This window comes from Muscardinus avellanarius, assembly GCF_963383645.1.
Source record: "Muscardinus avellanarius genome assembly, chromosome: 15".
Classification (NCBI taxonomy): Eukaryota; Metazoa; Chordata; class Mammalia; order Rodentia; family Gliridae; genus Muscardinus; species Muscardinus avellanarius.
In genome coordinates this window covers 18,505,438-18,763,165 of record NC_137801.1, presented here as the reverse complement: position 1 = coordinate 18,763,165, position 257,728 = coordinate 18,505,438, and the positions used below count along the sequence as shown (strand labels likewise).

Below are 257,728 nucleotides of genomic sequence, written 5' to 3'. Positions count from 1 at the left end.
GAAATTCCCCTTGGGCTGCTCCGTGGTGTGGCCCAGAATCTACCCAGACTAAAGAACCCTAGAGATGGAGGGGCTACGGATATGGCCGTGGGCAGGTATGTTTGGAGTAGGTGTAGAATAGCGACTTGTAACGTGCACGGGCCTGTGACACAGTTTCAGCTTAATATATAGTATTTTGTGTATGGATAAGAACATTTTTCTGGGGAGATTTTATCAGAAGTTAAAGGGAATCCCTCCCCTCCCCCCCCCCAAAAAAAAAAGTAGATTAAGAGACTAGGTTGATCTAGTGTTCCTTCTCTTTCTTTTATTCCTACTTGTACTGGGGATTGAATCCAGGGCCATTCTACCTCTGAGCTGCACCCCCAGCCCTTTATATTTTTAGCTCAAAGAGTCTCACTAGGTTGCTGAGGACCTCAATAAGGAGCTGAGGCTGGTTTCAAACCTAAATATTCTCCTGTCTCAGCCTTCCAAGTACTGGGATTACAGGCGTGTGCCATCACAACCGGCTCCTATTCTTTCTTAAACTAAGAGAACCGATGAGAAGTGGAGGAAGGAGCTTTAGCGTTTCAGAGAGGGAGAAACTGGCAGGTTTATGGTAGGTGTTTTCGCGAGAACTACAACTCCCAGAGACTTGTGCGGCAAAACACGATCTTATTGGTCAATAGGAAGGACCTCTCCGAAGGTGACACATTCATCAGCCAATAGTCACAGGGATCGCGGTGCAGGCCCTCTCTCCACTCGCCAATCAGAGCTGACGCTTCCGTTAGCTGTCCAGGAAGTCTGAGGCTGCCCCGGGGAGATTGATTTTTTGTGGGGCTGCGAGACCAAAGGTATCGGCTCCTCTGCAGCCCCGATTAAAGGGCGTGGGGGAGGCTGGGGTGGGCAGTGAGGGAGGTGGGCCGTCACTTGGGGGATAGGGTCCGGGGCGGAGATCCGGGCACCGAGAGAGGTTGCGGAAAATGGGGCGCGCCCGCGTGCTAGGGGCTGGGGAGTGGGGACCTAGCCAGGGGGAGGTAAACCAGTGAATGTATTTATTGTGGTTCACGGATGATCCTAATGGGACCATATCCTAAGGAAGCCATCTAAAAAACAAGACTCCTTAATTAAAGACTTACTGCAGCCTTATTTAAGGTAGGATAAAGTTGACTGTAAGCCTGTGTCTCTAGAGTGCATTCAGGCCCGGTAGGGTGGAGCACACCTGTAATCGCAGCCATTCTGGAGGCCGAGGCAGGAGGCACCCACGTCCCAAGCCAGCCTGGGCAACGTGATGAGGCTCTGTCTCAAAAGCACAAACCGCCTGTAATACCAATATTTGGGAGGCTGAGACAAGAGGATTGCAGGTTCGCGGCCAGTCTCAGCAACTTAGCAAGGCTGTCTGCAATTTAGTAAGACCTTGTTTCAAAATAAAAAATAAGAGATCATAATTAAAGTTCTGATAGATTGTTTCACTTAAATAAAATAGGGATAAGGGTGTAGCTCAGGTTGAATGCTCCTGGGTTCATTTCCCAGTATCCCCTACCCCAAAACACACCAATCATACGAATAATATAAAAGCATAAAGGACTGGGGATGTAGCTCAGTTAAAAAAATGGATTCAGTAGATTATACATTATTGCTTATGAAGTAGCTTCTAAAATAATTTGTAAAAATTTGAAATACAAGTCAGGCGTGGCGGCACACATTTGTAATCCCAGTACGTGGGAGGCTGAGACAGGAGGATCTTGCAGGTTCAAAGCCAGCCTCAGCTATTTAGTGAGACTCTCAGCAATCTAGTGAGACCCTGTTTCCAAATAAAATATAAAATAGTCTGGGAGTATAGCCCAGAGGTAGAAAGCCCCTGGGTTCCATCCCAGTACCACAAAAAAAAAAAAAAAAATTTAACTTAGGAAAATACTAATTTTTTTTTTTTTTTTTTTTTTTTTTGCGGGTCTGAGGGTGGAACCCAAGGGGATTCGACCTCCAAGCTACACCTCCTGCCCTATTTTTTATTCTTTATTTTGAAACCGGGTCTCACTGAGTTGCAGAGGGCCTCACTGAGTAGCTGAGACTGTCCGCGAACCGCGATCCTCCGGTCTCAGCCTCCCAAATGCTGGGATTACAAGCGTGCGCCACCACGCCCAGCTCAATTTGTAGTTTAGATTGAGAAAATGTGATACAGAATCATACATTGTCAGCTGGGCGTGGTGGCGCACACTTGTAATCCCAACATTTGGGAGGTTGAGACAGGAGGATCGTGGTTCGCGGCCAGCCTCAGCTACTTAGGTCCTTTGGGATAACAAGCGTGGGCCACCACACCTGGCTTAAAGGTACTTGCTTTTAGAAAGTTTACAGTCTGGGGATTAAGTGATAACAAGTATACAGTTGATTGTAGGCAAAATATAATTTTTTTGTTTTGTTTTTGTGTGTGTATGAAACTCAAGATTGAACCTGGGGACATTCTTCTTCTGAGCTACATCTTTAGCCCTTTTTATTTTTTTGTTTTGAAACAGGGTCTTGCTAAGTTGCTGAGGCTGTCCTCGAACCTGTGATCCTCTTGTCAGCCTTCCAGGTACTAGGATTACAGACATGCGCCACCCTGTCCTGAGACTCTCTGATGTTTTTTGTTTTTCTTTTTAAGCAGGAAGGATCTTGCTAACCTACCTGCAGACCTCCTGTCTCAGCCTCCCACCTGCTGCGATTATGGGTGTGCATGACCACTCCCAGCTGACTCTGGTTTTTTTTTTTTTTGGTGGTACTGGGGATGGAACTCAGGGGCCCTCTACCTTTGGGCTACACTCCCAGACTTATTTTATATTTTATTTGGAGACAGGGTCTCTTAAGCCAGCTGAGGCTGGCTTTGAACCTGTGCGATCCTCCTGTCTCAGCCTCCCAAATATGGGGATTACAAGTGTACGCCACCATGCCCGGCTGACTCTGGTTTTTTACAGTTAGATTTTCTACTGCTTTGGTTTATTAACCCTGGATCAGTGACTCCCAGATATTTATCCCTGACTATCAAAAGTACTTTGATGCCCTATAGACTTTGTGTGTATGGTACTGGTGATTGAACCCAGGCCTTGCGCACGCCAGGCAAGCTCTCTACCACTGAGCTGCAGCCTCAGCCCTTTTTATTTTAGCTTAGTTTGCAATAGAGTCTCACCAAATTGCTCAGGCTGACCTCAAACTTGCTATCATCCTGCCTCAGTATCCAAAGCGGCTGGGATTCTAGGTGTATATCACTGTGCCCGGCCTCTTACGTAAAGCGTATTTTAATAATAAATTTGTCACATGCTACACACCCTCTTATTTTTGAAGCATGGTCTGCCTTTTTTGTTCAGCAGTTTCCTAAGCTAAAAATCTGGGTATCATCCTAAGTCATTTCTCCCTCGCCTCTCACATCCTAGGTGATAATCACCTATATCCTCTGCCTTAGAGCAGCCCCTGAATCTGGCGCTCTTTCTCTATTGAAATAACTACAGCGGGGTGTGGTGCTGGGGAGGCTGAGACAGGAGGATCGGAGGATCGTAGCCAGCCTCAGCTATACCTAGTGAGGCTTTCAGTAACTTAGACCCTGTTTTGAAATAAAAAATAGGGCTGGGAGTATAGCTCAGAGATAGAATGCCCCTGGGTCCATCCCCAGTTACACACACACACGAACACACCCAACAAACAAAAAAAACTACACCCTTGGCTCCCTTTCTCATGTGGCATTGAGACAGCTTTCTGCCCTCTTATCAGCCTCCCCACTTCCTTCCCAGGCCCGTCCTGCCCATGGTCACGTGAGTGTGTGCCGCTTTCTTCAGATTTCTCAGCACATCACATCCACATCAGATGCCAGAGGCCTTTTGAATGAATTTACTTAGTAAATTCACTGGTACTCTGGAATGAGCCCAGGGGCATTGTACCTCCAAGCTACACCCCTACCCCCCCCTTTTTTTTGCAGTACTGGGGATGGTACCTGGGGGTATTCTACCTCCAAGCTACACCCCCAGTCCTATTTTTTATCCTTATTTTTACAGGGTCTCACTGAGTTGCAAAGGGCCTTGCTAAGTAGCTGAGGCTGTTCTTGAACGGCAGTCCTTCTGTCTCAGCCTCCCAAATGCTGAGATTACAAGCATGCACCACCATGCCCAGCTACTTTTTCCTTTGAAGTGGTCTTGCTAAATTGCTGGGGCTGACCTTGAACTTGCAAGTTTCCCTGTCTCAGCCTCCCAAGTACTGGGTTTACAGACATGAGCCACTGCATCTGGCATTTATTTATTTACTTATTTTCTGAAGGTGTTGGGGATTGAACCAGGACCTAAAGCAGAGTAGACCAGTGTTATATCACTGAGATACAATCCAGCCCCTAACAACTGTGTGTGTGTGTGTGTGTGTGTGTGTGTGCGCATGCACGTGCCGTCCTGGGGATGGAACCCAGGAACATTTTGTCTCCAAGCTTCACCCCCAGCCAGACCTATTTCAAAAAGTTTTTATTTTAAAACATACTCTCACTGGTTTCCTGCCTACAGTCCTCTCATCTCAGCCTTCCAGGTACTGGGATTACAGTTGTGTGATGCCATGCTGGGAAAGAACTCTTTTATAAATATTGAAGATTGTGGTGACTCACCAAAGGTTTCTAAGCAGAAGAGCAAACTTGTATACACCTGTTTTCTCCGTTTCTCATACTACCACTGCCATGTGGTTCCACTGAGTCCCCACCATGTCCCCACTTGTGGATAGGAACAACGTAACTGTTCTCTATTCTTGGTGGTTTGGGGGAAGTGTGTGTGTGTGTGTGTGTGTGTGTGTGTGTGTGTGTGTGTGTGTGTGTGTGTGTGTGTTGTACTGGGGACTGAACCCAAGGACACCCCCAGATGCATTTTATTTTTTATTTTGAAACAAGGTCTCACTAAGTTGTCAATGCCTTGAACCCATGATCCTCCTGTCTCAGTCTCCCAAGTACTAGGATTACAGGCATGCACCACCAGCCTGGTTAAAGGTAACTGCCTAACAATACATAACACCCAGGCCCTGTTGGAAAGAGACTAGAATCAACGGGACTTGAGGTATTCTACCTCCAAGCTACACCCCCAGTCCTATTTTTTATCCTTATTTTTACAGGGTCTCACTGAGTTGCAAAGGGCCTTGCTAAGTAGCTGAGGCTGTTCTTGAACGGCAGTCCTTCTGTCTCAGCCTCCCAAATGCTGAGATTACAAGCATGCACCACCATGCCCAGCTACTTTTTCCTTTGAAGTGGTCTTGCTAAATTGCTGGGGCTGACCTTGAACTTGCAAGTTTCCCTGTCTCAGCCTCCCAAGTACTGGGTTTACAGACATGAGCCACTGCATCTGGCATTTATTTATTTACTTATTTTCTGAAGGTGTTGGGGATTGAACCAGGACCTAAAGCAGAGTAGACCAGTGTTATATCACTGAGATACAATCCAGCCCCTAACAACTGTGTGTGTGTGTGTGTGTGTGTGTGTGTGCGCATGCACGTGCCGTCCTGGGGATGGAACCCAGGAACATTTTGTCTCCAAGCTTCACCCCCAGCCAGACCTATTTCAAAAAGTTTTTATTTTAAAACATACTCTCACTGGTTTCCTGCCTACAGTCCTCTCATCTCAGCCTTCCAGGTACTGGGATTACAGTTGTGTGATGCCATGCTGGGAAAGAACTCTTTTATAAATATTGAAGATTGTGGTGACTCACCAAAGGTTTCTAAGCAGAAGAGCAAACTTGTATACACCTGTTTTCTCCGTTTCTCATACTACCACTGCCATGTGGTTCCACTGAGTCCCCACCATGTCCCCACTTGTGGATAGGAACAACGTAACTGTTCTCTATTCTTGGTGGTTTGGGGGAAGTGTGTGTGTGTGTGTGTGTGTGTGTGTGTGTGTGTGTGTGTGTGTGTGTGTGTTGTACTGGGGACTGAACCCAAGGACACCCCCAGATGCATTTTATTTTTTATTTTGAAACAAGGTCTCACTAAGTTGTCAATGCCTTGAACCCATGATCCTCCTGTCTCAGTCTCCCAAGTACTAGGATTACAGGCATGCACCACCAGCCTGGTTAAAGGTAACTGCCTAACAATACATAACACCCAGGCCCTGTTGGAAAGAGACTAGAATCAACGGGACTTTTTGTTCTGTCATAATCAAGGGGGGGGGGGTGAAATCCTGGTCTGGCATGTGTGTAGAAAGAATCGGAGCAGATTTTTAGTTAGATTTTTGAGGGGAAAAAAAAACAATATTCTTATTACTAAAGACAAAAACACTAAACGTTATTCTTCTAAAAACTTTACTTTCTCTCCTGGAGCGTCGCTGTGAGTGTAGGTGCGCAGTGGTCGGGATACAGGCGGGCCACAGGCAGCACCCCAGGAGGCTGCCACCAGACCCGGGGTGGCCTCAGGCCCGGGAAGCACGCCCCACTCCGCGTCCTGCAGCCGGCCCAGTGTAGTGCCTGGTGCCCTGCATGCCGAGGCCGCTGCGATTTGATCCAGATGGAGGCTGAACTCACTGCTGATGGGTGTTGGAAATCACAAGATATCCAGAAACCCAAAGTGATAACGGGGGAGTCTTAACGCAGCATCTTGCCATGAATCACCAAGCTTTTAAACCTTTGCTAGGGAGTGGGTGTTTTGGATAATGTTCTGAAAACTGTAGGCACTATTTTCAGTAGAGACCTGAGTTATTGATTTAAATTAGTATTTAAAGCCAGGCATGGTAGACCATGCCTGTAATCCTGCTACTTGGGAAGCTGAGACGAGAATCTCAAGTTAGAGGCCAGCCTCAGCAAATTAGGGAGACCCTGTTTCAAAATAACAAGGGCTGGAGGGTGTAGCTTGGAGGTAGAATGCTCTTGAGATCAATCCCCAGTACTAAAATATAGTGTTTACTGTTGGGGGGGGGGGAAAGCCACTAAAATTATCTTGGTTTTTTTTTCTCTCCTTATTCATAAATCCTTTCCTTAGGCCACCCTGTCCTAGACTGAGTTGGGTAGCCCAAGAAATAGCATATAAAGTGCCTTTGATCCTGTTGGCCCATTAGGAATGTTTCTGCCCAGGAAAATGTGTCATACATTATTTATCAAGAAAAGTCTTTTGAAAGTACCTAAGTAGATTATTAGAGAAAAGCCACGTATTATAGAAGACCAGTGGGATATAGATAGCAGTGTTCATCATTAGTAATGACAGGGGACTTAGGTCTCCATTTAGCAAGCTACTGCAGAACCACTTAATCTGACGTCATGTATAAAAGCATAATAGACCTTTCCTTCTTGGTACAAGGTCCCAAGAGCAAGCATGAAGCTACTAGCAGGGAAATGGGAGAAATAACGTAGAGTTAACTTAAACTCAGATTACATGGGTGTTTGGCCGAGAAATCATTTCTTTGATTTTTTTTTTTTTTTTTTTTTTTTTTTTTTTTGCGGGTCTGGAGATGGAACCCAGGGGCGTTCGACCTCCGAGCTACACCCCTTGCCCTATTTTTTATTCTTTTTAATTTGAAACAGGGCCTCACTAAGTTGCGGAGAGCCTCACTAAGTAGCTGAGGCTGTCCGTGAACCCCAATCCTCAGGTCTCAGCCTCCCGAATGCTGGGATTACAAGAGTGCGCCACATCGTCTGGCTCATTTCTTTACGTTTAAAGACAGCTTCTTTGTCCTTGACACTTGCTACTCAGTAAAACAGGGCTAAAAAATGTCCATTGGAAGCTGGGTGTGGGGACTCATGCCTCTAATCCCACTACTTGGGAGGCTGAGACAGGGAATCACAGGTTCAAATCCAGTTTCATCAACCTAGACCTTCAGCAATTTGGCAAGACCCTGTTTCCAAATGAAAAATAAAATAGGGCTGGGGGTATAGCTCAGAGGTAGAATGCCCCTGTGTTCAATCCCCAGCACCAAAATAAAAGAGAAAAAAAAACATGTCCATTGGAAGCTGGACCAGGTGGCATATACCTGTAACTCCAGTACTTGGGAGGCTGAGACAGTAGGATCCCAGGTTCAAAGCCAGCCTTGACATCTTAGTGAGGCCCTCTGCAACTTAGTGAGACCCTGTTTCCAAATGAAAAATAAAATGGGCTGGGTTTTAGCTCAGAGATAGAATGCCTCTGGGTTCAATCCCCAGATTGAATGTTACGTAAGTAAGTAAGTAAGTAAGTAAGTAAGTTATTCCCAGTACTGGAAAAAAGAAAGAAAGAAAAAGAAGAAAACAGGGTCTAAGTTGCTGCGGCTGGCTGGTAGCCTATGATGTGCTTGGTTTGATGTGTCCTTTAGTAGTAAGAGAACCCACTTGGTTCCTGCTTGTTTTCAGAACTTGCTTGTTTTTATTTTTATTTACAGGCTTAAGCAAATTTTATTATTACAAAGGTAGAAAATAAGGGACAGAATAATAAAGCACTGTGTCAGAGGGACACAGTGGAGTGCCTTGAAAATAAGACACTCTTGTTTGTTTTTATTGATTGATTGATTGATTGTGGTACTGAGGCTTGAATCCAGGGGCATTCTACCTCTGAGCTACACCGCCAGCCCTGTTTTATTTTTATTTTGAAATAGGGTCTTTCAAGGTTGATGAGTCTCACTACTTCTGAGGCTGCCCTCGAACCTGCCATCTTCCTGTCTTAGCTTCCTAAGTGCTGGGATGACAGGTGTGCATCACCAGGCCCGGCTCAAAAACCACTTTTTAAAATTATGGCAAAATACACAGATCATGTGCCAGGCATGGGGGTGCATGCCTGTTACCCCAACCACTGGGAATGCTGAGGCAGGAAGGTTACAAGTTCAAAGCCAGCCTGAGGAATTTAGCAAGATCCTATCTTAAAAATAAGAAGGGTCAGGGATGTAGTTCAATGTCACAAGGCTTGCCTGGCGTGTTCAAAGCCTGGGCTCAACTGACCTCAGCCCTTTTAAAAAATTTTTATTTTGAAGCAGAGTCTCACTAAGCTGAGACTGGCCTCCAACTTATCATCTCCTGTCTTAGCCTCCCAAGTGCTAGGATTATAGGCATGGGCCACTGTACCCAGCTCACATTTCTTTCCTTCTTTCTTTCCTTCTTTCTTTCTTCCTCCCTCTTTTTTTCTCCCTCTTTTTTTCTTTCTTCCTCCCTCCCTCTTTCTTCTCTTTCTTTCTTTCTTCCTTCCTTCCTTTCTTTCTTTCTTATTGGTATTAGGAATTGAACCCAGAAGCATTCTCCCTTGGAGCTACCCCCAGCCCTTATTGCTTTTTATCTTGATACTGGATCTCACTAAGTTGCTGGGAGTCTCTACACTGCTGAGGCTGGAGGCAAACCTGCAGTCCTGTCTGCCTCCCAAGTACTGGGATCCTCGGCATGTGCCACCACACCCGCCTTTCACATATCTTCTTATATCCATATCTTTTTATATCCATTCCATATTGCAATTTCTTCAGTTCTAAAAAAAAAATCCCTTTTGGCAGAAAATTTTATTTCTTCAATTCAAAATCCAGAGTTTAGATGTTTTATTTTCTTACTGTGGCTCTGTCAATTGTCTCTCTCCTTTTTTCTTTTTCTTTTTCTTTCTTTCTTTTTTTTTTTTTTTTTTCAGTACTGGGGCTTGAACCCAGGGCCTTATTCATGCTAGGCACTCTGCCCCTGAGCTACATCTTCGAGAATCAAGTCTCTTAATTTACAACATTCCCCTAGATTTTTATCCTCCTCCCTCAGGGCAGGATTGACCTGTGAAGAAACCACGTCAGTTATTTTTCTTTCTGTTTTTCTACCAGACTGGGGATGGAACCCAGGGGCATTCTACCTCCAAGCGACACCCCAGTCCTATTTTTTATTATTTATTTATTTTTGCGGGTCTGGGGGATGGAACTCAGAGGCATTTGACCTCCGAGCTACACCCCCTGCCCAATTTTTTATTCTTTATTTTGAAACGGGGTCTCACTGAGTTGCAGAGGGCCTCACTAAGTAGCTGAGGCTGCCCGCAAACCACGATGCTCTTGTCTCAGCTTCCCCAATGCTGGGATTACGAGCATGCGCCACCACGCCCGGCTTTTTATACTTTATTTTGAAACAGGGTTTCACTGAGTTGCAAAGGGGCTCCCTAAGTAGTTGAGGCTGACCTTGAACCTGGGTCCTCCTGGTTCAAATGCCCGCTGTGGATAAGCCTCCCAAATGCTGGGATGACAAGTGTGCGCCACCACGCCTGGCTAGTCAGTTACCTTATAACCTGCCCTGGGTTTGTCTGATTTTTACTTTCATGGTGTGGCTTCCCTTCTTAATCATTATTTCAGATCATTGTTAGCAGAAAGCATGGAGCTGGGAGAAGGGATACTGCTCAGGACTGGACTGAACGCATTGTCCCAAGCTGTACACCCCAGTTGTGGCCTGGCCTGGACTGATGGGACGCGCGTCTTCCTGACCGCTCTACAGCTTCACAGCGGAGAGGCCACGTTTGGGGACTCCAGAGCCATCGGAGAATCTGGACGCATCTGTGGGCTCTCCTGGGCCCCGCCCGCCGCGGCTGGCGGGCCGGCTCTGCTTGCTGTCCAGCACAAGACGCGTGTCGCTGTGTGGCGGCTGTGTCCCGGCACTGCGGGGTCAAGCGATTGGCTGGTGTCTCTGGTCTCTGAGATTACAGAGTCGCTCCCTCTCCTTCCCCAGGGCAGTGTGTGGCACCCAAGGGACGCTGTCCTGACTGTGCTGACGGCCCAGGCCGTCTCAGTTGTCCCTGATACTCAGCGTCACGGTTGCCGGGTGAAAGTGGACATCAGCACTCAGGGCCGCCGCGTCCGCTGCGCGTGTTGGACCCAGGATGGCCAGAGGCTGGTGGTGGCAGTGGGCAGCAGCCTTCACTCTTATATCTGGGACAGTGCCCAGAAGACTCTGCGCAGGTGCCCCTTCTGCCCGGTGTTGGACGTGGACAGCGCCGTGTGCTCCATCAGAGCCACCGTGGGCTCACAGGTTGCTGTGGCCACTGAGCTTCCGCTAGACAAGATCTGCAGCTTGAACACATCTGAGACCCCTGACGTGCCCCCTGACTGTGCAGACACCTGCCTGCCCGCTTTCCCAGTTACTGGTGAAACGCCCGCTGCGGATAAGGGCGCACTTGATTCCGAGGTATCAGTTCCTCCTTCCTCTTCAGACCCGCTGGATCTAACTCATATACGTATCAGCCCATCCAGGCCTGAGGGGAGCCCTCTCATTTGCCTAAGGAAAAAGGACTACTTGACAGGAACCGGCCAGGATTCTTCACACTTGGTCCTCGTGACCTTTAAGGAAGCACTGACGTTGACCAGAAAAGCCCCCGTTCCAGGCGTCCTGGTTCCCGATCTGGTAGCGTTCCATCTTAAAGCGCAGATGGTGGCCGTGGCTTCCAACACGTGTAATACAATTTTGATCTATTCTGTCCTGCCATCTTCTATGCCAAACACCCAGCAGATTCATCTAGGGAGTAATGAAAGGCCAAAGGGCATCTGTTTCTTGGCAGACAGATTGTTAATTTTGGTAGGAAAACAAAAGCCCGCTGACACGGCATTCCTTCCGTCTTCAGAGTCTGATCGGTACCGCATGTGCTTTATTTTTAAAGAAGTGGTGTTGCAAGAAGACTGCTCAGCGACAGATGATGCAAGCCAGAGTGCCTCCTCTACTCGCGGCTCTCTGTTAAGCAGCACAAGTCGAAACAAGTTCATTGAAAGCCTTTCCTCAGACTTCTGCCTCCAAAACAGAGACTTGCTGCTAAGCGCTAACACCAGTAGGCGGAGTAGAAGGCCTGGAAGAACCCTTATTGAAGAAATCCCAGGTCCCCCGCCCAGTATCTCTCATGGGCCCACTGCCCTGGAAAGGCGTGGCAGGCCCAGCGGCCTGCCAGACCACGCCAGCACGCCAGAGCCTTCCAACTCGCCTCAGGAGGAAAAGGAAACCTACCAGCTGTCTAAGGAGCTGGGGATTTTATCTAGGAACCTGACTGAACTGCAACAGTGTCTTCCGGAACTCATGGATTTTCTGCATAATGGGAAGAGATCCTCTCCAGCATATCCGCGCTCGAAGGACCTCCCTTATGTTCACGTTATTTGCCAGGTAACTTCTCCTATGAGGAGCTGCCAGTTTATGTAAAGCACCCAGGGGCTGCGCTCAAGATTAGTGAGGAAGAGGTGCTCCCGGTGACCTTCACTGCCCGGGCAGCTTATGTCAGGCAGATTGGTAAGCCTGTGCAGGAGCTTGGATGCTAGCCTACCTACCAGAGAGGCACACAGACCACTGTGTGCTAGGGTTTTATCACGTGCAGAACTTCACTCTGGCTTTTTTTTTTTTCTTTTTTTTCTTTTTTTTTTTTCTTTTGGCAGTACAGAGGATGGAACCCAGGGGCATTCCACCTCCAAGATACACCCCCAGCCCTATTTTTCAATCTTTTTATTTTTTGAAACAGGGCCTCATTGAGTTGTGAAGGGCCTCACCAAGTAGCTGAGGCTGTCCATGAACCTCTGGTCTCAGCCTCCTGAATGCTGGGATTATAAGCGTGCACCACCATGCCCTGTCGCTGTGACAATTTATGAAAAAAAAAATTCTTTTTTGAGGTACTGGGGATGGAACACAGGGGTGCTTTACCACTGAGCTACATCCTCAGCCTCTTTGTGACAGGGTCTCACTAAGTGGCTGAGGCTGACCTCAAACTTGCAATCCTCCTACCTCAGACTCCCAAGTTTACGGGGATTACGGGCATGTGCCACCACACCCTGCGGAAAAAAAATTCTTTTTTAATTGTTATTTTGTTGTGACTTTCCCTTTTTTACATTACAGGTACTCTTCTATAGATATAAAAAAAAAAGTTGTGTTCAGCCAGGTGTGATGGTGGATACTTCCTGTAAGTCCGGTACTTGAGAGTCAGAGACAGGAGGATCACAAACTTGAAGATAGCCCCAGCAACTTAGTGAGACCCTCAGGAACTGTGCGACACCCTGTTACAATTGTTTTTTCCGGTATTGGGGATGGAACCCAGAGGCATTCTACCTCCGAGCTACACCCCCAACCCTATTTTTTATTCTTTATTTTGAAACAGGGTCTTACTGAGTTGCAGAGGGCCTCACTAATCTGTTTCAATTTAAAAAAAAAAAGGGGGGGGGGTCAGAGATAGGATGCCCCTGGGCTCAATCCCCAGTACAAAAAAAAAAGAAAAAGAAAAAGGAAAAAAGTTGCCTTCATTTAAAATGCTTGTTTGAAAGCCGGGTGTGGTGGCGCACGCTTGTACTCCCCGCGCTTGGGAGGCTGAGACAGGAGGATCGCACGGGTTCGAAGTCAGCCTCAGCTACTTAGTGAGGCTCTCGGCAACTTAGTGAGACCCTGTTTCCAAATAAAATATAAAAAAGGTCTGGGAGTATAGCCCGGAGGTAGAAAGCCTCTGTGTTCCACCCCCAGTACCACCAAAATAAATAAATAAATAAAATGCTTGTTTGGTGGTACTGGGGATTAAACACAGGACGCTCTCTCTTTCAGCTACACCCCCATCCCTTTTTTTGGTTTTTATTTTTTGTAGTACTGGGGGTGGAACCCAGAGGCTTTCTACCTCCAGGCAATACTCCCAGACCTATTTTATACATTATTTGGAAGCAGGGTCTCACTAAGTTGCTGAGAGCATCACTCAGTAGCTGAGGCTGGCTTCAAACCTGTGCGATCCTCCTGCCTCAGCCTCCTAAGCACTGGGAATATAAGCGTGTGCCACACCACTACACCTGGCTCTATCTATCTTTTTTTTTTTTTTTTTTTTTTGGTGGTACTGGGGTTCCTGGAAGCCCTTCTACCTTTGGGCTACACTCCCAGACCTATTTTTATATTTTTATTTAGAAACAGGGTCTCCTAAACCAGCGCGCTCCTGGCTTCGAACCTGCGCGATCCTCCTGTCTCCGCCTCCCAAGCGCGGGGATTATAAGCGTGTGCCACCACGCCCGGCTCTATCTATCTTTTTAAACAGAGTCTCACTAAGTTGCAAAGGGCCTCATGAAATTGCTGAGGTTAGCTCTGAACCTGTGATCCTTCCTTTTTTTTTTTTTTTTTGTGGTGCTGGGAATTGAACCCAAGGGCATTCTACCTTCGAGCTACACCCCCAGCCTGAGTTTTTATTCTTTGTTTTGAAACAGGGTCTCACTGAGTTGCAGAGGGCCTAGCTAAGTAGCTGAGGCTGGCCACAAACCTGGATCCTTCTGTTTTATCCTCCCAAGTACTGAGATTACAAGTGTGCCCCACCACGCCTGGCTCCCAGCCCTATTTTTTAATCCTTTATTTTGAAACAGTGTCTCACTGAATTGCAAAGGACCTTGCTAAGTAGCTGAGGCTGGATGTGAACCTGTAATCCTCCTGTCTCAGCCTCCCAAATACTAGGATTATAAGTATGTACCAGCATGTTTTATTTTGAAACATGGTCTTGCTAAATTGCTGAGAGCCTCAGGAAATTGCTGAGGCTGGCCTTGAACCTGCTGTTTTCCTGTCTCAGCCTCCCAAGTATTGGGATTACAGGTATACACTACCATTCCTGGCTCTCTAGTTGTGTGTGTGTGTGTGTGTGTGTATATATATATATTGTGTGTGTGTGTGTGTGGTACTGGAGATGGAACCCAAGGGCCCTCTACCTCCAGGCTACACTCCCAGACCTATTTTATATTTTATTTGGAAACAGGGTCTTTTAAGCCAACTGAGGCTGGTTTCGAACCTGCACGCGATCCTCCTGTCTCAACCTCCCAAGCGCAGGGATTACAAGCGTGCGCCACCACGCCCGGCCTCTAGGTACATTTGAAATCACTTCTAAGTAGGTCTTAATTTTAATGACTTTTTTATTTTTTAAAAAATGTTTATTTTCAAGCTGGGTGTGGTGGTGCATGCTTGTAATTCTAATATTTGGGAGGCTGAGACTGGAGAAACTCAGGTTCAAGGTCAGCCTCCGTAATTTAGTAAGCCTCTCAGCAACCTAGTGAGACCTTGTTTTCTATTTTTTTTTTTTTAAGATTTAAAGAAGTCTATTAAAAAGATAAAAATACAGAAAATAGAAATACAGAAAATAGTTACAGCCCCGTGCCAAAATGGCATGAGGGGGGAGGGTGGCCCTGGGCCCACTCACCACTCCCCCGAGACCTTGTTTTCAAAATAAGAAATAAAATTAGTCTGGAAATGTAGTTCGGAGGTAGAATGCCTCTGGGTTCAATTCCCAATAAAACACACACACACACACACACACACACACACACACACACACTTTATTTTCCTTTATACTTTTTCTAAATCAAGTTAATTTTGTGAAAAATCCTCAGCTACTTTACCACATAGGGCAGTCTTACTTGTATTTTTTCCTATAAAACAAATGTGAACTTTCTTAGCTTCATACTACTACCTACGGGCCAGGAGTTCAGCTCCTAGGTAGAAGAATGCTCCTGGGTTTTTTCCCTAGTACCAAAATAAGTAAGTAGACAGCCATTCTTTACCATCCACTCATGCCTCTCAGGCTGCTCTCCTTTGTCCTCTATAGTGTTACTGGTCATATCCTAGGAAAGCCGATTCCCAATATAAGGCTTAACCCTCAGGAAAGAGTAAAGCAAAAGCTGGGCGTGGTGGTGCACGCTTGTGATCCCAGCATTTGGGAGGCTGAGACAGGAGGATCGCGGTTCACGTCCAGCCTCAGCTATGACTTAGTGAGGTCCTTTGCAACTCACTGAGACCCTGTTTCAAAATAAAGAATAACAGAAATAGCGAGGCATGGTGGCGCACGCTTGTACTCCCCGCGCTTGGGAGGCTGAGACAGGAGGATCGCACGGGTTCGAAGCCAGCCTCAGCTACTGAGTGAGGCTCTCAGCAACTTAGTGAGGCCCTGTTTCCAAATAAAATATAATAAAGGTCTGGGAGTGTAGCCCGGAGGTAGAAAGCCTCTGGCTTCCACCCCCAGTACCACCAAATAATAATAATAATAATGATAATAGGATTGGGGGTGTGGCTCGGAGGTAGAATATGCCCCTGGGTTCCATCTCCAGTACTGCAAAAAAAAAAAAAAGAGTAAAGAGAAAAAGTAAATTAGTGGTTGCGTTTTGTTCTGAACCTTCGGTTGTGTTAAGTGATACTGCAAAGAGCTTCTTCATATTTAAGCTGAATTCTAGTTGATAGTGGTCTGTTCTTAAGTCCATTCTTTTTACAAGCTAGCAATTTTTTCTTCTTTTTTTCCCCTAAGAAACCTTGTGATGTAGGTCCTGCTGAAAAAAGATTGGTGCTTCTCTGCGATGGCAAACTAAGGCTCAGTACAGTTCAGCAGTCGTTTGGGCTCTCCCTCGTCGAGATGCTACACGGTAAGTTAAATTCAGAACGGCCCTCCCTCCACCATCTATTTTACAACTTCCGCTGGTAAATGAAAATGAGATTTGCCAGCCTTCTGGTGATTGGCCGGATAGTTAACGAATATCACTAACTGCCTGCCAAAAGACACGAAAAATACCAGTCCAGTTCTGCTTATAGGGAACTTGGAGCCTAGGTGAATTAAATGTACACATGAAAAGACTAAAAAAGAATTACAAAGCAATGTGGAACAACAGCAAAGAGATCATATAACAGCCCGCCCTATGCTATTGCACTAAAATATAAAAATCATAGCAGCATCGCAGAATGTTTCTTAAAGAGTTGTCGTTCTAAGTGGAGCAGACAGAAATGTGGAGGATACTCTGTTGAAGTTAGCTCTTCCTTCACTGACCAAAATGCCCAACATGAACAGCTTAGAGGAAGAAAGCTTTATTTGGGTTCATGGTTTTAGAGGTTCAGTCCATGGTTGACTGGCTCCAAGGCAGAAACGTGGTGGTGGCAGGGGCGGTGGTGGCGGGGGCGGTGGTGGCAGGGGCGGTGGTGGCGGGGGCGGTGGTGGCGGGGGCGGGTGGCAGTGGCAGGGGGGGGTAGAGGGAAGCTCCCTAGGTCATGGCAAAAAGGAAGCAAGGAGAGACCGGAAGCAGCCAGGGACAGGTGTATTCCTTAGGACCACGTCCCCGGTGACCCACCTCTTCTACCACACCCCACCTGCCTAAAGAAATGCATTCAAATTGTTAATCCATCACTGGGTTAATCCAAGGGTGATATTAGAGCCCTCATTCAATTAGTTCATGTTTAATTATTTATTTATTTATTTATTTATTTATTTATTTTGTGGTACTGGGAATGGAACCTAGGGCATTCTACCTCCAAACTACACCCCTAGCTCTATTTTTTTTTTTTTTTTTAGTACTGGGCATAGAACCCAGGGGCATTGTACCTCTATGCTACATCTTCAGCCCTATTTTTTAGCCCCTTTTTTTTTTTGTGTGTGTGTGTATGGTACTGGGGATGGAACCCAGAGGGGCATTCTACCTCCAGGCTATACTCCCAGACCTATTTTATATTTTATTTAGAAACAGGGTCTCACTAAATTGCTGAGAGCCTCACTAAGTAGCTGGGGCTGGCTTCGAACCTGTGCGATCCTCCTGTCTCAGCCTCCCAGGTACTGGTATTATAAGCAATGCCACCACACCCGGCTCTTTTAGTCTTTTTTTTGTTTGTTTGTTTTTAAACAGGGTTTCACTGAGTTGCGAAGGGCCTCACTAAGTAGCTGAGGCTGTTCGCGAACAGCAATCCTTCAGTCTCAGCCTCTGGATGCTGGGATTACAAGCATGTGCCAACACGCCTGGCTCCCAGCTCTATTTTTTATGTTTTATTTTCGAAACAAGGTCTCACTAAGGTGTAGAGGGCCTCACTTAAGTAGCTGAGGCTTGCTGAGAACCTGCCATCCCGTCTCAGCCTCTAAGTAGTCCACCACACCTGGCTATGTCTGAACTTATTGTACTAGGGATTGAACTCAGGGGCATTCTGCCTCCAAGATAGACCACCCCCCCTCCTGCACTATTTTATTTTTTATTTGGAAACAGGGCCTCGCTGAGTTGCTGAGATTCTCACTAACTTGCTAAGTCTGGCCTCAAACCTGCAATCTTTCTGTCTCAGCCTCCCAAGGACCGTGATTACAGGAGTATGCCACCATACCTGGCTTACTGCTTAACACTTTTGCCTTCCTAATACATGAGTTTTTCCAGGGTGCCACCATACCCACCTATAATTTTATTTATTTATTTATTTATTTATTTATTTATTTATTTTTGTGGTTCTGGGGATGGAACCCAGGGGTGTTAGACCTCCGAGCTACGCCCCCTGCCCTATTTTTTTTTTTTTTTTTAATTTGGAAACAGGGTCTCTTAAGCCAGCATGGCTGGCTTTGAACCTGCACGATCCTCCTGTCTCTGCCTCCCAAGCACGGGGATTACAAGCGTGCGACACCACGCCCGGCTCCCTGCCCTATTTTTTATTCTTTATTTTGAAACAGGACCTCACTAAGTTGCTGAGGCTGTCCACAAACTGAGATCCTCCGGTCTCAGCCTCCCCAATGCTGGGATTACAAGCGTGTGCCACCACGCCCGGCTATAATTGTCATTTTTAATGAATGGGTTAATATTCCATTCTGAGCTGTAAAGCGTCTTTTATTTTGCCATATATTCTTTGACACACTTAGGTGGTTTTCAAATTTTCACCATTATAAATAAGAGTATGAAAAACCTCTCTGCATATTTTATATGTTATTTTGGGGAGTGTAGATTTTCAGAAGTGAAATCACAGGGTCAGAAGGTGATATGCAGCTGGGTATTGTGATGCGCACTTGTCAGCCTAGTACTTGAGAGACTGAGTCAGGAGGACCACAGGTTGAACTCCAGCCTCAGCAACTTAGCGAGATCCTGTTTCAAAACAAAAAGGGCTGGGGGGTGTAGCTCAGAGGTAGAATGTCCCCCAGGTTCAATTCTCAGTAACGTAAAAAGAAAAGAAACCAAAGAAGGTCCAAGCCTGTGTTATCCTAGTGACGCCTCGGTTACCCTTACCTTCAAACGAACCATCACAATAATCCGGGCTACTTCGTTTACCTCTAGTCAGCTCAGCTTCTGTGAATATCTACAGGTTAGTGTGGATCTACAGAATCAAGAATGATAGTGGAGCCGGGCGTGGTGGCGCGCACTTGTAATCCCAGCATTTGAGAGGCTGAGGCAGGAGAATTGTGTAGGTTCGAAGCCAGCCTCAGCTACTTAGTGAGGCCTTTTCCACTTATTGAGACCCTGTTTCAAAATAAAGAATAAAAAATAGGGTTGGGGACGTCGCTCGGAGGTAGAATGCCCCAGGGTTCCATCCCCAGTACCATATAAAAAAAAATAATAGTGGGGGCTGGACATGGTGGTGCACACCTATAATCCTAGAACTTGGGAGGCTGAGGCGGGAGGGTCATGGTTTCAAAGCCAGCCTCAGCAATGTAGTGAGACCTGCAACTAAAAGAAAAATAAAATAGGGCCGGGGGTGTAGCTCAGAGGCAGAATTACCCCTGAGTAGTTCAATCTCCAGTAATCACACACACACACACACACACACACACACACACACACACACACACTCTCTCTCTGTCGCTGTCTCTGTCTCTCTCTCTGTGTCCTAATACCCCTGTGCGTTTATTTTCCTTTGCAGGATCCCAGTGGATCCTTCTCTCTGCCGACCACGAGGGCTTCATCCCTGTAACTTTCACAGCCACTGAGGTCATCACCGTGAGAGACGGCATCAAGTCCGGGTCAGATGTCTTCAGGGACTCTCTTCCTCAAAGTCAGGATCCGCCTCCTTCGCCTGAAGTCCATAGAGACCTTACTGCCCAGAGTTGAGCTCTACCGGCTGTTCTAACCATTTAGACAGCACGGCTTGTTATCTGTGTGCAAAGTATTTGCTGGGTGGCTTTTCAAGTGAGACTGTAACTTGCAAGGTCTGTGTTGTACTGCAGCCTCTCACCGGTGAGGGTGACGCTGTCCCTCGGGTGACTGGTTGCCGGGGCTGGTTTCACAAGCTCCCCCTTTTACCCGCGGCGCGCTGCTCAGAGGTCGAGCTCAGCCTTGGCCGGAGGGCCCAGAAGGTGGCTGTTTGTGTGTTCCTGACTGTGTAGTCTTGTCTAAGGGCTGAATTCCCAAAACAATACAGTGATGCCAGGTGCATTGTGCTTTATACTTTCTCTAAGGCTTTATAACTCTTGCCCAAATCAGTGTTAAGATAGTCTTCAGAGGTTTACAAGATCGCTCAGCGCTGTTACAAGTCTTTTTCTTGGCTTAAAGGGGATTTAAGGAATGCTGCTAGAGAGGGCATGCTCAGGATTTCTTTTTATTTATAATTTTTGTTAATTTGTTTTTGTGGTACTGGGGATTGAACCCAGGGGCATTACCTCTGGGCCATACTCTTGGCCCTTGTTGTTGTTGTTGTTGTTGTTATTATTATTATTATTATTTTTTTTTTTTTTTTTTTGGTGGTGGTACTGGGGATGGAACCCAGGGGCCTTCTACCTCCGGGCTACACTCCCAGACCTATTTTATATTTTATTTGGAAACAGAGTCTCTTAAGCCAGCACAGCTGGCTTCGAACCTGCGCGATCCTCCTGTCTCAGCCTCCCAAGCGCGGGGATTACAAGCGTGCTCTACCATGCCCAGCTTATTCTTTATTTTGAAACCGGGTCTCACTGAGTTGCAAAGGGCCTCACTAAGTAGCTGAGGCTGTCCGCAAACTGCAATCCTCCGGTCTCAGCCTCCCGAATGCTGGGATTATAAGTGTGTACCACCACGCCTGGCTTATTTATTTATTTATTTATCTATTTTTGTGGGTCTGAGGATGGAACCCAGAGGCATTTGACCTCCAAGCTACATCCCCTTCCCTAGTTTTTATTCTTTATTTTGAAACAGGGTCTCACTAAGTTGCAGAGAGCCTCACTAAGTAGTTGAGGCTGTCCGCGAACCATGATCCTCCAGTCTCAGCCTCCCGAATGCTGGGATTACAAGCGTGTGCCACCACGCCTGGCTTTATTTTTTAATTTTTATTTTGAAACTGGATTTCACTAGGTTGACAAGTCTCACTACTTGCTGAGCCTGTCCTCGAACCTACGATCCTCCAGACTGAGCCTGTCTGAGCCTAAGTACTGGGATTACAAGCCTGCAACACATGCCTAGCTGTCAATTTAATTTTGATATTTTTCTTTTCCTTCCTTTCAGGTCTTAGAGATAGTCAGATGTGGTGGCACACACCTGTAATCCCAGTATTTGAGAAGCAGAGACAAGAGGATTGCAGGTTCAAGAACAGCCTTAGCAATTTAGCAAGACTCTTAGCAACCTAGTGAGACCCTGTTTCAAAACAAAATAACAAGGATGGGCGTGGTGGTGCATGCTTGTAATCCCAGTGCTTGGGAGGCTGAGACAAGGGGATCACACAGGTTCAAAGCCAGCCTCGGCTACTTAGGCCTTCACCAACTTAGTGAGACTCTGTTTCCAAATAAAGTATAAAATAGGTTTTGGAGTATAGCCTGGAGGTAGAAAAGCCTCTGGGTTCCATCCCCGGTACCATAAATAAATTAAATAAATAAATAACAAAACAAAATGACAGAAGCTGGACATGGTGGCACATGCCTGTAATCCCAGCCAGTCCTTGGGAGACTGAAATAGGATGATCACAGGTTTGAGGACAGCCTCAGCAAATACTGAAATTGTCATTAACTTAGCAAGACCCTGATTCAGAAAAAAAATAGAGCTGGGAGTACAGTTCAGAGGTAGAATGCCCCTGGGTTCCATCCACAGTAACTAACACACGCATGTGCGCACGCGTGTGCACACACACACACACCACACACACACACACACACACACACACACACACACCGTCTTAGAGATGAGCATAGAATCATAGGAGAGAGAGTAGTTCAGAAAGTTGAAAATTTCACTGAGAATCTGAGGTAATTCTAAAAAGTACGAGTTTATTATATTTAAGGCTAACGTCCCAGCTTAGTACAGTGAAAAGAGCCCTGAATCCCTTCAGATGGACACGCCACTTCTCACCGCCTTTACGCAGAATCACAGGTTCAATCTCTGCAGCACGGCACGTGGACAGAGCCGGCCCATCTGCAGAGAAGCGTGTCCGCCGTGGCAGCTCCATCAGCGCCTGCGCATTTCCCCCCTTTCCTTTAAAATTATCTAGGAAGAAATTATGCTTGCCCTCGGGGACACCCTTCTGCCGGTTTCTGCTTATGAAGACGGAGCCGGGCTGGGAAAGCAGCGAGGGCCCACGTTGTGGTCAGACGCACTAGACGGCTGCAGGGATAATGGAGGGGAGGCCGCTCGTCTGTAATCAGCGGCCTGGGAGTGGTGACAGGGCGCTCTGAGGCCTGGCTCCGTTTCCCAGAAGTGTCTGGGGTGCGATGAAATCACAGCCATTACGAAGCCTGAGGAGGGAGAGCAAGGGAGCCCTGGAGCAGGACCGGTGTGGATGCCCCCAGTGCACGTGATCATCACCGTCTCTCCGGGCAGAATCCTGTGGACGAGACTTCAGCAAAACCACTAATGGTGGACACGGCCATTTTGGATGTCTTGCTGGTGTTTCTTTGTATAATTACAAACTTCTGAGAAATATTCCCGGTTTTACATATGTATAGGTTGTCTTTGTATTTCTTCTGGCAGATGCAGTCTGGAATATAAATTGTTTCTCTTATCTGATTCCATGGCAACTCACACAGAAGATGTCTCCTTGGCCTCTGCTATTATTATAGTTATTGGAGAAACAAAACAATCCAGTATTTGCTGGCATTGGAGAGAGGAAAAGAAGAGCTATATTCTTTACATTGTTTAATGTTACATTGAAAATATTTGTATAAAAAAGATATTTACAAAGTACATTTTGCACCAACATTTTCTCAATTTTGCTTGTGTATTTTGTGATACATGCAGTGCTTATGGAATAGGATAGCTTAATAATAAGAGCTGGGTGTGGTGGTGCATGCCTACAATCCTAGTACCTGGGAGGCTGAGGTAGGAGGATTGCAGGTTTTCGGCCAGCCTCAGCTATTTAGTGAGGCCTCCCTCCAGCAACTAATGAGACCCTGTTTCAAAATAAAGAATGAAAAATAGGGCTGGGGATGTAGTTCAGAGATAGAATGTCCATGGGTTCAATGTCCAGTACCACAGGGAAGAAAAAGAATAAAATACCCCCCCCCAGCTCCTCTGTGTTCATTCTTCCTTCTTAATCCTGTCTCCATTGCACCAGAGGTAACTAATTAACTAATGTCCTTTTTTGCTTTACTGGGGATTTTTTTTCTTTTTTTCTTTTTTCCTTTTTTTTTTTTTTTTTTTTTTTTGGTGTGTGTGTGGGGTGGAACGAGGGGCTCTTCTAACTCTGGGCTATACTCCCAGACCTATTTTATATTTTATTTGGAAACAGGGTCTCACTAAATTGCTGAGGGCCTCACTAAGTAGCTGAGGCTGGCTTCGAACCTGTGCGATCCTCCTGTCTCAGCCTCGTAAGCACTAAGATTACAAGTGTGTGCCACCACGCCCAGCTCTTTACTGGGGATTTAACCCATGATCTTGGATATGCTAGGCAAGCAATCTACCACTGAGCTACACCCAGCCCTTATTAATTTTTTTACAGTACCAGGGATTGAATGCAGGGGCATTCCTCCTCCGAGCTACACCCCCAGCCCTATTTTTTTTAATTCTTTAATTTGAAACAGGGTCTCACTAAGTTACAGAGGACCTCACTAAGTAGCTGAGGTTGGCCATGAACCTGCAATCCTCCTGTCTCAAGTTCTCAAGTACTGACATTACAGCATGCACCATCAAGCCCAGCCCTTTTTTAATTTTTAAAATTTTATTTATGCCGGGCATGGTGGTGCATGCTTGTAATCCCAGCATTTGGGAGGCTGAGACAGGAGGATTAGCTACTTAGGCCTTTTACAACTCAGTAAGACCCTGTTTCCAAATAAAGAATAAAGCCGGGCGTGGTGGCACACGCTTGTAATCCCTGTGCTTGGGAGGCTGAGACAGGAGGATCGCACAGGTTTGAAGCCAGCCTCAACTACTTATTGAGGCTCTCAGGAACTTAGTGAGACCCTGTTTCCAAGTAAAATATAAAATAGGTCTGGGAGTATAGCCCGGAGGTAGAAAGCCTCTGAGTTCTACCCCCATTACCACCAAAAAAACCCCCCAAAAACCCCAAAACACGAAGAATAAAAAAAATAGGTCTGGGGTGTCACTTGGAGGTAGAAGGCCCCTGCATTCCATCCCGGGTACCACAAAAATAAATAAATAAATAAATAAATAAGTAATTTATTGATACTAGGGATTGAACCCAGGGGTATTCTACCTCTTTGTTAAACCCCCAGCCCTATTTTAAATTTTTTAATTTTTTTTAAAATTTTTATTTTTATTTGGTGGTACTGGGGTTCCTGGAAGCCCTTCTCCCTCCAGGCTACACTCCCAGACCTATTTTATACTACTTATTTGGAAACAGGGTCTCTTAAGCCAGCACGACTGGCTTTGAACCTGCGCGATCCTCCTGTCTCCGCCTCCCAAGCGCAGGGATTACAAGCGGGTGCCACCACGCCCGGCCTATTTTTTTTTTTTTTTTTTTTTTGCTTTGAAACAGATTCTAAGTTGCTGATGATCTTGCTAAATTGCTGAGACTGCTTCGAACCTGTGATCCTCCTGTGTCAGCTTCCCAAGTACTGGGATTACAGTCATGCTCCAATGTTCCTGGATATTTTTTATTTTGAGACACAATTTTGCTACATTGCTGAGACTGTCCTTGAATTGCAATTACCCTGCCTCAGTCTTGAGTAGCTGGGATTACAAGCATGTGACACCAAGTTCCACTGCAACTGATATTCTGCTTATTGTAATTATCATTTTATTCCTTTTCTTTATAAAAAAGGAGCTGACCACCACATATACGCATTGACCTAAAAAATATATTTATAGCCAGGCATAGTAGCACGCACCTGTAACCCCAGTACTTGGGAGGCTGAGACAGGAAGATCATAGGTTTAAGGCCAGCCTCAGCAATTTAGCAAGACCCTGTTTCAAAATAAATAAGGACTGGAAGCTGGGCATGGCGCATGCTTATAATCCCAGGAGGGATTATAATGAAATTGTAATTTGGTGGAGACATAGACAGGAGGATCATGGTTTGCGGACAGCGTCAGCTACTTAGGCCCTCTGCAATTCAGTGAGACCTTGTTTCCAAAAAAAAAAAGAAAGAATAAAAAATAGGGCTGGGATGTAGCTCATAGTTCCATCTATAGTACCGCAAAAAAAAAAAAAAAAAAAAAAATGGAGTGTGGCTTAGACCTAAATGTTTTGCTTTTGATACTGGGTCAATCTCCAGTATCAAAAACAAAAAATTTTTAAAAATGTGTGTGTAGCTGGGCGTGGTGGTGCACGCTTGTAATCCCAGCTTTCGGGAGGCTGAGACCTGGAGGATCGCGGTTCGCAGACAGCCTCAGCTACCTAGTGAGGCCTTCTGCAACTCAGTGAGACCCGGTTTCAAAATAAAGAATAAAAAATAGGGCAGGGGGTATAGCTCGGAGGTGGAATGCCCCTGGGTTCCATCCCCAGACCCGCAAAAGTTAAATAAAATAAATAAAAAATGTGTGTGTTATTGGGGATTGAACCCGGGGCATTCTGCCTCTGAGCTCTACCTCCAGCCCTGTTTTGCTTTTTTATTTGGAAGCAGGGTTTCACTAAGTTCCTGAGAACCTCACTGATTTGCTGAGGCTGGCTTTGCACCTGCAAGCCTCCTAGCTCAGCCTCTCAAGTGCTGGAATTACGGGCCTGGCCCTAACTTTTTTTACCCCCATGTATTGGGGCTAACTACTTTCTTATTAATCCTAATGATTTGTCTGCAGATTCTTTTGAGGGTTTTTTCCTTTTTTTTGGGGGGGGGTAGTACTAGGAGGCGCTATGCACACTAGGAAAGTGCTCTACCACAGAGCTACATCCCAACCCTCTTGAGTTGTGTATGTGGGCGGCAATAATTTAAATCTTTTTATTACTATCATTTCCCTAAACTGTCTAGATCCCCTGATAAAGTCCTAAATAGAAATAGTAATAGTGGGCTGGGCGTGGTGGCGCACGCTTGTAATCCCCGCGCTTGGGAGGCTGAGACAGGAGGATCGCACAGGTCGAAGCCAGCCTCAGCTACTTAGTGAGGCTCTCAGCAACTTAGTGAGACCCTGTTTCCAAATAAAATATAAAAAAAGGTCTGAGTATAGCCCGGAGGTAGAAAGCCTCTGGGTTCCACCCCCAGTACCACCAAAAAAAAAAAAAAAAAAAAAGAAATAGTGATAGTGGACATCCTGTCCTTACTCCTGAGTTGATTGCAGCCACGGCTGGGGAGGGGTTAGCGTTCAGAGAAGCACCTGACAAGGTGCGGCGCCACCACAGCCCGAGCTCTCCCAGGGTCACACTCTTGATATGTATTTTGAAGTCTGGTAGCTAAGGTCAGTGAACTCACACATGGAGTATGGTAAAGTTTAATATAATACTCATGAGGGAGGAGTTCACTCCAAGTTTGGGGTCTAATAAGGTCTCAAAAATATCACAGCTGGACGGACATGGTGGTGCACACTTGTAATCCCAGTACTTGGAAGGCTGAGACAGGAGGACGCAGGTTCGCAACTAGCCTCAGCAACTTAGTGAGACCCTGTTTTCAAATAATAAAATAGGACTGGAGTGTAGCTCAGAGGTAAAATGCCTCTGGGTTCAATCACACACACACACACACACACACACACACACACACACACACACACACACACACACGGCCAGCTATTCCGGAGGCTGAGGTAGAAGGCTCACTTGAACCTAGTCTGGAGACAGATTTGGGCAACATAGCAAGATCCCGTCTCAGAAAAGAAGTAGAGGGTCAGATGTATGGCATCTGATCAGTTGTGGTAAAAGACAGAAGCATCATACAGACTCCTGTCGCCCTTCTCTGGTGCTGGAGTCCATCCCCAGGCCGCGCGGCCTCCTCAGTCGTGGCCACAGCTGCGTTTAACGAGCGGAGGAATCGCAGGTGAGGAAGCGGAGACGTGAACGCGGGTGGGGAGACGGGTGAGCAGGTGTTTTGGAGAGGAGAAAGCCAGGACGTGGGTGATTTGAATACATATTCACCAGCAAACATTTACTCATGTTGAATACTCCAGGCTGCGAGGATATAACATTTATTTTTCTCAGAGTTCCACGTGAGATTCCCAGGTCCTCCTCAGGCGCAGCCTACAGAGCCGAGGCCTGTGCTTGGGGCCTCTCTCAGGTTTCAACTTTAGCGCCTCCTCCAAAGGGAAGAAGGAACACAGCTCTCACGTAGCCTAAGGGAGTGCGTAGCAGAGGACCGTGGCTGGGCACCGGGGCCTCTGACCTGGCCCCTTCCTGTCAGGCGGGGACTCCAGCAGTGGGGGGGGGGGGGCGCTTCCGCCGTCATGTTTTACAGACTCTGTGGATGATAAACCCTTTGTTTTTGAAAATATAAACCTTGCTGAATCTTTCTTCCCCCAAGATGTAGACTCTAGGAAACTGTAGTTCCTGTGCTTTTATAACGTAGAGTTTTGGAAAAACATTTCCATGCAAATAACTTCTCTTTGTAAAAATAAAGACCTCTGGAGCCTGGGTGGCAGCCTCTGGCCACTGATGGAGCGCTCGTGAGCGCTGCGCTCAGGCTGGGGGAGGCCCCGAGTGTGGCCCCACAGTCTCCCCCATAGGCTAGTCTCTCTGGATCTGTCCTAACTGGGTGTCTCCAGCCTGACATCTGTCCCCAATCTGTCCACTCATGTAGCACCTCTCAGCCTCTTTGTCTTTAGAATCCGCAGCAAATGCCAGGTCTGTGTTTTTGTTTTCTTTTTTCTTTTTTTGTGGTATGAGGGATGGAACCCAGGGACATTCTACCTCTGAGCTATACCCCCAGCCCTATTTTTTGTTCTTAATTTGGAAACAGGGTCTCACTGAGTTGCAAAGGGCCTCACTAAGTAGCTGAGGCTGTCTGCAAACTGAGATCCTCCTGTCTCAGCCTCCCAAGTGCTGGGATTACAAGCGTGCGCCACCACGCCCGGCTTCTGTGTGTGCCTTCTTTGGGGCGTTCTGCCACCTAAGCAGGTTGCTTGGGCCTGGTGTTCCCATGGGGAGTCTCCAGGCCAGGCTGGTAGGGGCTTCCTTTTCTCAGAAATAATTGCTATTTTTGATCAAAAGTTGATAGGTAGGGGCACAGGCCTTTCCTAGATGGTCTGTGGTCACCAGGCAGGTCCCTTAAGCTCTTGGGGCCTGGGCTGGAGCCTTCAGGAATGTCACCGAAGACTCTACACCCAAGGGAAAATGCTAAACGGCTGGGTAGGTGCTCCAGGGCTGAGGAGGGAGAGAGCCGAGGCTCGGGACACACAGGCTCCTGCGTTGGTGCTCACAGAAGTCCTCTCAAACGTCAAGCCAGGCTGTAGCTGGTCCTCCTGTGGGAAGGAAAAGGAGAAGGAGGGGTGAGGTGGGGCCTCCGCCCTGTTGCAAGGCCCATGTGAGTTTCGGGCGCTGGTCCTTGACTTCCCATCAACTCCCCTGGCCCCTTTGAGGCCGCAACCCTGTCCCTCCACATCCCGCCGCCGGGCAGTTCAGTGCTGCTCTGTGTGGTCTGAGGCCATCAGCACTGAGAGGTCAGGCCACTTCCTGTCACCCCGCGGCCCTGTGCACAGACACATGCTTGTGAACCGTGAGCAGGAGCGGGTGCTGGGCTCTTGGGATAGAAACATGAACAAAACGCAGCCCCAGCCTTCAGGATGGCCGCATTGTCCCAGGAGGGCGGCCAGAGAGCAGGTCCTCCCCATGCAGGGGATCAGTGCTCCAGGAGGGCGAGGCCAAGATGAGAGAGCTGCGCGGCACAGCGCGGCAGGAAAGAGTGGGAGAGTGCCAGGCTTGCACTCCAGCGTGGGCGCTGGTGCGTTCACTGAGATGGGGACAGAGGAGCCAGGGTACGGGGGCAGAGTGAAGTTTAGGCCCGCCGAGTCTGGCTGGCACACTGTGGGAGGGCAGGGACAGATATCTGAGTAAGTGTGATAGGTGTGGATACAGAACTTCACGTCCAGGGTGGAGGCTAGCCTTCGGCCACCAGCTATGCCGCGCTCTAGGTCACACCTCTAGGAAGGATGGGGTGGGGGGTGGAAAGCAAAAGACTAGGGGATTACCAGCACTCGAGAGGCCGAGACAGGAGGATCGCAGGTTCAAAGCCAGCCTCAGCAACTCAGTGAGGCGCTCAGTAACCTAGTGAGACTCTGTTTCCAAATAAGAAATAAAATCGAAGCCGGGCATGGTGGTGCATGCTTGTAATCCCAGTATTCGGGAGGCTGAGATCAGAGGATCAGGGTTCACAGACAGCCTCAGCTACTTAGTGAGGCCCTTCACAACTCAGTGAGACCCGGTTTCAAAATAAAGAATAAAAAATAGGGCAGGAGGTGTAGCTCAAAAGTCAAATGCCCCTGGGTTCTACCCCCAGATCCGCAAAATAAATAAATAAAATAAAATCGGGCTAGAGGTGTATCTTGAAGGTAGAATGCCTGAGTTCAGTCCCCAGTACCAAAAAAAAAAGGGGGGATCAAAGAGTGAGTTGTCACCCCTATCTACCAGGAAGTCCAAGGAAGAAGACTAAAAGAGGGGGGCAGAGAGTAGAAAAACACCAGGAGCACATGGTGTCCGTGGTTTATGGACAGCGCCCCCCAGCGGCAGGGCTGCTCAGCTGCTCCCGTCCTCATTCAGAATCAGTGGCTCTGCGTCTCCCTCAGGGTTAGTAGCCCCACTGCCATGGGCTGCCCACCTCCGGATGCTCATCTGGCTAGAGGTGTCCTGGCGTGGCGCCTTGGGAGCGGGGCCCATCATGAGGATGCACAGGCCCATGATGATCATGCAGGTGGGCACGGCACTGATGAGGACCTTGAGGGTGATCACCACCTCCTCTGGCTGCTTGCAGACCCCGGCCTTATACCCCGAGAACCTGGAGGAACACAGCCGCCGACGGGTCAGGTCCTGCAGAGCCAGGCTCCCTGGTGCTCCACCCCGCTTGAACCTCGACCTCGTTTCCTGGCCAGACCAGCCGAATTGTAGAGGAGGGAATGTTGAGAGGACCTGGGAGTTCAGAGAGAATTGAGAACGCAGGTAGCTGGGATACAGCCCCTGAAAGAGGCCCCTCACTCCTGTGCGCGGGGAGCCTGGGGCGGCGGTTCTTCACGCTCCGCAGAGGGAAGCCTAGGCCTCTAGCGGGGTTGGGACTTGCCCTCCTCTTCCCACCCCACTGGTCTTTTGTGACTCTGGGACTGACTCCAGACTGAGGGTGGAGATGCCCAGGGCGCCTGCGCCTGAAAGCTTGGTGAAGAAGACGTAGGATGAGTAGAAGATAGTCTCCAGGCCTGAGATTTGCTGGTGCTGCAGCTGGAAGTCGTCCACCACATCAGGCAGGATGGACCTGAGGACGGGGCCTGAAGTCAGCCTTCTTTTCCCCCCTTACAGCAGGAGCCTGCGAGCTCTCTGGGGACAGAGACTGATTCGGGGTCCTCTCTGCCCCCAGGCCACAGGGAGCCAGCCGTATGTGAGATCCCATTCCCCACCAAACCCCACCCCCCACTCCTGCTGCTGGAGCCTTAGGAGGGGTCCCGGGTGGCCGACGGCCTAGTAGGCACGCTCTAGGCTCCCACCGCTCCTCCCCCTCGCCCAGCCTACCAGGGTAGCAGCAAGGACACAGAAATGCTCGTGCCGGAGGCAACGGCCACGATGTATGCCACAGGTCCTGTGGGCTCAAAGGCCAGCAAGATTGCAAAAGGCACCATCACCTGGGGAGGCAGACGCAGGAGCTGACCCACCTGCCTGCCCGCTCCCTGGGCTTGCTCTCTCCCTCCTCTGTCCCAGGCCCGGCCCTACAGACGAAGTCCAGACTCAGGCCTAGCCCTGCCAGCTGCCCCCCTGCCTCACTCACAAAGATCCCCAATGCTGGCTTCCTCTTCCCAAATCGCTGGAGAATCCAGTCCCACAAAGGCGTGCTCAGCACAGCTGAGATCTGTGGGCAGACAGCACCATCACCCAGGGACGCCCTGCAGCCACACCCGCCCCGGGGCTCAAAGTGGCTTTTAGGCGCGACACCCAACTGCCCGTCCTCTTACCAGAATTATCAGCACCAGGTTCTGGACGTGGTCCTGCAGCTGGGAGGCGTGTGCACAGAACAGGACCAGGTAGTTCTGCTCTATCTGAGGAAGGGAGGAGGTGGCGGGGGAGGGGGATGGAGGAACTGTCAAGCCTGAGGACAGTCTCACATGTGGCCTCTCCTTTGCGACCTTGACTTGCTGCCATCGTCATGCAGTCACTCCCACAGACACTTACCCCAATACAGATATAAGCACCATTCAACAGGAAACCACCCCAGACATCATCGGTCCCCCAATCTCACGAGCCCACCCAGGTCTCTCCCACCACCAGCCTCTCTGGGCCACGAGCCAGCTGCAGGCTGCCCCCATAAAACTTAACTTTCAGCTGGGCGTGGTGGCATACACTTGTAATCCCAGTGCTTGGGAGGCTGAGACTGGAGAATCATAGGTTTGTGGCCAGTCTCAGAAACTCAGTGACGCCCTCTGCAACTTAGTGAGACCCTGCTTCAAAATAAAAAATACATAGAGCTGGAGGTTATAGCTCAGAAGTAGCATGCCACTGGGTTCATTCCTCAGTACTGCAAAATAAATATTAAAAAATAAAACTCATGTTGGGCACATGCTTGTAATCCCAGCATCTGGGAGGCGGAGACAGGAGGATTGCGGTTCGCGGACAGCCTCAGCTACTTAGTGAGGCCCTTTGCAACACAGTGAGACCCTGTTTCAAAATAAAGAATAAAATATAGAGCCAGGCGTGGTGGCGCATGCTTGTAATCCCAGTGCTTGGGAGGCGGAAACAGGAGGATCGCGCAAGTTCGAAGCCTGCCGCACTGGCTTAAGAGACCCTGTTTCCAAAAAAAAAAAAGTACAAAAAATAGGTCTGGGAGTGTAACCCGGAGGTAGAAGGATTTCCAGGAATCCCAGTACCACCAAAAAATTAAAAAAAGAATAAAAAATAGGGCTGGGGGTACAGCTTGGAAGTAGAATGCCCCTGGGTTCCATCCCCAGTACCGCAAGAATAAATAAATAAATTAAATAAAATTTAATTAATAAATAAAATTAAATAAATAAATAAATTAATTAAATAAAACTCAAGTCTCACTGTGGTGTGGTGGGCCAAGAAAGTGACCCCTGAACCTGTGCAGGCTCCGCGTGGCTAGAGCTGGCCGAGTGGGATCGGCCGGCCAGAGGTACCTGGATGGCAGCTGAGATGAACAGAAAGGAGACCACCAGTCTGAGGTAGGGCGGGTGCCTGACAGTGAGGCACAGCCCAGCCAGGAAGCTCAGCTCTTCACAGGAGGCTCCGGCAGAGGGATCTGTGACATAAGGTGATGCTTTGGTGTGGCAGGCACCAAAACCCGCTCCCCCGAGGAGCCCCTGCTTCAGCCTCCATCCCCCATGCATGGCACCCCCATACCTGGCTGCTCCTTCACCCCTAGGCAGAGCAGGCCGATGCACAGGGGGTAAGCCACAACCACCACAGCAGCCGCGATGGAGTAGAGCCGACTCTGTGGGACGGGACGGGGCGGAAGTAGACGGGGTGACGGCTCCATCCACGTGGCAGTCAGGGCTGCCCCCAGTGGAGCAGAGGGGCCCTAGGGATGCGGGCCCTTCTCCAGGTCACACACATCATCCCCTGCTGCCCCTGCACCTCCTGCGTGGCAGGGACATCGGCCACCAGGGGCCAGAGCGCTCAGAGTCCCGTTAGTGAGCGTTGCTGCTCACATCTGAGCGTTAGACTCTGAGTAAACGACTCTTGTCCATCCACAATAAGGGGCTCAGAGTTGTGGGGACGGCAGGGGAGACAGATCTACGGACAGGTAGGTACAGCATGGGACGTACGCCAAGATGAATACAAAAAACAGAACACTGTTACCTGAAGCTCACCAGAGATACATAGATAATAAAAATGAACATAAAAGCCAGGCGTGGTGGTGAATGTCTGCAATCCCAGAACTTGGGAGGCTGAGACAGGATGGCAGGTTGGAAGCCAGCCTCAGCCGTTTCATAAGGCTGTCAGCAACACAGTGAGACCCTGTTCCAAATAAAAAATAAGATAAGGCTGGGGGTATAGCTGAGATGGAATGCCATGGGCTCAATCCTCAATACTACCAAAAAAAAAAAAAAAAAAAAAAGCATATCATGACACACTAAGACAGGAGGATCACAGTTCATGGACAGCCTCAGCTACTTAGTGAGTCCCTGTGCAACTCAGTGAGACCCTGTTTCAAAAATAAAGAATAAAGCCCGGCATGGAAGCACATATTTGTAATCCCAGCATTCGGGAGGCTGAGACAGGAGGATCACAGTTTGCAGCCAGCGTCAGTTACTTAGTGAGACCCTTTGCAACTCAGTGAGACCCTGTTTCAAAAATAAAGAATAAGCCAGGCGTGGTGGCGCACACTTGTAATCCCTGCGCTTGGGAGGCGGAGACAGGAGGATCGCACTGGTTCGGAGCCAGCCTTGCTGGCTTAAGAGACCCTGTTTCCAAATAAAAATATAAAAATATGTCTGGGAGTGTAGCCCGGACATAGAAGGGCTTCCAGGAACCCCAGTACCACCAAAAAATAAAAAATAAAAAAATAAAGAATAAGCTGGGTGTGGTGGTGCACACTTGTAGTCCCAGTACTTGGGAGGCTGAGACAGGAGGATCGTACAGGTGCGAAGCCAGCCTCAGCTACTTAGTGAGGCTGTCAACAACTTAGTGAGACCTGGTTTCCAAGTAAAATATAAAACAGGTCTGGAAGTGAGTGTAGCCCAGAGGTAGAAAGCCCCCAGGTTGCATCCCCAGCACCACAAGAAAAAAAAAATTAAAGAATAAATCCGGGTGTGGTGGTGCACATTTGTAATCCCAGCATTTGGGAGGTTGAGACCAGAGGATCGTGGTTTGAGGACAGCCTCAGCTACTACTTAGGCCCTTTGCAACTCAGTGAGACTCTGTCTCAAAATAAAGAATAAAAAACAGGGCAGGGAGGTGTAGCTCAGAGGTCAAATGCCCCTGGGTTCCATCCCCAGACCCGCAAAAAAAAAAAAAAAAAAAAAAAAAAAAATATATATATATATATATATGTGTGTGTGTGTGTGTGTGTGTGTGTGTGTGTGTGTGTGTGTGTGTGTGGTTGAGGGTGTAGCTCGGAGGTAGAATGCTCCTAGGTTCCATCCCCAGTACTGCAAAAAAAAAAAAAAAAAGGAAAAAAAAAAGAATTAAAAAAATTGGGCTGGGGGCGTAGCTTAGAGGTAGGATGCTCCTGGGTTCTATCCCCAGTACCACAGAAACAAAACCAAAGAATAAAAAATAGCTCTGAGGTAGGATGGCCCAGGTTCCATCCCCAGCACCACAAAAAAAAAAAAAAAAAAAGAAAAGAAAGAAAGAAAGAAAGAAAGAAAGGAAAAGAAAAGAAAACAGACACACTGAGAGCTGGGTATGGTTGCACATGCCTGTAATCTCAGAACCTGGGAGGCTGAGACAGGAGGACCACAGGTTCAAGGACAGCCTCAGCAGCATAGCAAGATTCTTAGTAACCTAGCAAACCCTGTTTCAAAACAGAAAATAAAAAATAAAAAAGTGTAGTTTGGGGTAGAATGCCCTGAGTTTAATCCCCAGTGACTGACTGTCTCTCTCTCTCTCTCTCTCTCTCTCTCTCTCTCTCTCTCTCTCTCTCTCTCACACACACACACACACACACACACACACACACACACACACACACACGGGAATGACAGCCCATTCAGGAATGGAAAAGACAGCCAGAAACAACTTAGTAAGACTCTTGTTTCCAAATAAAAATCAATAATGGCTGGGGGTGTAGTGTGGAGGTAGAACGGCCCTGTGTTCACTCCCTAGTACTAAAAAGAAAATAAATAAAAAGAGCCAGCTGGGTATGGTGGCACATGCCTGTGACCCCAGTACTCAAAGTGGAGGATCCCAAGTTTGAAGCCAGGCTCAGAGACTAAGTGAGTCTCTGTTTCTAAATAAAAAATAAAATAGAGCCAGGCGTGGTGGCGCACACTTATAATCCCAGTGCTTGGGAGGCTGAGACAGGGGGATCACAGGTTCATGGCCAGCCTCAGCAACTTAGACCCTCCGTAACATAGTGAGACCCTGTTTCAAAAATAAAGAATAAAAAATAGGGCTGGGGGTGTAGCTCAGAGGTAGAATATCCCTGGGTTCAGTCCCCAGTACCACAATAAAAATAAAGTAAAATAGGTCTGGGGGTATAACCCAGAGGTACAAGGCCCCTGGGTTCAATCCCCAGTAACACACTAAACAGACAAACAAACACATACATACATACATACATGTGTAAATGGAAGGCTGGGCAGGCTGGGAGTGTAGCTCAGGGTCAGCTCTGATGGGTAGGAGGGGGCTGCTCCCCTTCCCTCCCCATTTCACCTTTCGCATGGTGGGGCTGCGGTGGGATGGGCCGCAGGAGGGCCCAAGCTTTGCCCCCTCCTCCTGCCCCCCCAGGTAGCCTGCTGACCTGCTGTCTTATGTTGAAAAGGCCCAGGTATGAGGAGGGCGGGGCGGGGCGGAGCAGCCCAGAGGACCATGGGCTTGGACTTGGGGCTCATGCGCTGAGCTAGGGGAGCCGGAAAGGAATGAGGGTGCAACTAGCCCCCCTAAGGACAAGGAAGAGGCAAGGGGTGGGAGAGAGTAGCCGGGGAGGAAGGAGGTGGCCCCTAGAGGGGTCCTGAGCACGCTGGGCACTCACCGCATCCGGGGAGATGGCAACAGGCCCCGAGGTCGCAGGATCCTCACACCGGCGGGACTGGTGGGCGCCAGACACGATGAACCCGTGGACAGTGGCTCCCATTAGCGTCCCCGCCATCTCCATGGTCATCCCTGGGGACAGAGGAGGTGCAAGGCCACCGAGGCAGCTGGAGTCTGGGGCCTCGTCCTCCCGCCCGCTCCCCGGGCTGCACTCACGGTACGCGGTGGCCGAGTCGCGCTCCTTGGGGCTGTGGGTGAGGAGCATAGTGAGGGCCGTGTAGGGCACCTGCAAGAACTGGGGCGCCCGGCCGAGCTTAGGATGGCCCCTCCGCCCGGGCCACCGAGTGCCGTACGGAACCCCCCCCCCCCCGGCCCATCCTGGAACCCAGGGGTCAGTCCAAAACTGACATTGGACCGCCGGTCACCATCTGAAGCTCAGGGCTTAGGATCAGAAGGGGCATGTGGCTCTGAGTCAGGACATAAAGAAGAACCAACGGTAGGTTTCCCAGCACTGGCGGGCGGTGAGGGTCACGGGTTTGTGGCCCCTGCCCCTCAGCCCCCAACAAGTGGCCGAGGTCAGCGATGGGGTTGGAGAGAAGCAGGCCCAGGAAGGGAGGCCGGCCGCTTACCGTGGTCAGGGCCTGGAAGAGGCAGTAGAAGGTGGTGTACCAGAGGCCGCGCAGGCTGGTGAAGGGGGGCAGGAACCACAGGAAGAAGTAGGCCACGGCAATGAATGGCGTGCAGCCCAGCACCCTGTGGGACACAGCGAGGTGGGGCGCCTGCGGAGCCGGGCGAGGGCCACCTCTCCCCTTCTCTACCCCTTGGGAAGCCTGGGAGGGAGCCATGGAGAGAGGAGGGGTAACGAGCAGGGCATTCAAGCAGTGGGGTGCTTGGGTGCTCAGCCATGCCGTTCCTCTCTTCAGGACTCTAAGCACAAGCGAGCTGCTTTTCCTCTGCGAGGCCTTCCGCGGCCGCCAGCCGAGCCTGGCCACACGCAGCCACGGGCCAGCTCGCGAGGGAGACTCCCCAGCATGTCTCAGCGTCTGCGCGCCACACAGTCCCACCCCAGACGTCCCAGGACATTGTCCAGTCTTGTTCTCTAACCATCAACAGGGTGTCCACTAAGAACCAGCTGTGGCCAGAGAGACCTCAGGGTGGGCCAGGTGCTGGAGCCGGAGCCTGAGCACCGAGGGGCTGCTCACCAGGGCATGAGTCGTCCAGACCCCATCCTCCTACTTCTGTTGATGAAGAATCCAGCCACAGGGTCAGCAGCTGCGGCAGACACCTTCCCTCCAAACAGGAGAAACGACACCTGGGCAGGAGAGATCTGAAAGCCCCGGGGGGTGGGGGGATCGCTAGCCAAGGTTGGCGGAGTCAGAGTGTCCCGCTGCCCACCAGCCAGCAGGGGCCTGGGAACCCAGCCCGGAGGGTGCTGTGTCGTGCTGGGGAAGGAGGTGAGCGCCCGGCATGGACGCTGCTATTACTTGTCCAGTCACTTTTAAAGGAAACTCAAGGGACCCTCGCCTGGGCGTTGCTCCAGGCAAGAAGGGCACGCATTTTGTTTCATTATAACAAATGTCGAATTGACTTTTCTGACTACATACATGATAGACACAGTAGAAGAACATCCGAATAGCAAAAAACAAGCAAGTTCATCCGGAATCCCATCTCCAGAAGCACTGGCCAAAAACATTTTTATGACCATCCTTTTATGCATTTGTGAACATTTGAAATTTACACTTTTTTATAATTGGGTCAGATCAGTGTCGTTTTAAAAAATCATGAGTACCTTTTATTTATTTTTGTAGTGCTGGGGATTGAACTTAGGGGTATTCTACCTCTGAGCTACACCCCCAGCCCTACTTTATTCTTTATTTTGAAATGGGGTCTCACAAGTTGCAAAGGGCCTCATTAAGTTGCTGCGGCTGGCCATGAACATGTGATCCTTCTATCTCAGCCTCCCAAGCACTGGGATTATAAGTGAGTGCCACCACACCTGGCTTTTCTATTTTTTTTAACTGAGGTTTAAACCCAGAGGCATTCTACCTCTGAGCTATACCCTCAAGTCCTATTTTATTTATTTATTTATTTATTTATTTATTTATTTATTTTTCGTGGTACTGGGGATGGAACCCAGGGGCATTTTACCTGCAAGCTACACCCCCAGCCCTATTTTTTTCCCAGCCCTATTTTTTATTCTTTATTTTGAAGCAGGAGTTTACTGAGTTGCAAAGGGCCTCATTAAGTAGCTGAGGCTGCCCTTAAACTGCGATCCTCCTGTCTCAGCCTCCCAAATGCTGGGATTGCAGGTGTGTGCCATCACGCCTGGCTTTATTTTTTTTATTTTGAAACAGGGTCTCACTAAGTTCCTGAGGCTGGCATTGAACCTTCAATCTTCCTGTCTCAGCCCCCCAAGCACTGGGATTATAGGTATATACTACTGTGTTCAGCACCCCCAGCCCTATTTTATTTTTTACTTGGAAACAGGGTCTCACTAACTTGCTGAGGGCCTGAGTTGCTGGGTCTGCCTTTGGACCTGAGCTCCTGCGGTCTCAGCCTCCCAAGTACTGGGTTACAGGTGTGCACCACCACGCCTGGCCTGATACAGATCGGTCTTTTGAATGGTTGCGCCATCTCCCGTTTTGTGGACATGGTACCCACTTTTCTGTTTCTCTGTTGTTGGGCAGCCACATTGCTTCTCATTTGCCACAGCAAACAGGCGACAGTGACGACTGAGGGCAGAGGGTCAAAGGGCGGTGGGAGTGGAGGTCCAGGTGGAGTGGGGAGACCAGACACCAGGACCCTGCGAATGGCGGCCCTGGGCTGCCGCTCGCACTTACCTGTGCCACGTCAAGCAGGAACAGCTGCAGGTAGAAGGCTGTGGCGCTGGAGGCCACCTGGTTGGGGACCCCACCGATGCCGTAGCACACCTTGGTACAGAGGGAAAGGCGGCCGGCCCTCCTGTCCTGGAGGAGACACAACTACTGGTCCCGACCCTCACAGACACGAAACACGGCCCCCTTGACTTCCGCAAGCATCCCAAAGCCCCTCTGATGTCTTGAGGGCTTTTCCAGCAACCTTTTAGCCCCATTGTGCCCCCAAATCATCCTAAGGGGAAGTGAGAGAGAATTAAAAAAAAAAAAAAAGCAAATCAGTCCTAAGCCATGACCTCTAAAGCTTCCAGGGAGAAGTTCGTTCTTACATTTCCCCCACGCTTCCTGCATCAGCCTGCTTTAATTTACTGAGTTAGCAATCAGAGGGAACTCCGGGTCAGGAGACCTGGGCTAGAGCCTTTTCCTTGGCACCTATGTCCTGTATAATTTTTTTTTTTTTTTGCGGGTCTGGGGATGGAACCCCGGGGCATTTGACCTCCAAGCTACACCCCCTGCCCTACTTTTTATTCTTTATTTTGAAGCAGGGTCTCACTAGGTTGCAGAGGGCCTCACTAAGCTGAGGCTGTCTGTGAACCGCGATCGTCCGGTCTCAGCCTCTGGAATGCTGGGATTACAAGCGTGCGCCGCCACGCCCGGCTCGGCCTGTGTGAGCTTGACTAAATCGCCTTATCTCTCTTTAAGTCTTGTTTTCCTTGTGTGTCAAATGCAATGTGGTGAGCCTGGTGGTTTCACAAAGTTCTTTGGATGAGTGAACGAGGTGGTGGTTCTCAGAACCAGAACTGGTCATTACATGTGGAGGGCTTTTGCAAGCCAGTTCTTGAACTGCTGGCAGCCTGAAATCAGATGTGGCAAAGAGTAACCACAGGAGTATTTACACCAGGGAACTCAGAAAACATTATGAATCAGAGTTTCTTCCCTTCATCTGCCTGAAGAGATGGTTTAGAGCCTATGTGCGTATCACAAGCCCGAAGCCATTGGGCAGCTGCCTACCCACAGCCCCCTCCTGGGTGCCTGAGAAGCAGCTCAGTCCAAACCCGGCTCCTGATTGCCATCCGCTGTCTACACCAGCTCCTAACCTTGTCGTCCCCACGGTGTTAAGCGGCACCACCCTGTCTGCTCAGTGGCCCAGGCCACAGCCTGGGAGTCGCCCCTGACTCCTGTTCTCCAGCTCTCCTGTGTATCTATCAGCAAGAGCCTCCTGAGTGACTTCAACGTTTCTGCTTTTGTTCCTTACAGCTGGCCCTGCGCACAGTGGTCAGTGTTCTTTTAGTAACATAAATCAGATCGTGCCGTCCGGACGTGGTGGCACACACCTGTGATCCCGGTACTAGGGAGGCTGAGACAGGAGGATCACAGGTTAGAGCCCAGTACACAGTAACTTAGTGAGACTGTTTCATAATTTAAAACAAAGGTGGTGGTGAGAGGCTGGGGGAGCACTGGTGCTTAAAAGCTCCTGGGTTCAATGCCACTACCAAAATAAATAAATAATAGAAAAATAAAATCAGATCATGTTTCCTGTGTGCTTAAAGCCCTCCAAGATGTTGCCAGTACAGTTTGAACAAAGCTCCAAGCCTTCACCATACAGGAGCCCACTCCATCAGGCTCCCTTACTCTCTTCACTTTTATTTTTATTTTTGTGTGTGGCACTGGGGATCGAACCCAGGGGCATTCTACCTCTGAGCTACAACCCGGCCCTATTTAATTTTTATTTTGAAATAGGGTCTCGCAAGCCAGGCATGGTGGCACATGCTTGTAATCCCAGTACTTGGGAGGCTGAGACTGGAGGATCGCAGGTTCGCGGCCAGCCTCGGCTACTTAGTGAGGCCCTGTTTCCAAATAAGGAAGAAAAAAATAGGGCTGGGGGTATAGCTCGGAGGTAGAACGCCCCTGGGTTCCATCCGTAGTAACACACACACACAGAACCACAACAAAAACAGGGTCTAGCTAGGTCGATGAGTCTCACGAGTGTCCGAGGCTGTCCTTGAACCTGCGAGCTTACTGAATCGGGCTCCCAAGTATTGGGATTACAAGTGTGTGCCACCATGCGTGGCTCCCTTTTCACTTTATTTATTTACTCATTCCTTCATTTAGCAGTACTTATAATTGGGCCCAGGGGCATTCTACCTCCGAGCTACACTCCCAGCCCCATTTTTTATTCTTTATTTTGAAACAGGGTCTAAGTGGTGGAGGGCCTCCCTAGGTAGCTGAGGCTGGCTGCAAACCTGCGATCCTCCTGTCTCAGCCTCCCAAACACTGGGATTACAAGCGTGCACCGCCAAGCCCGGCTCCCCTCTTCATTTTAATAGCTTTCTTTCAGCAGAGGCAGGGCTCTGGTCCAGATGACCCAGCCTGATGCTACCGCAGGGTCTTTGCACTCCCCATTTCTTTCCCTGGTAGGCTGTTGCTGTGTCATTGAGATCTGAGTTTAAAAGTCAACCCCTGACAGCCTAAGTCAATCCCTGATCACCCAAGTCTCTCTTTCAGTTGTACTTTACTGCCTGGTTTATTCTTATTTATTCCTGCCTGTTTCTTGCCTTTGCCTACCAGAGCATAAGCTTTCTAAAAGCATAAACTGTAACTTTCACCGTGTTGTCTCTAATACCCAGGATAATGCTTGAACACAGTGGGTGCTCAACATGTAGTCTTACGGTTTTTGTGCTAGGGATTGAACCCAGACGCATCTACCTCTGAACTCCATTTCCAGTTTAAAATTTTTTTTTTTTTTTTTTTTTTTTACCGGGGATTGAACACAGGGACATTCTACCTCCAAGCTACACCCCAGCTCTATTTTATTTTTATTTTGAAACAGGGTCTCACTAGGTTGATAAGAGTCTCATTACTTGCTGTCCTTGAACCTGAGATTCCCCTGTCTCAGCCTCCCGAGTACTGGGGTGACAAGTGCGCGTGACCACGCCCAGCGTATTGTTTTTTAATGTTGAAGCATGGTCATGTTAAGTAGCTGAGGCTGGCCTTGAACCTGCGATCCTCTTGCTTTAGTCTTCCAAGTCCTAGCGTGACAGGTGTGTGTCACTGGCCTGGCTCTCCCTAGAGTCTCTGAAACAATGAAGTGGCCAAGAGGCATTTGAGGAATAGCAGAGGGCTATTTCTTCAGAAGGTGCTGGAATCCTCCCTTCTTTGCTCAGAGACGGAGGGGTGGCACAGCTTTGCCTCCTTTGGTATCTTGGACACCACAAGCAGGCTCTTCTGCAGGGAAGGTCTTCCCAGATAAGGGTTTATCACAGCCTTAGCTCACCCTTCCTACCCACAGGGGAAACCACACTCGGACAGGACAGGATGTGCCCTGACATGGTGTGAACATTATTTGAGTTTGAGAGAACTCAATGTGACACCCTTTCCTCCCCCACATTGGGACTTCTTTTCCCCCTACAGGGGCCAAGCAAGGTTTTAGAACATAGAAGGTCCTCAAAGGAAATCCAGCTGAAATGGGATACTCTGCGGCTGTGGCTTCCGGGGGTGGCAGTTTTACCTAACGTCCTACGCCTGTCAGGGTCTACCGCATAGAAGTTTACAGTCACACAAACTAGCCGTGTGGCCGCGCTGAACGCCTTGCAGCTCGAATCTGCCTCATACACCTGATAGGGGTGCTGACACCTAACTAGCAAAGTTATTCTTCTCTTTTCCATTAATCTCACCCCAAATTTCTAAATTTCACCAGAAAACGAGGTTACCTAAAGGGCCTCTTTAGCTGGGCGTGGTGGTGCACGCTTGTAATCCCAGCTCTTGGGAGGCTGAGACAAGAGGATCACACCGGTTTGAAGCCAGCGTCAGCTACTTAGTGAGTCTCCCTGCAACTTCGTGAGACCCTGTTTCCAAATAAAATATAAAGTAGGTCTGGGAGTATAGCCCGGAGGTAGAAAGCCTCTGTGTTCGATCCCCATTACTGGGAAAAAAAAAAAAAAAAAAGGAAGGGCCTCTATCTCACTTTAAAAAAATTATTTATTTATTTATTAGGGATTAAACCCATAGGCATTCTTCCTCCGAGCTGTATCTCCAGCCCTGTTTTATTTTTATGTTTGAAACAGGGTTTGATGAGAGTCTCACTACTTGCTGAGGCTGTCCTTGAACCCTGGATCCTCCAGTCTCAGCCTCCCAAGTACTGGGATTACAGGTATGAGCCACCACGCCTGGTTTAATTTTTCTTTTAAAGAGATGGGGCCTGCCTGCATTGCCCAGACTGGCCCAGAACCAAGCGATCCTCCTACCTCCCCTTGCCCCGGCCTCCCCACTAGCTGGGACAACCACCTGCCTGGCCCTCTCTTTGTTGGGGGCCACAGTTCTTAGCTCTGAAGTGCCCCATAGTAATAAGTACTGGGTCAAAGTAAGGAGCCCAGGTGGTGTTAACAGAAGCCATACAATACCCTGGCGGGGCTAGGAGGTGTACGCCCACTGCCTGTTCAGAAGCCCAAGTGCCCGGCTCCTCCTCAGGGGAGGCGGAGGGGCTGAGGACACCTCTGGACTCCCACCCAGGGCATACTTGGGGTCAGTCTCCCTAAGGAGGGCCGGAGGCCGGCGGGCTCCAGGGAGGCTAAGCCCACAGTCTGGGGAAGGGAGGCAGCCTCCGCACACACAAGGGAAGCCCTACCTGCGGCAGGGTGGGGTGTGGACGAAAGCCCCGGCCCCGGCATGGGAGGCCCAAGCCTCCCTGCCTGAGTAGTGGACGGAATCCAGCAAGTTACTCCCCTGGGCCAGGGCTCAGTCCCATCCTATTCTGCCTGGGGCCCGGTATGGCAGACCTCGGTATGGCAGACCTCGCCAGCGCGATGCCCTCAAGCTCCCGCGCCGCCTCTGCCTCCCCCGGTGCTCACCGTGGGCGCCTCGGGCTGGGGCGGCTGCGCCTCGGCGGCCCCTGCGGCTGCCTGTGCCTGGAGCGCCGCCATCGCGCAGGAGTCCGCTCGCTCGGCAGTTGCCGGTGTGACCGCGGAGGGGGAGGGAGGGGGAGGGAGGGGCGGCTCCTGGCCGAGTGGGCTTGGCCGGAGAGGGCTGAGCTGCCCCGCGCCCCGGCGCGGCGTAGGCTTCTCTTCTGCAAGCAGAAAGATGCCCAGAGCCGAGTTCGTTTTTTCGGGCAGGCGCAGCTCCATCCCGAAGGAGCAAGCGCGCTGCGGTCCCGGGAGAAAGAAGCGGCGTGGGGTGCAGCGGTGCACGGTAATCCTAGTGCTAGGGAGGCTGAGACGGGAAGACTGCATGTTCGAGGCCAGCCGCAGCAAGGAGTGAAACCCTATTTCAAAATAAAAATAAAAAAGCAGGGCCGGGAGTCTAGTTCGAAAGTTTTAGGGCTCCGGGGAGTTCAGTCCCCAGTACACCACACAGACAAAAAAAAAAAAAAAAAAAAAAAAAAAAAAAACCTACTTGTTTAGATGAAGATTGTATGGCCGATTAGACTTTAACTCGATGGTGGACACCTGCACACACACTTTCCAGCCCCTCACACAGATGAATAGGTATGAAGGCTGAACCAAGTCCCAGCCAGTGGATGAAGCAGTGTGGTTTGTACCGTTTCTGTAAAAGCACTTTAAGGGAAGGGCCACCCGTACACAAAAACTAACGGAATATCAATCAGCCCTCACTGGAAGGCCGCAACTACACAACTCTTTTTTTTTTCTTTTTTAACGTGCAGTACTGGGGATGGAACCTAGGGACATTCTATCTCCAAGCTTTATACAACTCTTAAAAGAAAGTACACACTTGTAATCGCAGTACATGGGAGGCTGAGACAGAAAGAGACCAGCCCAGGCTTAGCTACTTAGTGAGGCTCTGGTTCAAAACTAAAGAATAAAAAATAGGGCTGGGTGTAGCTTGGAGGTAGAATGCCCCTGGGTTCCATCCTCAGTACCACAAAAAAGATGTGGAGAACTGCCCTGCGAACAATTCCAAGTGAAACAGCCCAGAGTGGGAGGAGACGCACCACCTCCTGTGGTGAGCATGCTTGTAGTTCCAGTACTTGGGAGGCTGAGAGGGGAGGATCACGGTTGAGGACAGAGTCTCAGCAAGGAGTAAGACTCATCAGATCCTATTTCTAAAAATAAAAAAACAACAAACAAACAAACAAACAAAAAAAACGGCTGGGGTAGCTAAGAGGAATGCCCCTGGGTTCAATCCTCAGTATCACACACACAAATATAACAGTTTTATTTATTTATTTTTTTTGGTGGTACTGGAGGTGGAACCCAGAGGCTTTTTCTACCTCCGGGCTATACTCCCAGACCTTTTTTATATTTTATTTGGAAACAGGGTCTCATTAAGTTGCTGAGAGCCTCACTAAGTAGCTGAGGCTGGCTTCGAACCTGTGTGATCCTCCTGTCTCAGCCTCCCAAGCGCGGGGATTACAAGCTTGCGCCACCACGCCCAGGAACATAACAGCTTTAAAATTAAAAATTTAAAAAGGGGCCGGTGTAGCTTGGAGGTAGACTGTCTCTGGTTTAACCTCTTGTGCCACACACGTACACAAAAGGACGCTTTAGCTTGTCTGCATTTCCTCATTTTCTATAATGAATATAAATTACACGCTCCCCAAAATACATTTAAAACAAACCACAAAGAGCCAAATATTAATCTGAGTAAACCACTTTTCTGTGTGGATTCAGTGCTCTGAGCCATTTTTTTTTTAAACCTACTTTCTACTTTGGAAGAGAAAGAACAATAAGCCTTCCTCCTACCCTACAACAAGCCTCCAATCTGGTTCAGCTCAGGAAACAAGGAAGGATTAAGAAACACAAACTCAAGTTGGTACTTACTAAAAATACTTTTTACATTTCTGAGCATTAAATAAAAGTAACATTAGCTAAAGAAAAGACACCTAATATTGTTGGTTCTCAGAATGAATGACTTAGCCAAATAAAAATGACAAAGGGATCCACTTGTAACTATTTTATAACAAATGTAAATTATTTCACAGGTCTTTTTTTTAACAAATTGTATTTCATTCTTAAGAATACTTTTAACCATTAGCAAAATATTACATTCAAAATACTTTAAGGCACTGAAATAAATTCATACATACTATATTATCAATACACAGAAACATCACAAAAAGTATACAGAATGAAATATATAAAATTATTTTTTAACTTCAACAATGCATAGTAATTTAACCACAAGAGCAGAATTTATAAAATTAGAAATATACTTTTTTTTTTTTTTTTTTGCGGGTCTGGGGATGGAACCCAGAGGCATTTGACCTCCGAGCTACACCCCCTGCCCAATTTTTTTATTCTTTATTCCCGTGTATGTTTCCCACAGTCAATCTGTACTGAATATTTTACACATTAAATCTTACAACTTATCAACATTCAAGTAAAAAGCTTTATCAGATGATTATCCTTTTGGAAAAACTTTGAGACTACTATTCACATTAATGAAAGTTTTCACAGTATAAAAAATGATGGTTATTGCTGACGACAGGTTTTTCTCTATAGGAGCCTCTTACTGGGGTGTATTCTACAGGTACACACAAGAAACTTCCATTGTATATTCTAGTTAACTATATAAACTGGGAAATTCACAAAGGAGGCCTTTCTGTCGGTACTAAAGAAACACTTGCCTAAGAGAGGCCCCTTCTAAGCCCAGCATGGTGGAGCACGCCTGTAATCTCAGTACTTGGGAGGCTGGGACAGGATGAAAGCCAATCTAAGCAACTTAATGAGACCACTTCAAAATTAATTAAAAAATAGGGCTGGAGGTGTAGCTTGGAGATAGAATGCCCCTGGGTTCAATCCCCAGCAACTATAATAAATGAGAGAGAGAGAGAGAGAGAGAGAGAGAGAGAGAGAGAGAGAGGGAGGGAGGGAGGGAGGGAGGGAGGGAGGGAGGGAGGGGAGGGGAGGGGAGGGGAGGGGAGGGGAGGGGAGGGGAGGGGAGGGGAGGGGAGAGGAGAGGAGAGGAGAGGAGAGGAGAGGAGAGGGAGAGAGAGAGACCGTGCGCACACACAGAGAAGAGAAGAGAGAAGAGAGGAGAAAAGAGAGAGAAGCCAGCATGGTAGCACACGCTTTTAATCCAGTAGTTGGGAGGCTGAGACAGGAGGATCACAGGTTCACAGCCAGCCTCAGCTACTTAGTGAGCCCCTTTGCAACTTAGTGAGACTCTGTTTCAAAATAAAGAATAAAAAAATAGGGAAGAAGGTATAGCTTGGATGTCAAATGCCCCTGGGACCTGCAAAAAAAAAAAAAAAAAAAAAAAAAGAATAAAAACTAGGTCTGGGGGTATAGTTTGGAGGTAGAATGCCCCTGGATTCAATCATCCCCTGTACCACAAAAGAGAGAAAGAGGGGGAAAGAGAGAGGCGGGAGGAGGACACACACAGACAGATCGTCCCTTTTACAAATACACAGAAAATACTTTGAAAATAATTATAGCCGGGCATGGTGGCGCACGCTTGTAATCCCAGCATTTGGGAGGCTGAGACAGGAGGATGGTGGTTCAAGGACAGCCTCAGCTATTTAGTGAGGCTCTTTGCAAGTCAGTGAGACCTTGTTTCAAAAATGAAGAATAAAAAATAGGGCTGGGGGTGTAGCTCGGAGGTAGAATGCCCTTGGGTTCCATCCCCAGTACCGCAAAAAAAAAAAAAAAAAAAAAAAAAAAGCAAATAGCCAAGCTGGGTGTAGTACGCACACTTGTAATCCCAGTACTTGGGAGGCTGAGACAGGAGAATCCCAGGTTCGTGGCCAGCCTCAGCAACCTTGTGAGGCCCTCTGCAACTTAGTGAGACCCTGTTTCAAAATAAGGATTAAAAATAGGGCTGGAGGGATGGTAGGTCAGAGGTAGAATGCTCCTGGTTCCATCCCTAGTACTGAAAACAAAAGAAAAAAAATTATGCAAGTAAAAATGCTGCAGGATAGGCTTATTTGAAACATGTTCTTAAAGGTTCCTGAACACAGACTGGCGTAAGTCATTTTTATAAGTGAAAGATGAGTTCATTGATTTCACCTTCCTCTCATTTCCCTGTAGAGTGCCACTGTCTGTCTCTCGGGGGAGAATCTCACACTGCTGTGCAGCACTGACCAACAGTACGCACTATTATGTACCTTCCCAGCTTTCTAGGATAAGCATCAAAGAAAAGGCTCTCCTTTGTCCTCTTCTCCCAGTAAAAAAAGCCAGCGCCCGCCACATGAAAGGCTGGGCGCCAGGGAAGCACCGTAACACGCACAGCGAGGACCAGCCGGCCACCGAGCTCCGTGTACGCTTGCCTGGTGTTACTCCTGAGTCTAAGAAGAACCACCTGCTCCAGCCTGGTTTCCTCTGTGCTATGGCAGGCAGAGCACAGGTTTATATGTTCTGAGTCCAGGTTAATGAATAAAAAAAAAAATAGGGCAGGGGTGTAGCTCTGAGGTTGAATGCCCCTGGGTTCCATTCCCAGACCTACCAAAAAAAAAAAAAAAAAAAAAAAAAAAAAAAAAAGGCAGGAGGTGTAGCTTGGAAGTAGAATGCCCCTGGGTTCAATCTCCAGCACCACAAAAAATAAAATAAAATAAAATAATTCGGACTGGGAAGCCGGGAGTAGTGGTGCACGCTTGTAATCCCAGCATTTGGGAGGTTGAGACAGGAGGATTGTGGTTCAAGGCCAGCCTCAGCTACTTAGTGAGGCCCTTTGCAACTTAGTGAGAACCTGTGTCAAAATAAAGAATAAAAAATAGGGCTGGGGGTGTGACTTGGAGGTAGAATGCCCCGGGTTCCATCCCCAGGACTGCAAAATCAAATCCGGCTGGAATACAGCTTGGAGTAGAACGTCCCTGGGTTCCATCCCCAGTATGCCCCCAACCCCAATAAAAAAGGCTCTTGCTCTGTTCCTCAGAGGAACCTAAATTCCTGGGAGCAGTGAACCGCCTGCCTCAGCCTCTTGTGTAGCGAGGACTACGGGCATGCACCACTGTGCCCAGCTTGGGAGTTAATCCCAGTTACACAGAAGGCTGGGGTAGGAGGCTCGAGAGCTCTGGACAACGTAGGTACACCCTGTCATAAACACATGAAAAAAAATTATTTTCTTTAGTGTGTGTGTGTTTGTGTATATGTGTGTGTAGAGTACTAGGGATTGAACCCAGGCCCAGTCTCTGTCTCTGAGCTTTATCCTCAGCTCCATTTTAATTTTTTTTGTGTGTGGTACTGGGGGTGGAACCCAGGGCCTTTCCTACCTCCGGGCTATCCTCCCAGACCTATTTTATACTTTATTTGGAAACAGGGTCTCACTACGTTGCTGAGAGCCTCACTAAGTAGCCGAGGCTGGCTTTGAACCTGTGCGATCCTCCTGTCTCAGCCTCCCAAGTGCTGGGATCACAAGTGTACACCAGCATACCAGCTAACTTATTTATTTTCTGAATGTATAGAAATGGACCAGGCAGGTTAGTACTGGCATTATACTAAGCTATAGAATTCTATTCTTAAATAAAAACACATTTTGGATAATATTGTCAAATTACTTTTTGAGTGCATCTTGCTAGCAGAGAGTGAAAGTTGCAAATACTCTGAGGTTTTGACTTAGCTACGGTAAAAACCGGTCTACCCATCCTTCCCTATTGTGACACCGGGCACTGAACCCAACGGCCTTCTACCTTGGGGCTACACTGCCAGCTCTATTTTATTCTTTATTATGAAAAAGGGTCTGTTAAGTTGCAGAGGGCCACTAAGCAGCTGAGGCTGGCCACAAACCTGCGATCTTCCTGTCTCAGCCTCCTAAGCGCCGGGCGGACAGGTGAGCGCCGCCAGGCCTGGATTTTATGTAAGTTTTTCTTTTGAAACAGGGTCTGCTGAGGCCTCGCTAAGTGGCTGAGGCTGTCTCTGGACCTGCGATCCTCCTGTCTCAGCCTCCCAAGTGCTAGGATTACAGTGTGCATCGCTGTGTGGGACTTCTGCCCACTCTATTCATTACATCCAAGTTGTAACACAACTATATTCATACTTCTAACCTGCCATATATCATTTTTAACATATTTTCATTTAAAAACTCTTGAGATAGCTAACATTTAAATAAATACCTGCTACTTAGAAATGACGCTTGAATGATTAATGATATAAATATTTTGCTAATTTATACCATACTAAGATTCTAAATGATAGTTATTTCATATATTGTATGTTGATTAATTGGCATTTGAAAATCAATTTTCATTCTGAGTAGCCTTTTGTGGAAAAGTGCATTAAATATAACTTTCGGTCATATGTTACTCTCCTAACCTGCAATTATGTAAAGACCGTCTAGGAGAGAGCTCATATGCTCCTCCTTCCTCCCACTTCGCACGTGCACTTACAGCCATCATTTCTCTGCAAAGCTTCCACTTCGCCACTCAAGATCAGTACCGTGAATGTTCTCTGAAAGGCTGGGCAGTTGTTTCAAGTCTCTGAATGACTACGGCGTTCTGTAAGTCTGCTTCTTCCACGGTGAGGGTCTCATCTAGCGATCTGACGCAAGGAAGAGCGGTGACGAGGGAAAAGGGAGGGCTTCGCTGAGATCCTTGGTGCCTTTCGATGAAGTCTCTGATGCGGCTTACTCTGAAAGACAGCACGAGCTATTAATACAATTTTAGAAAAACTTGAATTAGTTAATTTAAGGCAGTAACAACTTGGGAAGGTGCGTGGCAATGTAAAACATAATCAAGTTGTCATACAGCTGATCATCTGGGCCTTTTCTCTGCAGTGCTGGGGATGGAACCCAGGGTCTTGCACATGCGAGGCAAGAGATCTAACACTAAGTCGTGGGTTTTATAGGGTCAACTTTTAAGACAGCAAGTGGCATGGTGGCACACTCCTGTGATCTCAGTACTTAGGATGCTGAGACAGGAGGATCACAGGCTTGCAACCAGCCTCAGCAACTTTTTATTTTGCAGGTCTGGGGATGGAACCCAGGGGATTCGACCTCTGAGCTACACCCCCTGCCCTATTTTTTTATTCTTTATCTTGAAACAGGGTCTCACTAAGTAGCTGAGGCTGTCTGTGAACCGCGATCGTTCGTTCTCAGCCTCCCGAATGCTGGGATTACAAGCATGCACCGCCACGCTTGGCCTCAGCAATTCTTTATTTTGTGGTTCTGGGATTGAGCCTAGATGCATTCTGTCCCCAGGTTTTACCCCCAGCCAGATTTTATTTCTTATTTGGAAACAGAGTCTTGCTAAGTTGCTGAGGCTGGCTTTGACCTTGTGATTCTCTTGACTCAGCCTCCTAAATACTGGGATTATAAGCATGTGCCACCACTTTTGGCTCAGCCTCAGCAATTTAGTGAGGCACTCTACAACTTAGTGAAACTCTGTTTCAAAATAAAGAATAAAATAGAACTGAGGGTACAGCTTATAGGTAGAATGCCCCTGTGCTAAATGCCCAGTAAAACACATATGCAGGCACACACACACAAAAAGGGACGGCAAGTGAAGCTAGGCGTGGTGGTGCACACCTGTAATCCTGGTACTTGGGAGGCTGAGACAGGAGGTTCGCAGGTTTGAGGCCATCCTTAGCAACTTAGTGAAGCTCTGTTTCTAAATAAAAAATAAAAATAAAAAGGGCTGGGGTGTAGCTTGGAGAAGAGTGCCCCCAGATCCAATCCTCAGATGCTCCCTCCCAGGAAAAGCTGTGTGTGCTGATGCACTCCCAGAATCCCAGGACTTGGTTGGGGTGCTGAGACAAGAGGATCAGACTGAAGACTGGGAAGGAAGCAGAATACCTCTGGGTTCAACCCTCTAACTACAAACAAAAACAAAAGCAACCGAGCCCTGGGCTCTCTTTTAAAGACTGACCCATGTATCTGATGATAGTGAAGAATTCCTATCATTATCTTAGGAGCGACAAGGGTGTGATGACTACATTAAAAAGAATTCTCATCTTTTAGAGATTCTCAATTATTTACATGTGAAACTCTCTGGAATTTGCAAAAAATGATTCACTGGGAATGGAATAATGGACCATCAATCTCTTCTTTGCTTCTGTATATATCTGACAATTTTTGCAATAGAAAGATTATATACCTAGCACCGAATAGAAATGGTGTAGTCGATGATCGTACACAGACGCAGGTTATCCTCTTAACTACCAGGTCATGCTGTGCTTCAAATCCAATTGGGAAAATTGTGAACTCCAGTGTGAGTGGACCTTCTGTTAGTAAAATGAACAGTGTTCACTGTGATATAACAATGAGATCTTGAGTGTAGTAATACTCACTTGTGTGTGTGCATGTGTGTAAAGAGTGCATATGCAGTTGATCACAATTAAGATGCCACTGATTTTAAGACATATTATTTTATATATTATTTAAAAAGTTTTAGCCGGGTGTGGTGGCGCACGCTTGTAATCCCCGCGCTTGGGAGGCTGAGACAGGAGGATCGCACAGGTTCGAAGCCAGCCTCAGGTACTTAGTGAGGCTCTCGGCAACTTAGTGAGATCCTGTTTCCAAATAAAATATAAAAAAAGTCTGGGAGTATAACCCGGAGGTAGAAAGCCTCTGGGTTCCACCCCCAGTACCACCAATAAATAAATAAATAAATAAATAAATAAATAAATAAATAATAAAGTTTTAAATCTAGACTATGATAAAGTATTTTCTATTAGCTGAAAAGCACTGTTAAATTTAATTTCACAAATACTTATCCAATCACTCCTGTGCTTCCATAAAATGAAAAATCTAAGTCGAATTCTATAAGTTGCCTATTCCTAGCACTTGAACAATATTCAGGATGAGATCTTCTGAATCATTTTTGGTTCAGTCATTGATCTACATGTTTTCCATATCCACCCCTTCATGATATGTACTGGTAATATAACATTTCTTTATCTTTTAGATAAAGCCAGAAATTGAACTCAGGGCCTTGCGCACACTGAGCAAGTACTCTACCATGAGGTGGAACCATAGCCTGACGGGAAATCTCTTTGAAAAGCGCTCCAGTACTGTCTCTGGCATGTCTTTCAACTTGTTCTGCATGCTTCGAGGCAGATGCTAAGGCAAAAGACAGTTATGTCATGACTGCTACCTGACCAACAATGGGTTATAAAAGTAATGAAACCGGACATGGTGGCCATGCTTGTAATCCCAGCATTTGGGAGGCTAAAACAAGAAGATAGCCTCAGCTCTTACTTAGTTGAGGCCTTTTGCAACACAGTGAGACACTGTTTCAAAATAAAAAATAGGGCTGTGGGTGTAGCTCAGAGGTAGAATGCCCCTGGGTTCCATCCCCAGTACTGCAGCAAAAAAAAAAAAAAAAAAAAAAAAAAGTAATGAAATAGCTGGGGAAGTGGGGTGCATGCTTTTAATCCCAGTAAACCGAGAGTGGAGGATTGTAGGTTCAAAGCCAGCCTCAGACACTTAGTGAGGCTCTCAGGAACTTAGTGAGACCATTTCCAAACAGAAAATAAATTAGGTCTGGGATGTAGACTGGAGGTAGAAGGTCCCTGGATTCTATTTCCAGTAAACACACACACACACACACACACACACACACACACACACACACACACACAGTGAAATATGTTGCTTAATACAGCATTTTCCACTCAGTCAATTCACAGTGTCACTCTTAGATCTGTAAGGGTTACAAGAAAAGTATAGGACATGACCCTGTGTGTTTATTTGGGTGCCAAAAACTGGGTAAACTAAAGGTTAAAGCTTATGTCATTAAATATAAATGCAAAAAGCAAGGAAAGAAAGATGAAGGAAACTGGGGGGAAAATCTCTGGAGGCAGAAGGATTTGAGTATGGACTTAAAAGACAAGATTTGGAAAAGTTAGCTAAAGGAAGCTATCATAAGTGAGGGGTGAGTAGCTGGGTGTGGCTGCACAGGCTTGTAATCCCAGTACTTGGGAGGCTGAGACAGAAGGATCACAGGTTCACAGCCAGCCTCAGCTACTTATTTAGTGAGGCCATCTGCAACTTACTTAGTGAGACCCTGTTTCAAAATAAAGAATAAAAACATCAGGCTGGGGGTATGGCTTGGAGGTAGAATGTCCCTGGCTTCAATAGCAGTACAGGGAAAAAAAAGTGAGGGTTGAGAAATGAAGAAATGGACAAAGCATGATCAAAGGTTTGAGGCTAACCTGAGCAACTTAATGAGGCTCTGTTTCAAACTGAAAAATAAAATAGGGGTGTGGCATATCTCAGGGGTAGGATGCTCCTGTGTTCAATCTCTAGTACCACAAAAGAAAGAAGAACACTACCAACAGGTATGGTGGAACACACCTGTAATCTAGTACTTGGAAGGCTGAGACAGGTACAGGTTTGAGGCCAGCCTTGGTAATTTAGCGAGGGCTTCAACAATTTAAGAAATAAAATAAGAAGCCGGGTGTGGTGGCACATGCTTGTAATCCCAGCATTCAGGAGGCTGAGACCAGAGGATCACGGTTCGCGGACAGCCTCGGCTTCTTAGTGAGGCCCTCTGCAACTCAGTGAGACCCTGTTTCAAAATTAATAAAAAACAGGGCAGGGAAGCCGGGCGTGGTGGCGCATGCTTGTAATCCCCGCGCTTGGGAGGCTGAGACAGGAGGATCGCACAGGTTCGAAGCCAGCCTCAGCTACTTAGTGGGGCTTTCAGCAACTTAGTGAGACCCTGTTTCCAAATAAAATATAAAAAAGGTCTGGGAGTATAGCCCAGAGGTAGAAAAAGCCTCTGGGTTCCACCCCCAGTACCACCCGAAAAAAAAAAAAAATAGGGCAGGGATGTAGCTCGGGGGTCAAATGCCCCTGGGTTTCATCCCCAGACCCGCAAAACAAAAACATATATATACATACATACATACATACACACACACACACACACACACACACACACACATATATATATGTATATATATATATATATATGGCTGGCGGTATGGCTCATAGGTAGAATGCCCCTCCAGCCTTATAATTCTCTTTTTTTGAAACAGGGTCTCACTAAGTTGCAGATGGCCTCACTAAATTGCTATTGCTGGCTGTGAAACTGTGATCCTCCTGTCTCAGCCTCACAAGTACTGGGATTAAAAGCGTGTACCACCATGACCAGCTCATCCAAGTTTTTTTAAATGCTTGTCTTTCAGGAGAAAAAAAATTCTAAGTGATTCATTATGACTGAACCATTCTAAAAATTTTTCTGGATAAAGGTGAGGAAAACAATCCTTCCTCTGAAGAGAAGAAAGATGGCTGGACGGCATTAACAGATCCCGCCTTCTATTTCCACACCCTTCATCGCCTCCTTTGATTTGGGTTACAGAGGACATCCTAGGATACAGTTCAGACATGTGCTTCCACTATTATTACGGTAATCAGTTCTGATTTTAGCTCTCTAGAATGATTCTGACATTTAGAAATAATATATGTGAAATGTGTTGAAGAGAGCCAAATACACAGAAAGCTCTCAGCACAGGGAAGCTAAAAGCAAAACAAACATTAGACAGAAAACAATGACTGTCAGTCTAGGTAGAAAAGCAAAGCACAAATAACCGCTTATGCCGGGCGTGGTGGCGCACGCTTGCAAGTAATCCCAGTACTAGGGAGGCTGAGACAAGAGCATCATGGGTTTGCGGCCAGCCTCAGCTACTTAGGCTCTCTGCAACTTAGCGAGACCCTATTAAAAAATAAATAAATAAAAAATAGGGGTGGGGATGTGGCTCAGAGGTAGAATCCCCAGTGGCACCAAAAAAAAAAAAAAAAAAAAAGATTACCAGGGATTAAGAGGGATGTGTCCTGGTGTTAGAGGGGTGATGGGTCAGGACATTTCACCCTACACTATCCCGCCTTGGCAACTGAGGAAAGAGCAAAGGCAGGGACCATTCCCATCCGAGCCTACCCCAAGGGAAGGAACTCCTTAAACCTGGACAAGAGATGTGGAGAGGACGCTGAACCAAGAGGCCTTCCTACGCCCCTACACCTGCTGTTTGTCCCCATTACATCACAGCCCCTCCACCGCTATCCCCTTCTTCATGAAACAGTATAAAATACACAGGCGTCCCTGGTTCTTTGGGTCTATTTGAAGGCAAATGCCACATAAAAACTCTACGTTCGTTGCTTTTCTCGTTAGTCTGTCTTTTCTTAGAGGATCTCAGCCTTGAACCTACTAACGGAGAGGAACGAAATCTTTTCTCCCAGCTAAGTGTGGTAGCACATGCCTGTCCAGTACTTGGAGGCTGAGACAGGAGGATGGCAGGCTGGAGGACAGACTCAGTAAGTAGTGAGACTCTCATCCATCTAGCAAGACTCTGTGTCCAAACAAAATATAAAACAGGGCTGAGATGTAGCCCTGAGGTAGAATGCTTGTGGGTTCCATCCCCAAATGTACACACACACACACACACACACACACACCACAGCAACAATAATTAAGACAAAATGGAGTTGACAAAAGATAGAGACTAGTGAAAAAGAAAATGGAGAATCCTGAACAGATCCTGATGAGCGATTTACAAAAGGGTGCCAACGGGTGGGAAATGGATAATGTGTGTGTGCGCGCGTGTGCGTGTGTGTGTGTGCGTGCGTGTGTGTGTGAGAGATACTGGGAGTGGAACCCAAGGGCTTTTCTCCCTCTGGGCTACATCCCAGACCTATTTTCTATTTTATTTGGAAACAGGGTCTCACTAAGTTGCTGAGAGCCTCACTCAGTAGCTGAGGCTGGCCTCGAACCCGTGCGATCCTCCTGTCTCAGCCTCCCAAGCGCGGGGATCCCAAGCGTGCGCCACCACGCACGGTGAAATGGATAATCTTTAATCAACAGGACAGGGCCAAGTGGTTGCTCTGGCCATGAGGTTCTACAATGCAACAACTGCCTGTTCAGGGGACTTGCCTCTGGTGCCTTCGCCTGTGCTATGGAGAACACAGGGAGGAGATTAATCTACTGAGTAAAGTAGGAAACCATGAGTAGATACAGATAGAAGTCAAAGATATCTTGCAAAGTACATGATAATTACATAATTTAAGAGTTCTTCCCCCAAAATGTGTACTAATTATAAAGAGAAAAAACTTCAGTGCAGAAGCCTGGAATATACTCCACCTAGTCAAGTGATCAAAATGAACCTCATCACGATGGGGTGAATGTAATGATACCATATGTTAGGACGCAACGAGAGGTACGAAGCGTCAGTGCTGTGACATTCCTGCCAGAATTAGGGAGCTAAATTTAACCAGGAGAAAATATCAAATTTAAAAAAATTTCCTTATAATCTTCAAAAATGTCAAGGTTATGAAAATCAAAAAAAGCCTGAGGACTGTCAAACTGAGACATGACGAGTAAACGCAATGTGTGATTCTAAATGGCCTTTGGATATAAAATATTACTAAATGGAGGCCTGGAATAAGGTCTCTGTGTCAGCTGGTTTGCGTCAATGCTGCTTGCTGATTTCTAAGGCCACTGTGTTATGCGGGAGAACGTTCCTCTTTATAGACATTCACTAAGGAAGTATTTCAGCCGATGGGCAGCTGACTCGGCAGCAGAGTGGCAACTTACTCTTAAATGTTAGGAAAAAAGTCCTTTACACTATACTTGAAACTTAACTAGAAGTTTGTGATCATCCTACATTAGATTTTGAAAACGAGGCAAAACAGTTTAGTGGGTTTTTTCTGGTACTGAGGACTGAATCCAGGGTTGCTCTACCACTGCAGTATATGTCCCCAGCCTTTTATTTATTTTTATTTTTTGTGGTATTGGGGGGTGGAACCCAGAGGCTTTTCTACCTCTGGGCTACACCCCAGCCCTATTTTATACTTTATTTAGAAACAGGGTCTCACCAAGTTGCTGAGAGCCTCACTCAGTAGCGGAGGCTGGCTTCAAACTGTGCGATCCTCCTGTCTCAGCCTCCCAAGGGCTGGGATTACAAGCGTGTGCCACCACACCTGGTGCCTTTTTTTTATTTTGAGAAAGGATCTCATTTAGTTGCTCAGGCTTATCTTGACCAGATATCGGCCTCTTAAGTACTAGGATTATGGGTGTGCACCACTGCCCCTGGATACAATTTTGTATTTTTAAGGGGTATGCAAATATTTGGCAAAAGTATGAAGCAAAGCAGAAAATAATTAACATAAACTTAGGACCTTACTTGTCTCTTGCACAGAAGGAAAGAGATATGAGGAAAAGTCCTGTTAGGTATTAATAAGGACCTATGTTTCAGGCTAGGTAGTACATATGTATTTTGTTATTATTATTTTCATTCACACTTTCTTTTCTTTTTTTGTGGTGCTGGAGATCAAACTCAAGGTCTTGCACATGCTAAGGAAGTGCTCCAACACTGAGCTACATCTCTACTCCACTTTTTCTCTTAATATGTTTATTCAAGAGGCAAGAAAATGCAAACATTTACTTATAAATAAATGTAGCATAATTAATCTAGTAAAAAAAATTTCCAACCAGGTGTGGTGGTGCATGCTCGTAATCTCAGTACTTTGGAGGCGGAGATAGGAGAGTTGTGGATTTGCAGACAACTTATTGAGGCCTTCCATAATTTAGTGAGATCGTTTCAAAAATAAAGCAATAAGCTGGGTATGGTGGTGCACACTTGTAACCCAATACTTGGAAGGCTGAGAAGGAGGATCGCAGCCAGTCTCAGAAACCTCATGAGGCCCTTCGCAACTTAATAAGACCCTGGTTCAAAATAAAAAATAAAATAGGACTAGGGGTATCTCAGAGGTAGGAATCCCCTGGGTTCAATCCCTACTACCCAATAAGTACTAAAATCTATGAATAAACTAGATATATTTGAAAAAATTATATATAATATACATCACTGTAATATAACATATGTAACTATATATATAATTTTTTTTGGTAGTACTGGGCCTCTCGAGCACTTAAAAATTAATGTTGAAGTGTGGTGTGGTGGCGCATGCTTATAATTCCAGTACTTGGGAAGCAGAGAGAGGAGGATTGCAGGTTCAAAGACAGCCTCAGCAAACAGTGAGACTATCATTAACCTAGTGAGATCCTGTTTCAAAATAAAACTTAAAAAAATTAGGGCTGGGAGTGCAGCTGTGAGGTAGAATGCCCCTGGGTTCAATCCCCAGTGCCAAAACAACAACAACAACAATACAAAAAAAACTAAAGGTCAGTAAACTTAAAAGAAATGAACCTTAAACTTGGGAAAAAAAACCTACAAGTAGTGTCATGGAAAGCTCACCTGTGAGAGACATTCAATTTCTGGACGATCCTTTCCCCACTGGCCAACCAGATCCGTATACTAGCGACAGGCTCCAGGTTGCTCAGTGAAACAGGAGACAAGTCATTTTTATTTTCAACTTCCACACTCTTTGCTCTAGAGACGATCTTTGGTGTGGCACTAAGAAAGTCCAGACAACAAGTCAGACACAGGCTCTTCCATTTCTATGGAAACCTGACAGTAGGTACAGCTTTTAGGAAGATTTTTGTAGTCACAACTATTTCTTCAATAACATAAAGATATATTATGCCCATAATAAATAATGGCTTTAAGAACCTAATGAAACTATGCATATCTACTTTGTTTATAAGCTAATACATTGCAATGTAAATAAATTAGTACTAGTATTATTTAAGTTGTACTTTATACAACTTTATAGGTTTGATATATCTATAAACTTTAGCTTTACCCAGCATAAATTTCAAAATGAAATGACAAGTTCTCTTTACATATAAATTAGTGTTTGGGTTATAAAGAAAAAGAAGGGAAACAAAGTATTTGAAAGACACATTAAAAAAAAAAAAAAAAAAGGCAAGCCAGGTGAGGCAGCCCACACTTGTAATCCCAGTCCTGGGAGGCTGAGACAGGAGGATTGAGGTTCACGGCCAGCCCCAGCTATTTGGTGAGGTCCTCTGTGACTTAGTGAGACCTTCTTTCAAAATAAAGAAGAAAAAAATTGGGCCGAGAGTGTAGCTTGGAGGTAGAATGTCCCTGGGTTCAAACCCCAGTACCACACACATCTCCAGACCTTTTTTTAACTTTGCGACAGGGGCTCATGATGTTGCTCAGGCTGGCTTTGAACTTGGGATCCTCATGCTTCAGCCTCCTGAGTAGCTGGGGTTAAAGGCATGTGCCACTGTGACCACCTTTATTTTATTTTGTATTGCTGGGGGGAAAATATAACACTATATTTTTTAAAAAATAGCATAGGTACTCTATAGCACTGACAAAGCTTGAGTGGTAGGTAAAAGCAAGAGTAAATGATTCATCTAATTTTGTCCTCCATACGCTAAAGATCCTCTGGATCTGATAAAAGCAGAAAAGGCCTTCACATGTAGTGCCAGTGTATGTTAATATCCACCAAGGTAAAGGTGACGTTGGAATCTTCATAAAAATTTACATTAGAGAATCTCGGTTGGATGTGGTGATACACACCTGTAATCCTAGGAAGCTGTGACAGGATGGAAGGTTCTAGGCCAGCCTCAGCAATTTAGTAAGACTCTCAAAAACTCAGTGAGACTCTGTTTCAAAATAAAAGATAAAACAGAGCTGGAGGTGTAGCTTGAAGGTAGAATGTCCCTGGGCTCTATACCAGTATCATGCACACGCACACACAAAGAAATCATTTCCGCTGAATGTGGGGGTACACATCTGTAATCCCAGTACATGGGAGGCTGAAATAGGAGGATTGCAGGTTTGAGGTCTCCTGCAACTTAATGAGACCCTGTTTCAAAATAAAACATAATGAGCCAGGCATGGTTGTGAACACCTGTACTCTTAGTACTTGGGAGGCTGAGACAGGAGGATTGTAGATTTGCGGCCAGCTTAAGCAATTTAGCAAGGCCCTCTGCAACTTTGTGAGATCCTGCTTCAAAAATAAAAAATAAGCCGGGCATAGTGGCACATGCCTGTAATCCCAGTATTTGGGAGGCTGAGAAGATCACAGGTTCGAAGCCAGCCTCAGCAACTTAAAAGAGACCTGGCCGGGCTTGCTGGTGCACGCGTGTAATCTCAGCATTTGGGAGGCTGAGAAAGGAGGATCAAGGTTTGTGGACAGCCTCAGCTATGGAGTGAGGCCCTCTGCAACTCAGTGAGACCCTGTTTCAAAATACAGAATAAAAGAGCTGGGCATGGTGGTGCACGCTTGTAATCCCAGCATTTGGGAGGCTGAGAAAGGACTGCAGTTCCCTGAGAGCCTCAGCTACTTATTGGGGCACTCTGCAACTCAGTGTGACCCTGTTTCAAAATAAAGAATAAAAAATAGGGCTTGGGGTGTAGCTAGGAGGTAGAATGCCCCTGGGTTCCATCCCCAGTACCAAAAAACCCCAAAAAACAGGATAAAAATAGGGCTTGGGGTGTAGCTCAGAGGTAGGATGCCCCCCTGGGTTCCAAACCCAGTACCGCAAAACAAAACAAAACAAAACAAAACAAAACAAAACAAAAAAAAAAACAGAGAGAGAGAGAGAGAGAGAGAGACAGACAGACAGACAGACAGACAGAGACACAGACCGACCGACCTGCCAGGTGTGGTGGGGGCACATGCCTGTAATCTCAGTACTTGAGAGGCTGAGACAGGAGGATCCATTGGAAGTTCATGGGCAGCTTCAGCTACTTAGTGAGCCCCCTTGCAATTTACTGAGACCTGTTTCAATATAAAGAATGACTGCCTCTGGGTTCCAACCCCAGTACAAAAATAAAATAAAATAAAATAAAATAAAATAAAATAAAATAAAATAAAATAAAATAAAATAGGGCTGGGGGTGTAGCTCAGGGGCAGAATGCCCCAGGTTCAATCTCCAGTACCAAAAATGAAAAATAAAAAATTAAAAATAATAAGGGCTGGAGTGCCCTGGTTTTCATTCAGAACAGCAGCAGAAAATAAATAAATAAATCTCGTTTCTTTTTTTAATATTTATTTAGTGTGGGTCTAGGGATGGAACCCAGGGGTATCTGACCTCCAAGCTACATTCTCTGCCCTATTTTTTTATTCTTTATTTCAAAACAGGGTCTCACTAAGTTGCAGAGGGCCTCGCTAAGTAGCTGAGGCTGTCTGAAAACTGTGATCCTCCGGTCTCAGTCTCCCAAATGCTGGGATTACAAGTGTGTGCCACCATGTCTGGCTAAAATCTCATTTCTAATAGGAGAAAAGATAAAGTCTATACATGTAGTCTAAATGGGTACAATAATAATAGAAAAATACTAGTTAAGCCTCTGCTTACGGTAAAAAGATGATAAACATGCTTACCTTCCCAGCCTGTGACCGTGTCCTGAGAAGGGCTGGAACACAGGCTTTGTAGACATGCACAGTTCATTTTTCTTATCTTCTACTTTAACATCCACCTCTTCTTTATCAAAAATTCCCTGCAATTCTGAAGGTAATTCCCTTGGAAGGCAAAGAAACAAATGATAAAGGTCTCAATGTTTCTCTTTCTCTGAAAAAAACATACTCTATTTAAAAAAAAAAGGATAATATGTAGAAAAATAGTACACACAGAATTATATATATATGTATATCTCCAAGTCCTGAAGCTGGAGCCAGGGCTCAGCCTGGGCTTCCACTGCTGTACCAGGAAGCTCGGTGCACAGAGGACTGACCTGCCTGTGCAGATGTATGCTCCATATCTAGGAACAGTGTCTGGTGCACAGCAGGAAGGAGACAAAGTTTGCTCAACTTTAACAATGTTAGAGAATATATTTAATATATAAGCAATGAACTTTCCTGGAGAAGTTCTAACAAAGAATAAATTTTAAGAAGCTGGATGTGGTGGCCCACTGCAATCCTAGTACTAGGGAGGCTGAGACAGGAGGACTGTAGATTCCTGGCCAGCCCTAGCTATTTAGTCAGGCCCTCTGCAACTTTATTCTGTTTCAAAATAAAGAATAAAAAAATCAGGCTGGGAATGTAGCTCAGAGGTAGAATGCCCCTGGGATCCATCCCCAGTACCCCCCCCAAAACACACATAAAATTAACAAGTTCTTATAATCTATTTTTCCAACGGAAATAATAAAAATTCACTTAATATATGCTTAGGATGTGTATACTTTTCTGTGTATGTCGTTATTTGATAACAAAGTTTAAAAACTTTATTAAATAAAGTAATGGATGCTTTTTTTGTGTGTGTGGTACTGGGGGTGGAACCCAGGGGCTTTTCTACCTCTGGACTACACTCCCAGACCTATTTTATACTTTATTTGGAAACAGGGTCTCACTAAGTTGCTGAGAGCCTCACTAAACAGCTGAGGCTGGCTTTGAACCTGTGCGATCCTCCTGTCTCAGCCTCCCAAGCGAGGGGATTACAAGTGTGCGCCACCACATCAGGCATGGATGCTTTTTTTTTTTAAATATAAGGATTAAGCTGGGCGTGGTGGCGCACGCTTGTAATCCCTGCGCTTGGGAGGCAGAGACAGGAGGATCGTGCAGGTTCGAAGCCAGCCGCGCGCGCTGGCTTAGGAGACCCTGTTTCCAAATAAACATGTAAAAATAGGTCTGGGAGTGTAGCCCGGAGGTAGAAGGGCTTCCAGGAACCCCAGTACCACCAAAAAAAAATAAAATAAAAATAAATAAATAAAAGGATTAAAAATGTAAATAAGCATAAACTCAGAAAGTGAAAGTCCTTGTGACTATAGAACTCTAGTATAGACTCTTCTAGATTTTCTCTATACAAACAACAATTCTTATAATTATATAAAGAGACCTGGGCGTGGTGGTGCATGCTTGTAATCCCAGTATTCGGGAGGCTGAGACCGGAGTGGACAGCCTCAGCTACTTAGTGAGGCCCTCTGCAACTCAGTGAGACCTGGTTTCAAAATAAAGAATAAAAATAGGGCAGGGGGTGTAGCTCGGAGGTCGAATGCCCCTGGGTTCCATCCCCAGACCCGGGGGGGGGGAATATATATAATTCTTATGGGGCTAGAGATGTGGCTCTGAAGATATAGCTCAGTATACTTGCCTAGCATGCATAAGGCTGTGGGTTCCATAAACATACACCCACACACACTTTTTACAACTCATCAAAAAGGCAAATAATTCAGTTTTAAAACAGAGAAAAAAAAAAAAACAGGACAAATAATGTTTTTGTGTGTATGTGTGGCACTCTAGCCCAGACCCCTATTTTATTTCTATTTTGAACAGGGTCTTGCTTGGTTGATAAAAGTCTCATTACTTGCTGAGGCTACCCTCTAACCTGAGATCCTCTTATCTCAGCCTCCCCAGTATTAGGATTGCAAATCTGAGCCACCATGCATGGACCAAGGACAAAGAATTATTATTATTATTTTTGTTATACTGGGGATTGAATCCAGGGGCATTCTACCTCCTTTGAGCTACATCCTCAACCCTATTTATTATTGGAAACAGAGTCTCACTAATTTGTGGAGAGAGAGCTTTGAACCTGGGATCCTCTTGTCTCAGCTTCCCAAGTATTGGGATTACAATTTATTTTTTCTCGGTACTGAGGAATGGAATTCAGGGTCATTCTATCTCTGTGCTATATCCCCAGTCCTATAAGTTCTTCCTTCCTTCCATCTTTCCTTCCTTCCTTTCTTTCTTTTTTTTTTTTTTTTTTTTTTTTTTTTTGTACTGAGGATTGAACCTAAGCTCTGAGCTACACCCCTGGCATTTTTATCTTATTATTTTTTAATTTTTTGTGGCACTGGGGATTAAATCTAGAAGCATTCCACTTCTGAGCTACACTCACAGCTCTAGTTTATTTTAATTTGAAAACAGGGTCTCACTAGGTTGATGAGAGTCTCACTACTTACTGAGACTGTCCTCAAGCCTGCAATCCTCCTGTCTCTGCCTCCCAAGTACTGGGATTACAAGCATGTGCCAGAACACCAGGCTTTTATGCTTTATTTTGAAGCAAGGACTCACTAATCTGCAGAGGGCCTCATTAAGTAGCTGAGGCTGTTCACAAACCTGCGATCCTCCTGTCTCAGCCTCCCAAGTACTGGGATTACAAGCGTGTGCCACCACGCCTGCCGTCTCCTTCTGCTTTACTATACCTTTGGCTTTCTCTGCTTAAGCATGGAAGACCACCATAAAGAGGGAGCTGAAGAAAGTGGCTAGATAACATCTGGCCTTCTAGAACATTCCTAATACGATGCTCTACTCACAACGAATGAGGGTTTAATGACCCAATCTGCACTCTGTATGCATAATAAAAAGAAGAGCTGAGTTTGCACAGGGAGCCTGGCTCTCTTGCCTTTCCTCCCACCTCTTCGACACCTGGAATCAAGTCTCAGGAGCATTTCTTCTTGGAGTCATCCAGCACTGCTACAGAGCCTGGCAGACGCTGACAAGTGTGAGTGAGGATATGGAAAAACTGGGATCCATGTACGCTGCTGGGGACTGTTAAGTGATGCAGCCACTTTGGAACATAGTTTGGCAGTGTTTCATAGTTAAGCACAGAGTTAACATTTCCACTCCTAGATATGTATCGGAGAGAACTGCAGGCATATGTCCGCCTAAAAACTTGTACGGGAATGTTCACAGAGCATTATTCATAACAGCCCCAAATGTGGAACTGATCCAAGTGGCTAACCACTGATAAATGGACAAAGGAAATGTGATAGATCCATAATATGAAATACTATTTGGAAATAAAAAGAAACGAAGGTTTGATACAAACTGCAGTTCAGGGCTGGTGATGCAGCTCAGTGGTGGAGTGCTTGCCTAGCACGCACGGAGCCAGACACAACATGCTGCACAGCATGACTCCATTTATACCCACTATCCAGAATAAGCAAACCCACAGGGAGAAAGCAGACGTTACATGGGGGTGGAGGGCAGGGGAAATGGAGTGTAACTCTTTTTTTGTGGTACGGGGGATGGAACCCAGGGGCATCCTACCTCCGAGTAACACCCCCAGTCCTATTTTTTACTCTTTATTTTGAAACAGGGCCTCACTGAGTTGCAAAGGGCCTCACTAAGTAACTGAGGCTGGCTGCAAACTGAGATCCTCCTGTCTCAGCCTCCCGAATGCTGGGATTACAAGCGTGCGCCACCTACCCGGCTTGGAGTGTAACTTTCAGGATCAAGTTTTTGTGGTGCTGAAGATGTTCTGAAATTAGTGCAAATGGTTGCATAACTCTATATGCTCAAAACATTAAATTATATATATCAAAGGGATAAATTTTATGGCAAATTAATTATAGAACAACAAAACTGTCAAAGACAGTCATATATGCATGTGTATATATACACACATATATAAATATACATACATATATACATATATAAATATATATACACACACATATGTTTCTTTTTTTTGCGTGCGTGCGTGCGTGTGTGTGTGAATGCCCTGGGGATGAAATCCGGGGCATTCTATCTCTGAGCTACACCCTCAGCCCTATTTTTTTTTTTTTTTTTTTGCGGGTCTGGGGATGGAACCCAGGGGCATTTGACCCTCGAACTACATCCCCTGCCCTATTTTTTATTCTTTATTTTGAAACCGGGTCTCACTGAGTTGCAGAAGGCCTCACTAAATAGCTGAGGCTGTCCACGAACTGCAATCCTGCAGGTCTCAGCCTCCCGAAAGCTGGGATTACAAGCATGCACCACCACGCCCTGCCCTATTTTTATTCTTTATTTTGAAACAGGATCTCATTAAGTTACAGAGGGCCTCACAAGTTGCTGAGGCTAGCCATAAACCTGTGATCCTCCTGTCTCAGCTTCCCGAATGCTGGGATTACATGCGTTTGCCACTACACTCAGTTTTTTTTTTTTTTTTTTTGCAGTACTGATGACTGAACCCAGGGGCAATCTATCACTGAGCTGCATTCCAAACTTATTTATTTATTTATTTATTTATTTATTTATTTATTTATTTAATATTTGTGGTATTAGGGATTGAACCAAGGGGCATTCTACCTCCAAGCTATACCCCAAGCCCGCCCGCCCACCCTCCCTCCCTGTCTATCTGTCTACCTACCTACCTATCTATCTTTTTCTTCCTTTTTTTTTTTTTCCATACAGGGGATGAAACCCAGGAGGGACATTCTACTTTCAAGCTCCATCCCCAGCCCTATTTTTTATTCTTTATTTTGAAACAGGGTCTCACCGAGTTGCAAAGGGCCTCACTATGTAGCCAAGGCTGGCTACAAACCACAATCCTCCTGTCTCAGCTTCCCAAATGCTGGGATTACAAGTGTATACTACCACGCCCGGCTTCTTTTTTCCCCTACCTTTCATTACTTCCCTCCCTCCCTCCTTCCCTCCCTCCCTCCCTTTCTTTCACAGTACTGGGGGTGAAACCCAGGGCCATTCTGCCTCCAAGTGACACCCCACCAGCCCTATTTTTTATTCTTTATTTTGAAACAGGGTCTCACTGTGTTGCAAAGGCCTAAGTAGCTGAGGCTGTCCCTGAACCAGGATCCTGCTGTCTCAGCTCCTTTTATCAGCGACATCACTCAGCCTTGTAATGCTGGGATTACAAGTGCACGCCACTATGCCCAGCTTATTTTTTATTTATTTATTTTAGTACTAGGGATTAAATCCAGGGGCATTCTACCTCTGAATGAAGCTACATTCCCCAGCCCCACTTTTAATTCTATTTTTTTATTTTTTGCAGTACTGGAGCTAGAACCCAGGGGCATTCTACCTTTGAGCTACACGCCCACCCCTATTTTTTATTCTTTATTTTGAGACAGGGTTTGAGTTGCAAAGGGTCTCACTAAGTAGCTGAGGCTGTCCTTGAATTGCGATGCTCCTGTCTCAGCCTCCCAAATGCTGGAATCACATTACAAGCATGCACCACCATGCTGTTTCCAATTTTATTTTTTGTTTGAAAATAGGGTCTTACCAGGTTGCTGAGTCTTGTTACTTGCTGAAGCTGTCCTGGAATCTGTGCTCCTCTTGTCTCAGCTTCTCAAGTACTGAGATTGTAGGCATACACCACCATATGTTTTTTATTTTGAGACAGGGTTTCATTAAATTGCTCAGGCTAGCTCTGAACTTGCAATCCTCCCATCTCAGCCTCCTGAGTAGCTGGGATTATATGTATATGTTACTGCACCCAGCTCAAAAACTTTTTAAAAATTTTTTTCTTGGGAAGCTGGGCATGGTGTTACACGCTTGTAATCCCAGTACTTGGGAGGCTGAGACAGGAGGGTCACAGGTTCACGGCTAGCTTCAGCTACTTAGTGAGTCCCTCTGCAATTTAGTGAGATCATGTTTCAAAATAAAAGATAAAAAAATATGGCTGGAGATGTAGCTCAGGAGTGGAGATGTACCTCCACTCCTCAATCCTCAGTACTGGGGAAAAAAAAAAAACAAGAAGAAAAAATAATTTAAGTTCCTAAGTCTGGTGTAGTGGTGCACGCCTGTAATCCCAGTACTTGGAAGAATGAGACAGGAGAATTACATGCTCCAGACCAGCTTAAGCAATTTAGTGAGGCCCTCAACAACTTAGAGAGATCCTATTTAAAGATGAAAAATAAAATAGGGTTGGGGATGTAGCTCAGAGGTAGAATGCCCCTGGGTTCAATCCCTAGTAACAGACACACACTCACGTTCTTAAAGTGTTTAAAATTCCATGTGTAATCCCAGCACTTGGGAGGTTGAGACAGGAGGATCACAGGTTCAAAGCCAGCTTCTGAGCCGGGTGTGGTGGCACATGCTTGTAATCCCCCGCTTGGGAGGCTGAGACAGGAGGATCGCACAGGTTCGAAGCCAGCCTCAGCTACTTAGTGAGGCTCTCATTAACTGAATGAGACCCTGTTTCCAAATAAAAATATATAAAACGGGTCTGGGAGCATAGCCCAGAAGTAGAAAGCCTCTGGATTCCACCCCCAGTACCACCAAAAAAAAAAAAAAAAAAAAAAAAAGCCAGCTTCTGCTACTTAGTGAGGTACTCTGCAATTTAATAAGACACTCTTTGAAATAAAAAAAAAGTTGGGCTGAAGGGCTATAGCTATAGCTCAGAGGTAGAATGCCCCTGGGTTCACTTCCTAGTACTGAAAAAAAAAAAAAAAATGCATGTGTGGCCCTTTTAAGAAAACTCATCCAAGGAAAATATGTATTCATAAAAGAAAAAGTATGCTGGTAAATGAGTAGTGATGTGTGATTAATATTAAGAAAGATTCTTCTCTATAAAACATGCCTAAATTTTCTTTTAGCTATAAAGGCTGCTTACCCCTTTTTGATAGAGTTGAGAAACTGCTGACTTGCACCATCTGAATAACTTCTAAAATCATCGTTTACCGTGAATCCATTTTTCCATAATTTTATACTTACATCCACCTGCAAAGCAGCAAGGTAAAAAATACATTATGTTAAATAGCAGTTTATTATCTTTTTTTTTTTGGTGGTACTAAAGGTGGAACCCAGGGGCTTTCTACCTCCGGGCTACACCTCAGACCTATTTTATATTTTATTTGGAAACAGGGTCTCACTAAGTTGCTGAGACTGGCTTCAAACCTGTGCGATCCTCCTGTCTCAGCCTCCCAAGCACAGGGATACAAGTGTGCGCCACCATGCCCAGCTAAATAGCACTTTAAAAAGTGTTGGCAGAGCCAGGCGTGGTGACGCACACTTGTAATCCCTGTTCTTGGGAAGCTGAGACAGGAGAATCGCACAGATTCGAAGCCAGCCTCAGCTACTTAGTGAGGCTCTCAGCAACTTAGACCGTTTCCAAATAAATTATAAAAGAGGGCTGGGGGTGTAGCCTGGCCTGGAGGTAAAAAGCCCCTGGGTTCCACCCTCCAGTAACGCACGCGCGCGCGCGCGCGCGCGCACACACACACACACACACACACACACACACACAAAGTGTTGGCAGCCAGATGTGGCACGCGCTGTAATCCCAGTACTTGGGAGGCAGAGATTGAAGGATTGGAGGTTTGAGGACAGTCTCATCAATTTAGTGAGATTGTTTCAAAATAAAATAATAAAACAGGATTGGGGGTATAGTTCAGAGGTAGAATGTCCCTAAATTTCATCCCCAGTACCACATACACACAAAAAAAAGTGTTTTAGATATTTCTCCTATCACTATATATTTTATTTTGTTTTGTGGTACTGTGTATTGAACCTGGGGCATTCCACCTCTGAGCTACACTCCCAGTCCTTTTTCTTTGTTTTAAAACAAGGTCTCCTTATGTTGCTGAGGCTATCCTTGAACCTGTTATATCCATCTCAGCCTCCCAAGTACTGGGATTATAGGGGTTTACCACCATGTCTGGCTTCAATGATGTGCTTTAAGAGAAAATATTTGCTGGTCTTGGTGGTTAACACCTGTCATCCCAATACTTGGAATGTTGAGACAGGATCATAATTTTGAGGACAGCCTCAGCAACTTAAAGAGACCTTATTTTAAAACAAAAAAATGAGAATTGACCAAAATAAAAAGGGTGCAGAAGAGAGGCAGAATGCCCTGGGTTCCATCTCCAGTGCCACGTACATGCAAAACAATCCTGCAGTGCATGTGATAGCTTTGCCCTTTTGCTAATGCACAGTTCTATGACATCATAAATACTGGTCATTTGGAAAAACAATGATTCCATCAGGAAACTGTCTAAATTTTGAGAATATGTCCAGTACCTAATAACAATTTCCAAAATTCTTATTTTTACTAAAAATCTGGCTAAATAAAGTTTTATCACTTGCAACAGATGCTTTATATTATATTCCTTGAACTGCCAGGCTTATTTTATTATTATTATTATTATTATTATTATTATTATTATTATTATTATTAATTATTTTGGTAGTACTGAGAATGGAATCCAGGGCATTCTACCTCTGAGCCAGATTTTATTCTAGCAATCCTCACTAAGTTAAGGAGACTCTCACATTGCTGAGGCTGTCCTCTAACCTGTAATCCTCTTCTCTCAGACCTCTAACTACTGAAATTACAAGCGTGCACCACCACGCCTGGCTTATTTCATCTGAGAAAATGTCTGACAAATAGCAAAGTCTGAAAAACTATAGGCTATGTTTAAATTATCCTTTTATGTAAAAGCAGTATACCATGAAAAAGCAAACAGTTCAGTCTGTACCTCAAGCAAATGCACTTCTCCTTGGGACATTTCTGTATATGTGTATTTCACATTTTGTCATGTGGAATATTAATAAGATACATGTCCAGTGTTTGAGATATTTTTTTTTTTTTTTTTGCAGGTCTGGGGATGGAACCCAGAGGCATTTGACCTCCGAGCTACACCCCCTGCCCAATTTTTTATTCTTTATTTTGAAACAGGGTCTCACTGAGTTACAAAGAGACTCACTAAGTAGCTGAGGCTGTCCGCGAACTGCGACCCTCCTCCGGTCTCAGCCTCCCAAATGCTGGGATTACAAGCGTGCGCCACCACACCTGGCTCCAGTGTTTGAGATTTAATAAAATTTTTAATTTTTGCTGAGTGCAGTAGTACAGGCCTGTAATCCCAGCAACTGGGGAGACAGAGGTAAGAGGATCATAAGTCCAAGGCCAGGCTTAGCAACTTAAAGAGAGTTACAAAATGAAATTTAAACAAAAGTACTGGGGAACCCAGGCATGGTGATACATGCCTGTTGTCCCAGTACCTGGGAAGTGGAGAAAGAAGGATCACAGGTTCCAGGCCAGTTTGTGAAAGCTTAGACTCTTTCAAAATTTAAAAATATCAGCAGGCTGTGGTGGCGCACGCTTGTAATCCCAGCATTGGGAGGCTGAGACAGGAGGATCGTGGCTCGCGGCCAGCCTCAGGTATGTAGCGAGGCTCTTTACAACTCAGTGAGACCCTGTTTCAAAATAAAGAATAAAAAATCGGGGCTGGGGTTGTAGCTTGGAAGTAGAATGCCCCTGGGTTCCATCTCCAGTACCCCTCAAAAAACTTAAAAATATCAAAAGGACTAGGGGGTGCAGTTTAGTGGCTGAATGCCCTTGGATTCAATCTCCTGGACCATGAAATAAATAAATAAGGATTGGGGATGTAGCTCTGTGTTTAATGTTTTGTTTATTAACTAGTGTGAGGTCCTGAGTTTAATTCCCAATATTGAAAAGATATTGAAAAAAAATTATCTTTTACCACGTCATCAAGGATAGTCTTTTTTTTTTTTTTTTTTTTTTGGTGGTACTAGAAATTGAATCTAGGGACTTTCTACATCTGAGTTACACCCCCAGTACTATTTTACTTTTTATTGGGAAACAGGGTGTTGCTACGTTGCTGAGGTTAGCTTCAAACCTTCCTTCTTTTTGTTTCAGCTTTCAAGTACAGGGATAATAGGCACAAGCCACCATGCACAGCTTGGATATTAACTGAAACCAGCTTTTGTTTTTCTTACAAGTGCAAACAAAGAGTACAATAATTTCTTTTCTTTTCTTTTTTGCAGGTCTGGGAATGGAACCCAGGGGCATTCGACCTCCGAGCGACATCCCCTGCCCCATTTTTTATTCTTTAATTTTGAAACAGGGTCTAAGTTGCCGAGGGCCTCACTAAGTAGCTGAGACTGTCCGCAAACCGCGATCCTCTGGTCTCAGCCTCCCGAATGCTGAGATTACAAGCGTGTGATTCCATGCCTGGCTTGAATATAACAATTTCTAGTTCAGACTCTTTTCATTGCCATGATTCCTGCTAAGATTTGCTCAGTTTTACCCACCATTACTTCTGCAAGGGGGACACAATAAAAATGATAATGTCCTTTCTATTATGAAAAAGGGTCCCCAAAAATGTCTGTATTTTGAGAAGTATCTGAAGAGAAAGAAGTAATACACATTTACCTCTCTTTTCTGTTCAGTGGAGGACAAGCATCTGGCACCAACCTTCTGAGCATCCTCAAAAAGGCGATCAATAAAATATTCACAATTCGTTTGTTGATTATCACTAAGAGGTTGACTGTTAGCTCCTGTTTCACATGCCCTAAACAAAAAAAGAAAATAAGCACTCTTGACTAGCCACTCTCTAAAAATTTTACGTAAGTTCTTCTAACTAAAGGATGTAGAATTGAGATGCTACGTCTCTTCTAAATTAACATAATAGATAGGCTTATTAATTATGCCTTTTCCAAAGTAATGACATGATACCCCTTAAACAGAAATAGTCACTCAAACCAAGCATGGAGGGGAACACTTCTAATCCCAGTACTTGGGAGGCTGAGATGGGAGAATCACAGGTTAAAGGACAGTCTTAAAGGCAACTTAGCAAGGCCCTCTGTGACTTACTGGGATCTTGTTTCAAAATAAAAAGCAAAAGCCGGGCATGGTGGCGCACGCTTGTAATCCCTGGAGACAGGAGGATCGCGCTGGTTCGGAGCCAGCCTTGCTGGCTTAAGAGACCGTGTTTCCACATAAGAAGGTAAAAAAATAGGTCTGGGAGTGTAGCCCGTGGGAGTGCAGATGGAAGTAGAAGGGCTTCCAGGAACCCCAGTACCGCAAAAAAAATAAAAATAAATAAATAAATAATTAAATAAAAAGCAAAACAGGTCTAGGGGTGAAGCTGGGCATGGTGGCACATGCTTGTAATCCCAGCATTCGGGAGGCTGAGACAGGAGGATCACGGTTCACGGACAGCCTCAGCTACTTAGTGAGGCCCTCTGCAACTCAGTGAGACCCGGTTTCAAAATAAAGAATAAAAAATAGGGCAGGGGGTGTAGCTCAGAGGTCGAATACCCCTGGGTTCCATCCCCAGACCCGCAAAAAAAAAAAAAAAAAAAATATATATATATATATATATATATATATATATATATATATATATCATTACCCATTACTTCATCAGGTTAAGGAAAAACAATTTGATTGCACCAATATATAAAGGAAAAGCATTTGACAAGATTTCACACACACATATACTTGTGATAAAACCTCTACAACCTAGGAATAGAGTACATCTTCCTCCACTTGACAGAATGTCCATAAAGAGCCTATTGTTAACATCATATTTAATGGTGAAAAACTAGGTGCTTTCCTCCTAAAATCAAGAGCAAGACAAGGTTCAGCAAGATTTTTGGCAACCTAGGGAGATTCTATTCCAAAATGAAAAAATAAGAAGGGCTGAGGCTACAGCCTGGAGGTGGAATCCCCTGGGTTCAATCCTAGCACCAAAAAAGGAGGAGGGGGGTTAAAAACAAAGAAATTCAAAGTTTGATTTAACTTACCACTCCTCTTTTATACTTTCAAGATTATCTACTTCTTTCATTCTCTTTGTGTTACTGTAAAAGTAAAAAGAAACAAAAATAAAAACTTTCAATTAGCTTTGTGTGTGTGTGTGGGGGGTACTTGGGGTTAAACCGAGGGGTATTTTACCTCAGAGCTACACTGCCAGGCCTATTTTACTTTTTATTTTGAAACAGGATCTCACTAAATTGCTGAAAGCCTCACTGAGTTGCTGAGGCTGCTTGTGAACCTGTGATGCTCCTGTCTCAGACTCCCAAATACTGGGATTATAGGCTTTGCCCAGCTCCATTAGCAGTTTGGCTGATTAAAGTAATTTTATTGCTCTCTTTGGCAGGAATATACTAAATGTGGAAGGATATATATAGATTAGCATGTCTCTGCACAAGGATGATACCCAAATTTGTGAAGTATTCCATTAAAAAAATTTTAAACTAGAACTAAAATAAAAAATATGTTCAGAAAATCAGAATTTCATTCATTATTGTTTTCTTTCTTTCTTTTTTTTTTTTTTAATTGCGGTACTAGGGATGGAACCCAGGAGCATTCTACCTCTGAGCTACACCCCCAGCCTTGTTTTTTATTCTCTATTTTGAAACAAGGTCTCAATAAATTGTAGAAGGCCTCACTAGCTGAGGCTGTCCACAAACCTGCAATCCTTCAGTCTCAGTGTCCCTCCCAAGGACTGGGATTACAAGCTTCTGCCACCACACCCAGCAAGCATTATGGTTTTCTAAGACTTCTTCCTTCAAACTTTACATCTCCAAAATGATTTAATTGCTCCCATTTAAAAATAACTAAAGCCAGGCTCGCTGGCACAAGCTTGTAATCCCAGCATTTGGGAGGCTGAGACCAGAGGATCAAGGTTTGTGGACAGCCTCAGCTACTTAGTGAGACCCTGCTTCAAAATAAAGAATGAAAAATAGGAAGCCAGGCGTGGTGACGCATGCTTGTAATTCCAGCATTCGGGAGGCTGAGACTGAAGGATCTCAGTTCGCGGACAGCCTCAGCTACTTAGTGAGGCCCTCTGCAACTTAGTGAGACCCTGTTTCAAAATAAAAAAATAGATCAGGGGGTGTAGCTCAGAAGTAGAATGCCCCTGGATTCCATCCCGTGACCCGCAAAAATAAATAAATAAATAATAATCGCCAGTCTATGCAAGGCACTGATTTGGAACTAATGACAGGCATGTCAATATGACACGTCCTGTCAGACATAGTCCTCATTATCAGAAAATTTACAGGCTCACAGGGAAAAAATATGCTGAAAAACATGTTGAACTGCAAACATAGCCCTGAACTGTGAAGTAAAAGTTAAATTCCAACATGGAGACAGTCACCATTATTTTAGGCATTTCCTAACACAAATTAGTAATATGCAAATAAACCATGTAAAATTTATTTATATTAACTAAACGAGCTTCTACAATGCATCACAGTCATACAACATAGGAGAGCCTAAGTCACGTCCTGTGGCAAATAAAAGCCAATCTGACAAACATATAATTTGTTTGCATATGGCTATGCCTCCGAATGGACAGAATTTATCTTCCATCTTACTTTTGTTGTATACCACAGCTTTCGAAACACCTTCTCAAATATTATCCCACTAACTCCCAACAACTTCAGTGATAAAATCAGTCAGAAGATTGAGTAGATAGAATTTTATGGAATATATCCACTAAAAGGAAAATTCAGTCAAAATGGGCTTATAATACTAAGACACAATAAGATTTGAATTTTTTTTTTTCTTGGTGGTACTGAGGATGGAACCCAAGGGGATTCTACCTCCGAGATACACCCCCCAGACCTATTTTATTCTTTTATTTGAAAACAGAGTCACATTAAGTTGCAGATGGCCTCACTAAGTTGCCGAGGCTGGCTCTGAACCTGTGATCCTCTTGTCTTAGCGGCTCCCAAGTACTGGGATTACAGACACAGGCCACCAAGCCTGGCTGAATATTACCAATTTTACTTATTTTTATAAAAATGTACATCAATATGGGCATGGTGGCCTATGCCTGTAATCCCAGGACTTGGCAGGCTAGGACAGAGGATCACAGGTTTGAGGGCAGCCTCAGCAACTTAGTGAGACCCTTTTTCCAAATAAAAAATAAAATAGGGCTGGGTGTAGCTTGGAGGTAGAACAATTCTGGCTTCAGTCCCCCTTGTAAAACACACACACACACACACACACACACACACACACACACACACACACACAACTTGGGGGTTTAACTCAGAGGGTGAATGCCTCTGGGTTCAATCCACAGTACTTCCAGAAAAAAGCCCAAATAAAAAACAAAACAAACAACAACAACAACAAAAAAAAAAACATGTAGTCCAGATCAGTTTTGGTTTTTTTAGTTCATGTGTTTGTATCAAGATATTATATAACTGAAAATGTCATCTATATATAGAAGCTGTAGTGTCTCTAAGTTAAGGGCACTCCTAGTATTAAACAACGAGGGAAAAGAAACCCAGGATCCCATTTCCTTGTAGGGTTCCTTTCACTCAGATCATCTATGCAAAGTGATTATGCATCCATACCTCCAAGAGTAACCTAACAAAGGTGGCTTTAGAAAAAAATCACTTTAAAAGACAATTTAGAGCTGGCCATGGTGGTACATGCCTGTAATCCCAGTACTTGGGAGGCTGAGACAGGAAGATCACAGGTTCAAGGCCAGCCTTGGCAATTTAGCAAGGCTCTCAGAAGCCTAGTGAGACCCTGTTTCTAAATTAAAAAAAAATCAGAGCCAGGCGTGGTGGCACACACTTGTAATCCCAGCATTCAGGAGGTTGAGAAAGGAGGATCGTGATCAGCTACTTAGTCTGTGAGACCCTGTTTCAAAATAAAGAACAAACAATAGGGCTGCACTGGAGTGTATCTTGGAGGTAGCATGCTCCTGGGATCCATTCCCCAGTACTGCCAAAAAGAAAAAGAAAAAAAAAAAGAAAAAGAAACGAAAGAAAGAAAATATGTCTGGGGGGGGGGGGCACACCTTGGAGGATAAATGCCTTGGGTCAATCCCTAGTATCTCTCACCAAAAAAAAAAAAAAAAAAAAAAGACTGTGTGGGCCAGGTGAATACTGGGAGTCTGAGACAAAAGGATCACAGGTTAGCAGGGCATGGTGGCGCACGCTTGTAATCCCCGCCTAGCCTTTGGGAGGCTGAGACAGGAGGATCGCACAGGTTCAAAGCCAGCCTCAGCTACTTAGTGAGGCTTTCAGCAACTTAGTGAGACCCTGTTTCCAAATAAAATATAAAAAAAGGTCTGGGAGTATAGCCCCGGAGCTAGAAAGCCTCTGGGTTCCACCCCTAGTACCACCAAAAAAAAAAAAAAAAGGATCACAGGTTTGCAGCCAGCCTCAGCAACTTAGCAAGGTCCTCTGCAACTTATTGAGATCCTTTTTCAAAATAAAAAATAGCCAGGCATGTTGGCTCAAGCTTAATCTCAGCATTTGGGAGGCTGAGACAAGAGGAAGAGGATCACTGTTCGAGGACAGCCTCAGCTACTTAGTGAGGTCTTTTGCAACTCAGTGAGACCCTGTTTCAAAATAAAAGAATAAAAAATACAGCTGGGGGTATAGGTCGGAGGTAAGAATGCCCTTGGGTTCCATCCCCAGACCCACAAAAATAAATAAAAAATAAAATAAAATAGGTCTGAGGCTATAGCTCAGAGGTAGAATGCCACACATACTTAAAAACCCACTTCATCTGTCTGGCCCTGACCTAGTTTACCACAGTCCTTTTAAGCTTCCCACACTCCAACTGTTGTGACATTTAAGTTCCTGAAATGGCCATCTTCCTAGTCTCTGTTGAGTCTATCTCCTTTGCCTGGACCCTTCCCTCCTTTAAGAATCAGTCATCGAGCCGGGCATGGTGGCGCACGCTTGTAATCCCAGCATTCGGGAGGCTGAGACCTGGAGGATCGCGGTTCGCGGACAGCCTCAGCTACTTAGTGAGGCCCTCTGCAACTCAGTGAGACCCGGTTTCAAAATAAAGAATAAAAAATAGGGCAGGGGGTGTAGCCCGGAGGTCAAATGCCCCTGGGTTCCATCCCCAGACCCGCCAAAAAAAAAAAAAAGAAAAAAAAAAAAGAATCAGTCATCACCTAATTCCTATTTACTCATAAAAATCTCAGCTCAAAGATGACTTTCCTAATTGGGTTCAATGGAGCTACTTATAATCCTAGTACTTGGAAGGCTGAGACAGGAGGTTCACAGGTCTCAGCCTCAGCAATTTAGCAAGACTCTCAGCAAGTTAGTGAGATGCTATTTCAAAATAAAAATATCTGAGCCGGGCGCGATGGCGCATGCTTGTAATCCCCATGCTTGGGAGGCTGACACAGGAGGAACACACAGGTTCAAAGCCAGTCTCAGCTAGTGAGGCTCACAGCAACTTTGTGAGACCTTGTTTCCAAATAAAATATAAAATAGGTCTAGGAGTATAGCCTGGAGGTAGAAAGCCCCTGGGTTCCACCCCCAGTACCACCAAAAAAAAAAAAAAAAAAAAAAAGACTGAACTGGGCATGGTGGTGCACACTTGTAACCCCAGTATTTGTGAGGCCAAGACAGAAGCATAGCAGGTGAGAAACCATTCTCAGTAATTGTTCAAAATGAACAATAAAAAGGGCAGGGATACTGGGCGTGGGGGCTCGTGCTTGTAATCCCAGTACTTGGGAGGCTGAGATAGGATTAGAGATTTGAGGACAGCTTTAACAAGTAGTGAGATTCTTATCAACCTAGCAAGATGCTGTTTCCAAATAAAAAATAAAATTAATAAAATTGGGATGGGGGTGGAGCTCAAAGGTAGAATGCCTCTGGGTTCCATACCCCCAGTACCAAAAAAAAAAACAAAAACAAAAAAAAAGATGGGAGTTGTAGGTTAGTAGAATGCTTCTGGGTTCAATCCCTCATCTCACACACACGAGGTGTGTAGCTTGGTGGTAGAATGCCTCTGGGTTACAATCATCAAGAAGCTGAAGAACAGCCGGGCGTGGTGGCGCACGCTTGATATCTCTGAGTTTGGGAGGCTGAGACAGGAGGATCGCACAGGTTCGAAGCCAGCCTCAGCTACTGAGTGAGGCTCTCAGCAACTTAGTGAGACCCTGTTTCCAAATAAAATATTTAAAATTGTCTGGGAGTAAAGCCTCTGGGTTCCACCCCCAGTACCACCAAAAAAAAAAAAAAAAAAAAAAGAAGCTGAAGAACAAATGTTGGCAAGGATGTGGGTGGGATTGCAAATTAGTTCAGCCGCTATGCAGATCAATGTGGAGATTTCTCAGAAAACTGGGAATAGATCCACCATATGATCCAGCCATACCACTCCTGGTATCTTTCCAAAAGGGGCCCAAATCAGAGAACTACAGTAAAATATGCATACCCATGTTCACAGCAGCACAGTTCACAATAGCCAAATTACAGAACCAACCTAGGTACCATCAACATGAATGGATTACAAAACTATGGTAAACACACACAATGGAATTCTACTGGGCAGTAAGGAAAAAAAAAGATGTCATTTGCAAGAAAATGGAAGGACCTGGAGAACATTATGTTAGGTGAGATTAGCCAGTCACGGAAAGCGAAGGGTCATATAAATAATTTCTAATATGTTCAAGCTAGGGAGTAACTGGGATAGCAGAGGGGCTCCAGACAATGGAGAAAAAACGTCAGTGGAGCCAGGGAGGTGGTCTAAGGGAAGGGGTGGGGGAAAGCTGAGGTTCATTAATGGAATGCCACCAAGGACTAGGCGTACATATGTGAATATACCAATGTCAATCTTGGTACTTTGTACTTTATACTGGGAAGTGGGGAATGGGGAGGCGGAGGCACCAAGTGTGTGTGCATGTATGCCACTGTCAACATTATGATGTGAGACTATACTGCACCAATCAAAGTATATTTTAAAAAAAGAATGCCTTGCCGGGCATGGTAATCCCCACGCTTGGGAGGTGGAGACAAGAGGATTGCGCAGGTTTGCGCTGGTTTAAGAGACCCTGTTTCCAAATAAATGTATAAAATAGGTCTGGGAGTGTAGCCCGGAGGTAGGGTTTCCAGAAACCCCACTACCACCACCAAAAAAGAAAAAAAAGGAAAAAAAATGCCTCTGGGTTTAATCCCCAGGACCTCTTTTGTTACATTCTCTCACAAGCACTTCACATTCATGGGTTTTAGCCTCTTTCTTGGTTTATTGGTATCTATTTGCATGATTGTTTAATATCTGCCTTGCCCAAAGACAAGTCTTTTTAGTCTAAAGACTGAATCTATAATCGTTACCATCATAGCGTTAGCACTCGATGCACAATCCTTAAATTTGAATAGCATATTAAATAATTAAGGTATTAAGTAATTACTATTAAGCATTTTTAAGTAACTAAAGATGCACATAAAGTACTCAGGACAGCTGGGCACACACACCTGTAATCCTAGCCCTTGCAACGTGGCTGCCAGGAGGACCGCAGGTTGGAAGCCAGCCATAGCAACTTCACAAGACCCTCAGTAAATTAATGAGATCCCATTTCAAAATAAAAATAATAGAAAGGGTTGGAGGTATGGCTCGGAGATAGAATTCCACTGGGTTCAACGTTTCCTATCAGAAAAAAAAAAAAAAAATCCAGGACAGTGCCCAGGTATGACTAAGTGCTCAATAAGCAGTAACTGCATATAATACTGTATTCTGCCTCATATCATCCCATCAATGTACTTAACTACGGCCTGCACACAATTCATACTCATTATGGGACTTCACCAGTGTGTAGCACTAATTTCAGTATTATGCAAAAATGCTCAACATTCATTACATTTAATTGCCTTTTAAATAAATACAATTTTTCAGGATATTTAGATGGAAGACCTTAACTATTTTTTTCGGTACTGGGGGACTGAACCCAGCGGCAGTTTACCTGCGAGCTACAGTCTCAGCCTTATTTTAAAATTTTGAAACAGGGTCTCATTGCAAAAACCTCAGTAAGTAGCCGAGGCTGGCTGCGAACCTGCGATCGTCCTGTCTCAGCCTCCCAAATACGTGGTTGCCAAGCGTGTACCACCATGCCCGGCTACCTTAATTTTACGGAGCTTTCCCCACTAAAACCAAATTACAATTAGGTATACTTCACAGTACCACGTTGCTCTTTCCTGCATTAACAGCAACAGTTTCCTCTTGAGCCATCTCAAAGGAATCGACCCTGGACGCCACAAGTAATAAACTCTTATTATCGAGATTGGGGGAAAAGACACGGAGAAAGAAATGAAATGGGGAAACAGCGAACTGCAGCTCTTCAAAATATCAAGTAAAGTGAGTCTGGGGAGACTGGTTAAGAAATCGACTACGAGACGTCCTAAAGCATCTTCTGCGTTTCCAGACGGAGCTGCCGCGGCATCCGCTCTGGCAAGGTCCTGACACCACACGGTAGAAGTTTCTGGGCGCCCTGGGAGAGGAGCCAGGGCGGCGTCCCCCGAGCACTCGGGGCCCGAGGTCGCGGTCCCCGGGGCTGGGCCGGAGCCGCCCGCCCGCAGGGACCCCGGCCCGACTCACCGCGACCCAGGCCGGAGAGGACCACGCCCGTCGGCCCGCACCAGCCCGCCGCGCGGCCGCGGAGACCCGCCTCGGGGCGCGGCCTCGCCGCCTCGTCCCCAGGCCACTCCAGCCGGCGGGCCCCGCGGCCGCCGATCCGACGCAGCGCCTCGGGCCCCGCGCGCCGCCACCCTCGCAGGCTCCGCCGCCGCGCCGCGGGGACCCGGCCCGCCTCCCTCCGTCTCCGGCCGCGCGCAGCCCCGAGGAGCGCGCGGAGGGGGCGTGGCGTGTGTGGCGTCGCGCGGGGGCGCGGAGGGGCGGGGCGTCCTGCGGCGTCGCGGGGAGGGGGCGTGGCGTCGTGGGGCGGGGGCGTGGCGTGTGTGGCGTCGCGCGGCGGGGGCGCGGAGGGGCGGGGCGTCCTGCGGCGTCGCGGGGAGGGGGCGTGGCGTCGTGGGGCGTCGCGCGGCGGGGGCGCGGCGGGGGCGTGGCGTTTCGCGGCGGGAGCGTGGAGGGGCGGGGCCAACCGCAGCGGGCCGCCTGGGGCGTCCCGGGCCAGCGCACTAATGGCGGCCGCATCCGGCCGCTCGCCTCCTTGCTGGGCGTGGACTATGCAGGGAGCTAGGTGTGGGCCCACCTGAGGACTCAGCGTCCACTCACCTGCCTCCGGGCCTCTTCAGCCTCCAGTTGACTCCTTGGAGAGATTTCGCTGCATTGTGCCCATGTTGAACTTGACCCGAGCCCGTCATCTGGAGAGTGACGGTTAAGAAGTCCCCACCCCTCTGTGTTCCTGAGAGGACTTTGAGCCAGGACCACCCTTCCCCGTAGGATTTAGAAACGACTCCTGGATGCCCCCAGTTACCGGGGACAAGGTCTGACACAGCCCTTCCAATCCCCGGTGCCCCCTAAATGAGCGGGACTCCTGGTACTTGCTATCCGGTCAAAATGCCAGCCGCCCCGACTTGACCAACCTTGAGTGAAGCATCTCACCTGCAGACCCCTAAAATTTGACCCACCTGTAGCCTGAGGCAGAAAAAGCGCTTCCCCACCGGTCCACTACTCCGGAAAGTAGGCTGACCTCGGAATTCGGGTCCCGAACTTTGCCTCCTCCAGGCTTTCATTCCACTGCCCACACCCACGTCTGTCTGTCCAGCCTCCTTTACTCCTTCCTCCCTGGAAAGGAAAAGCCTTTTTCTGCTCTATTGATGAGACTGTTGCAGGTCTCTTCGTCAGAGAATTCTCTTTCTTGCGATAGTCTCCCCCTCGCCCCTACTTCCCAAGACTGGAAAAATCTATTGAAATTCACTCCTTACCTAAGTCTAGACTGTTGCTAGGCATCCAACAGAAGGCCTAGCGAATGCCCTACCATTAAGCAACAGACCAACTCCACGCCCCCCCCCCCCTTATTTTGCAGTACTGGGGATGGAACCCAGGGGCATTCTAACTCCGAGCTACATTCCCAGCCCTATTTTTTATTCTTTATTTGAAACAGGATATCTCTGAGTTGCAAAGAGTTTCATTAAGTAACTGAGGCTGTCTGCAAACCGCGATCCTCCTGTCTCAACCTCCCAAATGCTGGGATTACAAATTTGCACCACCATGCCCAGCTGAGTTTCTTTTTCTTTTTTCTTTCTTTCTTTCTTTCTTTCTTTTTTTTTTTCGGTACTGGGTATTTAATTGAAGGGCATTCTGCATCCCTAGAGCTTTTTTGAGCTACATCTGAAGCACAGGACTTTTTTTTTTTTTTTGAGACAGTGTCCCCCTTTTGGTACATGTAATTCTCCTGCCTCAGCCTACAGAGTAACTGAGATTACAGTCACTCACTAAAGCACCCAGTTTAGATTTTTTTTGTGTGTGTGTGTGGTGCTGGAGATGGAACCCAGAAGCATTCTACCTCCGAGCTACACCCCCAGCCCTATTTTTAAGTATTTTGAAACAGGGTCCCACTGAGTTGCAAAGGGCCTTACTAAGTAGTAGCTGAGGCTGTCTGTGAACCCTGATTCTTTTCGGTACTGGGTATTTAATTGAAGGGCATTCTGCATCCCTAGAGCTTTTTTGAGCTACATCTGAAGCACAGGACTTTTTTTTTTTTTTTTGAGACAGTGTCCCCCTTTTGGTACATGTAATTCTCCTGCCTCAGCCTACAGAGTAACTGAGATTACAGTCACTCACTAAAGCACCCAGTTTAGATTTTTTTTTTGTGTGTGTGTGGTGCTGGAGATGGAACCCAGAAGCATTCTACCTCCGAGCTACACCCCCAGCCCTATTTTTAAGTATTTTGAAACAGGGTCCCACTGAGTTGCAAAGGGCCTTACTAAGTAGTAGCTGAGGCTGTCTGTGAACCCTGATTCTACCGTCTCAGCCTCCCAAATGCTGACATTACAAGCCTGTGCCACCACGCCCGGCTTTTAGACTTGTTTTTCATTTGACAGTTGAACATTCTCTCTTATTACTCTAGTCTTCTTTCCTTATTGTAAGATACCTCCCTTGAATTGCAATAATCCTTTCAAATAAAGTCTTTATTTGACCAAGTTGAGATTTGTTTTTTTACTCTACAGTTCTTAGTGCTTGGAGTCAGAGGAAGATTTGGCCCCACCTACAGATCTCTGCGTTCTCACTCAGGTAAAGGCAACTTGTGAGTCTTTGGAAGCATCTGCTGTTCACGGATTTGAGGATTACATGGTGAGTTCAACTCAAAACAGCTGCTGACCTCTTGTCTGTTGAAGCACCATAAGGAGTTACTTTGATTGTTTTTTTTTTTGTTTGTTTGTTTTTTGGCAAAGAAACATTTACGAGGGTCCTTCTGAGGTTTTTTGCTTGTTTGTTTTGGAGGGGGGATTGTTTTGTTTTTGTTCCAACACTATTAGAATGAAGAGAGGATTCTTTCCCTCATCAAAATCAATGGACCAGGATTGAATGTTCCATGACAGCCTCAGCAAATATTGAGATTCTCATCAACCTAGCAAGACCCTGTTTCAAAATAAAAATAAAGCCAGGGGTGGTGGCACACGATTGTAATCCCAGTACTTGAAAAGCTGAGACAGAAAGATCGCAGGTTCAAAGCCAGCCTTGGCAATTTGGTGAGGCTCTCAGCAACCTAATGAGACCTTGTTTCCAAATAAGAAAATTTGGCTAAGTGTGTAGCTTGGAAGTAGAATGCCTTTGGGTTCAGTCCCCAGGACCAAAATAATAAAACAGGGCTAGAGGGTGTATCTTGGAGGCTCAGAGGTAGAATGCCCCTGGGTCCAATCTCCATTACCAAAAAGAAAATAATTAATTGACCATAGATGTATAGGTTTATAAGTTTATTTCAGTACTCTAAATTCTGTTCCATTGATTATGTATCTGGTTTTGTGTGTGTGTGTGTGTGGTACTGGGGGTGGAACCCAGAGGCTTTCTACCTCCGGGCTATACTCCCAGACCTATTTTATTTGGAAACAGGGTCTCACTAAGTTGCTGAGAGCCTCACTAAGTAGCTGAGGCTGGCTTCAAACCTGTGCGATCCTCCTGTCTCAGCCTCCCAAGCAGGGAGGGGGGATTACAAGCGTGCGCCACCAGGCCAGGCTATGTATCTGTTCTTATGCTAGTATCAGACAGTTTGATACTTTTTAATTGTTGTGCCTTTGTAATAGGTTTTTTTTGTGTGTGTGTGGTACTGGGAATGGAACCCAGGGGCCTTCTACCTCCAGGCTACACTCCCAGACCTATTTTATATTTTATTTGGAAACAGGGTCTCACTAAGTTGCTGAGAGCCTCACTAAGTAGCTGAGGCTGGCTTCAAACCTGCGTGATCCTCCTGTCTCAGCCTCCCAAGTGCAGGGATTATAAGCGTGTGCCACCACGCTCGGCTTGTAATAGGTTTTTTTTTTTTTTTTAAGATTTAAAGAAGTTTATTAGAAAGAAATACAGAAAATAGAAATACAGCCCCATGCCAAAATGGCATGAGGGGGTGATTCGAAATGAATACACCAAAGGGATTACACTTGGACCGGACTTTTTATACCCATAACCTCCATCTTGTTTACATAATTCTGATGTAGTGAACGTCCCTGTAAGGTACCTCCCCTTACCCTGTAAGGTACCTCCCCCAATAGGGTGTAGCAAGGTGTCTCCTTCCATGAAGGTTGACCCCTCCTACCATCTTAGCTAGCTTATTCAATCATGTAGATCTGTCTTTAGAGAAAGGCCTAGTTCTCCTCAACTAAGATCTGTCTTTAGATAGAGAAGGGCCTAGTTCTTTCCTATTGACTGGTTAATTGCTTTGAGCTAGGTTAATTTACATTGGAATAGCTGCCTGTTTCAGACAGAAATCAAGTCCTTTCTTTACCCATGTCTGCTGCCATTTTGACACAACTATTTTGAAATATACCAATTATTTTCTTTTGAAATATATTAATAATCAGAGCTTTCCCAAATCTTCCTAGGCCGTTCCCAGTACTGGTACATTCCCCCCTCTGTCTAGTAACTTCCTGACATCTGTCAGGCCAAAGGTAGATACAGAAAATACATTTTGGCATTTACAATTTTACAAACATTTAACATGAGCTCAATTTCCATTCATTTTCCCTCATTTTATCGCATGAATGTACCCCTCAGCAAAGGAATAAGGATGTCGAGTCGGTCATAAACTGCTTCGAGCTGAACAGGGGCGAAGTTGTTGGGCCCCAGCTTTAGGGTAACATTCATGCATGTAGTTGGATGGGGGAATCAGATGGGTCCATGCCGTGTGCGTCTATGATGATCCAAAGGGCCTCGATGTCTGTCAGGTTCTGTCTGTTGCAAAGCTTTAACCCTATGAGATAACACTTACAATACAGGTTACCACGAACACCTTAAAACCTTAATTTTGCAAAAGGAGTAATATTAAAGACAGTGCATATTTTATTTGACCACACACCTTAAAAACTATCATAAATTACCATGGAAATCCATGACATCATAAAAGCATTCCTAATGTCTTAAAATATTGATTTTGTCAAAGAAGAAAATAACTTTATCTAATCACCTCTCACAGAAGTCTAACTGGACAACTTTTCTGAAGTAACCATTTTAGCTAAGACTGATTGAGATTTAAAAAATGTATCTTTGAGCAATAACTTTAGTGCAGCCAGCAAAAGGAAAAAAAAACTTTTGTTAGCAGAGGAGCTGAATTCTCTGGTGTGGCCAAGAATGGTAGAATGGGGAAGGTCATTCTGGACGTCGCAGGCTAAATCTTGAGTAAAGAGATGGCTCAGGGCTGGCCTGTTAAGCCCCCCACCCTGGCTAAGCTTTTGGATCTTGGGCCTGGAAAGGGCAACGCCTTAGAACTTGCCTCTGAGATCTCACTGCGTGATCACCTAAGGCTCTTTTAGTCAACTCAGATGGTGGTAATTTACTGGGAACCTAGGTCTGGGGACCCCAGTTCCCTTCAGAACTGGGGGCGCTCAGCCATTTAATGGTCCCCCTTTGCACTGTGAGCCAGGCCTCAGAGGGCCTTTTTGGCCTCCTGGTTGAGAGCATTACTGCAGAGATGCCCTTGCTTTCCATCCTGAAACAGACTTGAGCCTAGGCTTCTGTGCTCAGCCAGAATTCTTAAATGGCTTTTGCTCGTCTGTCTTTCCAAGTCCCTGTTAAACCAAATTTGCAGCCTGCAGTCTGAGGATGGCCTCCTGCTCTACCGGGTAAAGATTTAAGAATGCCAACACCTATTGTTTTGAGTTGGTGATATTGCTTTAAACTCAGCCTGTAAAAAGAACTGCATATGGACAGATTGAATTTTAAACTCTCCCTCCCCACACTACCTTAGCCAAGGCTGCCACAATTGTCTCAACCCTGCAATCATTAAAGAAATCTGGTGGTCTCTGAAGTTAAAGAACAGCTGAAGATAAGCTACTTTAAACCTCCCTGGCAGGGCCACGTGTTATTGTTCCCCCCCAGCGCATACTGTGGCCATACTTAGGTGCAGAAAAAAACAACACGAGAGCTTTCTTTAGCGTTTGGGATCCAGCTTTTTCCTCCGCTTTGGAGAACACATGCAAGTGGAGATAAGACACTTACTTTGGGTTGCTGGGATCCCCCTTGAGAGAGAGAGGGTGTGGTTTTAGTGGTCTGTCTGGGCAAGGTCGCCCACTCTCCCCAGAGCTTCCCACTCAAAAACCAGTGAATTACCTAGCATTTAGGATATACCCCTAAAGCCAGTGGTCCAGCTGGGGACGTCCACCGTGGACCACATGGAGCAATACTGTGGCTGTACTGTCCACCAGAAAGCTAGTCCAAGCTTGGAGTTGTAGCCACCTCCCTCCTGCCTTGGATCTGTTTTCACTGTGCCTGTCCTGTCTCTCAATGAGGTTTTCTAGCTGAAAAGATTGCCATTTTCCAAAAAAAATGGTCTTATTAATTTGCTTCCTTGTATCTATTTCACTTCTGAGGGGCCTCCAACCTTCCAGCCACCAGCAGCCAGGTGTGGCCTCCTCCTAGAGCTGCTCCTCCCTGAGGGCTTTTGTTATGCAAATGGAGCTGTAACTGCCTGCTGAATGCCTGACAATATCTCTCGGGTGTGGCCATTACCCAGCAGACCTGCCTGGCAAAAACTTTTACCAGGGTTTTTTTCCCTTTTTGAGCTTTTGGAAAAGCTTACCCATTATGGCTTCCACTAGTTGCTGGTGACTACGACCTGCCATACATAGCGACCAACAGGGTGCACGTGGCCTCAGTTGCTAATGGCCATGCTTCCTAGACCCTGCCACTAAAAACAAACTAGCTTATCTCCTTAGAACTTGTATTTAACCACTGAAAAAAACTTACTACCTTTTGCTGGCTTGCGTCTCCTGTTTGGGGAGCTTTCTCTGTTCATTTACCCTCCTTTAGCTTATTTCCTTAGAACCTGTTTCAAATACGGAAAAAAACAACATTTGCTGGCTTGTGTCTCCTGTTTGCGGAGCTTTCTCTAGGTGGGCCATGGGCATTTCTCTTTAGATTTAACCTTGTATAGGGATTTTAACAGTGTCCCATCCGTGATGTGGGCAGAATGGATGGGCACTCATTGGGCCTAACAAGACAATGGCGGTTTACGAGAAGCCTCAGTAAGGACCAAGCACTGGCCCTGCTCCCCTTACGTAGGCATAGGCTGCAAGGATCTTACCCCCGAAGGGTGCGGATCCCAGATTGCGTACTGGCGGCCACTAAGGCTTGTATAGTAAGCCAGGAGGAGGTCCTCAGTCCGCCATTGTCCCCTACACTATTTAAAGGGGCTTCTTCCTGGAGGGGATTCGACTGTGGGCTAATCTTTTGGTCGGGGGTTCCCCACGAAGTCAGGATTGCCTCCCAGACACTGGACGATCACGGTCATTCTGGGGGAACTCCTTCTCACTCCAGGAAGGTACATACCTTTTGGGGTGCAGTGATACTAAGACCACCGACGAGATGCCCTGGAACTCACTTTCAGAGATGTCGTGACACAAAGAGTGCTCTATGGTAGTTTTAGCTCCAGCTCACCAGCTGTTCCCCACTGGCCCACTGGACAAAAAGTCCCGTGAAAAATACAGAGCCACGTGCCCCACGTCGCCTCAAGACGTTGGGCGCCAAATTATGTTATGGATTGGGAAACTGTCCCCAGGGATCTTTGTTAGACCCCTGGGAATAATTTCCCGAAAACTCCCCAAAGAAACAAACAAACAAAAAAAAAAACCCAGAAAAACAGAAAAAGAGGAAAAGATAGAAATACAGAGAATAGGAACAGCTCCATACTAGTCTGGCCTGAAGGGGTGTCTCGAAATGAATACACCCTTGTAATAGGTTTTGAAATCAAGAAGTGTGAGTCCTCAGTCGGGCGTGGTGGCGCACGCTTGTAATCCCCGTGCTTGGGAGGCTGAGACAGGAGGATCGTGCAGGTTCAAAGCCAGCCTCAACTACTTAGGCTTTCAGCAGCTTAGTGAGACCCTGTTTCCAAATATATATATATTAAAAAAAAAGGTCTGGGAGTATAGCCCAGAGGTAGAAAGCCTCTGGGTTCCACCCCCAGTACCACGAAAAAAAAAGAAGCGTGAGCCCTCTAACTTTGCTCTTCTTTTTCAAGATTGTTTTTTCAGGGGCTCTTTCAGTTCTATGAGTTTTAAGATTGAGTTTTCTTTTTTTTGTTGTGTGTGGTACTAGGGGTTTAACCCAGGGGCATTCTACTTTAGAGTAGATGCAAACAGGGTCTTGTTAGATTGATGTCAGTCTCGCCGCTTGCTGAGGCTGTGTCTGAACCTGAAATTCTGCTGTCTTTGCCTCCCAAGTACTGAGATTATAAGCGGGTGCCATCACACCTGGCTATAAGATTGGGGTTCCTATTTTGTAAAGAAAAAAGTGCTGCATGCCTGTAATACCAGCTATTGGGGAGGCTGAGACAGGAGGATCAAAAGTTTAAGAATGTAGGCTCAATGGCCAGTACTACAAAAACAAACAAAAAATGAAAATCATTGGAATTTTGATAGGGGTTGGTTGTATTTTTTTTTTTTTTTGTTTGTTTTTTTGCGGGTCTGGGGATGGAACCCAGGGGCATTTGACCTCCAAGCTACACCCCCTACCCTAGTTTTTATTCTTTATTTTGAAACTGGGTCTCACTGAGTTGCAGAGGGCCTCACTGAGTAGCTGAGGCTGTCCGCGAACCGCGATCCTCCAGGTCTCAGCCTCCCGAATGCTGGGATTACAAGCGTGCGCCACCACGCCCGGCGGTTGTATTGATTTAGTAGATTACTTTGGATATTGACAATCATCAGGACCATAAAAACCAATACAGAGCAAATCACTGGGCTCTTCATAGGAGTTGGTTGCATTGCACTGATGTGTTTCCATTTACTTAGTTTTAATTTTGTGGATTTAAGCGCACAAATTTTATATTGCTGTGGTTAAATTTATTCTGAAAAACATTTTTTTTTTTGTGTGTGTGTGGTACTAGATATTGAATTCAAGGGTATTATATTCTGAGTCCTGCACCCCCAGTCCTATTTTATTTTGAAACAGAGTCTCATGAAGTTGCATTGGGTCTTGTGTTGCTGAGGCTGGCGGGAACCTGCAATCTTCTGTCTCAGCCTCCCAAATACCAGGATTGCAAATGAAGGCCGCCCTGCCTGGCTTGAAGGGCTTTAAAATTTTTTAATTTTGTGGTTTGTGATTGAAACCAGGGACATTCTACCTCTGTTTTGCACCTCCAGCCCTTTTTGAAAAAAAAAATTATATATATATATATATTTTTAAAATTTTTTATTGGTGCACTGTATTCATACATCATAGTGGGATACAAACTTTTGTAGACATACATGCACACTTCGCCCAGTCAGCCCCCACCCGATCCCCACCCCATTCCCTCCCCATCCCTCCTTCCCATGCTTGGCTTAGTGTTTGACATCTAGTATTATAGCAATTTATTCAAAATTAAAAATGATAATCTCACATAACAGTTTCATTTGTCTGATACTAAGCTTTTGATGACTTAAAGATAACATTTCAATTTTTTTTTTTGCTTTCTTTCTTACCAGATAATTTTTTTTCTTTTTTTTAGGTGAAACTATCATATATATTTATAAAAAATTATATATATATTTTTTGAAGCGGGGCTTGCTAAAGTTCTGCATGCTAGCCTTGAACCTGCAAGCCTTATGTCTCAGCCTCCTGAGTTGCTGGGATTAAAAGTATGCACCTGGTCTTACTTCTTCCTCTTTCATGTGGATGCAGTTTATTTCTTTTTCTTGACTAATTCCTCCAGCTAGAATTTCTAGTACAATGTAAAATAGCAAAGGTGAAAGAAGGCTTTCTTGTCTTATTCCCAATCTTAGAGGAAAAGCTGTTTAGTTTTTCACTATTGTGATATTAGAGATGAATTTTTCATAAATGCCCTTTATCATGTTGAGTAAAGTCTCTTCTAATTCCTATTTTTTTTGTGTGTGTGTCTGTGTGGGCATGTGTATGGTACTGGGGATTGAACCCAGGGGCTTTCTACCTCTGAGCTATACCTCTAGCCTTTTTTTTAAAAAAATTTGAAACAGGGTCTCCCTAAATTGCTGAGGCTGGCCTTGAACCTGTGATCCTCTGTCTCAGCCTCCCAAGAACTAGGATTATGGGTGTGTACTACCACACCCAACTTTTTTTTTTTTAATTCATGGGATTAAACCCTGGGCATTCTATTTTATTTTGCAATATTGAGGTTTGAACCCAGGGGAATTCTACCTCTGACCTATACCCCCAGCCTTATTTATTTATTTATTTATTTTTATTTTATTTGCGGTTCTAGGGATGGAACCCAGGGGCATTCTACCTCTGAGCTACACCCTCAGCCGTATTTTTTATTTTGAAACAGGGTCTCAGTTGTAAAGGGCCTCACTAAGTAGCTGAGGCTGTGAACAGTGATCTTCCGATTCTCATGTCTCAGCCTCCCAAATGCTGGGATTTACAAACATGTGCCACCAAGCCCGGCCATTTTTCTTTCTTCTGTTTAACTGAATTTCTCCATTATTTTTGTTTACTATTTTACTGTTTTCTATTCTCATGCATGGTATTTCCTTTCTTTTATTTGTAGTGCAATGCTTTTGGGGTCCATGCAAGTTTTGCTTGTATCAGTAAGCCTTTTTATTGTACTGTACCTTGATTTGGATGTAGTAACAATGGTGTATGTTTTTTGTGTACATAAAGTTTTCATTTCTGTGGAATGTGCAGGATTGCAATATTTTGGTGGTATTGAGTTAGAGGTCTTTGCTTCATATTTTCTTGGGAGAGGGGGGAACAGTGCTGGGTATAGAACCCAGAGCATTTAGCTTGTTAGGCAAGTTCTCTATTTCTGAGATATGTCCCTATCTCCCATTCTTCCTTCCTTCCTTCCTTTCTTCCTTTCTTCTCCTCCTCCTCTTCCTCCTCCTCCTTCTTTTTCTTCTTCTTCTTTTTCTTTTTGTGGTACTGGGGATAGAACCCAGGGGCATTCTACCTCTAAGCTATATGCCCAGACTGATTTTATTATTTTATTTATTTTTTTATTTTTTGCAGTACTTGGATTGGAACTCAAGCTACCTCTGAGCTACATCCCCAGCCCTATTTTTTGTTCTTTATTTTTAAAATTAAAAAAAAATTTTTTTTGCAGGTCTGGGGATAGAACCCAGAGGCATTCGACCTCCAAGCTACACCCCCTGCCCCCCCCCCCTTTTTTTTTTTTTTGGTGGTACTGGGGATGTAACCCAGGGGCCTTCTAGCTTCGGGCTACACTTCCAGACCTATTTTATATTTTTATTTGGAAACAGGGTCTCTTAAGCCAGCTGAGGCTGTTTTGAACCTGCGCAATCCTCCTGTCTCAGCCTCCCACATACGGGGATTTCAAGCGTGTGCCACACCAGGCTCCTATTTTTTTATTCTTTATTTTGAAACAGGGTCTCACTAAATTGTGGAGGGCCTTACTAAGTAGCTGAGGCTGTCCGTAAACCGCTATCCTCTGGTCTCCTCCTCCCGAATGCTGGGATTACAAGTGGGTGCCACCATGCCCGGCTTATTCCTTATTTTGAAACAGGGTCTCACTGAGTTGCAAAGGACCTCACTATGTAGCTGAGGCTGTCTACAAACCATGATCCTCCTGTCTCAGCCTCCTGAATGCTGGGATTAAAAGTGTGCGCCACCAGGCCTGACTTATTCTTTGATTTTGAAACTGGGTCTTGCTAAATTGCAGCGTACTTTACTAAATTGCTGCGGTTGGCCTTGAACCTGCAATCCTCCAGTTTCAAGCCTCCCAAGTACTAGAATTACAAGCCTGTGCCTATGCTGGCTCCTTCCTTCTTATCACATTATTGCAGTTTACTGGTTCCTTGTCTGTTTCCTTTATTCCCTTTTTAACTGTGAGCTCTTTGAGGGAAGTATGTTGTTTCTTAAAATCTTGATTTCTTGTCTGGCAAACCAGCTGGGTTTAGGCTAAGCATGAATTGATAGTGATATAGGTTATAGTAAACAAAAAGCCTGACCTACATGAGTAAGGACAATAACAAAATTAAAACCTAGGAAAGCTCACAAACCTTTTGTTTGCTATTTTCACACCGTAAATCTCCATCGGATACTTCATAAACCATCCTCTTTCTGCAGGAAATGGAACTGTTTACTCAATGATGTCATAGCTACCCGACCCAGGAAAATACCGGCCCATTTCCATTAGGAGTTATCCACATCCATTTGGAGGTCTGCGGTAAATGGAGTGAAGTGGCCAGGGGAGGGTGTGGAATGCAGTGTAAGGACTCAGCTGCTTTTCTGGAACCCATACGGCTTCCCACACACACAAAATTACCTCCATTCCCATTTTTTTTTTTTACGAATAATAACAATAATGATAAAAGATTGGGTGGCTAGAACTGTCTAATTTTGGTGCCACTTGATTTGTAAAGGAATTTCTAGAGTCTTCAGTTTTTCATTGTGTAGTAAGCAGAACTTTTGCCCAATAAACAGTAGGCTCTCTAATGCACTGTATTTGTGAAGTGAACATAATTCTTACGTAACAGCAGGGCTTTTCATATTGACTGTGTAGCTTATTTTTCTTTGTAAGTTTCATTACAAACTTTGATCTTTGGGCTCAGCTTTTTGTCTTAATTCTTCTGCGGGCGGGGATAGGGGGCCGTGATGGACGAGGTTCTTAGAAGACTCCGCCTTAGATCTGGCTAAGGTTATACTAAACGACCCTGCCTTGCTTTGTTTGGAGACGCAGGGTTCCAGCGTTTTGTTTTTCTCTCCTTTTCTGCTTCAGCTTACCGTGTGCCTGATACTGCACAGACTTAATTGATCACAGTTGACATTCTAATTTTTTCAGCCATGAAGAGTGAGGCTCAAGTTCAGGGTCTTGCCTTGGGTAGCTCTGGGATTTCAGCTCAGCGCAGTGCGTCCTCATCAGCGGTCCCCTTCACCCCGGCCTCTGCCAGCGGCGCCTGGCGCCATCCAGGCCACTGGGGTGCCGGGGTGCGGGGTGCTCGGGCCGTGCCAGGCGGCGAGGCTCCGGGACCCAGCTCGGCTTCCCCATCCCCCGCCCAGACACCGGCGAGACGGCCGCCAGCCGCAGCCCAGAGCGTCGCGGCGCGGGGCGGGGCCGGCGGGGCCGGCGGGGCGGGCGGGGCCTGCGGGAGGCGCCCGCGCGCGCAGCGCCCCGCAGTGGCCGCGGCCGGGAGCGCTCTCGGCGGCCCTGCGGCGCTCGAGCCCGACGCACGGAGCCGGCGAGCGAGAGCGAGAGAGAAAGGGGCAGAAATGGCGGCGCCGCTCGGCTCCCGCTGAGGAGGGCGAAGCCGGCGAGGGGCCGTGCAGCCGGCTCGCGGCGTCGCGCCCGCGCCCGCGCCCGCCACCGCCCGCTCGGCCGCCGTCCCTTCCGCGGCGCTGCCGCCGCCGGCCCGGCCTGCCCGCCTGCGGAGAGCCGATCGCGGTGCCCGCCGCCCGCCGCCGCCCGCCCGCCCGCCGGCGGCCTCCCGCGGCTCCCGGGCGCGGCGCGTGCCCGGGCGGACCATGGTGAACACCCGGAAGAGCTCCCTGCGCCTCCTCGGGTCCAAGGCTCCTGGGCCCGGGCCTGGGGCCGGCGCCGAGCCGGGGGCGCCCGCAGGCAGCAGCCATTTCATCTCCTCTCGGACCCGCTCCTCCAAGACCCGCGCTGCCAGCTGCCCGGCCGCCAAGGCCGGGGGGAGCGGAGGCGCCGGCGTCGCCCTGGACGAGGCCCGGGTAAGCGCGGCGGCCCGCGGCCCGACGCTCGCCCGCGCCGGCCCCAGGCCCGGCTTTGTCTGGCCGGGCCGGACCAGGTTCGCGGGAGGCCGGAGACCAGGTCCGCGGGCGCGGCGGAGGGTGGCAGCGGCGGAAGGGCCGCGATGGAGCCCCTGGCAATGCTGGCCCGGTTCTTTTGTGTGGAGACAGCACTGGAGTCCGGGAGAGCGGGCTTTGGGGGTCCTTTGGGGACCGTCGGGATGAGCTGCTCCCGTGTCCTTGCCCTGCTTCACAGGGGAGTTCCACGGGGAAGCGAGAGCGAAGGTCCCGAGTGCCCGGGTGGAGGGTTGGAGAAGTGAAAGTTTCCTGCGGTGTCAAAGCCTTCTTGAAAGTGTGTCGGCTCCTGCTGCTGTCGAGCTCCGCGTACTCTCAGTTTGGGGGTGGTTCAAGTTGGTGAGGAAGTGAACAGAGCTCCAGTTGGCAGCCAAGCAGAGATGCTGAAAAAAGTTTGTAGCTGCTCTGACATCAACTTTAAAAACAAAATTACGCTCCCACCGCTTCTCCGGGCAGGGGAGAGCAAACGTGATACTGTAGCTGGAGAATCCGCCAGCTAGCTAGCCAAGGTTCTAGTAGGGACTAGGCTTTCATGTCACACAATGAGTATGTGGACAGAAACATGTTTAATGGGCACCATCATCCCGAAATTACATGGTTTGTTGGCTGTCTATATTCTTGTTAGGGAGGTAGTTTACAAGAGGAATTAACACTGTCGTCCATACCCTTCCCAAAGGGACATTCGAAGAAGCAGGTAATGATTTAATTCTTAAAAAAAAGATCGAAAGATGTTGAAATTTTGTTACCCATAGTGTAAAACGCTGGGCTACCACATAGATTTATCACCTTAAAGGTATTGACAAGTTTGTGTTATGAAATTTGTTCTGAATTTAGAGAAGATGTTGCTTCTGTCTAGAAAGATGCTAACTTACTAAGTAATTTGGCTGGAAAAGCGTTTCATTTAAAATACTCCTTTAAATTCATGGCAGTTTGTTATTCGGATGGGGAGGGAAAGCACTGTTTAAGGTTCTCCAGGGGTCTGCAGGATTGGAATTTGTGTATGCTTTTTCTCTTTTTGTGTCTCATACTGTTTTGACTCCTAACAAATTGCGTACATAGAAGAATTATTTTACCACACTGCTTTGAAATATATTTATTGTATCTTTGAAAATAGTTTTTGCTTTTATTTGCTCAAAATCTGGAACAGAACTGCTAGTTGATAGACTATTTTAGGAGCTTATAGGTCTGTTTGATTGAACTAAGAAACCTAAATCCAGAAGTTGTGCAACTATTCAGAATAAGTATTCTGGAAACTAGGCTTTCTGTAATACAAGTTTCTTGACCTATAGATGCTATCATATTTTCAAATAATTTTACAAAAATTTGTTGTCTACACTTAAGTGCAAATCAAATACTTATAGAGTGTAAGCAAAGCACATAATTGTATCATGCTATGAATGCCTAGTCTATTAGAGCCATGTCAAACTCATCTGAAACAATTAGCTCGTTTCTCGGAGCAGCCTGTGGTCCCATTTTTGAATTCATGGATATCATGCTGTCCTTATCCCCTGAGGAATAAGGTGAGGTAATCTTGTCAAGCAGCTGTTATGGAGATGTTAAAAGGCAAGGAATCAATAATCTAATGTAGAAATGAACATTTGGTAGCTTTTAAATTGCTAGAAGAATGAAAGATATTAGAGCTCTTTTTAGAAAAAACACTAATGAAATATTTTAAAAACCTTTTAAAAAATTTTAAGAGAACATATATGACAGGTTATTTAAGATTGACTTTGAAATATTTGTTTTTTAGTTTAGAAAATTATGTTATGACTTTAGATGATGAAATGACCTAATTACTTTCTCTGAGATACTTTTTTTTTTTTTTTTTTTGGTAGATAGGGGTGTTATGTTTGCCCAGGTTGGTTTTGAGCTAGTCTTGAACTTGTGAGATCCATTGCTTGCTGTCCTGTGCCACAGTACCCTGCTTTTCTGAAAGATTTTAAGACTGTGTGTGTTGGGGGGGAGTAGGTACTAGCGATGAACCCAGAGGTGTTCTACCTCTGAGCTATACCCCCAGCCTTGTATTTTGTGTTTTGTATTTTTTTTTCCGGCACTGGGGGTGGAACCCAGGGGGGGGTATTTTACCTCTGACGTATACTCCCCGGCCCTATTTTTTATTCTTTAATTTGAAACAGGGTCTCACTATGTTGCCAGTGGCCTGACTGAGTAGCTGAGGCGGGCCTGGAACCTGCGATTTTCTTGTCTCATCTCCTGCCCCCTAAGTATTGGGATTACAAGTATATGCCACCCTGCCCGGCACTGCAGTTGGTTTTATAGTATAGAATTCAGCACTTCTTGTTTACTCTTTGTGGTGTACATAACATTACTCTTTTTGTCTGTGGGATTTGTAATAAACATTTGCTTGTGTCTATAAAAATCTTAGAGAATGGGATTTCCCATGCTGTCTCAGAAGACTTTTTTTTTTTTTTTTTTTGGGTGGTACTAGGGGTGGAACCCGGAGGCTTTCTACCTCCGGGCTATACTCCCAGACCTATCTTTTTTTATATTTTATTTTGGAAACAGGGTCTCACTCAGTAGCCGAGGTTGGCTTCGAACCTGTGCGATCCTCCTGTCTCAGCCTCCCAAGCGTAAGGATTACAAGCGTGTGCCACCACTCCTGGCTGAAGACTCTTCTTTTTGAAGGAAGAAATATTTTTCTCTTTTTAAAATAGTTATTGAGAAATTCTACTTTTTATGCTTTTTACTGTGTTCGCTTACCCCCCCCCCCTTTTTTTTTTTTGCAGTACTGGGGATGGAACCCAGGGGCATTCTACCTCCTAGCTAAACCCCAGCCCTATTTTTTCTTTTCTTTTTTTTTTTTTTTTTTTTTGTTGGTGGTACTGGGGGTGGAACCCAGGGCTTTTTTACCTCCAGGCTATACTCCCAGACCTATTTTATACTTTATTTGGAAACAGGGTCTCACTAAGTGCTGAGAGTCTCACTAAGTAGCTGAGGCTGGCTTCGAACCTCTGCAGTCCTCCTGTCTCAGCCTCCCAAGGGCTGGGATTACAAGTGTACGCCACCACACCCGGTTTATTCTCTATTTTGAAACAGGGTCTTATTGAGTTGCAGAGGGCCTCACTAAGTAGCTGAGGGTGGCCCCGAACCCAGATCCTCTTGTCTCAGCCTCCCAAGTACTGGGATTATAAGCATGTGCCACCATTCCTGGCCTTCACTTAACAACACTTGATGCTGACTTTTTTTCTCCTCCCTTTGACTGTGTTAAAGTTATTTCACTTATTGTGTCTTAAGACTTTCCATTTGCTCTAAAATGCCACATTACCAAGGGCTATTTCTTTTTCTCTTTTCCCCATGTAGTGCATGTGTAGGTTAGGGGAATAAACAGGGTATGTTCTATGACCGGAATGATTTTTTGTGTTCCTGTTTTTTAAGTGTTAGAGCTTTTATTTGTTTTTGCATATATATATATATATATATATATATATATATATATATATATAAAGCCATACTTAATGTATTCAACTGGGTGAGTTTATGTGTGGGTACACACCTGGAAACCACTGCCATGAGGACTACAGACATGCCTGTCACTCCCCACGTTTTCTGCCCTCTAATACTACTATTATTACTGTCACTTTATTGTCGTAAGACACTTAAGATCTACCTTAGGAGGTTTATGTATACAATACAGTATTCTAAGCTGTAGGCACTGTGCTATATATTAGGTCTCTAGAATTATTTGTGAAACTATTGCCTTTTGTCTATCACCTCTTCATTTCATCTCCTTTGTCCCTAGTAGTCACCCTTCTTTCTTTTCTTTTCTTTTTTTTGTGGTACTGGGATTGAACCTAGAGGCATTCTTCCTCCATGCTATACCACCAGGCCAACTTTATTTCTTATTTGGAATCAAGGTTTCCTTAGGTTCCTGACAGCCTTGCTAAATTTTTGAGATTGGCTTTGAACCTGTGGTCCTCTTGTCTCAGACTTCCAAGTACTGGGATTAAAGTGTGTACCTCTGCACTCTTGGCTTGAGTTTGTTTATTTATTTATTTATTATTTTATTTTATTTTGGTACTGGGGATTTAACCCAGTAGCATTCTACCTCCAAGCAACATCCCCAGTCCTATTTTATTTTTATTGGAGACAAGATCTCATTAGGTTGAAGAGAGTCTCACTACTCGCTGAGACTGTCCTGTAATTTGCGATCCTCCTGTTTCAGCCTCTCAAGTACTAGGATTACAAGGATGTGCCACCATGCCAGGCTTGTTTTTTATTTTTTTGTTTTGTGGTTCTGGGGATTGAACTCAAAGGCATTCTACACCCCTAGCCCTGTTTTGAAACAGGGTCTTACTAGGTGGTTGAGAGTCTCACTACTTGTTAAAGCTGTCACAATTCACCAGGATTACTAGTGTGTACCATCACACTCTCTGTGGGTTTGGGTGGGGGCCAGACACACCTTAAACTCATATTTGTCTAATCATTGTATCTGATGCTTATACCACTCTTGCCTCCTATTAGCCCTTTAATGTCTCACCTCCTTTTGTGGCAAATTTGGAATTAAGTGAATAAATAAAAGAAAAGGATATTATTGTGGAGATTTGGTAGAAATTTATGGTTAGAGGAAATTGTTCTTATGTGACAGCCAACTTTTTGCACACTGTATGGTTAGTGACTTCACTGTGATAATGGTTTTGTGGTTAGGATTTAGAGTATTCCTGAGAGAATGACTGGAGTAGTCTAACAGTTTTGAATTTAGATTTTTTTTTTCTTATGGTACTGGGGGATTTAACCAGGGTCATTCTACCTCCAAGCAATATCTCCAGCCCTCTTTTATTTTTATTTGGAAACAGGATGACATTAGGTTGATGAGAGTCTCACTACTTGCCGAGGCTGTCCTTCTGTCTTAGCCTCCCAAGTATTGCACCATCGTGCCAAAATATGTACCATCATCCCCAGCTGAAGTTATTTTAAAAACTTGTTTGTTGGTTATTGTGTATTTTTTGGGGGTAGGAATGTAATTTGAAAGAAATAGAGGAAAATTATGTGTTTTGGATTATTATTTTCATTTACGTTATCTAAGAACCTTGATGTTGCCTGGCATGGTAGTGTATCACAGGCTCAACGCCAGCAATTTAGCAACCTGTTTCAAAATAAAAAATAAAAAGAACTGATAATGGAGGTAGAATGCCCTGATCTTAATCCTCAGTACCAGGAGGGGGGGAAAAAAAGGAAAAGAAAAAAGATAACTGAGTGTATCTTTTTAATCAAGACTTGCTTTCCCAGTTTACAAAAAATAGTGGTTACCTTATGTCCCTGTTAGCCCAGGACAGTTCCTATTTGCCTGGCATAATCACAATTTATACTTGTTGTCCCAAAAGATTCAGTAGTGCTCTCAACAGCATATTTAACATATTTGAATAACAGATAACCTGGCTACTGTATTTGTTCATGTGCATGTATTTAAGTTTTCATAAGTGATATTTAGCTCTAGAGCTTATTTATTTATTTATTTATTTTTTGTGGTACTGGGGATGGAATTCAGGGACACTGTACCTCCAGTGACATCCCCAGCTCTATTTTTTTATTCCTTATTTTGAAACAGGTTCTTACTGTGTTGCAAAGACCCTCTCACTAAGTAGCTGAGGCTGTCCGGAACAGCATCCTCATGTCTCAGCCTGCCAAATGCTGGGGTTACAAGTGTGCACCACCGCGCCTAGCTTTCATTTTATTATTTAAGTTGCTGGCTGTGTGTATGCAGAGTCACTCTGCCTAATTGCTGCCGTGTATGTCATAGGGCACATTCATTGCATATTAACTACATGCACTCTAGTGCAAGTCCCTGATACTGCAAATACTGCTGCAAGCAAAACCCTTATACAATGGCTTAGGGATTTGGTGTGAAATTTTCTTTGATATAGATACTCATGAATGGAATTGAGTATCCATGTACTTAAAATAAGTATTAGCTCCAGTTTGCTGCTTTAGTCTCCATTCCTAGGACTAGTGTGTGAGAGTTTCTGTATCTCCATTTCCTTGCTGATATTTGGCATTATCTTCTTTTTTTGTTTGTTTGTGGTACTAAGGGTCGAAAGGGGCATTCTACCTCTGAGCTACACCCCTAGCCCTATTTTTATTCTTTATTTGGAAACAGGGTCTCACTAAGTTGCCGAGGGCCTCACTAAGTAGTAGCTGGGGCTGTCTGCGAACTGTGATCCTCATGTCTCAGCCTCCCAAAAGCTGAGATTACAGGCATGTACCACCATGCCTAGCTCTAATCATTGTTCTTAAAACAATGTGCGGGTGTGGTGGCACAACCCCTTGCGATCCCTTGTAATTCGGGAGGCTGGACAGGAGGGTCACAGTTCACAGACAGCCTCAGTTACTGTTATTTAGTGAGGCCCTTTGCAACTCCGTGAGACCCTGTTTCAAAAATAATGAAAAAATAGAGCTGGGGTACCACCAAAAAAAAAGTATTAATAGATCAGTAATGTTTTTTTTTTGTGTGTGTGTGTTTGTGATTGGAATGTAGGGGCAGTCTACCTTCAAGCTACACTCCAGCCCTATTTTATCTTTTTTTTTTTTTTTTTTTTTTTGTGGGTCTGGGGATGGAACCCAGGGGCTTTTGACCCCTGAGCTATACCCCCTGCCCTATTTTTTATTCTTTATTTTGAAACCGGGTCTCACTGAGTTGCAGAGGGCCTCACTAAGTAGCTGAGGCTGTCCGCGAACCGCGATCCTCCAGGTCTCAGCCTCCCGAATGCTGGGATTACAAGCGTGCGCCACCACGCCCGGCTTCTATTTTATCTTTAATTTGATACAGGGTGTCACTAAGTTATTGAGGACCTCACTAAGTTGCTGAGAGTGTCCTTGAACCTGTGGTCTTCCTGTCTCAGCCTCCCAAGTCCTGGGATTATAGGTGTGCGCCACTATGCCAGGTTTACATTTTTTATTTTGAACTAAGGTTTTGCTGAGTTGCTGAGGTTGGCCTTGAACCTAAGATCCTCCTCTCTCAGTTTCCCAAGTACTGGAATTACAGGTCTGCATAGGGGTTTAAGACTTTTAACAGTTTTTAGTCCCTTAGTAAGGGATATTGTTTACATTGTGACCCTGTATACCCACATAATTATTTTACCTTTCTGACATAGGTTCTTTTAGATCAGATTTACTGGTCTCAGCACCTGGGCTCAAGTGATCCTCCTTCCTTGGCCTTCTGAATAGCTCATACTGTAGGCTTGCTTCACTATGCCCAACTTAAGTGCTACTTAAAATTTTATCCAGTAAAATGTTTATGTTCAAATTCTCCTAGTGTATATTTCTTTTTTGGGTGGTGCTGGGGATTGAACCCAGAGGCATTATACATTTGAGTTATACCCCCAGCCCAGTTTTATTTCTTATTTGGAAACAGGGTCTTGCTAGGTTGATGTAAGTCTCACTACTTGCTGAGTCCGTCCTTGAACATGGGATCCTCCTGTTTTAGCCTCTCAAGTACTGGAATTACAGGTGTGCCACCCTGTCCCCACCTGCCGCTGGCCTTTTTTTCTTTTCTTTTTTTTTATTTCTTTATTTTTTTATTGGTGCACTGTATTCATACATCATAATGGTATAAAGAAAATACTTTTGTAGACATACATGCACACATCGCCCAGTTAGCCCCTACCCGATCCCCACCCCATTCCCTCCCCATCCCTCCTTCCCATGCTTGGCTTAGTGGTTGACATCTAGTTTTATAGCAATTTATCCAATATTAACGATGATAATCTCACATAACAGTTTCATTTGTCTGATACCAAGCTTTTGATGACTTAAAGATAACATTTCAATATTTCTTTTTGCTTTCTTTCTTACCAGAGAATATTTTTTTCTTTTTTTTTAGGTGAAACTATCATACATTTATTTTTCAGAAAAAATCTATCCTGATATGGCATATGGACTCTAGATACCCAAAACAATCTCGAAGAAGAACAAAGCTAGAAGATGTATATTTTCTGATTTCAAACCATATAAAGCTACAATAATTGAAACAGTGTAGTACTGTTCTAAAGGCAGATATATAAACCATTGGAGTTAAATAAAAGCCTAGAGATAAATTCTTCCCTATATTGTCAAGTTATTTTTGACAAGGCTTCCACGAATATTTGGTGGAGGAAATACTAATCTTTTAACTAAGTATTGTTGAAAAATAATTACATGAAAAAGAATAAAATTGGACCCTTACCTAACATCATATACAAATATTAGCTCAAAATAGATAAAAGACCTAAATATAAATCTTAAGACTATAAACTTTTAGAAGAAAATCTGGGTCATAAAACCTCACAACATTGAAATTGGCAGTGATTTCTTGGATATGATTTCAATGGCACAGGCAACAGAAGGGTAAACAAACTCCCTAAAGAATAAAAAAAATATTGTATATCCAAAGACAATGTAAACAGAGTTAAAAGTTACTGATAGAATGGGATAAAATATTTTCAAATGCTATATCTGAAGCTATATTAATATTCCAACTAGAAATTCTAAAAATTAGCAACAATAAAAGCAAACAATACAATTTAGAGATAGGTAAAAGACTAACATAAATAATGAATCTCCACAGATAACCAATTTTAGTTGTCTGTTGGATGGAAAATCTTGTTTCTCTGGTTTTGGTGTGACCTATTTCTTCTTTGTAGTTAATCTCTTTGAGTATTTTCTCTAGCGCTGGTTTTGAAAACATAAATTCCTTCAGTTTCTGTTTGTCATGGAAGCTTCTTATTTCCCCATCTAATTTGATAGAAAGTTTTGCTGGATAGGAAATTTTTGGCTGGAAGTTGTTTTCTTTCAGAGTTTGGAATATGTTACTCCAAGCCCTTCTGGCTCTCGTGACTTGGTTTGTGAAGTCTGGAGTGATTCTAATTGGTTTGCCTCTGAATGTCACTTGGCCCTTTGTTTTTGTTGCCTTTAAGATTCTCTGCTTGGCTTCCACATTGTTCATTTTGAAAATTATGTGGCGTGGGGATCCTCTTCTCTGATCCTCTCTAAAGGGAGTTCTATAAATTTTCTGGACCTGTGTATCAACCTCTTGCTCTATGTTTGGAAAATTTTCTGCTATTACTTCCTTGAAGAGATTGTTGATCCCTTTGGGTTCACCTTCTTTTCCCTCCTCTATCCCAATTATTCTTAGGTTAGCTCTCTTAAAATGGGCCCATATTTTTGCAATGTCAGATTCCTGCTGTTGGATTTTTTTTTCTAAATTAGAAACTATGTGTTCATTTTTTGAATGATCATCTTCTAAGAGCAAGATCTATTCTCCATGTGGTCTAGTCAGTTGTTTGTACTTTGAATTGAGGCCTTTACTTCATTAATTGCATCCTTTATCTCTTTTTGGCTCTCTCTGAATTCTTTTAGAAAAATCTCTATTATTTCTACAGTTATTTTCCTGATTTGATCTTCTAGAAATCTCTGAATTTCTGTTTTATCAGGTTCTGATGTTGTGGGGTTGTGGGCATTCATTGCTCCATTGTTATTCCTCTTTCCCATGATTTCGGAAGTTTGTGCCTTCTCTGGGTTCTTCCCTTGGGTCACTACGACTTCACTTAAGGTACTCTGGATCTCGAGTCTGTAGTATCTCGGTCCCCACTACTCCTTTACTGGGTTGTATTGCAGAGTCTCAGACCCAGGGAGTCAGTTGAGGCTGCCTTAGACCATGGGGGGTGCCAGGTTGGGCGTTCTCCTATGGTGTGATATCTCTGCCACCGCCACTCCCCCACTGGGTCAAGTCCCTGGGAGTACAGTACTGGGATTTCTTCTCTAGGGGCCACAATTTGACTCACTGTTGTTGAGTGCGCCGATGGAGCTATCGTGGACTCGGTGAATTCGCTGCTGCCGCCGCCGCTAGTGGCAGTATGGCGCTGCTGCCACGCCCTCGGCCGTGAGGCTGGTGTATTTCTTTTCTGTTTTTGAGCTCCGCTCTGAGTCCCTGCAGGGTGTGCTGAGCCCAGCCTCTGGGAGCTTTAGATGCTCCCTGCACCGAGAAATCTGCCGAATTCCTCCTGGCTGATCCACAGCAGCTCACCTCGGCTCTCTGTCCGCCACTCCTCTCTGGAGCCTGGTGGGCTGTTGAGTGAGTTGGTCTGGTGCCGTCCGGTGAGCTCACCGCTGCTGCCGTCAGTAAGGCACTGCTGCCGCGTCCTCGGGCGTGAGGCCGGCTTATCTCCTCTCTGGTTCTGAGCTCCCTTATGAGTTCCCCTCCTCTCTGGAGCCTGGTGCTGCAAGGGAAAATGGCGCCCGCCGCTTCGCTCTGCGGCTCCGGCTGCAGCACTGCGGTCTGGTTTCTTTCTGGTGTCTCGTTTTTCCAGCCCTCTTTTTCTCTGTCCCTTGTAATTACATTTTTTGTTTCTCTGCTGATGGTGTTTTCTGGCTATGAAAGGCGCTGATTTTGTGGTAATAGAGATTGGTTGTTAGCGGGGCTCGTAAGCCCCGCTTTTCTCCGTCGCCATCTTCCCTTTTTTCTTTTCTTATGCAGTACTAGGGATTGAAACTCAGGAGTTTTAGCATGCTAGATAAGTGTTCTGACATTGAACTTCATCCGGAGTTCCTACCTTGAACCCAGGGGCTGCATTCCCAGCTCTTATTTGACCCTGGCTCTCACTCATTTGGTCAGGCTGGCCTCACACTTTGGGAAGGCTCCCTCAGCCTCCCAAGTAGGAAGTTGCTGGCACTCCACGGGTGTGCCACTGCACCTGACACTGTTGTCATCTTGCGCACAGTGTAATGTTGAAGTTATGTTGGCTTTCTTCCTTGTAGGCAATCTAGTGTGTCTTAAAGCATATGTAAATTTTTTTCTTCATTCATAATTTTACTATATTTTTAGGGATGAGTTTTTTTTTTCCTTCACACTCTCTTGGTAATCTTAGATCTTTCCATCTGTGGTTTTCATTTTTTTCTGATTGTGATAAATTTATCTTCATGATTTTTCTCCAAATATTACTTCTCTTTTTCTTTCCTTCTGGAATTTATATTGTTATTAATAATTTTGGTATTGGGATTGGACCCAGGGGCATTCTACCTCCAAATCTACATCTTCCTTCCATCCTTCCTTCCTTTTTTTTTTTTTTTAATGGTACTGGGGGTGGAACCCACGGGCTTTTCTACCTTCAGGCTACACTCCCAGACCTATTTTATCCTTTTTTTTTGAAATAGGGTCTCACTAAGTTGCTGAGAGTCTCACTAAGTAGCTGAGGCTGGCTTTGAACCTGTGAGATCCTCCTCTCTCAGTCTCCCAAGGGAGGGGATTACAAAGGTGCCACCACGCCCAGCTGTTTATTGTTTTTTGAAACAGAGTCTCACTAAATTGCAGAGAACCTCCTCACTAAGTAGCTGAGGCTGGCCACGAACCTTCGAATCTCCTTTCTCAGCCTCCCTGGTACTGGAATTACAAGCGTGCATCACCATGCTTGGCCTTTTTTGTTTGTTTGTTTGTTTTTGTTTTTGAAACAGGGTTTCTTTTTTTTTCTTTTTATATTTTTTTTGTGGTACTGGGGTTCCGGGAAGCCCTTCTGCTTCTGGGCTACACTCCCAGACCTCTTTTATTTTTAGAAACAGGGTCTCTTAAGCCAGCCGCGAACCTGAGCGATCCCCCTGTCTCTACCTCCCAAGCGAGGGGATTACAAGCGTGTGGTGCGCCACCACCACGCCCGGCGAAACAGGGTTTCACTAGGTTGCTGATTTCTCTACATTGCTGAGGCTGGCCTCAAACCTGCAAGCTTCGAATCTCCCTTCTCAGCCTCCCAAGAACTGGGATTACCACACTCCCCTAACCTCTAGGTCTTTTTTTTGAGGGGGGGATTCCAGACTTGGACCACCCATGTCAAGCTGGAATTCATTTTATTCAGATATTGGCACTCAGAAGAAAATTTTTTCCCTAAGCAAATTATTTTAAAACTTTTTTTTTTCTCGAGTTTGGGGATGGAACCCAGGGACATTCGACCTCTAAACTACACCCTCTGTCCTATTTTTTATTCTTTATTTTGAAACAGGGTCTCACTAAGTTGCGGAGGGCCTCACTAAGTAGCTGAGGCTGTCCATGAACTGCGATCTTCTGGTCTCAGCCTCCTGAATGCTGGGGTTACAAGTGTGCGCCACCACGCCCAGCTTATTTTTAAAACTTTTAATGGCCTGCTTAAGAAATTGGCTGACAGGTACTTGCTTAAACAAGATTTAGTGTTTCTTGAGGAAGACTGCACAAACCCTCAAGGTGCTCGTTGTGTTAAGTGACCCACTCGAAGTTGTTGGGTATAAAGTTCATGTCCTGTACAACTTAATAACATACCCCAGTGCTTCCATTTAGGGTGAATGAGTGTCATGGTTTTGTCAGTAACTCTGCAAGCTAAGAGAATTTGCTCCAAAAAAAACCCAAAAAAACAAAAAACAAGACCTCCAAGCCAGTACTATGGTACCTGTCTGTAATGCCAGTACTTGGGAGGCTGAGGCATGAGGATTGCAGGTTTGAGGCCAGCATAGTGTGATTTAACAAGAACCTGTTTCAAAATAAAAGCTTAAAGGCCAGGAGTGGTGGCGCACACTTGTAATCCCAGCATTTTGGAGTTGGAGACTGGAGGATTGCAGTTTGCAGACAGCCTCAGCTACTTAGGCCATTCACAACGCAGTGAGACCCTGTTTCAAAAAAATATAAAGACTAAAAAATAGGACTGGGTGTGTAGCTAGCAGGTAGAATGCCCGTGGTTCCATCCCTGGTACCGAAAATAAATAAATAAATAAAAGGATACAAAGGATTGGGGATATACCTCAGGGTAGAATGCCCTTGGGTTTTATCCGCACTACCCCTGCTCCCACACAGAGTGTGTATGTGTGTGTAAGACCCCAGTGTGGAGCTTGAAAAGAAATTTAAATGTATGCATAAAAACAGTAGGAGAAACTCATTAAAGACATTTGCATAAGCCAGAGAAGAGAAACTGGCAGCTTGAGTTTATGAGCTTGTGGGTTGTTTTCCTGTTAAAAAATTTTAAGTATTTTTTTCATTTGTTTGTTTTGGTACTAGAGATTGAACCCAGAGGCAATTTACCTCCGAGCTATATTCCCAGCCCTTTTATTTGAAACAGGGGGTCACTGAATTGTTGAGGTTGGCCTCGAATTTATGATCCTTTCTCTGCCTCTCAAGTATGGGGATTATAGGCATATGCCATTGTGCCTGTCTTTACTAGTTTCCTTTTTTTTTTTTTTTGTGGTACTGGTGATTGAACTCAGGTGTGTTCTATCATTGAGGTATTAGCCATCCCTTTTTATTTTTATTTTGAAACAGGGTCTTCCTAAATTACTGCATGATGGTCTTGAATCTACGATCTTCCTGTCTCAGACTCTTTACTATGATTACAGGTGTGTACCTCTGTGCCTAGCTTAAAGTAAATTGTGTGTGTGTGTGTGTGTGTGTGTGTGTTGCTCAGCATTGCACCCAAGGGTATTCTACCTCTTGAGCTGCACTCCCAACCCAAGCTGTCCTGAAACTTGCCATTCTCCTGTCTCAGCCTCCACAGTACTAGGATACAGGAATGTACCACCATGACTGGCTAACGTAGAGCATGCAAGACTCCACAGCTTTTTTTTTTTTTTTTTTGAAAAATTGTTGCTTTGAGTCATACATCATTTTTTTTTTTTTTTTTTTGAGGATCTGGGGATTAAACCCAGGGGCATTTGACCTCCGAGCTACACCCCCTGCCCAGTTTTTTATTCTTTATTTTGAAACAGGGTCTCAATGAGTTGCAGAGGACCTCACTAAGTAGCTGAGACTGTCCACGAACCGCGATCCTCCAGTCTCAGCCTCCCGAGTGCTGGGATTACAAGCGTGTGCCACCACGCCCAGCTTTCTGTCATATATCTTAATGAGGTATAATTTCAGCTTCTTGGCAAAATATTTTATTTTATTTATTTATTTTTGTGTGTGTGTTACAGGAGATGGAACTCAGAGGCCTTCTCCCTTCAGGCTACACAACCAGACTTATTTTATTTTTTATTTGGAAACAGTCTCACTAAGTTGCTGAGAGCCTCAATAAATTTCTGAGAGCCTCATTAAGTTGCTGAGGCTGCCTTTGAACCTGTGATCCTCCTGTCTCAGCCTTCCAGGTACTGGGATTAGAGGCGTGTGCCACCATGCCCACACTTTTTTTCATTTAAATATTATGACGTAAACCAGGTGAAGTGTTGTATGCCCATATTCCCAGTGCTTGGGAGGCTGAGATGGGAGGATCACAGGTTTGAGGACAGCATTAGCAACCTAGTGAGATCCTGTTTCAAAACAAAAAATGAAAAAGGGCTGGACATGTAGCTTAGAGGTAAAATACCCCTGGGTTCAATCACTTATCATAGTTTTATTTTTTAATCTTTCTTCAACTTAGCCACTTGCTTCTGTGTTTTTTCGAGTTCTAAATTTTCTGATGATTGTTTAGAAACACTAAACTAGTAAATCTTGCTTTTGGGATATTTGAAGAAAATTCAGGACATTTTGTGTGCCTGCAGTTTCAGGACTTTGTAGACTAGTTGACCTTAAGTAAATAAAGAGCAGTCTGAGTTTTGTTTTCTGCAGTCATGGCAACCCATTACCTTTGTGCATTCTTATAAATGAAAGAAAAAAGGTTTACTGCATTTCTAAGCTTTCTCATGAAAACTGGAGTACTTGTTTAAAAAAAGGAGACAAAAGGACTGTCTTATTAGGGAAATTGGGAAAGATTGATTGCACCCATACACTTTCTGGTTGAACTTGGAAAGTGTTTCTTTCAAGTTCTTTCTCTCATCAGTTACCTTATTCTTTAAAAAAATGATTTTATTCTCTTTTGTGGTTCCTTCTGTTTACAAGAAACCAGATCATCCTATTTTACAAAAGAACAACCTTTTCTGACTTCTACTTTTTAATTCTTTAAGAATTGTTTTCTTTATTTTGAAACTTCTAAGAGTAGGTCTACAGTTCTGATACTTTTCCACTACTCACTCAGCTTTTTACCTAGTGATTTATGCCTAGCTTTTCACAGAAATTACCCGACTTAAAAGGAATAGTGGTCTTCTAAAGACAGACCCACTGGCTGACTGGACTTTCTCCAAGTCTTTTTGGGACAAACTTGAACTCTCCCCTCTTGTAGTGGGACACTATATTTTCTTTCTGGTTTCTATGATAGACCCTTTGCTCATCTCCTTAATGTAGGCATTTTTTAAGGTTTTGCCTTCTGCTTCCGCCTCTTCCTCCTCCTCTTCCTTCTCCTTTTTCTTTTTTTAAAAATACTGAGGATTGAACCCAGGGACATTCTACCTTTGATCCTCACCCCCAGCCTTGTTTTATTTTGAGACAAAGTGCCACTAAATTGCTGAGGGTCTAAGTTGCGGAGGCTGGCCTCCAACCTGTGATCCTCCTTTTTCAGCCTCCCACTATGAGGGATTATAAGCATGGCCCAACTGTGCCTGGTTTGTCCTCTTGTTTCTAAGCTTTGTATATTCTGTGTGATTTAAGGGACTCGAAGTGACTTTCACAAATTAAAAAAACATCTGCCAGGCATGATGGCCCTTGTAATCCTAGTACTTGGGAGGCTGAGGCAGGAGCATTGCAGGTTCTCTGCCAGTTTTTTTGTTTCTTTTTGTGTGGAACTGAGGATTGAACCTAGAGGCATTCTACCGCCAAGCTATACCTCCAGCCCTGTTTTTATTCTTTAATTTGAAACAGGGCCTTACTAAGTTGCTGAGAGCCTTACTAAGTAGTTGAGGCTGGCCTTGAACCTGGGATCCTTCTGCCTCACAAGTACTGGGATTACAAGCATGCATCACCATGCCCGATTTGAGGTTTTTTGTTTTTTAATCATTGCCTTCCATGTCTTATGTACATAGTAGATTCTAACTAGGTGTTTTTTAAAAATGAAACTATTCCATTGGTTTGTACTCATGAATTGTAATCATTCTGACTGCAGATTGCAAAATGGCTGTAGGTAGATTGTGTAATGTCTCTGAAATATCTTTGTCATGAAACCAGTAATGCCATCCTTCAAAGGGTTAGGTTACAATTCGCTAGTAAAATGCTTTGAAGATGAAAAAATTCAGGCTGAGCACTATGATTATCTTATTAAAGGTGAATTGTTATTATCAGATGCAGATAAAAGCTTTCCCAAAGCTTGAAGTTAATTAAATGGTGAAGTAATTATGTTGTACCTATTTACGTGGTTGTTTGCTTTACCTAATTCCCTTTATTTCTTTGAAGAGAAAAACCTTTTTGTAATGCTTTTTATTCTGAAGTTATCCCTGTTAGAGACCCAAGACTAATTTGATACCCTCATGATAAGGAGTACATGTAGCAGTGCCGTGCAGTGGTTAGGGTAATGTGCTTCCTATCCTACTTGAACTATGTTAGTCGCTTGAGGGCTTCAGACTTAGGTGTACTAAGCATCATTTGGAGGCCCTTGTTAAAAATGTTCCACCTCCAGATAGTCTAGTTCAGCAGGTTATGTTTCTGTAATGACTAATACAGGTGATTCCTGTACAGGTAGTATGTAGACAAGTTTCAGAGACACTTTTTTTTTTTTGGTGGTGGTACTGGGGGTGGAACCCAGAGGCTTTCTACCTCTGGGCTATACTCCCAGACCTTTTTTATATTTAATTTGGAAACAGGGTCTCACTAAGTTGCTGGAAGCCTCACTGAGTAGCTGAGGCTGGCTTCGAACCCGTGCGATATTCCTGTCTCAGCCTCCCAAGCGCGGGGGGGGGGGGGGGGGATTACAAGCGTGCGCCACCACGCCTGGCCCGAGACACTTCTTAATGGAACTGAAAAAAGCCAGTAGGATATGTTATTGGCCAATAAATAAGTAAGAAACTCACTTGAATTGATATTCAATTCAAAGAATTATATACTCAGTTTATTTAAAACTTGTTAAATTTAAAATACTTTGCTGCCGGGCTTGGGGGCGCACTCTTGTAATCCCCACGCTTGGGAGGCTGAGACAGGAGGATCACACAGGTTCGAAGCCAGCCTCAGCTACTTAGTGAGGTTTTCAGCAACTTAGTAAGACCCTGTTTCCAAATAAAATATAAAATAGGTCTGGGAGTACAGCCCGGAGGTAGAAAGCCTCTGGGTTCCACCCCCAATACCAAAAATTTTTTTTTGCTATTTTGTGTTCAATTCCATAATAAATATTTCTTGTTTTTAGAGCATGTTTGGGAAATTTTAATATCTGAGGTGCAATATGGAAACAGCTTGCAGGGTATGGTGGCACACACTTGTGATTCGAGTTCTTGGGAGGCTGAGACAGGAGTATTGTAGGTTCGAGGTCAGCCTTAACAATTTAGTGAAACCCTCTGCAATTTAGCAAGACTGTGTTTTAAAATAGAAAATAAGCTGGGGATGGTGGCACACACTTGTACTTTTTTTTTTGGTGGTGGTACTGGGGTTCCTGGAAGCCCTTCTACCTCCGGGCTACACTCCCAGACCTATTTTTACATTTTTATTTGGAGACAGGGTCTCCTAAGCCAGCGCGTGCGGCTGGCTTCAAACCTGCACGATCCTCCTGTCTCTGCCTCCTAAGCCGGGGATTACAAGCATGCGCCACCATGCCCGGCGGCACACACTTGTAATTCCAGCATTTGGGAGGCTGAGACAGGAGGATCTGGGTTCTCCTCCAGCCTCAGCTACTTAGTGAGGCCCTCTGCAACTCAGACCCTGTTTCAAAATAAAGAATTAAAAAATAGGACTGGGGGTATAGCTCGGAGGTAGAATGCCCCTGTATTTCCATTTCCAGTACTGTAAAAAAAAAAAAAGAGAGAGCTTTGAGATAAAATGTACCCTGGTTTCAATTCCAGAGAGAGAGAGAGAGAGAGAGAGAGAGAGAGAGAGAGAGAGAGAGGAGAGAGAGAGCGAAACAGACAGAGAAAGGTGTGTACACACGCTTGATCAGATAAAATTGTGATATAACTGATAGGTAGAAATATTAATTTGGGTTAGATTCTTTAGGATTATTTTGTAAATAAGTAGGTATTGAAGGGTAACTGGATTTCTGTACTTAGCCAAAAAGGTAATAAATTATTTGATTTGATTAGAAGGATTAATGCTAGTTTGGGCTATCTTTACTTATTTCTTGGTATTGAGAATTGAATACAGGGGCATTCTGCCTCCAAGCTGTACCCCAGCCCTTTTAAAATTTTCATTTTGAAATAGGGCCTCACTCAGGTTGCTGAGGCTAGCTGTGAACCCCTGATCCTTCTGTTTCAGCCTCCCAAGTACTGGGATTATAGGCATGCACCACTACTCCTGGGCTGTCTAAACGGGTCAAGTACAGGCTTGGTGTGCAGTTAAATGGTAGAGCACTGACTAGCATACACAGACCCTGGATTCAATCTCTAGCTCCGCAGAAAAAATAAGCAAAAAATACATAAGGTAATTCATAGGTATTAGTTTCTGTATTCACAAGTACATCTATAGTTTAAAACACATAATGTTGCTTTCTTTGGGACTACTTTTGAGTATGTTCTAATGCTTTTTATTTTTTATGGTACTGGGGATGGGACTCAGAGGCATTTTACCTCCAACCCGATTTTATTATTTTGAAATGGGGCCTCACTAAGTAGCTGAGGCTGACTTGGAATTTGTGATCCTCTGTCTCAGCCTCCCAAGTACTGAGATTACAGGTGTGCGCCACCATGACCGGCTTGAGGTTTTTTCTTAATAGGAACAATATTTTTTTAATGTCTTTCAGAAAGCTGAAGTTGATGGTAGTTTAAGCGATAGCCACGTATCTCCTCCAGCGAAACGCACTTTGAAACAACCAGATTCTGTTTGCAAAGACAAATCAAAATCACGGAGTACTAGTCAGAGAGAGGAATGGAACTTACCAGCTGGACAGGCCAGGTGAGAGCGAAGGAGGACTTCGGAATTCTTTGACATGATTCATGGTTGACATTAGTGCTAACTTGTAGACTTTCAAAACAACTAATGTCTTATAAATGCAATAGATGTGCTTCTAAATTGTTTTAAAGTTATTGTATAATTCTGTCTGTAATTTCATTATGTCCAAATATGCTCTAAAATGCATTTGTTTTTAAAAATTGTATAGTACTTAATAAAGACTGTTATTAACAGGTAAGGATTTTGACAGGTACAGAGTATTTATGTATATTTATAGTTCTAAATTTTCTTTGTGTTTTGTTCAGTATGTATCAAAAAAAAACCTTTTTTGCTGGTTGTGGTGGTGCATGCTTGTAATCCTAGAACTTGGGAGTCTGAGACAGGAGGCCTGCAGGTTTGTGGCCAGCCTCAGTAACTTGTGAAGCCCTCCACAATTTAGTGAGACACTGTTTCAAAATAAAGAATAAAATAGGGCTAGGAGTGTAGCCAGGAACTAGAATGCCCCTGGATTCATCCCCAGTACTGCAAAAGAAAAAGAAACTTTGATTTTTTTCCTTCAAAGTCTTTGATGTAGAAGCGCTATTGATTATGTGAACTGTAACCAAAAGGAAGCCCTTTGTTTTCATTCCTTTAAAGATATTTTATTTTGCAGTATTGGAGATGGAGCCCAGGGGCTTTCTACCTCCGAGCTACATCCCAGCCCTATTTTTATTCTTTATTTTTGAAACAGGGTCTCACTGAGTTGCAAAGGGCCTCACTAAGTAGGTGAGGCTATCCGTGAACTGTGATTCTTCTGAATGCTGGGATCACAATTGTGTGCTACCATGCCTGGCTCCTTTAAAAATATTTTAATTTCAATTATGTAAGTAGATTTTGGATATTGTTACTGCTTAAAAAAATTCTTGGGAGCCAGGCATGATGGCACATGCTTGTAATTCCAGTACTTGGGAGGCTGAGATAGGAAGATCTAACAGGTTTGAAACCAGCCTCAGCTGGCTCTCAGCAACTTAGCGAGACCTTTCCAAATAAAATATAAAATAGGTCTGGGAGTGTACCCCAGAGATAGGAGGAGGCCCCTGGGTTCCATCCCCAGTAAAACACACACACACACACACACACACACACACACACACACGCACGCGCGCCTTGGGGTTTTATAGATTTTGACATATATATGTACATATACTAGTCCCTGAGGAGTCATACTTTTTTTCTTTTTTTTAAAATTTTTTTTGCAGTACTGGGTATGGAACCCAGGGACATTCTACACTCCCAGCCCTATTTTTTATTCTTTATTTTGAAACAGGGTCTCACTGAGTTGCAAGGGGCCTCACTAAGTACCCGAGGCTGGCTGGGAAACACCATCCTACTGTCTCAGCTTCCCAAATGCTGGGATTACAAGTGTGTGCCTCTGTGACCAGCTGAGTCATATTTTTTATTTTTTATTTTTCATTTTGTACAAGCTAAGTAGAAAAATGCTATTGATTCCTCTCCCCTTTCTCACACTCATTCATCATCTGTGAGATGAAACAGCTTTAGAACATTATGATGATGTTGCTTAGTATGAGACTACCACATGGGTAGTTCTCATATAGATGCCTATAATCTCAGCTATTTGGGAGGCTGAGACTGAAGTGCCCCCCTAGAGTCCAGAAGTTTAACAAAGGGAGATCCTGTCTAAAGAAGGAAGGAAGCCAGGCGTGGTGGCGCACACTTGTAAACCCCGTGCTTGGGAGGCGGAGACAGGAGGATCTTGCAGGTTGAAAGCCAGCCACCCTGGTTTCAGAGATCCTGTTTCCAAATAAAAATATATAAAATAAGTCTGGGAGTGTAGCCCTAAAGTAGAAGGGCTTCCAGGAATCCCAGAACCACCCCCCCAAAAAAAAATAAAAGGAAAGCAGGTGGGTACTGTCATTAACTTATACTCTTACCCTTGACCTACCTGTTGCTGTATGTTGCATTTATTACATGAATGAGTCAGTTTTCTTTCTTTCTTCTCAGCCCTATTTTATTTTTTATTTTGAAACCAGATTTTACCAAGTTGCAGAGGGCATCACTAAGTTGCTAAGGTTGGCTGCAAACCTGTGGTCCTCCTGAATAAGCTTGTGCCACCACACCCGGCTTTTAGATTTCTTTTGTGGAATGATTTTGGAGTTTGCATTTTATTGTTTTGCATAATTTAAGTGAGGCAAAATTACAACAATTTGCTCTTGCATATGGCTAGAATTCAGACTTCTGAATAAACTGATAATTTGTGATTAAGTTGAGTTAACGTTATGTTGCATCCAAAGCCAAAGTATATTTATGAAGCCATAAAAAATTAGTTTTCTTTGTGCCCCACTCTCAACTAGAGATTAAACCCAGGGGTGTTCTACCTCTGAGCTACACACCTATTCCTATTTTTGACTCTGTTTTCAAATGGTCTCACTGAGTTGTGGAGGGCCTCACTATGTACCTGAGGCTGGTGGCAAACTTGCAATCCTCCTGTCTCCTGTCTCAGCCTTCCAAGTACTGGGATTACAAGCATGTGCCACCATGCCTTGCTTCTATGTGGTTTTTTTTTTCCTTTTTTGGTGGTACTGGGGTTCCTAGAAACCCTTCTACCTCCAGGCTATACTCCCAGACCTATTTTATATATTTTTTGTTTGGAAACAGGGCTTTTTAAGCCAAGGAGACTGGCTTCGAACCAGCGCCATCCTCCTGGCTCCGCCTCCCAAGCGCAGGCTTCTATGTGGTTTTAAATGGATTTTGAGAGTGATTCTAGAGAATTTCCCCAGCTACCAACCTCCCCTTACCCTGTAAGGTACCTCCCCCAGCAAGGTGTGGCAAGGTGTCTCCTTTCATGAAGGTCGACCCCTCCTACCATCTTAGCTTATCTAATCATGTAGATCTGTGTTTAGATAGAGAAAGGCCTAGTTCTCCTCTCCTATTGACTTGTTAATTACTTTTAGCTAGGTTAATTTACATTGGAATAGTTGCCTGCTTTTAGGCAGAAACCAAGTCCTTGCACAGATTTGCCCCTCACCCAATTTTTGAAATAAATTAATAATCATAGCTTTCTCAAATCTTCCTAGGCCCTTCCCAATACTGGTACAAAGGACAGCTCCAGCAAGTAGTGAGACTTGCATCATCCTAGCAAGACCTGTTTCAAAATAGAAATAAAATAGGGCTGGGAGTGTAGCTCTACCTCTGGGAAGTAGGCTACCTCTGGGTTCAAACCCTGGTAAACAGAAAAAAAATGTGTTTTCCAGTGTGGTTGTAGGTTGCATTGATAGCTCATTTATTATTTATTTGTTTACTTATCTATTTATTTATTTATTTTGCAGTGCTGGTGATGGAACCCAGGCATTCTACCACTGAGCTACATCCCCAGCCCTATTTTTTTATTCTTTATTTTTGAAACAAGGTCTCACTGAGTTGCAAAGGGCCTCACTAAGTAGCTGAGTCTGTCCTTGAACCATGATCCTCCTCCCAAATTCTGGGATTACAAGTGTTCATCACCATGCCCAGCTTGATAGCTCTTTTATTATGTAGTAATTGTTATTGTTTACTTATTTTCTGATTACACTAGTAAGTACTGTGACTTTACCTCTAATCTTCGTGTTTTTATGACCTTTTTAATACTTTTCTAACACTTAAATTTCTCTTGTTCCACCTAAATGGGAGAATTATAGAATGACTGTTTTGAAGCTGGTTATGCATGCCTGTAATCCCAATAATTGGAATGCAGAGACCAGAAATTGCAGATTAGAGGTCAGCCTGGGCATTTTAGTGAGACCCTCAGCAACTCAAGTGAGACCTTGTCTCAAAATAAAAAGTAAAATAGGGGTATGCTGTTTTGAGAAGTCATTTGACTTTTCATTTCAGTTTTGTTTATTCGTTTATTTTTTTTTGTGGAACTGGGGATGGAACCCAGTTTTAAATGTGTAAAATAATTATTTAGTTAATTAATTTTTTTGTGGAACTGGGAATGGAACCCAGGAGCCTTCTACCTCTGGGATATACTCTCAGACCTATTTTTTTTCTATTTTATTTGGAAACAGGGTCTCACTAAGTTGCTGAGAGCCTCACTAAGCTGCTGAGGCTGGCTTTGTACCTGTGCGATCCTCCTGTCTCAGCCTTCCAGGTATTGGGATTACAAGCATGTGCCACCACGCCAAGCCTAAAATATTCTGAAGACTGTTACGGGTTGGGAATATTATGGTTTTGGGGAAACTGTTCCCGGGTACTCCTGTTAGGGTCCCAGACACAATTTCCCTCAAACCACAACAAAACCCAAAACGCCCAGAAAAACCGCGGTTCTTGTCCTGAGCTAATGGTAAATACACTTTAGACCGGACTTTTGCTGAAGATTTAAAGAAGTTTATTAAAAAGATACAAATACAGAAGACAGTTAAAGCCCCATGCCATTCAGAAATGGCACAGGGCAGGGGCAATTCAAGCGAATTCACCAAAGGGACCACGCGTGGACCCAGCTTTTTTATACACATGACCTCCATCTTGTTCACGTAATTCTGAAGTAGTTCCCTCATTTCCCTGCAAAGGTGGAGCAGGGAGCCTAGGTCTTTTTTCTTCAAGGTCATGATCAAAGGTCAGGCCAACCCCCCCCCTCCTATCTTAGCTAGATTATCTAATCATGTAGATCTGTCTTTAGACAGAGGAAGTCCTAGTTCTCCCCTCTCTTACCAAGTTTCAATAGCTGTTTGCTTCCTGAAGGAAACCAAGCCTTTCTTTCTCCAGGTCTGCCATTTTGACACAATTATTTCTGAAATATATCTGTTAATAATCAGAGCTTTCTCAAATCTTCCTAAGCCATTTCCAATACTGGTACAAAGACATTATTGAATCATACTGATTTTCAAGTACTTTCTTCTTTTACAACTTATTGTTTGAATAAGTTTGCCATATTTTAAAATTTAATTTGTCAACCCAAACTAATAGTATTGCCAGTTATCACTGATTATTTATATCCTTAGTTGAATTTATTCTGTATGCTAACCTTAATTAAGCCTTTTTTCAGTTAAAATTGGGATTTTAACTTATAGAGTAAATTTAACAGAGTAAGTTCAGTTTACAATGTTATTAAAACTTTTTTTTTTTTTTGCAGGATGTGGTGGTACATGGTTGTAATCGAAATACTTGGGAGGCTGAGATAGGAGGATTACAGGTTTAAAGCCAGCCTCAGCAACTTAGGTCCTTTGCAACTTAGTGAGGCCCCGTTTTCAAACAAAAAATAAAATTGGGCAGGAGTGGGGGGTATATTTTGGAGGTAGAATGCCTCTGGGTTCAATCTCCTGGTACCCCAAACAAAAACTTTTCTTGTTTTATTTCTTTTATGTTTTACTTTTTGGTATTGGGGATTAACCCAAAGGCAGTCTACCTCTGAACTATACCCTCAACCCTTTTAATTTTTTATTTTGAAACAGAGTCTTAGCTGGGTGTGGTGGCGCACGCTTGTAATCCCAGTATTGGGAGGCTGAGACCGGAGGATTGTGGTCGCTGACAGCTTCAGCTACTTAGTGAGGCCCTCTGCAATTTAGTGAGACCCTGTTTCAAAATAAAGAATAAAAAATAGGTCAGGGAGTGTAGCTCGAGGTCAAATGCCTCTGGGTTCAAATGCCCCTGGGTTCCATCCCCAGACCCACAAAAAAATAAAAAATAAAAAGAAACAGGGTCTTGCTATATTGCAGAGGCTGGCCTCAAACCTGGTATTCTAGCTGGGCGTGGTGGCGCAGGCTTGTAATCTCAGCGCTTTTGGGAGGCAGAGACAGGAGGATTGCGCTGGTTCTGAGCCAGCCTCTCTGGCTTAAGAGACCCCCCCCCCCAAAAAAAATATATATATATATATATAATAGGTCTGGGAGTGTAGCCCAGATGGAGAAGGGCTTCCAGGAATCCCAGTACCAACAAAACAAAACAAAAAAAAAACAAAAAAAAAAATACCCAAAACCTGGGATTCTTCCACTTCAAACTCCCAAATACTGGTGATAAAAAGTGCCACCACATCTCGCTAGTAAAGTTTTTCATGAAGGAATAAAATAATTCTTAGATAATTTGTTTTATTAATTGGTAACTTAGCAATGTTAGAATGCAAAAATCTTATCTTGAATAAAAGACTATTTACTAACATTTTAAAAATTAAAATAATTTCAGTATTACTGCATTTATTACTTATCTAAACAAAAGTTGATGTGTTCGCATATTAAATATAATTGTCTTCTAGGTTACCTTCTCAGCCTGGTGCTGCATTACAAAACGGACACAGTAGCTTATGTGAGTATTCTATTACAAAACTGATTAGTATTAAAATTATTATAATGGTATAGGTTAAGCATTAAAATAGATAAAAATAGAGTAATGTGATACTGTGCTCAACATGTAGTTGCAAATGGCTGGATTTAAGTCATAGTAAAAATATTAAATTTTGAGAAACCAATGTAAGTAAAATAATTAAGATATTATGACAAATTATAAGAATTATAGAAAGTTTAGAATATTGAAGTATTTTTAACCTAGTTTTTACTTTAACAAAAATGATCAAAGCAATGACTTGGCAATAAATACAATTATTTTAAAACTTACTTGAAGTTAATGCTGGTAGTTATCAGTTTCTTCTTTAGGTTAGTAGATTTCAAGTGATTTGTATAATAGTCTTAAGCTCACGTACATAGTTAGATAAGATAAAGATAGTATATTCAACTTTTTAGTCTTTAAAAGTGATTTTTAAATGTTTCCTTCTTCATTCCTTTTTGTATTTTGTACATTGAAATGAAAATATCTCTCTTCTTGTAGCCCTTCGAAGCCATCCCCTTCGAGGAGAAAAGAAGGGAGATGGTGACCTTTCTTGTATAAATGATGACATGGAAGTCAGAAAAAGTTGTCGATCCAGGAAAAACAGATTCGAAAGTGTGAACCAGAGTTTGTTATTTGACCAACTAGTAAATAGGTATGAATTTTATGTAGTAACCATTTTCGTTGATTTTGTTTATTTTTGTGGGTCTGGGGATGGAACCCAGAGGCATTTGACCTCTGAACCACAACCCCTGCCCTATTTTTATTCTTTTTTTTTTTTTTTGGTGGTACTGGGGATGGAACCCAGAGGCCTTCTACCTCCAGGCTATACTCCCAGACCTTTTTTATATTTTATTTGGAAACAGGGTCTCACTAAGTTGCTGAAAGCCTCACTAAGTAGCTGAGGCTGGCTTTGAACCTGTGCGATCCTCCTGTCTCAGCCTCCCAAGCTCCTGTCTCAGCCTCCCAAGCGCAGGGATTACAAGCATGCGCCACCACGCCCGGCTATTCTTTTATTTTGAAACAGGGTCTCACTAAATTGCAGAGGGCCTCACTAAGTAGCTGAGGCTGTCTGCGAACCACTATCCTCCAGTTTCAGCCTCCCAATGCTGGGATTACAAGCGTGCACCACCACACCCGGCTTTTTTATTTTATTTTTTAAATTTTTATTATTTTTTTGGTGGTACTGGGGTTCCTGGAAACTGTTCTACCTCCAGGCTACACTCCCAGACCTATTTTATAGTTTTATTTGGAAACACATCTGGCTTCGAACCTGTGCTATCCTCCTGTGTCTGCCTCCCAAGTGCGGGGATTACAAGCATGCGCCACCATGCCTGGCTTTATTTTTAATCTAGTTTATTATTTATTTATTCTTTGGTGGTACTGGGTGTGGAACCCAGAGGCTTTTGACCTCCAGGCTATACTCCCAGACCTATTTATACTTTATTTGGAAACAGGGTCTCACTAAGTTGCTGAGAGCCTCATTAAGTAGCTGAGGCTGGCTTTGAACCTGTGTGGTCCTCCTGTCTCAGCCTCCCAAACGTAGGGATTACAAGCCTGCTCCACCACGCCTGGATTAATCTAGTTTTTGCTTTTACAAAGACGATCAAAGCACTGACTTGGCAATAAATACAATTCTTTTAAGACTTACTTGAAGTTAACAATGGTGGCAGTGATTATAAGTTTCTTCTTTAGGTTAGTAGATTTAAAGTGATTTTTATAATAGTCTTAAGCTCATGTACATAGTTAGATAAGACAAAAAGTAATTTTATTAAAATTTGACTACTGACAGGCGTGGCCTGTAATCCCAGCATTCAGGAGGCTGAGACCGCTTTGCAAACAGCCTCAGCTGCTTAGTGAGGCCCTCTGCAACTCAGTGAGACCTGGTTTCAAAATAAAGAATTTAAAAAAAAAAAAAAATAGGGCAGGGAGGTCAAATGCCCCTGGGTTCCATCTCCAAACCCTCAAAAAAACCCAAAACTTGACTAGTAAGCTGGGCGTGGTGTCTTACCCTTATAATCCCGGCGTTTGAGAGGCTGAGACAGGAGGATCACACAGATTCGAAGCCAGCCTCAGCTACTGAGTGAGGTGCTTAGCAACTTAGTGAGACCCAGTTTCCAAATAAAGTATATAAAGGTCTGGGAGTATAGCCCGGAGGTAGAAAGCCCCTGGGTTCCACCCCCATTACCACCAAAAAAAAAAACCCTCCAAAAACAACAACAAAAAAAACCATGACTACTAGCCAGGTGTGATGGCATACACCTGTACTTGGGAGGCTGAGACAGGAGTAGCACCACACACAAAAAAAATCTTGACTATTATAGTTCTTTGATATTTGCTTGCTTATTAATTAATTTATTTATTTGTGGTACTGGGGATGGTGCCCAGGAGTATTCTATGTCCGAGCTACAACCCCAGCTCTATTTTTTTATTCTTTATTTGGAAACAGGGTTTCACTGAGTTGCTGAGAGCATCAGTAAGTAGCTGAGGCTGGCTTTGAATCTATGCATCTTCCTGTCTCAGTTTCCCAAGTACTGGGATTACAAGCGTGTGCCACCATGCCCAGCTTGATATTTGCTCATTTAATATTTGTGCTTTTCACAGTCTCCAAGCAATACTAAGTTCCATTGTTGATATATAGTGGATAAGAGGGTCTGGGGTTACAGCTCAGTGGTAGAATGCTTGTCTAGTGTATGCAAGGTGCTGGGTTTAGTCTCTAGCACTAAATAAATTGAATGCAATTTTGTTTTATCAAGATGGCTTTTGAGCCTGGGTATATGGTATTGAGCAACACTTAGCATTTGCATCCTTGAAGCTTTATTCTTCTCAGATGATACATTGTTTGAGTCTGTTTTCTGCTATGATAACAAAATATCACAGACTGAATAAATTATAAGGAAAAGAAATTTATTTCTCACAGTTCTAGAGGCTAGGAACTCTTAGGTAGTGGGGCTGAAACTGTGGAGGGCCTTCTTCCTGTGGCATAACTTGGTGAAGGTATCCCATGGCAAGAGCATGCAAGAGGCAGGGAGAGAGAGGGGGAGGAGAAAGGGGGATAAACTCTTCCTTTGACAACTAACATCCGGTGTTAACAACCTTAATCCATTCCTGATTATGGTGCTCCTGTGACCTAATTACCGTTAAAGGTCCTGACTCCTTTTTCTGTTTTTTGGTACTGAGGATTGAATCCAGGGGCATTCTACTTCCAGGCTACATTCCCAGCCCTTTTAAAATGTTCTATTCTGAAAGAGGGTCTTGTTAAATTGCTGAGGGTAGGCCTTGAACCTGTGATCATCCTGTCTCAGTCTCTCAAGTACTGGAATTACAGGCATGCACCACCAGGCCTCAGTAAAGGGTAGTCAGTTATAGTGACATTATGGGTTTGTTTATTTAGAGTCTTAAAAACAAAAGCCTGAATTAATTAATTAACTAATTATTTAATTTGGTGGTACTGGGGTTCCTGGAAGCCCTTCTACCTCTCAGACCTATTTTTATACTTTTCTTAATTTGGAAACCAGGTCTCTTAAGCCAGCGTGGCTGGCTTCGAACCTGCGCAAACCTCCTGTCTCCGCCTCTCAAGTGCGGGGATTACAAGCAAGCGCCACGATGCACGGCCTGAATTTATTTTTTAAAAAGTTTTATTTTGCCAGGCATGGTGGTGCACACTTGTAATCCCCGTGCTTGGGAGGTGGAGACGAGGATCACGCTGGTTCGGAGCCAGCCTCCCTGGCTTAAGAGACCCTGTTTCCAAATAAAAAATATAAAATAGGTCTGGGAGTGAGTGTAGCCTGGAGATAGAAGGGCTTCCAGGAACCCTAGTACCGCAAAAATAAATAAATAAATAAGTAAATAAATAAATGTTTTATTTTAATGCTTATATTAAAGTATAAGATGGTCTGGTTCTATCTTTTTTTTTTTTTTAACGTGCAGTACTGAGGGTTGAACCCAGGGGCATTCTACCTCTGAGAAAATAAAATAGGACTGGGAGTGTAGTTCAGAGGTAGAATGCCACTGGATTCAATCCACAGTGAGAGAGAGAGAGAGAGAGAGAGAGAGAGAGAGAGAGAGAGACAGACAGACAGACAGACAGACACACACACACACACACTATATGATATGAGATATTCCATTGGGATATTATATATGTTACATATTTGAGGTGATTGGATTATGCTTTGATGTGGAACCCTTATACTCATGTGACATAGTGTAAGGTCCCACCCTTGTGTAAACCCTCCTTTTGTTAATGATTTATTTCTAGTACTGCTGAAGCTGTACTCCAAGAAATGGACAACATTAATATCCGACGAAATCGACGATCTGGAGAAGTAGAGCGACTTAGAATGTGGACAGATACAGAATTTGTGAGTATATTAATTGGGCCAGCTTCTGCAAGTATTTTGATTATTTACAAGGAATGAGGAATTCAAAGGGAGCATGAGGAACAGTTGGATTATTTTATTTTATTTATTTATTTTTTGTGGTACTGGGGGTGGAACCCAGAGGCTTTCTACCTCCAGGCTATACTCCCAGACCTATTTTTTTATATTTTACTTGGAAACAGGGTCTCACTAAGTTGCTGAGAGCCTCACTAAATAGCTGAGCCTGGCTTCGAACCTGTGCGATCCTCCTGTCTCAGCCTCCGAAGCGTGGGGATTGCAAGCGTGCGCCACCACACCTGGCTTTTCAGATGGATTATTTTAAATCAATGATCTTTCCTCTTTATTTCCAACTTAGTTTGGGATTTTATTGATCCAGAGAAATTCTACACATTTGCTAGATAAGTCATCTTAAAGTGTAGATCTGATTGTCCCCTCTGATTTGAACCTTTAATTTTATTTATTTATTTATTTATTTATTCGTTTATTTATTTTTATGGTACTGGGGATGGAACCCTTGGGCATTCTACCTTCAAGCTACACCCCCAGCCCTATATTTTATTCTTTATTTTGAAACAGGGTCTCACTGAGTTGCAGAGGGCCTCACTAAGTAGCTGAGGCTGTCTGCGAACTTTGGCTCTCCTGTCTCAGCCTCCCAAGTACGGGAATTACAGGTTTGTGCCACCACGACCGGCTCCCTTTAATTTTTTTTTTTTTTTTTTGGGGGGGGAAGAGGGCACTGGGGATGGAACCCAGAGACATTCGATCTCCAAGCTATACCTCCTGCCCTATTTTTTATTCTTTATTTTGAGACGGGGTCTCACTAAGTTGGGGAGCGTATTACTAAGTAGCTGAGGCTATCCATGAATGGCGATCCTCTGGTCTCAGCCTCCTGAATGCTGGGATTGCAAGTGAGCGCCACCACACCTGGCCCCTTTAATGTTTTTTTTAAATTGTGCAGTGAAGCCAGGCGTGGTGGTGCATGCTTGTAATTCCAGGATTCGGGAGGCTGAGACCTGAGGATCGCTTGTTTGAGGCCAGCCTCAGCTACTTCGTGAGGCCCTCTACAACTCAGTAAAACCCTGTTTCAAAATAAAGAATAGGGCAGGGGGTGAAGCTTGGAGGTCGAATGCCTCTGGGTTCCATCCTTAGACCCGCAAAAAAAAAAAAAAAAGAAAAAAAAAGAAAGAAAAATAAATAAAATAAATTGTGCAGTGAATTAAAAATACCCGGATCCTTATAATCTGACTTCAACTTCATTTTCTCACATGTCATTGCCCAAATATTAATCAATAATTTTGCTCAATACATTTCACTCATATTACTTTTTTTTTTTTGTGATACAGGGGATGGAACCCAGGGGCATTCTACCTCTGAGCTACATCCTCAGCCCTATTTTTATTCTTTACTTTGAAGCAGGGTCTCACTTAGTTGCAAAGGGCCTCACTAAGTAGCTGAGGGTGTCCTCAAACTGCGATCCTCCTGTCTCATCCTCCCGAATGCTGGGATTATAAGCCTCCGCCACCGTACCCCACTCCTATTACTATTTCTGTTTAGTCACAGTCGCAGTCCTACTACTGAGTTAAGTTTCCTTTCAAATTCTGCCTGCCTTTGCTAGTAGAAGAGGAAGGTCCTCTATTTTGAATTTTGGAGTACTTTGTACCTCTCTTTTTAAAATTTTCTTTGGTAGCCAGGTATGGTGGCGCACGCTTGTAATCCCCGCGCTTGGGAGGCTGAGACAGGAGGATCGCAGGTTCGAAGCCAGCCTCAGCTACTGAGTGAGGCTCTCAGCAACTTAGTGAGGCCCTGTTTCTAGTAAAATATATAAAAGGTCTGGGAGTATAGCCCGGAGGTAGAAAGCCTCTGGGTTCCACCCCCAGCACCACCAAAAAAAAAAAAAAAATCTAGTTTGTCTTATTGCCTCATTCAGGTCTATAATTTGCTTCGAGGAGAAAGTGTTGCTAGAATTGTACATTTATTTATTTATTTATTTTTACTGAAGATTTAACTCGGGGGCATTCTGTCTCTTAGCTATTTTATTTTTATTTTGAAAAAAGATCTCACTGGGTTGATGAGTCTCTTTACTTGCTAAGGCTGTCCTCAAACTTGGGATCTTTCTGCCTCAGCCTCCCAAATATTGGGATTATAGGTGTGTGCCACTGTGCCTTACTCAATTTATAATTTTTAAGTTTTTTTTCTTTTTGTCCTTTTCATGTGTTGAAATCAGGAAGCACCATTTTCACAAATCTGTGCCTTGCAATAGGTATTCAAAAAATTTTATTAAACAGGCAAATCCTGTTGGGTTAATATTTCTAGCAGAGAATAAATACTATATTGATATTTGACATATTTCTCGTTTTAAAAGGAAAACATGGATATGTATTCAAGAGTGAAAAGGCGAAGAAAATCATTGAGAAGAAATAGTTACGGTATACAAAATCATCATGAAGTTTCTACTGAGGGTGAAGAAGAAGGTTTGTAAAACGCGTTACGAAGTAAATACAAGGAAGTTCAGGTGCAAGGGAAGAAAATACACGTGTGTCATATGTAAAACACTAGTGGGTTAGGCGATTTTTGGCTTTCGAAGTTTATATCTGAAGTAATTTAAATTCAGTTAGCATTCTGAATTTCATTTTCTCCATTTAGGAAAAATACTTTTACTGTACATTACACGTTGTTATATGATATATTTCATTAGTAGCTCTTGGTCGTTCCAGTGGGTTCTAGTATGTAGTGGTATTTGCCACAGGCCAATTGGCTTGTTAAGTGCGGCCTCTTGTATTTAGGTACCTCCTGATCAGAAGATTATTTTGCTTTCCATGTCCTCTAAACCTTTTATTTGGATTTGAGTTAGTTTTAGACTGAGAAATAAATGGTGAAATGTAGAGAAAATGGCATTGCTGATATTAGTGGAGACATTGCATTGTTCTTTACCTTTTTGGGTTGAAGTACTAGAAATTGAGTTTGTAAGACTGGAACTGGGAACATGAAGAAAGCTCATTGTCTCCGTGGATTATGAATTCCTTACCCATTACATTTTATAGAAATGAATTTCAGGAGATTTGATGCACTATAAATGTAGGTTAGTAGTCTTAGTAGTTTCCAGTATTTGTATAGCTTATATGAAGAAGAATGCATTTATTTTTCAAATTCTATGTGTAAAACATTAGCCAGTTTTGAAGAGCTGGTATTTCTAATGAAAGTTCTTTATTGAGTAAATATTATTATTGTTACAGCTAGAACTTCTTTATTGCTTCCTTTGGGGAAATTCAGTATAGGTGAGACAGATTTATAATGTGATTTCACCTTTTTGTTAACTGAATACTTCTATAGAGTTTCTAAAGTAAATATGCCACGTTGAAATTTTGCCCATAGTAAGTAATGTGTTATTGTACAAACTTTTTTTGTGTGTGTGGATCTGGTGATGGAACCCAGGGGTATTGGACCTCTGAGCTACACCCCTATTTTTTTTCCCTTTTATTTTTTTGAAATAGGGTCTCACTGAGTTGTGAAGGACCTTGCTAAGCTAAGTAGCCGAGTCTGTCCGCAAACCGCCATCCTCTGGGCTCTACCTTCCAAATGCTGGGATTACAAGCTTGTGCCAGCACGCCTGACCACAAACTTTTTTTGAAGGTTTAAAAACCTTAATTGGGCACACTTATTTTATAGTACTCTTTAGAGTAGTTATACTGCATTTGCTGATTTTCTCTATAATTTAAAAATAGAAAATGTTCAGAACTTGAACTTTGAGATGTCGAGTCCTTTGCAGTTTTTTTATTTTACTTCAAATAATTGGCATCTTTAAAATTTTTTCCTATGCTTTGATATTGTTGTATTATGTTGACAATTCTGTGATTAAAAAGTTAATTATTTGGGAATGATTAAAAAGTTAATTACATTTGGGGACCACATTCCTATAAATTTTCTTAAGACTTTTAACTGTAAATGGATGTTATATCATAGCCATATTTTTAAAAAATAAACTTTTAGAATTTCTGTACACTGTAACTTATAAGTACACATCCAGATGAGTAATTATAAAGTGATCACTCATGTCAAGAACTAAACTGTCATCAACATCCCAAAGTCTGTTTCATGTTCCCGTCCAGTTCTTACCTGCAGTTTCTACCAAACTGAATAATCCATGCTTTACCATTGTCAGCGGGCCTGAAAAACTGTTACACTGCCCACAAAAATTGTTGTAGCTGTAAATCAGTAGTTTTTAATTACCAAGCACTTTTTAATTACCAAGAGGTACTCAAGTACTAATCATACTTAATTTTTTAATGTTCATTGATGAGGTTTGTTTTAGTTTGGAAAATTTTGTAGTTTATTCTATCATTGCATAGTGTTTAAAAGTTTCTACATAATCAAGAGATTAAATATGATTTTATTGGTTTATTTTAGCAGAAAACTATATGGAACATTGGAAGGAAAAGCATTTTATTACACATATCTAGATTGACTTTAATTATATTGAATTAAGCTATGTTATAAAATGCTTATACTTTAAATATCACCTGTGCAGAAGAGTAATGGATAATACTGAAGTAGTCATTGCTATAATAGGACTAATTCTTATGGAATACAGTAGTACATTTTTTTCTTCTTTGGGTAAAACTAGAATCTCAAGAAGAGGATGGAGATATAGAAGTTGAAGAGGCAGAAGGGGAAGAAAACGATCGACCGTATAACTTGAGACAGAGAAAAACAGTGGATCGATACCAAGCACCTCCAATAGGTAGCCAGTTCTAACAACTTGTTTTCTTTCCGTATTTCAGTAAGTTATGTTACTCTGTCAACTTTTAAAAAGTTAGTATTTTGCCGGGTGCAGTAGTGTGCTCCTGAAGTAGCAGGTAACTCAAGAGGCTGAGGGAAGAGGATTGCTTTGGTCCAGGATTTCACGACCAGCCTGGGTAACATTACCAAGAATTTGCCTCAGAAAAGAAACACTACGCCGGGCGCGGTGGGCACGCCTGTCATCCCCGCGCTTGGGAGGCGGAGACAGGAGGAGCGCGCTGGTTCGGAGCCAGCCTCGCTGGTTTAAGAGACCCTGTTTCCAAATAGAGAACTATAAAAAAAATAGGTCTGGGAGTATAGCCCGGAGGTACAAGGGCTTCCAGGAACCCCAGTGCCACCCAAAAAAGAAAAAAGAAAAAAAAGAAAAACTAATATTCTTGAACTTAAAAGAATGAAATCAGCCATTCATAGTGGCACACACTTGCAATCCCAATACATGGGAGACCAAGACAGGAGGGTCACAGGTTCAAGACCAGCCTCAATAACTTAGTGAGATTCTCAGCAACCTAGCAAGACTCTTTCTAAGCAAAAAATTAAAAAGTGTTGGGTGTGTTGTGTGTGTAGCTCAGAGGTAGAACTTTCTGGGTTCAATCACCAGTACTCCAAGGGGGGAAAAAAGGTCTCATAGTTTCTATTTCTTCACTATTTACACACACGCAACCAAAGAAAATTTACAGTATATGATAAAAACACTGAATTACAAACAGCAAGTACATTTTATTTATAGAAGGGTACATATAATAATAAATACTACCCATATTTTTGCATTACATTATAGTTTATTAAGCCTCTTTATTTTCTGTAGTTCTTTAGGACAAGAATCTCTATGTTCTAAGAGGTTAATTTACTGTAGGTCACAAACGTGGAACAGCTTGACCAAGGATTTAGGTTTTTTTTTTTTGTGGTACTGGGGGTGGAACCCAGGGGCTTTTCTACCTCCGGGCTATACTTCCAGACCTATTTTATACTTTTTTTTGAAACAAGGCCTCACTAAGTTGCTGGGAGCCTCACTAAGTAGCTAAGGCTGGCTTCGAACCTGTGTGATCCTCCTGTCGCAGTCTCCCAGGCGCTGGGATTACAAGCGTGTGTCACCACGCCCGGCTTGGATTTAGGTTTTCTTTTGGAGAAGAAAAAATTAAAAGTTTATGTGAATGCTGCTAAATTTAATGACAGGAAATCACTTATGCAGGTACTATTTTGTTGCCCTTTTTCCAGTTGTGGGTAAATTTTATCACTATTAATCCTCTCTACTTATTTTTTTATTGTGGTAGTGGGGATATAACCCAGGTGTTTTCTACCTCTGGGCTACACTCCCAGAACTATTTTATATTTTACTTGGAAATAGGGTCTCACTAAGTTCCTGAGAGCCTCACTAAGTAGCTGAGGCTGGTTTCGAACCTGCGATCCACCTGTGTCAGCCTCCCTAGTACTGGGGTAACAAGTTTGCGCCACCACGCCTGGGTCTATTGTTTGTTTTTTTTTGGTACTGGGAATGGAACCCAACACACCTGGCTCTAAACAAACTAACACATGGACTATCAAGAATAAACTACTGATATTCACTTTTGCTACTTCTAGTCAATATAGCACTGGAAATCCCAGCCAGACAATGCAGACAAATTGGAAAGATAAAAGATAAACTGTTGCCAGGGGTGGTGGCGCACGCTTGTAATCCCAGTGCTTGGTTAAGAGACCCAGTTTCTAAAAATAAAAAAGTATAAAGTGGGTCTGGGAGTGTAGCCTGGAGGTAGAAGGGCTTCCAAGAACCCCAGTACCACCAAAAAATAAATAAATAAAAAAAGACAAACTGTCCCTATTATGGATGATATGATCTTATACGTACAAAACTAAAGATTTCACCATAAAAACAGATCTAACAAAATCAGTAAAACTGAAAAATATAAAAATCAGTACATTTCTAACAGCAAACTATCTGAGAAAAGAAATCAAACACACAATGCCATTTATAACAGCTTTGAAAACAAGATACTTATAAATAATAACAAGACAGAAGAAAGATGTCTGCTAAAAACTATAAAACACTGAAGAAAAAAACTGAAGATATAAACAATCTATGCTCATGGAGAGAAAAATTAATATTGAAATACCTGTACTACTCAAAGTAATCAGTACATTCAGGCAACCCCTAATAATGTTGCAGTGATATTTTTTCATAGAAAGAGAAAAAAGATTCCTAAACTTCACAAAGAACCACGAAAACCCCTGAATAAGCCAGGCCTGGTGGTGTATGCCTATAATCTTAGCACTTGGAAGCTGATTTGAAAGCTGAGATAAGAAGATCACAGATTTTAGGCCACCTAAATAATGTGAGTCCCAGTTTTAAAATAAAAAATTAAAATAGAGCTGGGGACCTAGCTTCGAATCTGCACTCCTCCTGTCTTAGCCTCCCAAGTATTGGGATTACAAGTGTGTACCACCGTACCCGGTTAATATTTGGTTTCAGTATCAGAGAAAGCAGTGGGGCATTGCACACACCTGTAACCCCAGTACTTGGGAGACTGAGGCAGTGAGATCACAAATTTTAGAATGGCCTCAACAATTTAGTGAGACTCGGAAGGCTAGTGAGATCTCATTTCAAAACCAAAAATAAGCCGGGCGTGGTGGCACATACTTATAATCCTAGTGTTTGGGAGGCTGAGACAGGAGGATCGCACAGATTCAAAGCCAGCCTCAGCTACTTAGGCTCTCAGCAACTTAGTGAGACCCTGTTTCCAAATAAATTATAAAATAGGTCTGGGAGTATAGCCTGGAGGTAGAAAAGCCCCTGAGTCTCACTCCCAGTCCACAAGAAAAAACAAACAAAAAGAACAAAAATTAAAAAAAAAAAAAAAACGGGTTGGAGGTATAGTTCAGAGTTAGAATGCCTTCGGGTTTAAGTCGCAGTAAGTGCGCACGCGCGCGCGCACACAGAGTTATTATTATTATTTATCTTGTCCTTTGTTTTTCTTTTAGTACCAGCTCATCAAAAAAAGAGGGAAAACACGCTCTTTGATATTCACAGATCTCCAGCAAGAAGAAGCCATATAAGGTATGTTTTTTGCTTGTCTTTATTTTATTTTTTTGGTACTGGAGATTGAACCCAGAGACATCCTACCTCTGAGCTACATCCCTAGCCCTTTTTATTTTTTATTTTGAAACAGAGTCTCACTAAATTTTATAGGGCCTCCCTAAGTTGCTGATGCTAGCCACAACAAACCTATGATCCTCTTGTCTCAGTCTCCTAAATAGTGGGGTTTCAGGTGCGGGCCACCACCCCTGGTTTCTGCTATGATTCTAATGTTGATTATATCAAGGACAGATAATCAACATTTGGATGGAAATTAAATTTGTTGTTTCAATATCTGCCTGAACTTGTCTACGTGAAAAATGGTAGGCTTCTTATTCTCTTCTTTTACTTTTTTTTCTCTGCAGAACTTACTACCTTTATATGTAATCAGATGTAAAGGCAGATATCTTAATAGTTATTTGCTGAGTGAATGAATTTTCTCCTGAACTAATTGTAAATGTGGTACTTAAAAGCTGTTTGTTAGCCAGACCCTGTTTCCAATAAGAAGTAAAATCGGGCTGGAGGTGTAGCTTGGAGGTAATATGCCTCTGGGTTCAATCCATGGTACCAAAAAAAATTCAAAGTTGTTTGTTACTATTTAGGTTTTAAAAAATATTGCTCTCTTTCAATAGGAGGAAGAAACATGCCATTCATAGTAGTGACACAACTTCTTCTGATGAAGAGCGTTTTGAAAGAAGGAAGTCAAAGAGCATGGCAAGAGCAAGAAATAGGTTAGTGCATAGTTTAGTGTTAGTGCCATGATAGACAAAAGGAAAAACACATTCATATTTTTAAGGAAGTTTTATCTATACTAGCATTTTGCTACTCTTGATACTCAACATATTTTGGACTTGAAAAACACTGATTTGGTTTCTACTCTATAATTGATACAACAAAAACTTAACTGTGAGAAATGTCCCCTAAATAACTCCGCAAGTCATAAGATCACAACATGTGGGAGAGGTGAAGGAAGGAGAGCCAAGGAGAAGAGACCATCCTATTGTTAGAAATAAACTTTCATGTTGTCTTAAGGAAAAAACACATGTTCAAATGTGGCTTAGCAAGGTGATTTCACTTTTTGCAAAAAGAGATTCTGCTACCAGTAAAGTCAGGCATGCAGGAACAACATGGTGGAAACTTGCTGGGTCTTTATTTTTATGGTACTGGGGTTTGAACCCAGGCATTCTACCTCTGAGTTACACACCCAGTCCTATTTTTTATTTTGATAAAAGGGTCTTACTACGTTGCAGAGTCTCACTAAGTAGCTGAGGCTGGCTTTGAACCTGTGATTCTCATTTCTCAGCCTCCAAGTACTATGCTTACAAATGTGAGCAACTGCGCTGCTTGCTGGCTCTTTTATTTCCAACCCAGGACTCCTGTGCAGTACTCCTATTGGTGGGAGCCTCAGCTGCACAGTCTTTACATCATTGGCTAAAGAGGATGCTGGAGAAGGGGTTGGCACTTAGAATTTTCAGAAAATGCTATCTTTATGAAAAAAACAAAACAAAACACAATCACATAAATGTTAAAAAAATGTTAGTTTTACAAAGTGGAGCTTATGTTAAACTGTTCCTTTGATGGAAAAGATCTAATGATATTTTCGCACTATGTGGTGCCGTCCATTTTTCCTTCTGTATTCCCTTCTAATCTACATCCATTTAATGGGGCTGGTTTTACGTACATATAATAAGTATAGTGATCAGAGTAAGATAATATTTCTAGTAGAGCTATCCTATCCCAGGAACTTTTAGATTCTCTTGAAAGAGTTTGTTTTGTTTTGTTGTTGTTGTCTCAGGTGATCTTTTCTAATTAAAGTAATTGACTGATTACATGTTTTACTGCAACCTCAAACAATTTTTACCAAGAAAGATTCTGTATTAGTCTAGTAAATAAAGTTTCAAATAATTAATTAATTAATTTATTTATTTTTTTGTGGTACTGGGGGTGGAACCCAGAGGCTTTCTACCTCCAGGCTATACTCCCAGACCTTTTTTGTATTTTATTTGGAAACAGAGTCTCACTAAGTTGCTGAAAGCCTCACTAAGTGGCTGAGGCTGGCTTCGAGCCTGTATGATCCTTCTGTCTCAGCCTCCCAAGCGCAGATTTACAAACATGTGCCACCACGCCCGGCTTTCAAATAATTTATTTTAAAAAATTGAATTAATTTCTGGCTCATCTTCATAATACACACACACACATTATTCATAATACACACACACACACACACACACACACACACACACACACATTATTTTTCACTTTTTTTTGTGGTACTGGGGATGGAACCCAGGGGCTTTCTGCCTTTGAGCTTCATCCCCAGTCCTATATTTTATTCTTTATTTTTTATTTATTTATTTTTTTTTGGTGGTACTGGGGTTCCTGGAAGCCCTTGTACCTCCGGGCTACACTCCCAGACCTATTTTTACATTTTTATTTGGAAACAGGGTCTCCTAAGCCAGCGCGCGGGGCTGGCTTCGAACCTGCGCGATCCTCCTGTTTCTGCCTCCCAAGCGCGGGGATTACAAGCGTGCGCCACCACGCCCGGCTATTCTTTATTTTTGAAACAGGGTCTCACTGAGTTGCAGAGGGCCTCACTATTTAGCTGAGGCTGGCCTTAAAATTTCAATCCTCCTGCCTTAGCCTTCCAATTACTGGGATCACAATCATGGGTTACCATGCCCTGCTACCAAACTATACTCTGTGTGTGTGTGTGTGTGTGTGTGTGTGTGTGTGTGTGTGTGTGTGTGTGTGTTTCACTGGAGATTTAACCCTGGAACATTCTACCTTGAGGTTTACCCTCAGGCCTATTTTATTTTTTATTTTTATTTTTTAGAATATTTTTTGTACTACTAGGAATGGAACCCAGGGGCATTCTACCTCTGAGTGACACACCCAGCCCTATATTTTAGTTCTTTATTTTTTGAAACAAGGTCTCACTGAGTTGCAAAGGGCCTAAGTAGCTGAGGCTGCCCAAGAACTGCAGTGATCCTCTGGTCTCAGCCTCCCAAATGCTGGGACATTAAGCGCGTACCACCACGCCTGGCTTTATTTTTTATTTTGAAACAAGATCTCACGAAGTTGCTGAGGCTGGCTGTGAATCTGCAGTTTCCTGTCTCAGCCTCCCATGTAATGGGATTACTATTAAGTGCCACCATCCCTGGCTCAAACATACGTTTTTAAGTCTTCTTAAGTCATACTTTGGTGTTTACCTGTACTAGTCCATTTTCTGTAACTGTCATGAATACGTGAGGCCTGGTAATTTGTAAAGAGAAGGGATTTAACTCACAGTTTCAGAGACTGGAATTCCATTGCATAAAGCTGGCTCTAGTGATGGCTTCTGTGACTGCATCACATCATAGTAGAAGGCATCTTGGTATGAGCATGTTCAAGAGGCATAGATCATATGTGAGACAGGAAGCCGGAGAACAAGACCCAGTACTGACTGAGATCTTACCTGAATTATGTTAATTTCTTGTGAGGGTCTATCCCTAGTGACCAGAAGACCTCTGGATAAGCCCCACTTCTCAAAGGTCCCATTACCCACATCACACACTGAGCCTCCCTCAATGGACCATTGGAGGATAGACCATATCCAACCTGTAGTGTTACTCAAAGTTAAAGGAAAAAGTAGATTTTGTTTACTTAGGGGATGCTGCAATTAAGATAATGTAGTAACCTAGATATTTTTCATAAGATATTTATCAAAAGATGTTTTGTTTTCAAGATGTGATTTAAAATTGTTTTTTTTTTAACAAAAGTGAAAGGAATTTCTTCAGAAATACAGAGTAGACATATCATCATAAAGTCTAAGGATAAATTTAGATATTAGACAATTAACGTTATTTATTTTTTTAATTTTTAAGCCGGGTGTGGTGGCGCACGCTTGTAATCCCCGCGCTTGGGAGGCTGAGACAGGAGGATTGCACAGGTTCGAAGCCAGCCTCAGCTACTGAGTGAGGCTCTCAGCAACTTAGTGAGACCCTGTTTCTAATAAAATATAAAATAGGTCTGGGAGTAAATCCCGGAGGTAGGAAACCTCTGGGTTTCACCCCCAGTGCTACCAAAAAATTTATATTGGTGCATTATATTCATACATCATATTGGGGTAAAAAACTTTTGTGGACATACATGTACACATCACCCATTTAGCCCCTACCCAATTCCCACCCCATACACTCCCCATCCCTCTTTCCCACGCTTGGCTTAGTGGTTGACTTTGATATGTTTAAGTACATTGTGTGTTTTACAGAATTTCCTTCTTCCCCTTCCCATCCCCTCATTTAGGTTGTCTTGTTTGCTGCTCTATAGGATTTCCTTTTTCATCTAGAGTTCCTCCTATGACCCATTTCTTCTTAGCTTTCACATATTAGGGAAAGCATCTGATTTCTTATTTTTTGTGACTGACTAATATCACTTACCATAATGTCCTCCAGTTCCATCCATTTCTCTGAAAATGATGAAATTGAGTTTTTTTTTTTAATGGCTGAGTAAAATTCCATTGTGTACATATCCCACAGCTTTGTAATCCATTCATCTGTTAATGGACATCTTGGCTGGTTCCATAGTTTGGCTATGGTGAATTGTGCAGCTATGAACATAGATACACATGCATTAGTTTGGTAGTTTGGTTTCCTTTATTTTGGGTAGATACCCAGAAGTGGTATTGCTGGATCAAATGGTAGATTTGTTCCCATTCTTCTGAGGATTCTCCATATTGTTTTCCAAAGTGTTTGCACTAATTTGCAATCACATCAACAATGTATTAGAGTTCCCACTTCTCCACATCCTCCGCCAGCATTATTTGTTGTTTGTGTTTTGAATGATTGACATTCTAGTTGGAGTTAGGTGAAATCTCAGGGTAGTTTTGATTTGCATTTCTCTGATTGCTAATGATGTTGAGCATTTTTTTCATGCATTTATTGGCCATTTGAATTTCTTTTGTGAAGTGTCTATTTAGTTCACTTGCCCATTTTTTATTGGATTATTTGTTTTTTTCATGTTGAATTTCTTGAGTTCTCTGTATATTCTAAGATATTAGATATTAGTTGTTGTGCACACTGATCTGGAGCTGTCACGGGCATGGTGAACACCCTGTTGCTACTGGCAATATGGTGCTGTTGCCATGCCCTCGGCCTTGAGGCTGGCATATTTCTTTCCTAGTTTTGAGCTCCATTCTTAGTCTCTTGAGGGCCTGATGAGCTTGGTCACTGGGAGTTTTAGACGTTCTTTGCATTGAAAGAACTGCTGAAGCCGGGCGTGGTGGCGCACGTAATCCCTGCGCTTGGGAGGCAGAGACAGGAGGATCGCGCAGGTTCGAAGCCAGCCGCGCACACTGGCTTAGGAGATCCTGTTTCCAAATGAAAATGTAAAAATAGGTCTGGGAGTATAGCCCGGAGATAGAAGGGCTTCCAGGAACCCCAGTACCACAAAAAAAAAAAAAAAAAAAGAAAAGAAAGAACTGCTGAATTACACCCTAATGATCCGCAGCTGCTCACTTCAGCTCCTTGTTTACCTTTCCTCTTTGGAGTCTGGTGCTGTGAGGCAAGATGGCGCCAGCACGGTGTCCGCCGCTGCAGTGTAGGCTGGTTTCTTTTCTGGTCTCTTGTTCTTCTAGTCTTCTTTTTCTCTGTCCCTTGTATTTACAGTTTTTATTTCTCTGCTGATAGTGTTTTTCTGGCTATGAAAAGCACTGATTTTGTGGCCATAGAGATCGAGTGTTAGTAGGACTCGTAAACACTGCTTTTCATGGTCGCCATCTTCCCAGAAGTCTGACTTTATTTTTATATTATTTTATAGTTCTATAATATGGGATATCAATTATACTAAGACAGTTTCCTAAGTTAGAATAGTTTGGGCTCTTTGGCCAAAACAATTAATAATATTATTTGCTTTATCTACGAATAACTATTTTAGCTGGGAGTGGTGGCGCATGCTTGTAATCCCAGTACTTGGGGGCTGAGACAGGAGTACTGCAGGTTTGTATTTAGCTTCAGCAATTTAGTGAGACTCTCCACAAAATAGTGAGAACTTGTTTCAAAATAAAAGAATAAAAAAGGGCTTGGGGTTTAGCTCAGAGTTAGAATGTTCCTGGATTCCATCCTGAGTATACCCCTCCCCACCCATATACAAAAAGAATAACTTTATTTTTGGACAGTTGAAAAATAATTTAGTAAAAAAAGTTTAAAGTTTGAAATAATTTAATTTTTAAAAATCTGGGTTATGAGAAAAAAGGAGAAAGATAAAAATGTGTGAATGATTTCAACTTATTTTGACATTAAAAATGTAAAAGTTAGCTGGGCGTGGTGATGCAGGCTTGTAATCCCCGCACTTGGGAGGTGGAGACAGGAGGATCGTGCAGGTCGAAGCCAGTCTCACTGGCTTAAGAGACCCTGTTTCAAAAAAAAAAAAAAAAAAATCTGAAAGTTAAGCTGGGCATGGTGGTACACACTTGTAATCCTAGCATTTGGGAGGCTGAGACAGGAGGATCGAGGTTCTCAGACAGCCTCATCTACTTAGTGAGGCCCTATGGAACTCAGTGAGACCCTGTTTCAAAAATAAAGAACAAAAAAATAGGTCTGGGGATATAGCTCAAAGGTAGAAGGTACCTGGATTTCATCCCCAGTACTGCCAAAAAAAAAAAAAAAGTGAAAATTATGTTATTTCTAGGAAAAATGGATGATACTAGAGAATATTAGGCTAAGTGAGATGAACCAGGCTCAGAATGCTAATGGTAATGTTCTCTCATGTGGAAATTAAGAGAGAAAATAGGAAACACAGGGACTCTAAGTAGTGGAGGGAGACCTGTAGGATATTGGAAGGGGATTGGAAGGAGGGAGTCTGGGATGTATGGAGAGGATTGAGGCAGGAGATAGTTTGGTAATATTGTGGTGCTACATAAGGTGTCGCTATGAGTGTCACTGACATTGAGACAGTGTGTCGTGGAGGGAGATAACCAAGAGTGGAGTTCATATGTGTTTGTATCACTGGACCTCACTGTGATGCACAGTTGCAGTGTACTAGTAAAATCACTTAAAAAGTATAAAGTTTTAATTAACATGGCTTTTTATAATTTTCAGATGTTTGCCCATGAACTTCAGAACAGAAGACTTAGCTAGTGGTATTCTCCGAGAACGAGTGAAAGTGGGTGCCAGCCTGGCTGATGTTGATCCAATGAATATTGACAAATCAGTAAGTTTTATAAGTGTTTTCCTAGAAGTTGCTTTTAAACAAAATGTTTGTGTGTGTGTGTGTGTGTGTGTGTGTGTGTGTGTGTGTGTGTGTGTGTAGCTTGGAGGTAGAATGCCCCTGGGCTCCATCTTCAGTACTGCAATCAGTCAATCAATCAATTAAAAAAGCATGAAAAATAAAGTAACACATGAAAAACTCTTTTTTGTGGTATTGGGGATGGAACCTAGGGGCATTAAATTCCTGAGATACACCCCCAGCCCTATTTTTTAGTCTATTTATTTATTTATTTATTTATTTATTTATTTATTTATTTTTTATTTTTATTTTTTGGTGGTACTGGGGGTGGAACCCAGAGGCTTTCTACTTCCGGGCTATACTCCCAGACCTTTTTTAAAATATTTTATTTGGAAACAGGGTCTCACTAAGTTGCTGAGAGCCTCACTAAGTAGCTGAGGCTGGCTTCGAACCTGTGCGATCCTCCTGTCTCAGCCGCCCAAGCGCGGGGATTACAAGTGTGCCACCACGCCCGGCATTCTTTTTTTTTTTTTTTTTTAATTTTATTTTATTGGTGCACTGTATTCATACATCATAGTGGGATACAAACTTTTGTAGACATACATGCACACATCGCCCAGTCAGCCCCCACCCGATCCCCACCCCATTCTCTCCCCATCCCTCCTTCCCAGGCTTGGCTTAGTGGTTGACATCTAGTATTATAGCAATTTATCCAAAATTAAAAATGATAATCTCACATAACAGTTTCATTTGTCTGATACCAAGCGTTTGATGATTTAAAGATAGCATTTCAATATTTCTTTTTGCTTTCTTTCTTACTAGAGCATATTTTTTTCTGTTTTTTTAGGTGAAACTATCATATATTTATATATTTATTTTTCAGAAAAAAATCTATCCTAATATGAAATATGAATTCTAGATACCCAAAACGATCTTGAAAAAGAACAAAGCTAGCAGATATATATTTTCTGATTTCAAACCATATAAAGCTACAATAATTGAAACAGTGTAGTACTGTTCTAAAGGCAGATATATAGACCATTGGAGTTAAATACAAGCCTAGAGCTAAATTCTTCCCTATATTGTCAAGTTATTTTTGACAAGGCTTCCACGAACATTTGGTGGTGGAAATAATAATCTTTTAACTAAATATTGTTGAAAAATAATAATTACATGGAAAAGAATAAAATTGGACCTTTACCCAATCCCATATACAAGTATTAACTCAAAATAGATAAAAGACCTAAATATAAATCTTAAGACTATAAACTTTTAGGAGAAAATCTGGGTCATAAAACCTCACAACATTGAAATTGGCAGTGATTTCTTGGATATGATTTCAATGGCACAGGCAACAGAAGAATATACAAACTCCCTAAAAAATAAAAGAAAATATTGTATATACAAAGACAATGTAAACAGAGTTAAAAGTTACTAATAGAATTGGATAAAATATTTCCAAATGCTATATCTGAAGGTATATTAATATTCCAACTAGAAATCCTAAAAATTAACAACAATAAAGGCAAACAATACAACTTAGAGATAGGTAAAAGACTAACATAAATAATGAATCTCCACAGATAACCAATCTTAGTTGTCTGTTGGATGGAAACTCTTGTTTCTCTGGTTCTGGTGAGTGTTACCTATTTCTTCTTTGTAGTTAATCTCTTTGAGTATTTTCTCTAGCGCTGGTTTTGAAGACATAAATTCCTTCAGTTTCTGTTTGTCATGGAAGCTTCTTATTTCTCCATCTAATTTGATAGAAAGTTTTGCTGGATAGGAAATTTTTGGCTGGAAGTTGTTTTCTTTCAGAGTTTGGAATATGTTACTCCAAGCCCTTCTGGCTCTCATGACTTGGTTTGGGAAGTCTGGAGTGATTCTAATTGGTTTGCCTCTGAATGTCAGTTGGCCCTTTGTTTTTGTTGCCTTTAAGATTCTCTGCTTGGCTTCCACATTGGTCATTTTGACAATTATATGGCGTGGGGATCCTCTTCTCCGATCCTGTCTAAAGGGAGTTCTATAAGTTTCCTGGATCTGTGTATCAACCTCTTGCTCTAAATTTGGAAAATTTTCTGCTATTACTTCCTTGAAGAGATTGTTGATCCCTTTGGTATCACTTTCTTTTCCCTCCTCTATTCCAATTATTCTTAGGTTAGCTCTCTTAAGATGGGCCCATATTTCTTCAATGTCAGATTCCTGCTGTTGGATATTTTTTTCTAGATTAGAAACTATGCATTCATTTTTGTATTGCTCATCTTCTAAGAGTGAGATTCTGTTCCCCATGTGGTCTAATCGGTTGTTTGTGCTTTGAATTGAGGCCTTTACTTCATTAATTGCATCTTTTATCTCTTTTTGGCTCTCTCTGAGTTCTTTTCGAAGCACCTCTATTATTTCTACAGTTATTTTCCTGATTTGATCTTCTAGAAATCTCTGATTTTCTGTTTTATCAGGTTCTGATGTTGTGGGGTTGTGCACATTCATTACTCCAGTGTTATTCCTCTTTCCCATGATTTCGGAGGTTTGTGCCTTCTCTGGGTTCTTCCCTTGGGTCACTATGGCTTCACTTAAGGTGCCCTGGATCTCGAGTCTGTATTATCTCAGACCCCACTACTCCTTTACTGGGTTGTATCACAGAGTCTCCGACCCAGGGAGTCGATAGAGGTGCTTTAAACTATGGGGGGTGCCAGGTTGCACGTTCTCCTATGGTGTGATATCTCTGCCACCACCACTCCCTCACTGGGTCAAGTCCCAGGAGGCCCAATACTGCGATTTCTCCTCTGTGGCCCGCAATTTGACTCACTGTTCTTGAGTACGCAGATGTAGCTGTACTGGACTCGGTGAATTCACTGCTGCTGCCGCCGCCGGTGGCAATATGGCGCCTCTGCCACGCCCTCGGCCATGAGGCTCCTATTTTTTCTTCTCTGGTTTTGATTTCCACTCTGAATTCCTGCAGCGTGTGCTGAGCTCAGCCACTGGGAGCTTTAAATGCTGTCTGCGCCGAAAGATCCCGCCTGGCTGTTCCACAGCGGCTCACCTGGCTTGCTGTAGCCGTCCGCTGAGTTCGCCGCTGCCGCCGGCAGTATGGTGCTGCTGCCGCGTCCTCGGGCACGTGTGTCTCCTCTGTGGCCCTGAGCTCTGTTCTCAGTCCGCTTTCTCTCTGGAGCCTGGTGGTTTTTTTGTTTTTCTGGTGATGGTGTTTTCTGGCTATGAAAGGCGCTCTTTTTGTGGTAATGGAGATTGGTTGTTAGCGGGACTCTTAAGCCCCGCTTTTCTCGGTCGCCATCTTCCCGGAAGTCTCTTTTTATTTTTAAAACAGGGTCTGAGTTGTGAAGGTCTTCACTAAGTAAGTAGCTGAGGCTGCTGGCAAACTGTGATCCTCAGGTCTTCACCTCCAGAATGTTGAGATTAAAAGCATGTGTCACCACGCCCAGCCTGAACAAAGAAACTTTAGATATGACCAGTATTAATGTTTTTATGTTGTAAAACTTAAGAGCCCTGGTCACTGGTGATGCTTAGGTTTTTTCCATTTCATTGTTATTACAGATAGGAAATGAGGCTGAGGGGCCCATAAATCATGATAAGAATGAGACTATTTATATAGTGATTTTAGGTAGATGACTCTGGCTGAGATATTGTTAATGAGTTTAAGGTAAGCAAGGCTGGCTTTACAGAGAGACTGGTTTGGATATCATTTCCAACCTAGTCATCTGAAGTAATGGTCATGGTTCAATCTCCAGTACCACAAAAGAAAAACAAAAAAACCCCCAGAGATATAGATCATAATATAAATGTTGAAGTCACTATGGGATGTGGGTGATTGGATTTAGGGGAAGTATGCAGCATGAAAAAAGACAAGATCCAAAGAATATGGTGGGCTGTTTCTCACTGTTAGTAATATCTTATTTGGGCGGATATGTTGAAGTAAGAGTACTTTATAGCCAAAACTTACTTGCTCTTTTTTGTGATCCTCTACATGTGTGTATACAACATAATTTAACCGATTCTTATATAAGAGATTTAAAAGAAGTTATTAGAGTTCCATATATATTTAATAATGAGTTCATTAGAGTTCCATATATATACTTAATAACGAGAATTTATCTTCATTCTGAATTCCAAGAGGAAAATGTTTATCAGAGTATTAAAAATGTCTATTCTCTGGAAAGTAGTACATTTTCTCAGAGGACCTTACCTTATGATGTTTGCTTTATCAACACCTTACTATATTTGGTTTATCATTACCTTACTTTCTTGAATTTATTAGCTTTAGATACCTCTGTCAATTAGAGTAATCTATTTCCTTAAAATATGACAGCATATATAGACAATTTAATTTCTCTTAGAATGTTTTTGTTATTTAAGCCCCCCCCCCTTTTAGTTAAGTTTTTTTTTCCTATTTTAATAGTATATTCAGTGTAAAACAATTTCAAGTACGGTGACAGAATAAGGAAGCAGCAAAGGGATCTCCCATAATCCAACAGTCAGAGGCAATCACTTTTAACAGTTTGGAAAAATTTTCTTTAAGCATTTTTTTTTTCTGCTTATTACTTTACCCAGGATGTTAGCTATTTATAATGTTATGGATGAAAGGAACCATCTTTGTTGCTTCTCGTGATATATCAGTGCTTCTCCAACTGTTTGCTCATTGTTGTCCTAGAGGCTGAAATTAAATTTCTTTCTAACTATAGAAATTAAATATTAAAGAATAAGATTTTGTTAGGGTAGACTGAGCTTTTGAGAGACAAAAACCATTATAATAGCTAAGATTTTTCTTGCTTTACCCTTGAACCAGATTTTTCCCCGGGAGGGGGCAATATTGTACCTGCTGAGAATATGTGAGATTTATGATAATTTGATAAACATTTAAACTGTATGAATATAAAAATGACATCTCCTATAGATCCTCATTATTAAAGTTTTAGGTTGGGCATTAATCTTGATTTGAGTTAAAGGATGATAGCTTTATTTGCCTGAACTGAAATGTAAACATGAATTTTATAGTTGTTTTGTTTTTGTACACTTATTTGTATATACTTATGCTCAAAAGGTCCTGCTGAAGGTATGTTTTTTGAATCATAAAACTCTCAAAAATTACAAAAATTCTATAAAACATAAAATTATTTTTATTAAATTTTACTTTTTTCCAAGGTGCGGTTTGATAGCATAGGTGGATTGAGCCATCATATTCATGCACTAAAGGAGATGGTAGTCTTTCCACTTCTATATCCAGAAATCTTTGAAAAATTTAAAATTCAGCCTCCAAGGTATGTAATTTTTTACATTTTTATTACAGTTATTACTGCCAATTTATCAAATTTTAGCTAATTAGCAAATTATTATAAGTATACTTTATATGTATTTATTTGACAGGCTCTAGGAATGAAATTTTATTATTTAGGGCTCAAAGACTGGAAGTGTGTTCTTACAGTTTCTATTTTAGGTTTTAGGAGTGAGGCACACAAGATGAGAATTTTTTTTTTTTTTTTTTTTGTGCTGGAGATTGAACTGGGACCACTGGGATGTTTTATGTCTGAGCTACAACCCCATCCCTATTTTTTTCTTTTTTGCAGTACTGGGGACTGAACTCAGGGGCATTCTACCTCTGAGTTACACCCTCAACCCTATTTTTTTTTTTTCCAGTACCGGAGATGGAACCCAGGGACATTCTACCTCCAAGCTATACACCTAGACCTATTTTTTATTCTTTATTTTGAAACAGGGTTTCACTGAGTTTCAAAGGGTCTCACTAAACAGCTGAGGCTGTCCATGAACCACGATCCTCCTATCTCAGCCGCCCAAATGCCCTATTTTGTTTTTTGAAACAAGGTCTCACTAAGTTGCAGATGGCCTTATTAAGTAGCTGAGGCTGATCTTGAAACTGCAAGCCTCCTTGTCTTAGCCTCCTCTACTAGGATTACAAGTGTATACCACCACACCAGGTTTTTTTTTTTTTAATCTGAAAACGGTCTTGCTAGATCCCTGAGAACCTTGACAAGTTTCTAAGGCTGGCTTTGAGCCTGTGATCCTCCTGTCTCTGCCTCCCAGGTACTGGGATTAGAAGTATGCTCCACTATGCCCACTCAAGATGAGCTTCTTTATTCAGGCCCTGAATATAAAACTATCCTGCCCAAATGGATTCTCCTGACTTTGGCTTCCTAAAAGCATTGAGTTTGCTGCTGTATATCGATCAGTCTTTTTTTTTTTTTTTTTGCTGGTCTGGGGATGGAACCCAGGGTAATTCTACCTCCGAGCTACACCCCCTGCCCTATTTTTTATTCTTTATTTTGAAACCAGGTCTCACTGAGTTGCAGAGGGCCTCACTAAGTAGCTGAGGCTGTCCGTGAACTGTGATCCTCCACGTCTCAGCCTCCCAAATGCTGGGATTACAAGCATGCGCCACCACGCCCGGCTCGATCAGTCTTAGAAGCACAATTCTTTTTTTTTTGGTAGTACTGGGGTTCCTGGAAAACCTTCTACCCTTGGGCTACACACTCAGACACCTATTTTTTATATTTTTATTTGGAAACAGGGTCTCTTAAGCCAGCGAGGCTGGCTTTGAACCTGCGCGATACTACTGTATCCGGCTCCCAAGCGTGGTGATTATAAGCGTGCACCACCATGCCCAGCATAGAAGCACAATTTTTTTTGAAGAGCTTGTTTGACTTAATGGTGGGGTATTTTTGAAATAGGATAAGCTTGATAATTTGTTTTTATGAGAAGATTGTGTTGGATCATTAGGTGGTTAGCTGAACTATTAGAAAAGACTGAGAGTCAGGCATGGCAGTGTACACCTGTAGTACCATGATTTCTGAGGCTGAAACATAAGGAACAGGATTAGCAGCAGGTTTATGATTAGCAGCAGTAACTTAACAGGGCCCTCTCTCTGCATCTTATTGAGACTTTGTTTCAAAATAAAAAAATAAAATAGGGCTGGGTATGTAGCTCAGAGGTAGAATGTCCCTGGGTTAAATTCCCAGTACCCTGCCCCTGCCCGTTCCCCCAACACACACACACACACACACACACACACACACACACACACACACACACACACACACAGAGAGAGAGGGCTGAGACACCATGTTAAAGGATATTGGGCATACCAAAATATTTTAAAGATACATATATAAACTGTTGGATTTAAGTAAATAAGTAGCTGAGGGTGTACTCGAACTGTGATCCTCCTGTCTCAGCCTCCCAAATAATGGGATTACAGGCATGTACCACCATGCCTGGCTAACTGTTGGATTTAAACTGATAAGTATTTTTACTTATTTTCCATGTTGTTAAGTACATGGAAAGTCTTATTAGAGCCATCTTTAGCTGGTCATGGTGTAAGTTTGTAATCCCAGTACTTGGAAGTTAGCCCATGATTACTTAGCAAAAAGGGCTGGAGTTGTAGCTCGGAGGTAGAATGGCCCTGGCTTCAATCCGTAGTCCTCTCCAAAATAAAACAAAAATTAAAAGGACTGGGAGTGTAGTTCAGAGGTTCAATACCCAGTAAAACACACACACACACACACACACTCACTCACTCACTCACTCACTCACTCACTCACTCACTCATGCAAGCAAACATCTTCTATTTGAATGGATTAAAAGTTGGTCTAGCCGGGCGTGGTGGCGCATGCTTGTAATCCCCGCGCTTGGGAGGCGGAGACAGGAGGATCGCGGTGGTTTGAAGTCAGTTGTGCTGGCTTAAGAGACCCTGTTTCCAAATGAAAATATAAAAATAGGTCTGGGAGTGTAGCCCAGAGGTAGAAGGGTTTCCAGGAATCCCAGTACCACCAAAAAAAAAAAAAAAAAAAAAAAAGTTGGTCTATAATTCTAGAGTACCTTTTATTTTTCAATATTTATTTATTTTTGTGTGGCACTGGGGATTGAACCCAGGGGATTTCTACCTCTGAGCTACATTCCCAGCACTATTTTTTATTTTTCTTTCAAAAGAGGGTCTTGCCAGGTGTGGTGGCGCACGCTTGTAATCCCTGCGCTTGGGAGGCGGAGACAGGAGGATCCCTCACGTTTGAAGCCAACCTCGCTGGCCTTAAAAGACCCTGTTTCCAAATAAAAATATAAAATAGATCTGGGAGTATAGCCCAGAGGTAGAAGGGTTTCCAGGAACCCCAGTACCACCACCACAAAAAAAAAAAAAAAAAAAAAAAAGGGTCTCACTAAGTTGCAGAGGGTATCGATAAGTATCTGAGGCTGGCCATGAACCTGTAATAGTCCTGTCTTAGCCTCCCAAATACTGGGATTACAGGTGTGTGTTACCATGCCCAACTTCTATAGTATCTTTTTTTTTTTTTTTTTTTGGTGGTACAGGTGTTCTACCTACGGGCTACAATCCCAGACCTATTTTATACTTTTTTTCTTTGGAAACGGTCTCTTAAGCCAGCGAGGCTGGCTTTGAACCAGCATGATCCTCCTGTTTCCACCTCCCAAGTGTGGGGATTACAAGCGTGTGCCACCATGCCCGGCCTTATAGTATCTTGTTTTTTGGTTGTACTGGGGTTCCTTGAAGCCCTTCTACCTTAGGGCTATACTCCCAGACCTATTTTATATATTTTTTGTTTGGAAACAGGGTCTCTTAAGCCAGCGCGGCTGGCTTCGAACCTGCGCGATCCTCCTGTCTCCGCCGCCCAAGCGGGGATTACAAGCTTGCGCCACCACACCCGGCTAAAGTTTATTTTAATGTGCTACTTGTGAAAGTTTGATCAATGCCTAGTAATTAACATTAATCTAAAATCATTATTAGGCACTAGATATTGATTCCAGGGTGATTCTACTTCTGAGCTATATTTTCAGCCTTTTTTTATTTTTTTACGGTACTGGAGATGGAACCCAGGGCATTCTACCTCCAAGCTACACCTCTAGCCCTATTTTTTATTCTTTATTTTGAAACAGAGTCTCACTAATTTGCAAGGGTAGCTGAAGCTGTCCGCGAACTGTGATCTTCCTGTCTCAGCCTCCCAAATGCTGGGATTACAAGTGTGTAACATCATACTTGTCTACCTCCAACTTTTTAATTTTAATTTTAATTTTTATTTATTTTTTATTTTTTTGGTGGTACTGGGGATGGAACCCAGAGGCCTTCTATCTCCTGGTTACACTCCCAGACCTATTTTATATTTTATTTGGAAACAGGGTCTTGCTAAGTTGCTGAGAGCCTCACTATGTAGCTGAGGCTGGCTTCGAACCTGCGTGATCCTCATGTCACAGCCTCCCAAGCGTGGGGATTACAAGCGTGCGCCACCACGCCCGGCTTAATTTTTATTTTGAAACAAAGCCAGATGAGCTTTTAACCTGTGTTTCACCCTCTCACGTACTGGGGTTACAGGCATTTGCCACTACATGTGGCTAATCAAAATTAAATGGTGGTAGTGGTGGAATGTCCTTTTAAGGTGGTTGTCAGTGATGATAACATTAGTTTTCTTGACTCTTTATTCCTCTAGGGGCTGTTTGTTTTATGGCCCTCCTGGCACAGGTAAAACCTTGGTTGCCAGAGCATTGGCTAATGAATGCAGTCAAGGAGACAAAAAAGTGGCCTTTTTTATGCGAAAAGGAGCAGATTGTTTGAGCAAGTGGGTTGGTGAGTCTGAAAGGCAACTGAGGCTTCTTTTTGATCAGGTAAGAGAAATCAGCTAATGTATGTCATTATCACGATGAACCACATTACGGTGTGAGACTATATGAGCATATCCTTTTTAGACTACTTAATACATTTTACTTGCAATTACAGTGTATGAGCAGGCACATTTTCTAAATACTACATGAAATTTAGGTCCAGTAATATGAAATTGTATTCCTTAGCAGTACATCCATCCCTCATTATCTGTGGAGGATTGGTTCTAGGACCCTTAAGGATAACAAAATGTGCATATGTTCAATTCCATATATAAAGTAATGTTGTATATCAAAGTTAGTCACTAAACCAAGCATGAGAAGGAGGAAGGGGGAAGGGAATAAGGTGGGAAGAGAGAAAGGCTAAATGAGTGATGTGTGCATATATGCCTCTACCATAATGTTGTTGTATTTGCCTATAGCCTATCCACATCCTCCTATATGCTTTAAATATTTGCTAGATTACTGTTAATACCTAATAAAATATGAGTGCTATGTTAATAGTTGTGTTGAAATAATTTAGGGAATAATGACATAAAAATGTATATGTTTAGTACAAATGCAGTTTTTTAAAACATTTTTTATCTGCAAATGGTTAAATCTATTTATTTCAAAACCTATTGATATGGAAGATTGATTGTATTTAATAGCAATTTTACTAGAACTTAAAACGATTCATAAAACATTTATTGAGGTATCTATTAGGCATGTAATAGCATGTTACATTCTTTTGAGAACCCAGGATATAACATACCTCTTAGATTATAACAGTTGAGCAAATAGTACCAGCATGGAAATGTTAGGTATTTGTAAAAAAAAAATCACAAAGCAGTATGCCATTTATTTTCATGAGTTATATGTTCGTTTTTGTTGCTATATAAAACTACATATTCAAGATAATTATAATTATAATAATTATAATAATTATAATTTTGTGTATGTGTGTAATTACTGAGGATTGAACCCAAGGGTATTCTACAACTGAGCTACCTCCCACTCCCGCTCTTTTTATTATTCTACTCTGAAATAAGGTCTACTGAGTTGCTGAGGCCTGCTTGGAATGCTTTGTCTCAACTTCCCCTATACTGGGATTACAGGCACGGCACCACACTTCAGCTGGGTTTATTAGTTTTACAGTTTGGGAGGTTCCAGTCCATGATTAATTGGCCCTTTTGCTTTGGATCTCTGACAAGGCAGAACCTCATGACACCAGTGTGTGGCAGAGCAAAACCACTTACCTTATCAGTCAGGAAGCAAAAAATGAAAGAGGAAGAGGCCAGGGTTTTTTGTTTTTTTTTTTATCTCCTTCAAAGGCATTCACCCAATTGCTGAAGAACTTCCATTAAGCTCACCCAGAAAGGTTTCACCACCTCCTAATTTAAGCACCACCTTGGGGACCAGGTAGTTAAGACATGATCTTGGGGAGATACTTACTGAAACCGTAGGATTGTGTAAATATGTTGCTGGAAGAACTCAGAAGTAAATGAATAGTTTTAAAAGACTGGCCAGGCATGGTGGCGCACGCTTGTAATCCCAGCATTTGGGAGGCTGAGACCTGCAGATCGTGGTTTGTGGACAGCCTCAGCTACTTAGTGAGGCCCTCTGCAACTTAGTGAGACCCTGTTTCAAAATAAATAATAAAAAATAGGGCAGGGGGTGTAGCTCGGAGGTAGAATGCCCCTGGGTTCCATCCCCAGACCCGCAAAAAATAAATAAAAAATAAATAAAAGACTGAATGAAGTGAATGAATATTGTATAGCAAGTTTCTATTATATGTAACAGTAACTTTGAAAATGTCATTTCCTCAGCAGAGCATGGTGGCACATACTTGTAATCCCAGTACTTGGGAGGCTGTTTTAAAAGACTGAATGAAGTGAATGAATATTGTATAGCAAGTCTCTATTATATGTAACAGTAACTTTAAAAATGTCATTTCCTCAGCAGAGCATGGTGGCACATGCTTGTAATCCCAGTACTTGGGAGGCTGAGACAGGAGGATCAGAGGTTCATGGCCAGCCTCAGCTACTTTTGTGAGGCCCTCAAAAATAGGGGTGTAGCTCGGCGGTAGAATGCCCCTGGGTTCCATCCCCAGTACTGCAAAAAAATAAAATAAAATAAAATAAAATAAATAAAAGAAGATACAATAATTAAAAAATAAAAACAAATACAGTATACAATAAACTGTTGTTTTATTTTTCTAGGCATATTTGATGAGACCCTCTATAATATTTTTTGATGAAATAGATGGATTAGCTCCAGTTCGCTCTAGTAGGCAAGATCAGATTCACAGGTAATTTTTCCTAACCTGACTATGTTGACTTCTTTTCATTCATTGATTAGTATTTAGCCTTAGCACTTGTCTAAGTGCTATGAGGGTAAAATAGAATTTTAGAATGCAATCTGTTTCCTTGAAGAACACTTCTTTCATGTAGCATAGGGGTCAATAAACCACTGAACCAAATCCAATCTTCTGCCTGTTTTTGTTGATGAAGTTATTTTGGAACACAGCCGTGTTCATTCCTTAGTACTTGTCTATCGTTGCTTTTGTGCTCTAAGAGCAGAGCTGTCAGTTTTGGTAGAAAGACTATATGGCTTGCAAAACTTGAAATACTTACTCTTTGGCCCTTTAAACATGTACAAAAATCCCATAATTCTGAATTCACATAATATTTTGACATTTATCCACATGTTGCATGCTAATACTTTGTTCCTTTTTATTTCTCAGTAATATTCCTTGGCCTGTATGTATGTTTGTATCTCTAGACTTATCTACCATCTGATGGGGATTTGGTTTTTTATTGTTGGATGTTATGATAACACAACCATGAATATTTATATACATGCTTTTGTGTAAGCACACATTTTTCTTTCTGTTGGGTAAATACCTAAGAGAGGAATGACTGCATCCTACATTAAATCAATGACTGTATCCTATATTATATAAATATATGAGTATATTTATATTATATATTATGTTTTTATATGTATTTCAATATGTATATATATATATATATATATATATATATATATATATATATATATATATATATATAATTGTACTGGGGATTGCATCTGGGGCATTCCACCTCCATGCTACACTCCCAGCCCTTTTTATTTTTTGTTTTTGAAGCAAGGTCTTCTTAGGTTGTTGAGAGTCTTAATTGCTGAGGTTGGTCTCCAATCTGCAATCCTCCTGTTTTAGCCTCCCAAGTACTGGTATTACAGGCATTTGCCACCATGCCCTGCTAAAACTTTGTGAAATATTTTAAAAAGTGCTTGTATAAGCCAGGATTGGTGGAACACACTTAAACTTCCAGTTCTTGGGAGGCTGAGGTAGGAGGATCGCAGGTTTGAGCGCAGCCTTAGTAACCAGTGAAATCCTTTTTCAAACTAAAAAAATTAAACAGGGCTGCAGGTGGAGCTCAGAGATTGAATGTCCTTGGGTTAAATCCCCAGCACCAAAAAAAAAAAAAAAAAAAAAAGACAAGTAATTGTACTATTTTTGTACCTATGATGTATGAGAATTTGAGTTGCTGCCACTTCCTCTATACCCAGACCCACTGATTTTAAGTGAAGAAGCCACAGGTGTGACTACACTGTGGCATTCAACTGGGACCACAGCCAGTGTAGCTTGCTTAACTGACACCTTCACACATATCTTCATGCTAAAGTTGTTTGCTGTGGAAGCCATCTATAGAAGTGGAGACAGCTGATCCAACCAATGTGCAGATAGCAATATTGGGTCACAAGAGATACATAAAAACAAAGTAACATGATATCTTCAAAGGAACAGCAATAACTACTAAGCAACAATCCTCAAACAAAAAGATATTGACAAAATACCTTATGAAGAATTTTGAACAATGAGTACAAGGAAACGGAATGAGATTCAGGAGACTACAGACAGAATTCATGATGGAAACAAGTAGTTCAGCAGTGATCTGGACTGGAAAGAATCAAACAAATCTTGTAAATGAACTCAGTAAGTAAAATAAAAAAATACAGTTTAAAGCTACAACAACCAAACTAAGAAGATTAAGGAATAGCCAAACTTAAAGGTATGTATTTTGAAATAACTTAGATAAAAAAAAAAGAGTAAAAGATTAAAAAATAAAAAAAGTCAGCCACCGAGACTTTTGGATCAACATTAGGTCAACAAATATTTGAATTTTGTGGTTCAGCTGAAGGTTAAAGGGAAAGCTATGGTGAACCTGTCAATGAAGAAGTAGCTGAAAACTTCCCTAATATTGGGAAAGATATGGGCACCCAAATACAGGAGGTCCATAAGACACTAAACATACCCAGAAAATATCTTTACCATGGTATATTATTGTCAAGCTGTCAGAAGGACAAGACAGAGAATTCTAAAAACAAGACAAAAGCTCTGTCACATTTAAGGGGACTCATTAAATCAATAATGGATTTCTCAGCAGACACCTTACAGGCCAGGAGGGAATTTTTTTCTTTCACATCCTGAAAAAAAAAAAAAAAGTGCCATCCAAGAATACTCTATGTAGCAAAGCTAACCATTAGAAATAAAGGAGAAATAAGTCCCTCTAAGACACAGAAAAAGTGAGGAAATCCATCACCATCAGACCAGCCTTCTAAAAGATGCCTAAGGGAATCCAATATCCAGCAGTGAAAGGAAGATGACCATCATCATGAAAACACATGAACAGATAAGTATGAAACCCGCTAGAAGAACAGATATACAAAGGAGAAATAGAGCGGAGTTAAACCTTATCAATACAGTAAAGCACTGAAATACAAAGATGAACAAGAAGAATAGAGAATATTCAATGAAGAAAATTAACAAAATTTACCTATAAATCTACAATGCAAACAGACGAAATCTCCCAATTATTGCAGACTAGATTCCCCAATTATTATAGAATGGCTCAATAGATTGTTTTAAAGACCAAAGATACACTGCCTACAAAAATTGTATCACCGGTAAAGACACACAAACTGAAAATGAAAAGGTTGGAAAAGGTATTAGATCAAAATAGAAGCCAAAGCAAGCAGGAATAATTGTGCTTATATCAGGCAAAAAGTCAAAGAGACAAAGACACTACATAATGATCAAGGGACCAATGTATCAGGGAGATGAAATGATTACAAATGCACATAATATAGGAATTCCTGATTTTATGAATCAAAAAGTATTAAGACTAAAGTCTCCAATACAATAATAGTGGGTACTTTACTCCACTTTCATCAAAGGACAGATCACTTGGACCAAAAAACAACAAACATCAGTGTTAAGTTTTACTATTATCAAATGGACCTAACAGATTTTTCATTCAACAGCTGCAGAATGTACATTTTTCATCAGCATATTGAACATTCTCTGTAATAGACTGTAAATTAGGCCACAGAACAAGTCTCAACCAATTCAAAAAAATTGAAATCATATAATTTTTTTTCTGATCACAATGAAATAAAACTACAAACCAAGGCCGGGCGTGGTGGCGCACGTTTATAATCCCTGTGCTTGGGAGGTGGAGACAGGAGGATCACGCAGGTTCGAAGCCAGCCACGTGCGCTGGTTTAAGAGACCCTGTTCCCAAATAAAAAAGTGTAAAAATAGGTCTGGGAGCTGGGCGTGGTGGTGCACGCTTGTAATCCCCGCGCTTGGGAGGTGGAGACAGGAGGATTGCGCAGGTTCGAAGCCAGCCACGCTGGCTTAGGAGACCCTGTTTCCAAATAAAAATAAAATAGGTCTGGGAGTATAGCCCGGAGATAGACGGGCTTCCAGGAACCCCAGTACCACCAAAAAAAAAAAAAAAAAAAACCCAAGATATATATATATCTGTCTGTCTGTCTGGGAGTGTAGCCTGGAGTGTAGCCAGGAATCCCAGTACCACCAAAAAACAAACAAACAAAAAAACTAAAAAAAGCCCTACAAACCGAGAAAACAATTTTAGAAGTTGCCAGGTATGGTGGTATACACACTTGAAATTCTAGTACTTGGGAGGCTGAGACTAAATGATTGCAAGTTCCAGGTCAGTCTAGACAATTTGGTTAGACACTTTTTAAAAATAAAAAAATAAAAATTAAAAAGTTAAGCGTGGTGACACACATTTGTAGTCCCAGTACTTCAGAGGCTGAGACCAGGAGTACTGCAGGTTCAGGGTCAGCCTTAGTTCCTTAGTGAGGCCTTCCACAACTTAGTGAGACTGTTTCAAAATAAAAATAACATAGGAGCCAGGTGTGGTGGTGCACACTTACAATCTCAGTACTTGAGAGGCTGAGACAGGAGGATCGCAGGTTCATAGCCAGCCTCAGCTACTTAGTGAGGCCTTCCGCAACTTTGTGAGACCCTCCGCAACTTTGTGAGACCATGTTTTCAAACAAAAAAATACAAAATAGGGCTGGGGTTGTAGTTTGGAGGGAGAATGTCTCTGGGTTTGATTCCTAGTACTGAAAAAAAAAAAAAAATCAAAATAGGGCTGTGGATTTAGCTCAGAGGCAGAATGTCCCTGTGTTTAGTCCCCTGCACCATCAACAAACAAACATATAAAACTGAAAGCAAAATAAAAAGGACTAGTTCAAAATAAAATTGTCTAGTTCAATGGTAGGATGCCCTGGTTTCAATTGCTAGTACCCCCACATGGACAAAAATGAAAATTTGAAATTATATAAATACATGGAGACTGAATATACTCTTTTGAATGAATAGTGGGTCACTGATGAAACAAAAAATGAAATTTAAGAATTTCTCAATATTTGGATGCGCAACTTAGTAGTACAATATTTACCTAGAATGTGCAAGACTCTGGGTTTAGACAGGTGTGGTGGCAAATGCTTGTAATCCCCAGTACTTGAGAGGCTAAGACGGGAAGACTGCAGGTTTGTGGTCAGCCTTAGCTAGTTAGTGAGATACTCTTCAATTTAGTGAGACCCTGTTTCAAAATAGAAATAAAAAAATAGGGCACTGTGTGTAGTACTGGGAATGGAACCCAGGGGCATTCTACTTCTGAGCTACACTCTCAGCTCTATTTTTTATTCTTTATTTTGAAACAGCACCTCACTCAGTTGCAAAGGGCCTCATTAAGTAGCTGAGGCTGTCCTCGAACCGCTTTCCTCCTGTCTCAGCCACCCAAATGCTGAGACTACAAGTGTGCGCCACCACACCCAGCTTACTTATTTTTAGATTTGATTATTTGTCTATATTGTTCAGTTATAATACTTTTTTACACACACACACACACACACACACACACACACACACACACACTTGGTGGTACTGGGGATGAGACTAGGGACATTCTACCTCTGAGCTAATCCCCAGCCCTATTTTTTATTCTTTATTTTGAAACAGGGTCTCAATAAGTTGCAGAGGGCCTCACCAAGTAGCTGAGACTGGCCACGAATCAGGATCCTTCTGTCTTAGCCTCCCAAATGCTGGGTTTACAAGTGTGTGCTACCATGTCCACTTCCCTATTTTTTATTCTTTATTTTGAAACAGGGTCTCACTGAGATGCAAAGGGCCTCACTAAGTAGCTGAGGCTGTCTGTGAACTGTGGTCCTCCCATCTCGGTCTCTTAAATGCTGGTATTACAAGTGTGCGTCACCAACCTCCGGGTTGATAGTATCTTTTTTTTTTTTTTTTTTTTTTGGTGGTACTGGGGGTAGAACCCAAGGGCTTTTCTACCTCTGGGCTATACTCCCAGACCTATTTTCTACTTTATTTGGAAACAGGGTCTCACTAAGTTACCGAGAGCCTTACTAAATAGCCGGGGCTGGCTTCGAACCTGCTCTAGCTTTTTTTATTTATTTTTTTTAAAACAGAGCCTTACCGAATTGCTGAGGCTGGCCTTAAACCCCTGCTATCCTCTTGTTTCAGCCTTTCTAGTACTGGGGTTACAGGTGTGTGCAACTACATCTGGCTCAGGTTTTAATTTTGATCAAGTCCATTTTATCTTTTCTTTTTTTTTTTCTTTTTTTTCTTTTTCTTTTTTTTTTTTTTTTAGTGGTACTGGGGTTCCTGGAAGCCCTTCTACTTCTGGGCTACACTCCCAGACCTATTCTATATATATATATATATATATATATATATATATATATATATATATGGTGGTACTGGGGTTCCTGGAAGCCCTTCTACCTCCAGGCTACACTCCCAGACCTATTTTTATATTTTTACATTTTTATTTGGAAACAGGGTCTCTCAAGCCAGCGCGCGCGGCTGGCTTCGAACCTGCGCGATCCTCCTGTCTCCGCCTCCCAAGCGCGAGGATTACAAGCGTGCGCCACCACGCCCGGCTTATCTTTTCTTTTTTAAGTTGTTATACTTTATGTGACTGTTATTGCAGGGGTGTGTGTGTGTGTGTGTGTGTGTGTGTGTGTGTTGCTTGGGATTGAACCCAGGGTCATTCTGTATCTAACCTATACTCCTAGCTCTATTTTATTTTTTATTTTGAAACTGCTTCTCACTAGGTTGTGAGAATCTCACTATTTGCCGAGACTGTCTTTGAACCTGTAACCCTCTTGTCTCAGTGTCCCAACTATGGGGATTACAAGTGTGTGCCACCAAGCCTAACTTTATTGCAGCTTCTGAGTGCTTTTGAAAATGATTTCTGTAAACTACTAGATCTTACATTAATACGTATTTTTGCTATAATTATTAGTATTTAAGACCAATAAAAGTTACTGTAAACTGAAGTATTTGTAATTTTTTCTTTCACTTAAAATTTTTAAATTTTTCTGAAAAATATTTTTTACAGCTCTATAGTATCAACCCTCCTTGCTCTTATGGATGGATTAGATAATAGAGGCGAAATAGTTGTTATTGGTGCTACAAACAGACTTGATTCTATAGATCCTGCACTCAGGAGACCTGGTCGTTTTGACAGAGAATTCCTTTTCAACTTGCCTGATCAAAAAGTAAGTTTTTGTTTTCTGCTTATTAAGATTTATGTGTAACTAAGCCGGGAATGATGGTACATACCTGTAATCCCAGTTTTTGGGAGGCTGAGATAGGAGGATTGCCAGTTTGAAGCCATTCTTGGCAATTAGTGAGGCTCTCAACAATTTAAAGACTTATGTTTCCAAATTAAAAGTAAGGGCTTGGGGTGTATCTCAGTCCTCAATACCACATACACACAAAAGAATAAATCTTTTTGAGGTATATTCTACTTACATTATTTTTTGACATGTTTTTGATGTTCTAGGGATCTTGTAGGAAGCAATCCATTTGCTTGTTTTCTTTTATTTATTTATTTATTTTGAAGGGGGCGTACTGAGCATTCTACCTCTGAGCTACATCCCTGTCCTGATTCTTTTATTCTTTATTTTGAAACAGGGTCTCCCTAAGTTGCAGAAGGCCTCACTAAGTAGCTGAGGCTCCCATGAAACTGCAATCCTCCTCTCTCAGCCTCCCCAGTACTGGGGTTACAAGTGTGCACCACCATTCCTGCTTCCTTCTTTTTATTCTGAACCAGGGTCTGTGTATTGTTGAGGGTCTAAGTTGCTGAGGTTCTCTGTGGACCTGCCATCCTCCTGTCTCAGCTGCCCAGGTACAGCCTGTACCACCATGCCTGGTTTGTTCATGTGTTTAAATCATAAAAATTGTATAATGGAAAGTGAAATTTAAATGTTTAATTTTTTGAGGGGGGTACTGTGGATTGAACGTAGGAGGCATTCTACCTCCAAGTTATACTTCCAGCCCTATTATTTTAATTTTTATTTTGAAACAGGCTCTTGCTAGGTTGATGAGAATCTCACTCCTTGATGAGGCTGTCCTTGAACCAGTGATCCCCTCTCTCAGCCTCCCAAGCACTGGGATTATAAGTGTGTGCCACCATGCCTGGCTTATTATTTTAATTTGAAACAGGATTTCACTAAATTGTTGAAGCTGGCCTGGAGATTGCAATTCTCCTGTCTTAACTCTCTTGAGTACTGAGATTATGGGTGTGTATTACCATGCCTGGCTAAAATTTAAATTTTTTTGTAGTGGTTTTTTTTTTTTGTTGTTTTTATTGGTGCATTGAAGTCATACATCTTAAAGGAATACAAGATGGTAGAGGCATACATGTACACATCACTCATTTAGCCCTAGTCAGGTGTGATGCACGTTTGTAATCCCAATACTTGGTAGGCTGAGACAGGAGGATCGCAGGTTTGCAGCCAGTCTTAGTAACTTGTGAGATCCTCTGCAACTTAGTGAGACCCTGTTTCAAAATAAAGAATAAAATTAGGCTGAGAGTGTAGCTCAGAGGTAGAATACCTCTGGGTTAATCCCCAGTACCATACACACATAATCAAATTCTAATCCTAGGTGAATTACTTAGTTATTATGTGCTCCTCATCAGGAGTCAGAACACTAAATGTCTTAGCTTATGAAGCAGAAGCAAGAACTCCACTATATATCTCACAGGTTGATATTAAGGGTTTCAGTTTTTTTTATTTTTTTATTTTTTATTTTTTTTGCGGGTCTGGGGATAGAACCCGGGACATTCAACTTCTAAACAGTACCCCCTGCCCTATTTTTTATTCTGTATTTTGAAAGAGGGTCTCACTGAATTGCAAAGGGCCTCACTAATTAGCTGAGGCTGGCACAGACCCGGATCCTCCTGTCTCAGCCTCCTGGATGCTGGGATTACAAGCGTGTGCCACCGCACCCGACTTGGTTTCAATTTTTTTTAAATAACCATTTTTCTATGGCATGTCTAATCAAAATATGGTCCTTCTATCACATTTGAGGGATTGATGATATGTCTTCTATAATCTATACTCTTCTTAGGCAAGAAAACACATCTTACAGATCCATACCAGGGACTGGAATCCAAAATTGTCAGATGCTTTTTTAGGTGAACTGGCCGACAAATGCGTTGGTGAGTGCTACTGTTTGAATTCCTTGATCGCCAGTGTTGGTTTTCTCAGCTGCCCTTTCCCACATAACTGAAGTGTGAATGATAGTTATATTTTTTATTGTAAAATTAGATAGCTTTGCCTTCCTATTTAAATGTTCTTTTAAAATATTTTCCTTAATGTTTAAACACTTCTAAATCAGAATTTAAAATTAGGTACTTGATAAGCAAAGATCAGTAATAATATGACTTTTGTTGAATGCTGGGTATCCTTAATATTGCAGTTTTCTTTTAGGACTTGTCCCTTCTCAGAAATTTGACTAGGAAAAAGCTTAATTATAAGAGAATAAGGTCAATGTAAAGACAGGACTACAGTCTTCCTTTGCAGATAACACAAATGGGCTCATCTTCATTTCTGTGTTTTAGAAAGAAGTTGAGTGGGAGGGATCTTTAAAGAAAATACAGAATTGTGTTTGGCAGTATTTCTCCAAATATAAAACTTTCCAATTTTAAATTTGTCACACAGTATAAGATCTTTCCAGAGAGTAAATGACCAGTACTGTCCTACAAGGATGGGGCGAGAGAGCATTTATATGCACAGGAGATGGAATTAAGGGTTTTGGCTCTTAATTAGGTCGGAAATACAAAAAGACATCTTGTTACATAACTGAATATACACACAAGATATTTTGCTTCATTCATTTTCCCTCTTTTTTTGTCTTTTTTTCTCATAGTTTCCAAAATATAAATTAAAATCTCTCTCAGTGAACTTTTTTTTTTTTGAAGATTTTGAAGATTTAAAGAAGTTTATTAGAAAGATAGAAATACAGAAAATAGAAATACAGCCCCATGCCAAAATGGCATAGGGGGGTGACTCGAAATGAATACACCCTCCGTGAACTTTTAAAGCATTATGAAGAGACCCCTAAAAGGCCACTAATAACAATCTATTTGGGAAAACTTTAAAGTTACCAAAACCAAAAAGAACTACTTAGTTAAGAGATCATTTTGATCTACCATCAAATAATTAAAAGTTAAATTAGTCCATTCAGTTAGCTACATCCGAATTATCCTCTTCATCCACAGGGACCTCCATCTCCGAAGCAGCATCCCTCAGCTTTTGAGCCTCAAAGACCTCGACATCTTCTGGTGAGGAGAAAACGTAAATCTGTCCAGCACTACTCCAGTTTAAGCTTTGCCTGGTATAAGAGAGCATGCGCCAAACCCATTTCATGTAACTTGGCTTGACCTTTGCAAAGCCTGTGCTGCTTTTATGGGAGAGGGTGGTATTTGGTAAAAAATCCAGTCTTTTCCCCTTTTTAAATTTGTCCCTTTTTATCTATCATATTGTATTAGAGTTCAGATCAGATTGGAAAATCTTTGTAGATTTTTCTGTGAACTTGTCACAGAATCATCCTTAACTGAAATAAGCAGAAATCTTCAAATAATTTTTGAAATTCCCTAAGAGATAGGTATTCTAAAATTATTTTCTATTGTCATATCTATGATCTGAAATATTATACCCACTAGTTTAATTCTCCATCCCAAATACTAGAATCTTTGTTTCCTTTTTGCATTTACATAGGTCAATACTTCTCACCTTTCAAAGTGATTTATTTTGGCTTTTAGTCAGTTTCCTACGTTTTTAAGTTTTTGTTATATAATTTCTTGCTGGACTGAAAAAATTTCTTTTGCCTCTCTCCTCCCTTGATGGGGTGGCAGTATGGATACGGATTCTGCATATGTACTGCCACCATTTTCTTCCTGGATTTGGTCATGACATTTATTCCATTTAAGAAACCAGCTCACATTAAAAAAAAAAAAAAAAATGAAGTGCAGGTACGTCTCCAAACAGGAATAGAATAGTAATAAATTTAAAATCCATTATGGACTCCTCAGTTTATGTATCCCAGTTTGGGTTCAGTTTAGTGAAGTGTGTGCTAACAAAAGACTGTGCAGTTATGGATTTGGTAATTTTTACCTTGAACAATTTCTTAGTATTTTTGAAAGTTTTGGAAGCATAACAGGTATGATTTTTAAGTAGTAAAAAGCTTCTCAACGTAGACTGATATAAAAAACATTTGCCCGATAGAGCAACTTGCAGTTAACGAAGAGCTCGACCCCTGACTCTTCCTTACAGTTAACGAAGAGCTCGACCCCTGACTCTTCCTTGGTTTTATTTTCAGTGAGAGGGCTAAAGCCATGAAAACAGCTCAGTGAAGTATCTGGATTATGAGATTTCATTTGTTTGATATTGTACTTAAAATTTTATTACATCTGACATCTTAATAGCTGTATTTTTAGTTTTTAGAAACATTTGTTTTAATAGCAGTCTGCAAGAATGCTCTTTCTTTGCTATCTAGATATGTGTGTTCAGCAGAGTATTAGAAGTGTAATGGTAGATTGGTGTGGTTATGAAAGGGATGTTTATAATTTCTTGTTTATCACCTTTTTCTTTTTGGTACTGGAGATTGACCCCAGCGACATTCTACCTCTAGTCTACACCCCCAGCCCTTTAGGTATATCTATTTTATTTTGAAACAGGGTCTTGTTAAGTTGCCGAGGGTCTTACTAAATTGCTGAGGCGGGCCTCAAATATGCAATCTTCCAGTCTCAGCCTTCCAGACACTCTTTTGTATATCAACATTTAACTTTCTAAAAGGCTACAGTTTCTTTTTAGTATTTATTTGAATGATCAGATCATTTGTTTTTCTAAACCAAAAGTACACTTTTGAGAGTGCAAAGGTGTGCTATTAACTATAATAGAACCAGAAGCCTAACTAGAATTGTAGTCACCCTAACTGTAACACATTTAGTGAGGTGTTATGATGCAATTTAAATTCTACTTTAAATGGGGCATGGTGGCACATGCTTGTAATCCCAGCATTCGGGAGGCTGAGACTGGAGGATCACGGTTCACGGATAGCCTCAGCTACTTAGGCCCTCCGCAACTTAGACCCTGTTTCTTTTTTTTCTTTCTTTTTTTTTTTTTTTGTGGGTCTGGGGATGGAACCCAGGGGCTATTGACCTCCGAGCTATACCCCCTGCTCTTATTTTTTATTCTTTATTTTGAAACCGGGTCTCACTGAGTTGCAGAAGGCTTCACTAAGTAGCTGAGGCTGTCCGCGAACCACGGTCCTCCAGTTCTCAGCCTTCTGAATGCTGGGATTCCAAGCGTGCGCCACCACGCCTGGCTTAGACCCTGTTTCAAACATAAAGAATAAAAAATAGGGCAGAGGGTGTAGCTCTGAGGTCAAATGCCCCTGGGTTACATCCCCCAACCCCCCCCCCCCATCTAGTTTAGAGTTTAGTGAAGGAAGTATATTAAGTTAGTAGTTCTCAGATTTTGTGTGTATCAGAATTATTTCTAAAGCTTTCTTAAAAAAATTTTAGACCCCTAGAGATTTAGATTTACTAGATTTGTTGTGGGACTTGGGAATCTATATATTTTTTTCAATTTAGTTATTCATTCTGATGAATATTTGAGAACCATAGATATAAACCAGTAATTCTTATAAATAAGCAAATGTAAAGAAGAAATTTTTCATCTTTTATAGTCTACTATTTATGACAATCTATTTGAAAATTTACTTCAGTAAATAGAATATTTTAGTTGTTAACAAACTTATCTGGAATAAATTATGAAAATAATATTTCTGTTATATGTGTGATTAACATTATGGCATACATAAATGTAATGGATAACATTTACTATATATAAAAGTTGCTTCTTGTGTTTAGTTTTTTTGTTTTGTTCTGAGCTGGTTTTTTAAAAAAACTTAATTTTCTACATTTGAAAAGGACAGTATAGAATGTTCACCAACTATGTTTATACTTAAGAAAAAGAATTGTTATTTATTTTGTTTGAAGATGGTAGTTTTTCTTTACTTTCTCTGATACAGAGGATAGAATTCATGTGCTTAAATTATGTCCTTGGATTAATTTTGTTAATGTATTACTTTAAACTGTTATTCTGTTCATTTTGTTGAATGAATGAATGTAACAGATGTATATTTAAGGAAAAGATTTTTTGAGTTATTGAGAAATAGAAAACATAGAAAACAAATGAGAGATTAGTGGTAAAATCTGATTATTCCAAAGAATTATTTGAGAGATAATTACTATCATTGGATTGTATTTATGCTACTTGGTTTATAGTTTTCTGAGTTAAATTCTCACACATATTTTTTTTCTAACTCTGAGCAAGTCTCCTTTTGGAATCACCCTTTTTATTTCAGTGTGTATGTGTTCTATGAGATCACTGTGAGGGACAAAAGAGTTAATAAACTGGTAACTACTCCTTGAGTTTAGGGACCAACGTTCTATTAGCTTGTTTGAGTGGTTCCCCCTGCTGGCATAACTTATGAAGATGACCAAATGCTAGATAATATAAGACAACATATGGCTAATTTGAGTTTTCCTTTTTTTTTTTTTAATAATAAAGACCTAACTCTGTGTGTGTGTGTGTGTGTGTGTGTGTATGAAGTTACTTAAAAGCCCTGGGATCTATCTCTTTTGTTTTAGTGTATCACCATTAAATAAGGGTAATGGATAATATCCTGTTTTGGGTACAGCCTGTAACTAGATTGTTACTCATATATATAAAGAAAGATAATTTGAAAAATCAATGGAAATATTTTTAACTTTTTTTTTTTTTTGGTTGTACTGGAAGCCCTTCTACCTCCGGGCTACACTCCCAGATCTATTTTATATTTTTGAAACAGGGTCTCTTACGCCAGTGCGGCTGGCTTCGAACCTGCGCGATCCTCCTGTCTCCACCTCCCAAGCGTGGGGATTACAAGCATGCGCCACCACGCCCAGCTATTTTTAACATTTTTATTCCCTTTAATGCGTTTGGAGCTATCAGATGAATTATAATTTTAAATATAAATTTTTAAGTAATTGGATGTTAAATTGCTATTGTATTACACTCGTAGTTGGCAATAGAATAGCTATTTTTGAAGTTTCTGCATACCTACTACTTTGTACTATTCTTTTGTATGTGTTTATAAGTTAATACTATGAGAAAAATTACAGATAATTATAATGTCATGAAGACTAATGATTAAGAATGTTGATGAAGGATTGAAATGGAACTATAATTCTTTAAAAACTTTGAATAAAATTGTGTATTGTATGTAGTGTTTGACACACAATATATTGCTTGTTTTGACTTAATATTACTAGTTTATGTTTTGTGTAATTAAAATATTCAAAACATTTTCCCAATAAAATTATACTCATAATTACTGCTTTAGTATTGATTATTATTTTACTTAAAGGTATATGTATTTACAGAATAGTTTTGGCATTTGGAATAATTAATGCACCTTTGTTATCCTTCTCCTTTGTGCATTAGGCTACTGTGGAGCTGATATCAAAGCCCTGTGCACTGAAGCTGCCCTGATTGCCCTTCGGAGGCGATATCCCCAGATCTATGCTAGTAGTCATAAACTGCAGCTCGATGTTTCCTCAATAGTGCTCAGTGCTCAAGATTTCTACCATGCAATGCAGAATATAGTGCCTGCTTCCCAGCGTGCTGTGATGTCTTCCGGACATGCACTGTCCCCCATCATAAGGCCACTGCTGGAAAGGAGCTTCAACAACATCCTAGCAGTCTTGCAAAAAGTGTTTCCTCATGCTGAAATTAACCAGAGTGACAAAAAAGAAGGTATTGTAAATGACTTTTTCATACTGTTAAACTGAAACAAATGTAGGCATGGAGAGTTTCCTCATAAGATTATTTGTGTATCACTCTTTTATATTTGCCTTGAATATATAAAATATATTTCACTGACCACTTTATTCCAGGCCTGGCACATTACTCAACATATAGTAGGTTGCCTCCTAAATATTTTTAATATGAATGAATGAATGAATGAATGAATGTTCACTACCAGAATATTCTGACCATCATAATGTAGGAGAGTGATTATCTTGAAAGTTGACAGCTTACAGTTATTGTTGTAAAGCACTTATATAAATAATCATTTGTTGATCTTCATCACAGTCCTGTGAGTTAGGTACTATCCTTATATAGAGGAGGAGCCTGGGAGACTTTGGATAGTAATTTGAGTTACATAAGGCTACACAGTAAGTTCTGGGGCCCGATCAAACCTGGGAGCCCGACTCCATAGTGCATGCTCTTGCCTGCATTGCCATTATGACTTTGTGGATTCAACAAATGAACTTTGAGGGGGACATTCTAGAGCCAAACCATGAGAGTCACCTATTTACAGAAGAAAGTTAGAAATTTAAGTTGACTTGCTTATCAAAGTAAGGTCCAGCCAGGCGTGGTGCCGCATGCTTGTAATCCCTGCACTTGGGAGGCTGAGACAGGAGGATTGCACAGGTTCTAAGCCAGCCTCAGTTACTTAGTTAGGCTCTCAGCAACTAAGTGAGACCCTGTTTCCAAATAAAATATAAAATATAAAATGGGTCTGGAGTATAGCCGGAGGTAGAAAGCCTCTGGGTTCCACCCCCAGTATCGCAAAAAAAAAAAAAAAAAAAAAAAAGAAAAAGTAAGGTCCATTAACCTTGATGGGAAAGTAAGGTCTTTTGGTTATCTTAATTTTTCCAGTGTGTAGAACCTGAATTGAGGTGTTGGTTATTTTAAATAGGAAATTGTTGTGTCACACTAAAGATAGTCACGAATATTATTCAATTTTTCTTTCATTATATATATGTTTTTTAGAAAACTTAATTTTTTGGGTGAGAGACTTGCATGAAATACCATATAGCTTATTGACTTTTTAAAATTGGCCAGTAGGGAAGGAGCAAGAACAAACAGCCAGGTACTAGGCTCTGATTTTCTTTTTTTTTTTTTTTTTTTCCTTTTTTTTTTTTATATTTTTATTGGTGCATTGTAATCATACATCACATTGGAATACAAGACTTGAGAGGATATACAAGAACACATCATCCAATTCCCTTCCCATTCCCTCCCCCTCCCTCGATTGGTGATTATCTTTGATACATTTGTTTATGTATCTCCTGAGTTTTAAAGAGGTTCCATCCTCCCCATCTCATCCCCTCTGATTGGTCACCTTAATTGCTTCACTATAGCGCCCTTTAAATAACTCAACCTCCTCCTGTTACCCCTCTCCTCCTAGTTTTTGCTAATTAGGGGAAGCATCTGGATTTTGTTTTCTGTGATATTTCTCTGTGCATGCCGCATTGCAAGTTTCGATCCCACTCTTAATGGCCCCAGTAGTGGCTTGGTCACCCGAAGGACTCTGATCCCGACCTCGCTGGCTCCAGCACTGGCCTTGCCTCATGGGAGGCCCCGATTCTGGCCTCGCTGGCCCTGGCACTGGCCTAACCCCTCGGCTGGCTCCAATCCTGGCCTCGGAGGCCCCAGCACCGGCCTTGCCTCAAGGCAGGCTCCGATCCCAGCCTTGCTGACCCTGGCACCAGCCTAACTCCTCGGCAGGCTCCTATCCTGGCCTCGGAGGCCTCAGCACCAGCCTTGCCTCATCCGATCCTGGCCTCGCTGGCCCCAGCACCAGCCTTACCCCTCGGCGGGCTCCAATCCAGGCCTTGGAGGCCCCAGCACTGGCCTTGCCTCACGGCAGGCTCCGATCCCGGCCTCGCTGGCCCCTGCACCGGCCTAACCCATCGGCAGGCTCCAATCCTGGCCTCGGAGGCCCCCAGCACCAGCCTCGCCTCATGGCAGGCTCCAATCCCTGCCGTAGGCTTTGATTTTTTTAAGAATTTCTATTTCTATATTCTTTCTTTCTTTCTTTATTTATTTAATCTTTTTGTGGTGCTGGGATTGAACCCAAGGGCACTTTACCTCTGAGCTATACCCCTAACCCCGCTTTACTTTTTATTTTAATCAGGGTCTCACTAAGTTGTGGAAGGCCTTACTAAGTTGCTAAGCCTGGCCACAAACCTGAGATCTTCCTCCCTCAGCCTCCCAAGTACTAGTATTATAGGCCATCTCACCCAGCTTAAATCTCTTTTTTATAACTGGGAATATATATCATGTATCTTTCACCATATTTTTTCAGAATTTTAAAAACTTATTTCACCTTTAGAAAAATAATTTTCCCTTCTGAGGGAAAATACAAAGGCCCCTTTATCTCCATCAAGAATTACTATTTTATGGAATATTACTTGTTTTCCTGTAACTTTTTCCATAAATGTTAAGTACACTGTAGTTCCAAATAATGGAACTAAATGAGATCTACCAGTGAAGAAGAGCAATCAAATTTATTTATTAGTAATTATTTTTATTTATTTAGGTGCATTATTTTGTTTGGGTCTTTAATATGTTTGCATAGGCAAGTATCACTGAAAAGATAGTTATTTTCCAAATTAATTTTGTTGTTGTTGTTGTTGTTGGTACTGGGGTTCCTGGAAACCCTTCTACCTCCAGGCTACACTCCCAGCCCTATTTTATACTTTTTACTTGGAAACAGGGTCTCTTAAGCCAGCATGGCTGGCTTCAAACCTGTGCGATCCTCCTATCTCCGCCTTTCAAGCGTGGGGATTACAAGTGTGGGCCACCACGCCCGGCTTATTTTCCATATTAATTTAAAAATGAGTTTTAGCAAATATTTACTTTTCGTGTGTGTAGTACTAGAGATTGAACTTAGGGGTATTCTTTCAAGTTACCTCCTTCCCCCATCTCTTTTTTATTTTTTTGAAACAGTCTTGTGAGGTTGCAGAGGGCCTCACTAAATTGAGGCTGTCTTCGAACTTGAGATCTTTCTCTTTTAGCTTCTCAAGTACTAGGAGTATAGTATGTGCCTCCATAACTGGCTAATATTTAACTTTAAAAGTGTCTGAGGTCTCTTATCTGCCAGTACAATCTTATTTTATAAAGCATCCCTTTTATTTTTTTTTTCTCTTTGTATTGGAAGGACATGATGGTTTCTGTTGATCCTTTTTTCTTTTTTTTTTTTTTTTTTTGTTTTGAGACAGGTTTTTTTGGATGTGTGTGTGGCACTGGGAATTGAACCCGGGGTAATTCTACTTCTGAGCTACACCCCAAGTCCTATTTTATTTTTATTTTGAAACAAGGTCTCTATAGGTTGATGAAAGTCTCACTAGTTGCTGAGGCTGTCCTTGAACCTGTGATCCTCTTGTCTCAGCCTCCCAAGTACTGGGATTACAGGTGTGCACCACCTGCCCAGCTAAGGCAGAGTTTCATCCTGTTGCTCATGCTGGCCTTGAATTTTTGGGCTTGGGTGATTGTTCATTAGCCTGATGAGTAGCTGGGATTATAGGTGTGGGACAAAGCGTTGATTTCTGTCAATCTTAATTCTCCTCTTTATCCTTTGTATACACAGCATTGATCATTATTCCTCTTTTGATAGGCATGTGTGAAATACTCTTTTGATATGCTCTTTTGCTATGTTCTTTTTGATAGGCATGTGTTAATAATTCAAGTTATTAATATAATTCAAGTTTTATTCCAGGAAAATTTTTAACTATTGTGTTCTTAGTTGGAATTTTAGTTTTAATTAGTCCGCTGAGTAGTAACAACCTAAGGCCCATAAAGAAAGACTAATAAGTGTGGTGGCACACATACCTGTGATCCCATTTCTTGTGAAGTTAAGAGCATTGAAGGTTCAAGATCATCCTCAGAAAGAGGTAAAATGCCCCTGAGTTCAGTCTCCAGCACCACACACACACACACACACAAAGAGAAACTAATGCTAAATGAATGAGTTATTTATTTATTTACTTTTATTTTTTGGTGCTGGGGATGGATCCCAAGGGCATTCTGTCATGAAGCTACACCCACAACCCTATTTTATTTTTTATTTTGAAACATGGTGTCATAAAGTTGCTGAAAGCCTTGCTAAGTTGCTGAGGCTGTCTTCAAACCTGTGATCTTTCTGTCTCACCCTCCTAAGTACTGAGATTACAGATATGTGCCACCACACTTGACTCAAATGAATACTTTTTTTTTTGGTGGTACTGGGGATGGAACCAAGTGCTTTCTACCTCCGGGCTACACTCCCATACCTATATTACATTTTATTTGGAAACAGGGTCTCACTAAGCTGCTGAGAGCCTCACTACGAAGCTGTGGCTGGCCTCTAACAAATGTGTGTTATCCTCCTGTCTCAGCCTTGCAGGTACAGGGATTACAAGCATGCGCCATCATGCCTGGCCTTTCTACACTTATTTTACTCAGCAAAGTTAGTTTTCCACATTACATCTCTTATTATTTAAGTGTATAGTCTGGAAAGGGAAAACATTATGTTAATTCTATTTGTAAATTATTCAAAATGCTGTAGTTTATCACTTTGTCTGATCAGTCTATATAATTTGATAACTTACTAATGTCACTTGATTTTAACCAAATTTTCCTTAGCTTTGAAGAATCACTAATTTTAAGTGACTCATAATCCTAATAATCCTTCTGCTTTTTTTTAACAGATATAGAAACTTTAATTTTAGAAGATAGTGAAGATGAGAATGCTTTATCAATATTTGAGACTAGTTGTCATTCAGGATCACCAAAGAAACAGTCATCAGCTGCTGCTATACATAAGCCCTACCTTCATTTTACAATGTGAGTGTTTTATATCGAATTTCTGTTTATTTAGAATGATTTTTGCTACTTTATTTTTATAACTTTACTTGTGATTGTAACCTTGAGGACTTTGTTTTTCTATTATTTGGACACAATTTTAGAAAACTTCTACATTATCTATTTTTTTCTCCCCTGCAGCATTGGGGTGGAAGCCAGGGGCATTCTACCTCTGAGCTACACCCCTAGTTCTATTTTTTTTGAAACAGGGTCTCACTAAGTTGCTGAGAGCTTCACTAAGTAGCAGAGGCTGTCCGAGAACCGCAGTCTTCCTGTCTCAGCCTCGCAAGTATTGGAATTACAAGTGTGTGCCACCATGCCTAATATCTACTTTTTGTGTGTGTATGGTAATGGGAATTGAACCCAGAGGCATTCTATCTTGGAGCTATAGCCCCAGACCAGTTTTATTTCTAATTTGGAAACAGCGTTGCTGAAAAATCTGACTACTTGTTGAAGCTGTTTTTGAACTTGCGATACTCCTCTCTCAGCCTTCCAAGTACTGGGATTACAGGCATGTGCCACTACGCAGAGCTACAGAATGTGTGTGTGTGGTGCTGGGGATTGAACGCAGGAGCATTCTACTTCTGAACTACACCCCCACCGTATTTTTTATTACAGGCATGTGCCACTACGCAGAGCTACAGAATGTGTGTGTGTGTGTGTGTGTGTGTGTGTGTGGTGCTGGGGATTGAACGCAGGAGCTTTCTACTTCTGAACTACACCCCTCCCAAACGCAGGGATTACAAGCGTGCGCCACCACGCCCGGCTATTATAATGGGTATTAATTAATCAATTAATTAATTAACTTAGGTACTGGGGATTGAACCCAGAGGCATTATACCTCTAATCTATACCTCCAGCTTTTTTATTTTTTAGTTTATTTATTTATTTTTTTGGTGGTACTAGGGATGGAACTCTATTGTACCTCTGAGCTCTACCCCCAGCCCTATTTTTTATTCTTTATTTTGAAACAGGGTCTCACTGAATTGCAAAGGTCCTCACTAAGTAGCTGAAGCTGTGATCCTCATGTCTCAGTTTCCCAAGTGCTGGGATTACAAGCATATGCTACCACACCTAGCTTATTTTATTTATTTATTTATTTATTTATTTATTTATTTATTTTGCGGGTTTGGGGATGGAACCCAGGGGCATTCAACCTCTGAGCTACACCCTTTGCCCTATTTTTTATTTTTTATTTTGAAACAGGATCTCACTAAGTTCCAGAGGGCCTCACTAAATAGCTGAGGCTGTCCCCTAACCACGGTCCTCCAGTCTCAGCCTCCCAAATGCTGGAATTACAAGTGTGAGCCACCACACCCAGGCTTATTTTTTAATTTTTGAAATAGGATTTAGTTAGGTTGTTGAGAGTCTTGATAAGTTGCTGAGGGTAAAAAGATTAGTTGTCATTGTTTTATGTATATGTTTAATTTTTCATCTCTTTGTCAATGCCTACCGTATGATTCTTAAGCTTAGATTGCGCCTGAGAGTCGTCTTTGTTTAGTTGCCTATCTCTCCTTTGTTTTCCCGCAGATCTTTCTGTATATAACTGGACTGTGTCATCTTATTTTCTACAAATCTTGTGAGCCATTCAGCTGTCCCAGCTAAAATGTGACACCATCTTCCATTTTTTCTTCCTCTCTATTTCTAGTTAGTGGTGAAGTCCTGCTGAGCTTTCTTCCCAAATAAGTCTTATTTCATGCTATTCCTTATCACCCCACCTGATATTATTGTTTAGAATAGCATTAACATCTCATACCTGGCTTACTATAGCAGACCCTTAACTGTCCATCTTTCCTTCCATTTTGCCTTTTTTCGAAACCCTTTCTTATTACTAGGATTCTAACCTAGAGGTATCTTCTCAAGTAATAAAGTCATCTTTCAATATCTTTGGGTGATTGTCCTAGAACCTGGAGCCCCCTTGGAAGCTTACTTAGGGGGTACTGGTACCGAAACAGGGTCACACTAAGTCTTTGAGGGTCTCACTAAGTTGCTGAAGTATCTTCCTCTCTCAGTCTCCTTATTATTGGGATTACAGGCATGTATTGCCATGCCTGGCTCCCCTTGGATACGTAAATCTGCTGGAGCTCAAGTTCCTTATATAAAATAGTTTGGTATTAGCTGGGTCTAGTGGTGCACATCTTAATCATAGTACTTCAGAGGCTGAGACAAGAGGATCACAGGTTCAAGGCCAGCCTCAGCAACTTGCCAAGGCCCTTAGTAACTTATTTGAGACCCGTCTCATAATAAATAGGGCTAAGCTTGTAGGTCAGAGGTAGTATGCTCTTGGGTTCAATCTCTACTACCATTTAAAAAAAAGAACAAAAATATAGTATTTGCGTATAATCTTTGTATATCTTCTCATATATTTTAAACCATCTCTAGATTACTTATCATTTCTAATATAATGTAAATGCTTTGTAAATAGTTATTATTTTGTATTGTTTGAGGAATAATGACAAGAAAAATATAGAAGGGCATTTTCTTCCACAGATATTTTAGTTAAATCCATGCTATGGATCCAAGCCAGTGAATGTGGAGGGTCAGTTGTATGCCACTGTGCCACAACTCTGACGTATCTTAGGGCTTCCTCATGTCTTCAGCGGATGTTCCAAACATTTAACATGACTCTCAAAACCCTTCACAGCCTTCATGGAGTAAGTCTTCTTCCTCTTCTCCCCAGCCTAGTCCCTGCATTTCTTCTTTGCTCCAGTATGTGAAAACAAAATTGGCTGTATGAGCTGTATCAATTACCCCAATGGGCCTTAGTTCTTTTTTAGCGTCTTGTTTTTTGCACAATTAGTGTTCTTTCTTGGAATTCAGCCCAATATTTTCCCAGGAAAGTCTTCTGTGATTCTCTAATCTGGGTCTCCCATAGTACCATGTACTTGACCAATACATGTATGAATCACATCAAATTATAGTATCTTGTATATTTCCATTTTTAGTAAATACCATTTTGTTAATGAACTCATGTGTTGTACTGTTGAATCCCTAGCAGCAAGACATTCAGCATAGTAGGCATTCTATAATTGCTAAATGAATAAACATTTAAATTTTTATCTTTTTCTGTTTTCCTTTTTAATTGTCACTGCCTTTTGCTCCTACAGGTAGGTCTTAGGGGTTTGTGGTTGTTTTTAAACTATGTAATAAACTCTTTATACATTAAGAATCATTCCTGTTTATGGACAGTTCTTTGCCTTATTTGCCATGTGGCCCAAATTATAATTTTTTTAAAAAAAGTTTATTGGTGCATTATATTCATACATCATTTTGGGGTAAAAAACTTGTGTGGACATACATGTATGCATCACCGATTTAACCCCTACCCAATTTCCACCCCATATCCTCCCCATCCCTTCTTTCCTTGCTTGGTTTAGTGGTTGACTTCGATACGTTTAAATACATTGTATGTTTTAGAGAATTTCCTTCTTTCTCCCTCACATTCCTTCATTTAGGTTTTCTTATTTGCTCCTCTATAGGATTTCCTTTTTCATCTAGAGTTCCTCCTATGACCCATTTCTTCTTAGCTTTCACATATTAGGGAAAGCATCTGATTTCTTAGTTTTTGTGACTGACTAATCTCACTTAGCATAATGTCCTGCAGTTCCATCCATTTGCTTGAAAATGATGTAATTGAGTTTTTAAATTTTATGCATTTAAAATATATGAATTCCAGTCATGTGGTTCAGTGATAGAGTACTTGCCTAGCTCACATAAAGTCCTGGAACAAGTTCCAGCACTGCCAAAAATGTGTGTGTTGCTGGGTGTGGTGGCGCACACTTGTAATCCCCGCCCTTGGGAGGTGGAGACAGGAGGGTCGTGCAGGTTCGAAGCCAGCCTCGCTGGCAAATCGGAGGTAGAAGGGTTCCATCCCCAGTACCATCACCACAAAAAATGTGTGTGTGTGTGTGTGAGAGAGAGAGAGGGAGGGGGGGAGGGGGGGAGGGAGGGAGGAGAGGGATCTTTGTTTTTGGCTTACAATTTGTGCTTTGAAATGAAGAAACATTTATGATTCTTCTTGCATTTCTATTTAATTTGGTACTAAGGATTGAACCCAGGGGCGTCCTACCTTCAATCCCCCAGCCCTTTCTCATTCTCTGTTTGAAAGCGGGGCCTTGCTCGGTGGCTGAGAATCTCCCTGAGTCGCTGAGGCTGGCCACAAGTCTGTGACCCTCCTGCCTCTGCCTCCCGAGTGCTGGGATTACAGGTTGTGCCGCAGTGTCCCAACACGTTTAACTTTCTGTGCTTGTTACTAAATATTCTTTCAGATAGGTACGGTGGTCTATACCTGTAATCCTAGCACTTGGGAAGCTGAGAAAGGAGGATCCTAGATTTGAGGCCAGCCTCAGCACTGTAGCATGATTCTTAGCAATCTAATGAGATCCTGTTTCAAAATAAAAGGGGCTTGAAGTGTAGCTTGGAGGTAAAATGCCCCTGGTTCTAATTCCCAGTACCCCAAACAAATAAATCCTTTTTTATATTCTTTTATTGGTGCGTATAGTCTCACATAATGTAAATCCTGTTGGTAGTGACATACATACACACAGTACTTGGTGGGCTCCCCCTCCCCCATCTCCCCCTCCCCATGCCAGGGTACTGAAATTGACATTGGTATTCTCACATATGTACATAAAGTCGATGGTAGTAATTCCTTCATTTATCTTACTCTTCATCCTCTTCTGCCCCTGTACTACCTCCCTGACTTCGCTCAAGTTTCTACTTCATTATTTTGGGCTCCTCTTTTTTTTTTTTTTTGGTGGTACTGGGGTTCCTGGAAACCCTTCTACCTCCGGCCTACACTCCCAGACCCATTTTTATATTTTTATTTGGAAACAGGGTCTCTTAAGCCAGCGTGGCTGGCTTCGAACCTGCACGATCCTCCTGTCTCCACCTCCCAAGCGCAGGGATTACAAGCGTGCGCCACCGCACCCGGCTTGGGCTCCTCTTATATTCCAAGTTTTCTCTAGCTTCTGCCTATTAGAGAAAACATATGACCCTTCACTTTCTGTGATTGGCTAGTCTCATTTAGCATAATGTTCTCCAGGTCATTCCATTTTTCTGCAAATGACATAATTTTGCTCTTTATTGCTGATTAGATTTCCACTATAGGGGTATCTCATAATTTTGTAATTTTTTCATCTGTTGATGGAAACCTAGGTTGTTTCCATAATTTGGCTATTGTGAATTGTGTTAATGAACATGGATATACATATATTACTGTAGTTCTCTGATTTCAGTCCCTTTGGAAAGATACCAAGGAGTGGTATAGCTGGATTATATGGTGAATCCATTCCCAGTTTTCTGAGGAATCTCCATACTGATCTCCAGAGCAGCTGAACTAATTTGCAATCCCACGAATAGTGTAGAGGAGTTCTAGTTTCTCCACATTCTCTTCAGTATTTATTGTTTTTTGGCTCCTTGATAATTGTCACTCTTGACCCTCCCCCGTATACCCTACTTTGTATTAATTGTTATTCTATAATATATTTAGATGTAAAATGGGCTACATCTTTTTTTTTTTTTGCGGGTCTGGGGATGGAACCCAGGGCATTCTACCTCTGAGTTACACCCCCTACCCTATTTTTTATTCTTTATTTTGAAACCGGGTCTCACTGAGTTGCAGAGGGCCTCACTAAGTAGCTGAGGCTGTCCGTGAACCACGATCCTCCAGGTCTCAGCCTCCCGAATGCTGGGATTACAAGCATGTGTGCCACCACGCCCGGCCAACATTGTAGTTTAGAAACTCAGCTTTGCAATGATATGGACTGAAATGAAAATTTCTCCTTTTGGGGGGTGCAGGGGATCAAACACAGGGTCTGTCTTGTGCATGCCAGACAAACTTTCTACCACTTAGCTACACCCTAAGTCCCTTAGTGAGAACTTCAACTCTGCCACCCCTTTGTATAATCAATTAATCCCCCCCCCCTCTGTGGTACTGGGGATTGAACAACCCAGGGGCATTTTACATCTGAGCTATACCCCCAGCCCTATTTTTAAATTTTTTTTTATTTTGAAACAGGGTCTCACTAAGTTTCAGAGGGCCTAAGTAGCTGAGGCTGTCTGCAAACCTGCCATTCTTCTATTCAACCTCCCAATTCCTGGGATTGTAAGGGTGTGCCACCAATCCTGGCAGTACAGTCTTTTAAGTAACCCTCTCAAGCCTTGGTTTCCTCATCTTTTTAATAAAATGAAGCTTTTGTATTTTCTCGAATTAAAAAAAAATTGAGCAAGAAATCTGTATAAAGTGTTTATTGCTAATACATGTTTCATTTCATTTCATTTCATTTCATTTCATTTCATTTCATTTCATTGCGGGTCTGGGGATGGAACACAGGGACATTCGACCTCTTAGCTGTACACCCTGCCCTGTTTTTTATTCTTTATTTTGAAACAAGGTCTTCCTAAATTGTGGAGGGCCTCACTAAGTAGCTGAGGCTGTCTTCTAACCGCGATCCTCAAGCATGCGCCACCACACCCAGCTTGCTAATACATGTTTTTAAGTGCTCTAAAATCATTAGTAAACTTTTCCTAAATTTTCTTGCTGTTCTTACTTAGTTATTTCTTGACATAAAGTTGAGAGTAAGTTTTAAACTTTTCTGTCCAAATCCTTTAGGGATTTTTATTTTAAATTGTTAAATGTAAAAAATAAAATGTAAAAAATAAAATTGTTAAATGTAAATAAATAAAATAAATGTAAAAAATAAAATTCTGTAAAAAATACAGAACTGATATCTTTATATACTTCTTAGTCTTTGTGTTCAGGCTGTTTCACGCTAAAATTATGTTTTTTGCCTTTCTTCCTCTAGTGATTGAACCCAGGGCCTCCCACACACTAGACAAGGGTTCTATTAATGAACCACATCTCTAAGCTCTTATTCTTTCTATTACATTTTTATTTTGCTTTATTTTTATTGTAATTCTTTAGAACTGTCAGTACTCCCTACAGTTATTAAATGAGTTTAATTTATTTTAATGATCTGTAGAATCTTGAAAATACAAAGTAAGTTAGATTTAGTATTTTTTATTTCTAGTGTACAGTTTTATATATCATATATTAAGATTAGAACAGCTACATTTTACTGTGACAGAAACATAATTTTTCATCACTGTAAAAGTCCTTTTTTACTCTATTTTTAAAATGATGGTAGTTTTAGTCTATTGCTGCTACTCAGCCAAAATACTTTAGATTGGGTAATTTACATATACCATAAGTATATTGCTCACAATTACAGGGGGTAGAAGGACCAAGATCAAGGCACCAGTGTGTTCAGTGTCTGGTCTGTGCTTCTAAGGTGGCAACTTAAATGCTGTGTCCTCGTTGTGGAAGGGACCACGGGCCTTTAATACTATCACACTGATGGCAGACTTTCAGGATTAGTTAATGGAGGACACTGTCACACAATAGAATTGGAAAAGTATGTAGAACATAAAAATGACCATTTTAACCAGTTTTATATTTAAGTCCTAAATTTGGAATAATTTGTGGAGATACTCTTAACATCTGGCCTTGGAAAACTAACTGACATAGTCTTTTGCACTCTTAGCTAATGTGTGGAGTATGATAGGATGAATACCAAGTTAACTTTTTCCCCCATTGAATGGATTTTATGCTCTGACATCTTGGTTATTATTTATCAGAGAGTCAAGATTTTAGAATCCCCTCCTTTCCTCTCTCTCTTCCTTCCTGGTACCATGGATTGAAACTGTATTCTACCTCTAAGCTATACTTCCAGACATTTTTATTTTTAATTTTCCTTTATGGCAATACTAAACCTAGGGGCATTCTACATCTGAGCCAAATCTCCAGCTCTATTTTATTTTTTAATTTGAAACAGGGTTTTACTAAGTTGCCAAGGCTGGCCTTCAACCTGCAATTTTCCTGTCTCTACCAAGTGCTGAAATTATAGGCATGTGCCACCATACCTGGACTTAGAATCATGACTGATGATGATGATGATGATGATGCTAATAATAAATTACTGTACTAAATAAAGTTTTATTAAATTAGATTCTCTTAATGTAAATATTTTGCCTCCAGTTCCATATTGATCTTCAGAATGTATAGTTTTGAAATCAATATTTTTCTTTTATTTATTACAGGTCACCATATCATCAGCCAACCTCTTATAGGCCACGATTATTGCTATCTGGAGAAAGAGGCTCAGGTCAAACTTCTCACCTTGCTCCAGCACTTTTGCATACGCTAGAAAGGTTTTCCGTGCATAAACTAGATCTTCCAGCACTTTATTCAGTTAGTGCCAAGACACCTGAGGAATCATGTGCACAGGTAGGTTTGTACCATACCAAAGAACATCACTTAAATCTTTGTGTAGTGTGTAGTTAGTGTATGTTTACAAATAAGGTTTTTTCAAAGAATGGTAATATGGAAATTAACTTTTTATTATTTGTTAAGATTCCAACATCAATACTGAAGATCCTTTTAATGTGTAATTTAAAAAAATGATTTTTTTCCCATGATACTTTCTACTTTATTGAAATTTTTTTTTTTTTTTTTTTTTTTTTTTTTTGTGGTGGCACTGGGGTTCCTGGAAGCCCTTCTACCTCCGGGCTACACTCCCAGACCTATTTTATACTTTATTTAGAAACAGGGTCTCTTAAGCCAGCATGGCTGGCTTCGAGCCTGCACAATCCTCCTGTCTCTGCCTCCCAAGCGCAGGGATTACAAGCGGGTGCCACCATGCCCCGTGCCTACTTTATTGAAATTTTAACATTAAGTTCCAATAAACATTGTAGAAAAGGAGTCTTTTTTTTTTTTTTTTTTTTTTTTTGCCTTTTTCTGTCCCTTTCATCAAAGCTATGGTTTCAGAGCCTTTCTAGTCTTCACTCTGTACTTAAGACCCTTGCCATAGGAAGGAAAATGATACCAAATTTGAAATATCAGTGTTTAAATATTAATATAGACTAGTGATAGTTCAAATGAAAAATTATGTATATTAGTTTCAATAGTTAAGTGTGTTCAGAATTTGCTTTTCAACTTTTGTTACTCTTATGACAAGGTTCTAATGTGTCTGTATTTTCAGGTTTTTATGTACAACCATGAATATAGGTATACTACGTTAGAACTTGTGGATGTGTAATAATGTTTTTTGAGCTAAGGACCATGTCTTAACCGTTTCTGTATTGCTGACAGTGTCTAGCTTATAGAGAATGTTCGGAGATCCTTTTATTTTTTTCTTTTCTCCTTTTTCTTCTCCCCCTATCGCCCTTTCTCTCTCTCCCCCAAATGGATTCTCTTTACGTTACCCAGTCTGTGATGAAGTGATCCTCTTGCCTGCCTCAGCCTTCCCTGTAGCTGGGACTGTAGGGATGCACCACTCAACTTGGCAGTGAGTGCTTAATAAATGTTTGAATAATAATGTTTTCAGTAAGTAAAGGAGAAGAATGTCACTTTCTACTTGATATTAAGCCTTCTTTTATATTCTAGACAACTGGTAAAGTAACACTTAAGAACAGCTCACCTAATTTTATTGTTTAAGTTATAGTTTATGAATACTAAATACATACACTGTAGTTATCTAACTAAAAATGTTTCCCTACCTTGTAGCAAGAAATATGTATTTGTTAACAGTTTATAGTAGTTTTGATTTAATTTCTGTTTTATTCACAGTTCTGTGGGTAATGAATATCCTAGTAGCACTTCATTGTTTATAAAGCTCTGATTAAAGTTTTTTTTTTTTTCCTGAAAACCCATGGCCTGAGTAAAAAGCTATATACCAGTATTTTGTTACCAGTTGGACTCATTTCACCCATCCTAGCTATGAGTGTTTTCTAATAATGCTGATTTATATGTTTCCAATAATGTTGATTTATATGTTACCCATTTTAGTGAGACAGAATCACTGCAGATTTATACAAGTAAAAGAATTATTCAGCATCATTTAAAGTAAATTCAAATTATTTACTAGGAAAATATAAATTCCCAAAATTGACCTCAGAGAAGAAAGATTCTAAACAGACACTAGTTGTGGAAGAAGAAATTGAGCAAGTGTCATAAAAGCACTTAACCATGACAGTTTCACAGTTGAATTATTTTAATTTTAAGGGATAAAATAATTTCGATGCTAAACAACATAGGAAAGGAGGAAAGATGTAAGATTGATAAACCCATCAATACCAAAACTTTCAAAGATATACAAAGAAAGCTGAGACCAGTCTCACACAGTAATCATAAAATAACACCAAGGAATCTAGTAGTAAAAGTAATATTTCATTAAGGAATGCAAGATTGATTGAGACATTGAGAAATAAATATTGGAAACAATGCATTAAAGTTATTTCCATATATCTAACTATATATTTGGAAAACTTAGAGTGACTATACATTTAGAAAACTTATAAGGTAGACATTTAACAAGTTAGAAATATAATGGAGAGAGAGGTCCCATTTAAAATAGCAACTAAGTTTACCTAGAAATTAACTGCAGGGCCTAAAAGAAGAAAAGTAAAATTCAATGGGGTCATTAACAAATGAAAGGCACACCTTGTTTTCAGTTACTTTACTACACTTCTAAGTGTGGACCCAAGTACAATTAGATCACAGATTAGATCACAGGGAGTAATGTCTCTGCTACTTTGCTTACTAGTTGTGACCTGAGATGAGGTGAGTAAACACTTTGAGGCTTAATTTCCTCATATATCAAATGCAGATATCATGCTTAGCACAAAGTTGTTGTGAATATTAAAATAAACCTATCATAAGATTGACATACATTGCTCCAACACATCTTAGCTATAATAATTTTTTTTCTTTTTTTGGTGGTACTGGGGTTCCTGGAAGCCCTTCTACCTTGGGGCTACACTCCCAGACCTATTTTTACATTTTAATTTGGAAACAGGGTCTCCTAAGCCAGCGCGCGCGGCTGGCTTCGAACCTGCGCGATCCTCCTGTCTCTGCCTCCCAAGCGCGGGGATTACAAGCGTGCGCCACCACGCCCAGCCTTAGCTATAATAATTTTTATTGTTACTCCTCCTCCTGCTGGTAAGACCAAAAAGGGAAGGCTGTGTGTTCTTTTCATTTTAATCTCCCCAAAATTTCAGGGAAGAAACTTAAAGAGGATTCTGTGTTTCTTAGAGATAAGTATTTCTTCTAGACTCAAGATGAATTCTAGAGGAAAAAGTCATGAAAGAGCTCTACTTGGTTTTTGTAAATATAATAGGATTATAGTAACAAGGAATTTGTTTTTTTTTTTTTTTTTTTTTTTTTGGTGGTACTGGGGTTCCTGGAAACCCTTCTACCTCCGGGATATACTCCCACGGGCTACACTCCCAGACCTATTTTTTAACATTTTTATGTGAAAACAGAGTCTCTTAAGCCAGCGTGGCTGGCTTCGAACCAGCGCGATCCTCCTGTCTCTGCCTCCCAAGCGCGGGGATTACAAGCGTGCGCCACCACGCCCGGCTAGTAACAAGGAATTTGTACCTGTGCCGGAATAGGCAAAGTAATAGGTCAAAAGCAAAAAATTTCACACTGAAACCTCTATAGAAATAGTGTATGATAGGCCAGGTGTAGTGGCACATGCTTATAATCCCAGCATTTGGGAGGTGGAGACCAGAAGATCGCAGTTCGTGGACAGCTTGAGCTACTTAGCGAGGCCCTTCACAATTCAGTGAGACCCTGTTTCAAAAATAAAAAGACTAAAAAAATTAGGACTGGGAGTGTAGCTCAGAGATATAATGCCCCAGGGTTTCATCCCCAGTACTTCAAAAAAAAAAAAAAAAAAGAAAGAAAGAAAGAAAGAAAGAAAGATAAAAAGAAATAGTGTATGATAATAATGGTCATGAAATAATATTCTTATTTCATATCAGTGATGGAAAGAATGAGCAATTTACTGAATGGTTTTGGATTACTGATTAGCTCTAATAGGAATAACAGAAATACAAAACAGAAGTGGATTTCTTCCCTTTTTCTTTATACTGAAATAAATTCTCAGTTATCAGTGGAACTGTGAAAATAAAAGTTCTTATACTTACCTTGTGTGTCAGAAAGTAATATCTAAGCTATGCACAAAAGCTAGAAAACATTAAAGAAGATATGAAGGCAGGGTATAGTGCCATGTGCCTGTAATTCTTGTACTATGGAGGCTGAGGCAAGAGGATCACAAGTTTGAGACAAGTCTGGACAATTTAGTGACATTCTGTCTCTAAAAAGAAAGGGGTGAGAGCTGGGCGTGGTGGCGCACGCATGTAATCCCCACGCTTGGGAGGCTGAGACAGAAGGATTGCTCAGGTTCAAAGCCAGCCTCAGCTACTTAGTGAGGCTCTCAGCAACTTAGTGAGATCCTGTCTCCAAATAAAATATTAAAAAATAGGTCTGGGAGTATACCCCGGAGGTAGAAAGCCTCTGGGTTCCACCCCCAATATTACCCCCCCCAACAAAAAAAATAAAGGGGTGAGAGGTTGCAGATATAGCTCAGTTGTAGAACAACCCTCCGTTTGGTTCAAAGAGAGAAAAAGAGAAAGAATGAATTTCACTATGTATAGTTTTATATTAAACATGGTAAAAAGCATTCTTTAAACTGGTTGTGATAGCACCTGCCTGTAATCCTAGTACTTGGGAGGTTGAGACAGAATTACAGGATCAAGGACGGCCTCAGTAATTAGGCTCTCATCAACTAAATGTGATCTTATTAAAAATAAAATAGGGCTAGGGGTATATCTCCGAAATAGAATATCCTTAGGTTAAAAAAAAAAATTAGGGCTGGGGATATAACTCAGAAGTAAAATGCCCCTAGGTTCATCTCCAGTACCAAACAAAGGGGGGAGGGAGCATTCTTTAAGTAAAATTAAGAGACACATACTGGAAAAAAGTTTATTATATACATATCAAGGACAAGTTTCTTAAATTAAAAAAATCTTAAAATAAGTATGAAGAAATAGAAATATGAAGAAATAGAAAAATTGGCAAAATGAGAACATACCATATGTAGGGGAAAAAGAAAAAGCAGCCAGTCAAAATTTGAAAGGATTTTTAGCTTCACTTATAAGTGAAAATAAGCTTGGATTTGTTTTAAAAAAGAAAAAAAAAAAAAAAAAACCAAAACTGGGCATGGTGGCACACACTCGTAATCCCAGTATTTGGGTGACAGAGAAAGGCTCTCAGGTACTGAGGCCGTCCACAACTTAGTGAGACCCTGTTTCAAAATAAAGAATAAGAAATAGGGCTGGACGCGTAGCTCAGAGGTAGAATGCCCCTGGGTTCAATCCCCAGTACTACCTCCCCCCCAAAAAAATGCCAGAAATCTTGATAAAGCCAATTTTGGAATTGTAGGATTATTAAATGATAATAAAATGTTTTTAATGATTTCATAGTATAGTTTGATATTCTCTTATAAAATTTAAAATATACCCTTTGACTCAGGAATTCCATGTTTAGGAAATTTTGCTAAGAATATATTATCTATAAGTATTCAATGCCGGTTGTACGGGATATTCATCATAGCATCGTGTGTAATTGCAAAACAAAATAAACAAACTGTCCTTTAATGGAGGATTGGTAAAAATTATAGTATGCTCTGAAATACAAAAAGAAACAGTACTGTGAAGCCACCAATAACAGTGAGGTTGATTTACATGGGCTGATATGTGGGAAGGTTATTCATTATTCATAATGGCTGTCACAGCATTAGAGAAGGAATTTGGATGATGGGGTGTGTTTAAGCTTACCCTTCCTTCCTTCCTTCCTTCCTTCCTTCCTTCCTTCCTTCCTTCCTTCCTTCCTTCCTTCCTTTCTCTCTCTCTCTCTCTTTCTTTCTTTCTTTCTTTCTTTCTTTCTTTCTTTCTTCCCTTTCTGTCATGCTGAGAATTGAACCTAGGATCTTATACATGCTAGGCAAACACTCTACGACTGAATTATATCCATAGCCAACTCTTGCTTGCTTGCTTGCTTGCTGTGGCTTGAATCAGGGTCTTATGTATGCTAGACAAGCACTCTACCACTGAGTTATTTCCACAGCCAACTTTGGCTTTTTAGTTATATTCTGCCGTAGTGCTTTTTTTCTTCCTTTTTATAACATTTATATTTGACTATATCAAGCAAAATGTAGATAAAATCACTTTGAAATAGCTACAAGAAATGGCATATGCACAATAGGTACAGCTACTTAGGAAGCTAAAGTAGGAGGATTGCTTGAGCCAACCTGAGCACTGTCCCTTTAAATAAAAGTTCACTTTGAATGAGAAACATTTTCAAAGGATGAGAGTCTCTTGGTGACTAATATGTGTATGTATTCCCAAACATTACTGGTTTAAGGTTAGTCAAATGTGGGTAAATATGCTTAAGAAGCAATGCAATGAACTGTATATTAAAGTTACTTGGGTTCCTAGGGTTTTTTTTTTTTTTAATCCTGTTTGGCTAACAGTGATTTCTAACTTAATACTCTTTTTGTCTCTTACATTTTTGGCTTTTACCACTATTTTTTCATGTTGGTTGGGGAGGGTGGAGAAGAGGTATCATATAGTAGTAAAAAAATTACAAAACCCATAGGTTATCATTGGGGTTTTTCCTCCACTTCCTCTAGTACATTGAGACATATCATTTTCTCAGCTTATGTCTAAGAGCTTCTTGGTTAGAAATAAAGCTTAATCTTGAATACACACCACTTGGATCTCCAGTCAGCCAGGACCTGAGTGAGGACTGTGGAGTCAAGATAGCTGATGCCTAGATTTTCTCTGAGCAGTGGTTGGAGGCCAGATGAATCACTTAAAGTGATGTGTTAGTCAACTTTCAGCACTGTGACAGTACCTAAGAAAAACATTTTAAAGGAGGAAAGGTTTGTTTTGGCTCGTGACTTCAGAGGTTTTGGTTCCTGGTCAGATGCTGTTTGGGCTTGGGGTCAGGTGGAACCTCGTGGTGGAAGGGTGTGGCTGAGGAAAGCTGCTCAGCTTGTAGCAGTGGGAAGCAGAGAGAAAGCATGGGGAAGAAGGGGGAAGACGGAAGGAGCTTCCACTGGGTCCTGCCTCTTACACTTCCCACTGCTACCAATAGTCCATACAAATTACGAATCCCAATACTTGAGAGGCCGAGACAGGAGGATTGCAGGTTCATAGCTGGCCTTAGCAATTTAGCAAGGTCCTCTAGATCTTGTTTCAGAAAAAAATAAAATAGGGCTGGGGAAGTAGGTCAGAGATAGAATGTCTGAGTTCAATTTCTACGCCCCCCTCCCCCAAACACAGAAAAACAATGTAGGTATTCCTTAGTGGATTGCCAGTGTTGAGGTCAGAGTTCTCATGATCTATTCACTTCCCTTGGGACCAGATTTTTAATTTTTTTTATTTTTTGAGGCTCTAGGGGTGGAACCCAGGGGCATTTGACCTCTGAGTTACACCCCTTGCCCTATTTTTTAATTTTTTATTTTCAAACAGGGTCTCGCTAAGTTGCGGAGGGCCCCTCTAAGTAGTTGAGGCTGTCTGCGAACCATGATCCTCCGGTTTCAGCCTCCCAAATGCTGGGATTACAAGCGCGCGCCACCACACTCAACTGGGACCAGATTTTTAACAGATGAGTTTTGAGGGAACACTTTATATTCAAACCATAACAGGTGTGTATTTTAAATTATTTTGAATTTATATCACTTTGTAAAACAAATTCTTCAAAAAGATGCTGTTCACTTATGAAGCTCTGGATTTCTTCATAATTTATAAAGGTTGGCAAGCATGGCTATAAGTAGGTACAGAAATCCTAGGGAAGAGGCCTAGGGAAGAAAGGGCATGATTCAGGTGCCAAAACCACTAGAAAGATTTAAAATGTTCTTTTCTTTTTTCTTCCCTTTTGTTTTACCTCTCTTGGGACCCAGTCCTCCTAGAGTGATTTTCTTTAAATAAATGTGGAATATAAGGGTCTAATCTGTGGAAAATTATTTTTTACATGTCTTTCCCTTTATCTCAGGCTCTCACATACTTAAGCTAAGTTGAGTATATAATAGTGCAACATGAACATGAGATAGTCTTAAAGGGAAGAAATCTATGTTACCTCTAACGGGCTGTGTTTTTCTATTTTAAGGCAAAAAGGGGAATACCTTACTTGGTATTCTTTATACTATGTAGATACTATTTAATTGTCTTTCCTTTAACATATACACATGCACAGCCGGGCGTGGTGGCGCACGCTTGTAATCCCCGCACTTGGAAGGCAGAGACAGGAGGATCGCGCAGGTTCGAAGCCAGCCGCGCGCGCTGGCTTAGGAGACCCTGTTTCCAAATAAAAATGTAAAAATAGGTCTGGGAGTGTAGCCCGGAGGTAGAAGGGCTTCCAGGAACCCCAGTACTACCAATAAATAAATAAATAAATAATAAAATAAATAAAATATACACATGCATAAACATGTGACAGAACTTCCTTTTCCTCAATCAATTGCCTTAGCTCTTGAAGAATATTATTAGTTGGGTAAAAATGTCAGAGGATGCCCAGTGTGGTGGCTCGTGCTTGGGAGGTTGAGACAGGAGGATTGTACAGGTTTGAAGCCAGCCTCAGTTACTTAGTGAGGCTCTCAGCAACATAGTGAGACCCTGTTTCCAAATAAAATATAAAATAGGTCTGGGAGTATAGCCCGGAGGTAGAATGCCCCTGGGTTCCACTCCTAGTAACACACACACACACACACACACACACACACACACACACACACACTGTCAGAGGAGTTAGGGTCTACTATAGAGATATTCCTCATTGTTTCTTAAGTTTAGTGTGCATTAGAATCAGTTGGGGTTAGCATTGCATGAGTCTCCAGTATATGTGTAAAAATAAAACTAATGCCCACTAAAAAAGAAAAAAAAAAATCACTTGGAGCCGGGCGTGGTGGTGCAAACTTTTAATCCCCGCGCTTGGGAGGCGGAGACAGGAGGATCGCGCAGGTTCAAAGCCAGCCGCGCTGGCTTAAGAGACCCCGTCTCCAAATAAAAAAAATATAAAATAGGTCTGGGAGTGTAGCCCGGAGGTAGAAGGGCTTCCAGAAACCCCAGTGCCACCAAAAAAAAAAAAAAAAAAAAAAAAAAAAGTGTTTATTTCAGATCCCCTGGCTCCCTACAGAATTTGGGATAGATCCTATGAATCTGTCCTTTGAACATTCATGCCAGTTGTTAGTGTACTAGTCTAGATCTTAAGTGGATCGCATTTTGAGATATAGTGGATCGCATTTTAGCTAGACATTGGTGCTAAGTAGGCATTTATTACTGAGATGAATTCCTTTTTCTTTTGTGTGTGTTTTCTTTTGTGCGTGCGTGCGTGCGTGTGTGTGTGTGTGTTTTACATGTTACTGAGCAGGTCCTGTTGCAAGGCAAGCCATGGTATAGCCTGGAATATTGACCCTACAACAAGGCAGGAATTGTTAATATCTAGTGAAAAACTTTTGATATTAACATTTTTTATCCTTTTTTTTGTGTGTGTGATACTGGGGATGGAACCCAGGGTCATTCTACCTCTAAGCTACACTCTCAGCCCTATTTTTATTCTTTCTTTCTCTCTTTCTTTCTTTCTTTCTTTCTTTCTTTCTTTCTTTCTTTCTTCCTTCCTTCCTTCCTTCCTTTCTTTCTCTCTCTCTCTCTCTATTTGGTGGTACTGGGGATGGAACCCTTCTACCTCCGGGCTACACTCCCAGACCTATTTTATATTTTATTTGGAAACAGGGTCTCTTAAACCAGCGAGGCTGGTTTCGAACCTGTGCGATCCTCCTGTCTCCGCCTCCCAAGCACAGGGATTACGAGCGTGCGCCACCACGCCCCGTTTATTCTTTATTTTGAAACAGGTCTCACTGAGTTGCAAAGGGCCTCTCTAAGTAGCTGAGGCTCTCCACGAACCACGATCCTCCTGTCTCAGCCTCCCAAATGCTGGGATTATAAGTGTGCACCACTATGCCTGGTCTAACATTCTTTTTTTTTTTTAAGCAAATTTTTTTATTCTTGCCGGGCGTGGTGGCGCACGCTTGTAATCCCTGTGCTTGGGAGGCGGAGACAGGAGGATCGCGCAGGTTTGAAGCCAGCCTCACTGCTTTAAGAGACCCTATTTCCAAATAAAATATAAAATAGGTCTGGGAGTGTAACCTGGAGGTAGAAGGGTTTCATCCCCAGTACCATCCCCTCCAAAAAAAAAAAAAAATATGTATGTATGTATGTATGTATGTGTATATATATGTATGTTCTGATTCTCCTTTTCTGACATCCTCAAATGTAATTTTTGTCTCATATTATTCTTGCTGTTTATTTAGAAAAGATGGAGCATTGAGTGTTTTGTCTTCATTAATAGATAAGATTGAGTCTATAAATTTTATATATGATCTGTCTAAAGCTTCAGAGTTTAGGTGCTTATATGGTATTCATATGGTAATTTTTTAGTGAAAATTTTACTATTTTCTTTTCTCCAGAAAGAAATTGTATCTGGAAATTCTCAAGGGAAATCCTTTTAGTTTGAAGAACATTAAGAAATTAATATACTTAACTATGTATATAATTTTGTGTTTGTTTACATAGGTGTCTGAGGTTTTCCATAGCAACCTCCCCCTTTTGGAGTTGTAAGCAAATAAAATTATATTGGTCAAGAATGTTGGAATTACTGAAAATTTTAAGTCCTTAGGGAATGAAAATATCAGGATTTGGATGAATTAATTTCATAAAATGTTTGTATTACTGTCACAAGTCAGAAACTAGTATAGATTTATTTTATAATGTTTTGGTTTTTGTATGCATATGAAGAGATTTGGCATCATTTCTCCTGAATTCTGAGTCATGAGAGTCCAAATAGTACCTTCTTTTCACAGAAGCTCAATAAATCTTAGGTAAATGGAATATAAATGGAGTAAAGTGTTATAAATGGAATAATCAGTAATACACAGAATGTTATTTATTTTAATCCTTTGTGATAAAGGACTCAAGGGATCAAAGAAAATTTTTTTATGGTATTAAGGATTGAACCTAGAGCCATTCTACCTCTAAGTTACACCCTAACCCGATTTCATTTCTATTTGGAAACAGGGTTGCACTAAATTCCAGAGAGCCTTGCTAAGTTGCTGAAGCTGGCTTTGAACCTGTGATCCTTCTGTCTCAGCCTCCCACTTACTGTGATTATAAGTGTGTGACACCATGGCTGGCAGAATCAAAATTATTTTATTAGTGCTTATACATTTTTCCAAGATTTTTCTTTTACCTATGGTTTTCAATTTTTGTATAATCATAGTACTGTTAAGTGACTGAAAGAAATTCTGGAAGGTTTTTGATGACAAAGTTTTTCTAATGTAGCCCTAAAAGTCAAAGTTATACTGTACTTGAGCTTATGCTTTATCACATTTGTATTTTAAAATTTTCTAAATTTTAGTTTCTAAACAAAATAGCTTTTATAAATTCTTAGCTCAGAAAGCTTACTGGGCTGGCTGGGCTTATAGCTGGTAAGGGTTGGCTTGGTATGTGGTGGTGATGAGCTGAGTTTAGTTCACAGCACTCCCCCACCACTACCACACACACACACATATGAACAATTGATAATAAAAATGCTGGGAGCCAGGTGTGGCAGGCATATAATCTCAGTACTTAGAAAGCTGAGACAGGAAGATTAGAGGTTCAAAAACAGCCTTGGTAGCTTAGCAAGTCTTTCAGCAATCTATTAAGACTTTATTTCAGAAGAAAAATAAAAAGGGCAGGAGTTGTAACTCAGAGGTAGAATGTCCCTGGATTTAATCCCCAGCTAACCCCCTCTTTCCCCGAAAAGAATACAGCTCAGTGGTAAAGAAGATTGCTCGGCTTCCTCTAGCATCGGGTTCAATCCTTAGCCCTGAGGGGGAAAAAAAAAGTTCATTTGTTGAAAATTTAGCGACTCCCATTCTTGCTGGGGATTCAACCCAGAACCTGTACACACTAGGCAAGTGCTCTACAACTGAGCTATATTCCTTAGCCCCTGAACATTTAAATTTGGTACCTAAAATACTGACTTCAAAGATTAGATTTTGAGATGATTAGAACTCTTACAAGTGTAAGTGCAGTTTATATCATTAGTGCTTCCTTGTCTGGATACTTCCAATTTCAGTGGCCTTATTTTTTCCTTTAAAAATTTTAATAATTGGGCCGGGCGTGGTGGCACACGCTTGTAATCCCCGCGCTTGGGAGGCAGAGACAGGAGGATCGCGCAGGTTCGAAGCCAGCTGCGCGTGTTGGCTTAGGAGACCCTGTTTCCAAATAAAAATGTAAAAATAGGTCTGGGAGTGTAGCCCGGAGGTAGAAGGGCTTCCAGGAACCCCAGTACCATCAAAAAAAAAAAAAAAAATAATAATAATCAGTAAGAATAGTTTCTTTTTTTCTTTTTAGTGGTGCTGGGGATTGAACCTACAGGCATTCTTCCTCCAAACTATAACCCAGCCAAGTTTTATTTTTTATTTGGAAATAGGGTCTTGCTAAGTTTGGAAGGCCTCACCAGTTTGCCGAGGCTGGCTTTGATCCTACAATATTTCTGTCTCAGCCTCCCAAGTAATGGGATTATAGGTGTGTGCCACCATGCACAGCAGATTTTTTTGTTGTTGTTTTTTGGCGGTACTGGGGAAGGAACCCAGGGTCATTCTACCTTTGAGCTACACCCCCAGCCCTATTTTTTATTCTTTATTTTGAAACAGGGTCTCACTGAGTTGCAAAGAGCCTCACTAAGTAGCTGAGGCTGTCCTCGAACCGCAGTCCTCCTGTCTCAGCCTCCCGAATGCTGGGATTACAATTGTGCGCCACCACACCTGGCTATTTTTTTTTCTTTTTCTTTCTTTTTTTTTTTAGTAAACTTAAAAATTTTAGTTTTGCAAAAGACTATGATTCTGGGGCAAGAAGGAAGACAGAAGAAAATAGATTATATTATTTAAATAAAAAATCAAGATGAACAGTTCACGGACTCCGTTTGTTCATTTTGCTTGTGCAAGAGTGCTGGTCATGTCAGAGGTCTTTTGAAACGGTTGGTTCAGTAATTTGGCCTACTGTCTTTTTTTCTCTATAACAGTTTTTCTGTTTTCTACTACACCTTGCACATCCACCAATCCAAGACACCCTGTAGGTGAGTATTGTTCTAGTTCTCAAATGGCATCACTCTTCCCAAGCCAGTTGCCACTTCATTAAAACCAGGCTTCATTTTTCTATTCTGAGTTACCTGATTATTTGATTTCACAGGGGGTGCTTTACTCAATGACTTTAATCAGCAAACTTGAAGAGCTGTTTTTACTATCCCCCTAATTAAAATTTACAGTAAGATTTAACTTTTTCCTTATATTTATACTCCAAGAATTTTTAAATGCTATTCTTGAACTTTATTCTTTAAAAACCTGGAAATTAGAATAGGTGAGTTACGTGTTTAAAGAAAACAGTGCATTTTAATTTTCTGAGAAAAAGGAAAGAACTAAAAAAAAATTATTTTAGTAGTCCTGTTTTTGTTTTTGTTTTTTTGTACTGGGGTTGAACCCAGAGGCATTCTGCTGCTGAGCTACATGCTCAGCCTTTAGTCTTACTAAATTGCTGAGGCTGGTCTTGAACCTCTGATCCTCCTATCTCAAGCTCTCAAACACTGAGATTACAGGCCAGTGCCATGACTCCTAGCCAGTGTTCCTTTTTAATTTTTTTCTAGAAAGTAGGGAAGACTTTAGAAATAACAGGGGAGAATATCATGTTCATTTTGTTAATGTTGAGCGAATTTATAAAAAGAAGAAAAATAACAGAAGAGCCAGGCGTGGTGGCTCACGCTTGTAAAAACAATATTGGGAAGCTGAGACAGGAGGATCGTACATTCCTGGACAGCCTCAGCTACTTAGTGACGTCTTCCACAACTTAGTGCGACCATTTCAAAATAAAAGAATAAAAAATAGGGTTGAGGGTATAGCTTGGAGGTAGAATGGCCCCTGTGTTCAATCCCCAGTAACACACACACACACACACACACACACACACACACACACACACACACACACACACACCCTCTCTTTGAGAGCTTGTGATGCCCACAGCTATTAGTTCAGCCTCATAGGACAGTTGAAGAACCTGTGGCACTGCATTATTGACCTCCTGCCTCTGTGAAGCTCTTGTCATCCCTCAACCTTCTGTTGATGTTTTCTTCCTCTCTCACACTTGGTAATGGCTGGATGTCCTCAATACCTATTCCTGGAAAATTCTAGAAGTACTAGAACAAAAGGCACACATTCATTTTTAAAAAAGCACGTTTCTCATTTCTTTTGAACCTTGGGCATGTGATAACTTGCATGGCTGAATTAGCTGGTTAGTGTTAAGAGGCTTCTCAGTAAGCTGTGCAGCTCCTTAGTTTTTTTCTTAGGATCATCTTTTTCTCCCTGGTGATTCTCCTTAATTTTATCAGCAAAGAGTGGGGGAAAGAAAGTGACAAAAAGAGTTAATAACTGTCTTCTTTGTGCCCTGCCTGACAGGTGGCATGTAATTTTTTTTTTTTTAATTTTAAAACAGATCCCTCTATTGCCTTCATGCTCCTGCTCTGCGGTTCTTATGCATTTCTGAAAGAACTTTGGGAAAAAAAGATCCTTGGGTTTCTAGGTTGAAGATAGGAAGTGTTTATAGAAAAAGTCAAAATTTGAGAGTCCTGATGGAATTAGATTGTAGAACTGTTTTGTGGTGGATATTGCAAATATTAGGGAAGGGGAGGAACAAATATTTATTTTAATGTGAATGATCATGCATTTAGATTTCTTTCAATTTGGGGGAAATATTTTATTTGCGTCTCTTACAGTTGGTTAACTGAACCATACATTTTATTTTACACAGCAGACTTAAAGATATATAAAATATTATTAAGAAATTAACACAAGAGGTAAGCTTCCTCATTAAAGAAATAATCCTCTTGAATCTTAGGAAACTTTCTGATAATTCTAATTTTTTTTTTTTTTTTTTTTTTTTGGGTACTGGGGATTGAACCCAGAGGCATTCTACCTCGAGTTTTATACCCAACTTGATTTTATTTCCATTTTGTAAACAGGGTAACACTTAGTTGTGGAGGGCCTTACTAAATTGCTGATGCTGGCTTGGAATCTGCAATTCTCCTGTCTCAGCCTCCTAAGTACTTGAATTACAAGTGTGTGACATCACACCCAGACTAATTTTAATAATTTTCAATGGTTCTTATTTCTGTGCCTTATACATTACAGGGACTAATTGAGGCCAGGGAAAACAAGTCATGAATTTTAGGAATAGAATTCCCTTACTGGATTGAAGACATATAATCTGAGTTTTACATTTTTATCTAAACTTGTTAAAAATAGTGAAGAGGAGCCGGGCGTGGTGGCGCATGCTTGTAATCCCCGCCATTGGGAGGCTGAGACAGGAGGATCACATGGGTTCGAAGCCAGCCTCAGCTGCTTAGTGAGGCTCTCAGAAACTTAGTGAGACCCTGTTTCCAAATAAAATATTTTAAAAAATGGTCTGGGAGTATAGCCCGGATGTAGAAAGCCTCTGGGTTCCACCCCCAGTACCACCAAAAAAAAAAAAAAAAAAAAGGAAAAAATAGCGAAGAGGTGTTGTATGAACATCTGTTGATGGGCTCATGACTTACATGGCAGCTTACTAATAACCAACCTGGTTCTTATTGGTATATATTGGCTGAGGATGACTGAAAATATCACTCAGAATCTTTTAAACAGCTGAGGAAAACTTCATTTTGTACATTTTAATAATACCTGTCTCAGAACTCTGTTATAGTTATTGTTCTTTAGAGAAATAGAATTGAGGTTCAGGTAATGGGAAGAGGTTAACAAGTGTATCAGCAGGTAGATCATTACTTTTTGTTTGTGATACTGGGGATTGAACCCAGGGACATTCTTTCTCTTGAGCTATACTCTGGCCCTTTTTAATTATTGTTTTGCAACAGGGTTTTACTAGGTTGCCAAGAGTCTTGTTACATTGCCGAGACTGTCCGGACCTGCGATCCTCCTGGCTTAGCCTCCAAAGTACTGGGATTACAGACATGCACTGCCACACCTAACTAGTTCATTCCTTTTAAATTGTAATGTGGTGGATCTTGATTAAAATATTTATTTAATTCATATATTGAGTGTTTAGGTACTGTGCTCAAAACATGTGAACTATGTTGTCTTTTTTATCTTTACAGAAAACTTTTGGGTAAAACTCTTAACATGAATGTCTTAGATGTATGTTTCTTTATTTGCAGCATATTTATAGAGGTGTTTTGCTTTATTTTTTCTATATGACAGATAAATGGAGCAATTTGTTACCCTATTAATATTTACTAAGGAAGAATAGCTAAATGCAAAAAATAACCTTTTTTGGTGGTACACAAGTAGATGGAAGCTGTGTAAGACTTGTACGTAATATCTTGAAGAACTTAAATTTTAGGGCTGAAACTTATGATAGTAACAGTTCTAATATATTTTATATATGTAGAGGTTGGTGCATAGACTTTATAGTTAGGATTTTGAGTTTCTAAATGCCGTTTCTCTTCTCTATTAGATATTTCGTGAAGCTCGAAGAACAGTCCCTAGCATTGTTTACATGCCTCACATTGGTGATTGGTGGGAAGCCGTCAGTGAGACTGTGAGAGCCACTTTTCTGACATTGCTACAAGATATACCATCATTTTCACCTATATTTTTATTGTCTACCTCTGAAACCATGTACAGTGAATTGCCTGACGAGGTAAGTAATCAAATAGTTATTTTTCAATATTGCTTTAAAATAGTTGACCTTATAAATTGGATACCTTTAATTATCATAAAATCATTATGGTCAGGGATCATATTCTGTTGTATATTTTGGCAATGGAATGTCTCAGAGCTCCTTGCTGATCATTGTCCTTTAGAGAGGTGAGACTGTTGTGACTATTTTACAGAAGATTGACGTTAAGGTCATGGGAAGAGGTGAATATGTGTATTAGCAAATAGTTCATTAATTTTAAACTCTAGGTGGGTGTATCTTGGTTACATGTTTATTTGTTGAGTGATTGTAGGCATTGTGCCCAAGCATGTCAACTATGTTGTTGACTTTATCCTCACTAGCCAGGCGATAAAGCAAGTTATTTAGCGCTTTGTTCCTGTTTTTGTATGAGTGATATATTCTTCAGTGTCATGAAGATTGAGATTCATGCTTAGAATAAAATCTGACTATATAGTACTTCCTAAGAAAATTTTAGCCCTTTTATCATCAGTTTGTTCTCATGATTACTGTTATCATCTGTGAAAAGTTGGTATGATTTGACTTTTCAGATCTTTCATTGGCAGCGTCATGTTAAGTTGACCATTATTAAAATCTGAAATTCAGCTTTTGAATTAAAATCAAAAGTAAAATTATAGTTGATTCAGAAAAAATTGGTATATTAAGTTAATGTGGCTGAGATTGAAAAATTGCTTTAGCTGCCAGGCGTGGTGATATACGTTTTAATCCCAGTACTTGGGAGGCTGAGATAGGAGGATCGAAGGTCCTGGCCAGCCTCAGATACTTAGTGAGGCCTTCCACAACTTTGTGAGACCTGATTCAAAATAGAGAATAAGAAATAGGGCTGGGGTTATAGCTCCGAAGTAAAATGCCCAGCTGGGCCTGGTGGTGCACGCTTGAGTTAGGGTCTACTATAGAGATATTCCTCATTGTTTCTTAAGTTTAGTGTGCATTAGAATCAGTTGGGGGTAGCATTGCATGAGTCTCCAGTATATGTGTAAAAATAAAACTAATGCCCACTAAAAAAAAAAAAAATCACTTGGAGCCGGGCGTGGTGGCGCACACTTGTAATCCCCGCACTTGGGAGGTGGAGACAGGAGGATCGCGCAGGTTCGAAGCCAGCCGTGCTGACTTAAGAGACCCTGTTTCCAAATAAAAATATAAAATAGGTCTGGGAGTGTAGCCCGGAGGTAGAAGGGTTTCCAGGAACCTCAGTACTACAAAAAAATAAAAAATAAAAAAAAAGAAGTAAAATGCCCATGGGTGGTTCAATCTCCAGTACCAAAAAAATAAAATTGCTTTTGCATCCTGAGCTTAACTGCTCTTGAATGTTTTTTTTTTTTAGAAATGTCTAGAAATATTTTGCCTAGAAAACACATTTGGAATGTCATATAGAATATTTATATTTTAAATGTTATAAATCTTGATTGTGTAAAATTTTATGATTAAGGCATTTGTTTACTGAGTTATGTTTTAGCTTTCATGAACTATCTTATTGAAGTGAATTCATATAATTTCTCTTGTAAGGAAAGTATATTAAATTTAGAGTAATTCTTTTTTTTGGTGGTACTGGGGTTCCTGGAAGCCTTTCTACCTCCGGGCTACACTCCCAGACCTATTTTTTTTAATACTTTTTTTAAAATTTGGAAACAGGGTCTCTTAAGCCAGCGGGGCTGGCGCGGGGATCACAAGCGTGCGCCACCACACCCGGCTGAGTAGTAAAATTTGGAAACAGGGTCTCTTAAGCCAGCGGGGCTGGCTTCGAACCTGCGTGATCCTCCTGTCTCCGCCTCCAAGCGCGAGGATTACAAGCGTGCACCACCACGCCTGGCAAGTGGATTTAAAGTGCATACTAACTAGTAAGGTTTTTCATTATATACTGATGTCCCTAATTAGTAGCTAAAATATTAGAAATTTACTAATGTCATAGTCTTAAGATTTTAGCTTTATTCTCTCTTGTATTTTATATTTTAGTCCTTATTAATCAAATAGATACTAATGGCTATTAATATTTTGTGATGTGAAGATTATGGAAATTCTATGAGATACTGATATGTGTGTGTGTGTGCGCCTGCATGCGTGCGTGCGTGCGTGTGTGTAATGTGGGTATGTTTGTTTAATTGCCTTTTTCTCCAAATCTTCTGGAATAAATACTGCTGTTCACAAGATAAAATAAACCCATTATTCAGAGGTGAAAGGAAAAGGTTTTCCACTCTTTTTTCTTTTATAAATAGAAGAAAACCCCCCAAAAATTAGTCCCCATGGAACTAGTGTTTTGTTTGTGGGACCAAATAACAATATGATCTTTTAGAGCCCCTTCTACATGTTATTGTAAGCTTTCTTTGTATTTTTCTCTCTTCTAGTCTAGTAGTCTCACATTAAGGGATGAGAAAAACATTAGAACTTATAAATTCTTATTTTTCAAAATATCTTAAATATTTTGTGTATTATATTGTATGTACAATATATTGTATATCTATTATGTTTTAATGTAATGGTCTAATACTGCAAATAAAGAGTATATGCTAGAGGGAATATTTTTAGATTTGTTTGCCGATAAGATATTTAATAAATAAAATTTGGAAATTATTGCTCCAAACTAGTAGGGATTAACAATCTAATAGAGAATAACAAGAGTAAAGGAAGTTGCCTAGGATCACACAGCTAGTATAGGAACACAAAGATTTGAACCCAGATGTGTCTGATTCTTAAAATGTCCTGCATTTTCTAAGACTCCATAGAAATACTTTCTGCATGTTGAGATGCTTCGGCTTGAAGATGGTCAGGGAAATGAAGAATTTTGTATTTGTCAAGTTAACGTTATTGTTCATTCAGCAAAAAATTATTAAGTACCTGCTCTCTGTAATGCAAGGAAATAGTAAGTCTGAATTTGCTTAACATATATCTTACCTTAAGCAAATTTTCAACCCACAGTGCTGAACCACCTGACACAGTTTAGATATATACCCACTGACACACACACACAATCAAGGAAGGAAGGAAGGAAGGAATAGGGCTATAATTGAGGCAATGTGGTAGGTGTAGAGAAACAAGAAATGGTTTCTGTTCTCAGGAAATTTGGTATCTAGAAGCTAGACCTTGTTTTAAAAAAAAAGCATAAACTAGTGTGTTAAGTGTCTTGGTAATTGTGAATGACATAAAGAGGATGTAAAAAGCTTATCTTAGAAGGAGGTGATCTGTGACTCGGTCTCTCTAGAGCAGGTGAATGGATGAGAGGTAGATAATCCCTGGGTAGAAGGAGTGGGAGGCATGAACATGAATGACTTATTTTTGCTTTGGATTTTTTTTTATGAAAGGTGGTTTCATGCAACATTCTTTGGAGACCTAGTTTATTTGCAGTGGAATGAGGATTCCAGAAGATACAGTAAAAAAGATTTGGTAGAATAAGTACACAGGCAGGGAGTCAGTGGGTAGAAAATGAAAAGAAACATGAGAGTAAGAGAAGAATGTATTAAGTCCTTCCAGCTCCCTCTTCTGGATCCTAGATCCTTGCAACTTTTAGGTAAAAGCCTTTTGAAATTGTTGCCATCTGACTTTTACAATCTGCTATCTTTTCTGATATTACCTGATGACTTTTCCAGATATAGTATCATGTGCTAGTGACTCAGGCAATGGGACATTCTCCCGTTCTTGTTTCGTTGAAGAGTTGAGCCTCTCACCAGCATAGCACAGGACTAGGTTAACCCTAACCCCATGTGAATACTCTAAATATTGAAAACAATACTAAAAATAGAAGAAATTACAATTTGGTATAATATATATGCTCTTAATTCTCCATATCTTCAATGTCTTTGTGTGTATGTATATGTGTAGGTTAAATGTATCTTTAGAATACAGTATGAAGAGGTCTTGTATATTCAAAGGCCTATTGAAGAAGACAGGAGAAAATTTTTCCAAGAACTGATTCTCAACCAGGCATCAATGGCACCACCTCGAAGGAAACACACTGGTAAGTTAGACAGATGGGGAGGAGACCACTAGAAAAAATAGGTGGGCACAGTTAAGAAAAACCTTTTTTACAGTTAGTTTTTTAAGCTTTGCTTCATTGAAATGAAGACAGTCTATCAGTTTTTATTTAGCTTTAGATGAATGTATGTGAAAATGGCCATTGTGTACACCTCATGTGAGATGGGGAAGTATAACCTTGTTAAAACTTTAAGCAAAACTTCTCATTGCTCCTGTCCATATTCTCTGGTAGATTTCTCATTCTTCTGGTTCATAAAACCAAAGAAAAAGGTTTTCAGTTTTGCTCTGTTTTGGTCCTGGTATCTGGAACATGAACTGGCTCGTTGTGAGTATAGGTATGCTGATTACTTTGTGGACCAGAATAGGTTTGACTGTCAAAGATCTGTTTAGATCATTTGCTTTTTCTAGTTTACTTTTTATTTTCAAGTGTATATTTAGCACCTACTATGTGGCATTTGAAAATCTATCATAGCTTTATTTTAAGCATTAGATTTTTCTCAGGTTCCGACTCATAGCATAAAGAAGGGCTCAAGAAACCGGGCGTGGTGGCGCACGCTTGTAATCTCTGCACTTTGGAGGCGGAGACAGGAGGATCGTGCAGGTTCGAAGCCAGCTGTGCTGGCTTAAGAGACGCTGTTTCCAAATAAAAATATAAAAAATAGGCGTCTGGGAGTGCAGCCCGGAGGTAGAAGGGTTTCCAGGAACCCCAGTACCACAAAAAAAAAAAAAAAGAAGGACTCAGGAATTTGTCAAATTTCAATTCTCTAACTTAGGTAGGGACTGTATTATAAGTCATTGAAAAGAGAGTTTCTTTTCCCAGTCTTAATAATGGGTAAATGATAATATCTGCCTGCTTTTAGTCTCTTCTAGAAAATAGCAGTTTTGGTAAAAAAAATTTTACGCCTCTTTTTCCTTGTTGTTCCATCATTTATGTTTCTTATGTCTGTTCCTGTAGGATTTTTTTTTTTTAATGGGAATGGGAATAGAATCCAGGAACATTCTACCTCTGAGCTCCAATCCCAGCCTAATATTTTTAGTCTTTATTTTGAAACAGGGTCTCCTAAGTTACAGAGGGCCTCACAAGTTGCTGAGGTTGGCCTTAAATCTCCACTCCTTCTGTCTCAACCTCCCAAGTACTAGGATTACAAGTATGTACCACGATGCCCGGCTTCTTGTAGGATGTTTAAATATATTTCTCATCCTTGCCAAATCTTTACTTTCCTATAGTTTTCTTTGTTATTTTTTTTTATTGGTTATATTCACCATTTTGATAATTTTTTCTCTTAGTGGCTCCTTTCAAATTTTCTCAGTATTTAAGAAATGAACACTTTCATATTGTTATAGTTATTTTTTCTTCCAGAAACTTTTGGGAATTCAGGATATAAATTGTAACTTCTGATTATTAGATGTGGGTTCTCATTTTTCATGTTAGGGGCTATTTAAAAAAAAAATCAATGAAAATACTTAGCATTTTAATTCTGAGCTTTAGTGTGATACCAGAATTCTGTGTGTGTGTGTGTGTGTGTGTGTGTGTGTGTGTGTGTGTGTGTGTGTGTGTGTGTGTGTGTGGTGGTGGTGCTGAGATGAACCAAGAGGAATTCTATCTCCAAGCTACACCTCCAACCCTATTTTATGTTTTATTTGGAAACAGGGTCTCACGAAATTGTGAGGGCCTCACTGAGTTCTCTTTGAACCTGAGATACCCCTGTCTCAGCTTCCTAAGTACTAGGATTTACAAGCATGTGCACAGTGCTTGGTTTAGGAAACTCTTTTAAGAAAATTACAGAACATTTTGATTCAGAAAACTAATATTTTCCCTTTTTTTTTTTTTTTTTTTTTTGGTGATACTGGGGTGAAACCCAGGGGCTTTTCTACCTCCTGGCTGTACTCCCAGACTTATTTTTATACTTTATTTGGAAACAGGGTCTCATTAAGTTGCTGAGGCTGGTTTCAAACCTGTGTGATACCCCTGTCTCAGCCTCCCAAGCACTAGGATTACAAGCCTGCACCACCATGCTGGGCTAATACTTTACCTTTTAAGAAGATTTTTGGTTTGTCTTGTCACTTAGTGAGTACCATATATTTGACATAACAACACTTTGGAATGTTGTTCTTTTTCTTATGACTTTGGAATTTTATTTTAGTTTCTGCTCTTTTTTTTTCTCCTTCCTTGCAGGTGCTATTCATATCCATCTATCTTATTGTCTGATACTCAGAATATGAGGGCAGAAGACCTGTTAAAATTAGATTTCTTTTGGGGTTAGGAAGGATGAAACAGTTGTTACTTGCCCATTACATTTCTCCTGCATATATGGCTACCCCATTTCAAGAAGCCCCATATATGGCTAAAAGGTTGACTTAAAAACCCAGTATACAGTACTTTGTTTTAAGGTATTTATGTTGATTTGAAGTATTTTATAAGTTGTATATAAGTAATACTTCAAAATAAATTATTTGAAAACATTTCACTTAAAGGAGTCCTATTGTGAGTTATAAAGTGAAACTGTTTCCCAAATTATGTATTGTTTTCATTTAAATTTTTTCTTGCTGGATTTGCATGGTTTATTTATATTCATAATTTTCCTTTAAAAAATGTTTTGTGAGAAGCCAGGCATGGTTAGTGCATGCTTTTAATCCCAGTACTTGGGAGGCTGAGACAGGAAGATCACAGGTTTGTGGCCAGCTTCGGCTACTTAATGAGGCCCTCTACAACTTAGTGAGACCCTGATTCAAAAGGATAAAAAATAGGGCTGGGATTGTAGCTTGGAAGTAGAATTCCCCTGGATTCCATCGCCGGTACAAAAAAAAAAAAAAAAAAAAGAATGTTTTGAGAGAATGCCAGAGGAATGTTTTGAGAGAATGCCAGAAAAGTTAATTGAGGTCCTGGCTCACCATGTTGGGATCATAATATTTTCTTCTCTCTTTCTCTCTCTCTCTCTCTCTCTCTCTCTCTCTCTCTCTCTCTCTCTCTCTCTCTCTCTCCCTCCCTCCCTCCCTCCCTCCCTCCCTCCCTCCCTCCCTCCCCTTCTCTTTTTCTTTTTCTTTTTCTTTCTCTCTCTCTCTCTCTCTTTTTTTTTTTTAGCTCTTTGTGCTATGGAAGTACTTCCTCTTGCATTACCTTCTCCACCTCGTCAGTTATCAGAATCAGAAAAAAATCGGATGGAGGACCAAGAGGAAAATACTTTAAGAGAATTGCGGTTGTTTCTCAGGGATGTAACCAAGAGGCTGGCCACAGACAAACGCTTTAACATCTTCAGCAAACCGGTGGATATTGAAGAGGTCTTGTTTCAGTAGTGTGCAAACAGTGAAGTTGAACTGGCTAAAAGAAAAAAATATTGACATCTTTTTTTGGAAGGAAAAAAAGCAAAGGCATGGATGAATATTACCCCTAGCCTGTAAAATTTTAATCCATGTGATAACTACCAATGTCATCAGCAAACATCTGGTGACTTTTGGATAAAATTAGTGACCAATTTGTACATGTCCTATTAATTATTATTGATCTTTGTGATCTCATACTCTTCAGTTTAAGAAGAGAATTAAAAGTTATTTTAGTGAACTGTCCATACTAGACTATTTTTATTCCAGGATAAATCCTGTTCTCAAAAAGTATATTAGTATTAGTCAATCATTATCAGTTGATACTGGCATTTCCAAAATTATGTATGTACTTTGTTAAAACAAGTGGCTAAGAAACTTGAAATTTCTTTTTCTTTCATATTTTGGAAATGTCTATGGCTGAAATGCTGTTGGAAGTTAAGCATGTCCAGTGCATCTAAAACTATTTCTCTCCAAGGATCTTCTCTGCTCCCAGTGGAAAATTTCTCACTTTCTATGTGTATTGTATCGTGTGCTTGTGGGAGCATGATTTTGTCATGACGAAAAAAGGAATTTTCCATTTGGAATCTACTGTAATTCTATCAATTTTTTTTTTTATCCTGGGATAATATAGTGTGTGGATAAACACATTGTAATCTTTACTGGCCTTCTTCTTATAGTTCAGACTCCATGTTTGAACAGCTTCGGTGTTTTTAGTCTTGATTTTTTATTTTGATTCAGAGTTTAATGTTGCGTCCTCAGTGTGAAGTCTGTGCTTTTGGACCTCCGAAGATTCCTTTGGAAACATTTCCTCATCTGTGATTCTGAAGAATGAGTTAGCTTTATATGCCTCCATCTTTGAAGTCTGCAAATATCATTTTCCCCTTGGAGTAAAGGAACTATCAAATTTTACATAAATATTTATCCATAATACATTATTGTGCCCATTTGCTCTTCTCAAAAACCTTTCCCAAGGTTGTTGATGTTGTTGTTGTTGTTGTTGTTATTATTATTATTATTATTATTATTATTATTATTAATACCATCAACTGAGGAAATTAAGACTTGCTGGCAAGTGACATAGCCAAGACTTGGAAAAATTTAAAAATATTTAAAATTACATTCTTTACATTATAGTCTAGCTATGTTCTATCTTTTTTCACTGGGATAATAGGACAGGCCTAATTTGCATTTTAATTAACAAACATTGTATTTGTAGAGCATTTTTCTCCACTTACGGTGTTTTTAAGTAATCTTAAAACTATCAGGGAATTTTCAGGAAGTTTTAAATAAATAAGCCATTTCCTTTTGGCGTATATATTTAGACTGTGACACTTCTTGAAAGATGAAGTCAACCTCCCATGCTGGGAGTAACCCACATTTGCTTTAGCTCAGGGAAATTTTTCTTTCCAAAAAGATTGTCATACTTCAGATGTCATGTATCTACAATAAAATAAACATTTTGTAAATCATGACAGGACATTGAAAGGGGATAGAAATTTTCTTAGATAAAAAACGATTGAAGGGTTTTGTTTTTTTCTAGTTTTCTCCTTTGTTCTTTTCAGGTTTATTCTGCTGCTGGTTTTTATCTGCTCTTAAAGCAGAGAACAAGCCGGGCATGGTGGCGCACGCTTGTAATCCCCGCGCTTGGGAGGCGGAGACAGGAGGATCGCGCTGGTTCGAAGCCAGCCATGCTGGCTTAAGAGACCCTGTTTCAGAAATATAAAATAGGTCTGGGAGTGTAGCCCGGAGGAAGGAGGGCTTCCAGGAACCCCAGTACCACCAAAAAAAAAAAAAAAAAAAAAAGCAGAGAACATCATAGGCATTTCTGGGAAGTATAGAAAGGAGAAAACAAGATAACACAGATAAGACATAAAAGTTATATTCAAGGAATGATTTGAAGTGCCTAAGAACTATCAAATTTCAAAGCAGACTGCAGAGTAAACAAAACTTTAGAAAAATAAAACTTTAGAAACTTTTAGATTTAATAGTAAGCATGTATGCTCAATTTTTATAAGATTTAATAATAGGATTTTTTGTAGTACTTTTCAGTTTATAAACATTTCCACTTGTACCCAGGGCATTCTAGAACAAGTCCAGTGATATCATTTGAACTATCATTTGTTCAGGTATAGCTCCACTGCTGCCCCTAAAAAGAGATCAACTGGCTTTTCAGCTCCAAGAGGTTGAAAAATAAATTACATACTCTTACCTAATATTTTTACAAGTCATCTTAAGATTTTAAGAACACATATTCAAATTACATATGTGTATGTATCTCTGCATAAATTCAAAATCTGGGTATCGATGCCGTCTCACACTATGAGAAACAAATCCTTGTTTTCAGAGAGCAGAAATTGTTTTGTCCCAGGACATTGTCCTTGACTAATTTGAGATGTTATTGCTAAGTATCCTTTTATATGAGCTCTGATTACTTGATTTAAGGCTTTTATTGGAGAGGCAGTAGATAGGTTGCCAGCATTTTCCTATTGGTTAAGTGATATAAAATGTATTGTGCCAGTCATGACTTAATTTCTTCTAATTTGGATTGTTTCCCAGAAAATTTGCACTTAAAGCAAAAGAAAACAAATTTCTTTGGTAGATTTGTTTACACTTAGGGATAAGTCCAGCAAATCTTTTACTAGTTATAGATACAATACTCAGTTTCATTATATAATTGATTCAGAATGTTTGTAATGACTCCAAAGGAATGGAAAATACTTTCCATGAAACATTCACTCTATAAAAGTACAAAAGAAAGAAAATTTGTTAAAAATTTTAAAGATTTACCAGAAGAACTTCTTTAATCCTATAAAAAGATTGTGCTTATTTTTCTGTGTTTTTTCTTTCTCTCTTATTGAGGTAACATTTAATGATACTTATTGTGTTCATTTACACATACATTCTCTTCTCAGATAAGCCCAAAAGATTAAAAGAAAAAAGTGCTGATAGTTGGTTTCAAATTTCACTATTAGCAAAATTTTAGAGTTGATCTAGACAGATACTGAAGCTTTTCATGGAAAGTATGCCAGATAGTAACTTTAGTAGCATAGATAGAATTGTAATCTTATTATCAATAATTTTTTCTTAAGTATTTAATAGATTTTATTTTTAAAGAATTGTTTTTCTCCTTTTATGAACTAAGATCATATAAGAAACAGGAAGTAATTTTATTAAAATATCTTATTTGTTTTAGGTTTCAGATTATCTTGAAGTAATCAAAGAACCAATGGATTTATCAACAGTAATAACTAAAATTGATAAACATAATTATCTTACCGCTAAAGATTTCCTGAAAGATATTGACCTCATCTGTAGCAATGCTTTAGAGTATAATCCTGATAAGGACCCAGGAGGTAAGAATGTGGAGGGCAAGGTTCCTTTGACAATGAGACAGTACTTTACAGTGTATAAATCATGCTTATGTTTTAGATTGATAAATTAATTTTTTGACCTATTATCTTTAGAAACTTTGAGGAACTAATAATCTAATATTTCTAAATGAGTATGTATTTCTTACATTATCAAGGAAAATAAAAACATTAATTTGCTTGTTGTAAAAAATAATATGCTTGAATTTTATAGTTCTAAGTACTATGTTTAGGGTTTAGTTTTCTCAGTTTTTTTTCACTTTTTTATTTGGATTCTGATTTTGTTCAGATCAGTGGGAAACTGAGCAAATAAGAATGTAATTTAAAATTTATTTAGTCAACATCAGTAGTACTCAAAAAACACAAGGAAAGCCGGGCGTGGTGGCGCATGCTTGTAATCCTCGCGCTTGGGAGGCGGAGACAGGAGGATCTCACAGGTTCGAAGCCAGCCACGCTGGCTTAAGAGACCCTGTTTCCACATAAAAAAGTATAAAATAGGTACTGGGAGTGTAGCCCATGGTAGTGTAACTGGAGGTAGAAGGGCTTCCAGGAACTCCAGTACTGCAAAACAAAACAAAACAAAACAAACAAACAAACAAAAACCCCACAAGGAAATTTGAATTTGTGGGAACCCAGAATAGAGTAAGTTTATATATCCAAGAAGTCTTTTATGCAGAATATTTCTGTTCTGCAGGTTGTAGAGAATCTTTGTAAAATTTTATTATTTTATTCTTAATCTCACCTTTTACTCACATCTTCAGTACCAACTCCTGCTATTGCTCTCCAGGGAAGTCCACAGATATGCCAGGAACATAGCTGTAGTCAACACGATGCGTTGACTGCAAACACAGATGGTTTATTATAACAAGGAAGATTGTGAGTTTCCATAGATGGGAAACCACGTAGTATTTGGACTTGTGCTAAGCCATCTTGGAGAAAGTAAAGGGAAATTGGACTGTGCAGCAGATTAAGGGCTTTTAGGGATGGGATAATTTTGAGAATTAGCTAGTTTAAAAACCGAGAAGGCAAGAAGAATGGAGCAAGGCTAAACTGTGATTGGTAAAAGAAATGGAAGTCATTCATACTAGCAAGGACATAATTATGTTTGGTAATTTTTGTGATTTGGGCAATGTTCCTGCTTTTGTTTGTGTTAGACATGATCACAGAGTGGACCTGTTATTCTAATCCAACATGGTCATACACTGGCCTTGTGTCGTGCTATGTTGTGTGAGATGTTTAACCTGAGTGTATTGAGGCCAAGCATTGTGCCAGGACAACTCACTGCTGTCAGGAGCACCGTCTCCTCCTCCTCCTCCTCCTCCTCCTCCTCCTCCTCTCCTCCTCCTCCTCCTCCTCCTCCTCCTCGTCTTCCTCCTCCACCTCTTCCTCCTCCTCTTCCTTTTTCTCTTCTTTCTCATTCTGTTGTGAATTTTGTTTTTCCATAGGTGATATTCAAAATGCTTACTTTTAAAACATTTAAGTTTGTGTTATCTAAAGATATTTTTAGAGTGTAGTTTGTGTTTCATATCTGTATTTTAGTAGTCATTCTTAATCAAGGCCATGTGGTAGAATGACCTGGATTTCCTCTGAATTTAGCTCATAACAAATCAAATATTCTAGTTCCATATTAGAGACAGAACAAAATGTTTGTGTAATAGAACTTGGTAGCCAGGCATGGTGGCACACACTTTTAATCCCAGTACTTGGGAGGCCAAGACAGGAGGATCACAGGTTCTAGGACAGCCTCAGCAATGTAGCAAGACTCTCAGCAGCCTAGCAAGACAGTGTTTCAAACAAAAAATAAGGCTGGGAGTGTAGTTTGGAGGCAGACTGTCCCTGGGTTCAGTCTTTAATCACGTACACACACACACACACACACACACACACACATACACACACACACACTACTGAGGGTAAAGCAGATTGTATGTACATTGTTAATTTCCTTAGAATAAATTACTTGGGAACTGAGACAGAATTACACATTCAAAGCAAACCTCAGCAACTTTCTAAGGCTCTCAGCAACTTAATGAGACCCTGTTTCAAATAAAATAGGGATAGAGGGATAGCCTGGAGGTAGAATACCCCTAGTTTCCATTCCAGTTCACCCCCTACCACACACAATCTAGATCAAAGAATATATATCTTTAGGTATTTTTAATCTGTAATGTTCAATATTTTTGTGTGTGTGGGTCTGGGGCTGGAACCCAGGGTCATTTGCCCTCCGAGCTACACCCCCTGCCCTAATTTTTATTCCTTATTTTGAAATCGGGTCTCACTGAATTGCAGAGGGCCTCACTAAGTAGCTGAGGCTGTCCGCGAACCGCGATCCTCCGGTCTCAGCCTCCCGAATGCTGGGATTACAAACGTATGCTACCACGCCCGGCTTCTGTAATGTTCAAATTTTCTCTAAAAATTTTTACTTAAGATACATATACCATCAACATGAGGGCCGCTCTTAGCCAGTGTAGCAGTTGTGTGTGTGAGAGAATCTCCTTCTTCAGTTTGTGTGCAGTTCTGCAACAGGGTTGGAGTGAGGTATGGCCTGTATGCCAGCCTCATTTCATTTCCCTTGCTGTGGTCCTGTGTGAGGGGCCAGCCTGTACGGGTGTCTATAGCAACTTGGAGGAGAGTACTGGTGTGCCAGCAGTCTCTGTCCCTTTGCTCTCAAGACACACAGACTATAACATATAGCGTGGTAGTGGGCATGTGGGCCCTGTATTTAGACCTAGGCTTTAGTCTAGTTCTGCTATTCTCCAGTTCTTTAATTTGGTCAAGTCATGTCCTAAAATATCTTTAATTTTACAGTAGGGATCCTAATAGTGTTCTTGGTGTTGTTAATAAGGATTGTGTGAGAAAGTGTATTAGGTTGAATCTTGATGCAACGTGTGTGTGTGTGTGTGTGTGTGTGTGTGTGTGTGTGTTAAGCTCTTAGCATAATGCTTGGGATGTGGTACATGTTTCATAAAGGTTAGCTATTGATAAAATTATGTTCTTGTTATTATTTAAATTGTACTTTAATTTTTTATAAGTTGGGTTTCTTAGTTGGTACCTGCATATGTGCTATAGGATGACACCTTACACTTTGTGCTTGTTACTTTCCCTGTATCACACTGAAGTCCTATTAAGGAGCAAATATTAAGATGATGAAAATGATTATCATTGCTTGGAGAAAGACAGTTGCAAATATGAATCCAGATTTTTCCCCTCAAGTAATTAATTATAACTTCATTGACATTTATATTACTTTTAGGGAAGAAGCAATGGTTTCTGATGCAATGTGACCTTTAACTATGGAATATAATGTATAATTGAAGAATCATCTTATAGGAGTTAACATGTTATAACTTTCCCTCTTCACTCTTTTAGAGACATACAAAGAATGATGCAATTTAAAAGCATTATTTTAGCACTGTTCAGAATGTTTCCTGTCTTTAGTCAAGAGGCCTGTTTTTTTTCCCAGCAAGGAAACCTCTTGTTAGGCACCAGCAAAACAACTTCAGGGTCTGTTGTGTAGCAAGTGGAAATTACATGAATGTTGTATTACTTTTACAAGCTCCCATGAGTATTTGAAAGCATACAGTGTTCTATTTTGCAGAATACTTGGCCATTTGGGAACAAACTAGCATATACATAGAACACCAAAGCCAACATTTTGAAAGCTGTACATGTTTTTAAGTGTTTACCCAGATTCTTTCCCTTGAGGATGACATGGACAGAAATTAAATATTGAGTGAGGAGTAGTTTAACTCTTAGGTTACAAATGTGGCCACTGTCAGATATTGACTCTATTGTCTTACATGAAATATTACATTTGACTGCACCTCATTTTTGGTGGTACTGGGGCTTCTGGAAACCCTTTTACCTCCAGGCTACACTCCCAGACCTATGTTATGTTTTTTTTAAATTTGGAAACAAGGTCTCTTAGGCCAGCGCAGCTGGTTTTGAACCTACTTGATCCTCCTGTCTCTGCCTCCCAAGCGCGGGCAATTACAAGCGTGCGCCACCACGCCCGGCCACGGCACCCCATTTTTATTATTTTATTTTATTTTATTTTATTTTATTTTATTTTATTTTATTTATTTTTTGGTGGTACTGGGGCTCCTGGAAGCCCTTCTACCTCCGGGCTACACTCCCAGATCTATTTTTACATTTTTTATTTGGAAACAGGGTCTCCTAAGCCAGCGCCGCGGCTGGCTTCGAACCTGCGTGATCCTCCTGTCTCTGCCTCCCAAGCGCGGGGATTACAAGCGTGCGCCACCACGCCCGGCTTGGCACCCCATTTTTAATCTTGCAGTGCATCCTTTCTTTGTCCTGAAGCCCATTCTTACACATTCTATCAGCTGACTAATTTTGTTGCAGCACCATCCCTAATCTTTTAATCATCTCACAATTTTCTGCTTTGTACCAATTGTATGGGAATAAAGCCTCTAGATTAATCTAGAGCCTTGTGTGGTTTTCTCTTAGTGCACCTCCAAATTTATTTGTATTTCTATTAGTGCTTATGAATACCATGTCCTCATTACTCAGCTGGATGTTTAATTTTGTGTGTGTGTGTGTGGTACTGGGAATGGAACCCAGGGGCATTCTACCTCCGAGCCACACTCCCAGCCCTATTTTTTATTCTTTATTTTGAAACAAGTTCTCATTGAGTTGGAAAGGGCCTCACTAAGTAGCTGAGGCTGTACACGAACCTGTATACTCCTGTTTCAGCCTCCCAAATGCTGGGATTACAAGCATGTGCCACCATGCCCAGCTGGATGTTTAGAATACAAAGATGACTATGATATTTTCTTCCCCTTTAGATAAAGATATAATACATGTCAATATTTTGATAGGTTAGTAATATATACTGCTAAATGCCCAGCATTATTCTGTATGTAAGTATATTAGTCTGCTAAGGTTCCTATAACAAAATAGGACAGATCGGATTACTTGACCAAGAGGATTTTTTTTTTTTTGGTGGTACTGGGCGTGGAACCCAGAGGCTTTCTACCTCCAGGGTATATTCCCAGACCTATTTTTTATATTTTATTTGGAAACAGCGTCTCACTAAATTGTTAAGACCCTCACTAAGTAGGCTTCGAACTGAGGCTGGCTTCAAACCTGTGTGATCCTCCTGTCTCAGCCTTTCAAGTACAGGGATTACAAGTATGTGCCACCACACCCAGCCTCAACAGGAATTTATTTTTTCGCTAATTTGGAGGCTCTCAGTTCAAGGTGAAGGTGCCAGCAATTTGGCTGCCCCCTGGACTTCTCTTACTGACTTGAAGTTGGCCCCTTTCTCTTCATAGCCTTTTCATTGTGCTTCGGCACCCTTGATATGTCCAGGTTTATTTTTGTAAGAACAACACTCAGATTGGATCAGGACCAATAATAACTTTTCAGAAAGTCCTATTCCAAATATAATCGCATTCTGAAGTACTAACGATTAGGACTTTGACATGTTAGCTTTGAAGGGATATGATTCAGCCTATCAGAATTATGTATAACATAATTGTTACAGTTTTTTGGACTGTTATGGTTTGGGAAACTGTACCCAGGGGCCTCTGTTAGACCCCTGGGAATAATTCCCCTCAAACACAAAAACTGCGGGTTCTTGTCCTGAGCTAAGGACAGTCATGCAATAGTCCGGACTCTTGGTGAAGATTTAAAGAAGTTTATTAAAAGATAGAAATGCAGAAGATAGTTAGAGCCTCATGTTACCCAGGGGTAACATAATGGGGTGCTTCTAATTTCTACTATCTACTAATTAATCCATTTTTAGTGATGACAAATGTACTTACCTAATTCTAGTGATTATAATTGCAGGTTGCTAATTGATAATGAGATAGCATAGAGGTAGCAATAATAAATAATAATGTTTGAGGTGGCAGCAGATGATAGTAATGCATCCTCACTTTCACAGGTTTGAGGCCAGAGTACAATAATAGCAAAACCCTGTTTTCAAAACAAAAAGTAAAGCTGGGCGTGGTGACACGCACTTGTAATTCCAGCATTCAGGAGGCTGAGACCAGAGGATCCGAAGGATCGCGGTTTGCAGACAGCTTCAGCTACTTAGTGAGGCACTCTGCAATTTAGTGAGACCCTGTTTCAAAATAAATAATAAAAAATTGGGTAGGGGGTGTAGCTTGGAGGTCAAATGCCTCTAGGTTCCATCCCCAGGCCCGCAAAAAAAGTAAAAAGGCATGGGGGTTTAGCTCCAAGGGAGAATGACCTTGGGTTCAGTCCCTAATAAAACACACATTCACACAGTACACAGGATGGAGAAGATAGAACCTGGGGATGAGCAAATTTGGGAAGAGTATGTATTCCAGGCCAAGAGAAATAGCATACGAAGGTGTAAAGGAAGCATGTCTGGAAAGTAGATTGCTTCCACAGTGTAGTGGGAAAGGAACTCACTTCTCTACTCACTGACTTATCTAATTATTCTGTGTGTATAAATTGTGTTTAGAAATAGAGATTTACAGATGATTAAGACACAGCCCTTGTCTTCAGTATCAGTGTTTTTTTGGTTTTTTTTTTTTTTTATGTTTTTTGTGATACTGGGAATGGAAACCCAGGGGTATTCTACCTCCAAGCTACATCCCCAGCCCTATTTTTTATTCTTAATTTTGAAATAGAGTCTCACTGAGTTGCAAAGGGCCTTACTAAGTAGTAGCTGAGGCTGTCCTCGAACCATCACCCGGCTTTAGTATCAGTTTTAGAGTAGAAATCGGGAGAGTAGTGAATGAAGGGTGGAGACTTGTTGAGATTCAATTGCATTGGTTGCAGACACTGAGTGTAGAGGGCTGTAACCAACTGATTCAAATGGCTGACAGAAATCTAGAATGATTGCTGAATTTTTGGTTTGGATGGAAGAATCTGACCCAGTAAACCAGTGATGTAACAGGTTTAGGGGCAGGATGCTAAGTTTAATTTTGGACATTTTGATATGAATTACATTAATACACCTGGGTAAAATGAAGACATTGAATGGTAGTACTAGTTGTCCTGTGCTGCTTCTGGAGATTAGGATAAGTGCTCATAGCATGGTTGGCAGCCATCAGTGTCTAGGCGTGGATAAGGTGCTGTAGGCAGTGTGTAGAAGGAGGAGAGAGGGGCTCGGGAGGTGCCCTTGAAATGGGTCCAATCTTCCTTTTCCAGTACCTTTATTAAATGTATTTATTGACTTTACTGGGAGTATACATAGTTTTTTCTTTTAAAATCAATTTTATTGAGACATAAGTTACATATAGGAAGGTATGCCTTTTAAAAGTTTATGGTTTTTAAGAACACATCTTTAAAAATTTATTATCCTCTAAAGAATATTAGATGCTAAATTTATAGAAGTTTTTTTCTGATTTTCTTCCACATATAAGTCACACATTTATTTTTGAATCTTATATTTTGTAACTTTTGGAGACACTTATTTATCCCCTCCGAATAATTATTTGTTTATATATTCTTATCCCTTGTTTTAGACTTTAAGCTGAGTGAGAACAGGATCTGTATAGGCCTTTTGTGTGGAGCACGTTCTTAATTAATGTGGCCAGTGAGTAAATTTTATCAACTGTTTTCTTGTTAGATACTAACTAAAGGGGTCTAAGATTAGAAAGAAAATTTATAATGGAGGCATAATTACATAATGCAGATTATTAGGAATATACATTACTATCTGTAATGAAAAATCATACCACAAAAATTCATTTAAAAATATTATTAATCGTTTAAAACAATTTTTATTGAAAAATATCAGCTAATACACATCTGGGTTTTTCCTTGTGAATTAAAAAATAAAAGTTCACCAAAATACATAAGAAATATTGATACATTGAAATAGTTACAACTTTTTTAAAGTAGCAATTCTATTTTATAAATACTATTCCTTTTTGTTGAAGGCAGGTATAGGTGTGTTAATGTCTTTGTATTACATATAAGGAGATTGGGCTCAGAGAGGCTATATAATATGTGTGCAAATTCACAGGTATTATTTGGTAAAATTGAGTGGAGTTTGATGTTTTAAATTCAAAGCCAGCCTGGCATGGCGGCACACCTTGTAATCCTGCGCGCTGGCTTAGGAGACCCTGTTTCCAAATAAAAAAGTATAAAAAATAGGTCTGGGAGTGTAGCCTGGAGGTAGAAGGGCTTCCAGGAACCCCAGTACCACCAAAAAAAAAAAAAAAAAAAAAAAAAAAGGAAGGGTTTTGCTGGGTGTGGTGGTGTACGCTTGTAATCCCCATGCTTGGGAGGTGGAGACTGGAGGATCCTGCAGGTTCGAAGCCAGTTTTGCTGGCTTAAGAGACCCTGTTTCCAAATAAAAAACATAAACAAATAGGTCTGGGAGTGTAGCCAGAGGTAGAAGGGTTCTATCCCCAGTACCACGGGGGGGGGGGGGGGGGGGGAGGGAAGGGTTTTAAGTCTGGTTTCTTATGTAACATTCTCTGAACTTCCACATGCAAAATTATATACATATGTGTGTTCTCAACTTTTAACTTGTTCTTTATAGGGATCTAGGGTATTTTTCTGGCTATTACAGACCCAGAATTATCGTCATAACTTCTAGTTTTAATATTCTTTAAACCAGTGATTCTATGCTATACATAATCTTAAATATGCTCATAAACTAAGAATAATTGAAAATAACTATAATAACAGGCACACTGAAAAGCTTTATCTCCTGTTGAATGCAGATTTTTTTTTATTTCTTGCCTTTTTAATAGCTATTCTTTAGAATGCATTTCTTTTTCCTTTTCTTTCTTTCTTTTTTTTTTTTTTTTTTTTTTTTTGCGGGTCTGGGGGTGGAACCCAGGGGCATTTGAACTCCAAGCTACACCCCCTGCAGAGGGCCTCACTAAGTAGCTGAGGCTTTCTGCATTTCTTTACCTGCCAAGTATGTTTGCTTTTGTGGTACAAGGTCAGCTTTGAGTATTTGCCACAAGAGATCTTATAGCCTACAAAGCCTAAAATATTTATTCTCTGGCCTTTTACAAAAAAGATTGCAGAATCCTAGTCTCACATCCCAAATAAAGGTTAGATTGGCTATAAAAGCAAGACATAAGCATAGACTGCATCTAAGAAAACCACATTAGCCAGGTGTGGTGGCACATGCCTGCAATCCCAGTACTTGGGAGACTGAGAGAGGAGGATCACAGGTTCAATGCCAGTCTCAGCATCTTAGTGAGACACTCAGGATTGTAGTGAGACTCTGTTTCAAAATAAAAAATAAAATAGGGCTGGGGGTATAGCTTGGAGTTAGGATATTTCTGAGTTCAATTCCCATTGCCAAACAATAACAACAAAAAACCTTTAAAAATAAAGGTTATAGCTGGGTGTGGTGGCGCACGCTTGGGAGGCGGAGACAGGAGGATCGCGCAGATTTGAAGCCAGCCACGCTGGCTTAAGAGACCCTGTTTCCAAAAATTTTAAAAAGTATAAAATAGGTCTGGGAGTGTAGCCCAGAGGTAGAAGGGCTTCCAGGAACCCCAGTATCACCAAAAAAAAAAAAGTTAAAAGAAAAGCATGTAAAAAGATGTATCATGCTTACACCAAGCAAAAGAAAGCTGGAATGGTTATGTAAATATTAAATGAAGTAGATTTTAGACCAAGAATATTACCTGGGGAAAGAGTTATTTCAAAATCATCAAGCAGGCATAACAATTCTAAATTTTGGGGGGCCTTTGATAATAGAGCTTCCAAATTTATGAAATAAAACCGACAAAACCACAAAGGGAAAGAGAAATTTGTTGTTGAACTTGGGAGATTTCACTGGCCCTCTCTTCATAGTAGATGAGTGAGTAAACAGAAAATCATTGAAGATATAGAAGCCTTAAGTAAGGCTGGAGATTGAAATCCATCTTAATAAAAGAGATAGGATCTACAAAATCAGTAAAGATACCAAGACTTAGGTAATAACATGTGCCAACTTAGGATCATTTCTAGAACACTGCCCAGTAGCAGAAAATATACACATTCATTTCAAGTGCATTGAAGTGGTCACCAAGATAGACCATATTCTGGGCCATAAAACAAGTCTCATTAAATATAAAGTGATTCAAGTTATATAAAATATATCCTTTGACCACAGTGGAGTTAATTAGAAATCAGTAACAAAAGATAATCTTGAAAAATGTAATTGGAAACTAAATACCAACTTCTACATAACCCTTGGTTAAGAAAAGTACCAAAAGAGATATTTAAAAAGTTTTTGAAGCCAGGTATAGTAAGGCATGCCTGTAATCCCAGTACGTGGGAGACTGAGACAGGAATATTGCGGGTTAGTGGCCAGCTAGCCTCGGCAATTTAACAAGACCTTCTAGAACTTAGCAAGACCCAGTTTCAAAATAATTAAATAGAGCTGGGGTGTAGGTCAGAGGTAAGCGTGCCCCTGGGTTCAATCCCTAGAACCACACACAAAAAGGTTTTGAACTCAATAAAATAAAAATATATCCATGTTTGTGGGATGCAGCTAAAGCAGTACTTAGGAAATTTTAGTCTTGTGATCTAAATTTAGAAAAGATAAAATGTCTGCCAGGCATGGTGGCGCACGCTTGTAATCCCCGTACTTGGGAGGCGGAGACAGGAGGATCGCACAGGTTTGAAGCCAGCCTTGCTGGCTTAAGAGACCCGGTTTTCAAATTAAAAAAAAAAAAAAAAAAAAAAAGATAAATTGTCCGAAGTCAACAATTACAGCTCTTGCCTACCCCCTCCCCCCAAAAAGAAGATCCAATGAAACACTAAAGATCTGAGGAGAGCCAGGCATGGTTTTGCACGCTTGTGATCCTCCCCGCTTGGGAGGCGGAGGCACAGGTTCGAAGCCAGCTGCGCTGGCGTAAGAGACCCTGTTTCAAAAATATAAAATAGGTCTGGGAGTGTAGCCCGGAGGTAGAAGGGCTTCCAGGAACCCCAGTACCCCACACACACACACACACACACACACACACACACACACACACACAAAAAAAAAAAGATCTGAGGAGAAATCATTGAAATAGGAAACTGGACAGGCTCCTTTTTAATTTTTGATTTGAAACAGCGTTTTGCTAAGTTGTTGAGACTGGCAAACCTGCAACCTTTCTGTCTTAGCCTCTCAAGTACTAGGATTATAGGTATTTGCCACCAAGCCCAGCAGTAAATTGTACAAATTCTTTGAAAGAAAGTAAGCTCATGAAAAAAGTGGATACCGTCAATTGGAATTAATTAATTTATTTATTTATTTATTTATTTATTTATTTATTTATTTATTTGGTGGTACTGGGGTTCCTGGAAACCCTTCTACCTCTGGGCTTCACTCCCAGACACCTATTTTTTAAATATTTTTATTTGGAAACAGGGTCTCTTAAGTCAGCTTCGGACCTGTGCGATTCTCCTGTCTCTGCCTTCCAAGCACGGAGATTACAAGCACGCGTCACCACGCCCAGCGTTTCTTTATCTTATTATTATTATTATTATTTATTTATTTATTTGGTGGTACTGGGGTTCCTGTAACCCTTTACCTCCGGGCTACACTCCCAGACCTATTTTTACATTTTTTAAAATTTGGAAACAGGTCTCCTAAGCCAGCAATGTGCAGCTGGCTTCCAACCTGCGCGATCCTCCTGTCTCTGCCTCCCAAGCGCGGGGATTACAAGCGTGCGCCACCACGCCCAGCGTGCGTTTCTTTATCTATTAACACAGTTGAATATATAGTTAAAATCTTTCCACTAAGAAAACCTTAGACTCAGTTGGCTTCACTGGTTAATTTCAACAAACATATAAGGAAGAAATAATACCAGTTGCACACAAATTGTTCTAGTAAATTGAAAAAAGTTGACATTAATGTAATACCAAAATCAGGAAGAAAAATTATAGGAATAAAATAAACTACACACTAATATCCTTCTTAAACTTGAACAAAAATAATTTAGATTCTACAATATGTTAAAGGGATAGTGCATTGCAATTAAGTAGTATTTATCTCAAGAATGAAAGATTGGTTTAACATTTGAAAATCAGTGGATGTAATTCATTGTATTAAAGAGACTAAAAAATTCATTTGATTGTCTCAATGGGTGCTGGAAAGCATTTGACAAAATCTAACATCCAGCAGGTTCACAGCTAGCCTAGGCAACTTCATGAAGTCCTCCACAACCTAGTGAGACTCTGTTTCAAAATATAAAATAAAATAGGGCTGGGGCTGTAGCTCAGAAGTAGAGTGCCTCTAGGTTCCATCCACAGTACCATAAGAACGAGAGACAAAAATGAGGGAAAGAATATGAATATAGCTTAAAAAATATGCAAGGCTTTATATACCGAAAAGTATAAAATATTGCTGAGGTTTTATTTTGCTTGTTTGGTTTTTTTTGTTTTTTGTTTGTTTATTTTTTGGTGGTACTGGGATTGAACTCAGGACATTCTACCTCTGAGCTATTCCCCCAGCCCTAATTTCTTTTTTCTTTCTTCTTTTTTTTTTTTTTTTTTTTTTTTAAACAGGGTCTTGCTAAGATGCTGAGGCTGTCCTTGAGTCTGTGATTTTCCTGTCTTCAGCATTCCAAGTACTGGGATTACAGGTGTGCACCACCATGCCTAGCTTGAGAAAACAATTAAAAGACCTAAATAAATAGAGCTATTATTGTACTTATGGATTGGAAGACTCAACATTGTGAAGATGTCATTTTTCTTCAAATTGAATTTATATATTTAATACCATATGATCAAAATTCCAGCAAGAATTGAGAAGAAATTGATAGAAATTGAGAAGCTGCCGGCCGTGGTGGCGCATGCTTGTAATCCCCGCACTTGGGTGGCTGAGACAGGAGGATCACACAGGATCGAATCCTCAGCTACTTAGTGAGGCTCTCAGCAACTTAGTGAGACCCTGCTTTCACATAAAATATAAAATAGGTCTGGGAGTATAATCTGGAGGTATAAAAGCCCCTGGGTTCCACCCTCAGTACCACACACACACACACAGAAATTGAGAAGCTAATTCTAACACACATGTAAACACAAAGGACCAAGAATAGTCAAAACAGTTTTGAGAAAAACAGAGTTGGAGGACTTAATACCACCTTATTTCAAGAGATGTCAGTTATCTTAATCTAGGCAGTGTAATATTGGCAGAAAGACTGCACAATCAGTGGAATAGGATAAAATTCTGAAACATACATATATAGAAGCTCAGTTACTTCTAGACAAAGGTACATCAGTTCAGTAGAGAAAAGTATGGGATATCGATATGCAAAAAAGAAAAAAAAATTAACTTTTTTTTTTTTTTGGTGGTACTGGGGTCCCTGGAAGCCCTTCTACCTCCGGGCTACACTCCCAGACCTATTTTTACATTTTTATTTGGAAACAGGGTCTCCTAAGCCAGCGCGCACGGCTGGCTTTGAACCTGCGCGATCCTCCTGTCTCTGCCTCCCAAGTGCGGGGATTACAAGTGTGCGCCACCACGCCCGGCAAAAAATTAACTTTTGACCTATATACAAAAGTTGACTCAGAATGGATTACATACCTAAATAAAAAGCTAAAGCTTATGTCTGGAATATTAAAAGAAATTTCAGAATTTAATAATAATAAAACAATTAAAAGGGAGGCATCAGATTTGATGACAGTTCACCAAAGAAGATAAAGGGTAAACACATGAAAAGACATTCAGCCTCATTAATCTTTAGTCAAATACAAATTAAAATTACAATGAGTTACTAGTAAGCACTTGTAAGAATTTTTTAAGATTAGAAAAACTAACCATGTTAAATGTTGGCAAAGATGTGGAGGAATATGCCAGGCACGGTGGCGCACACTTGTAATCCCAGCATTCGGGAGGCTGAGACTGGAGGATCTCGGTTCGCTGACCGCCTCAGCTACTCAGTGAGGCCCTCCGCAACTTAGCGAAACCCTGTTTCAAAATAAAGAATAAAAAAAAATAGGGCAAGGGGTATAGCTCAGAGGTCAAATGCCCCAGGGTTCCATCCCCAGACCCGCAAAAGAAAAAAAAAAAAGATGTGGAGGAACTGAAACTGTGATGCATCGCTGGTAGTCATATATAATGGTATAGCCGTTTTGAAAAAGTTTGGCGGTTTCTTGGGCTGTTAAATATATGCCTATAATTTGATTTAGCCATCCCACTTATAAGTATTGGTCCAATATGAAAGCATAGTTCACAAAAAGACTTGTTCATGGATGTTTTATAGTGTCTTTGTAATAGGCAAATCCAGAATTATCCCTTTGCCCATCAGCTTGGGAATAGTGGTTAACAATTTGTGTTACTGCCATATAATGAATTACTACTCAGCAGTCAAAAGAAGTAAGTACTGATACATGCACCATAGTGGCAAATCTCGAAGCAGTGATTCTGAGTGAAAGAATCTATATTGAAAAAAATATATTCTCTGTGGTTATACATATATGATACACATATAGTGATCCTCACACACGCACAAAATTATAGAAAATATAAATTGATCTGTAATACAGAATGCATATAAGTGGTTGCCTGGGAGTGTAGGGATGGCTGATGGGAGATAAAATTAAGGGGCCCAAGGAAACTTGTGATGATGGATGTATACATTATATTGATTATAGCGATGGTGTTATGGATGTAACATATCAAAACTATCAAATTATATAATTTTAATTATGCAGTTTATTATAGTTCTGTTATACCTCAAGAGATTTTTTTTAATAAAAGACTTAGGGAAGCTATGTTAATAATAAGTACAGATTATAAAAGTATTGTGGTTCTTTGGTAATGAGAATTATTAAGGCCTGTATTCATCTGCCTACATGGTATTTCTATTGGGATATTTTTTAGGTATCTCAAAATTGAAATGCCCAAAACTAAACTCATTAAAATCAATCTCTAACTTTTTTTTCTTTTTCTGCTTTCTGTTTTTTTTTTTTTTTGTACCTATTACAATAGTCTTTTATTTCCCTTTTTTATGCAAGAAGCTAGGGAATTATCTTTTTTTTTTTTTTTTGGCGGTACTGTGGATGAAACCCAGGGGCATTCTACCTCTGAGCCACACCCCCAGCCCTATTTTTTATTCTTTATTTTGAAACAGGGTCTCACTGAATTGCAAAGGGCCTCACTAAGTAGTAGCTGAGGCTGTGTGCGAACCTCCTGTCTCAAATGCTGGGATTACAAGTATGTGCCACCACGCCCAGCTTGGGAATCATCTGTGATACTTACCTTCCCCTTTATCTACTCTGTTAGCAAGTCCTGTCATTGAGAGCTCATTCCAAATCTGTAACTCTCTTCCTTCCTCATTACCACTACCACTGCCATTACCCCATTCACATTGGCATTCTCTGTCCAAACAAGAGCCGTGTGTATGCTCCTCGGGATTCTTAACTTCTCTTCAGAGAAAATCCAGAGTAAAAAACACAGGTACCCAGGTAGAAACCCAGAGGCATTCTACCTCTGAGCTACACCCCTAGCCCTATTTTTTATTCTTAATTTGAAACAGGGTCTCACTGAGTTGCAAGGGGCCTCACTAAGTAGCTGAGGCTGGCCACGAACCATGATCCTCCTCTCTCAGCCTCCTGAATGCTGGGATTACAAGCGTGCGCTACCACGCCCAGCTACTCATGTTACTTTTCTACACACATCTTTTCAAGGAATTTTCATAGCTTATAGGATAAAATCTACTTTCAAGAAAGTCTGGTCCCGGTTTGCTTCCTGCTGATTGTGTTCTCACCATCTGGACTACATTTTCAGTTTCCTAAATGCTCCGGATTTCTTGCTCCAGGATTTCTTCACGTGGTGTTGCTTGAACCTGCTCTGGGTTCCCTACACTTGAGCAGCTGTTCCAGCTTAAATATCCTATTCAGAGAGGCCTGAACTCATTTGGCTACCATATCAGTAACCTGTAGGTTTCTTATAGCTGATGTTACGCCTTTTGGAGGGGCATGTTTGTTTGTTTGTTTGTTTGTTGGTTGGTTGGTTGGTTGGTGGTGCTGGGGTTGGACCCAGGGGCTTTCTACCTCCAAGCTATACTCCCAGACCTATTTTATATTTTTATTTGGAAACAGGGTCTCACTTAGTTGCTGAGAACCTCACTAAGTAGCTGAGGCTGGCTTCAAACCCGTGCGATCCTCCTGTCTCAGCCTCCCAAGTGCGGGGAGTACAAGCGTGCGCCACTATGCCTGGTTAGGGGCGTGTTTATATTTGAATTATTTGTTTCATACTCCTTTTCTGTCTAGTCTGAAAAACTTAAAACAGTGGAACCCTGCCTATTGTTTATATTACTGTATAGCCACTACCTGGCTGTTCCTAATACAGTCAACAGTCAGTATTTATTGAGTTAATATTTATAGAATATTTATAGAAAATAACTTAGAAGGACATGAACCAGTTTAGTTGTATATGTTTATTTTGATAAGATTTTTGTAATGAGTGATTATAACTTTCTAATCAGAATATTATGAGCAGAAGATATCTTTGTCCATCCTTTATGTCCTTTACTAGAGAGGAAAAAGCAGATGCTGTGTTTTTTTTAAATTCTTAATATTGGTATAAGTTACTTTGATGTATTTACTTGCCTTTTCACAGCTCTCGAGTCGCACAGCTTTTTGGGGTGCTATTGATGGTGTATTGTTCCTGAACAGTGCCTTTGGGCTTCCTGTGAGCCCAAAGAAGAGCAGAGGCTCTTTTTCAGTACCATTTTTATTGTGTTTTACCTAGAACTTTGTGCTTTCTTGCATTCATCTACAGTTTATATACCATCTTGGACACTTGAGCTTAGTGAGAGTCGTTCTTTATTTGCTATTTCGGTCACATTTTTAATAGATCTTTTTTACTCAGGATATTTCATATTCTCTAACACGGTTTGACCAGTTTTAACTAGAGGATAAGTTTTTCTGAACTCTCAGTATCTAGGGATGGGTCTATAGTGAAATTCTCTAAATTCTTCTTAAATTTGTATTGCAAATCATACATTTTTATTTCCAGAAATTTAAAACAAAAGCATATGTGTTTGAGGTAACAATTTATTTAATAGGCATAGTACTTTGTGGTTCTAAAAGTTTCTCAAACTTTTCAGTGTTATTAATTTGTGTTGCTTAAATTTATTTTTCACCAACATTTCAGCAAATCATTTCTCAACTAAGATGCTTTTTATAAATTTTATTTAAATGTTTATACTCATTTGATTCTTTTTGATGATATCCTTTGTTAATGCTATTTTACTTGTATCTATAATAAATTTATACCAACTTCTTTAACAGATAAAATAATTAGGCACAGGGCTTGTACCCTGAAGGACACTGCACATGCCATCATTGCAGCTGAATTGGATCCAGAATTTAATAAACTCTGTGAAGAAATTAAGGAAGCAAGAATAAAAAGAGGTAAATTGTAGAAAGTTATTATTAAAGTCTACCTGCTCCTCTTAACACCAAGAGTTATTGAATGATGTTTCTTCCAGGATGCTGCTATTATGAAAATAAGGCATTTTGAGACATAATGGTTACTTAAATTTTCTTTGAAAAAGTTATGTTTTGAGTTGGGTGTGGTGGCACATGCTTGTAATCCCAGCATTTGGGAGGCTGAGACAGGAGGATCCTGGTTTTTGGTCAGCCTCAGTTACTACTTAGGCCCTCCACAACTCAGTGAGACCCTGTTTCAAAATAAAGAATAAAAAATAGGGCTAGGGTGTAGTTCAGAAGTAGAATGCCCCTGGGTTCCATCTCCAGTACCACAAAAAGTTATTTTTTGACTCACAGTACTTGTACATATTTGTGAGGTATCATGTGATGTTTCAGTTCATGTTTACATTGGGTAGTGACAACTCAAGATAACTAGCATGTTCAGTCATCATAAATTTTGTCATTTCCATTACTCTGTTTCAGGGAACCCTAGCCATGTGTATGTGTGTGCAAGGAGATGTTTTTGTCTCTGTCTCTCCTTGACTTATGCTAATTACTTTCAGATTCCTCTCTTCTGTTTGGAGATATATAATGCCATTATATATTTAGCCTGCTGTGCTATAGAATACTAGAACTTATTTTTCCTGTCAAACATTAGCATTGTAACTGTTATTTAATTAATGTAACTAATTGTGTATATGTCATATAATCCATTGTGTAAATTCTCAGGGATATTTTAAAACTTTACCTTCTATGAAAGCTTTTGTGTAATAGTGCATATTACAGAGTGTTTCTTAATGAAATTTTTTAATAAATCAAGTACAGTATATTATTTGCGTTGTTGAAGTACACAGAGGAGAGATTTCCTAGTTGGGAACCCAACTCTTCAACATCAGAGTTTGAAGAATGGATGTAGAAACATACTCTCTAGTGGGCCAGGGGAAGGGAGGCAGTGAAGGAGGGGGAGACATTGCAAGTGATAGCATGTGCAAAGGCCCAAACGTATGAAGTTGCTGGGTGTTTTGGAGGAATATTAAACTGTCTTGTATTGCTAGAAATATATAGGTCAGTGGGAAATAGGGCTGAAGAGGTCACCTGGATCTAGGACAAAAAATTACGAAGAAACTTTTCTACATCTTTAGAGAGCCCTCCCCCAATCATTTAATTCGATAGGTTACGGAAGCACTTGGCTTTGTGGGTTTTTTGTTTTTGTTTTTTGTTTTTGGCCATCTCTTTCCACCTTATTAAGGATGTCTTTCTTAAAGTCCTGTCTTAGTTCCTAGGCCAATGCCTTGTTTTTTTTTTTTTTTTTAACAATTTGAAAGGAGCTTAGACTTTTAGTCAATGTTTTTTCAAATTTTTTGTGTATATACCTGTTACATATATCATCTTAGATGATTCTAAGATTCTAATTAGGTTTTTTGAGAATATTGAAGCCAAAATATCTGTACTTAAACTATTGAAGTGATTTTTTTTTTTATATACCCTACATTTTGAGGGTCATTGCCACGGGCAGTAGAAGTCATTGAAGGATTTCAAGCAGGGGGATGAATTGGTCAGTTGGCTTTGGTGGCAGATGACGTTGTCTCAGTGCATAGGATAGGAAAAAAGATATTATTTTATTTTATTTGGTACTGGGGGTAGAACTCAGGGACATTCTACCTCTGAGTAATACTCCAGCCCTATTTTTTTTTAATTTTTTATTTGGAAACAGGATCTCCCTGAGTTGCAAAGGGCTTAAGTAAGTAGCTGAGGCTGGCTGTGAACCCAGTTCCTCCTGTCTCAGCCTCCCAAATGCTGGGATTACAAGTTTGTGCCATGCCTGGCAAAAGAGATCATTTAAAAAGCTTAAAAAAGCCAAATTTGAAAACAGTTTGGCAGTTTCTAAAAAGTTAAACAATGCATTTACCATATAACCCAATGATTCTATTCCTTGGAATCTTTCCAAAAGATATTAAAATACATGCTTACACAAAAACTTATGTATGAATATTCATGGAACATTATTCATATTAACTGAAAATTGGAAATAATCCAAATGACCATCAGTTGATGAATGAGTAAGCAGAATACGGGTGGCCATACAGTAGCATAGTACCCAGCAATAAAAAGGAACAAAATACTGTTACACAGTATGACATAGTTGAACTTCAAAAGCATTATGCTAAATGAAAGAAGAGAGTCATGAAAGACCATATATTGTATGATTCCTTTTATATGAAATGCCCAGAAATGGCAAATCATTGGAAACAAGCAGTACAATAACAGTTGCCTGGGACAGTCATTTAAAACTCAGTTACTGTGATGATTGCACAGCTCTGTACATTTGCTAAAAAATTAATTATATGCTTAAAATGGGTAATTTTTATGTAACATAAATATTATTTCAATAACACTACCAGGGGAGAGGGAGCTATTGTAATAGTCCAAGGTTTTAATGAAGTAGAAGTGGAATTAGACAATATTAAGTTGAGACATGCTTCAGGGGAAGAGGTATGATGAAAGGAAGGAACTTTATTGGTTAGATGACCAAAGGAACACCAATACCACTGATCTAGATTGGCAAAATATAAGGACAAACAGTTTGTTTATTTTTTGTTGAGATTGGTAAGCCAGTTATTTTTAATCTACCTTTAGGATATCTGGAGATAGACATATGGGCCAGTAGGCAAAAGATCTTTGGACTAAGATAGCAGATGTGAAAGTTATTATGTAACAGTAGTGGAAGCTGAACAAAAAAAAAGACACTGATATTTTGTGGGGGGTGTAGATTAAGAAGAAAAAGAGATTATAGAGAACTCTGAGGAACATCAATATTCAGGGACCACATGAGAGAAAAGATTCTAGTGAAGAAAGTTAAGAGGGGTGGTTACTCTCAGGAAGATAATGCAGGAGGCCAGATGTGCTGTAGTGTTGTGTGACAGCAACAAATAGCAGATTGGAACAGTTCATAGGGATGGAGCTCAGTGGCCCAGTAAACACTTACTGTACAGCCTAAGATGGTGGGTGGAGACCAAGCTTATGGACAGTATGTAATCTTACTGTCCCATAGTTATTATGTGAGATGTGTCCCTTTGCAAATTAAAATGAGTAAAAATAAGGCTCTTTGGGGGATTGAGTATCAGCATGGCTTGGCGGCTCTTTTATGATTTTATATTTGGTTTCTTTCCCATCTTAAAACAAAAGACAACTATTCATCAGAATTATAAACTGTCCAAGTATAATTAATGACTTTAAAACTCAGTTTTATATTTCAGACTATTTTTTTAACCTTATTGGTTTATGTAGCTGGGAATATTTAAATAGGTATTGCTTATCTTCTGCTTGCAGGCTTATCAGTAACAGTAGAACAAATAAATCCTCACGGTACTGGAGCTCGGAAGACAGAAACTAGAGTTGAAGAGGCATTTCGGCACAAACAAAGAAACCCAGTGGATGCTTGGCACAGCTCTGCAAGTAAATGTGCATGTGAGTGTTTGAGATCATGCTATCCAGTATTGGGAGCAACTGAGACGGACACAGATGTGTGAGGGATTTGGTATACAACCCAAAGTGCTCCTGTCTCTCCACAGCTTTTTATTCTATCTTTCCAGAGGTAAATGAGTTTATGGGGTAAGATGCTGAATAAAAATATATTTCTTTCAACTTATTTGCCATTTTTTGTACGTATTCAATACTTGCCCTATAATTTGGCCAGCTTTGAATATTTTCAGTGCCCAGCCTTGGGTCTTGGATAGAGTCATGGAGGCAATACTCTTTATCCATCAGTCCTTACTCCCGTTCCTGGCTGTCCTCTATGCAGGATGTTCTCTTTATTGGTGAGAAATGGAAACACTGTCACATGGCAGTGGCTGATTTGGCAATAAGAAGTTGTTTCTTCCAAGAGAAAATTTTGTACCCAGTTTGAAAAATCTGCACAGCCTTTTTTTAGTTTAATGTGGTATATTTAGAGGAAAAACCTCAGTGTTCTGGATTTTCTTCTGTTTTACTCTTTCACATTTTCTGTACTATTTCTTTCTTTTTTGTTTTTGTGGTACTGGGGGTGGAACCCAGGGGCTTTTCTACCTCTGGGCTATACTCCCAGACCTATTTTATACTTTATTTGTTAACAGGGTCTCACTAAGTTGCTGAGAGCCTCACTAAGTAGCTGAGGCTGGCTTCAGACCTGTGTGATCCTCCTGTCTCAGCCTCCCAAGTGCTGCGATTACAAGTGTGCGCCACCACGCCCGGCTTGTCTGTACTGTTTCTAAAATACACCACATTTCATAATGTAGGTTTTCTGTTTCATTGACAATAGCATGCCTTGGAACATACATGCTGTTCTTCTGGTATAGAGGTATTATATATTTATGTTATATATATAATATTGCTGTATCAATAAAGCTGCTCAGAGTATGCTATTTCATCAGTGACATTGAATTTGAATGAGTGAGTCAGACCCACTTTTTAATAACTCCTCTCCTTTGGGTAAGAGGCATTCAGTGTGGAAAGCTTGAGAAATGACTTAGCAGTGCCTTTAGTTGCCTTAAAACCGATTAAAACTATTTGGCCTTGTTTCTCAGATTGTGTAACATTGTGTAACATTGCACTTGAAGTTATTAAACTTTGAAACTTTTTTTGTTCTCTGTATCTGATACAAATATCTACTAATAAAATACATTGAGTATTCATTTTAAAAAGTTTTAAGATTCCTTAACTACTAGAAGTATTCCTTTAATCTAAAATGCGAGTTTTGTTTTACCAGTAGATGGCATATGTGATGCATCATTTGTCTGTTTCAGGTTAACTCACTCAAATCATAAATCTAAGTCTCCCTAAGGGACAGTGGCTTTCCTAAGGAAACAAGCTCGGTGTATTATAAAAATGGACTATCTAAATGGACTTTAGGACCCTTGATAAAGGAAGTGATATATTAAGGCTTAAGTCCACAAATATATATATACTGCTACCGCATGTTTTACAGCAAAGTAAAACAGAAGTCTCTATTCTTAGGTAGCTCATGTGATCAGTTTATCTTATTTTTCTATAATTCTGTTAGCCATTGGAATTATGATATAATGAGGAAGAAATACTCTTCTGTCTCCCAGAGAAAAGGACATTTTCTCTTTTATTGGTCAAGATGCGGTACTCTGTTGTGTTACACGTAAAGAAGAGTTGAGCCTCCTCTTGCTGTAGAATTCCATGGCTAAGGAAAGAGGAGGGGAACTGCTTGTGCTGCTCACACAGCTGGAGAATAAGGGTGGTTGCAGTGTAAGGAGTGGCTTGTCATGAGGTAAAAACCTAACAGCTCTATGTTTTGGAGTCAGAGCAAAGTGAGTCTTTAATCTTTAATGGAACTAGCCTATTTTCTCATATTGTTACAGATGCCTATCACCTCAGCCTATACAGTAGCTTTTATCAGTAGACCAATACAAATATTTTCTTTTTAATTTTTGATAATTTATAACTATAAATTATAGAAATTAGAGGGAAAAGAATAGTTTCAATAATAACTGCAGTTTTGAAGGAAAAATAAAACTTCAAGTTATATGAGTTTTAGGTTTTTCAGAAAATTTTAGAAGTTACATTCTTACATAAGAAACAATCATATTCATAACTAAATATATCCATTCTTTTTTTTTTTTTTTTTTGGTGGTACTGGGGGTGGAACCCAGAGGCTTTCTACCTCTGGGCTATACTCCCAAACCTATTTTATATTTTATTTGGAAACAGGGTCTCACTAAGTTGCTGCCATCCTCCTGTCTCAGCCTTCCAAGTGCGCGCCACCATGCCCGGCTAAGTATATCCATTCTTTTTTTATTTTTTATTTTTTTTGGTGGTGGTACTGGGGTTCCTGGAAGCCCTTCTACCTCCGGGCTACACTCCCAGACCTGTTTTTTTTATATATTTTTGAAACGGCTGGATTCAAACCTGTGCGATCCTCCTGTCTCCGCCTCCCAAGCACGGGGATTACAAGCGTGCGCCACCATGCCCGGCAAAGTATATCCATTCTTTACAGATAACTTGGTATCTTTACTGACTTGTAAGGGTGAATGGTGAAAGGATGGAAGCAGCATGTAAACTCAGTATACACTGTTCATGGACTTACTGTAGGTTCAGAGTGAGCAGTGTGAGCATCCTAGTAGAGGGGCTTGCCTAATCAGCTGCCTTTGATACACCTACAGAAAATAAAAATTCCTGGGTTAGCCTCTGCTCATAGAGTTTCTATCATCTAAGAGCACAGTCCCTACAACCTTTATAACTTTATATATATACATATATTATTTAGTCATATAACTGACTAAATATTTATTTTCCATATTAATTTTGTTGCCTTGATAGCAGAGGGCTGCTTTCCTACCTATTCTCAGATAACTTTGCAAAAAATTGATGCTGCTAGGTGAATATTTGTGCTAGTAGAGGTTTTTAGTTGGCTAATCAAATTGTCCATCTAACCTTTGTAGCACCTCTCTCCATGATCATGCTTGCTGTGAGTGATTTAATTTTTCTGGAAGGAGAGTCAACAGAGATTTCCTTGAGGGAATACTTATAACTATTCTATTATACTTTATTTGCTTTTTGCTTATTTTCTTTCATGATTTAGGAATGTTCTATAAGAGGTCTTGCTGGCGAAGCATCTACCTTCCTAGTAGAATCCAGAGCTGTGGCCCCAAACTTTCTGGGCTGCTTGGTAATATGGTCATTTCTCAGATGTCTATATTATATGTGTGTGTATTATATACATTATATTATATATGGTTGGCCACTAGATGTAAAAAATAGTAAGAGAACCTGTGGTCATAGTAAATATTTGTTCTGAGTAAATTCATACAGGATATAATTTTTTTTAATTCCCATTCTACAGAGTTCATTCCTGACTTTATAGTAAAATAGGTATTCTACTTGTAAGTTGTGAGGATTGATCAACATGGAATTCAAAAGTTAAGAGTTTTTGTTTGTAAATTAGACTAGCGTGGATTTACTTTCTTTTGGGTTCTCTTTAATATACATGCGTAAAATAGATATTGCACTCCAAGATCTACATATTGTTTTTTCCTTCCCTATAAAACAGTTCGGGTTCGGAGAAAATCGAGGCGACGATCACAGTGGGGTAAAGGAATTATTAAGAAAAGGAAAGTCAATAATTTAAAAAAAGATGAAGAGGATACCAAATTTGCAGACTATGAGAACCATACAGAGGACAGGAAATTGCTGGAGAATGGAGAGTTTGAAATTAGCACTGACTGCCATGAGGAAAATGGAGAAGAGACCGGAGACCTATCTATGACCAATGACGAATCCTCCTGTGACATCATGGACATGGACCAGGGGCAGAGGCTAAACAACGGAGCAGGCACAAAAGAAAATTTTGCATCTACCGAAGAGGAAAGTTCAAATGAATCTCTGCTGGTCCACAGTGCCAACTCTGTCAACCCAGAGCAGACAGCTAGGAAGGAGCCTTTCCTCAAAGGCACCTGTGTAAACGGTGAGGTCTCCACTGACAGTTTTGAAGGAATACCAGTGCTGGAGTGCCAGAATGGCAAAGCTGAAGTAGTTCCTCCCTGTGGTGCTGAAGGTAAATGTAGTTCTGAACAAAAGGTTCCCCTGGAGGATCAGTCAAAAGGAAAACCAGAAACTTCAAATGAAAACCTTGGAGATGATCCTGAGAAACTAGAGACACCGGAAGGCAGCAGCAGTGAGAAGTTAGAACCTGGCCCTGATGTGGAGGCTAAGGATGCAGAATTGGATAAAGAAGGTAGAGCTAATATTATCTTAAAACTCCACAGTTAATTCACCTGATTTCCACTAGTAATAGATGACGATAATCACAACTGCTCTGAGAATTTATTAGTTTCCATCTCTTTCTCTAGAAAAGTGTACATATGGACACTAAATTTTACTGAGCTTTTCAGAGGCTGTAGGGTCGAGAATGTACTTTCCTGGATGTTTATTCTTGTGTCTCCCACCTGATTATTGCCCCATCCTAAGGGATTTATCACTAAGAGTTAAGTAAATCAACAGGTGTTGAAATGGAATTACATGTAACAGAATAATTATTAGAATGGGGCAGGGTAGGAAGAGAAGGTTTGGATATTTAGTGGTCTGGAATATTAGAACGAGTCATACAGTCCCAGATTAAAGCACTCCTCCTGTTCATCTTAATCATGTGACTTTGAGCTTGTTATTTATTCCTCAAGCCTGGTTATTCATCTTGTGAGTTAAACTTCAGAATGGTATTGCAGGTATTACAAGTCTTATATAATAATTCCTCTCATGTGTTCTGGCACATGCTAAGGTATATTTATTCTAGGCAGTCACTGTTAGTTGCATCTGAGGGAGAGTCTGTGTAAGAGTCTGAATTGATCTGTAAGGCCAGCAGTGGAAGCAAGACACACCTCTCAGTTTTAAAATTTACCGTGTTCTCAGTGAATTGGAGCACTGCCAGTTCCCAACTGCTTATAGCTGTGATTCATTTAACAAGCGGCAGAAAAGGGGAGTCAAGCATTTCCTGCCTCTTTGTTTATCATTATTCTTTAGCCCATAATGGGATGGGCAATATCTACCCTGTTCAATACACATTTCTTTCTTTTACAGTTTTTTTCTTATACTCTCCATAATCTCACAATTGTATCATATTCTGTAAATTGTGTGGAATACACAACTTTAGCCTGTGATTTGTGCTTTTGTGAGAAAAGTTTTATTTTCGGCTAGTTCTTGTTATTTGGTGTGTGTGTGCACATACATGCATGCTTGTATGTGCACCGGGATAGTGGTACTGGGGTTTGAACCCAGGGACAATCTGTCACTGTGTTTTACTCTATCCCTTTTTATTTTTTTATTTTTAAACAAAGTCTTGCCAAGTTACCATGTCCTAGCCTCAAACCTGCAGTTCTCCTGTCTTAGTCTCCTGGGATTATAGGCGTGTGCCACCATACCCAACTTCCTGCCAGTTTTTTAAGCCCTCTAGTAGAATTAGGAAGAGGAAAGTATTGTTCAAAGTCTTAAAATTCTTTTAATGGTTGAAGAGAGATTTGCTATTCTTAATGTTGCCTTCAAGAATTCTTTCTTTTTTTATTAAATTAATTAATTAATTAATATTTTGGTGGTACTGGGGATGGAACCCTTTTACCTCCGGGCTACACTCCCAGACCTATTTTATTTGGAAACAGGGTCTCTTAAGCCAGAGAGGCTGGCTTTAAACCTGCGCCATCCTCCTGTCTCCCCCTCCCAAGCATGGGGATTACAAGCGTGCGCCGCCACGCCCAGCAATAATTATTTTTCTTTTACTTCTATTAATAGGTTCTAAGAGCAGTATTTATTCTTGGCTGTAATATAGACAGGACTTTAAAAAATATGTTAAAGCAAGAGTTAAGTAATGAATTAGACAGTGGGAAAGAGGGAGAAATCTGCAATATGAGGCTGAATGACTACAGGGAGATGAGTCCATTGTGTGATGCTGTTTCTCTAGCAATTTAAGCAAGCTTGCACAAAGGCCTAAATATTATGTACATATCTAAAAGCTTTAAAGCTACTTTTTCTGTAAAAGCGTGACCTAAAGTTTTCATTTGGAATTGTCAGGGCAGTATTAGTGCGTTGGTTTTTAATATGATTTCTCAGAACCCTAGAAGTTCATGGATATAATAATGAAGATCAGTATAGCTTTATCAAAACCCCTGGAATATGTTAATTGAATTACAAAGGATTTCACTCTAAAGGCTGCCTGAAATGTAAAGTTTCTTTGCCACATCATCATGCACATTTTCAAAGGCAACACTTTGGTTCTTTTATTTAGAGAGCAGACTTTGAGGAGAAGAAAAAGAAGTTTAAAGATTTGAGAGTAAAAGGACTAATGCAGGACAGGGGAGGAAGGTTCTGCTGAATGAACCTGACATGAAATAAGTCCTGTGTGGATTCTGAGACATCCCAAGCTTTAGGCATAGAGCTTGGTGGTCTTTCTACTTCTCGGAGTGCTTGAAACTCTGAAATTAAGCTCACTTCCATATTTCAGTTTTACAGTGTGATCAGTCACAGCAAGACATTTGGAGAAAGTAATTAGATTACATGAATACACTTTAAGGTGGGAAAGAATATTAGCCCTATTATACTTTTAATGATAAAATCCAGATCAGTCTTTTAATAGAATTTTAGGTGGCTTAATAGAAAATAAGAAATTTCAGACAGTGTTGAGGAAAGTGTTTTAGGCTGGCCCCACTTTACATTAGTATCTGCTTTCCTAAGTTGCTTTTCTTGTTCCAGTTTTGAAAACTCCCATTTTTAAAATGAAAGACATCATGAAGAGAGTGAAGGCTGTTTATAAGTCAGTGCTTCATATGTTTATTAGATGATATTCTACAATGAGTTGGCTTTCATAGTTGTAGTTTAGTTCTCTTTGATTTAGATTACTTATCTTTTCCCCCAAAATCATTTATCATTTAAAGAATATAATCTTCTTCCTTATAGAAAGGATTTGTGGTGGTAAAATAATTTATAGCTGCTTATGACTGATTTTCCTCAACGTTTACTTGACTGCAGTGCATTTTTCCCCTCTCAATTGCAGGTGCTTCTAAAGTAAAGAAATACCGTAAGTTAATTTTAGAGCAGGCAAAAGCAACAAGCCTGGAACTGGTTCCAGAAGAGCCTTCTGAGCCTGTGCCACCTCTTATAGTTGATCGTGAGAGGCTGAAGGTAAGCTCAGCTTCTCCCAGTTTTAAATGAATAGAAGATTTGAATATTTGTTCAATAAAACTAGTTTTGGAAATCTCCTGATTTAACTTAGGGATGTAAATGTTTCAGGGCTTCTACTAAAGAAGAGTTCTGTGTATTTTGAGGGGATGAAAGTATGAGAACAGTCTTGGTAATAGCTAAGCCCTAGAGTCTTCTAACCTCAGGTAACACTGTGAATATGACTGTTTCACCATTGAAACCAAGCTAACGTTTATTATTTTTCTCATTTCTCTTAGAAATTGCTTGATTTGTTGGTAGATAAAAGCAACAATTTGACAGTTGATCAACTTGAGAGATTATATTCTCTTCTTAGTCAGTGCATCTACCGTCATCGTAAAGAGTATGACAAATCACAACTTATAGAGGTAAGTGCTTAGTTCAGATGCAGAATAAACAAATATATGCTTTTACTTATTTCTATAAAGAAAGAAAAGAGGGAAAAGTTACTTATTTTGCTTAAGTCCATTATTTTTCACCAAGTAATTGAAGAATGTTTTAAAGATTTAAGATTAGAAGTATTATTGTAAGTAATAGTTTGAAGATAAAGCCTTTCAGAATCATTTTGTCTCAAGAAAGAAGAAAGAAATAATCTGGGGTCCTTGTTAAACAAAAGACAGAAATCAATGGTGCTGGGCAGGCAAACACACAGGACTCTCTTCCCTTGCTTGCTCCTGGTGTGCTGGCTGGGTGTACCACTTGGGCTCTTGGGTGTGATGTGGCCCCCACAATCCTTTTTACTTGCTCCCCCAGCCAACTGCTGACCTGAGGTAGATGGCAGGGCCACTAGACTCATTTAACACCACACTAATGGTTGAAAGAGAACTTAGAAGTCATCTTGTTTAATCAAATCTAGGTCTATAAAGGATCCCCACGGAGTAGGGCTTGTCCTTTTGGTTAGATACTTCTAGAGATAATCCGTTTCTATTCTAGACAACTCTGGACCTCTAACTATTGAAAGTTCTTCCTTTATGAATGAGCTTGAATCTGTTTTCATATCATTTCCATCATTAAGCTGCACTTCTATTTTTTGAGATTCTATGAGCAAATTCATGAGATTCTATGAGCAAATTCATCTATCCACTGAATGGCTAATTGACTTGGGCTCTCTTTGTTCATTTGCTTGTTAGTTTATCTTATGGTCTAGTTATTAAACATTTACTGAGTGCCAGGCACTGTGCTAGATTCAAAATACGATTAAGATAAAGTCCTTGTTCTCAAGGAACATTTTTAATGTTAAAGATATTAAGGACTTACACATAGAAGTTATGCTTATTTTTTATATATTTAAGACTATTACGGTCAAAACAAAAAAGCATTGAGACTATTTTGTAAGCATATTTTTATGGATTTCATTTTTACAAAGCTATATTAGGTTGTGTAACATACAGAAATTACTAGAAAGCACAAATGAGGAAATAAAAATATCAGCCATATCCCACCATTGTTTGAAGTATCTTCTAGTTGTGTGTCTCTGTGTGTGTGTATTTTACTGGGGATTGAACCCAGTGGCATTCTTCCTCTGAACTACATCTCCAGCCCTATTTTTATTTTGAAGCAGGGTCTTACTAGGTTGATGCAAATCTCACTACTTGCTGAGGCTGTCTTCGAACCTGCGACCTACCTGTCTCAGCCATCCAAGTACCAAAACTACAGGCATACACCACCATACTTGACAGCCAATGATTTTCTTTTTTATGAATGGTACTGGGGATTGAATACAGGGCTTCTCACATGCTAGGAACATGTTCCTCCACTGAATTACATCCCTAGCCCTTTTTATTTTTGAGACATGGTCTTGCTAAGTTGCCCAGGCTGGCCTTCAACATGTTATCCTCCTGCCTCAGCCACTGGGCCCAGCCGAAATTTGCTTTAGAGACCGCTCGCGCGCGCGCTCTCTCTCTCTCTCTCTCTCTCTCTCTCTCTCTCTCTCTCTCTCTCTCTCTCCTCTCTCTCTCTCTCTCTCTCTCTCTCCTCTCTCTCTCTCTCTCTCTCTCTCTCTCTCTCTCTCTCTCTCTCTCTCTCTCTCTCTCTCTCTCTCTCTCTCTCTCTCTCGCTCTCTCTCTCTCTCTCCCCTCTCTCTCTCTCTCTCCTCTCTCTCTCTCTCTCTCTCTCTCTCTCCCTCCCTCCCTCCCTCCCTCCCTCCCCTCCCTCCCTCCCTTCCTCCCTCCCTCTCTCCATATTCTTATTCTCTTCCCCTTCCCCATCCTGGGGATTGGTGATTGAACCCAAGAACTTGGATATGCTAATTAAGTGCTCTATTACTGAGCTACATCCTCAGCCCTCTTTGAGTATTGTACATATGTATAGAAGTGCGTGAATATATTTTTAAATTTGGGATAATAAGCCAGGCATGGTGGCACATACCTGTAATCCTAGTACTTGGGAGGCTGAGGCAGAAGGATCACAGACAGGTTCAAAGCCAGCCTCAGCAACTTAGGGCCTTGGCAACTTATTGAGACCCTGTTTTAAAATAAAATAAATAATAGGCTGAGATATAGCTCAGAGAAAGAATGCCCCTGGGTTCAATCCCCAGTAAAACACACACACACACACACACACACACACACACACACACACACAGATGATGTTGTATATTTTGGCCTAGAATTTGATTTTTATGCTCATAAAATATTTAGCAGGTGTGACTTTGGTTGATCATATAGAAAAACTTTTTGATCAGACACAAATTTGTTAGTATGACCTATTAGTTCTGTGGAGATGTAGAATAGGAGCTGTTTAAAGAGAGAAAAGAAAATCAAATTTCTTATATGTATTTGACATTTGCCCATCCTAATGAAATGCGCGAGCAGGATATAGTTCTTTTTTTTTTTTTTTTTTTTTTTTTTGGTGGTACTGGGGTTCCTGGAAGCCCTTCTTCCTCCGGGCTACACTCCCAGACCTATTTTTATATTTTTGAAACAGGGTCTCTTACGCCAGCACGGCTGGCTTCGAACCTGCGCGATCCTCCTGTCTCCGCCTCCCAAGCGCGGGGATTACAAGCGTGCGCCACCACGCCCAGCTGGGATATAGTTCTTTACATTTCTTTATTCTAGGACTTTTTTTGCTCAGATGTTTGTGATTTCACTAGCTTGAATGAATTAAATTTATACTGTTTTAGCCATGAAGTAACTCAGTGTGGGACTTGAAACCCAGTCTCATAGGGAGGGGGGAGGTGAGCGTAGAATAATCAGGAGAATGCTTTTCTGGTGGTGAGGACAATTTGGCTTTCCCCCTCCTCTTTTTATCTTTGGAGGGAACAGGGGCAGGAGTGGGATACATTCTATTTTTTGGCATACACTTCACTTCATTGACTGCATTCATTTTTCTTTGGGAGTTAGTAGAATAGAATGAGTAAGGAAGGGCCCGGGCTCTGGAGTGGAGCTGCTTCCATGCAGACTCTGACTCTGCCGCTTAGGAGCTAGCTGATTATTTTTTTCCTCTGTGCTTTAGTTTGTCTATAAAGTGGGGCTTGTAAGAATTAAGTTAAACAAGATATGAAATCTTATATATGTATAAGTATATGTTATTCCTTATCATGCTTATTTATGCGTTTTATGTGTGCTTTTAGTATAATATCTGGCATAACAAGTTACTCATTAACTATTGCTATCATCATCATCTTTGTCTTCATATGTTATTCATACCTCATTTATTACTGACACGAGTTATTCATTGAGTTTTAACTATCTTTGTCATCCTTATTTGCCTAAATATAAAACAGGAGGCACATGGAATTGTCTAGGGCAGATGGTCTCACAGAATAGCTGTAGTATCGTAATGTAGTCAGGAAATTATTCATGTTCAAACTGTATTCTTTTGCTAAAAATTTAGTTTAATGTGAATTTTTTCATAATGAGGAATACCCTTGTCTTTGCTTTAGTAGATAATATGCATTTCTTTCTCTTAACAGGAGATGGAAAGAACAGTTCATATGTTTGAGACATTCCTATGAACTCGAGATGAGTGGTTTATCCTCTCCCATCTGCTCCGGACCTGACCGAGCAGTCTTCTGAGCCATTCAATTTCAAATTGCACCAATCAAGTGCAGAGCCTGGTGTAAAGTGCTCTCTCACTCATCCTTTCTCTCTGTTGAATTTGGTGCTATTGTCTCAGGTACCTGAAACCAACCAGCCTACAAGAACCAAACAGAACTTCAGAAACATGTTGTATTTTCCACAAATAAAAAATACAACCCCACAGCTTGGAGATTTTGGTGCTACAGAAACTGCTTTTGCTTCTGCTCCTCTTTTCGTGTACTGTCTTTTGGAGAGTCTCTCTAGGGAGCAGACCAGCAAACAGGAGGGAACTGGACGGGCAGTTCTGACTGTGTTGGATTGTTGAAACAGTGGGCAACCTGGTTTTTCGCTTTGTTTTTGCTCGCTCTCTCCCCCATCTTTCTGCTCCTTTCGTCACATTTTTCCCCTCTGGGTAATGGACTGAAACTTGTTTTAGAATTGGCTATGGTATATTCTGGTGGGAAACTGAAGAAACTGGGTGGAATTAGATTAGGCTCTTTAGAACTGCCTTTAATGTGCCTTTTTTATTCATTTGAGAAAGATAAGGCGAAAAGGATGGGCTCATTTGTAGCAAATAAATTAGAATGTTTGGCCACAACCTTGATACTCTGTGTCATTAGGAAACAGTATTTTGGTATTTAAATGCCTGTCTTATTCTCAAAGCTCAATCAAGACATTCAGTTAAGCCACATAATATACTAAAAATGTTTAGTTTTCCTGTATGGTCTGTTTCTGTTTAAGAAACATGTAATAAAACAACAATAACCAATAATACACAGTCCACATCCCCACACCCCCCACACACCCCTACATACTTTTTCATACTACTGACAATGATGGCCAGAAAATAAATATATAGTGGCTATTCTTCTGTCAGAGGTAATTTAATAGTTATTCGTGTTTGAGTTCCCAGAGAAAAATGATTTTTATGTGTAATCAATTGTTATTGTTTTGTTTTAAAGCCAGGACTTGCCAAATGGACAGAAAAGAGGAATTTGTTAGAAGCTACATGAAATTCACTTTCTGTATAATTGCAAGTGAGCTCTGGTCCTTGAATAACAGTATTAATGTTGAATCCCTTCCCATCAACTTATCTTTACAACTCTTCGTTTTGATTACAAACCATTTTGGATCTTGTCAGTGATTTCTGTGAATTGTACTTACCTGAAATTAATTATGGGTTACTAGTTTTATGAAACTTTCTACAAATCCGGAGACACAGTCTAGGCAGTTGAAAAGAGGCAAAGGGAGTGCAGTGACATTTTTTTATCAGATAATTTTTAAACAAGATGTACAAAATTTTGCCGACAAGTTGGCTTGCTGTCTTCATTTATTATAGCTGTTAGCTGCAGGTGTGTCTTTCCAATATATGCAACACATGTAGTTTGGCTTTTAATTAGGGCACATGGTCTTGGACTACTGCAGAGATACTGAGCTACCTCAGCTTTTTGTGTTTTAGTTTCCACCAGTGTTTACAGAGTCCTGTAATCACGTTGCCACAGTTTACATGCTGAAGCTAAGGTACTTGCCTCTGTCTCTGGCTGTTCCTAGTGTGGGGAAAGCACACTCCGGCCTAGGCTACTGCAGTAATCCCAAGTGCTTCTTTGCATTTACCTTTACATTTACCGCCTTCTAATTCTAGCTTAATTAAAAAAAAAAAATGCCACTTGTTTTCCTTATGCTTAGTCAATGAAGTTTTCATAATATTCAGTTGTCATATAACTCAAGATGCTACCCATGTAGACACACTGTATTTTAAGGTGGGCAAGTGCGATTAACGATGAACCATTTTAAAGGGGAGGTTATTTGAAACCTCTAATTTGATTATTGGGAGGATTTTCATGCTTTCTTTACTATTTATTAACATCATACCAGTTCAAACTATTTTACTGTCTAATACATTAGCATTTTGTATTTTGATGGAAATTGTTACAGAATTTAAAGATTTGATGAAATAAGATGTAGCAGATTTTTTGTAGCAAGTTTCTGGTAAAAGGGTTTTTTGCAAGTCTCAGGTTCTTGCTGCACTATTTTTTTTTTTAATATTTATTCCGTAACTCTAATTCAAAAGCATTCTGTTCAAGTAACAGCAGCACTTGTGAAAAGAAAAAAAAACAGGAAAAAAAAAAAACACGCACATGGTCTTAGTAGGTTACTAAATTGTACAAGTTAAGATTTTAGCCATCAGTGAGTTTGACAAGGGAAATTTATTTATGTTTGCCGTGAAAACGCTTTCAGAAGATCAAGTTTTTGTTTTTGTTTATTCTTAATGAAGATGGAGAAATCAGAGGCAACCTCAGTATAGGAACTGCCACTTCGAACAGTTTAGGTCTTAAATAGAAAGCCAATTTCATGCCAAGGGGGAGAAATGAGCTGAAATTGTACCAACTTGTCTGACCCCTCCCCCACCACAAGAAAAGAAACACACTATACCAGTTTCATTTATTTTACAAAATATCTGGTGGTTCTCTAGTTTAAAAGCAGCTTGTAAAATTATCCAAGTGAACTCGATTTTGTTTACCTTCCTGTCAGTTCTTAATTTTTGCTGTATAGCATTGGCAAAAGTATGTACAAATCGACCTCTGTTCTTCTTTCCTATTGTGAGCATTATAAATGATAAGCTCCAGTGTAAAACTTTGCTCTCAGTAAAATATGTACCACAGCCCAGCCCAGCAGTCGTTCTTGCTCAGCTGTAGGCACCTTGGGAGCCTTTTGAAGATGATGGAACCACTCTAGGTGTGAAACTGATGGCTGTGGAGTTAATTGTGTTTTTGAGCTTGAATTTTACCTGTGATTGATTTTTTAAATGTCCTTTCATGACTTGATTTTTCTCATATGCCAATGTATTTGTAGGTTTACTGGATTTTATTTTTAGGGAGTGGGGTGTAACTTCTTATCTTCCCTTTTTTGATTAAGTTGGTTCAGCTATGGTGCTATATTCAATAGGTATCTTCAGTGTCAGATCCCGTAGCTGAATGCCATTGTTATTATAATTATTATTTGTAATCATATTGTAAGCTTGAATTTGGGCTTGTACCTGCATTTTTTGTATTTTGTACATTTGGTTACTTGGATTTGGGAGTCCCGTTTGGTTTCAGTCATGTATGTCTACTTTGTAGATTAAGTAGACTTCATCAACTATGGTCTATTTTGGGTTTGTAGTTTAATTTAGAATTGTGTTAAATTGATGTTTTGCATTTGACTTCACTTTACATTAGTTTGAAGTAAATTATTTAATTTTGAATTCTGGAATTTGAACATTTACTGTAATTTGTAATATAACTGCTGTGAAATACTTGAATAAAGATGATAAGAAAAGCATGTTTTCCTTTAGCTTAATTTTTAAATTTAGCTTAATTATGGTCACTGCTGGCTACAAATGCTGACCGATGTCATCTGTTTTATAGATAGGATATATTGATGTTTATTAAGACACCCCCCAAAAAAATCTCTTTATATGTTCCTTTTAGATTTTAAACACGTGCCTCAGGAGTTGTTGTTGGTTTTTTGTTTGTTGGGTTTGTTTTGTTTTGTTTTGTTTTGTTTGTTTTTTGGGGTTTTTTTTTTGCAGGTCTGGGGGTGGAACCCAGGGGCATTTGACCTCCGAGCTACACCCCCTGCCCTATTTTTTATTCTTTATTTTGAAGCTGGGTCTCACTAAGTTGCAGAGTGCCTCACTAAGTAGCTGAGGCTGTCCGCAAACCATGATCCTCCAGTCTCAGCCTCCCGAATGCTGGGATAACAAGCGGACGTCACCACACCTGGCTCTGTTTTGTTTTGTTTTAACGGAAAGCATTTTCTGTTGAGATAGTGTGGTTTTAATGCAACTGAATATTGTTCAAAAAGATGTTAAATAGAATAAAAATGGATTAATTTGAAATTTATTTTTCTATCTGAATATTTACATTATGACCTATAATATAAAGATATTTGTACTTGTATCATATGACAATTAAATGTTTTTGAACAGACCCCAGACATGATGAAAAAATCTAGGAATACTAGTTTGGCAGTCTATATAAAATGGAGAATCACTACCTCATTTCAACAAGATTTATGAACTACCTACCATGTGCCAAGTATTTGCTAGGCACTGGAATTAGAAAGTAAAACAGTCTCTGTCTTTGAAATAACCGCTCAACAGAACAAGAAAGACATTTAGAGAAATTAAAAGTAAATTCGGTTAGGTACAATAATAACAATCTAGTTGAGATGCTACTGAGCCATATAGGATGGGAGCTTAACTCACTGTAGGCTTTTATGAAGGTTGTTTGTTTTTTCTGATGGTATGATATCTTAACAGCATCTTAAAAAATGAAAAAATGTAATAAAACATTGTAAAATAACATTTTAGGCAGAGGAAACAATGTAACAGGAATAGAAACAGTCAAACTTGTTCAGACAAAACAAAGTCCAGACCACTTTGGGATGTTGTAGTCAGCTGTAGAACAAAGCACTGCAGAGAAGAAAGTAGCTTGGAGGTCAAGAGGACTTCATAAGCTACTTTGTATTTCAGTGAGAAATGCTGCAGGCCCATCTAGGGAAGTTGTAGTTGGGATCTTGAGATAATTGAAAGAAATCTAGAGGTAAAATTAGTACAACAAGGTGATTGAATATTGGCAACGAGGCTAGAGCAGGGGCTGGGAATTGCTCTTGGGTTTCTACGTGGGTGATCAGACAGATCATAATGCATTAACTGAGAATGAACAGGAGGACCTGGGGGGCAGATACTGGAGTGGATGCAGTACTGAACATGTGACACCCAGGCCGCAGGTATTTAGGTGAGTGCTGTATCTAAAGCTGGGGAGAGGTCAGAGCTGAAACTTGGAGGTTAGCTGCCAGTAAGTGGTTGTTGAAACCATGAGTATGAATCAGATCGTTTAGGCAGTACTTTCGAAGTGGAGCAAAAATGGCAAGTAGAGGAACAGCAGTGTTTAAACAGCAGGTAGAGGATAGCTTAGAACTTATACTAATCATACCTTCTCAAAAGCAGAAAAGCAAAAAGACTGGTGTCAGAACAGAACTCAAGGGGAAGAGAATTTGGAGCTCAAAACAGACAGCAGTCTCAGATGCTCCAGTGGAAGTGGTAAAATGTTAATTAAATTATAATAATTAAAATGTTGCTGCTGGCCGGGCGTGGTGGCACACGCTTGTAATCCCCGTGCTTGGGAGGCGGAGACAGGAGGATCGCGCAAGTTCGAAGCCAGCCGCGCGCGCTGTCTTAGGAGACCCTGTTTCCAAAAATGAAAATGTAAAAATAGGTCTGGGAGTGTATCCCGGAGGTAAAAGGGCTTCCAGGAACCCCAGTACCACCAAAAAAAAAAAAAAATGTTGCTGCTGTATTTGGCAATTTGGTGGTCTTTGATACTAGAGAGGAACGTAGGGTTGAGGAAAGAGTTGATAAAAGCAGAAGAAACAGCATGTTTATGTACGGATGGGGATGATGGCGATGGTAATGGTAACAGCCAACACTTAGTGAACATACATTGGGTTCCAGGTCCTCTTCAAAAGACTATGTATACTATTTAATATGCAGATCAACCTAATGAACTAGATACGATTATTTTCCTCCTTTTGCTAATGAGGGAAGTTGATCACAGATTGTTACTTGCTGAAGGTCAGACAGCTAGTTAAATAGCAACTAGGATATGAATTCTATGTTTTGACACAAGAGCCCAATTATTTGTCATTTTCCTATTGTACCTCAATAGGAGGGTAGAGATTGAAGGGGGAAAAGGGATGTGATCAATGGACCAGGAATCCGGAGGAGACCAGAGGGAGTGTTGGTCTTGAGACTAAGGGTATTTTATTCTAGAGAACCAGAAACTGGTGGCATAGACAGAGTTTAGTATTGTAAAGTTTAGGAAATTAGTACCTTTTAATTTCACATTTACCTATCAAATATTTACATATTAAACTTACATCATTTTATTGTAAAATATAACTATGGAAAACTGCCTAAAATGTATAGATTAATTATAAATTATTATCAGTTGTAATCACTACCCAGGTGTAGAAAACACTCTTAGACAATCCAAAAACTGTCCCATTCTGATTCAAAGCTCTTTTTTTTTTTTTTTTTTTTGATGGTACTGGGGGTGGAACCCAGGGGCTTTCTACCTCCGGGCTATACTCCCAGACCTATTTTATACTTTATTTGGAAACAGGGTCTCACTAAGTTGCTGAGAGCCTCATTCAGTAGCTGAGGCTGGCTTCGAACCCGTGCGATCCTCCTGTCTCAGCCCTCAGGCGCGGGGATGACAAGTGTGCGCCACCACGCCCAGCTTCAAAGCTCCTTTTTCTCCCCAGTGCAACCACAGTCTTAACATTCGTGATAATGACTGTTTTGTTTTTCTTAGTTTTATCACTGTGCACTTCTACGTACTACATTTAAATTTTCCTGTTTTTTGAAGTCTTTTGTCTTTTAACTCTCTTAGTCTACAGCTTCATCCTTAATCTCACCTTTTTCCTTGCCATTAATTTTATTGAAGAAACCAGGTTTTGACCTATTGAATTTCCAGCTGTCTGAATTTTGCTGTTCAGTTATCTGTGGTGAGATTAACACATTCATTTGTCTTCTGTAAGTTGGCACTTGGATCTGGAGCTGTGCTGTCCATTATACGTGCAGATATTAAGCCCTTGAAATGTGACTAGTCCAAATTGAGATGTGTATCAGTATAAAATTCACGCTAATTTTAAAATTTATTACAAAAAATTGTACGTGGTATTTCATTAATAATTTTTATGCTTACCATGTGTTGAAATACTTTGGATATATTTGTACTGTGTGTGTGTGTGTGTGTGTGTGTGTGTGTGTGTGTGTGTGTGTGTGTTTTACTGGGGATTTAACCCAGGTATATATCTACCTCCAAGCTATATGCGCAGCTTTATTAATTTTGAGACAGGATCTCACTAAGTTGTGGAAGGCCTCCCTATAAGTTTCTGAGTTTGGATCCTCCCGTTCAGCCTCCCAAGTACTAGGATTACAAGTGTGCACCACCATGCCCGGCTTACCTGGTAATTCTTTTTTTTTTTTTTTTTTTTTTTTTTTTTTTTACTAGGGATGGAACTGAGGGGCCTTCTACCTCCAGGTTACACTCCCAGCCCTATTTTCTATTTTATTTGGAAACAGGGTCTCCCTAAGTTGCTGAGAGCCTCACTAAGTAGTTGAGGCTGGCTTCGAACCTACACAATCCTCCTGTTTCAGCCTCCCAAGCGCTGGGATTACAAGCGTGCGCCACCATCCCTAGCTACCTGGTTATTTTTATTCTTTTCAATGTGGTTACTAGAAGATAAAAATTGCAGATATTATATTTCTGTTAGACAACACTGATTTAGACACTTAACCAGATTCTGATTTTATTTTTTTCTAAGACTTCTTTGTAAGCATTAGAGTATTCTTTAACCTATTAGGAGGCACATGTCTGGTTATCGTTTTTGTGATGTCAGCAGTGACTGATACTCTGTGCCTAGATAATTTAATTGATCAGAGCGTGTAAGATGAGTTCTGATGTAATCAGCCAGATTCATTTATCAGTGGAAAATGACAGAGAGAAACATTTGTCTGCTATCCATTGCTGCAAGTTATATAAGAGAGATAGGATTAATGCTTCTTTTTTTAACATTTATTAACCAGTTTTTAAAATAATAAATTATCTCCTGTCAGTCCAAAGGGGATAGATTAGTTTTCTTGGTATCATAGGTTTAAACGTACTTGATGTATTTCAGTGCATTGCTCTTATGCTTACTGGTGCTGAAGTGATGCTGTTTCTGGCCCTTGGAAATCTTTTCAAGGTGGTTTCTGAATGCTTTCAATTCAGCTTTAGTCATCTTTGTTTTTAATCTCTCTTGTATCTAATAGTGAAATCCCTTTTTGTTTCAGATACCAACAATTTTTATCTTCTCTTTTTTTGTTTCTTGGTCAATCTCTTTCCAGAAAACTGGTTTTTGGTTTCATGGATTTTTTAAAAAATGTTTTCACTTATTTCTGCTCTTCAGTGTATTTCCTTTCTTCTGTTTGCTTTGTGCTTAGTTTCTTTTCTTTCTTTTTTATATTTTATTTATTTATTTATTTTTGCAGGTCTGGGGATGGAACCCAGGGGCATTCCACCTCTGAGCTACACCCCCTGCCCTATTTTTTATTCTTTATTTTGAAACAGGGTCTCACTAAGTTGCGGAGGGCCTCACTAAGTAGCTGACGCTGTCCACGAACTGCGATCTATCTTCAGGTCTCAGTGTCCCGAATTCTACCTCCAGGCTACACTTCCAGACCTATTTTATATTTTATTTGGACACAGGTTCTCACTAAGTTGCTGAGAGCCTAAGTAGCTGAGGCTGGCTTTGAACCTGTGTGATTCTCCTGTTTCAGCCTCACAAGTATTGGGATTACAAGTGTGCGCCACCACGCCCAACTTGTGCTTAGTTTCTTAAGAAATATAGGTCTGCAGCCTTTTCTAACATAAGCATTTAATGTTAAGAATTTCTGTCTAAACACTACTTCAGCTGCACCCTACACACTTTGACATAAGGTATTTTAACTCATTCATTTCAAAACATTGTCTTCTTTGAGACTTCTTTGACTCCTGAATTATTTAGATGTATATTGTTTATTTTTCAAATATTTGGTATTTCCCAGATTTTGTGTTACTGACTAATCATTTAATTCTCTTACAGTTGAAGAATATGTTCCATATTATGTTAAATCTTTTTAACTTATTCTGGTTTGTTACCCAGAATACAATCAATCTATATTGGTGAATGTTTTATGAATACCTGGAATAAAATGTGTATTCTCTTTATCACTGGGTGGGGTGTTTTCTAAGTATTTGGTGCATATTATATAAGAAAGGTAGGATTGATGCTTCATTCTTTATTAGCCAGTTTTTAAAATGATGGATTATCTCTTTGTCAATCCAAAGGGCATCCATTGCTCATGGTGTTTGAGACTTCCTTCCCCTGCTGGTTTTCTGTCTAGTCACAGCTGTTACTGGGAGAGCAGTGTTGAACTCTCCAGGTATAATTGTAGATTTGTCTGTGTCTTTCAGTTTTATTAGGTTTTGCTTCATCTATCTTGAAGCTTTGTTGTCAGCTGCACCACATTTAGGATGGTTATGTGTTCTTGGTGAACTGAACCTTTAAAAAGTCATTATGTAACCAGACGTCATGGCTCACGCTTGTAATCCAGTACTTGGGAGGCTGAGACAGGACTGCGGATCTTAGACAGCCTCAGCTACTTAGTGAGGCCCTTTGCAACCCAGTAAGACCCTGTTTCAAATTAGAATAAAAATAGAGCTGGGGGTATAGCTCGGAGGTAGAACGCCCCTGGGTTCCATCCCCAGTACTAAAAAAAATGTCAGCTCGTAACATTCCTTTTTATCCCTGGCAATTACCCTGTTCATAAATCTACTTTGTATGTTATTAAAATAGTTATTCTAATCTCCCTTTCAGTCACCTGCATTTACTCTGTGTTCCTTTTTGAAATTAAAGTTTAGGTTTTGTTTGTGTTCAGTTTTAGGTCCTCACCCTTGTTGTCATGTGTGAAATATCAAGGTAGTCACAAAAGTCTTAATCTTGAAAACACGTTAGATCCTGAGTTTCAGTGCCTTCTTTATTTCCCCTCGTACAAAAAAGGGAGCTAATGTAGATGATCTTTAAACACTTTTTTAGATTTATAGAAAAACTGAGTGTAGGGCTGGGATGTAGCTCAGTGGCAAAGTGCTTGCAGTGCACCACCCTGGGTTCGATCTCCAGTCTCAAAAAAAAAAAAAAAAAACCGACAAAAAAAGGCCACCTTTAAAAATTGAGTGTACCCCTTTTATCTCTTGCCCCACCTCCCCTATTATTAACATAATCACACATTGTTAGTGTGATTTATTACCATTGAATAAATATTGATTATTAAAGTTTTTATTATAAGTCAGTGAGTCAGTATTATATATTTTATAAGCTTTGATTATAATGTTATGCTATCCATCATTACAATATCATTCAAAATAGTTTTATTGATCTAAAATTCCCTTGTACTCCACCTGTTCATTCCCTCCCATTGACAACCACTGATGTTTGTTGGGTTTGTTTTTATTTTTGTTTTGCAGTACTGGGGATTGAACCCAGGCCACTCCAGCCACAGATATATCACCAATCCTTTTTATTTTATATTTTGAGGCCGGGTCTCACTAAGTTGCTGAGGCTAGCCTTGAACTCACCATCCTCCTGTCTCAGCCTCCAGAAGTAGCAGGGCTTATAGGTGTGTGCTGTGGGGCCCACTGCCGCCATGTGTCATCGTTTCCATCCTTTTCCTGAATGTCAAACACTTAGAACAATGCAAACGTGTCGTCTTCTCGCGTTGGCCTCTTTCACTTAGCAGGATACACTGAAGGCTTCTGCGTGTCTTTCGGAAGCGTGATAGCTCTTTTCTTCTTAGCACCGAGTCATGTCCTGTCGTATGGGCATGCCAGGCTCTTATCCACTGACCTTTTGAAGTACATTTTGTAGCCCCACCCGCCATGAATGAGAGTGCCTGTTCCACATCCTCGCCTGCTTTGGTGCTGTCTGTGTTTTGGATTTTGGGTCATTCTCATAGGTACATAGGGATATCTCATTGTTGTTTTTCTTTGAAATTCCTGAATGACACATGATATGGAACATCTTTTCAAATATGTATTTACTATCTGTAGATGATGAGGTGTCTGTTTTGACCTTTTGCCCATTTTTATTGAGGTTGTCCTTTATCATGTATATGTTTTGCAAATATTTTCTCACAGTCAGTGGCTGGTTTTTCATTCTCTTAACAATCATTTTACTCTTAATTTATCTATTATTATATTACGTATATAGTTCATATAACATCATTATAGATAGAATGTATTTTTTAATCTAATGGCCTTTCTAGTTGGTGTGCTTAGATTATTTACATTTGACATGTTTTTTACTTGTGGTAAAACATGCACAGTCTGACATCCTCCATCTACGCAGCCTCAGTGGCACTGAGGGCATTCACTTGTGCTTCTTCCCTCGCTACTCTCCCTCTCCAGAACTTTTCATCTTGTACAGCCCAAACTCTGTACCCATTAAGAGCTCCCCCTTGCATCCACCTTTCTACTTTGTTTCTGTGACCATGACAGTTCTCGTGGAATCATGCAGTATTTGTGATTTGTGTCTAACATTTCATTTACCAGGATGTCTTCAAGGTTCATCCCTGTGGTCACCCCTGTCAGAATTTCCTTCCTTTTTAAGGTTGAATAATATTGAGTGGGCTTGGTGGTGGACACCTGTAATCCCAGTACTTGGGAGGCTGAGATAGGAGGATCACAAGTTCAAGGCCAGCCTGCCTCAGCAACTTAGTGAGACTCGGGGTATAAAAAAAGGAGAAGATTCTATTATGTGTATAAACCACATTCTGTGTATCCATTTGTCCTTCAGCTGATGTTGGGTGGCTTCTACCTTTTGGCTCTTGCCAAAACAATGCTCTAGAAGTGGAATTGTTGAGTCATATCATAGTTCCAATTTTAGCTGTTTTAGGAGTCACCATTGTTTTCCTTGGCAGCTACACCATTTTTATTCTCCCAGCTGTGCTTAAGTTTCTAATTTCTCCCACAGTCTCTCACTGGCTCTTGTTCCAGTGGTTTTTTTTTGGGGGGGTGGGGCAGAGAGATGTCAAAAGCCATCTAATATGGGTATGAAGTAGTTTACGTTTAATATAAATTATTATTTATTTGGATTTAACTCTATCATTGTATTAGATATTTTTGTCACCTCTGTTTTACATTCTTTTGGGTTCTTTGGGGTTATTTAAATAGTTTCAATACCCTATTTTAATTTATCCTTCGGCTTTTTGGCTGTCTCTCGGTGGATGGCTTGTAGGGGGTTTCTCTGGCACTTATACATACTCTCCACAATCTACCTAAAATTGATATTTTTCACCTAGTGTAAAATGTGGAATTCTTCCAACCCTATGCTATAATTGTCATATGAATTACATTTATATACATTGAAAACTATCAATGTTAAAGCTAACTTCCTCCCTCCTTTCTTTCTTCCTTTCTTTCTTTCTTTCTTTCTTTCTTTCTTTCTTTCTTTCTTTCTTTCTTTCTTTTTTGGTGGTACTGGGGGTGGAACCTAGAGGCTTTCTATCTCCGGGCTATACTCCCAGACCCATTTTATATTTTTATTTGGAAACAGGGTCTCATTAAGTTGCTGAGAGCCTCACTAAGTAGCTGAGGCTGGCTTCAAACCTGCGCGATCCTCACATCTCAGCCTCCCAAGCACAGGGATTACAAGCGTGCGCCACCACGCCCGGCTCTTTCTTTTTTTGTTTTTTGTTTTTTGTTTTTTGTTTCTCTTTTGCAGTGTTGGAGATTGAACTCCAGGCTTTGCACATGCTAGGCAGACATTCTACCACTGAGCTACATTCACAGCCTCATTTGCAGTTTTTGGAAGTAAGTCTAGTAATGACAAATTCTTATTTTTCCTTCATCAGAGAATATCTTTATTTTGCCTTCATTTCTTTCTTTCTTTCTTTCTTTTTCTTTTTTTTTTTTCTTTTTTTTTTCGGTACTGGAGATGGAACCCAAGAGCATTCTACTTCTGAGCTACACCCCCAGCCCTATTTTTTAGTCTTTATTTTGTGCGTGTGGTACTAGGGTTCCTGAAAACCCTTCTACCTCCAGGCTACACTCCCAGACCTATTATATATATAAATTTTTTTTTTTTGAAACAGGGCCTCTTAAGCCATCGAGGCTGGCTTCGAACCTGTGTGATCCTCCTGTCTCCACCTCCCAAGCACGGGGATTACAAGCATGCGCCACCATGCCGGCGTCATTTTGAGTTTTTGAAACAGGTTCTCACTGAGTTGCAGAGGGCCTCACTAAGTAGCCGAGGCTGCCCACAAACCACAGCCCTCCAGTCTCCGCCTCCCAAATACTGGGATTTACAAGTATGCGCCACCACGCCCAGCTAACCTTCATTTCTGAAGAATATGGTCATTAGAATTCAGGGTTGACAGTTCTATTCTTTCAGCACTTTAAAATGTGATTTCAGCCGGGTGTGGTGGCGCACGCTTGTAATCCCAGCATTTGGGAGGCGGAGACAGGAGGATCGCGCAGGTTCGAAGCCAGCCCTGCTGGCTTAAGAGACCCTGTTTCCAAATACAAAGTATAAAATAGGTCTGGGAGTGTAGCTCAGAGGTATAAGGGCCTCCAGGAACCCCAGCACCACCAAAAAAAAAAAAAAAAAAATGTGATTTCATACCCTTCTAGCCTCTGGTTTCTGATGAGAAGTTAATGTTGATCAATTCAAATTTATTTATTTATTGATTGATTGATGGGTGGTTCTGGGTTCCTGGAAGCCCTTCTACCTCTGGGCTATACTCCCAGACCTATTTTTTTTAATATATATTTTTTGTAACAGGGTCTCTTAAGCCAGTGCAGCTGACTTTGAACCTGCACGATCCTCCTGTCTCTGCCTCCCAAGCGCGGGGATTACAAGCGTGCGCCACCACGCCCGGCTTGATCAATTCAAATTTAAAAACAGTAAAAACTTTATTTGGAATTTTGGAAATTGCATTTTGAGAGACACAGACTCATAGCTCTGAATGAGCGTTTTAAAGAGAGCCCTTTCTACTGGGCTTTTTAAGAGCAGGAGAAATAAAAGACAAAATTGCAGGCAGCTTACACAAGTTGTCTAAATAAGGAAAACAACTGCTGTATGTGCCAGTATGGGGAATGACCTAGAAAGATTTGGGAAAGCTCTGATTATTAATATATTTCAAAAGAAAATAATTGGTATACTTCAAAATAGTTGTGTCAAAATGGAGGCAGACATGGATAAAGAAAGGATTTGGTTTCGGCCTAACAACAGGCAGCTATTCCAGTGTAAATCAACCTAGCTCAAAGTACTTAACAAGTCAGTAGAGGAGAGCTGGGGCTTCCTCTTTCTAAAGACAGATCTACATGATCTAGGGGGGATGGGGCAGGGTTTGACCTTGCCCTTTATGAAAGGAGACACCTTACCCCACCTTGCTAGGGGAGGTACCTTACAGGGACGTTCACTATGTCAGAGCCACGCAAACAAGATGGAGGTCATGGATATAAAAAGTTCGGTCCACGTGTAAGCCCTTTGGTGTACTCATTCGAGTCATCCCCTCATGCCATCTTGGCATGGGGCTGTATTCCTATTTTCTGTATTACTATCTTTCTAATAAACTTCTTTAAATCTTCAGCAGCTGTCCAAGCGATGAATACTTATTCTTAGCTTAGGACAAGAATCCACGGTTTTTCTGTTTGTTTGTCTGTGTGTCTGGTGAGGGGGGGATTACTTCACACACACACCATGCACCTTTTCTCCCCCAACCTATCCTCTGCAACACTGTAGACAAGTTAGCCTGACGCTAGGCCACACATCACTAGGCTGGACGTGACTGACTGATGAAACTGTCCCCTGGTGAAAAATTCACTGGCGACGGTTACAGTCGTAACTTCGCTAAAAGGTGTTGACAGTTTTTGCAGACTCCATGCAGCTCACATTTCTGGGCCCAGCTCAAGAGGGCATTGTCCTGGGCACCGGGGTCAGACATGCGTGAGTCCTGCTACTTGATGCCTCGATGGCCTCCTGAGTCAGCTTGGAAATGCCCTTTCAGTGTTTTTCATCAAGATTTCCCCCCCTGATATTTCACAGTAGTCATTTGAATTATAATATAATAAGGTTCCCCCTCCCCCTGCCATCTGCTTTTAATAATTTTTTTCTTTGTTCTTGATTTTTTTCAGCAACAATTAGGCCTGGATCATTTGATATCTCTCTGATCTCTGTCTCTCTCTATATACATATTTCCTTTTTCTTGTACTGGACCTTGCACTCAGGGGCTTTCTACTTCTGAGCTACAGCCCTAGCCCTAGCCCTATTTCATTTTTATTTTGAAACAGCCTTGCAAGGTTGCTCGGAGTCTCACTATTTGTTGGACCTGTCCTCAAACCTTCAGTCCTCCTCTTTCAACTCCCCAAGTACTAGGATTAGGGGGGGTGTTCCACCACGCCCAGCAGGCTTAGATTGCTTTGACATGCTCCTGTTTGGGGTTTGCTGATCCTTGTACCTACCAAATTTGAGAAGTTCTCAGGAATCATTCCTTCAATTTCTCTGCACCAACATCTTTCTCCTCTCCATTTGGGATTTCAGTGATATGAATACTAGACCTTTCGGTGTGTCCTGTGGGCCCCTGAGACTCTGTTCATTTAAAATAAATTTTTCTATTATTTGGTGTGGAGAATATCTTTTAAATTCCTTATTATTTCAGCATTTGAGCAGTCTCATGCTTGGTTTTGTATTTCCGGTTTTTTATTGTCAATACTGGATTGTGTCTTGAACATTTTGAATATTATCTGTGAGATTGTGATTTTGAAGTCTTATAGAAAATGCTGTCCTTTTCTGTTTTGGCAGACACAGCCTGGTTAGGTTCAAACCATCTTAGACTAAAGACATCCAGAACCACAAGATGATAAACACATCATCAGAAGTCACTACTTTACAGCAGCCATCGACAATGAACGTAGGTCTCGACCTGACACTAGGGTGTCTCATCCAAGGTCAGCTCTCCCAGCCTTCGCTCCCTTGACCCTGGTCAGTTCTCCACACGTGCAGCTCAGGACTTCACCCGGCAATTTCAGGCCTCTTTCTCCAGCAGCTACTCTCTGGGACCCTGCTCACTCTCGGGCTTCCCAGGACCCCTTTCATGGTGTCTCACGGAAAAGAGACAAGAGCCTTTGGGGATGCTTTGATCCCCACAACCTTTGCCTGGGGCTCACCTGGGGGTGGAGCTAAAAGGAAATTCTCCTTCTGCCTTTCTGGCTGCCCCAGAGCAGGCTGGGGACACAGGCTAAAAAGGCACATCCAGGGAGTCACCATGCTGTGGTCTTTGACTTGACTTTCCTGTCCAGTCCACTGCCTTTGAACTTTTCAGAGCTGGTATATATGTCTTTCCTCCTGCTTTTCTAGCTCTACCCAGAGAGGAAGGTACAATTAGAGTTTGCTTACTTACTCCACCTTATCCATAACCAGGAGTTTCTTCATTCTTCGTAACTTAACCCCCCCCCCCAGCTTCTCTTTGTCTTAAAGCATTTTCTGTTTTTGTTTGTTTGCTTTGGTTGGTGTTTTTATTCACTGTGTGTTCTTTCTAGCTTAGTCTACGTCACTAAAACAGTTCCTAAGTTATTTCACCTTCTGTGCGGAGTTTTCTATTTCTCACAATTACATTGTTATGCAGTTGGGTAAGCTGCTCTGGGATAGATTTCTTTCTCATATTACTGTCATAAGCCTTTTTCTTGTCTTGAGATATCAGGCTATAGTGTTCAGGTATTTTATAGGCACACCTTCCTAGGGTACATCTATTACCTATGGGGTAATCTTTGAAAGATTTTAAAAAAAAAAATATGTTTATATGGCATTTTTCTTCAAACCTTCTGCTGCTCGTTTTTACAGGAAATTATTCTTCTTGAACTTTTAGAAGGAAGCCTGAATTTTGTGGCTCTAGGGCTCTCTCTTCTGTCACTTCTGTGAAGTGTTTAAAGATGGCTGTTCACACTGAAATCTCTTTACTTTTCTTTCCCTCCCTTACTTTTTTCTGGATTTCTCTTTCTTTTGTTTCTGTGCTGCCTAATTTAGGTTCTCCACCACAATTTTTCTTCTTAGTCTGGGGCTCTGTCCCGAGGAGGGCTGGGACTCCTTAGTTTGGAGGATTCCCCAGGCTCCTATCTGCCACAGAACCAGGACCCCCACCATCCCTGTGAGTGCCCGCGGGGCCTCAGTCCCGGCTGATCCCAGCTGCGTTCCTCTAGTTTCTTTCTAGGTAGTGGCTTGTTCCTGCCTACTTGGGACTTAGAGTTCTGAGAAGCCCTTGTTACTTAGGTTTTTTTTGTTTATTGTTTATGGTGCTGGGAATCAAACCCAGGGGTGTTCTACCTGTGAACTCTACTTAAAGCCAAACTTTATTATTTTATCTTGAAACAGGGTCTCATTAAATTGCAGGAGCCTCACTCAAGTTGCTGAGGCTGTCCTTGACCCCGAGATCCTCCTATCTCAGCCTCCCAAGTACTGAGATGACAGGCAGTTGCCATTTCACAGACTTTAGTTTTGTTTCAGAGGCTGTCCACAAGTCTGATTCTTTGGATTTTTTATTTTGTTTCCTGAGTTTTTAAAAAATTCGCTTGCGCCGGGCGTGGTGTTGTACATTTATAATCCCAGCATTTGGGGAGCTGAGACAGGAGGATTGCGGTTCACGGACAGCCTCGGCTACTTAGCAAGCCCTTTCGCAATTCAGTGAGACCCTATTTTTTTAAAAAATTGTTTGCTTTTCTCTTTATTTTTGCGGTTACTTTTCACTCCCGTATGACTGAGCTATACCCCCAGCCTTTTTTATTGTTTGAGATAAGGTCTTACTAAATTACCTGGGCTTGCCTTAAACTTGTGATTCTTCTGCCCCAGTCTCCCCAGCTACTGGCATTACATGTGTATATCACCATGCCCAGTGTGCGTGAGCAAAGCTGAGGATGAAGAAAACTGCCACTGCTATCATCTTGCATCTCAGTTATTTTCTGTTTTCTTTTGGTCTATTTGGGTTTTTTGTTAGGCAGGGGGTATAGCTCAGAGGGGCATTCTACCTCTGAGCTCCACCCCCAGCCTATTTTATTTTTTAGGGTTTCGCTAAGTTGGGGAAGATCTTGCCAAGTTGCTGAAGCTGGCCTCGAACCTGCAATCCTCCTGTCTCAGCCTTCTTAGTATTGGAATTGCAGGCGTGTGCCACCATGCCTGTCCATCTCCGTTATTTTGAGCCATCCTGTTAAGAGTGAGACTGGGTAGGAAACTTGCAGGGCACAAGTGCGGAATAGTCACAGATGGGAAAAGGAAGGGAGCTTCCCCAGGACCAGAATGGACCAGGACAAGGCAAAGCCACAGTTGAGGGTGAAGGCTGCTGGCAGTGAGCAGGCAGTCCGTGCAGATGGGGATTCTTTTCCATTGCAGCTGTCGCCCCAAGTGAAGCACCAGAGGAGGCTGACAGCTGGATCACTTTGAGGTCGTCACTTTGTCGTACCCATCCAGCAGAAGGACCAGAATGTTAGAAGGTCTAAATAACTTTTGGGAAAGGGAATTTCATCCCTGGGAAGTAAACTCACGGTAGACCTGCTAAATTGGGAGCTGTTGAAAAGAATCTAGGCACTAAATGTATGTTTTAAAACTAAAGGGCCAATATAATGGGAGGGACCACATGAACAGGATGGAAAGAGACTTGTGGGAGCCTGGAGTTTATGATTTCATAGGTGGGAGAGATTCAGGTAATAACAGACAAAGGGGTGGACATCAGATGCAGGTCGGTACTCTCAATCCCAATTGTTAATGCTCTTTATCTAATTTCTCAGTAAATGGTAAATCAGTAACCACTGCTGCAGAGTTGCGTACTGTTGTAGAGGGTCAAGAAGAACAAAGAAAGCCACACACTCAAGAAACTTTAGAACTGTCCATAAACCTGGCCTTAGGGCTTATGTCTATATCCCAGCATCGTGGGAGGCTGAGACAGGAGGACCACAGGTACCGGGCAACTCAGTGAGACCTTGTCTAAAAGAAAAGGCTGGGAATGTAGCTTAGTGGTAGGAACACTTTTGAGTTCTATTCCCAGTACCACAGACAAAACAAATTAAGCAAACAGTGCACAAATGTCCCCCTTGTCGTGTGTCTGGGACTGTCTACATAGAGAACAGAGCTGTTAGGACCTTCTCATTTGGGCAGCGAGGTAAAACTAATTTTGATAGGAGATGGCAGTTTTTGTGTGCGTGTGGTACTGGGGATTGCGCCTAAGGGCATTCTGCCACTGAGCGACAACCCCAGGCCCTTTTGTTTTTTATTTAAAAATTTTGAAACAAGGTCTTGCTAAGTTACCTCGTGGTGGCCACAAACCTGCGATCCTCCTGCCTCAGCCTTCCAAGTCCTAGGATTACAGGTCATGTACCACTGTGCCTGGTAATATAGTAGTCAGTCTGTCTGTCTGTCTCTTTCTCTCTTTCTTTCTTTTTTTTGTGTTACTGGGGGTGGAACCCAGAGGCTTTCTACCTCCAGGCTATACTCCCAGACCTATTTTATACTTTGTTTGGAAACAGAGTCTCACTGAGTTGCTGAGAGCCTCACTAAGTAGCTGAGGTTGGCTTCGAACCTGTGCGATCCTCCTGCCTCAGCCTTCCAAGTACTGGGATTAAAAGCATGTGCCACCACGCCCAGCCAGATAGTAATATTTCTAAATAGCCTGTGTAGTTACTTTGTTTATGGCTTAAAGTTCCTTGAGAAAGTGTTGGATGTTAATTGCAAATTTCTATTTTAGCATTTTAATGAGCACAAGGTATTTTAACAAGATTTTACAAACCAAACATCCCTTGAAAAAGAAATGTGACAATCCACAAGCACTGAATACTTAATATCTGACGGAAATAAAGGTTATGTGGGGTAGGGCGTCTAAAATTATGTCACATATTTAAAGGAAACATCAGCTAAGCTGCCAGTTCTGTGGTTTACCGTACTTTAATAAGGAACCCTAACAGATTATGTTTGAAATGGAGCAAAGAAAGGAGTAATTGCCTATCACACTGTGAAAAGTCAGTTTCAGATCTTTAGAATGTTTCTTTACACTTATTCCCACATTGTTTGAACTTAAATATTCATTCACTGAAACAAAAAAAGTAAAAGATCATCAAAAACCTTCCCCCCACACAGTCTTAATATTTTATGGCTAAAATTAGGTGAAACTTATTTTATTAACACAAATGTTAATCTAAACACAGTATCAAATAGAATGTTTTTATGTTTTAATGAAATGCTAGAATTAGGTGGGAAGAGTGATTGATTTTTTTTTATTCTTGCTGAAACTGACTTGTTAAAAAGATTATCACGCCATTCAAAATTAATATTGTACAAAATGTCCAAGAGCCTTTTCCAAAATTTGTAAGGTCACACTTTTTTAACTGCCATGGGATATGAAGGTTGGGCATTTTGGTTAATATGTAGTTGGCTTTGTATCATTTTTTTC

General features: G+C 41.4%; 4 protein-coding genes across 6 annotated transcripts; 2 read left to right on the top strand and 2 right to left on the bottom strand.

Annotated features, from left to right (window-relative positions):
- Positions 1-10,235: 10,235 nt before the first annotated feature.
- WDCP (WD repeat and coiled coil containing) lies at positions 10,236-19,654 on the top strand (the record flags this gene model as incomplete). The annotated part of the gene is made up of 3 exons (XM_080711754.1): positions 10,236-12,002; positions 16,129-16,243; positions 19,467-19,654. 3 exons carry the CDS (start codon positions 10,236-10,238, stop codon positions 19,652-19,654), a joined length of 2,070 nt encoding a protein of 689 aa, XP_080567880.1.
- Positions 19,655-29,551: 9,897 nt separating this feature from the next.
- Positions 29,552-43,655, bottom strand: MFSD2B (MFSD2 lysolipid transporter B, sphingolipid; the record flags this gene model as incomplete). The annotated part of the gene is made up of 14 exons (XM_080711329.1): positions 29,552-29,810; positions 30,135-30,278; positions 30,533-30,642; positions 30,786-30,866; positions 30,970-31,053; positions 32,146-32,267; positions 32,369-32,459; positions 35,664-35,794; positions 35,879-35,957; positions 36,292-36,415; positions 36,865-36,989; positions 38,503-38,628; positions 42,009-42,218; positions 43,383-43,655. 14 exons carry the CDS (start codon positions 43,653-43,655, stop codon positions 29,552-29,554), a joined length of 1,959 nt encoding a protein of 652 aa, XP_080567455.1.
- A 3,771-nt stretch (positions 43,656-47,426) lies between these two features.
- Positions 47,427-73,487, bottom strand: UBXN2A (UBX domain protein 2A; the record flags this gene model as incomplete). The annotated part of the gene is made up of 7 exons (XM_080711328.1): positions 47,427-47,565; positions 49,860-50,051; positions 58,614-58,772; positions 61,618-61,755; positions 68,510-68,616; positions 72,071-72,209; positions 73,447-73,487. 7 exons carry the CDS (start codon positions 73,485-73,487, stop codon positions 47,427-47,429), a joined length of 915 nt encoding a protein of 304 aa, XP_080567454.1.
- A 20,957-nt stretch (positions 73,488-94,444) lies between these two features.
- ATAD2B (ATPase family AAA domain containing 2B) lies at positions 94,445-237,608 on the top strand (the record flags this gene model as incomplete). Of its 3 annotated transcripts, XM_080711474.1 has the most annotated exons (29): positions 94,445-94,654; positions 113,425-113,576; positions 119,797-119,846; positions 120,366-120,519; positions 124,126-124,228; positions 126,609-126,721; positions 127,484-127,521; positions 128,868-128,984; positions 132,017-132,092; positions 132,743-132,841; positions 139,187-139,298; positions 144,465-144,580; positions 148,769-148,943; positions 151,139-151,227; positions 157,667-157,826; positions 159,685-159,775; positions 165,111-165,422; positions 170,147-170,282; positions 178,401-178,587; positions 194,751-194,936; positions 198,786-198,921; positions 202,021-202,202; positions 205,453-205,612; positions 222,812-222,934; positions 226,283-226,420; positions 230,004-230,687; positions 233,490-233,617; positions 233,893-234,021; positions 237,567-237,608. In XM_080711474.1, 29 exons carry the CDS (start codon positions 94,445-94,447, stop codon positions 237,606-237,608), a joined length of 4,398 nt encoding a protein of 1,465 aa, XP_080567600.1. The 3 variants fall into 3 exon arrangements, with proteins under 3 accessions (XP_080567600.1, XP_080567602.1, XP_080567601.1); XM_080711476.1 differs by lacking the exon at positions 127,484-127,521 and having other exon boundaries at positions 126,609-126,717; XM_080711475.1 differs by lacking the exon at positions 127,484-127,521 and having other exon boundaries at positions 126,609-126,717; positions 202,021-202,217.
- Positions 237,609-257,728: the final 20,120 nt, after the last annotated feature.